Genomic DNA, 272,284 nt, shown 5'->3' on the forward strand with positions numbered 1-272,284 from the left:
ATCTGACTTCTTTCACTCAGCATGCTTTCAAGGTTCATCCACATTGTGGCATGTATCAGCACTTCATTCCTTTTTATAGCTGAATAATATTCCATTTTACGGGTATTGAACTTACTGTTATTTTGCCCAAGATGATTTCCCAAGCAGTCAGCCTAGTGATCACTTCCTCAGGGAACTTCCCCCCAAATTCCAGCCTAGATGAGGTCATATGCACTTTTAGGCCCAACTTTCTTTTCTGAATAGCTCTTATCTCCAGCTGCGGTTAAACACTCATTTAGGGGCTATTTGATTAATCGCCATCCTCCCAGCTAGAATCTAAGATCCATGGGGCAAGAAATCCTATCTGTATTCGTTGTTTTATATCCATAGTGTATCCCTAGGGTCTATTACAGGGCCTGGTATATAAATAAACGTTTGTGAAATAAATGTTGTGAAATTATTTCCCACTAAAAAGTAAATAATGGGCAGCCCCTTAATGTTCTTTTATTCCCAAAGGCATTTTGAATCTGAATAGAAGCAGCACTGTGTGGAGAAACTCCCTGGGGGAATTTCCCTGGCAGGGAGTAAGGGGCAGGGTTGTTCTGGGGGAGAGGCTCCTTCCTGCTCCTTGAAGTGCAACACCCAGTGCTTACTCCACCTGTAAGTCCAGCTCTCTGAGTCACCACTCCATTCGCTCTAAATCTGTTCTGCTTCCATTTCATCTGAACTGCAAAACAGCCATATTTGGTTCCTTGAACATCCTTATCTCATCCCTAGAAAAGTAGTGATCCGCTGTAAGTAATCATCTCTCATCCATCTTTCCTTTCCAATATTTATAGCATAAGCCTGATTGAAATTTGATGGGTTTCTGTGATGTCTGCAACTGAAGGATGCTTTCCTCTGTAATTGGGATTGTAATTATATGTTGGAATGTCACCTTCATTAACTCAATGGCACTGTCTCTTCCCAATCTTTTCCTGATATTTATAATGGGCGTAGAAGTAGTATTTCCTCTTTCATGCCCTTACTTTACCTCAGACACAAACTGTAGCCTTTGTGTCAGCGTTTGCAGTCTACACAATGCTGTCCTGTCTGAGTAATTACATCTGGAAAACTGCCAGTCATTATCTTCTCAAAAGGATGGCAAATTCTTCTCTAGTATTTACAGACAGATGACAATTAAATCCAGGCCCTGATATAGTAAGAGTACAATTTAACAAATTTACTTGGTGGCAGCATGTTTATTTAATTTTTGTATAATTACTCATGAGAAAATTTTCTCCAGAATAATAGTTTTATGCTACAGATGAGCTGCTTGAAATCTTTCTCCATGAGGCAGCAGATTAAAGGACAGTTGTGCCAAATAAACCTTACCCTTTGCATGTAGAATCACTGTTATTTTAGGTTTGGTTTATTGTGTGATTTATTATGTCGACTCAGTGAATACTGGATTTTCTATTGTCGCAGATACAGCTGGAACTCTCAGGTGGTTCTTTTTTCCCAAGGTAGGGATGGGGGCTAGACTTGAATAAAGTTAATGGCCACTCTTTGTAGGCTGAATGGCTAAATACAAATCTATTTTAAGAAACCTAAAAAAAACCCCATCAAAATGGGTCCCTGGCCTCAAGGATTGTCAATAGCCTAATGAATTATGCTAATGTAATAAATTAAAAAGAAATTAGTTAGCCATAGAGGCCTTGGGAAAAGGAGAGCACTGGAGGCAAACATTGGCAAGTTAGATCTAAATATTCAAGGCTGACTGAGATCTTGGTCCAGTAATGAAGACCAATCGATTAATTGGCCTAAGTAATCAATTCCCAATTGTGTGGGTGGCTCTCAGAGTCGTATGTGGTATATTTTTGAATACGCTACGAAAGCTTGCTTATTCTGATCATAATTTGGCATCTCATAAAGCTTATCTCTGAGAAGAGAGTGTGCTGGGCAGGTAAGCGTGATTGTCCATTCTACTTGGGTGTTATATTTCTCACTTTATAAATTTAAAGATTGCTTTGGTTGTAAATACATCTTTGTGGTGTTTGAGAGAGGGAGAAAAATATAATCTAGTTGGATTAGTTTTGGAATAAAGATCAGATTAAATTTTTGAGTTTGTAAGATTGAGAGCCAGGCCCCTAGCGGCACTGAATTCAGGAAGGCAAAAGCCAACCTGTGGGTACCTTTCTGCTCCTGATGGTGGCCAGCTCACTCTCCCAACACAGAACCCCTCTCTCTTGCTGTAGGTCTTCTTTTCAATTATTTTTCTTCTTTCTTTGGGTTTCTCTGAGGAGATGGAGAACCTAATAAGAAAAAAAAGTCTTTAAAGAATTCCAAGTTGGAATATTCTTCTACCAGTGTTAAGTGACCTTAGGCAAGTAATACTTTTTCTTAATTTCAATTTCATCATATCTGTAAACTGGAAATGTTATGTTGTAGGGTTTTTGAGTATTAAATTAAAACTTTTTAAAGTACCAGCCTAAGATGATGCTGACATACAGCACCCCTCAATAATTCACCTGATTGGGTTTCAGCTTATTTCTTTAAAAATGTTTGCCAAATATTGTCCATACAGTTCTTTGGCTTGGAAATTATAGAAGTGCATTCATGGAACCCAGCTGATTTTTTATCCTGCAAAAAGACTACAAATGGACATATATTGAATATATTTGGTCATTGGATATCCCCTCATGCCTAGACTTAGAAAATTAGGGGCTTTTTGTGTCTATGGCACAACAGCCTGGACTAGGATAGAAACCGCCTCAGGGCATGGTCATGTGCCAGAAATCTCCTGAGACTCTGAAAAAAAAATGCAGAAAAAAAAGGACAGTCACATGCCCACATTCAGTGCCGGAATATGGCTTTTGGATAAGCATGTGATATCTCATATCCTGGTCTCTTTTTTAAGATCCTGCCTCTCTAGCTCTATTCCCTGAGTTACCAATTACCAGATCAACAGCCTCCTAAGACGTCTGTCTTCCAGGCTTTGGCCAGCACCCTCTGGTTTTTAAGCCCACTCTTAGGCTATTACCCCATGACTGGGAACGAATCACTCATTTCCTCAACTGTAATAGGATAACCCGTGAAAAGATTTATTTAAAGCTGCACATCAGAAACTTTCATTTACTCAAAGTGTCCTTTCATGAGGGCGTATTTTTTTTTCTTGAAGGTGGGGTGTTTTTTAATGTTGATGTTGGAATGAGTGAGATCTGTGGCTTTTATAATTATACAGGATTTCAGCATAAACCAATGGGCGCTTTCCTAGTTAACTCTGCTTCACAGAAAACTGTCTCCAGCCAAATGACCAATTTAAAGGTCAGTGTAAATGCTCACATTATGAAGCAATAGCTGTTGAAGAAAGACATTCAGCTGCAGTGGAAGGCTGCTGGAGGAGAAAGAAATGTGGTTTATGTACTGTTCCTCCACTTCTTTCCAGAACAAGTTTCTTTGGCTTATTCCTTTTTCATACTGGGGTTTTATTGTCTCATATTGTCTGGGGAGGGAAGAAATTGGGGTTTTTTCAATGTCAACAGACCCTTGGAATTTGGGGTTTTAAATTCCATAATTGGGGCTCTAGGGAACTTGCAAGGAAGAGCACGAGACTCCCTCATTATTTTCATGGCTTCCTGAGCTGCCAGGCATGGGCCTCATTACAGCTTTTGCAGTCTCCCTGGGGGCCCCGCAGGTGCCTTTTTGAAGTCAGGTGGACATTGAGGAAGTGCTGTCTCCAGCACACCCCCAGGACAGCACAGGCAGCTCCACGGAGAAGCCCAGGCGCACACGTACTGTTCTCTCTACCAAGAAAAGCAGCTTAGCACATGTACAGAATCGAACCACGAAACCATCGACTGTCTCTAGTGAATATGAAGGGGCGTGCGGTTCGTGCCTACGTGATGATGATTCTTAGTTAATGAAGAATAATCGATCGTTCATTCAAATCCTCAAGAGATCTCTGGGACCTCATTTTCACTTCACACTGCTGCTATTTGATCCTTAGCTTCAGTACTTCCCCATCTCTGTGTGGGGTGATTCCATGTGGGGTGTGTATACGTGTGTGTGGTGTGTGCGTGTATGTTTATGAGCATGTGTGTGTAGATTGATCGATCGATCTTATAAGTTCTCTTCTGGGCGTATTCTCATAGATCTCCCAAACTGCACTCAATTATTTGCTCTTGAACTTTCCATTCTTCTTTTGTTCCTGGTCTCAATGTAGGACATTGTCATTCAACCATTATGTTTGTCTTCTTTCCCTGTTCACTATCCCAGTCCCTTTCCCCGTCACCTTATTCACTCCCCAAGGCGATACCACATTTCCCACTTCATTCCCTTCACAGAATTCGTCACCAATTTACACAATTAAGTTAATTTCTGATTTACTTGTGTTTGTCTCTCTGTTCCACTAGAATATAAGCTCAAGAAAGCAAGGATATTTGCCGTGTTATTCCCTGCCTGGAACAATGCCTGAAACATGATAGCCATTCAATACATGTTTATTAAATAAAAGAATGAATCGGTAATTATCCCACTGGTGCCATCTCTGTAATATCTTGCAAATCACTTTTTTTTTTTACATCCCTGCTGCTATTACCCTAGTTAGAGTCAGTATAATGTTTCAGATCAGGGACTGCAAGAGCCTCCTAGCTACTTTCCTTGCTTTCACTCTCACCCTTCTGTGAATCATTATCTCCTTTGCAGCCTGGGGTCTTTCTAAACTGCAAGTTGGCTCCTGTCATGGGTCTGCTTAAACTCCTTAAGTAGTTCCCATTACAATGTGCTTTGCAACCTTTTCTGCAAGGGTCCCCTAATGGCAGAGGAGAGCGTGAAGGGCTGAAGATACACACTCATTACCCATCACAAGCACAAAATATCTTAGGAATCTCATGATTTATCTTTCATATGTATGCAGATTTTGCATTCTACTCCTTTAGTAACAAATATTTTAAATTACTCACCACTAAGCAGAACCAATGCTCCAGGAAGACATTTCTTGTTTATCCTGTGGTTTTGGGATATGGGCCATACCAGGATATCAAAGTCTTGAGACACACAAAGGCAGATGAAGGTCAGATACATTAAATTGGAGCATAAGGCCTTTCGAAATCTGGTGCCTGATTGTCTCTCCCTCTCCATCTCTTGCCACTCTCCTACACCCACCTTCTCTAGCCCAGGTCAGCTCAGTGCCACCCTCATATCCAAGGCTTGGTTCGGTCTTGGTGTCCCTTCTGTGTTCTCCCTGAGGACCTTGTGCATCTTCAGGCAGTTATTATTAGTCTAACATTAATTAAGACTAACATTATTCATCCTTATTGTTTTTGTCTGTGTCTGTAGTACTAACCTATAAACCGTTAAGGAAAGGAGATGCTCCTTGTTGTAACCCAAACCTGGCACAACGCCTGGTATCTCTCAGGAGCCCAATAAACACCTATGGAATGAATTGGTGAATGAGTGAATGGACTACCAGTTGTTCCAAGCAAATGCTCATTTAAAGCTGTAAGGACCGTTGGATCTGAGAATACGTGATATTCAATTTCAGTAGCCTCTGCACCACCTCCCCATCTTTTACCCCTTTCTTTCCAATACAGATGTGTGAAAAGATTAATTCATTTAGGATTGATCTGATTACCCGAGGACTGAAAATTACTGTATTTCCTGGGACCGATGTACTCATCCAAATTTACCGAGAGACATAAAAATTTCAAAGAACTTTCCTCTTCCTTGAGAATTTGAAGGGATTTTGGAAAGCACAAAGACTCTCTAGCTTGAAGCAACAATTAAAGAACAGGTTTTTGATTTTCCTGATCTAGAAGGCACCTAGAAATCAGTTGTAATCTGCAAGGGCTTCAGAGGAGAGTTGAGCCCATGTTTAAAAAGACACTCAACCTGGCTGTTCCATTGTCATGGAGAGTCATAACTTGTCTACCCACTATCTCGTCTGTTCCTAACACTTACTGCAACATGCCGTCATTGGGACTGCAGTCTGATCAGCGGGGCTTACTTGAATGATCCGATGAGCTAACTCTAGGGTTCAATATTAAAAAAAAAAAAGAAAAGCATCACTTTGCTCGTGAAGTACAGCTAGTAGGGCCCCTATGCCTTCAAAGTCTCTTAGAATTATTTTGGCTAAAACCAAATATCATCTGCATTTTATGGAGTTTTCAGTCCTGCATGATAGATGCTCAAGAGCAAAAGTTCTGCAGATGCTGTCCTTTTATGAAGGGAAGTGGTTTGCTTTTATTAAAAAATCTGCATGGGGACCAGAGGGAGAACGAGGAGGAACAGGAAGCAACAGAAAGGGATCTGGCTCCAAGGCCATCCCATCCCTAGGTGCCTGATACACACAGCAGTTGGCTGAGAATTGACGTCTAGCAGCTGTGAGTCTCATCCTCTGAGAGCTCCCAGTCCCTGACCAACACTGGCTCGAAAACATGATTAAATACCACTTGGCCAACTATACACATATTCAGCCATCCAAATAGGGTTCTTTATATTGAAATAAAAATGCAAGCAAATGAAGGAAGAGTACTCCACCCCCCCCCCCCACAGTATATAGAATATAAACCGAGATACTTTCTTTATGAATAGCTAACAATGGATTTTTCCTGAACTACTCTACTCATTATGGACTCAGAAGATATCCTTTTTTATGCATGAGCTATGATTTGGGGAATGTTTAACACACAAGATTCATTATTTAGAGTGTTTTGCTAATTTTGCTACAGTGTTTCCATTCAATACAGATGAAAAAGGAGCGTATATTTTATTAATTAATGATAATGAATTATTAACTATCTCTGGTTTGGCAAAGGCTGAAGCAGCCTATTTGGTGACTGTTACACAGGTTGGTTTGCAAGCACTTCCTCTTGAGATTATCAGAAGCAGCCGCCACAAGGTCACAGGCATTCTTTTAGCCGCCACCATCCCTTTCCTAAACAGTGGAGACAACGGCAGAACCCGCCCCGTGTGGGCTTCTCCCCAGTCACAGCCAGAACATCTTTGTTTTTATGTTACATTTTCAGATATGATTTTTGTAAAGATCCTCCAGCTGAAAAAGTTTTTGAAAACTGCTCTTAATAAATAGAAAGACAGGTAAATAGAGAGTTAGACGGACAGACAATATACCTAGAACATTGTAGTTCTACATAAAAAAACACTGCCTCCAGCCGTAAGGCTTTATGAATTTAAACCCTTCTCCTTCACCAACACCTAATTATATTAAAAATTCCTTTCTGCTTAAAAAAATAATAAAAGAATTAATAATAAAAGAACAATGCCCTCCAAGTACCCAGTGTCTTACCTGTTCCTCTAAATTAGGGGTTATGATTAATTTACTAAATTTGTGTATATATTTTCAGTGAATTAATTGGAAAACCTTTGTATCCATGCAAGTGACTTTCACTGATTTATTTTATGGAGGAAGCAAAAACCTGTGACTATGACATGTAAATTCATAGAGATTAAATGCCACAACTTTGATGTGGTCTTTTTCAAGACAGGTTATTGACTAACCCTCAACACTGAAAGTCCATTTCTCAAGCATTCTGATTGACAGGCAAGAAAACACGAGCGCAAAGAGCCAGTGCTCTAAATGCGGATGAAGGTAGATATAATCCAGCGCTCTTTTCTCTGTTTCTGGTGAGCTTTTTTATTTTAAATCACTGCGAAATGAAATTCTCACAACATAAGACATCTCCTAACTCCAGTTATTGAAAAGACTTTACAGGAATCAAAGTCAGGCATCTGGAGTAGACTCAGAGGTCACATCTTCCTCTTACCCCTGTGTCCCGCCCAGTCACCCACAATCCTCCCAGGACCATCCTGGTGGCGAGGTGATCTTTTTTATTTGTAATAGTTCTAGCAAAAGTTATACAACAGTTTATTCCTTTACTTTTAATTGGCAGTTTACATATCTACATACATCTATATTTTGGATTATCTCCTTTCTTTCAAAATACACAAATACTTTCTAGGAAATATTTCAGTTTACAAATATTAAATCCTATATGAATATTGATTTTATATTCATCCCCTAAGCTTTCTTTTATTCTGAATTTCTTCCTTCTTCCATTCCTTTTTCTTCTTAGCTAAACCATCAAATGACTCTCCTGCTGTTTTACATTTTTGCTGATAAGCAGTTCCTATAATTAACAACCTTATCTTTCTATGTGCGAGAAAAACAAATTTAATGCATTTTAATAAGGAAGTTGGAAGGACAAGGAGACATTTTATTGCCATGTTGATTTTGATAAGACTAGAAATAACCTGATGGGCTGGTGACTGCACATAATAATTAGTATTTGCACACTCGTTTTTCTGTTACTCTGGATATTGGTACTTCAATATTTCTTACAGATATATTTCTGAATAGTTGGTTATATAATGTACAACATAATTCATGGACAAGCAAATCTCATTAATGACATCATGGTCTTAAAGTCACTTTAGCTTTATATCTGATTCAAATCTTGTGTTTGCTGTTCTCAGCTGACCAACCCACAGGGCTAAGAATCAGAAGACATGGTTCCAGCCCTTCTAAAAAATTAGCTCTTGACTCAGGGAAGACAGCCCTATTTTGTGTGTGTGTGTGTGTGTGTGTGTGTGTGTAAAAGATCTCTAAAAATCTCTTCCAGATCCGCATTCTACAATTGCAGCTAATTCATTTGAAAAGAAAAAAAAAAATGCCTATTTAAAAAAGAAATCTGCTTTAAGGCTTGTAAATTTAAAAATCTTCTGAAATGTGGATAACAAGGTCTCCATTTATCTGGGGGCTAAATGTTTGTACACCCAAAATGAAGGCTGAATAAAGCCTATTCCTTTGAAATTAGTGACGTCTCTGAGATCATAATGCGTCCCAAACAGAAAGAGCTCTGTGAGGGTCATCAGAGTGGCTCCTACCCTCATTTCCTGTCCATCCACACACTGAATCCTGTGACGTGGGTGTTTCTGTAATTTCATTCTACAAAGAGGGAAACTGTTGGTGTGGCAGAGAGTAGTAGTTAATTGTCTTAGGCAGGACCATCAGGGTCACACACCTCGGGAGGGGTAAATAAAAACCTTCATCTTCCAGACTATGGTGATTTTTGCTGCAAATCTTGCTTGGGGTGTCTTCAGGACTGTTCCCTTTAAGTCAAGGGCAGAAAATGAATGAAAACAAACACCAGCGTTCACTGAATGAACACTCTTCAGATAGGATGGCCACCAACTAGGGAAGCAGATGGTTAATTGGGTGCCAGCATATCTCCTCCATTAGGTTGCAAGCTCTTAAAGGGGGAGGAGTCCTGCTTTATTGAATTAAGTGAATTGAGATGGAAGTAGTACCCTCCATCCCCCATCCTCACATCTGACCTCTTTCCATTTTCACTGTATCCCTCATCTTTCATATGTGATGTTTAGTGTATTCATTTATCCTTCAGGGCAGGGAGAAGACTTAAAATTTGGAACCTCCTATGGTACCCAGCACTGCTCCAGGCTCTCCAGTAGTTTCTAAATCTGTGACTCTGTAGGCATTCAGTAGCTAGTACTTGCTGATTGGTGAATCACCTGGGCTGACCAGGAAAAATGAGAAGTTTTGGATTTGGAACCCTTTGATAAACTCCTGCTTTAGTCTCTCATTGTATTCCTTCTCTCCCCCATCTCCACTAGACTGTTTTGAAAAGTATGAATCCTTTTACTCCCTCAGGGTCCCAGTCATCTTTGCTAAACAGAGGTCAAGACTCAAGGACTGAGGGCTTTAATTATGGTTTAAGAAAACAATGCTTCCACTCTGGCAGCCTTTCTAATTAGTGACACTCACTGGAAGATTTGAGCAGGTAACCCAAAGGGGATTCTTGGCAAAGTTCTACAGCTTTTAAATCCATCTTCAAATACCAACTACTCCCCTTTCAGCACTCATTCCCTCTTCAAAGGGCAAAGCTTAACCGTTACATAATATTATATATTTTATGAGCTTGTATTTTGTACCATACACCATGTATGACTATTATACGGATGAAAGAAAAAAAGATGTTTATTGAAATAAGTTGTCCACTCCAGTAAATTCTACTGATACTCAAACCAGAACAACAGAGATGATTTTTCTGAGCATTTAGTTACAGCTTCAACAGATACCCTCTCTTTAAGAGTTTATTGTAAAAGGATTTCACCTACATTTATAAGGATGTCTTCTTTCATTTATTCTTTGGTGATCCTGAATATTAAATTTTATTGGCATTTTTCTTTCTCCATGCTCAGCAAGTTAAGACAGCATCATCATTGATTTCTGCGTCATGTTAGAGCAAACATATTTATTTCTCCTTTTTCCTCCAAAGAAATAAAATCTTTCTGTGCTCTGCACGTGGGTTCGGGGGAAGTGTCAATGCGGGGATTGTTCTAGTGCTTGGTACTGCCTAACCTCAGAGGTAAGGACTGTCATTCTTTCAAGCACTGCCCTCTAGTGGGGAAAATAAATATCGATGCTTTTAGAAGTCGCTTTTGCAAACTGCCTTCCACTAAACCACCCTGGACTTTTCCTGGGAGAAATTAACCCTTTTACCCACGTGAGTTAAAGTAACTGTTAGTAAGAAAGGTTCTGACAGTACATGTACCTTTACCTGTACCAGCTTATCAGAAACTACTGAATAAACGGGAGACGGGCTTTTAGTCACCTGAGCATCTTGGTAAAAAGCAAAACAAATGAAAAGAGCACAGTGCCTCTATTTTTAAAAATCAGCACTTTAACAGAAGGGCTCAGGTTGACAGACTTGCTATTCTGAAATTAATTGCCGTGTGGAACAAACATGTATATCTCTTTAAATCTATGTGCAACTTAAGTCTTGCTGGCTATCTAATGGGATAGCTCACAGTTTGTGTTTATAAACTTCTCTTTGGAGTTCAGTGATTATTCACATTTCCCAGATTGCTTTTTCTTAATTTTATTTAGTATAATGACTGACTTTGAAATAATGAGTGAATATCTAATACCATCTATCAGGTTAAGGTTTTGGGGGCACTAGAATCAGACAGACCTAGGTTAACCATTTATTGGTTAGTTGACCTTTTAAAACCTCAGTTTCCTCAACTGTAAAATGGGCTTCATAACTGTGACTTCCTCAAAGTATTTAATCATGAACCCACGAGATGATGCTGGAAAAATACTTCACAGAGTGCCTGGTTCTTCACGAATACTAAATAAACATTAGGTATTCTTTTATATGTCTTTCATAATTTTTTTGACATGGCCTCTAGAGAGCTCTTTATCCCCTAACCAAGCTCCAAATCAGTCTCCCAATAGAGCATGTGGGAGACAATTTAAAAGTCATTACAGGGTTCACTTTTACCAGTTCCAGTCTTTGCTCAGTGTGTATGCTCATCTGGACTCATGCTCCTTCCTCTCCATTGAATTTTTATGTTTGATACCTCCTTAGGGGACAATTCCATATCAGGTGTCATTCACATCAAGAAGTCAAATTTTGTGACTGCTTATATACACTCAAGAGCGTGAACGCAGCCAAGCTGACTGTTTCCACTGTCAGTTCCCAAAATAGTGTTCCAACCTCCACATCCAATGGAGTATAAACCAGAGACTTGTTAAAGGGGTACCCCTGGGAAGCTAAGCTTGGGAGCTAATCTGTGAAATATTCACACTTTTCATTGCCTCATAGATTATGTCTAATGCCCTTCAAGGGTCTAAAATAATTGTCAGCACATCTCTACCATGAATAGCTTCATCCCCCCATAAACCGGGCCAGTTGACCAGCTGAAAACGGTTTTCGGCAAGACAACGACTCATGGGGGCTTCCGCATAGCCAAGCCCCAGATACAGTCCTCACCTCCGCTCTGCTCTAAAAGATGCCCTTGAGTCTTCATTCTTGCTCAGTGTCCTGTGAAAGATGCTAAAGCTGCTAGCACCTGATCCCAGTGGTTCATTACTGCCTGACCCTGACCCATCAGTTGACGCTTCCTCATTTTTTCCTCATAAACAAAGCTCAGATGTTCCTTGCACTGGAAGAAGGATGATGGCTGAGGTTAGAACAGGGGTCAAAAAGAACAGGACACAGCAGAGGAGTCCAGTTACTTCTTTGCACGAGCAAACCCAGCGTGTATTCTCCAAAGTCAGGTATACTGCCTTGTGCACAAGGTGGGGAAAATCCCAAATGGAAAACAAAAGAAAGGACTCAGTGAGGCAAACAATTTCCAAATCTGGTTCTCAAAACTAACATTCTGCCACTATTTAGGGAAATTTCAAAGCATACTATTGTACTTATTAGAGATCCTGAGCTCCAAAGAGAGTAGAAAAATGGAGAACGAAAAGGCCTTCCCAATACAGGCACACCTTGGAGATATTGCGGATTGGATTCCAGACCATTGCAATAAAGTGAATATTGCAATAAGGCGAGTCACATGAATTTTTTGGTTTGCCAGCACATATAAAAGTTATGTTCGCACTATACTGTATTCTATTAAGTGTGCAATAGCATTATGTCTAAAATATATATATACACTTTAATTCAAAATACTTTGTAGCTAAAAAATGCTAACCATTATCTGAGCCTTAAGCAAATCCCTCTGGGGTAGGGTTTGAAATATTTTGAGAATTATAAAAATGTGACAAAGAGCAGGGAATATATGAAAAAATGTACCTTCCCCCTAATTTTTCTGTGAACCCTAAACTGCTCTTTAAAAACAGTCTTAATAATAATTTTTAAAAATGTGACACAGATACAAAGTGAGCAAATGCCCTTGGAAAAAATGGCAGTAATAGACTTACTTGATACAGGGTTGCCACAGATCTTCAATTTATAAAAAATGCGGTATCTGTGAAAGGCAGTAAAGCAAAGGGCAATAAGACAAGGTATGCCTGATGGACTAATTCTTGTGAAAAACTAAGGACTTCATGTCTTTTGGCTGAGATGTGGCAAGGTCACGGACACTGAACTCATACAGCCTTGTGTGTTTCTATTTTTAAAAACGAAGTCTATTACTTTAGGCTTTCCTCAAGGTAATTGTTGAACTAGTTTAGACTGTTCTCCAGAGAATAATTTCTCTGCTTGGACATTACAGTCAGGATTAGTATAACACAAAAATCCACTTTAAGTCATATATTTGGTATTGTTTTCTGTAAAGTAACAGCAGTTATGAAGAATAACAAAATATAGTTTCAAAGAATCAAAATGAATCCTTCACTAGAAATCTCTAAAAAGGAAAAATAATAACGGTGGTGATTCCAATAATATTTTTTCAGAGGGCGACAACTTAATTATTGACAGGAGAGTGAAATTCATTCCTAGTTATTTCTAAATCAGTATATTACATCGGCATTGCTATTCTCACACTGACAGCTTATAATTAATTGTACATACAGGTATTTTCTCACAGATATATTGAGTGCTGAAAATGAAGTTTTTTAAATGTAGGAGTGGATCAATAGGAGGAAGAATTTCCGTTTAAAATACCTCTTGAACATAGATGGAGGCATAATGTCATGTTTAATTATTTAAGAATGAAATTCACCCAAATGTCATTTGATCTTTTTGGTCTTTTGGGATATATTGGATGTGAAAGATAGAAAATACCTGTGAGTACATACATAAAAGCCAAAAATTCAACACCTAATGCTTTTCTACCTCCCAAACCTCCAGCATCTCCCTGATAATAACATGTAGAGAGGAGACAATAAACTGCAGATTTTATGACCACATTTTGGTGCTTGAGGCCAGATCACATCCTGCCTGAAAGATGGAATGAGAGATTCAGGCACACAGAGTCAGGCAGCAGGTGAGCCCAGGTGAGATAAGTGACATGGCTCTTTATTTCGAGCTAAGAGTTCAGATCCCTTTTCCAGTATCCTCTGGCCTTTGTGATGTTATGAAATGAACATAGGATTTCACCACATTTAGAGGGCTCCTGTGATTCGTTTCTTTGACTTCTCCTGAGGCTGCATGAAACTTTTGCTTCAAGACACTTTTAGTGGTTGAGTCAGGTTTCAGAGAGCCGTTAAGAAGTGCAGGTGAAAATGCATCCTGCAGCAGAGAAGAAAGGACACACAATAGAGGGGGTAGCTCTCCATACAGGAACACTATTCATGCAGTCAGCAAACACTGATTGGATGCCTACTCTGTGCCCATCACTATTCTAGGTTCTGGAGATACCACAGTGAATAAAACAAAAGCAAACATCCCTGCCCTCTAAGACTTTATGTTACAGTATCGTTGTTTTTGTTGTTTAACTGTAGTAAGCACTCCTTCCTCTTTTAGGTCATTCCCACGCTGTATTGTCAAACTGTATTTGTATTCCATAGGGATGCATTTGGCTGCATGTAAGAAAAACTGACCAATAATGGTTTAAACAAATAGGGTTTTCTTTTGTGCTTGGCAAGAAGTCTGGCTATAGATTGTCTGGAGGCTTATGCAGCAGCTCAGACACATCATGGGGGATTTCGACTCTCCATGTTAACATTCTGCTGTGCTTAGCATGATGCTCCTTCCTCATAGATTCAGGATGGTTGCTACAGCTCCTGCCATTGTGCCTGTGCTCACAGCAGGGAGATGGGAGACAGGTGTGAAGCCAGCTATGTCTATACTTTCTTTAAAGAGGAGAACAAACTTTTCGCAAAAACTGTACTAGCATACTTCAAATTATGTGTCATTGACGCGAATTGTGTCACATGAGTACCCATATCTGCCAGAGAGGCTGAGAAATGCAGTATATAGTATTTAAAGCCTTGATAGTGAAGGAAATCAAGAAAGAATGGGATTAGGAATGAGTGTCAACTGACCTATAGTGTAGATCACAATATTGATCACAAAACCAAAACAAAACAGAGAATCCAGTGACATTTCAACATAAAACTGGTTGATTTTTGCATCTGATAATTTTCTTAAAGAGTAACTAAATGCATGAATGTCTTAAAGTACACAATGCCCTGTGCATAGGAACCTGAATAAATCAATCATCAAATGAATGAATGGCCTGGTGAAACTGGCACGTGCAAAAGATTTTCTGAAACTCCAGGTGGACAACTGTTTTGACCCTTTGACTCTTTCGATGGCTCATTTCAGTGAAAATTATTAATATGCCTGAATATAATCTTAATTGACAAAGTTAGCATTTTTTTTCTCTTTATCAGATTTATTTTAGCCATTATAAAAGCAATACGTGTTCATCATAGAAAATTCAAAAAATAAAGTAGGCGTAGAAAATAAAATGACCTAACGCCTCAACCCCTCTCATGTATTAACTCTTTTTTTTTTTATTACATTTCCTTGTAGTCCACTTGCTGTGCACTTGTTTAAAATTGAAGTATAGTTGATTTACAATGTTGTGTTAGTTTCAGGTGTACAGCAAAGTGATTCAGAGAGGTAGATAGATAGAGATATAGATATACTTTTTCAGATTCTTTGCCATTATAGGATATCACAAGATTTTGAATATAGTTCCCAGTGCTATACAGTAGGTCCTTACAGTTTATATATTTTATATATAGTAGTGTGTAAAGTTAGCATGCTTTTGAAAATTCCATTCAACAATCACTTATCAATCAATGGTTATAAGCCAAGGGCTGTAGTAGGCCAGGGAGATGCAAAAATAAATAATAATAATAAGGTTCCTACACTCAAGGAGAAAATGATCAAGAAGGAGGAAAAAGTAAGCAAAGGGGTTTTATAGGATCCTGAATTGGGTCATCTAACTCTGCCTGGGGGAATGAGAGTTGTCATGAAGAGCTGTGTGTATGCTTTTCCATGGTGAGTGGAGAGGAGGGTGAAAGGAAAAGGAAGAGGCGAGAAGAGAGATGGAGGCTTTTTAAGGCAAAGGGAAAGGGATGTGACAGTCACAAAGGCATGAGTACACATCAGATAAGGCAAATATTTTGGTGTGGCTGTGTGGCATAGTAAAAACTTAATGGATGTTGGAATCAAACATGCCTGATTTTGAATTCCAATTCAAGTTCTTCCTTGTGAGACCCATTAAGCTCCTGAATGTCTCAGTTTTGTCATCCCTAAAATAGGAATAAAAATACCTCCATGATAGGGAATCTGGAGGATGAAGTGCTAAAATATATGTACAACATCAGCTACAGTGTTTGAGACAAAGTAAATACTCAATGAATGTATCTATGATACTGACTATCGTTACGGTTGTGTTACCAAGGCTAGATCATTGTCCTGTGAGAGCAATGGAGACACGGAAGGAGAGTTCAGAAAGTGTAGGTCAGAAAGGACACATAGCAAGGTATGGTCAGTTGCAAAATATACCCACAAATTCCTCACACCCCTCTAGTCATACCCCTTTGCTATGTGATACTGCTGTACTTTCTACCAGGAGGGGAAATCTATTTCTCCAACTTCTCAAATCTGGGCTGGTCTTGTGACTTATTTGACCAATCGGATGTGGGATAGGTGACTGGGGGATGAGCTGAGGCCCCACGAAGCATTTCCAGCTTTCACTTTCACTCTCTTGGAATCCAGCCACCTCCCAGGAAGATCCCAGCCAGCCTGCTGGAGAGTCCACGTGGAGGAGAGCTGACATCCCCAGGTGACTGTCATCTGGGGCTTGCCAGTCCCTGGCTGATCTGCCACCTGACAAACACAAAATACATGAGTGAGCCCCGCAAATACCACAGGGAGACCCAGGATTATGAGAAAGTGCATGGTTGTGTTGGGGTGGTTCGTCACGCAGTGATAGAGAACTGCTGGGGAAGCCTAGGAAGTTAAGTTTATCCCAGGAGATGATGAGAAACTGTTGAAAGATTTTTAAAAAGTAATGACCTTAACCGAGTTTTATTTTACAAATTCCCCCCCACCCCCACCCCAGTAAGCATAGTGGATACTCTGAATCAGGTCTTACTGAAAGCAGGTAGAGAAGATAGGAGGTGTTAGGAGCATAAAGCTAAAACCTTATGAGGATTTGGAAGAAAACAGGAAAAGAGCAAAGATATGGCGATTTTCACAAGCCTGCAGCCTCAGAAGGGTTGAAGGCCCTGCAGAATCCTTCTTGAAATTCTTAATAATTTCTGAACGAGGAACCCATGCTTTTGCTTTGTGCTGGACCCTGCAAATGATGTAGCTGGTCCTGAGGGAGGAACTATAACAGAAACACCTCCAGGCTCTGCACGTCAGGGAAAACAAATCTGACACAGTATATTCCTGATTGGGGCAAGGTTTGAATTGTCTGAGGCCTAGGTCAGTATCCAAGTGAGTGTTTGAGTCCCTCAGAAGCAGCAGAGCTTTGATTACTCCAGTGCTAAAGCTAGTGGCAATTGCACACAATAGAAACACCAAGAGTAAGAAAAGCATTTCTAATCACCCTCCTAAAAGCCACCTGAACGGCCTTGAATGAGTCAAGCTTCTCCAGCCTCCTCATTCATGAAATAAGGTGATAATTCTGTCCCTGCCCAGCTCACAGGAGTGTGACAATTAAAGGACATGCGAATGAAGCACTTTAAATTCCCCACAAAGGAATGCATTCAACGAAATAGAAGTACTAAAAATAATTCAACTAACAACAATAATCCCCAGGGCAGTGTCCTCAACCCAGGTCCTTCAGAGGTGGCTATGACTGCATGCTCTTCAGAATACTCAGAATCAAAAAGCCTGACGCTTTCCTGAGAGATAAGGAGACAAGAGTAAATAGATAAGCATTTGATCAGGCTGGATCTGTGTTAACAGAGTGTAAACATTTTTTGTTTATTTACACCCTGTTACAGTTTAAATTTTCTGCATTCGTTAATTCATTCATCAAAAGTTTGTTGAACACACACACACACACACAAAATTTGTTGAACACAATTCATTATGTACCAGTCATCATGCTAGGTGCTGGGAGAGAAGAACCAATAAGAGTACCTGCCCTTAAGAAGCTCCCATTGTGTAGAATGGAGATTAACACATAAAAACAACTAGAGGGTAACTTGCAACATTAAAACAGTCATAAACCATAAATACTAGTGGAACACACAGAAAGACACCATTTATAGTGGTTGGAGGAGAGAATGAGGGCTTCTCTGAGGAGGTAATAGTGAGTTGCTGGGAATTAATTTGGGCATGTTAAGAAGAAATAGAATCAATCTAGAGTGAATTTTCAAGATTGGAAAATAAGTTCAAAATTTGAAAATAATCTCACACTCATTATGCCACACATTACAGGGGGTGCGGGTTCCATCCCTGGTCGGGGAAGTAAGATCTTACATGCTGTGTGGTGCAGCCAAAAAATAGAAAAAAATAAAATAAAAAGTCAATCTATGTTTATTGTATGTTTCCTAATGATTTGATACTGAGTTGCTGTGTGACCTTGGCAATTCACTCAAACATCAGTGAATATTCTGAGCCTCGGTTTCTTCTACAAATGAGAGATTTAGAAATAGATAATGCATAAGATGGTTTTGAGATAAAAAATATTCAACAGATTGGTTTTTAAATTAATATATTAGGGCCCACTTGTGAAATGTCAGTAGTTCAATATGGCTGCTCTGAGGGATGGTATTTATATTCCAGTGGTGCTACCATTGTTCAAAATATTTTTTGCAACTAAACTTTAGAACTGACTTAAGGACTTAAGTGCAAAGAAACCTAAAGAATAGGGGAAAATTTCTCTCTAGAATAAGAAATCCCTTTTGAGATAGGGAATCAGAGTTTGCATCAGAATTCTATCTCTCTGGCCCTTAATTTCTTTATAAATGAGGTCTAGCCTAAAGAATCATGGAGATTAAAATTCTGAAGTTATGTGAAATTGTTGCTATGAAGCATAATACAAATATCTTCCTTAAGGATGAACTTGATTTCGTATCTGAGCCTAAAGTCATTCAGACTATATCAGATAAATAGAGCAGATACTATTTGGGGTCATAAATGAGCAGTGATTTTTGAGATTGACTTTTTAATTTGTATGTAGGTTCTGAAGGTAACTCAACGAGGTAACTTTTAGAAAGTACAATAACTTCCTTGTTAGTCTGAAGGTATAGTGTCCCAAGATGACTTTTAAAACACTACCAATTTAAAAACAATTGTAGTGCTAATAATAGAGTCATGACTTATAAAGTGTGTTTTATATATGATTTCTAAAAATGACCAATAATGGAGAGCTGCACATTTTTACAAAGGGATGAGCTGCTCCAAAAATAACCCAAAGATACATTCCTATGGACTTTGCCACTCAAAAAAGTGCTTTGCATAAATCATCTCATTTGAGCCTAGCAGCAACACTGCGAGGTATATTTTAATTTTATTCTCAGTTCACAGATGAGGAAATTGAGGATTATTTGTAAAATGATACTGGGCCAGTTGTTAACCTTCTTGAGCCTTAAATAAGCTACAGGGCAGAGTTTCAGTCCCAACAAATCTCAAAATCCGAAGTTCTCTCATGCTCACACACATATTTAGACTACTAGACATCTTCATTTCCCTCATGAATTTATTAAAGCTGTGTCAAGCGTGTCTGGGTGTCTGGAATTGTCTGAACAGCCGTGTTTCCTCGCCCCCTCGAGATGCCAGTGACCTGGGTTCATAACAAGACTTAACTCATCGGGAAGGGGCTGTTTCCTATCCTAAGGTTTCACCTGGTGGCCAGGTGGCATGTATGAGCTATGGACCCTTTGGGGGAGGCGGGGGTGGCCTGTGGCATGGCTAGAAACAGATGTGACTTGCTCGTTCCTGACCTCTTCCTTCCATTGTGCTCAGCTCTAACCCTGAGACAAGTTGCCTGTCGTTAGTGCCCACACCTCATGCTAAAAAAGCCAGTGAGGGGGATTTCCTGACGGACTCCTGGGCCCCAGCTGCCATTCATCCTTCTCTGATTTGCTAGCTTCACCTATAAACTCTCTTGTCTTCCCTCCCACTCTCATCCTCTTCCTTCTTTTACCACACACTCTAAGTGTGCACAGATGCCACGTGTAGAAAAAGACATGTGGTGTTAATGCTTTAGTGCTGGCACAAAGGTACTTCCTGAAGAAGATATGGCCCCTCGTGGCGCTGTTTTGTAGGCTGCCGGTCTATATTTATCACTGCCCTGTGCTGATTCTTGATTCACATAGCCTGACAACTTTTGAGCTGGCACGATGCCACCCAGGGTATCAGTCAACAGGCCATCTAGCCACATCGAGTGCGGCTGTTAAGAGCAGGAATCCTGGCCAGGAATTTCTAAACCGCTGCCTGTGAAGAGGGTCTATGGATTTTGGCTGGGGAAAACTTCTAAAAATAAAAACTAGATACTGTGGCCATTTGTTTGGACTTTGTAGAGGAGCTATTAGTCACCAGGGGCAGGGACAGAATGGCAGAGAAGACAGCATGAAATTAAATCTAATTAATCACTCTGAGAGCCAGACAAGAGCTGAGCCCACTCTTCCCAGAACAATTGTTGGAAATCTAGGAAATGGGGAAGAAAAAAAAAAAAAAAGGCATCTAGCCTTACTGAATTATATTTATTTCTTTGGAAATTGAAAATCCCCGAAAGTAAACAATGTGGTGATCTGAGCAGTGCACTCTTAGAATTTAGGTGAAAGAGGGTCAGAGTGAAGTTTGTTTCCGTCTTTGTAATCTGCTCACTGCACGTGATGTTTGCTAATCGAGACCTTCCTGCTGGAGGAACAAATCGGCTGCCCTTTCAAGCTGGAGCTGTAAGTGGCTTTGAGGGTTGTAAGCCTTTGAAGGGTGTGAGATCTTTCGCTGGGGTGTCAGGGTGGTATATACTTTTTTAAGAGCGGGGGCATTTGAGTCCAAACTGGAGTTGATCCCTGCTTTCCTACCAGAAAAGTTGTTTTCCTTCTCCATGCCTGTTTCCTGTCTTAAAAAGCAATAATGCTGATACAACTTTATAAGATGGTTGTAAAGAATGAAGAAGAAATTAGACATAAAGAGTTGCCTGGTATTTAGTAAGCTCCCAATAAACATTAAGGAATATCTAATTGACCCACCATGCACATAACTCACATAGAGTCATGGAATTTTTGTCTTTACTTAAATATTCTACTGTGTTTTGATGCCTGGTTTCTTTTTCCTGGTCTCCCAGTGGTGTGCTAAAGCCAGCTTATGCTGGCTTGCAAGAGCCAATTGTTAAATTTTTAGGAATTTTGAGATCTGATTGTTAAGTACTGCCAATAATAAAAAAATAGGTGAAAAGGAACATATGACTAAATAAATTATATTTAAACCAAGTTGATACTCAAAACTCATTACTTCCTAATTATTTCCATGAATTTTACTATTACGTGTACTCTTTAGGTTATTTATATCTATTTTATCTGTGTGGTAAATACACTGTATAATGGTGTGCTGTCACTGTGCATCCCTTCCCAGCTTGTGTTCAGTGACATCCCTCTAGTGGCTTGAAAATTGCCAAGTGTCCTGAAAACAGAGATCCCTCTAGTGGCTTCTGTAGGCCATTGCCCTACAGAAATAGGCAACTGCTATAATTCAATACTTTTTCCCAAAGAGCCAACTATTAAACACTCACCATAATTTTATCTATGTTACTTCTACATTTGGAAAAAATGGATTAATTTTTTGTGAGAATATATAAAAATAATTCTGATAAACTTTTTATGCTTTGTATAATCCAACTTTTAAGAATGTCAGACATATTACATACCCTAGTATAATTCTTCAATGAAGTTAAGAAAATGTGCCAAACAACAGAATTTCCATTTTTAGTGAAAATATAATTTCTATAAAACATGCCACTTAATAAACTTTTAAATGGCTCTGCATTTATCAAACCTTTCAATTTCTTACCAGTTATTTTTTAACTATCTAAAAGTTTGCTTATTCTTGACTTTGGGGAATTACTAAAAATCCTAAAATTACCTCTGTTTATCTGCAAGTATGTGGAAATGTTTCTAAGTAAAAATATTACTATGTAACTGTTCATCAATGCTGCTTTGTTTTTAAAATAAAAAATTACCCAGCTCGGTGCCTGGCACAGATTATAAGTGGAGTGAAACAGAGGAAAGAGAATGTGATTTTCATTTGGAAGACTTGGGATCAAGTCCTGCTCATTCCTCAAGTGTTGCGACCTTGTGCCAGCAATCAGTTAACCGTGTGTAAAGCCAGCATAACACGGTGCGGGTGCTGACACACCATGGGGTGTTGTGAGGACTATGTGAAGCCCCTGGCATCCAGTAGACTCTTCAACACATGTTAAAGTACCGTGGTATATAACTAATGTTTATCAATTAAATAAATTCAGATCAATCGATTATTAAAGAGCCTCAGTATATGCAAGGGGAGAAATTCAGAAGACCAAATGTCTTTGGAGTAATTCACTTCCTTAATTTTGTCTGAATAAAAGCATGTATCTCCTAATTCAATAATCTGGTGTCTCCAGGTGACTTTTTTCTCGTTGGCAACTGCCCGCCACCCTCAAAAGCAAGTTTCAGACTATTCTCTCTGGACCCCTTTACCTGACCTTCAAAGTCCTCCAAAACCCTTCTTCACTCTCTTTTTTCTTATCTACTCTGATGATCCAGCCCAAATGCTCCACTCCAGACACGTCTGGCTTTTATAACTCTTTGACTCAGCCATGTTCTTGATTTTCACTTTTCTTCACCCAAAATGCCCTCCTTTCCACTTTTGCATATAGGAAAATAATGATAATCTTTTCAGTCACAATCATTCTTCCTTTTTTTCAATACTTCTTGGTGAACTTCTTATACCACCAGGGTTCACTCTTGATTTCCCCAACTTATAAAGTCCCAAAGTCCTTACTAACCACAGCTCTCATTGGTGCATTGGTGTTTCAGCCAATCAATATGAATGTATCTATCTCATCCCCTGGAGGGTCAACTCCTTTATAATTTTGATTTTCTGTAACTCTCTCCTCATCACCCAGTGATTAGCACTATGCCAAGTAAACAATGTACACTTAGTAAATGTTGGCATCTGTGTGTGTCTGGTGTCCAATTTATTTTTTTCCTCCCCAGCTATCTTTTTCCTTCCTTTACCTTTTTACAGATTTGAGAGAAAAATTGTAGTCTGGGAGTCTAAAATTCCAGAAATATTTAGTTTGTATTTAATATAAAGCAATGAACCTCTGGTTATTAACTAAATTAAAATAACATAAGATCACTAAATAATTCATGAAAGAACAGTAATCAAGATATTTTTCCTACTAGTGGGTATAAGATACTTTTTGCTTATACAAGATTCAGAAAGAATGAGTTATAGGAAAAACAAATCTAAGACCAAGATTGATAAATCAGTTTGTAATGTTATATCTATTCAATTGACTGTCTTTCTAAATCATTGGGCATATCTTTAATTTATTCAGAAACTTTTTGAAATTGAGGTTTGCCTCAATCTTCATTTGAGTGAATAAAGGACTACATCTATCATAAAGAGAGGAAAATTTAAATTTCAGATTTTTTTTTCTACTTGATTCCTTATAATAAATTATAGAGTACTGGGGTAGAATTGGGAGAGCTAATAATTAAAATGTTCATCAGTTTATATTTGATTACATTTATTCTCTTTCTGTCTAGTTGACTTATTTTTCAGGCATCACAGTTTCTGCTCAATTTAGGCTGCTTGGGATTTTTTCCCCTTTACCTGCCGCAATCTCTGGAGCCAGGAGGAAAAGTCACAAGTAAGAAAGGAAAACAGTGGAATGGTTTGCAACCTTTTCCCTAACTGACCTCTTTTTTCTTTTATCCCTCCTCTTTCTCTCTACTAAGCCATTAAGAAAATCCTTATACAAGCGCGAAGAGTACCTTTCTTAAAGTATGGCTTGCATTTTCTGAAACAATGCAGTTAAAGGATGAATGTGATAGAGCTAAAGCAGACACAAGTCACGCAGGTCCAAGTTGGTTTAAAAGAAAATAAACATGTAAAGAGACAGGAAAAAAAAAACAGTTTTTTTTTTTTTAATTTATTTTTGGCTGCGTTGGGTCTTCGTTGCTGCACGCAGACTTTCTCTAGTTGCTGAGAGCAGGGGCTACTCTTTGTTGCAGTGCGCAGGTTTCTCATTGTGGGGCTTCTCTTCTAGAGCACGGGCTCTAGGCACACTGGCTTCAGTAGTTGTACACACAGGCTTAGTTGCTCTGCTGCATGTGGGATCTTCCTGGACCAGGGATTGAACCCATGTCCCCTGCATTGGCAGGCAGATTCTTAACCACTGCGCTGGCAGGGAAGCCCCCCAAAACCAGATCTTTAATGTCATACAACACTATAGACTTATGATTCAACCATATCCCTCATTGCTCTATGTATTATGGTTTGCTTACAACTTCATGAATCAAGATGTGTGTCATGTTTATAAACGTTTATCTAAGACTGGAAAACAGTTTGTGGAAGAGAGTGTAGGAAACAGAGAATTTGGTATAATCAAAATTCAACTGGCTTTCAACACATACATTTTTTCATGGCAGATTGAGAGGGCATCTTTAATTGATAATCCCCCTGGTGTTTATGGAATTAGAGCAGGGATAACCACTTGTACTTGCAGACATTAATTATTCTGTCCTGATCGGATCAGAAGATCATGAGCATGTCCTTTTATCAACATGAGGATTACACAGCAGCCAGTAAAATAGTCTCAATGGGGAGGTCTAGCAAAATGCAATAGAAAAAAATGAAGAATTGTGTTGTTATCATTTCTGCTTAAGTTGCCATCTCAAAGCCACAAAGTTTCTTTTTTTTGCTTTGCACTAAAAATTGTCAGATTGCTTCAAACATCAGTTATTCTAAGCATATAAATGAAATAAGTATCCCAGTGTTACAAGTTATCCCTCTGTCTCATTCCCTTTAATTTTGTTTTTCCACTTTCATCTTTAAAAAACTTAGATGCCCTTCTTTATAAATTACATTGTTTTCTCTCCTATTTCCTGCCAATTCTTGTCTATTTTAAAGTGAAGTTTCTGGCCCATTTAGAAGTAAATTTGGCTTACTGACTGACCGACTATTTCTGTGCCAGCCATGTAAATTTAGTGCAGCCAGTCACATGGAGGCATTCAGTTTTTTCGAAGAAAAACAGAACAGAAAGAATCCTTTAAAGTCATCTAGAGTCCTTTACTCTAGGAAGTGAAGCAAGTCCCTTTCCCCTCCCTTAAAATAAAGACTGGTAAAAAGAAAGACTCTTGGCTACAAATTTAATCAGATCTTTGCAACTGACCACCTCAGCGCTTGAATGAGGTCTTTATGAAGGTGAAAGAGCAGCTGTAAGAAATCTGTGCTTCACACAAGACAAAAAGGCAACCCTCAGAATGGGAGAAAATATTTGCAAATGAAGCAACTGACAAAGGATTAATCTCCAAAATATACAAGCAACTTATACAGCTCAATATCAAAAAAAACAACCCAATCAAAAAATGGGCAGAAGACCTAAACAGATATATCTCCAAAGGAGACATACAGATGGCCAACAAACATGTGAGAAGACGCTCAGCATCACTAATTATTAGAGAAATGCAAATCCAAACTAAAATGAGGTATCACCTGCTACCAGTCAGAATGGCCATCATCAAAAAATCTACAGACAATAAATGCTGGAGAGGCTGTGGAGAAAAGGGAACCCTCACGCACTGTTGGTGGGAATGTAAATTGATACAGCCACTATAGAGAGCAGTATGGAGGTTCCTTAAAAAAAACAAAAATGGAACTACCGTATGACCCAACAATCCCACTACTGGGCATATACCCAGAGAAAACCATAATTCAAAAAGACACATGCACCCCAATGTTCATTGCAGCACTATTTACGATAGCCAGGACATGGAAGCAACCTAAATGTCCATCAACAGATGAATGGATAAAGAAGATGTGGTACATATATACAATGGAATATTACTCAGCCATAAAAAGGAGTGAAATTGGGTCATTTATAGAGACGTGGATGGACCTAGAGAGTGTCGTACAGAGTGAAGTAAGTCAGAAAAAGAAAAACAAATATCATATATTAACACATATGTGTGGATTCTAGAAAAGTGGTGTAGATGATCCTACTTGCAAAGCAGAAATAAAGACACAGATGTAGAGAACAAATGTACAGATACCAAGGAGGAAAGGGACGTGTGGGAGGAATTGGGAGTTTAGGATTGACATATACACACTATTGATACTACATATAAAACAGATAACTAATGAGAACACACTGTATAGCACAGCGAACTCTACTTAATACACTGTGGTGACCTAAATGGGAAGGAAATCCAAAAAAGAAGGGATATGTGTGTATGTACAGCTGATTCATTTTACTGTACAGTAGAAACTAACACAACATTGTAAAACAACTATACTCCAATAAAAATTAATTTAAAAAAGAGAGAGAGAGAAATACTTTAAGGCAAAAAAAGAAAAAGAAAATCTGTGCTTCAGACTCAGGTGGTTCAGTTCCCAGTCTCCTGCTTCAGGCTTGCTCTCTTTCATCCTCCTCTCCAATTTCAGAGTCTGCTTCCTTTCATTTAAAAAAAGATTGCTCATACGTAAGAAGCGTCATACTTAAATACAAAGGAAAAGAAAGCTACCTTAAAATATCCTTCATTGTTTTCTGTTTTGACTAAAAGGAACATGTAAGTCAGAAAAAAATGTTATTCATTTTGGGTGGTGTTCTTTTTATAATTCAATCAGTGCTTCAAGTAAGGAAAAAAGGTTTAATTTGTAAGACACTTGGAAAATACAGCAAAGGGATAAGTTGATCTCTGGTATCTAGCTGAATTCCGTAAGTAAGAGTTTCTAATAAAAGGAAGCTGGGAATATTTTTAGAAAGTAGTATATCAAAGGAATCCTCAACACATTGAAAATCATCAGTGTGTCCCATTTATGGGTATGTTTACCATGTTTATCATAAACAGATCCCATTTGATCTGTTTATGAGATCAAATGGGATCTGTTTATGAGAACAGAGTTTCAATTCAGCTTTTTCTTGTTGTCTCCCCTGACAGCACGACCATGAACTCTGTTAGAATCTGGTTTTTATAAATGTTTTTGCTTGTTTTGTATATTTTTCTTGAAGAAAATATTGTTTCCTTCCATTATTAAATCACACTAATCAGATCTGTATAATTAACAGGGCAACGTTGCCTTCACCCAGCAAGCTCTGAGCAGCAGGCTCTACTGTGAGTCCCCTTCAAGTGAGTCATCAATTTTCTCTCTTAAGACATGTCTTACATTTGCTAAATTCCTTTTTGTAATGTGTGTCTTTGGTTTAAGCAATTTCCGTTAATTTCGTTGACTTCTCTGACTTTTGTGTTTTTCACTAACTAGAATGGGATGTCTCACGAGGCACAGAAACACTGGCAACATCACAAACAAAACAAAACAAATAAGCAAACAAACAAAAAGCTGTGACTAGACCCTGTCTCAGTGGTGTTTTGCATTCATGAATGAGGTTACTAATATCTCTAGGAGCATGATCTTAAGAAACACCACAAATATTGCATCAAGTTCATCCTTGGATACATTTTTCAGCTCCTCCCAATCCCCCTTCCTGTTATGCTTTTCCTAGTTTTGTTTAATGTGGTCCAAGATGTTCTTATAATTTTAAAGGAATAGATTCGGAAATTTGTAGAAATGTTTGAGCCTTAAGATGATGGAGGTACTTTTGAAGTCACAGGAACTTTTTACCTCTTTAAAGAATCAAAAGTCCTTTAGACAGTCCTCAAATCAAAATGTGGTTTTTCAAAAATATTCAACTGAAAATTTCTTTACCAGTTACTACATATCACATGGGTGATAATAAGACATCTCTTGCCTAATGAACAGTTGTTAATATTGGTTAAGCTGATTGAAATAAGGGAGATTTATGGCCAGCTGCAAAACACATTCATGAGGGATGAGAGAAGCTAGCAGCTGGCATCCACTTGCTAGAAATATTTTCAGTTAAAATTTGCCTCCTGGTTTTCAATTTGCGTAATAGCAGGGATATTTAGTTAGTTACTACAGGGGCGAAGGGATGCCTTTCTCTTCAAGAAGAGCTTTTAGAACTCTTCTAACAGTAACTATGAGTGATAATGGTAGTATCCTGCTGGATGATAGGAAAATGAGCTGCAAAACCAAACTCTCATTCTTTTCTAATTCTGCACCCAAGAAATTTCAAGGTTTTAGCTGTTTGCTTTTGCATTTCCAGATAAAGAGTCCTTGCTGTCCATCAGGAGTTCCTACAACGAGTGAGGATAGTGAATAGATGTATCTCAGAAGTATCTGAATGGGACCTGCATTAAAAGTGTGTGCATGTTTACACACACACACACACACACACACACACACACATACATTTTCTCACTGAAATTCTCCCTTGTTGGCTTATGGAACTTTCCTCCCACGCTTGACAGTTCCCTTTCATCTCATTGTCCATTTGCTCTCAAATACTGATGCTTTCTAGGATCTAGGTCATTTCTATTCTGCATGCTCCCTCAGATATACTCAGCTTCTTTGTGGTATTAGCCATGGACAGTGTTTTTTTAAAGGTTTATTTATTTATTAATTTATTTTTGATTGGCTGCATTGGGTCTTCGTTGCTGTGCACAGGCTTTCTCTAGTTGTGGCAAGCGGGGGCTACTCTTCCTCATGGTGAGTGGGCTTCTCATTGCGATGGCTTCTCTTGTTGAGGAGCACGAGCTCTAGGCACAGGGGCTTCCATAGTTGTGGCATGCAGGCTCAGTAGTTGTGGCACATGGGCTGAGTTGCTCCACGGCATGTGGCATGTGGCACGTGGAATCTTCTTGGAGCAGGGATCTCAAACCCGTGTCTCCTGTATTGGCAGGCGGATTCTTAACCACTGCACCACCAGGAAAGTCCCTGGAGACTATATTAATGATGCAAAAATCTCATTCTCTAGCCCTGCCTTCTCGCTTATGTACTAAGGATGTATATCTTGAGTCTGCTAAGCAGTTAATGGTCATTAGTTTCCCCACATCTGCTTTTCCCTCTGTTTTCTAATATCAGTTAATGGCACCACTATGCACTCTATCACTGCAGCCAAAAGCCTTGAAGTTACTAGAGACTTCTGTTTTCCCCTCACGTTCTTGACTACATCTTATCAGTCTTCAAGTTCTGATGGTTTTACTTCTTAAATATTTATCAGTTCTGTTCTCTCCACAGTTATTGTCATTACTACAGCCTTTTATCTGGACTGGGAATATTCTTTCCTGCAATGTTACAGTAGCCTCTTAACTGGTCTCCTTATTCTGAGATTTGACTCCCCAAATTTGTCATCCATCTAAAGTGAAATCTACCACATCGCTCCCCTGCCTATAATCTTTCAATGGCTTTGCACCATCTCCAGGATAAAGTGTGACCTTTTTAGCATGGAATTTCAAGGCTCTTCTCCATGACCCAGCCTCTCTTTTCTACCATTCCCCACTTCATACTCCAGGCTGAATGGTGCGGAATTGTTCTAGTCCCTCCCTCATCAGCCTTCAAAAATGTAGCTTAAACATAACGTTCTGATGAAGCCTTCCACAGAATCACCCTCTTCCTCTGAGATCCCATGACTCTTGATCACGTACCTTCAGTGTTACATCCATCAAAATATTTCATAATCATTTGTTTACGTTTGTATCTATGATGGGTCACTCTTTGATCAAGAAAAATGTCATTCCCATTGTGAGTGGCACATGGACAGTTTTATATTTTATGATATAAAAGTAAAGAATTTTAAATAACAAAATTAGATCAGTAGTTTTAGGAGTCTACATTAAATAGACTATTATGGAAATTAGAATTTAAAAAAAACCTATTTTTATTTTAATGACAGATACTTTATTAGTGGAAGTAGGAGAAGATCTCATCCGTCTCTTATATACAGATGCTATTCAACCAAACCATTTATTCTCCCCAAAATAATAACATATTTGGAAGCACTCCTTATTGGTTTATTTGTTTTACCTCCAGTTACCTAAGACCTATGTTTCAAATATCTTCATAAGATGAACAGCTATTATACTGTATTGTCAATACTTGTATTATTACAATATAAATAACTTTTCTAACACATTTATTTATGACAAAACTTTATTTGAGCCATTTTTTTTTTTTTAGCTGAGAATCAGGATTTAGAGATGAATCTATAGGTCTGGATTATTAAGCATATGGTTGAGACTCCGCTTGTGTACACAAGTTATCTTAGCACTATGGGAGATACAAAAAGCTTCACAAAATGGAATGGTCTATGTAGTCTAAGTATCTCTGTCTTTAAAATACTGTCAGTAATGCAGACCAACCTAGCATGGCACCTGTCTTGTTAAAAACAGATGGAAATGCTAGACAAAATATAACACAACCTACAGACAAGTATGCGCACACACATTAATAAATACCTGACTTTTTTAATTGAAAGGGAGATTCTAAGTCATCGGAAGAGAAAACATACATCTAGTGTGACAGCGCTGTGACTGGGTACCTCAGAGCATCCTAGTTGGCAGTTAGGATTGTTAATGTCCACATTAGGACATATAGTAAATTTGGTCTCTTGTTGTGAACTGAGATACTGTAACTGAAAATGCCTTGGCATGTATATGGAATGTTGGCAAGGCTGCTAGATGAGTGACAGAAAATTTTGTATTAACCTAAAGCTGAGTGGAAAAAAAGGTCTATTGGAAATCCTAAAAACCTGTGTGAGACACAGATATGGAATCCAAATATATATTACAAGCTTTGTGTAGGATTCTTTAGGTTGAAAAATAGCAATGATGTGATTCTGGACCAGTGAACACTTTGAGGTAACCAGGAGAGACAAATATAAAACTGCTTTGTACCAACAGTTCAAAAACAGAATGCTCAGGATTCCCAGAGGAGAAAAAAATCCCGCAGTCAAGTCCCTAAATGAATCACAGTAGGAAAAAATTACTAACTATACAAGTAACATTTGTTGTGAGGGAAAGTTAGTAGATACAACCATTAGGAGGATTAACACTTTGCAAGAATTTGAACTGTTAGAACAATCTAAAAAGACTATAAAATAAATGTTTAATGTATTTAAGAGATAAAAGGACTAGAAACCAAAAGCAAAAAAATGAGATACCTAAAAGAGAGAAGACAAATAGGAAAAAGAAATAAATAAAACTTATAAAAGTGATGCAACTAAAGAGGGAAATAGTGAATTGGAAGACATTTCAAACAAAATGGTTTAGAGTGAAGAATAGAGACATATAGAGATACCAAATAAGAAAGAGCAGTTAAGAGAAATGGAGTACAGAATGACAACCACAAAACTCGAATGGGAATTCCAGAAAGAGAAAAGAAGCAGTGAGGAAGAGATAATATTTAAGGAGAAAATAGATGAAGAGGTTCAATATTAATGAAAATATGAGTTTACAGACTGTGAACACACGGGTCTTAAGTAGAATAAAAAAAAATCTATATATGGATACATTGTAGTGAAACTACAAAATTCCAAAGATAAAGAGAAAATTTTAAAAGCAACCAGAGGAAAGAGCACAGACTACCTACAGAGGAACAGTTATTAGACCGATAGCCATATTGCTATCAGCAACAATAAAGGCAGATCTTACATTTAGGTCTTAATCCTGTTTACAATAGCCAGGACATGGAAGCAACCTAAATGTCCATTGACAGGCGAACGGATAAAGATGATGTGGTACATATATGCAATGAAATGTTACTCAGCCATTAAAAGGAATAAAATTGGGTCATTTGTAGAGACATGGATGGACATGTAGAGACTGTCTTCAGAGTGAAGTAAGTCAGAAGGAAAAAAACAAACGTCATATATTAATGCATATATGTGGAATCTAGAAAAATGGTACAGATAAACCTATTTGCAAAGCAGAAATAGAGACACAGACATAGAAAGCAAATATGTGGATAGCAAGGGGGGAAAGGGGAGGTGGGATGACTTGGGAAATTGGGATTGACATATGTACACTACTGTGTAAAAAATAGATAACTAATGAGAACATACTGTAGAGCACAGGGAACTCTATTCAGTGCTCTGTGGTGACCTAAATGGGAAGGAATCCAAAAAAGAGGGGATATATGTATACATATAGCTGATTCACTTCACTGGACAGCAGAAACTAACACAACACTGTAAAGCAACTATATCCCAATTAAAAAAAAAAAAAACAATAAAGGCAGAAAGACAACCGAAAAATACCCATAAAATGCTGATATATATAAACCTAGAATTCTATACCCAAGGGAGTTTCTTCAAGGGTGACAACAAACTAAAGACATTATCTAAAGAAGGCCAGAAGATGGGGCTTAGCACTCATATACCCACACGGAAAGAATTACTCAGAGATATATTTCAGTGAGAAAGGAATTGAATCTGTAGCGTGCGTGTGGCAGTAGTGAGCAAAGAAATGGTAAACAGGTAATTAGATCTAAATAGGTAATGACATTAAAATAAGCAAATATGTGTGTATGTGTGCATTGTATTTGGATAATTGGAGGATGTTTTAAAACAGTGTGTGATACCTCTATTCAACATCATATTGGATGTCCACTCCAGCACGGTGAGAAAAAGAAATAGAAGGTTAAGGATTGGAAAGAAAGAAACAAAACTACCATTAGACAAAGATTACCTTGTTGATTCTGTAAAAATCCCATGAGAATCTGCAGATAGAATTTATGAGTGTCCTGAATACATGCTACGTACAATATTAATATGTTAAAGTTAATTACATTCCTAATTATCTACAACACAGAAAATGTAACTTTAAAAGATATCATTTAAAATAAGAACACAGTTGCTAGATACCTTGGAATACCTCTGAAAATATGCAAAAGTGTATGAAATATTATGGAAAGACCTCAAAGAAGACTGAAGTGGGAAGATTATACCATGCTTATTGATAAAAAATTCAATACATAAAGGTCTTCAGTTCTCTACATTATTTTAATAAATTTTTTTAAACTTGTAGACTTTATTTACCTATTTATTTTTGGCTGTGTTGGGTCTTCGTTGCTGCGTGAGGGCTTTTCTCTTTAGTTGTGGCAAGCGGGACTGCTCTTCATTGCCATGCGGCATGCAGCTTCTCATTGCGGTGGCATCTCTGGTGGTGGAGCACAGGCTCTAGGCATGCAAGCTTCAGCAGTTGCAGCACGTGGACTCAGTAGTTGTGGTGCATGGGCTTAGTTGCTTCACAGCTTGTGGGATCTTCCCAGACCAGGGCTCAAACCCGTGTCCCCTGCATAGGCAGGCGGAACCTTAACCACTGCACCACCAGGGAAGTCCCTGGGAGAAGTTGTTTGCAACACAACGTAATACTGTTTTGTGACTATCTGACTGGTAAAATGTTGATGAGGATGTATACTGAGAAAAAAAGTGTGTTGTAAAATATGTTCAGTACAGTACTTATATTCATTAAAATTGCACTAAACAATACTGTATGATATCATGGGTATATTTATATGTTATAAAAGTGTAAAGATATGCACGGAAAAGACAGCTTGCCAACGTTAGGACAGTGGTAATAATTGAGTGTGAAGGATTAGGAATTCTGAAAACCAATATGACGTTATTCTAGGTAGTGGATACTAGGTGACAATTTTATTTTTTTCTGTACTTTTCTGTGTGTCTAAAATATTTCAAAATTAAACAAAAATCTAAACAGACATTAACTTTTAAATAAATATATGTATGCACATGTGTGCATACATTTGATTAATCCGAGCATGTTTAAAAACAATGTGATACTTCTAGTCAACATTATATTGGATTTTTTTAAAGAAACAATGGAAAAATTATTCTTATAAAAGAGTCTTATGCCTTAATCTGGACATATTACATACATTACCCAAGACTTAAAGCTATCCTTGGTAGAGAGCTTTGATCATAGAAGAATGAGCAAACCATGTTTTCAGCCTGGGTGCACATCTGTGTCCCTGTGTGATACTCTCTCTGAAGATGATGAGGGTATGGAAGACGGTCATAATGGAACTGAAAATTGGAGGTAGAGAAATCTAGTCTCCTAATAAATTCAATTGCTGAAAATGTCAAAGGGCACAGACATAACTTAGTGATATTAGCAAATTCAGCGTAAAGCAGAGAGTTATGGGCGGCCAAGTTGAATTTATGTTTGAAGAGGTTTCAACTTACAGTTTTCTTTTAAACATGGATGCAGACGAGGGCATGAAGAACAAGGCTATTTCAGTATTTTTGTCTCTCCTGGTCACATTTGGCAGTGAGGCTTTAGTCATGCATGCTTGCTAAAGAGGTGTTTGGCTGCTAAACACGGATGGTCTTTTCCTATTCACTTCCCATAAGCCAGATTTAGGAATTCTTTCAATGGGGGTAGCTGAACTTCCTTAAAGGTGCTACTGGCAAAGCTGATTAAAGACGTGATCTGGCCAAATGCAAATGACGGCTGCAAGGTTCTCTGCCGTTTGGCACAAGACCCTCGAGCTCTGCCAGATCCCCTCCTCTGCAGCCCTTGTCTCTCTCCCAGCACCTGGCAAAGAAAGCCACAAGCCTGCCAAGATTACCCTAGCCCTCCAATCTGTGTTTTCTTCTGGGATAGCCTTTGCCACTTGGAACATAGCATGGGTCTTTGGAGTTCTATGTTTATGATTTGGGTCTCCTTTAGGGCCAGAACTACATCTTAAAAAATATGCAGGTGACTTGCTCATTGCAGACCGAGGCTGTTTGTTGGAAAATATATCTGTTGAATGGATACAATAAAAAAGAAATTATAGGATCACGTATAAAAATATGTCTCTCTCTATTCCAGTTTAGTGATCCTGGAACACAGTGTGTGTGTGTGTGTGTGTGTGTGTGTGTGTGTGTGTGTGTGTGTGTGTGTGTGTGTGTACATATTTTTGAAACTGCTTTTTTTAAAAAAATTAATGTCTCTGTTACATCTTTCTTAAATTAACGTAGCATTCTATATTACTTTAAAAAATACTCTAAATTGTGACAAAATTTTGTTATTTAAGGGTGAGTGTGAGTTTTGGAATTAGCTAAGAGCCACATAGAATTCACTGGAATCAAAACATAGTAAAACCATCACATGGAATCTCTCCAATCTGCCAAAATTTTATTTAAAATGCATGAGTTTCTCCCTATCCTTGGAGATAAAATGTTCATCAAAAATGTCCACTCTAATCTAGGATTGCTTCACTCTGGACTCCTTTACATGAAAGAGAAATTAACTATCTAGTTTAAGCTTGTGACTAGTTGGGGTTATTTTTTAGCTTGTAACCAAACAAAATTAATGTGATCGAGAATGTATAGATTACCTAAAAATGTGTCCATGTCAACAAAGTAGCAGGCATCAACTTTTTATCTAACCTGAAGTACAGAAAATTGTAATTCAGTGTCTTTAGGCATTTCTTTACTCTTCCTGCCCTGTAGTGACAGATTCTGAAATCACTTTATAGTCTTTTTTGCAAGAGTTTCTGGCTAACACTAGCATGCCTACAGTAACCAGGGTCAATGGTTGAACTCACTTCTCTTATCAGTTTGTATTTTCATCTATAATTATAGATTGTGTTCATGAACAATGAATACCAGACAACTGTAGTCCAAACATTCCAAAGAAGGCCTGTGGCTGACCAAATAATTTTTTTATGATTTTTATTTACTTTTATTTTTAAGAGCTTCTGTTTAGATTATTGTTATCTAAAGTATTAATCTATTGTTAATAAGGTGCCTAGGTTCTATGTGCTCAGCAGAACACATAGGTTCAGCAGAAACCCAAAAATAGCTTATTGAGAGTTGATGAAATTTGTTTCTTGTTCTGTGTTTCCGCTCTTCCCTGCTTGAGAACATTAGATTTTAATGAATAATTCAATGGCTTAAAAGTAATTCCCACACCACCGCTAGCCCTCTTGAACAAACCAAACAACACTAATAAATAAATAACAATGAGAACCCAGGCAATTTGAGGTCTTTTCATAATGCTGATTATATTGTAGCTGAAAACAAGTTCTCGGAACTCAGAAATTAGTACACAGAGATATTGGGGCTTGATGCTTTAATGATAACTCTTGTATTTGGCCCTTCAGAAATGTAATATGATAAAAAGTTACCCATGAGAATTTCTCGTACCTTCTTTCCTAGCATTCATTCAGTTGATTATTTAACAAATATTTGTTACATGCCTACTATGTGCCAAACAGTATGTTTGACATTGGACAAAAATATTTCTTGCCTCCAAGGAGTTCCAATGACTTCAACAAGTGTTGCAGGCTTATGTTTCATCTATTGAAAATATTACTGATGACCACAGACCCATAAAGACTGATATACCTTAAACACATGCAAAGAAGTTTTATATCAACTAAAACGAAATATAGACAAACCTTCAAAGTAAAGCTTCTATCCTAACAATTATGACAATAGATACTACTTGGAAACGTACCTGTATACAATATGTCTTTGCCAGTTTGTGCTGCTATAACAAAGTACCATAGATTGGGTGGCGTATAAAAAACAGGAATTTATTTACTGAAGTTCTGGAAGCTGGAAGACCAAGAACAGGGTGCCAACATGGGTGGGGTTCTGGTGAGGACCCTCTTCCAGGCTGTAGATGGCCATCCTCTTGTATCCTCACTTGATGGAAAGAGGGTTGAGAGAGCTCTCTGTGGTCCCTTTTATGAGGGCACTAATCTTACTCATGAGGGCTTCACCCTCATAATCTAATTACCTTCTGATACCATCACATTTGGGAGTGGGATTTCAACATATGAATTTTGGAGGGACACAAACATTCAGTTCACTGCACAATGTTTACAGTCTTAGGAGGTAATTGCTGTTATTACTCCTTTATACAAATGAGGAAACTAAGCATTGCTGAAGTTCCACTACTTGTCCAAAATCATACCACCAGTAAGAATTAAGGCAAGGATTTGAGTCAGGTAGTCGGACTCTAGAGCCTAGAGTGGAAATATATTCTCAAAACACATTTTGTTTAATAAGACACAAGGAGCTGCTCATACTCCTCAAATGCTTAAATACCTGAGAAATGTCTTCTCCAAACTGGGAACTTGTATTTAATATGTTCCATAATATGCAACTTATGGCAGCCTTGCATTTCTAAAAACACATATTTTCAGGCTCAGACACTTCTTCCAAATGGGGCACAAACCTCACCATTGAATTCAGAGTGGTCACAACTCTGGGCTTCTCAAAATTGAAAGTATTTTTATCTTCTTGTTGAGATAGGTTGGTGCTGGTAGCTTTGTTTCCATTCAGTTCACATATTCCAATGTTTATTGATTAAAATCTTAAACTTAAAAAATAAAGTGCTATGAAAGAACCAAGGTGATTTTACATCACTCAAACACATGCAAGCATGTTCTGATCAATTTCAGGCTCCTGCTATGTATACCAGGCCACTCTAAAATTTCTATGTATGACCCTTCTGTATATAGTCACCATGATTAGTAGATGTTGATAAGTTAGGATGATATTCATCTGTGAGAAACAGGAATCAAATAAACATTTAAAATATCAGGTTTAGTGTACTGTCCAAGGCTAAGGCAGCATCTCTAAAATGTCAGCCAAGAACTAAATTTTGTCTCTTTCTGCTCCATCACCTTAGTGATGACTTTCATCCTCATGATTTCTGGATGGCTGCTATACTTCCAGCCATCACAGGCATGTTTCAAGCAGGAAGAATGGGGAAAAGCAAAGCAACAAAAAGCGCTCTAAGTCCCCAGAGACTTCCATCTACATTTCATAAGCCATTGTTAAGCTACAATAGCTACTCGTAGCTGAAAGAAAGGCTGGGAGTTGAACATATTTGTTTCTAGCCCCACAGTGGAGAAAACAAGAGAGAAGGGTTGGAAAAGGTATTGGAAGAGCCTTATGATGGCATTGACTACAGAAATCATTTGCATATTTACCTTGGAAACTATGGAAAATCTAGGGGTGGTTTCTATGTCTCTGTGTGTGTGACTCATCACTTATTTTGTTAATGAAAGGTCTAAGAAGATAATTTGGGTTCTTGCTAATCCACTTGGTTACTTCAGGGAGAAAATGAAGGGCTGCAACCTTTTGAGGTGGCACCTTTGGGGCGTGTGACAGCTCATTATGAGCCAGAAGAGAGTAGTGTGTCCCCACCCAGCTTGGTACACACACAGAAAAGGGGGGATTTGGGGAACAGAATGTAAGACCATATGGGGTACCACAGGGACCTTATTCCCAGAGCATTTCCACAAGAGGTTGTTGAGCATCTCAGGATTCTGAACTAGAGCTTCATAGCTGCCACTCTAGAGATGACCAAAGATGTAACTATTGTTTGTACTGAGTTCCCAAGAAGTTCTCAAATTGTCCTTTCAGAGAAATGAATATAAATATGCCACTGAGATTGAAGAGATTTGAATAGAATTCTAGCACCTTATCACTGGAAGGAACCTTTAGAATTCATTTAGTCCAAGCCCTGTTACTTTCATCTGAGGAAATAGAATCCCATGAAATTATTTGTACTGGAATACCCAGATGAGGGTCACTGGTGTCCACATCTGTTCTACCACTTGGAAGAAGTGGGCACACTCCCACAGTATATTGCTATGGCACTACGAGCTTCCCACAGCTAACATTTAACTGCAAACATCTCTTTAGTATCCTTCACCTCTACATTGGAAATTCTCATGCAGGCATGGCCTATGTCCATCTTTTTCAATGCAATATTTTTCTAGGACCCAGTACAACTTTGGGAATGAAGTAGACACTTGATGTATTTTTACGGAATGAGTAAATGGAAGACTAGATGGTCTACACCTGACAGAGGCTGTGATCTTTTTTTTCCCCAGCCACCAGTATTTTCAAGGTCATTAGCACAAACTGGGTAAAGAGCCAATACACTGTTAGACTAGGAAGATTTTCCTACCTGTTCCATTCCTGACCCTCCTCATCACCCACCTTCTCAGGACTGAGGAGCCTTTAATTGCCCCCTGTTTGTGAATCTGTGAGTGAAGGAAAATAGATCTTCAGTAAAACATTTCTTTCTCTGAGAAGAAATGACATAGACCCAGAAATTCTAGGTACAAATTGAGCCAAACATATACTTTTTAAATGCTGAGCTAAAGCGATTATAACAGCGTCTGTCTTGGTGAATCCTAAGGACTCTTCATTGGTCTGTCTGGGGTGATACGGAATGCGTGACCAGTTCACAAAATCTGTAGCCAGTTATAGCCCAGTGATAAAAACCTTATTTTATTTTTGCCATATTCTTGGGGTCTATTGTTTATCTTTTGTTTTCAACGGCTTGCTTTTGGGAGATGGCAAAGTGTTTTTAAGGTTACAGAGATAATTGTTCTAATTTCATTCCCAAACAGAGTTGCTGTCTAGAATACTAAGGGCCAGAGAACCCTCTCAGATTGCAAATCTCCTAGTCAGCAAAGCACGTGAGTAGTTGGGAACCTTTCAGTCGTTTGTTACCCGAGGTAAGAATGCGGTAAGAGGAAGACTAATTACTTGTTGTTGCTATCTCTAAATTTATTTACAGACCCTTACGTTCATGCAGGATGAAGCACCATGGAATTAGCAATCATACAGATTTTGAAAGATCAGAATGCTTATTTCAGTAATTCTTGAGAACAGATAAGTCTCTCCCTAGCAGTTAGAGAAGAAAAGGTTTGAATCCTCTTAAAGGCTATAGTTTCCACCACTTAAAGAGATTATGCTATAAATTGAATATCATTGCTTTGTTTCCTGTTAAGTTACAGTCTAAAACAAATGGCTGTTAATGTTAAGCTGATTATCTTAGTGATAAATTTTCTCATTATCATTCATTTTAAAATACTGGTGAATCTCGGCTATTTCATGTTCTCGTCTTACTAAATAAAGCTGATTCTCTAAAAATTATAATAATAACCTCATTTGAATTTTTCAAATTTTGTATCAATAATTTCTTATCCACTTATTCCACAAGTATGTGATAAACATTAAAAAATGACAAAAACTGTTTGTGTTATTTTTTCCTCTCTAGGTAATAGCCTTTCATTGAAGACACACTTTTTCAAAATATCTATCTGGGTCTCTTTTTGGCAAGGATACATATCACTTATCCCATTAACATCATGGGACTTCACAAAGAGTTTCCCATGAACAGACATTTGAGGGTTAGCTCTTCTGGTATAAGACTATAGTTTATAAAAGAAGTCAAGTTTGTTGCTTCTTTTCATGGTCCTTTTGACTCTTGTCTTAGCAAAGTTTGATCATTACATCATCAATTTAAACTTTAGTATTATTGTTTCCAAAATAGTGACTCTAAATAAATGAAAATAGATGCTAGATCTTGCCAATTCAGAGTGGCCAAATAAGTTTACCTTAGGTGAAAGCGGAGTTTGAAAGGTCACCATTTAAATAAAAAAACAAATTGAATTCTAGCAATAGTGATGGTTCTAGTCCATTTAGGCTGCCATAGCAATGTACCATAGACTGGGGTGGGCGGGGGCGGGGGGTGGCTTATAGCAACAGTAATTGATTTCTCATGGCTGTACAGGTTTGGGAAGTCCATGATCAGGGCACTTGCAGATTCAGTGTCTGGTGAGAGCCACCTTTCTGGTTCATAAACAGCTGTCTTTTTGCTTTGTCCTCGTATGACAGAAGAGGGCAGGGGAACTTTCTCTGGCCTCTTTTCTTTTCTTTTTTTTTTAAAGCTCTTTATTGGAATATAATTGCTTTACGCTCTTGTGCCAGTTTTTGCTGTACAGCAAAGTGAATCAGCTGTATTTATACATATATCCTCATATTCCCTCCCTCCCTGGAATCCCTCCCACCCTCCCTATCCCAGCCCTCTAAGTCATCACCCATCATCGAGTGTATCTCCCTATGTCATGCAGGAACTTCCCACTAGCTATCTGTTTTACAGTTAGTAGTGTATATATGTCAATGCTACTCACTCACTTCATCCCAGATTCCCCTTTGCCCCTCCCCTCACCCTGTGTCCTCAAGTCTGTTCTCTACATCTGCATCTTTATTCCTGCCCTGTCACTAGGTTCATCAGTACCATTTTTTTTTTTTTAGAGTCCATGTATATGAGTTAGCATACGGTATTTGTTTTTCTCTTTCTGGCTTACTTTTCTCTGTATGACAGACTCTAGGTCTATCCACCTCATTACAGATAACTCAGTTTCACTCTTTTTTATGGCTGAGTAATATTCCATTGTATGTGTGTGCCACATCTTCTTTATCCATTCATCTATTGATAGGCACTTAGGTTGCTTCCATGTCCTGGCTATTGTAAAGAGTGCTGCAGTGAACATGACGGTACATGTTTCTTTTTGGCCTCTTTTTGAAGGGCACTAGTCCCATCCACTTGGTTAGACCTAATCACCTTCCAAAGGCCTCATCTCTAATACCATCAACTTGGGGGTTAGGATTCAACATATAAATGGGGGAGGGGGCAGAAACATTGAGATTATAGCAGTGATCTCCACTTTTCTCAGATTTTATCTAAAGGCAAATAACCTCTTTGGGGAGGAACTACATTTAATTAGCTTCAACCACACGTCATTTCTGTGTTAGTTGTATTCTTTATGTATTATATGTATGTGTGTAGCTAAATTTTATTACAACCTATCACGTAAAATATTATTTTTCCTAATTTACAATTGAGAAAATGGAAATGCAGAAAAATTAAATAACTTGACCAAGGTCACACTGTTAGTAGGTTGCAGAGCTAGGATTCAAATACAAACACTGGTGTCTTTATCCAATATCTGCTCATTCAACAAATATTTATTAAGCATGGACTATGGGAGTGATATTATGTGAAAGGCTGAAGAAGCAAAGAAAGTCAGTCATACTCACCGCTTTCAAAGAAGTCGCTGCTAATTTTAAAAGAATAAGGAAGTGCCTGACAACAGACTCACAGGATAGCACAGAGAGCCATGCTATGTATGAAAGAAGAGTGGTTTTTTCCACTTGAATTCTGTTATGAAAAATACCCTTCCTTCAGAAGAAAGTTGGTAAGTTAAGCCTTCCAGATATTTAGGACTATCAAATATCTAGCTCCTTGTTTCTTTCCTAATTGAAACTTATTTTCTTTGAGCACAGACATGGCCATGGCTCAGAGACTGTAAATAGACTGGCCCTGGAATTCAAAACACCTTCAATGCTAGCATATCCCACCTTCACCTCCTCCAAAGTGATAAGGTAGCAGGAAAAAAACCTTCCTTATCAGATCTGTTTCAGTGTTAGCAAAGCTACAGACATGAAGCCTAAAATGGAAAGGCCGTGAATTGTGTGTGTACTCACGCCAAGAAACTACTAATCAGGTTGCAGATAATTAAACTGTATTACAAGCTTAGGGGGAGCCCTCCCTTCCTCCTTCCCTCCTTCCTTCCTCCCTCCCTCTTACTTTCCTTCTTTCTCTCTTTCTCCTTTCTTCCTTCCTTCCTTTCTTCTTTCTTTCTTCCTTCCTTCCTTCCTTCCTTCCTTCCTTTCTTTCTTTCTTTCTTTCTTTCTTTCTTTCTTTCTTTCTTTCTTTCTTTCTTTCACTGCAGATACATGAGGAAGGGACTCTTGGAAAGACTGATAATGCTGTCCCCTTACCTCCTCTCAATTGCATCATCATTGGCTGCAGTAACCTTTGGTTGTAGTTGTTGTTTGTCTTCTCCAGTTAGGGTGTCAGCACTGTATGCGTCTCGTTTAGCACTATATACCCCATGTCCAGAACTGTGCCAGATATACAACAGACAATACATTTATTCAACAAATATTTATTGAGTGAATGAAGAAAGGAATAAATGCTCTATTATAACAGAACTTTTACGAGGCTAAAATTTTATCCTCTAAAAAGGAATTGCTCCCCTCCATTTTAGTCAACAGCAACTTTTTTTCTCATTGCATTTCTCTGAAGGAATAGCTATTTCCTTTAGCAAAGAGAGTGTCAAGAGGTATATAACCCTATTTTAAATGGAGATAGGTGTTTCAAATATCTATCGCCAGATAACAAACATCCTGAGAACATAATGTCTTCCCAGTACGAAATATGTATTAATTCTCCTGTTTCTGAAGTCTGGGGTGGAGAGTTCTTTTGCTCTACATGGTGTCTACTGGAGCTGACATATTTAACATTGCATTTTCACTCACGTCCAGAATGTCAGCTGTGATACCTAGTACACTGGAGAGCTGGCCGGCATGTCTCTGTCTCTGTCTCTCCACTTAGCTAGCTCGGGTTTCCTCCCAGTGATGTTGTCCCAGGATAGCGGGACCCCTTGCATGGCAGCTCTCTTCCAAGAGGAGGAAGCAGAGGCTGCCAACCTCCTGAAGCCTTGACCTGGAATTAGCAGAGTCATGGCCAGAGCAACCTCCTGGTCTAAGTCAGTCATATTCAAGGGGCAGAGAAGTAGGCTCAGTCTCCTGGTGTGAGGAGTGACGTGCATGTGGGAGGAGGGAAGCATCAGTGGTGGCTCTCCTTGGAGACTATATATTACAGCAATAAGGTGGTTCTTCCAGGAATGCCCGCCTGCCTTGGGACTGTTGTGACTGTGCGCCAGTATGTCTTGCACTCTCTTTGTTCCTAACTTGAAGCAGCTGACACGTTGACATCACTTCATTGCTTTGGTGTGGTGACAGCTCCAGCCAAGTCACTGCTGCCAGACGCCTGCCCATCTGTCCTAAAATATGACTAATTACCATTATAATGATTCTTCAGCTTTATTAAACACCTGTCTTCAGTAAAATCAAATGAGATTCATAAAGACTTCCTCATTAATCATCACAACATCTCTGCTGAGAGTGTGAAGGAGGGAGGTGTATTCTCATTTTGGAAATGAAAGAGGTACAACAGAATGAAGCCCCAAGAAGGTTAACCAAGATCACACAGCCGGTCAAATAGAAAGAAGGGAAGACACGAGCGAAGAGAGAGAGGAGAGAGAGAGGGAAAGAGAGAGAGAGAGAGAGAGTGTGTGTGTGTGTGTGTGTGTGTGTGTGTGTCCTTAGGGAAAAAAATGGAGAGTCATCAGAATTAGCTTTTTCTTTCCTCTTTAATGCTATATGGCAACCACCTAAGCATCTTAACATACTAAAAGATTTTCAGAAGCAACATACTTCTGGTATAACCAAAGACTGAGTTGTCCCCCCATCCCCGCCAAAATTATTGTAATGAGATTTAACTTCTATCAGATTCAAATTTGTTTTGCTTCCTTCTAGCTATATGTCCTTGGAAAGTACTGTCCCTCATGTATTGATAAGTTTCAAAGGTTTGTTGTGCAGATTAAATGAAAAGACATGTAGCACATAATGTATGGTCAGTGGCTCATAATAGTCACCTGATCATACATTTTTTTGGTCTTAGGGATAGTAACAGGTTAATTGAAACAGGATTTTCAAAAGCCTTCTCTCTCTATTCTATACTTAGTGATTTTTAAAAGCAACAGAATTGATTGACAGTTACCTGGTCTGCATGTTGTTATATGCAGCTGACTTTGTACATTTAGACCTAAGTCTGTGTGACCTCGAACCAGTCAATTTATATTTCTGGGCATCAGAATCCTCATCTGTGACCTGACAGAACTGGACCAGATGATCTCTAAGGGTTTTTGCATCTCTGACATTGGTGGTTCCATGGAACGAGAAAAAGCCTTTCAATACTTTCCTCAGGCCATCATTTGTGACTATTTTGCCCTCTAGTGGCAAGAATCAAGAAAAACTCTTTCTCCTGAGAAAAAGTTTCATGTCCACACTCCATCAAAATTGTGTAAGTGTTTTGATGAAGCTTAGACTTGCTTCAATGTTGTTCTAGTTGTCATGTAAAAATTATTGCCGCCCCCGCCAAATTAGCCATGTTTGTTGGAAACAAACATTTATACAGTTTCTTTGAGGGTCAGGAATTTGTGAGCAGCTTAGCTGGGTGCTTCTGGCTCAAGGTTTCTTAGGAGGCTGCAGTCAAGGAGTCAGGCAGAGCTGCAGTCACTGGAGAGCTTGCCTAGACTAGAAGATGTGCTTCAGTCTCTTTCAGGAGGCTGAGGGCTGGAGGCTTCAGTTTGTCACCATGTGGACCTCTCCATGAGGCTGCTGAAGACAAGGTGGCTGGCTTCCCCCAGGGGAGCATGAGGGTGGCGGGGAGAGGGAAAGAGAGAGAGGCAGGGAGAAAGGGAGGGGAGCGGGGAGAGAGAGAGGGAGGGAGAAAGAGATAGATGGGGGGAGGAGAGGAGGGGGGAAAGAGAGAGGGAGGGAGAAAGAGATAGAGGGGGAGAGGAGGGGAGAGGGGAGAGAAAGAGTGAGGGAGAAAGAGATGGGGGGGAGGTGGGGAGGAGGGAGAGAGAGAGATCTCCAGATTATGATTAAGAAAAAGCATAAATGTCTCCATGACATTGCTGAGGTCCTAGATCCAGTTCCCAGGTATGTGGCAATAAATCTTCTTTTCTACTTGTTACTTTGAGTTTCTATGACCTGCAATCAAAGGAATCTTGTGAAGTATACCTATAAGCATGTACTAAAGCATCCTAAAATTCTAATTGTAGAAGGCATATGCCTATTTAAGGTAAAGAAGCCCCTCTAACCCCCTGCCTCTCCTGGGGAGCTCTAAGAGCAGGGAACTGGAGAGTTCATAATATCAGATCCAGGCTTCTGAGACACTCCTCCCATGCTACTGTAAGGCAAGGGTCTTTAACCTGGTAACCTGATCCTCTGGGGGTTCTATGAAGAGTGAGACAGGTGTGTGAACATCCCATCATATTGTGGGTAAGATGTTATGCTTACCCAAATACATGTGCTTCTCTGGGGAAAGGGTTCGTAGATTTCATTACATTAGTAAAGGGACTTGTAAACCCAAGGTGGTTGTATAATCTCTGTTAGATGATCAAAGGCAAAGGTTTAAAGTCTGAGTTTCCATGACTCTAAGTGTGTCAGGTAGCTAGACTTTCTAATTGGAGAATTTGAAACAATGAAGAAGCAATGTCACCATCTTATTAGCACCATGAAGTGATGTGTTTAAATAAAAATCCATTAAATGTTTAAAATGCTTCATCTAAAAGTTCATATCATTGTGGGCCATCTGTGGTTACCACTATCTGAAGGATAGAAGAAGCTTATATATTTAACAAATGACTAGAAATTGCTCTCTGGAAAATATCCCTCCAGTGTCATGTAAACAAATAAAAGACTGTAGTTTGCTTGTTCTATCTGCATATAATAATAATTCTCAGCAATATCAATACATTCGCCTGCTACTGATTAGATCCTGAATATTCATGCATGCATTAAAAACCTGCTGTTGCTATGGTGGAAAATTATATTGTGAAATGTGTTCCAGCTTTCCTTTATGGAGAAGAATATTATAACTGAAAATTAAATCAAAAGCTGTTCCTTATCAACAAGAACAATCGGGAAGAGAAAGAGGTAAGATTGCCCTAGATCAATATATGGTGAAATATTGATGTTTTGTGGGTCTGGGGCCTGGAGAGAGTAATATTCAAACAGTAATGAGTGTCTTTAGACCCCGGGCATCTACCGTATGTACAGATCCCATTGTTTGTTTGCATAATAAGGCGGCAGAATTCCAGAAGGACAGGGGCAGAGTTGAGGGAAATGGAGCAGGATTGTCTACCGAGGATCCCAGCATAATAATGAACAACCATCTGGAAACTCTGGTTTTTGATACCAGGTGAGCTCTGCCCTAGGTAGGTAAAGAAGAGTGGAATATAACTTGGTTTTCATTGTGTGCCTGATTAGGAGCATAAACCCCTAACTGGTTCTTTGAGGTAGAATCATGGAAATTAAGAACATGTGTAGAACCAAGTGTTTCAGCCTTAGGACTATTGACATTTGGGGGTTGTGTAATTCTTTGTTGTCAGGGCTGCAAATTCTTGCACCTGCAGAACTATAAACTTGGAGTAGGGTTCCTCCTTCATGGGATTCTGATGTTGGTGAAGGTTTAAGAAACAGTCATCTAACTCAGCTCCTTCATTTCACAATCGAAGAAACAGAGGTTGAGTAAGTGCCTGCTCAAGACCCAACAGCAGGTTAGCAGCCCAGGCAGTATGGCACAACTCCTTATCTGGAGAGTGTGCTAAGCATGGCCTTGCAAGAAGAGGTGGAAATCCTGCAAAGATATTCCCCAGCACCCTGACATAGGAAACATCCCGCGGCACAGCAGAAAACAGTCCAAGACTGGCCGAATATGCTTTTCAAATTTGGTCTCTGTCCTGGATTCCCAGGTTCCCTAGGCTTTCATGCAGAATACTTCACTTTTATTGACATTATTTTTCTAAAGATAGGTTAATACCATGATTAGTTTACAGCTGGGCTGCTTTATTGTGTTTTTTCTTTTCAACTGTTATCACTAGATCCTTTTTTTAATATGCAGTAACTTGGAGTTAAAAGAGGCCTTACTTTTACAGCCACAGTTATTATTACTGTTATTCATGTTGATAGATACATGTTGATTTAAGAATTTAAACCTGTCTGTGAGGTTGACTGGACTAGAAAGCAGCTTTTCTGCGTTAGAAAATAAAAATGTGTCAACGCTTTGTATTTGAGAAACCCTCTCTCCATTGCTTATTTTTTAAAAATTAGCAAAAAACCCCACAATAGATTACTGTTAGAAAATTATTTTTCTCTCTGATAAAAGGGTATAGAAATGTTAAATGGAAAATAAATCACAGTTATTTGCCTACTTTTTTTTTTGTTTTGTTTTTGCTTTTTAAAGTAAGAGATAAATGCACACCCCTGACATTGTTAAGTCATATCCTAACTTCTCTGCTTATTACCCTCTGGGTTAATTTTGTGGGAATTAAGTTCTTTAATTCCAAAGGAGTGTTGTGAGGCCAATTTGCTTTTCATGGGAAAATGAATAAGCCAGGTAAAAGCTGGTGAAAAGTATCACCTATAGGAGGATGGCTGCATGTGGATCTAGGTTGCTTAACAGGCCGAGGAGGGGAGACATCAAAACCAAAACTGGTCTGCCTGCCAGAGAGACTTTCCCAGCCTGATTTGTGCCAAGAAACTCTAGAGACATCAATTTTTCTTTCTTCTTTCAGTGTTATCTGTGCAATTTCTGGAAATAGCCTTGCAGATCTGAGTACATATTTATATTCGTATTTCCAAGGAAGTTAAAATAAAATGATGTAAATTGTGACTGGTTTACACTGTATTGCTACTTATATTGCCATCCATTGAAATGTCTCTATATGGAGAGGTAACATAGTCAACATTTTGGTGATCGTTTTTTTCATAGACTTCCTTTTGCACTTACAGAAGCACACGCATATAGACAGTTTTACATAAATAGATTCATATGCCTGATGTTTTATCATGGACATCTATTTTTTAAAAAGTCTTTTTGCCTATTCCTTTTTCTTTTCTAATCGCCTCATCCTTAAGGTAGCCAGCCTTGAAAGCTTAATGTGTATCCTTCCAAATCTTTTTTCTTTGTATAATCACATACACACACGTAATTATTCTTATGTCCAGAACATCGAACAGAACCAAGTATTTAAAACAGTGTCTGCAGCATTATACATGCTTAATAAATGTTTGCTGAATGAATGGTTTGACTCATAAAAGTGGGATAATTATATACAAGTATATATAATTATTATACTATTATATATATATATATAATTATCCCATCTTTCTGTATCTGGCTTTTATCCCTCAATGCCCCTAGGTAATCTCTCCATATAGATTTAACTAATTCTTATGAACGGTTGCATAATATCTTACAGCTATGAAGGCAACACCAATTTACTTAACTAGATCCCTAATAGATAGTCAAGATGATTTTACTTTTTTGCCACTGTAAAGAAATAATAGCTAACACCTATTAAGTGTGTACCACATGTAAAGCATTTTTTGTAAGCACTTTACATGTATAAAGTCACAGAATTAAGGTTATTCTCTTCATTGTAGGAAACAACAGGAGTGGATAAGAAACTTGCCCAAGGCTGTATAGCTAGTAGATGGCAAACTAGTCAGTATGGCTCTAAAGTACCTTTCACAGAACTAGTTCTATACAAGGCAGTAATCAACACAATTGTACATACATCCTAATGGAATGGTGCTTTATTTCTTTTTTTTCTTAAGCTCTTAATTGGAATATAATTGCTTTACACTCTTGTACCAGTTTTTGAGGTACACCAAAGTGAATCAGCTGTATTTATACACATATCCCCATATCCCTTCCCTCCCACGACTCCCTCCCACCCTCCCTGTCCTGGCCCTCTAAAGCATCACCCATCACCGAGTTGATCTCCCTTTGTTACACAAAAACTTCCCAGGAGCTATCTATTTTACGTTTGGTAGTGTATCTATGTCTATGCTACTCTCTGACTTCATCCCAGCTTCCCCTTTGCCCCCCACCCCCCACCCCAGCCCCGTGTCCTCAAGTCCATTCTCTACATCTGCATCTCCACTCTTGCCCTGTCACTGGGTTCATCAGTACCATTTCTTCAGATTCCATATATGTGAGTCAGCTTATGGTATTTGTTTTCCTCTTTCTGGCTTACTTCACTCTGTATGACAGTCTCTAGGTCTATCCACCTCATTACATATAGTTCAGTTTTATTCCTTTTTATGGCTGAGTAATATTCCATTGTATATATGTGCCACATCTTCTTTATCCATTCATCTGTTGACGGGCATTTAGGTTGTACCAAAAAAGCAAATAACCCAATCCACAAATGGGCGGAAGACCTAAATAGACATTTCTCCAAAGAAGACATGCAGATGGCTAACAAACACATGAAAAGATGCTCAACATCACTAATCATTAGAGAAATGCAAGTCAAAGCCACAATGAGGTATCACCTCACTCTGGTCAGAATAGCCATCATCAAAAAATCTAGAAACAATAAGTGTTGGAGAGGGTGTGCAGAAAAGGGAACTCTCCTGCACTGTTGGTGGGAATGTAAGCTGGTACAGCCACTATGGAAAACAGTTTGGAGGTTCCTGAAAAAACTAAAAATGGAACTATCATATGACCCAGTAATCCCACTCCTGGGCATATACCCAGAGAAAACCATAATCCCAAAAGAAACATGTACCATTAATGTTTATTGCAGCACTATTTATTTCCAGTTGACAGTTTCCTAGGAGTGGAATTACTGTGGAAGAATACATGTATACATTTTATATTGATAGATTACTTTGTAAAAAGGCAGTAACAGTTTACCTTTCCATCAACCCTATATGAGTCCTCTTTCCTTCAGCAGATTTTCATTTTAAAATATTTTATATACATATATTTTTTTTGCCAGGTGGTTGGTAAGAAGTGATATTTTATTATGTCTCTGTGCTTTTCTGATAGGTTGAGCCTCATATATTCATCAGCTGTTTGGATCTACTCTACTATAAATTGCAGTATTAGGGTTCTCCAGAGACACAGGATATATAATTACTTAGGTGATTATGGAAGCATGGAAAGTCCAAAATGTGGGCTGCTGGCAGGGTGGGCCAGCAGGCTGGAGACCCAGGGGAATTGATACTGCAGCTCAAGTCCAAAAGCTATGAGGCTGAAAACCCAAGCCCTCCTGCCAACACATTTGCAATAACTAATCCTTTTGGTATAGTAACCTTTCTGGAGCTATTAAAGGTCAGACTGCTTGGACGTGAAGTCTAGCTCTCTACTTAATAGTGACTGAGTTCCTTAAAATAAGGAAAACAAAAACCTGCCTCATACGGTTTCTGGGAACACTGAAGCAGTTGTTTCTCACTTTATAACTTAAGCCTGTTGTTGTTTGTTCTATTTTAGGTTTTAGGGATTTGTCTTTTTTTTTTTTTTTTAATTTTAGCAAATTGCTAAGAATATAGGGATGAAATCACCGCCTCTCGTTTAGAAGACACACAGGAAAAAAGCAAAAATCTTTCCATAATCACGTTGTCTCTAAGTAATTGCCTATTTTATTCATATACTTCATAAACAAAAATCTTTTATGGAAGATACACGAGGGTGGTTTTCAGATAAACGTTCCCTATTTCACTAACGCAAGAAATTCAATCTATCAAACACTTTCCCTATTTGTGCTGCAGAAAAATTTTAAAATGGCAAGCAATAAGACCATTCATCAAGAGAAGTCTTATCTTTGTCATGTGTAAGAACTTTTCGGTTCCCTGGAGTATAAAGATTTGTCGTAGAGATGAACCTTGCATCTTGACGTCAGCTGTATATGCAGTGTTGGGATAGACAGAAGTTAGCCACTTGGGGAAATCTTAGGCTAGGTGAAAAACTTCACAAGTGTCACTTAGTTACTATACCTCTGGCTTACAAAAAGAAATGCCACGACCCTTGAAAGTAACCATAAGAAACAATGAAAGCTTACTTTGTCAAAAAGAAAAAAAATCAATCTTAGAGAGTTTTGTTTCAACTTACTTTTTGTTTTAAGGATCAGAAATAATGTAAATAAAGTGCCCGGCACAAAGTAGTCTCACAATAAATGGTAGCTATTACTGTCGCCTCTTGCCGTTAGGGACCATATAGTCTCATTATCTGTACCACCTCCCAATGCCTACCACATACTGGGTGATCATATAAATATTTATCGAATGAGTGAACGAGCGAGATCAATAAGATCCACGTTGCCCTCTGGCCAAGGCCTGGAAGTCTTCGTTCCTCGTGTTAGGCCCTGAGGGCACAGTGCTAAACCACAGCGCTCCAACTGCCCACAGTGCTAAACTACAATTCCCAGCATGCAGTGAAACTCCGTACTTGCACTGCGTCCTGGAAAAGAAGTCTCCAACTCGCCATTGGCTACGCGAGAGGAACCTAGCAGTTTATGCAAATACGCGGGTTCTAACGTATGCACGCACCGAGACTGCGCAGATCTCGTCCTAGTTCTTCGGAACTCATTTTGAGTACGGGGATTTTAGCCGGTAGGATATAATAAGGGTTCGCTTCCGGTAGCACCGGACGTAGTTTGAAGATGGCGTCTTCCAAGGTGGATGGGCCTGCTGCAGCGTCTGGGAAAAGTGAATTTCGTAGCCAGAAGCCTAAGCCGGAGAACCAAGGTGAGGTTGTTTGAAAACCAAAGATGGGGTTTGGGATTTGTGCATTGGGATTTTTTTCTTTCGCTGACTGGGAACGTGTAACGTCGCCTTGGGTCTGTACTGTGAAGTTAAGTACATGTAACTGCTCATGGTTGGGGATGTGGGCCGGACTTGCAGGAAAAACTGGTCTGTATGGTGCCGGCTATGTGTTTCTAACGGATCGATTTTGCTGGAAGCCCCCAAAGTAGCGGTGTTGCTGGATGCGTTTTCTGTAAAAGGATGAGGGTTAAGAGATTGAGGAGGGCGCTTCGGGACCTTAAACTAGCGGCAGTGTCTGGAAATCGTTGGCAGGATGAGGTGGGAGCAGAAGGTCGTTATGCATGCAAGTGAACGATGATAGAGTGATGATGAAGGACGGAGACAGACGTAGTGAGATACTTGGTGTCTCCTTAGCTCTAATTTGTCAGCCAGTAAAGAAATTTTGGAACGCTTACTACTGTTCCCGTTTGTCAGGTTGCTGAAGTATTAGCCAACACAGCTCCTACCCTTTCAACTGAGTTATTTTTAAGTTGCTTTCTTGCTTTGCAGTCTTGTTTTATCCATTGTCTTCAGTATGACTGATAGAAAGAGAAGCCAGAGAGATACTCTGTGGCGTGCACAAGCAGTCTCATTGGAAGTGTTAAAAACCTTGAACTCCATTCTGTAGTTATTAAGGAGATATTAAAGGTGTTTCGTTGTCGTTGTTGTTGTTTTAATTAAGTGTATAGCAGAGAGGACAGTGTATGTGTAGCTTAAAGAATAAAACCAACGGGTGAAAAGGAGTACTCAAACTATTAAGTAAAATAGATCCTTACCATACCCCTAAAGCCCCCTTCCTGCGCCTCTCAGACCTTTTTCGTTGAGGGGCCTAAAGTAACCATTCTGAATGGTGTTGATTATTCTGTTGCCTTTCTTCATAATCTTTACCACCTTTGCGCAAAATGTTTTAGCTTCGTCAGTTTTTGAGCCTTTTGTGAGTGAAAGAGGATTGTAGATATTCTTCTGTGTCTTCCTTCTTTAGGCTGAACTTTGTTGTTATTTAACCAGGGCAGTACTTGTAGCGGTGGTTTATTCTTTGCACTATTGTATGATGTTCCCTTGTATGAATACAGACTAATTTATATTTTCATTTTAATGTTGCTGGCCATTTGGATTGTTCCCATTGTTTGTTATTATAAACAACGTGGTATAAATATTTTTGTACTACCACCTGGTTACCGTGTCCGAGAGTTTCTCTGGTTATGTACATTACATGGAATTGGAATCCTTGAAGTGTAGAGTAGGGTATGTGCAAATAATGCTAAATCATTCCCAAAGGAGTTGTGCCACTTTACACTCCCACTAGCAATAGATGAGCACTGACACTTGCTATTATCTGAATTTTGAATTTCTGTCGTTTTGTTAAGTATGAAATCATATCTGGTCATGGTTTTAATTCAGACTTTCCTGATTACTAATGAGGTTACACATCTTTACACATGTTTGGGGGCTATTTGTACTTCCTCTGTTGTGAAACTTATTTCCTTCGCCAGTGTTTTGTTTTTGTTTGTTTTTGTTTTTTAAATTTATAACCATTGAAGTATTTAAATTGGGTAGGATCTTGGTCAGATATGCATTTTAAGTAATCACTATTGTAGAATTTAAGGGTTTTTTTTTCAGGATATTGAGAAGTGAATGGTAAATGAAGGCTAGTGAATTCTCTGTGATTTGAACCAGAAATAACAAAGTGGATGTGAGTGTAAGAAGCAGAAAGCATGTTTACCTGACTAGGGTGGATAACATAGACTATAAAGACCTGCTTCTTAAACTTTAGTGTGTGCAAGAATCTCCTCATGAGACCGTTAAGACAGATTCCTGGGCTTCATCCCAGAGATTCATATTTAGTAGATCTGGATGGAGCCCAAGAATGGCATTTCTAACAGACTCTTACTTTATGCTGTTGCTCAGGCCTATGGATCATACTTTTGAGTAGTACTGAATTAAAGTACAGCTGTTGGATTTAAGAGGTTCTTAAAATCCAGGACCAGGAGTTTTGATAAATGATATGGGAATAATTTATGGCCCTTAGAAGGCATTTTGTTTTAATGAGAGGAGACCTAGACTGAGTCAGCTTCATATTCTCTTACACAAGTCACTTAAACTTTTTGAACTGAATATCTTTTATAAAATGGGAATAACAATACCAGTTCTTCCTATCTTTCATAGTTGTCATGAGAGTATACAGAAATAAAGCACGTGAAAGCTCTTTGGAAAACCTAAAACCCTATATTAGTGAATATTAACTGAAAGTGCACACTTTCAAAAGCATCAGCTTTTGAAAGTTTTGTCTACACACACACACAAGTATATATACACATAGGCTGCACTTCAGTTGAGTCTGAAAGGTTACTTATATTTAAAATAGTAATGTAAACAAAATGGTGTTTGGATCTTCAACTCTAAGTGTAGTGCAGTAGAAGTTTGTATCGACTCTGCCAGGTGTATGCCAGTAAGTGTGGATCGAAGAAGAGTCCCTGCCCTTAAGGAACTTTGTCTTATGAGGCAACTGGAACACATACAGATAATTATAATACAGTATGTTGATGATAATGACAGAGGCATGTTCTTGGACTGTTGAATAATGTAAAAAGCAGGGGAAAAGGAAAGCAAGGAGAATACTGGGGAATTTGTGCATGTATGCATACAAGTGTTCAAAGTGTCCAAAAGAAGTTAAATCTGATGTGTAGATTTTTCCCCCTTTGTAGATGAATCAGAACTCCTCACTGTTCCTGATGGTTGGAAGGAGCCAGCTTTTTCCAAAGAGGACAATCCCAGAGGACTCTTGGAGGAGAGCAGTTTTGCAACTTTGTTTCCAAAATATAGAGAGGCTTACTTGAAAGAATGCTGGCCATTGGTACAGAAAGCCTTGAATGAACATGTATGTGTATTTTATATATTTATTTGAGATTTTGTTTTTGCTTATATCTTTTAAGTAAGTGAATGTGTGCTGATGGATTTTTTTTTTTAAGGTGCTAGCATAGCTGGTTAATTTAGTTCCTTTGGTATTTTAAACAGACTTAGGTAAGCTTTATCCTTATAATTAATTTGTTTTGAGTTTTGTGAATAATAGATTACTTGGAAAAATTCACATACCCTTTAAATTTTTAGGGGATTCACAGACCGTCTGAAACTCTCTTGTGAACTCCGAATTTCAGAATGCCTACTCTGCTGTGATGGTTGTCATGAATCTGTACAGTTTGAGCTGAGGCATGCTCCTGGCATAGCTTTACTTTTCAGTGTAAATGAAAGCTGTAGATGTGACCGACTTTCCTTTGCTGTGCCCCTAGAGCAGTGTATTTGATTTTATTTTTCAAACTGGATTGAGACCCCTTAGTGAATCAAGAAGTCCATTTAGTGGATGTGATGAACCTCTAAAAAAAATACATCAATGTATCACATGTGGTAAGGAAAAGTATCATTTTATGAAACTTTTGGTTCAGGTGCATGTGTGTACACACTAGGTTGTGATAGAAAATGTATTTCTCAGCTTCAGTGTCATTTGTGTCCATTAGGTATGAGGGTGGTTTAGCAAACTGCAGGTTGTGTTTTACAGCTGTCTGCATCTGGGATTAGACTCAATTTTTTTTTTTTTTTTTTTTTATAAATTCATAGACACCTAACCTTATGTTAATTGTTCATCATTCACTATATTGAAATATTCTTCAGATTATGTTCACAAGTTAGAAAATAGCATTGTTATTTGATTTGTTGAAACCTGATTCTTCCTTTTGAAAGTTAATGCATAGTTTCCCTAGTCATTGCTTTTGTTTTTAAACCTATGATAATTTGTTTTTACTTTGTGTTTAGCTAATACAAACCAGCTAGAAAAAACCTTGAAAGGGAAAGTCCATTCTCACTCTAGGGAACATATTAGCCAAGGTAGGGAAATTATATAGCTTCACATTTTTACCTTAATTTTTAAATATGGCTTCATTTTGATTGATATATATTTTTTAAACTAGGGATAATCTTTATTCCAATGAGTATAAATTGTTCTAAAGCCAGCTGTAAATGTTTTCAATTGCCTGAGTTTCTTATACTCTTTGAAGTCTAAAAGTAATCAAGTATTCATTATTTATGTTAACTTTCTAGCTTCTTCAAGGAGAGAGTTAATGAATTTTGAGATAGATTAATGGCACAGAAATTAATAGTTTGGTTAGGATTGGCTCTGCAATTATCTAAAATTGAATTCATTTTCAGACAACTGCTTGTTTGCTCTTTTTGTAGCATGTTAATGCAACCCTGGACCTGATCGAGGGCAGCATGACTGTCTGTACAACAAAGAAGACATTTGATCCATATATCATCATTAGGGCCAGAGACTTAATAAAACTATTAGCAAGGAGTGTTTCGTTTGAACAGGTAAATTTAGAATTACAGAGACTTTGCTTTATTTGCATCAACATTAGAGTCAACATATAACACTGTGCCCCCTCCCCCGCCATAAAGTTTTCATTTTTGTGGGTAAATATCATTTTGTGCTTAAAGTTTTTGGCTTGGAAAAGATATGTGCTTGTCAAGAATGTTGATGGAGTATTTTTTTTATTTTCCCAAAAGGCAGTACGAATTCTTCAGGATGATGTTGCATGTGACATCATTAAAATAGGTTCTTTAGTAAGAAATAAGGAAAGATTTGTAAAAAGAAGACAACGGCTTATTGGTCCCAAAGGATCTACGTTGAAGGTATGTCTTATTAGTGAAACAGTATGTCTTCCTCTATTGTTAGTTTTTCGGCGTACTGAACTTCAATCTATTGCTCTTTTGACATAGGCGTTGGAACTCCTAACAGACTGTTACATTATGGTTCAGGGAAACACGGTTTCAGCCATTGGACCTTTTAATGGCTTAAAAGAGGTGAGAACTATTTATTCTCTTCAGTTAATTTTCAGCAGAGAATAAATGAAATAATATTTCATTGGATAATATAGTTTTATAATTTCTTTTTTTTAAAGAATGTGCTTTGTTTGTCCATTAATAAATTCTTCATGTAATTTGAGGGAATAATCACTCCTGGACCCTAACATATCATGGCCAACCTTTGGTAACTACAGAGAGATCCATTTCTGAATTAGAAGATCTGCACATCATTGCTCCCTCCACTTAAATTTTAAGTGGGCATTTAAGATCTCAGTCTTTGGCAAACATAAACACAAAGTAATTACATGCGTTTAAATGATTGGTGAATTGAGTAGATCTTGTTCTTAGCAGTAACGTATACAGCCAGTAGAGCTCAGGCTCAGAAAACTTCATTTAAGATATATTTTCTTTGAATTTTAATGTAATGTTAATTTAATGTTTTTATGAACATTTTCTTTAGCTTGTCAAATGCTATGAGAAAATCTCGTGGAGCAGATACTGTTTCTGTTAAGTCCTTTTGAGGCTTTTGTTGTGTATATCTGGCTATGAGGTCTTACTTCCTTTCCAGGGCCTTTAACAGTAATTTTATTGGACCTCTTTCTCATAAATTATCTGCTTTTTTCTCATGGGGCAATAATAAAGCATTTTGAATATTTCATAATTTTGTAGAGTCTAAATATATAATTTCTTACAACAGATCCTTATAAGGTAGTTTTATTTCCATATTACACATGAGAAAGCTGGAACAGGAAAATTAAGTGCCTTTTCCATAAGAAGTGGCAGTCCCACTAGTTGAGTGCATATTTTCTAACTCTAAATCCTGTCCTCTTCCCCCTAAGTTGCACAGCTCCAGAGTGTTGTGTTAATTCTGTATATCATTTTTTAGCAGTAAAGTTGAGAGACTGCATTGTATCCAGGGGAGGTTGACCATAATAAAAGATCTAGAAGCCACTCAGAACAGTTGAAAGGACTAGTGTAGCTAATCTGGTAGCCATTGCCTGGTTCATAGGCTATTTTGCAATATTTAATCTTCTTCTACCTAGTAAACTAAAATCTTTATAAATGACTCATTTTTCTTTGCAAATTTCAGGTTCGAAAAGTAGTCCTAGACACTATGAAGAATATTCATCCAATTTATAACATTAAAGTGAGTGTTCACTGTATATTACTATAAAGTGGTTATCAAATTGTTTTTACTACAGAAACCTTTCTTGAAAGTAAATCTTTTATGAAAGCCTAATATACAAAACAGGTAAAGCAGAGCTATTTTGGGTAAATTAAAAGTGGAGTTCAGCCCTCTCAACTCTATCCCAGTCCTATAGTTACTTCTTTGGAAGCTTAGGTCTCTGTGGAGTATAGTGTGAAAGCTGTTGAAGGGGACACTGTAATGTAGTGATTCAGTTCCAATACAAATAAAATAAGCTTCATAGAATTTGTTGTAGATGGTTCCAATCCACTTTTCTTATTTAAAGATGTGATCTTTTAAAATTCTGCCTTTTTCTATAAGTAAAGTCTGGAATATCTTAGATTGCATTAAAACCTTTTTTTTGGAATTTAACACTCCAATTATAGGCTCATAGAGGAGATCTGTTACATCCCTGTATGCATAAAGTTCATGATGGTTCTGAGAAATGTAACCATGGTATAATGAGCTGTATTATGATGGGTATTTGTTAAACAGCCCTTGAATTTGATGAAGTTGCAAAGTCACTCCTTAGATTGGGGTGAAAAAACGATTTTGAGTTACATTGGAACATTAAAGATAAAGAGAGCTCGTCTTGCATCTGATGCCTAATTCACATCCTCTGATGTTTCAGTGTCTATAAAATTCAAATGGAATGGGGGAAATGTGAAAACACTGGTTTTGTTGGTCATGAGAAATTACTTTTTTCTTTCTCTGTGGTATTTCAGATGCTACTGAAAGCTTCCTGCTTGTAGGAAATGTCACTAATTAGGAACTCTCCCTGCTATTATTAACTTGAATTTTAAATGAAATAATGGTTGAAAAACTGAGTCTTATCATCTCAATTTATTTTAACGATTCTAAATTTCTAATGATTTTCTGATGTTTGGTTAATTATGCGTGTTTGAGATTATATATTTTTTCTTTACAGAACTGGTTTAATCCTACTGAAGAGACTAAGAATTATTCCTTTTAATTTTATTATTTATAGGAACAATATTTATAGTGTCTTAGGTTGAGAAATATGACTTCTAAAATTAAAAATGTTTACTTTGTTCATATATTGCCATGACCGAAGACCTTAATGATTAAACGAGAGTTGGCGAAAGATTCTGAGTTAAGATCACAAAGTTGGGAAAGATTTTTGCCACAGTTCAAGCACAAAAATGTGAATAAACGCAAGGAACCAAAGAAGAAAACTGTTAAGAAGGCGTATACACCATTCCCACCACCACAGCCAGAAAGTCAGGTCAGTATTAAATGTTGAATTTCTTTACATGAGAAGGAAACCATTTTAATCTATTTTTGTCAGAAACTCTGAGGGTATTTTAGTTAGAATTTCTGTGTATGTGTGTTTGGGTGTGTAGAGACATACAGAACTGAAGGTAAGTGTAAATAGGCTTATTTTAAACTAATTGGGGTTGGGGAGTGTAAGCTTCATATTGTGAGTGTAAACTACATCAAGGTGGTTGGTGTCAGTTGTGTATCTGTAGCTACTATAAACATTCCATGGTTAAAAAAATTCAGTGATTTAGTCCACAGTGCTTTCTACTCTGCTTTAGCATCATTCATGTGACCATGTACTATATGATTGCTCTGGATTTGAAATCTTAAATTCTAATTATCCTTTTTTTAAGATATGAATGCCTCTCATTTTGTCAGCTGTCTTCTGGCATCATTTCCTTTCTAAAATTTCCTTGTCTCTCTTGCCCATCACTGTTTTCTTTCGTACTTCCTTTTCTTCTATCGCACCTGCCCAAGAAAACTAAAACTTGGATCAGTCTTAAAATTTGATTTCTTTCCCATAATGTGGCTACTAAGCATAGCTAACGAAAGTCAGATCTTTGGATTATATCTGTTAAAAATTCACGTTTCCAACCTCAGATAGGTCTTAATTCTTTAGCCACCCTCCCACTCCTAGTATATGACATTGCATTTTATTTTACTGAAATATTTGAGACTAATGGGCAAGAACTCTTTAAATTTCCTCTTATTTCCCTTTTTTCCCCCCATCTGCATCATTCCTTTCTTTGCCAGTTCTTTGAATTCTGTCTTCACCTGTCTTTTCAGGGGTCTTATTCCCTCCCTTGGCTGTATGTTAAAGTCTTCCCTTTTTATGAGTTTTTTTGTGCTCAGCATGGGTAAACGCATCTCTTTTTGTGTACTGTCTTGTCTTCTGCACAGCCCTGTGTTTGTAGTTTTTCGGGAAGGTTTGATGAAAGGTCAAAGTTGAAAAAGGAATGATGATCATCATAGTAAAAAAAAACAGTGGAAGTGCTGGATCTTGAGGTCTACTTTGGAAAACAAAGAGTGAAGCCACATAGTGTCAGTTGGGGGAAAGTGGAGTGATCCAGTTACTAAACCATGCTTCCGTAACAACTGATATATTCTGTATAGCCTTGTACTGTAGTTACTGGTTGTCTTATCTTTCTTTTCTTTGACCGTAAGCTTCTTGAATCAGCCATGTCTCATTTGACTTATTCTGCCACTTATTTGCTGTGTAATTATGGGCATAATTTAACCCATCTATGCTTCAATTTCTTCATACATAAGATGGAGATAATGATCATACCCATCTCAAAGAATTGTTAATGAGGATTAAGTGAGTTAGTAAAAGTAGAGAGCTTAGTAATAGAGTATAGAACAGTGCCTTAAATAGACCAATTACATGTTGACTATGTAACGAGTCAGCTATTGCTTGCTCTAATTAGTATTTAATTAGTTGCCACATCCTGACAATTCTTGTTTTTCATTTTGTATACTGTAACTTTTTTTTTTTTAAACAGGCTTTTATTTCTTCTGCTTTCTTCTGTACCTTTTATAAAGTGCTGTTTTGCTCTCTTCACTCTTCTCAGGAACCTTTGGTCATTTCTAACTCACGTCTCACCTCCCTAACCTGTCATTCATGTTTCTTCATGCTTCCCCAGAACTGTCTTTCCATTTTCCTCTCACACTTCTAAATCATTGACCTTCCACCCCACCTGAAGCAGTCTGTTGTGTATTCCTTGAACACATCAACTACTTTCTTACCTACATGCTTTTGTGCATATATATTCCCCTCGGCTTAGAGTACATTTCCTTCTTATGTAGCTACCTTTACAGAGTACTCATAGAGTTTTGACCCCACTGTCTTTACCTCAAGGTCATTGTGAATTTCTTAGGAATTGACTTCTCATCTACATTATTTCTGATGTAATTGTAAATACTGATTTCAACAGATTGACAAAGAATTGGCGAGTGGTGAATACTTTTTGAAGGCAAGTCAAAAGAAGAGACAGAAAATGGAAGCAATAAAGGTAAGACTCTGACAAGCTTATAACATTTGCAAAGTTCATAGATACTTGAATTCTTATTTAACTATAAAACGTTTTTTAATGTGATTTTTTTATTAATGATGTAGGCTAAACAAGCAGAAGCTCTTAGTAAGAGACAAGAGGAAAGAAACAAAGCTTTTATTCCACCTAAAGAAAAACTAGTTGTGAAACCTAAGCAAGGTAAATGTTTTCCAACTCTTGGTATGATGTAAAAGTCTGTTAGAGAAAAAGTAAACCGATAGTGAAGTTGTCTGAATCTCTTTAAATGTTAAGAAAGAACCATCTTTCCTCAATTCTTTTAGCATTCATTAATCATAAATTCTAGGGAAAAGAGGTGACTGAGATAATTTATAATTTAGTTAGTAGCAGCTCATGCCTATTTAAGAGTATCCCAGATTGACAGTCCGTTCCTGACCTCTGATTGTGCTGAGGAAGGACTCTTTGTTGTGAAAGATATAAACCAGAGCAGTGAATCCTGTAAAAATAAAACAGTAAGATCTCTGGGCTCTGCTATCATGCCCCTTAAAAAGAGCTTATTAAAAGTTGTACTTTCTTTACTTGTGTGATCTGTGGCTTAAAATTTGATTCCTGTATTGTTAACATGGATTTCTCATCACTTGGGCTGAAAGACAGCAGCAGAATAGCAGGAAGATCTTTCTTACTCAGGAGCTATTAAAAAGACACTCAGAGAAAACACTCTAGTGCCTTTTCTTCTCATTCCTAGCCTCGTTTTGATTCATCTTCTCCTATTTTGCATTTTCTTTTCCACTAGTAGCACTTGTGCTCTTCTGTAAGGTAACTCTCCACAGTGATCAGTGGCACAATGAGGGGAGGGAGGTCACCAGCAGGACTGCACATGACCTGTTGGTCAAAGTCTGATATATATTAACAAACTAGTAATGTTACATCAGTGTAACAGCTTTAAAAATACTGTATTCTACTATTTAGGTCATTGGTTATATAAAAGTTAAAAATGTCATAAGCATTATAATTTCTAGTTTGTACAGTCTGTCAGTTATGTACTTTGAAGGTATTCAATAGCTAGTTTAATCTCAGTTTATTAGTGATTAAAGTGTAGCTTTTCCACTGTAATGGAGGGTTTAAGTCTGCTCTCAAGTTGCTGGGTTGTTTGTACGATGACATTTTATCTTGTGGTTCTTTTATGTCCTGAGTGCTGTTCTTATTTAAATAAGAAAAGGTTGCATTTTTTTTTTTTTTTGCTGCTTTTCTCTGTTTTCAAACTTTTGGTGTTAATTACATGGTTGGGTTCTGTTAGGAGGACCTCCAGGTACATTCATATCATTGTCTTTATTACCAAAATCTTGTTAAATGAAATACTACTAGTCATTAATTGAACTAATATTTGGAAAACTAAGTTTAATATTCTAAAGTTCCAAAATATGGAAAAGAATGTAAATAAAAATAATCTAATCTCAGACAATTTAAGGGGAAAAAATATAGTTGAATCTAGTAATTGGTTCAGATATTTAAAATGTAATGCTATCTTCATGTATATGTTCACTAATGTGTTTTTAAAGTACTTTGTTTTCTCCTAGTTTGAAGAAATGTCTTTCATCTAACTTTCATTTAAGCAGGTGTTTTATATTTTATACCAGGACCTTTCAATTATAACAGTACTCTGAAATTATTGTCTTATGTATGTATTCTTTGGTAAAATTTAAAGAATTACATGTATTGTTTTTCATTTATTTAGCTTCTACTGAAATTAAAATTGATGTGGCTGCCATCAAGGAAAAGGTTAAGAAAGCGAAGAATAAGAAATTGGGGGCTCTTACAGCTGAAGAAGTTAAGCTTAAAATGGAAGCAGATGAAAAGAAAAAGAAAAAAAAGTAACATACAAAAAACAAAAAAAACCCTGAGCTAGAATTTATTAAGCTATCTCCTTTTGTAAAGGATTTTGAGATACTAGGGCATTAGTCGCCTTATCCGTGAGAAGACCCTGATCAGTTTTTTCTGAGTTTGTTTTGTTCTTTATAACAGTGTTTATATAAACAACTATTCTTTATAAATTATTGTATTCTCCATATGTTTTCTGAAAAATTTTATACTAGAGAGTGGTATCATGTGTTTATATGCATTGCACTTAATCTATTCCAGGCAGGTTTTACCTAAGCATGGTTTTAGGGGTTATTCTTAAGGTTGCTTATATAAAGATTTTTGGAATGTGGCTACTGTAATTAAATCCAATGTCCGAGGCCATTTGTTGGTCTTTAATCATGTCCCAGCATTTGGTTTTGAGGAAAATTGATTTTTCAGTGCTCTCTCTAATGATACCAAGTAAACATGTAGGCTTATTCCTTTTCGTAATCTCATTTTACATTTTGTTCCAAGATTAATCCATAATCCAGAAAAACAAGGCCATTTAAATTAATTCCCTTAATTACTATTCCAGTCTGAGTACTAAACCAGAAAGACATCAAATTGCAAGAGAGCAGGGACAACCAGATATTTAGAGTTGAAGCAGCATGCAACAGGTTATATAGAAATGTTTTCTACTAATGAGGGCCAGTGCAGTTATTCAGACTCACCTAAATCTAGCTTGCTATTTTACATATTTAGAAGCTGAGGCATACAGGGGATAGGTTACTCACTGTAAGTCACAGCTGTGGCAGCCTGAAAACAATACTTCTTCATAAAATGTGGAAAGTAAAGATGAGTTTATCCTATAGTGTTAGGAAGTTGAACCGTTTCTTCTTTTGAGTAAGGGTTTGCTGCAAATTAGAAATACACCCAATTGTTATTTTTTTTAGGACATAAGCCATGTGTATGAATGAGGAATTTTTTCCCCTGGATTGTATTAGTTCAAAGGAAGTAAATGAGGGTATTTGTGCTTGACCAAAATGATAATTATAACAGTCAATATTAGGATAGGTGGAGTAACAATGAGAAAAAGCGATATGTATCTGTTACGTGGAAATATCGGCCAGTCCGGAAACACAGCAGAGTAGTAACCTGTGAAACAGACATAAAATATCCTCTTAAATGTTGTTCCTCATAACATAGCTCACACAGATCTTATACAACTTAAGGTTTATATACATACGTGTCACTTTGTCTCGTTGTGGGTTAACTGTAAAATCAGAAGAAAGAAAAAAATTGAATAGTTACTGGTGAGGCTTTTGTTTCTTTTTAAAAGCCAAGTCTCTTAATTATAACCATTGACTGTTGCAGTCAGCTTGTTTATGTAAACTTTATATAAACTTTTTGTATACTGCTACTATAAGTGGAAAATCATTTTACATAACTGCCAGGTAAAATAAATGCAATTAAAATAAAACATTAGAATTAAAAATAATTATTAGTAGTAGTCAGTGTGAGCAATTTATTAAAATATTTTCCTGAAAAAATGTTTTTCCCTGAGAAGAATGATATAGTCTATGATCAGTCAGTAATAAAGAGACAGTGGCCTCTCATCCATTCCAGTCTGTCATTCATTTATCAATAGGATATTTGGTTATCAGAGTCATAATTACTCCTCTCCTTCCAGTGAGCCTTGTTAAGATTTTGACATTCAGAGTACTGGGATGAAAATTCCACGTCCACCATAGCTGCCTTATACTTTTTAAATGGTCAGGTGGAATCCATCAGGAAGCTGACCCTCTGGCTACTCGTGGGCATCCCTGGTCATATACCTGTGACTGGGCTTTGTCTGTGGTGAATTGCCATGAAGCTTCTGCTTCTTTAACTTTCCTTGGCAGTTATATCCATGAAATCAAGGTGTGATGTGCTTGATAGTTATATTTTTTCTTACATGTATATCTTAAAATGTTAAACATCCAACTTTTGAATGCTGTGTTTGCTAGTTGTATTTTTTCTTACACATATATTTTTAAAATGTTAAACATTCAACTTTTGAATGTACTAGCTAAAATCAGCCCGTGTACCTTTGGTGTGTCCAGCACATTTTGCAAAACTATCCTGATTTGGCTTCCGCGGTATTTATTGAACCTACTAACAGTTATCTAGAAGACCACAAAGGGATTTTTTTTTCCTTCCGTGTTTGCCCTAATTTGTCAGAGATGGCCTCTGATAAAGCCTTTATACGCTAACCCTTTCCCCCTTGCAAATTAGTGTGTTTTCCTTTGTCTTTCTTCAGAGTCCAGGGGCTTTTCATTATTGGACTACACCCTTAATTTTCTGAATTTTATCCCACAAGATTAGAGACCATTTCAAGCTCTATCTCTAAGATCAAAAGGTAAACTCCAGCAGTTTTCTTCTTATTATCATTGTGCTGGTGGTGTTGTTACTAATTGTGTAGATTTTTATAGAGTGATTTTTTTCTTAGGAAATATGCAAATTAGCACTTATTTGCCAGCCAGACTAGGCACTTTGGTTACAAAGCTGAATTAAGCATAATTCCTGACTGGAATTCAGAGTCTACTGGGAAAGACAGCTAGGCAATGGCAACAGTTAGATTACTCTTTACATAATTTAAAATAACTGTCCCAGCTTTCATCACCGATTCCAATAAAGAAGCATCATCAATCTTGTTCATGAGCATAAAAACATAACACCTAAAATTTGGGCATAAAGAAGACACCAAAATACCAAGAGTAAACTCAAGATTTGAGATTACAGGGAGGATGAATTTGGGAATAATAGATAATATTTATCGAGTGATACTGTATGCCAGGTACTTGTTCTAGATATAATTTTTTTTTTCATTTGTTTCACCAAACCTGTGAAGAGGTGCCACTACCTACGTTTCATTATTGAGAAAACAGGTCCAAACACTTGCCTAACATCACAGTGTGGAACTGGAAATTGAACTCAGATGTGTTTCTAAAATGTCATTTTTAACTCCTACGTCATACTGCCTAACTTGGGGGAAAAATACACTTTTGTAGTGTTGGAGCAACATGAAAAAATCAGGTAATTTTATTGATACTCTGAGAAGGGATTCATTGCACTATGGGTACGGGTTACTGAGTTCTCTAAACAAAACTAATATGAAAGAAAGAATCGTTGAACTGGAGAGAAATGACTGGCTCAGAAAGGTGGTGGAAAAATTGCTGTAGCTGGAGTAAATATGAGAATTTGGTGTTCACAAATCAGAAGGAAGGGAACAGGCAATTCGGAAGAATTTTAGATCTGGAAGGGACCTTTGAAAACATGTCAGCAGTGGAACTCTTTGGCCAAACAAAAATGTATACAGTTCAACTCAGTCCACTGTACCTTCTCTCTGCTCCCAGCACTGCGGCCCTGAGGGGTTCAGCTGGTTACAGATGTGGACACAAAAATACTAGAGGATTTATACAACTGCAGTAGCTTGACTGAGGTTTTTGAGGTTTCCCTTCACACACTGGCAAAAAGTAAAAAAAAACATAATGAGGTAGAAAGGGTTGTGTCTGGGAGAGGAACCGTAAGTACACTCTTGGCCAATTGTATATTAATATTTCAAAGTTATGTAAAACATCCTTGGAAAGGTATCTTCATTGGCCTTCTACACTGGTCCTCGTTAATGCTGTCTTACTAGTAAAAAGTGCCATGTTGCAGCTTTATTCTTTTTAGTTCTACAGATGAAAATATAAGTCTTGAGTGCTTTGAACAGGTAATATCACACAATTCAGAATTCTTTTGGTTAACTTCGTTTTACAAATTTTTGATCTTGTTGAAATTAGCAAGTCTTAGGTTAACAATTTCCGAACACCAGCATCATTTATTGCTGTGATTAGTGCTAACTAAAAGGATATTTGCTTCTTTAAATTTCTCTTGAACATATATTCATCCCTAGGACAGTAAGCCATTGGTTTGATTGCTACCTGATGCCACTTTCCCTGAAAACAGCTATTAGGATAAAACAAATATTTGCACTCTTAGCTCTGTAGGAACTTAAAACAGTTTTGAACACGCATTATTGGTAGATTGTTCCTTTTACTCACCGCAGAGATTGTCCAAACAGTTGTCATGACTGGGGCAGGCACTGCACGTGGATCCTTTTTTATATGGCCAGGTTGGGTAATTTCCTCTGTGAAGTAGAAGAAAGCTGTCCATTAGGAGAGGTTTCCACCCCCCACCACCAATTGCAATTTATTATGCGTCCTTGGCTAAATTCTAGGATGGAAGTCCACAGATTCAGAGGGTTGGTAAGAGAAAAGTAGAGAAGGAAGCAGAAATGGAAGCCTGCTAATATTTGCAGAGTTCATTCTAGGTGCCTATGTCTATGACCCTATGTCTTAATCATCTCATTTAATTCTTAACTCGGGGCGGAATTTATTTTTATTTCTATTTTACAGATAAGGAAACTAAAGCTCTAAAAGATTAAATAGCTTGGCAAAATGACAATGTACAGATGTCAGAGTCAGAACGAAACCTAGATTTGTCTGATTTCAGAGCAATGCTCCCTCTACTTACTGTCTGGCCTGTGTGATCACTGCCATCCAAAAAACTGTCCATCTTAAAAAAGCTACCATAGCCCACATTTGTTCTCCTCAGTTCAGCAAACCTCTGTAGTTTTTATTGGATAGGAGCTATTTGGCTGGGGTAAAGGCTTTTCAAAAGAAAATAAGAAGAGATGTGGGGGAGTTTCTAAACTGCAATTTGTTTTCACGTGAAAGGTGTGATATGAATAATAATAATTACTGAATACTCTTCATGTACTAGGCACTGTCCTAAGCATCTTCAAATGAATCAATCTTCACAGTAAGCCTATGAGGAAATTATTATTACTTTTTAATCCCCATAGCTAGAGGCTGAGGCACAGAGTGTAAGTAATTGACCAAGATCACAGGTTAGAAAGTGAAAAAATGCCCAAAGATTTTATGTCCCCCTCAATATCTTTGGAGTAGTAATGAGAGGCTGTACGTATATTTCAGTGAACCTGCTACTGCACTGATCTTTTGTGGAACTCTGCTTTTGGAAAGTAGTTCTTAACTTTTTTGTGTCATGGTACCCTTTGGCACCCTGGTGGAGCTTATGTACTCTTTCTAAATAGTTTAAAAATGTTTAAAATAAAGTTCATTGGATTGTAAAGGAAACCAATTAAGTTGAAATAGTTATTAACATGTTAGTATATCACAAATATTTTTAACATGTACATCTGAAGTATTAGGTAAGAGCTAGCAGAGAGTATAATTACAGTAATTTCAAAATAGTGAGAATAAGAAGTATTTTGTGATATGAACATATCTGATATTTACAGGTAGTGCAGGACAGTCATAGGTATTGCTGACACAACTGGAGTGTTGTCTTCATAAAGAAATGTTACTTTCAATAGAAGTTAGTGGAAAAAATGTAACTTTTTTCTAATTCAAGTTCATGGACTCCTCTCTTAATACTACACATTTATCTCCAAAGTAAACAATCCCCCCCTTTAGAGACATTACTTTTTATTAACACCTCATTTCCAACTAAAAATATATGTTCAAATCTCGTTTGGCTCCAAATTAATTTAGGTTGTTTAAGAAATTAAATTTACCCTCATGCTTACTCTACACTGTGGAAAATAGTCAAAGGAATATAGTAGAAATTCTGGGAGCAATTATAAAAGATATCAAAAATGGGCATTAATCATTGGAATATCTTTCATTGTTAAAAAAGCACAGTACTCATTGAGTAGTTAAATTCTAGACTATTTTTAATGCAGTCTTTTATGATACTTCATACTTTGTTCAATTGTGCATTCCATACTCTAAGAGGGAAAAATTTCTACTTCAAAAAACAAGCTAAAAACAAGGCAGTCATGACATCTAGAGAAATGGCAGAATTCATCTCGAGAGAAACATGCTACTGGAAAGTCCTGGATTTTGACTAGATGGAAATGATTGAGACAAAGAGACCTACAGTCTTCCAGGGCAATAGAAATAAAAGCAAACATAAACAAATGGGACTTAATCATACTTACAAGTTTTGCACAGCAAAGGAAACCATACACAAAATGAAAAGACAACTTATGGACTAGGAGAAAATATTTACAAATGATGCAACTGACAAGGGATTAATTTCTAATATACACAAACAGCTCATACAACTCAACAAAAAAACCCAATCAAAAAATGGGCAGAAGATCTAAATGGGTATTTCTCCAAAGAAGACATGCAGACAGCCAACAGGCACATGAAAAACATGCTAAACTTTGCTAATTATTAGAGAAAGGCAAATCAAAACTATGATGAGGTACCACCTACACCAGTCAGAATGGCCATCATTAAAAAGTCCAGAAATGACAAATGATGGAGAGGGTGTGGAGAGAAAGGAACCCTCCTGTGCTGTTGGTGGGAATGTAAAATTGGTGCAGCCACTATGGAAAACAGTATGGAGGTTCCTCAAAAAAAAAACAAAGATTTGCTGTATGATCCAGAAATCCCACTCCTGGGCGTGTATCTGGACAAAACTATAATTGGAAAAGATACATGCACCCAGTGTTCGTAGCTGGACTGTTTATATTAGCTGAGACATGGAAGCAACCTAAATGTCCATCAACAGATGAATGGATAAAGAAGATGTGGTGTATATATATGTGGAATACTACTCAGCCATAAAAAAGAATGAAGTGATGCTATTTGCAACATGGGTGGACCTAAAGATTATCATACTAAGTGAGGTCAGAAAGACAAATACCATAACCATATGCTATCACTTGTATGTGGAATGTAAAATATGATGCATATGAACTTATCTATAGAACAGAAACAGACTCACAAACATAGGAAACAGACTTTTGGTTGTGGGAGGTGGGGTGGGAGAGGGATGGATTGAGAGTTTGGGATCTAGCAAATGCAAACTATTATATATATATGTATAACTGAATTACTTTGCTGTACACTAGAAACTAATACAACATTGTAAATCAACTATACTAAAATAAAAAAACAAAAAGACAAAGGGATCCAATAAAGTATTAGCCCAATAAAGAAGTAGGAAGGTTTAGTGTTGCCCCTGGTTGCCTGACAGTTGGGGCCTTGGAACTCTGGTGAAAAGAAAAGACAGATCTTTAAAGAGAAGCTTAGGGACTTCCCTGGTGGCTCAGTGGTTAAGACTCCATGCTCCCAGTGCAGGGGGCCTGGGTTCAATCTCTGTTCAGGGAACTAGATCCCACACGCCACAACTAAGAGCCCATATGCCACAACTAAAAGATCCCGCATGCTGCAACTATCTGGCACAACCAAATAAATAAATTTTTTTTTTAAAAGGAAAAACTTAGATATGAGTAAGAGTCCCCAAGGCAGTGATGGCCCAAGTATACTCGGTACTATTCTATCTGCTTATTGAATTGCTTGTTTCCTCTTCTGTGGTATAATCGTCTCTTCACTCATCCACTGAGTGAAGGTGGAGCCCAGGAAAATGAAGAGAGTCGGTCTGTATTTTGGATGATGCAGATCAGGGAGGCCTGAGGCGGCCAGAGGAGAGGAGTCAAAACCACCCCAGGCAATGGAAACAAGCTGAGGGCATGACTCCAGAGCTTGAGTTACCCGTGACAGGAGAATTAAGCATCCCATAGCCCATTCTGAGGAAATCTCAGAAACACTGGGGAGGGACTGGAACCGGGGCCTATGACTTTCTGCATGTAGAAGGCAAAACAAGCTCAGAAGCCAGGAGGAAGTGAGCACACTCCTCACAGGTCTCTGTGCTTCCCTCCACTCACCCTCCAATCCTTTCTCCACACTGCATGCCCAGTGAGCTCCAAATTTAAGGCAGGTCTTGTCACCCCCTTGCTTAAAATACTTGGATGGCTTTCTCTTGTGATGTGAAGAAAGCTTCATTTCACTCATGGTCCAAGCACCCTGGTCTTCTCATTCTGTAATCCCTTCCACAGGAGCTGGCCTTTTGTTTTTTCCACTAGATATCTGTTCCTGAAATTCTTCACATGTCTGGTTCCTTCTCATTCTTCATGCCTAAGCTTAAATGTATCAGAGAAAGCCCTTCCCTGATCATTTTATCTCAAATAAGGGCCCTGCCTATTCATAATGTCAACTACAGCATTATTTATGTTTCTATAATTGCTCCTATCATTATGCAGTTATTTTATATATACCTTTACTATCTGAATGTCACATAAATTCCATAGGGGCAGGGACTGTGTCTGGCTTGTTCTCCTTTGAAGTTCAGTAAACAAATGTTTATTAATTGTATGAATGCATTTATTCTATGAATATATGATCATTAGTCTTTATATTAATAGAAGCATTATAAATTTGGTTATAAGTTTTACAACTTAGTATTGTTTATTACTGTGAAATCAAGTAAAGTGAGTTTAAACCAAGCGAATTCACTTTTGCACCTTAATATAATAATAATAATTATTAATATTTTTCAAACAATCGCCATAGCTAGGCCTTGCAATGACATAGGTTTCTTAAGTAATTTTCATATCTACTCTTAAGTGGTATGTGCTATTATTATCGTGATCTTTTACTTGAGAAACAGCTTCAGAGAGAAATCTGTGACTTGTTCAAGGCCACACAGTAAGTGAAGTAAGGTCTCAAGAGCCTGCATCTTAACTTCTAAGCTGTATAAATGTCGTGAAAACTTACTACTGACTGACTCATGGCTTTGGCTAATTTTACCTGGGTTTCCCTCATTTTCTGACTTTGGGGACTTTAAGTCAAAGCTGTTATTTTCTGAACAACACCTGATTTTAGTCCCCTCACTCACACCCACGCTCAGACTATCAAGCACCTCTGCTGAATATTATTTCAGGGAGAGAGGGAGAGGTTTCTTATAACAAGTCTTCCGAGTCCTGAAGGTTGGTAAAATCCAAACAAAATTCAAGGGCAAAAATTAAAGAAAAATTGTTATATTATGACAAAGGGTTAAAAGCTTTAAAATATAAACTAGCACAAATCAATAAGAAAATCATTCTAGTAGGAATGTGGGCAAACCATATGATTCACAAAAGAAGGAATGTAAGTAGGCAATTAGGTGAAAAATGATAATCATTAGTAAGCAAAGACACAAAACATGTGATACCATTTTCTGTCAAATGAGAAAATACTGAATAATTATAATATCCAGTACTGACGAGGAAGTATAAATTGATATAATAGTGGAGGATATTTGACAACATGTAATTTTAGAAAACTTAAAAATGATCACATCTTTTACCTAATAGTACCATTTCTAGGAATTTAAGGGAAAGAGATGTGACCAAAGAGAGAGATATTTCTATATATACACATACACACATACATACATATACATATATATGTATATACAAACACATACAAGATTGTGCATCATTTATGAAAAGAAAATACAGGGAAGACCTAAACATAAGACTGGATACTATAAAACTGCTAAAGAAAAACACAGGCAGAACACTCTTTGGGACTTCCCTGGTGGCGCAGTGGTTAAGAATCCACCTGCCGATGCAGGGGACAGGGGTTTGATCCCTGGTCCAGGAAGATCCCACATGCCGTGGAGTAACTAAGCCCCCGAGCCACAACAACTTAGCCTGCATGCCACAACTACTGAAGCCTGTGCACCTAGAACCTGTGCTCCCAAGAAGAGAAGCCACTGCAATGAGAAGCCTGCACACTTCAATGAAGAGTAGCTTCCTCTTGCCGCAACTAGAGAAAGCCCGCACACAGCAAAGAAGACCCAACGCAGCCAAATAAATAAATAAATTAAAAATAATAAATGCTGGAGAGGATGTGGAGAAAAAGGAACCTTCCTACACTGTTGACGAGAATGTAAGTTGGTACAGCTGCTATGGAGAACAGTATGGAGATTCCTTAAAAAACTAAAAACAGTTGCCATACAATCCTGCAGTATCACTCCAGGGCATATAACACAAGAAAATCCTAATTCAAAAAGATACATGCACCCCAGTGTTCATAGCAGTACTATTTACAATAGTCAAGACATGAAAACAACCTAAATGTCCATCAACAGATCAATGGATAAAGAAGATGTGTATAATACAATGGAATATTACTCAGTCGTAAAAAAGAATGAAATAATGTCATTTGTAGCAACAAGGATGGACCTAGAGATTATCAGACTAAGCAAAGTAAGTCAAAGACAAATATCATAGGATATCACTTATATGTGGAATCTAAAAAAAAAGGTACAAATGAATTTATTTACACAAAACAGAAATAGACCCACAGATAGTAAACAAATTTACAGCTACCAAAGGGGAAGGGGTTGGGGGAGGGATAAATTAGGAGCTTGGAATTAACAGACGTACACTACTACATATAAGATAGATAACCAGCAAGGACCAACTGGGAACTCTACTCAATATTTTGTAACAACCTATAAGGGAAAAGAATCTGAAAGAGAAAAATATATATATATATTTAAAACTGAATGACTGCTGTACACCTGAAATACAACAATGTAAATCAACTGTACTTCAATGAAAATAAATAAATAAAAACACAGGAAACAATCTAAATTCTTCAGCAGGGTGGACTGTTGTGTTATCATCAAGAACAGACTCTGGAGCCAGACCTCCCAGGTCACAGTCCAGCTACTGACATTCACTAACTGTGGGACCCTGGGCAGGCCAGTCACCCTGTCAGGGCCTCAGCTGTCTTATCTGCAACACAGGGGTAATAGTAGAACCTATACCACAGACTTTTTATGAAGATTAAATAACTTTAATATACGTGAAGCACTTAGACCAGTGTTTAGCACATAGTAAGCTTTATACAAACCTTATCTCATTGTTTTTAATTATTGTAATCGTGCTTGAAATCTTAATACCACAGAAAATGCTCATATGTAATTTTAAGTAAAAAACAGAAAACATGTATTTCCATTATGATCTCAGTTTTCTAAGTATGTATATGATGCATATGCACACATATTTTCCAAAGGGAGAAAAATTATGTCTGTTTAAAAAACAAAACTGTCAAAAGTAAATGAAATAAGTCATATAGATTGAGGAATTCAATTCAGAGTGGGTTTTTGTTTTGTTTTGAAAAGTTTTTAAGATGTTAATAAATATAATGGAACGTTAATCTTCCCATCTTGTGGTGTTATTACCATATCCAATTAATCTATGTCCCTGAAAACATTTTACTCTTGCTAGTCTTAAAAATTGTGTTTGTGTGTATTTATGTAGTGTTTATAAAAGTGTACACACAGACACAACCACACAAAGAAAACTAGGCAGATGAATTAAGGGTAACATTAATTTTCTCTTTTACACTTTCTTTACTGTCTAGATTTATTTTCTGTAATGAAGAGAAATACTTCTAAAATATTTAGGGTTTTTTTTCTTTCCGTTTTTTTCCTGAAAGAGGTTAATTTGGGCACTTACGCTGGTGCATAGTTGCATATAAAATGCGCTCCACTGCCAAGACTTTCAAAGCCAGAAACTCGAGGACAAAACTGTACTGCACAGCCAACTTTGTAACTATCTGCCCAAACGACCTGAAAAAAAAAATAGGGATGTTAAGAAGAAAGAGATACTAAAATGAACACTTAAGTATGATCAGGCCTTCATAAACATGGTGAGGTATATTAACTCTAGTTAGGCAAAGCAGTTACCACCAGGGAAGTTTTAGGTGGTCAGAATTCAGCTGGAAACAAGACGTGTGCGAAACACATAAACAATAACTAAGATAATTTTTGACAGCTAGTACAATGAAGAAATAAAACAGGCTAACAGAATAGAGAGTGACTGCTGGGGAGGAAGGGGGCTGCTTTCACTTGGGTGTGCAGGGAAGCCGTCTCTGGAGTGTGGAGGAGGCGTTTGAGCTGAGGCCTGAATGATGAAGAGGCAGCACTCAGATAAACATGCAGGAGAACTAAATGATGGAGGAAGACCATTCCATGCAGAGGGAGTGCTCAGGGCAAAAGTCCTGGGATGGAGTTGGCTTTTGTGCAAACGTGGCATAAAGCAGGGAAGCAGAGCTGGGATCCAGGAGTGGGGAAGAACCGCAGGCAATGAGGTCAGAGACAGAGGAGCAGCTCAGGGGGAGTCTTGCAGGGGAGGGAGCGATAGGCCCTTTTTCAGGTCTTAGGAAGGTTACTGGTCGTTAAGAACTAAATGGACTGAGGAGAACAAGGGTAAAAAGAGGGAGAGAATTTGGGAGGCTGCTTCACTGGTACTGGGAAGAGCAGATCATGACTCACTTGGATAATGGTAGTGGGGTTCCCTAGAATTCAGGTTCATGGTTCAGCTTCCAGGTAAAGCTGAAAGGATTTTCTTTTGCTTTGAGGGTAGGGGTAAGAGTAAAAGAGAAAAATCAGGTTAATATTTGGGTCCGAACAGTTGCTAAGATGAGCAAGATTAGGGAAGGAGGAGGTGGGTGGCTGTTCAGCTCCTGTTACTCCCGAGATGCCCATGAGAAGACCGTCTGCAGGTCAGGGGGCAGAGCAAGGCTCGAGACACAAAACTAGAAGCTGTGGGACTGGATTAGATCACACAGGCACGGATAATAGATGAACAGGTAAATGAGAGTGTCGGATGAAGAAAAAAAGAAAAACAACCAGCAAAGCAGATGGAAAAGGAGTGGCCAGTGGCATAGGAGGGAAACCAAGAACAGGGACAGCTTCAGGGAGAGGGACTGTGTTGTTCCACTGGACCCCATGATCAGAAGGGCCCCATACTTGGTTTCAGTGCTATCACACATTTTAGCACTTTCAGTGGCACTTTTCTGCTGATTTTTGAACAAGGAGATCCACATTTTCATTTTGCATTAGGCCTCCCAAATTATACAGCTCATCTTATTTGAGGCTATTTGCTGTAATAGAAGACTGAAGAAAGAAGTATTTAAGGTATTTTAAAAATTTAGTATCTGGAGATAAGCCAGCAATTAAATGTACTCCTTTTTACACTGACACCAAATTGAATTTTAAATTATTTTTACTCATATATTTTTAAGTTTTGTGACTAGTTGTGCCAAATGCAGGGGATGGAAAGGTGAATGTGCCAGAGCCAGTGCGCGCCTTCACAAAATGTAGAGAGAAGCAGTCAGGAAATCATTGTGCAAGGGTATTGAGCCCTGTGGAGAGGAAGCCGAGGGTGCTCAGGGAGTTTACAGCAGGGACCCTGAAGTGAGCTGGCCTGGGAGTCAGAAGAAGTCTCCCAGCAGAGGGCACACGTGTGTGAGCCAACCCCGAGGTGGGAAAGACTTACTCGCAGAACTGAGACAAGGCCGGTGTGTCGGTAGCAAAAGGTCAAATTTTCTCCAAAAAAAAAAAAAGAAAGAAAAAATCAGTTGAGAACAGCTCTCTGGGGAGAGAGCATAGAGGGAGGGAATAGGATTAGGATGGAGACTGAGCTTCTCCAAGGCTTCAGGATGGAGTAGGAGGTGGGGGAGGGGCTAAGGAGGTGGTGGGTAGTGTCAGGGGCTGGGGCACTTTGCATTCTGTCCTCCTCCTTGTGTGACAACTGGGGACACGCAGGGGAGACAGGAGACAGGTACTAGTCTCCCGCAGAGGAGCAGTGCTCTCCTTTGGTAGAGGAGGGCCCCTCCCCTGCTCCCTGGTGGAAGTGGGTGTTTCCTTTCACCTCTCATACCCTAGAATCCCTGCAGTAAATTCTGGATAATCAAGTGAATGAGGCCTCTATCTCACTGAGAGCACCTAGTTTTATGGCCATTCATTCTCAGTTTTGATCCTTGTACTTTAATTTCCCAATCATTTTTGTATTTATTTTAAAAATTTCATTTCTATTCATTACATCTCAAAGTGACCTCCCCTGGGGTGCTTTGCTTAAAATGCAGATTTCTGGGCCCATCTCAGTCCTACTGTATGAGAGTCAGTAAAATTATCCTTGTATTTTTTTAAATTGAGATATAACTGACATAAAATTATATTAGTTTTAGGTATACAACATAATGATTCAGTATTTGTATATATTGCAAAATAATCACAATGTTAATACCTATCTAGTTAATACCTATCACAACACAGGGTTACAATTTTTGTCTTGTGATGAGAACTTTTAAGATATACTCTTAGCCAATTTCAAATACACAATACAGTATTGTTAACTATAGTCACCAGGCTGTTCATTACATCCCCAGGACTTATTTATCTTATAACAGGAAGTTTGTACCTTTTGACCACGTTCACCCATTTCACCCACCTGCCACCTCTGGCAACCACCAATCTGTTTTCTGTTTCTAAGAGTTCACTTTATTTTTTTAGATTCCACACATGAGTAAGATCATATGGTATTTGTCTGTCTAACTTATTTCACTTAGCATAATATCCTCTAGATCTATCCATGTTGTCACAAGTGACAGGATTTTCTTAAGGAAAACGTGGTACAGATATATACACACACATATTGGAATATTACTCAGCCAAAAAAAAAAGAAATCCGTTTTAACAAGTTCCTCAAGTGATTCTTATGCATGCTAACTGGTGATGTTGTGTGTAATATCACCTGAGTCAATCATTTTATATTTTTATCCTTTAGTCTCTGAGCACTTTCTTTTGGCATGGTTGTATCTCGAGTATTCTTAATCTTTGGATCCCTCCCCCACTCACCTTTAATGTTTTATGCTATTTCTTTTATTCTACTTTCTTTTACATTTCTGATCTTTTCCCAAGACTGTGCAAATGTTAGTTACTCTTCATTTTGTGTTTTAGTTGGTGTCTCTTTTTTAAGTCAGGTTGTAATTAGCATAAAGGCCATCCTTTTTATTGTATAGTTCTGTGGATTTTGACAAAAGCATATAGTTGTACAGCTGCCACCATATTCAAGATCCAGAACATTCCTCCCAAAGCTCCCTTGTGCCCCTTTGTGGTCAGCTCCCACCCCCATCCCCATCCCCAGGCAATCACTGATCTGTTTTTTGTGCTTGTAGTTTTGCTTTTTCTAGAATGTTATATAACATAATGGAATTAGTTTAAGTGTAGCTTTTTTCAGTCTGGCTTCTTTCACTAAGCATAAGCATTTGAGATTCATAAGCATGTTGTTGAACTCCCAAATAGTCACTTTTTATTGGTGAGTGATATCTATTGCACGGATGTATCATGGTTTATTTATCCATTCAAGTTGGGCTTTTTAATAACTTCATGGGCATTCAGGGTTTGGGTTCAACTTTGTGGCCTCTGGGGCTACAAAGACCAAGTTGTCTTTGTAGACAGTTCAGCTCAGCCACCCACTGTGTGACCGTGGCCTCAGCTTCTTTGTCTAAATGAGCTAGGACAACACCTACTCCATAGGCTTATTTTGACATTTTAAATGGGCTAATAAAGTGCTTAGAACAGCATCTGGAACATAGGAAGCCCTCAGCAAATATTCATGTGTTATTCTCTAATGACTAATCTTCTTTTGCTTTAAGCTTTTGAAGCTTTATCAGGCAGTTTCCTGTTACATGTTTTCTTTTCATTTCTTTTAATATGGTAAACAAAAATTAAAAAAAAAAAATAAGAGCTACATATTGAGAATTTACCTAGTGCCAGAGCAGCGTTCAGCACGTTACATGGAATAGTGTTTAACAGCATAACAAATCAATAGGTATTGCTCCAATTTTTATAGATGAGGGGTGGAACCTAATTTTACTCCACCAAGAAGTACTGTGAGGACAGTCCATGCCCTAAGCAAGATGCTTCCACAGTGCTTTCATTTTTAGCAAAATCAGGAACCTATATCTAACAAAAACATTCCATCTGGGAAACCCAACCCAGTAGGGGCAGACATGTGTTCCCCTTCTAGCTAACAACCCCCTTTTACCATCTTCCCCTTTCAATTCCCAGGATAAGTCCATCTGACTCATCATCAGTAATATGCAACTTGCACAAAATCAGCTCGACAAACAGTGAAACATCGCACACTTCCATTGGTTCTGGGAAGGTGTAAAAATAAAAATTAAGGGGTAGGGATAAAAACAGAAATGATATCTATAGTGCCATTTAGTGGCCATTTATTCTCAGCATTATCAAACCTGAGCTGCTGCCTGCCCAGCTATCTAAGTCAAACTATTGCCAAACTTGACAAAGCTGAACTGTCGGCAACAAAATATCTAATGTGAATAATCTCCCATGTTAATATACCAAAATTCTCCCACAATTCAAATCTATCTCTAGTGAAGACAGAACTAAAGTGTTGTGTCAATGTCAAGAAATATCACACTTTCATGAAGTAATAATGGATCAGAATCTATTGTTTTTACTCTGTACAACCACTGCTCACGGGCCAAAATCTGAAAATCGCTTGCTTTTTTATAAACAGAAGATGAGGGTAAGTGGGAAGTTACAAATACCCACTTGAGGTAATTTCCAGCATGAATTTAAAATGGCAACTGAGTAATCTTAAACCTCACAGCAAGATTTCTTGCAAGGATGAAAACACAAAGTCTTCAACCAAGCTGTCAGAGCCTTCTTCCAATATAATTGGTGGAAAAACAGCTCTTGGAAGAAATCTAAAGTTTGTTCAATGACTACTAAATACTAGTACTTTACTAGGTAATTTACACACATTATTTAATCCTTGCAACATATCATATCTGAATCCTAACTCTTCCTCTTACTAGCTAAATGACACTGGGATAACAACTTCTTGACCCCTTTGAGCCTGTTTATTCACCTATGAATCATAGCATCTCTTAGAGGTATGTGGTGAGAATTGAATGAAATCTTAAACATTGAGAGCTAAGTACCACGTTCACTTAAAAAGTAGTTGCTGGTGCTGCATCTTCCCAGACCCAGGGGGTCCCTGGACATCCTCTTCATCTGAGGTGGGGGTAGACTGTAGTGGTCTCTTAAAGAGAAGAGGTTGGGATCACTCAGCTTGGGCTCTGCTAGCTGTCTACAAGGAACTGGATTTTAGGAAATGTTTTCTTATGTCCCAAATATCAGCCCTCCTTTTTTTCCCCTAGATGCAAGAGGAAAATTTACAAGTAAACTCAGTTAATTTGGGGAGGGCCGTCTCTGAAATCTCAGGCCTCTATGACGTATAATGAAGTTTCCTCTGGTTTTGACTTCCTAGAATGATGGACATGAAGTGTCTTTTAACTTACAGGGTTTAGGAGTCTGTTGTCAATTTAACAGTCTTTGGATCACTATGTATTTGGTGAGCTAAGCTGCTTGCCATTCTTCTGAAATGCCGAGTTCATTTGTATATATACATTGTACACCTTCTACACCTTGTTAATTTTGCCTGGAGTTCTTTTTACATTCCTTTTCATTTGACAAACTCTCACTCAGTTTAAGAACCAACTCATATGTCTCCTGCTGTATGAACAATTCCTATGTCTCCATACCTCCCTTTGGCCAGGTAAGTTGCTCTGTCCCCATTGATCACATAGCTCCTTGTAGTTTCTCCCAGCTGCACTAGCCACACGCTGTAATACACCCACTTACACTCATGTCTCTTCCAAAAGAAGGTCAACTCCTAGGGGTCAAAGGCCATTCCCAGATGTGTCCCTCATTTCCTGCCCCACAACCCTTTTCTCCTCCCTCCCACTTCTCTGCGATTGTACTCCCGGATAAAATCTTAGCATATAAGCTATTATCTCAGGCGCTGTCTCTCCCTCTCTCTTTTTTTTATTTTTAAAGGAGTCTGGACTAAAACATATGACCCGTACTTTACAAAGTGCTTGGAATAGGAGAGAGGCTTAAACACTGACTGAGTGAGAGTCAGCACCTTCAAACTGAATAATTCTTGGAGATTGACACCACAGCACTTAATGGCACCAGATACTACTTGTAGGCAACCTGGATTTAGCTTTCTTGCCCTTTAGGATTTGTGGGAACCCAATGAAATTTATTTTCTGGTTAAATTTGTTAACATAAACCAAAATTGATGGTTTGTTGGGCAAGTCTAGGGGAAGCTTTATATTTCCAAGAAAGGGACCAAGGCTACTGATGATTTGATAGCTCTTCCTTGATTATAATAACCTTAAGATGAAAATTTCACTGAAATCAGCCCTTTGTCCATCATAACAATTTCTTATCACTGTGCCAAATGTGCTTCACCTGTAACACCACCAGTGAGGTCAGAATCTTTATAAGGCTGAACCATATTGAGTTTTTCTACCATTTTGCTCTGTAAAAACACCAAGTTTTTACTATTCCAAGTTAACTGTCTTGTTAGAAATGCTTTTGCCCTCAAACAATTTTTTTCTACAGTAAAACCAGTTAAACATAGGTTCACTCCCTTTAGTTATTGGTTTGATAAAGACTGCCAGGAAATAAAAATAAACGAAATGTGGCCAGTATAGGGAGGCAACATATTAAGAAACCTACAGAAGATGCTTCCTAGGGATTTGTTTCCATCATGTTGCAAACGTGAGTTAGGGTTAGGAAGCCAAAACCAGACTGAATTAAAAAAAAAAAATCTCATTAAGAGGCTCTGAATGTGGCTATTGAGACTAGTACTGTAGATTTGGGGGCAGGATAGCTACAGGATTGTTGGACAAGTTTACATGTTGACCTCTCCACTGGGGCTGGGACGGTGGAGGATTTTTTTCCCTCTTTCTGTGGCACATCATAGATTCTTAGCGCATGTTTGAAAGACTAAGAGGATATGGAAGCATTGATTCTCATTGATGCTTCTGTCTGAGAGGCTTATTTCACCCAATATTATAGCCCTGGAACAACTGCCTCAAACTTCCTAGAGAACTCGTACCTGGAAATAAATCCATTCACTCCTTTGGTTGCTCACAAATGGAACAAAGTACCATGGGAAGATAGGTGTTACCAAAATTATTCAAAGGCTGTTCAGATTGGTGGGCCTCACATTTTGCCTATGTCCATGTCACTATACTCTAAGCACTATCTCCCCTGGTACTCAAGTCTGTTCCATTTATTTATTTTTAAAATAAGCCTGGAACCCCTACTCTCTCATATTTACAGGGACACTAGCTTACTCTATGTTTTTCTTAATGCCAGATTTCAGTTTTCTCCTCACCCTTGAAATGATGGCTTCAAGAGAATATAGGGCAGATACTTACCTGAGTGTAATGGCCACAGACCTTGTCACATTTCCGAGTCTTAAAGTTATAGTATTGAACTTCTTCGTACCAGTCTGTGATGGCTGAAGACACAGAAAAGATGGATAGAGACCCAGTCCACAGGTTTTCTCCCAGTGAAGTGAAATTTGGGTGTAGCTTGTGGGGTGGCTTCAGCCGCACGTTGTGTGCAAACTGACAATTTCTTGCCCATGCTTTTGCAATTCGGGCTAGTACTGGGTCCCAAGTCTGCAGAAATAAATATGAAACAGTAGAAGGGTCAAGAATGGAACTTGTTACCTAACACTATAACTGGAGCAAGCCAAATGGGACTTGCATGGGAGGTGAGGTGCAAGGTCCAGAAAGAAGAAGGACCAGAAACACATAGGTCCTCCATGTGTGGAGGACCATATTATGGTCTTCAAATTTTGGCTAGGGTTAGTGGGAGACAAGGTAATCTAGTTTTGAGGAATTTAGAATGAAAGTGAGTGACACAGAACAACATTTCACTGAAGGCCTATTATGTTGCAAAATAACATGCTGGTTTCACATATTTTCCATAATTTCATACCTACAGTAGCCCCTATTGTAAGGAGCTCAGAAAGGTTAAAAACCAGGCCAAAGCCACAGACCTAGCATTCAAACCCGAGCCTGACTGAATCAAAATCCTAGCCTTTCCCCCAGATGCCCTGCTGCCTTCCTGAGAAAGTCAATACTCTGCTGGCAACAAAAAAAAAGTCAACTTAGAGACAAAACGAAACCAAAAAACCTCACAAAAATTAACAGACAAAGACACATAAATTGCACCCGAGACTTGAGGAAAGGAAGTGTCTGAAAAGAGAAGTAAAACATACTGGCTGAGCTTGCTTATAACAAGCATTGTGTAGGCAGAGCGAAACTGGGTTCGTTTTAATCACAGGTGCTGAATTGAAGGCACACCTTCATCGCAGTAAGAGCATTGTTTAGGATTACCAAGGATTCACTACCAAAGTCAATCCACATTAGTTATTTTTGACTGACTTCTGCCACAAGCACTGATGTTTTTCTTACCATGTACAGCATATCACTGGCTGTTGGCGTCACTCCTGATCGAAACTTGTTATGCATTCGAACACACTCTTTGATGAAGCCTTCATTTTCAATATCTGGCAAAGTATCTGCTGAATAGGAAACACTGGAGACCACAGAGAGCATGCAGGCTGTGACAGCAAGTGTGACTCGCATGCTCAGACTGTCTGGTGTCGAGCCCTGGAGGCTGGAATCCAGCGGCACTGCAGCTTCCGAGGTTATGTGAGCCAGTTTTACAAAGCACAGTCGACTTCAGCTTTGAGAAAACGGAAAGCAGAACATGAGTTCATCACAAGTTTGAAGAAAAGGGTTTCTCCATATATGGTTTGCAGCTCGTTTCATGCTCTTAACCCTGTCTTTTCGGTGGTTGTCAGTGACTCGGCACCTATTTCAACATGGATTTTTACGAGGCTACATCAGATTTTCTTTTGAGTTAGGGGATGTTTCCAAAGGATATTCTGGAATCTCCAGAAATAACAGTCCCAATTTTTACTGAGGTTCTGGTGGTTAAATAAAAACATCTTACTTCAATAAATGTCTTGCAAAATACTCTTTAAAAACTTTTTTTTTTTGCAGTCACATCAGCACGCCGTGGTTAGAATATCTGGTTAACATCATTGCCTGACCTAGAATTCATTCGCAACGGTGAATGTGATGGGGTTGAGTTGATTTTGTCCACTCCCCTCCCCCAAACGAAAAGACAGTTATGTAAATTTTTAGAGGTGGCTGGCTATTGCGCCCAGTGGAGTCTGAATTTTGCAGCCTTTTCTAAACCTCTGTGTGCTCCTCTCCCAGATAACAGCCTAGAACCTATTTCCTAGCCCTTCAGAGGCATTTATCTCCCTTGAAGCTTTAATATTAGCTTTGTCCATGCTCTGAATTCTTGGCTTACCTAATTTTGACAAACCTGTTCATCTATACTGCCATGAACATAATGGGACTGCTACAGGCATTCTAGGAAAATCTTTTGCCTCTCAGATACATGCTATAGCATGTTTCTCATGCCAATTAGATCCTGTGGCATTACGTGTGCCCTACGCTTATGTGCAGAAGCTGCAGCTGCCACCCTGATTGACAAAGTCAATACACATATGTTCAGTTCCCCCATTCATCTCTATGTTCCCCAGGTGGTGTCAGCTATTCTACAAGTTCATAGGACACAGCATCTCTCTACACTATGACAGGGCCCTTAATGGGCTGGCTTTTTCATCATGTTACATCATTGTAACACTTTGAATCCAGCTACTTTACTATCCCTCCCTGATGGTGGAGAGCCCTGCTGTATCACACGTGATTGCCTTTGCAGCTGTAGAAATGGTCTCAAAGCCATGAGAGGCTCTCTCAGACACCCCTTTAGACAACCCAGACTTAATTCTACTTTGTGATGGCTGCTGTCAATGAAATTTCTCGGGAAGTATAAAAACTGGTTATGCTGCTGTTACCCCTCATGAGACTCCCGAGGCACATTCTTTGGCCACGGTAAAATCAGCCCAAGCTGCTGAAATCATAGCTCTCACTAGAGCTTGCACCTTAGCAGAAGGGAAAACTGACACTATTTATTACAGATTCCAGATATGCTTTTGGAGTCTGCCTTGCTGTGGGCACAATCTGGAAATCCCATAGACTCATAACTTCTGCAGGTACGCTTATTTCTAACGGCCATGCAACTGCTGACTTATTACAAGATATTCACCTCCCTTCTAAAACTGCTATTGGTCATTGTTCAGCCCATACCAAGGAAATGCTATATCTTTAGGAAATGATCAGGCTGACAGAATTGCTAAACATCCAGCTCAAATTGGACACCCTTATTTCTTCTTTACCCTATTTTTAAACTTGCCTTTATTCTTGACTGATATTATCAACTGTTCAGCAAATGCCCCACAATCTGAAAAACACAAACGGATGCAAAACAGTGCCAAACGATTACCAGATAGATACATCAGGCCACATGGACTTCCTATAGCACCCTTTCCTCTAACCTTTTGGCTTGTATCCCATCAAGTGGGATATATGTGCAGATGGGGGAGAATTAAGGAACTACAAGACAATTGGTTTTCCTGGCATCCATAAAACTCCTGACCAAATTATTTCCCAGTGCACTACTTGTAAGTCTCCCCAAATATCTAGGAGAAATCAATATACCCCAGGAAAGCCCACATTCCCCTTTGTGACACTCCAAATGAATTCTATACATTTCCCCCTAGCTTCAGGCTATTTTCACTGTTTGGTTGCTGTCTGCACATTTCGTGGATGGACTGAATCCTATTGGACTAGATATGCTGAAACCACAACAGTTGTAAAGACATAAATAACTGAGGTTATTACCCACTTTGGCATTCATTTTTGGATTGAATTGGATCAAGGAACTCATTTTACAACAGAAACCACCTGCTTGCAAAAACTCTGGGGTTCTCATTAAAATTTTCATACCCCACATTATCCTCAATCATCAGGAAAAGTGAAACATAAAAATCTAGACATAAAAAAAACTTTAGGAAAGATCTGTCAAGAAACTGGACTTAAATGGCCAGAAGCTTTGCCCTTAGCCCTTAAAAAGATCCAGAATACTCCAGACAGGAGACATGGACTGACCCCTTTTGAAATGGTCTCTGGATACCCAATGTTTGTTGGCATCTCTAAACCTTCCATTCCTGGATTAAGTGAAGTTTATGGGAATTTAAGTGAATAATTTGATGCTATGACTAGCTAGATACAAGAATAAATGTTCTTCAAATCAACCTGTTTGCAAGGCAGAAATAGAGACACAGATGTAGAGAACAAATGCATGGACACCAAGTGGGGAAAGCGGGGAGGGTTGAGGGGGGGATGAATTGGGAGATTGGGATACCAAATTGTACACTCTAAATATATGCAGTTTATTGTATGTTAACTGTATCTCAATAAAAGTTCTTAAAAAAAAAAAAAAAGAATGAATGTACTTGAAGCATATAGCCAGTAGGTAAAAGGAGCCTGGCCTCCACCAACTGACAAGCCTTGCCATCCTTTCAGTCAGGAGACCAAGTGTATATCGAGATCGTTAGAAGAAAACATGTGCGGTCACCTCCCTGGGAAGGACCTTATGAGATGCTGCCAATCACTCACCCTGCCATCAAAAGGAAAATCCTCTTAGATCCATGCAAGTCATGCCAAAATAGGCCCAGAACATCCCTCTCAAGACAATTGGGAGACAGATCCCCCAGGTGACTTTAAAGATTTCCAAGGCAAATTCCCAGACCCCAGAAGCAGCCAGCATCATGAAGTAGACAGCTTTTCCCAGGATCATTGATCAAGCCGCCTCACTTTCTGTAAGGCTGGTTTGGTGGTGCTGAATTCTCTTAACTTTTGCTTGTCTGGAAAGCTTTTGATTTCTCCCTCAAATCTGAATGAGATTCTTGCCGGGTAGAGTATTCTTGGCTGTAGGTTTCTCTCTTTCAGGACTTGCAGTATATCCTGCCATTCCCTTCTGGCCTGCAGAGTTTCTGTAGAAAGGTCAGCTGTTATCCTGATGGGTTTTCCCTTATATATTATTTGTTGCTTTTCTCTTGCTGCTTTTAATATTTTTTCTTTGTGTTTAATTGACATTAGTTTGATTAATATGTGCCTCGGTGTATTTCTCCTTGGGTTTATTCTGTATGGGACTCTCTGTGCTTCTTGGACTTGGTTCATTATTTCCTTTCCCATGTTGGGGAAGTTTTCCACTATAACCTCTTCAAATATTTTCTCAGACCCTTTCTTGTTTTCTTCTTCTTCTGGGATGCCTATAATTCAAATGTTGGTACACTTAATGTTATCACTGAGGTCTCTGAGACTGTCTTGTATTCTTTTTATTCTTTTTTCTTTTTCCTGCTCTGTGGCAGTTATTTCCCCCATTCTATCTTCCAACTCACTTATTCGTTCTTCTGCCTCAGTCATTCTGCTGGTTATAGCATCTAGAGTGTTTTTAATTTCAGTTATTTTGTTATCCATTGCTGTTTGTTTTTCTGAGTTCTTATGAACTGTTTCTTGTACTTTCTCTATTTTGTTATTATTGAGATTTTGTATCATTTTTACTATCATTACTCTGAATTCTTTTTCAGGCATTTTTCCTATTTCCTTTTCATTTATTTGGTCTTGTGGGTTTTTTTCCTGCTCCTTTGCCTGCATGGTGTTTCTTTGTTTCCTCATGGTAGTCCAAACTTCTGGGGTTGCTTGTCCTGGCGATAGAGGGGTTTATAGAAGACTGTCCAAGCCCCAGACTAATGTCCGAGTGTTGGGTTAAACAAATACTATGTCCTGGGAAGTGAGGGATTCGGATGAGTTGTGGATTGGAAGCCACTGTAATCAGGGACAGGAGGCACTGGAGCGCAGAGTCAGATTCCAAAAAAATAGATGCTGAGTTGTCTCAAATGCTCTTCTAACAGAAATGGAGCCTCTGAAGAATTTTCTTAAGATTTTTAAGTGAGCTTGGAGAGTATGCAGAAAGGCTCTCTGCCCCCTCCTCGCTGGATTAACTGCTAGCACTAATTGATGACTTTAGTAAAATAGCAGGATACAAAATTAATGCACAGAAATCTCTTGCATTCCTATATACTAACAATGAAAGAGCAGAAAGAGAAATTAAGGAAACTCTCCCATTCACCATTGCAACAAAAAGAATAAAATACCTAGGAATAAACCTGCCTAAGGAGGCAAAAGATCTGTATGCAGAAAACTTTAAGACACTGATGAAAGAAATTAAAGGTGACAAACAGATGGAGGGACACACCATGTTCTTGGATTGGAAGAATCAACATAGTGAAAATGACTGTACTACCCAAAGCAATTTACAGATTTAATGCAATCCCGATCAAATTACCAATGGCATTTTTCACAGAACTAGAGCAAGAAATCTTACGATTTGTATGGAAATGCAAAAGACCCCAAATAGCCAAAGCAATCTTGAGAAGGAAAAATGGAGTTGGTGGAATCAGGCTTCCTGACTTCAAACTATACTACAAGGCCATAGATCAAGACAGTATGGTACTGGCACAAAAATAGAAAGGAAGATCAATGGAATAGAATAGAGAACTCAGAAGTAAGCCCAAACACATATGGGCACCTTATCTTTGACAAAGGAGGCACAAATATACAATGGAAAAAAGACAGCCTCTTCAATAAGTGGTGCTGGGAAAATTGCACTTCCTAACACCATACACAAAAATAAACTCCAAATGGATTAAAGACCTACATGTAAGGCCAGACACTATAAAACTCCTAGAGGAAAACATAGGCAGAACACTCTATGACATCCATCAAAGCAAGATCCTTTTTGACCCACCTCCTAGAATCATGGAAATAAAATCAAGAATAAACAAATGGGACCTCATGAAACTTAAAAGCTTTTGCACAGCAAAAGAAACCATAAACAAGACAAGAAGACAACCCTCAGAATGGGAAAAAATAGTTGCCTATGAAACAATGGACAAAGGATTAACCTCCAAAGTATACAAGCAGCTCATGAAGCTTCATACCAAAAAAGCAAATAACCCAATCCACAAATGGGCGGAAGACCTAAATAGACATTTCTCCAAAGAAGACATACAGATGGCCAACACACACATGAAAAGATGCTCAACATCACTAATCATTAGAGAAATGCAAGTCAAAGCCACAATGAGGTATCACCTCACACCAGTCAGAATGGCCATCATCAAAAAATCTGGAAACAACAAATGTTGGAGAGGGTGTGGAGAAAAGGGAACTCTCCTGCACTGTTGGTGGGACTGTAAGTTGGTACAGCCACTATGGAAAACAGTTTGGAGGTTCCTTAAACTACAAATAGAACTACCATATGATCCAGTAATCCCACTACTGGGCATATACCCAAAGAAAACCATAATCCCAAAAGAAACTTGTACCATAATGTTTATTGCAGCACTATTTACAATAGCCAGGACATGGAAGCAACCTAAATGCTCATCAACAAATGAATGGATAAAGAAGATGTGGCATATATATACAATGGAATATTACTCAGCTATAAAAAGGGATGTGATGGAGCTATATGTAATGAGGTGGATAGACCTACAGTCTGTCATACAGAGTGAAGTAAGTCAGAAAGAGAAAAACAAATACCGTATGCTAACTTATATATACAGAATCTGAAAATGGTACTGATGAACTCAGTGACAAGACAAGAACAAGGATGCAGATGAAGAGAATGGACTGGAGAACTTGAGGTTTGTTGAGGGGCGGGGGTGAAGGGGAAGCTGAGACGAAGTGAGAGAGTAGCATAGACATAGATATACTACCAACTGTAAAATAGATAGTCAGTGGGAAGTTGCTGTATAACAAAGGGAGTTCAACTCAAGGATGGATGATACCTTAGAGGACTGGGACAGGGAGGGTGGGGGGAAGTCGAGGGAGGGAGGGAATACGGGGATATGTGTATAAATACAGATGATTGAACTTGGTGTACCTCAAAAATAAATAAATAAATAAAATGAAAAAAAAAATCTCACTTTCACCTATTTCCCCTTCCCTGCTTTTAAAACTCCCTATACACACATGCACATTAAAAAGAAAAAAACAAAAAACCACTTTTTCTTTTTAAAAAATGCCTTTCTCTGCACTTATTAATCATTTATTAAAAGGCTAGCTGGAGAGCGCATTTCTCTGTCTACCCTATTTCTTCTCTAAGTCTCCACTGTGGGCTCATTTTCATCCTGTGTCTTGCTCTTACTATCCTTTTCTTACCCCCTTATGCCAATTTACCAAACCCTGGCCATGCTGCTAACTCATCAGTCTGACTGTTTATTATGTCAACATCCAGATGGTGCAAAAGAGTCTGAACTAGTTTTCATTCCACAGGTGGCACCTTTAAACCTCTTAAGGAAATTGTAAATGACTCTAGCACCACCCTTTTGGGCACAAATGTCTGCCAAATCACAACATGTTCTGGATGTCTCAAAAGTCACCCTTGTACAGTTTAGGATATTGTAGCTGCCCCAAACCACAAACTATATATAGGTGGATCAAAAATTTAGAATTACTTGGTCAAGTGACAGAAATAAGCTTTGCAGCTGCCAAAACCAGACTACAGGCCCCCTATATCAGCTGTTTTACAATCTGTTTTTGGAGGGCATGGAGGATGGAGGTGTTTGGACACTACAGCACCACTGGCAAAGGTCATGGAATACTTCAGGCCCTGGGAGTTACAGCTTCCTTCCCCCCCAACCTCAGGATATTTTTTTGTTTTGTTTTGTCCTTCAAATCTTCATTGGAGTATAATTGCTTTACAGTGTTGTGCCAGTTTCTGCTGTACAGCAAAGCAAATCAGCTATATTTATACATATATCCCCATATCCCCTCCCTCTTGAGCCTCCCGCCCATCCTCCCTATCATACCCCTCTAGATCATCACCAGGCATGGAGCTGATCTCCCTGTGCTATGCAGCAGCTTCCCACTAGCCTTCTATTTTACATTTGGTAGTATATATATGTCAATGCTACTCTCTCACTTCGTTCCAGCTTCCCCACCCCACTTTGTCCTCAAGTCCATTCTCTACGTCTGCATCTTTATTCTTGCCCTGCCACTGGGTTCATCAGTACCGTTTTTTTAGATTCCATATGTAACAGGGAAGAGCTAAATCAGACTCCATGTTCGATATGTTTCTTTGACTTTAACCTTTGCTTTTTGCTTTTTTTTATAATCATACATGATGACCGGCCTCAGGGAACACTGCCCCCTGCCTGAATGTTAAACTAAAGTGCCTCTGTTCAGCTCACAGGCAGACAATCTGCCCTGCCCACCTGTGTGAATGGCTGCAGAAAAGAAGAAATTAACATACCCCCTCACTGAGGCTGGTCATTCCTGGAGATGTTTTGCAAGACTGATGGCCCTTTCCACTTTACTTCCTCACAGCTGCTCCCTCTGATTCTATAAAAGAAACTGGCATCCAGACCCTGATAAGATGGTTTTTTTGGAGACACTAGTCTGCTATCTTCAGTCTGCTGGCTTTCCAAATAAAGTCCTATTCCTTGCCTCAACAGCTTGTCTCCAATTCATTGGCCTGTTGTGTGGTGAGCAGAGCAAGCTTGGACTTGGTAATGTATATATATGCGTTAGCATACAGTATTTGTTTTTCTCTTTCTGGCTTACTTCCATCTGTATAACAGACTCTAGGTCTACCCACCTCACTACAAAGAACTCAGTTTTGTTCCTTTTTATGGCTGAGTAATATTCCATTGTATATATATGTGCCACATTTTCCTTATCCATTCATCTGTTGATGGACATTTAGGTTGCTTCCATGTCCTGGCTACTGTAAGTACTGTACAGCTTCCATTCTAACTTTGTCTGTAAACCACTTTGGTCTTTTTTATTTTATATGACAACCAAATGTATAAACGGTTTCCACTTAAACGGTCAGGATGATGTGGATTTGGATACCAGACTCCTTCTGTCACCAAATACTCCAACCTAAATGCCAGCCAAATTACAAGCATGAGCTCCTTTGTTCATAAAGTTGTGCCACATAAACATGCTAGCCAAGAAGTCACAGGGAATCTGCTGCGCATCACAATTCCAAGGTCTTTTCAGCACTGAGGGTCTCATTCCCAAGCTTTAAAGATTATGAATTGGAAAAAGCAATCTTAAATCTCTCCACAGTAATGGAAGAAGAGTTCAATACCACTATGGAAACCTTAAATACTCCAATCAGAAGTTAATAGCTTAGCCTCCGTGGTGCTCCAAAATCATCATGCCCTGAATACACTGCCTGCCAAGCAAGGAGGAGCTTGTGCAACCACTGGTGAAAAATGTTGCTTTCTGTGAATCACCGGGCTAGTAATATCTAATTAACAGCTACTAAAAGAGGAGATTAACATTTTTTATCAGATAAAGGATGCTCACACATGTCATTGGATTTAGTCACAGGGTTGGGGAACTGGTTTAACAGGGTGTGGGGAAAATGTTCTCCAATTTGGTTTTTTCTGTTTATATATCTTCGTTCTAAACTTGTAACAGGGAAGAACTAAATCAGACTCCATGTTCAATCTCTTTCTTTGACTTTAACCTTTGCTTTTTGCTGCTCTTATTATAATCATACATGATGACCTGCCTCAGGGAATACTGCCCCCTGCCTGAGTGTTAAACTAAAGTCCACCTCACTGAAGCTGGTCATTCCTGGAGATGTTTTGCAAGACTGATGGCCCTTTCACTTTACTTCCTCACAGCTGCTCCCTCTGATTCTATAAAAGAAACTGGCATCCAGACCCTGATAAGATGGTTTTTTGGAGACACTAGTCTGCTGGCTTTCCGAAAAAAGTCATATTCCTTGCTTCAACACCTCGTCTCCAATTCGTTGGCCTGTTGTGTGGCGAGCAGAGCGAGCTTGGACTTGGTAACAATCTAAGTTCTTTTCTCCCTTTGCAGATTTATTACTTGTCTCTTCAGTCACCAGATCAGCTTTTTATCTATGAAATTAAGGAAATTTCAGAGGAGGGAACTGATGGAGTTCAGGGCAGGCTGCCCCAAGGTGCAGATTATTATCTAAAAACAAGCAAGGCCCAAAAGACTCAGGAAGAACATTAGACGGTCCCCATAACTGCCTAAAAGAATTTAAGACAGAAGGCCTGCTCCAGGAAGGGATTATTACCATAGATAACAATAGCACACTATCAACTAGGTATGGGAGACAGGAAAGAACCTGGCAAGGCCTGTTTGATCAAAGCCCTCTCTGAGTCCCACTGTCTCTCGATGGCCCAGCAAACGTTTGTTTACCAAACATTAACTCTTTTCATCTTCTTGCGGGTTATCTTACTTCCCTTAGAAGTCCCAGACCTCTACCTCCTTCTCCTTGGTCCAGAATGACATGCATACCTCATCTTGCCTTACTATCTTTGGAATTTCTCACACTTATGTGAATTCCCCATATGTACATATTAAACTTGATTTTCTCCTCTTAATCTGCTTTATGCCATTTTAATTATTTGACCAGCCACAAATAATCAAGAGGGGAAGGGGGAAACTTTCCCCTCCCCACAGACGACTGTGTTTATGGGGGGGGTGTATGCCCATTAGAAAGAGGGGGCAAAGAGAGAGAGAGAGAACAGTACGAAGAATACTGGTCTCAATTTCAGATATTAGTTTAAGCTCTGTTCCTAACTAGCTGTAAAACCTTGGATAAATTATCAGACTCTCTAATACTCAGCTGCCTGTTTAAAGAGGACCTTTTCTATTATACCTTCTTAATCAGAGAGGGTTTGGGAGGATCAAATGAACTAGTAACATATTAATTCAACACAACTAAATTCCTGCTCTGTGTACTCAGTTTAGTAATACAAGATAAAAACATAGTCACTGCCCTCAAGAAGCTCACAATGGTAAGAGCTGTGAGCTGGTGGTAACAAAGACAGGGAGAGTTGAAGACCTAGGTAGGGGAGAGTACAAGGGCTAAGGACTCACAGGTGAGGATGCTTAATGCATTCTGGGAAAAGTGGAGATGGTTTCCTACATATAGCAGTGAGGTCTTCACTGAGCTGGACCGGTGTTGATCAAATGAAAAAGTGGTGGAGAGATGAAGGAAATTGGGGGGATAAGAACTGGATTTCTAGTTGTGAAGTTGGAAACATGATGTCATGGCAAGAATAGAGAAAAAGTCACTTCACATTGTCTCTGTATCGATGACTTCAAGTATTACTTATATCTGGTAGGAAACATGGTACCTAGTCTCATGGAATTTAGAATCCAAATGGTGTTTTTATGCCAGTCAGGAAGAGCTATAAGAGTCAGATTAAGGAGGACTTCTGGATTCTGCCAGTGATTTGCATTTTATCACGAAGCTGATGGGAAGTTATAGGAGAGATTTTTAGCTATAGGTGGTGTGTAATCTGGTTTCAGAAAACACCAGTGTTTTAGAAAATCAAGAGATATGCAGAATGGAATGGGGTGAGGCGGTATTAATATCTAACTGCAACTCTTAAAAAGTAAAGAAACATTACAGAACCCTAAGGAGGAATTATTATTGCCACACTCGTACACAAGAAATAACCTCACAAAGTACTCATATATAATTTCAATTATGTCCAGGCTGCCTAATTTATACCAGCATTCCTTTACATTATATTGGCCTAGGATAACCATCTCCTTGTGTGATAATCAACAGTGAGACCTGCCTCCAGCTTGAGTTTGTAACCAGGCCTGAAGCTTGCTTTCCATATTGTTCTGTGTCTCTGAACTAGACTGCCTGGGTTTTGAACATAAGAACAAGAAAGGTGAAAACTTGCAAGCAAGGAAATTCAGTGATGTTTTGCAGTTGCTTGAGCAAACCATATTGTACATTCACAACTCCCAAGGACAAGCAATATTCTCTTGGTGATGAAATAAACTAATCACTTTTCTCTAATTTCCAAAAATAAGCAAAATGGAAAGTCTGCTAGTATAGTACTGAGACCATTTTTTTCATGATTATGCAAAGCAATTTAGCTCCTCATAGCTACAACTCTCAAACTTCTTAATCTGTACATTCCTACAACAAATGCCTATAGAAGTGGTTTGCTCAAAACAACAGGAACTTTTACCTGTTTCAGAAGGCTCACAACTTTGCCAAGTCTCGCCTCTTCTTATCTTGGGTCTTTACCATGGTCTCCTTGAAAAGTATGTGTGTGTTAAAAAAGAGATTTGTTTTCACTGCTTATCTCTGAATAGTGGCATTTTATATATTTTTTAACTTTTTTATTCTTTTCTGTATTGTTTACATTTTTTACAATAAGAGTATACTATCTTCTATAATTAGAAAATAAATTGAAATTTTTGTTTTGGAGAGCCATGGGATCTGTGTAATTGTTAAAAAAGAAACCACAGGTCCAAAATGGAGTCACATATGCTAAGCTCACCAAGACTTAATACCTAACCTAACTGCAGTTACAACCTCACCCAGAAATGTAGTCTTAACTGCTCAGTCTGGAATTTTCAGGTCAGTGCCATCTGCCACATAGCCCCCTTTTCATCACCCAAAAGAAAATGAACTTGCTTGGTACAGCTCTTCTGAACTTCTCTCTGTTAGATGGGATGCTGCCCAGTTCATTAATTCTTGCATAAAGCCAATTAGATCTTCACATTTACTCAGTTGAATTTTTGTTACCTAACTGATTTGGTAGCAGTGACAGTGGGATAAAAATTTATCTTCCGATGGCATTTAGGGACAAAGAAAAACACAGGTGTGGTACCCCATAAAACCTTTGAGTTCGTTGTCTTTCCTGTCATTTTTGAGGGCCATTGTTAAGTTCCTCTCAGTTCTAAGCTCCACTTTCTTTGCATGGAGCTTCTAATCTAACTGGCTTTCTGCAATTCCCTATTTGGTTGGAAGCTCTGACCTTGGTTTTGTCTCCAGATCCCCAGATTCCATGGCCAGAGTCAACTGGGTCCAATTAAAAACCAGACTGAGTCTGAGGTTGGAATGGGCCCCACTTGAGCTGGATTAAGTCCAGCAAAGGCTAGTTGATAATGGGAGAAATTCCGGAGTCAGAGAAAGCTACAAAAATGGTTGGGCATGAATTGAGCATTTAAGAACTGTTACAGCACTTGCCACCTAACCCAAAGACTCCTGTGTTAGGGTAGGTTGGTCACAGAATGGGTTAGATTGACACTAGGTCAGCTGCCAACCTCAAGAAAATTTCTGTGCAACAAGGTACACTATGAAATATCACACAATTTCCAAATCAGCAGCACATCACTTTTTAGGTATTAGTTTGACTCCGAGAGACCCAAAGGCTTAGCTAACTAAATAAATTAAAAATGAGCTCCTTAAAATCCAAAGAGTTAAGTGCACTACCTTATGGCACGCCTACCTATTTTATAGGTAAGAACTATTGTGGAAGCTATAAATACGTACAAAAAAAAAAGGCAAATTTTTACTAAAGAAAACCTAGAATTTTGTGTCCTGAGTACTTGGCTTGGTAACCATGAGGTTGGGGATCTCAAACAGTGGTTGGGGGATGAACAGAGATGTGGGTTAATCTCCATTTTCAGCCAAGCTCCTACCAAATTGCTGCCAGCTCTCAGGGGAATTACAACCTAGAGTATGATGGCCATGAGGCAGAACATCCAGATTAGATAAGATCATTTAAAAAGTGCACTTGAAATTAAGGGTTCCCAAATTAAGCAAACAGAATGGGATACCTATTTTAATTAGTATACAGAGGAATCCAAAAGGCTTCAAAATTCCAAAATAGCTTCGTGGGGGAAAAAAAAAGATGGTTGCAGCAGACAAATGAAGATTTAAAGACAGGAGATCATAAGCAAAAGTTCACCAAACCATTAGCTTTACAGATACAACAGCTTCAGGGCCAGGCACCTAAAATATCTGGGTCCCCCACATTGCACTTTCCTGGGGGCCTGTCATTAAAACACTGACCTCAGGACTGTTTTAGTTGTCATTAACTGGGACACTGGAAAAGAGGCTGTCCTTCAAGGGCCTATGCTAATTTGTCAACATCAATTCAAATGCCTTCAAAATTCACCCCTAAATGTGTGCCCCTATTTAGGCCCTTCCAAGAACTGATGGAACTCTAAGACTCCAAAGGATTCCCTGGGAAAGTGCTATGCTATTTTCTTAAACAGCCAAGGGAAGCTAAAATTAAAGTGAATAAGAAACCAGAGTCTGCAGAGGGGATCCCTGGAAAAACTGGCAGAAGCCAGTTGAGGGTGAGAATTCTTACCACAGTCTCCAGAATCTCTGTCTGTAATGCTCAGCTGAGAGAGAAAAATTAAATTTCACGTTGTCCCTTTCTTTCCAAATCCAGACCTATTGGTTGTTGATCCTTTCTCTCCCAGGGATAACTATTGCCTTCTTGCTTGTCTAGTTTTGTGTTCTAAGAGCTTGGCTTGGCTTTCTGCCTGCCTGGGACAAGAAGGCTATTGGTTCTTTAGCTATCTATGGGAGTGACTCTAGATCTTGAGAAGGTGGTAACTTTTGCACCCTCTCTGAGGATGCCTTTTGGGTCTATGGAGTCATTTTTAACACTGCCAGAAATATTTACTGTCTGTTTCAGCTGAAACCTGGCAAGATATTTGAAAGGATTTAATAACTTTATAATCAGAAATTTGGCTGAATTAAAAACTGATATTTAGAACCTAAAAGGAATTTTTTAAGCCTCTTCCTCTAAGCTAACGTGAAACTATGTCTCCAGAGAGAAAGAACTATCTAAAGCCCTCATAAAAAGATTTATAGGTAGATCAAACTCTGGTGTCATTTAAATAAAAACCCAATTGCTAAAAACAAACAAACAAAAACACACACACAAAAAGCCCCCAATTGCTTAAGGAATTGAGAGCAACTGTCTTTGTCTCTAAATTCCTTGTAAAACTAGAAGTGCAGCTGTAGAGGCAGTTCAGAGTTCATTTACTCCTTTATCAATCCCAAACCCTCCCCTCTCAGAGGTTTCTAAATATTAGCCTTGGGAAAACAAAATCCTTCTTGGAGGAACTTGCATTCCTTTCTTGTGCTTTGAGATATAAATATTCTATAAACTTAAAGGTAGTAATTCTTGTTAGAAGGAGAACAAAAAGGGAAAGGTAATTTGAAACTTTTAAGTCTTTTAAGTGCTTCTCCACAGATATTATTGAAAGGCTTTAGCCATCTGAGCAGGTAACCTTAACTTATTCCATCTACCAGAAAAACAACTTAGATTCAACTTTTACAACTAGTGAACTTTACATGATTATACCTGTCTCATGACTGAAATTTTAGAATAAGTCTATAAGGTCTTTGTATCTGTCTGTATCTTCATATGTGTTTATATAGATGGTAGATGTGAGATATATATCTACCTCTGGATGGTATTGCTAAGATTAATTTGTAAAAGCTCTATCTAATTGACTTAAAAAGCACTTAAAATATAACAAACTAACACAAATGCTTTTCAAGACGATATGATCTAGGATTATGTTGTATTTATATAGGTATATAAGTGTTTTGGAAATTATGTGAAATTCCTGAAAATCTGATGTGTCCTGATATAACATTATCAGTCCTAATGCCAGTTATTATCTATTGGGCTGCATCCCACAGGCCTGCAAGCCTTGTACCTGTCCAGCCTCAAGATCAAAGAAAGAGCCTGGAGTTGTTACCCAGTCCAAGCATGCACTGATCACCATTTGTCAGGCTAATAAATTGAGAGACAAGCAGTTAAGGCAAGGAAAAGTGACTTTATTTGGAAGCCAGCAGACCTAGATGTTGGGCTTCTTTTATACTGAAAGGGGAGGGAGTAAAGTCAAGCATTTCCTGATTCCCATCAGCCTCTGGAGGGGATGTGTTAATTTCTTTCCTCCTGCAGGTGGGCCGGGTCAGGATGTTTTCTGTGAGCTAAACAAAGGTATTTTAGCTTAATTCTGATTACCTGGTAGGCAGGGTTCCCAGAGGTGGACCTTATGTATAACTTAAGCTTATAGGCAACATCCCTTTAGTGATTAACTTGAAATATATCTTCCCTATTATAATTTCCTACTATCAATGTCCATTCCACAGTCTTGTAGGAAAAAGGACAAAGACCTCTCTGGCTACTTTCTGCTGAATAGAGGCAATGAATTTTCCTTGGAATCTTTAGTTAGTCCTTTTATATCTACAACTATTTGAACCTGATGAAACCCCTTAGCACTTTGTTGCCCAATTTGTAATTGAACTTGGGATTTTGGTTGTAGTTCCCAATACATACACTAAATTCCTGTGCCATTTATTTGGACATAAAACAGGTTGATTCTTCTCCAGCTACAATGAAATTACCATCTACTTCAGTTGGACAGGCAGACCTGTTGGAAGTAAACTCATGAAGAGGTTAGTATAGTGCCCAAAGTTTTAACATAATTGGCAACTGCTGGGTCTCTTAGAGCGTTTATAGATTCTCTCCCCTGAGCAGACAACCTGGAGATGGCCTACCATACAATATTTCAAAGGGGCTTAATTTAAGCCTGCTTCTAGGAGCTACTGATCTGTAGCAGGGCAACTGGCAAGGCCTTATCTCAAGTTAAATTAGTCTCAACATATTTTAAAGATGTTCCTTTTTTAAATGTATGATTCACTTTCTTGGTTTTTCCTGATTGTGGTCTCCAGAATAAAAGTAGTTTCAATGCCTTAACCCAAAGCTGGGGATAATTTCCCTTAGGAGGGCTTTAACCACTTCAGAGACTTTCTGTCCAGGTGAGATATGCTTCCACCTATCCTGAAGAAGTATCCACAAACACTAACTAGCAGGTTATCTGAAATTTCCTGCAGCTCAAAGTATTTGAGTAAAGTCTTTTTTCCAGTCCTTGTTGGGGTAGGTTCCTCTGTGTTGAGTCCCCATCTGGGGGGGTCTGACAGTTATTTTTAGACTCCGACATCAAGCTGTTCTGGTGGAAAACTTCAAGGTGAGGTCTATCAGAAAGACAATCAACTCTTTCTCCACTGTCAGTTTTAGATGGGGCTCTGTAGGGAATTAGGTGCCTCAAGTCCGAGGGAGCCCCTGGGCTACTTCATTCATCATGTTCCTCTCTTTCTACTATACAAGAGGCTCTTTTATTGTTTTTCTTATGTCAGCCTAGGGCAATCTGTTTTCCAATGTTCTTTCTCCTTACAGAAAGCACATGCTCCTTCTCCAATAGTGGCTTACCTCTCTTTGCTTAACTAGCCTTCTGGGAATCCGATAATGTTGCCAAAATGGCGTTTTGCTTTGCATCTTCTTTTTGTTCATCCTGTTGAATACTTTAAAAGCAACATCTACTAATTGAGACAGATGTATTCCAAATGCACCATCTTATTTTTGCAGATTTCTCCTGATATCTGAAGCACTTTGCCCCACCCCCCAAGATAGCTCAAATTTACTATTCTAATATTTTCAGGGGCCTCACGATCTGCATTAAGATGATATCTGTAGGCTGGATAAATCCTTTCCAAAAGTTCAGGGAGGTTTTCATTTGTTTTGCTGAGTTTCTTGAATTTTGCTCAAACTCTTTTGCTTTGGTTCCCCCTTTCAAAGCTCTGCCAAGATGCGCTAATGAATGATGCTCTAATAAGGGCTTTCTTCCCTCATTGGGGCTCCAGTTTGGCTCAGCTGTGGGTGCTGCCAAGTGGCCTTCAGGTGTAGAGGATCCTCCCTATAATAGCCCCCTATGTGAGATAACAGCAATGGAAAGTGCCCTGTCCTGGGAGTGGCTCCTGGCCCAAACTGGGTGCCCTGTTTGATCTCTGATGGTGATATCTGACCAAGTCCCTGTGCCCCAGAAACTAACACAGGATTTTCTCTTTTTAAAAATTTTTTGAAATATAGTTGATTTACAATTTTGTGTTAATTTCTGCTGTAGAGCAAAGTGATTCAGTTATATATAACCTTTTTTTATATTCTTTTTTATTATGGTTTATTGTAGGATATTGACTATTGTTCCCTTTGCTATACAGTAGGACCTTGTTTATTCATTCTATATGATAGCTTGCATCTGCTAATCTCAAACTTCCAATCCATTGCTCTCCACCCCCTCTCCCTTGGCAACCATAAGTCTGCTCTCTATGTCAACACAGGATTTTCTAATTGATCCTTAGAAGGAGGGTAAGTCCTGAGCTCAGCCAGTGGAGTTAGATTTGAAGCAACATATTCTCACCGTCATTCCCTCCCTTTTATTTTCCCTGATGTAATAGCACAAATACTTGCACAAAAAGAATTCTTCACAAAATTGCAATAGTCATTCAGAAGCCACTGTAAAACCATGAATAGCAGTTGATTATCTCTAACCACTAAAGGGATGTCTTTTTGCTCTGGCGTCAACCAGCCGGGATTACAGTGCAATTTTAAAGAAAGTGGTTACTGCTGTGAAATACAATTTAAGATAATTAGTAAAATTATTACTGATATTTACCAGGATATACCAGGACTTTAGAAGTTCCATATAGTTTCCAGAATGTGTATATTAAGTATTTATCCATGATACAATCTAAGAAGTTTTATCACCACTTATTTGACAGTGCTTCCCAAGTAATTTAGCATACCAAATAAGCCTAGTTAATATTCTTCTGAGATGGAGAGAATACAAATAATTTGAGGCTTTCCAGGGACCCTTTGGAAAATCTCAACAGTTAGCTAGAGGTCAAGTGAACTTCATTTAGAATTTGATCTTTGCGAAGTTTGTCAAAAATATCAAAAAGTTTTAATAAGTGATAAAAGATCTCAATGGCAAATACAGGTCACTTAAAGAAGCTCAGTTACCAAAAGCAGTTCAATATTTCAAGAGAACTTTGTCCTCTTAGCGAACCAAATTCAGGTTTTTTAGCACTTTACCTTTAAAATTCTATTTCATAATTAAGTTCAATCTCAGCTAATCCTGACAACACACAAAACTCTTTCAGTGTTCCTCCTCCACAAGCCTTCCACAACTTTATTTCCTTATTCATCTGTCCCTTTTCCATTTAGAAACAACCAGCTCTAGGACAGAACCACCTTTTCCCCTTTAACAAAATGTATTTTCATTCCTCATACCTTGTTTGCTGAAAACAAACATCCTACATTTTTTTTTATACTGAACTATTTCCCTTATAATTCTTAACCTTAAAACCCTAATCTCAGAATTCCTAGGTGGCACATTGGTTAAGAATCAGCCTGCCAACGCAGGAGACATGGGCTCGAGCCCTGGTCCAGGAAGATCCCACATGCCGTGGGGCAACTAAGCCCCTGTGCCACAACTACTGAGCCTGCGCTCTAGAGCCCTCAAGCCGCAACTACTGAATCCTGCATGCCTAGAGCCTGTGCTCCTCAACAAAAGAAGCCACCGCAATCAGAAGCCCACACACTGCAACGAAGAGCAGCCCCTGCTCACCAGAACTAGAGAAAGCCTGCGAGCAGCAAAGACCCAACACAGCCAATAAATAAATAATAAAATTTATTAAAAGAAAAAAACCCTTAATCTCTAGTGAAAACCAAGATGCAAGTAATTGTAAACTGTCATACCAGCATTTCCTGATTGACAAACTTGTGTTCTAATATTTTGTCCTATTTGAAATGACCCAGATAGTCAATGAATTCTCTTCATTCAACTTTGTTACGAAAATCTGGAGAGACTATTTTAGATAGACATTCCCAAAACATAATTATTCCTATAGAGTTCACCTAAAACTCTTACCTCATTTACCTCTATTTTATTTACTTAAAAGCTTTGTCATATTTTTATTTTTCTTGCTGACAAATTTTGTAACAGGAATAATAAGGTCTTATTTGATTTCTGGTAAACCTAGGTAGCAATGAAAGTATTACTTAATGTTGATAATCCTAAAGACGTGTCTGTATTAATCAAACCAACAAGCTTAAGCTAACTTTAATACTAGATATTAATTTGATACTGAATATTTTTAGATTACATGAACCCCAAATCTATTCTGTCCAGTTTTATATTTTGAGTATTTATATAAGCACTTAATTTCCTTTAAGTCAATCAAGTAGAGCTCTTTCACGAATTAATACTGGTAATGCCATACATCTATAAACACTTGTACAAACATAGACCTCATAGCTCCCATTCCAAAATTTCAGCCATGAATCACATACAACAATGTAAAGCTTAGTTACAAAAGAGATTGGATTCAAATTGGGTTTCTGGCAGATGGGACAAGTCAAGATCACCTGTCTAGATGGCTACCCTTTTTAGTAATATTTATGGAAAAGGCACGCCTATTTCTATTTGTAGCTTTTGCTGATTTTAGGAACCAAGTGGAAACTTTTTCTTCCTGGGAATATCCCACTCTTGGATAATGAAAGTTTTTTTTTTTTCCCTGTTCTTTTCCTCCATTTGACATCAGTAAAAGTTTTATATATCACAAAAATGATTTGGGTATAAATGCAGTAATAGTACTAAACAAAATATAAAAACCCAAAAGACAAGCAGAAAATCCTAAATAAACCCTCAAGTTTGGTCTTGGGGTTTTACATACACCAATGACACAGGAGACCATAAACAACATAATACAGCACGAGTTAGAGTAGCAGTATATGGTGCACAGGGTTCCAAGATAACCCTGCCTAAATCCCTTGTGAAGATCCTAACAGGTACTGAGGTCACACATTGTTACAATAAAATAGCATCTTCCTTTCACCCATGAGTTCACACTTATAATCAGCTCACTTATCCAAAATGTACCTCAGAGGACTTTTAGTGACAGTTGAAACATTTCCCATTTTTAAAGACAGAAATTAAAGACAAAACACAAACTGCACACACAAATGCTAGCATCCAAAGAAACAAATGAACCAATTCACAAATCAGGTGAAAGTCCAAAACCTTCCTCTCTCCAACAGGGTACCCTATTCAAATACAAAACAGATTCGCTTATTCTGGACAAAAAGCCCTAAATGGAGAGGAAATAAAGTTTCCAGTTGTATACACTGGAGGGACTTACCCTACTGCATGGAGCCTGTCAGCTGCTCCCAAGTGTTGATTTCTTGCTCCAACTGCCAAGCACTGGGGCAGGGGTGCTGCTTTGGGGAATTTTGAAGGGAAGATCCTCAGGACAAGTGATCCCAGCAGCTGCTAGGGTCTTATCCAAAAATTCCCCAGTCAGGCGGGCTAGCCAAGGAGTAGCAAGGATCCTGCCTGGCTGTGCCAAAACTTGTTCCTAGTCCAGACTTGTACTTCTTGCCACATGACAGGCCAACAAATTAAGTGAGGTACTGTTAGGGCAAGGAATGTTGACTTTATTTGGAAAGCCAGCAGACCAAGAAGAGAGTAGACTCCTACCTCAGAGAACCATCTTGCCTGCGTTAGAATTCAGGCTTCTTTTATACTAAAAGTGAGGGCATAAAGTCAAGCATTTCCTGGTTCCCATCCGCCTCTGGAGGGAATGAGTTCATTTCTTCCCTCCTGCAGTCATTCACAGGTGGGCCTGCTGAGGATGTTTTCTGTAAGCTAAACAAAGGTGTTTTAGCTTAATGATCATTACCTGGGAGGCAGGGTTCCCGGAAATGGACCCTTATTTAAGCTTATAGGCAACATCCCTTTAATGATTAACTTGAATTGGAATACAAAGTTTCTTCCTTTTACTGACTTTACTGAGTCAGTGATAGAGACATTAATGGTTTAATGGGTAGGGGGCGGATCTTACATGTCTGAAGCAAGGTCCTGGAGCAACACCCCAGTGTGTGTGGCAGACAGCAGGCAGGACAGGGCAGTAGTCTTTGCTACAGAGTAAAGGGCAGGTAAAGGGCGGGGTGGGGAGGGTGGCAAAGGTGGAGAAGTTACCAGTTACAAAGGGAATTGAGGTCAGGTTGCCTCTGGTTACCTAAACTTTAGAACTATGCTGGCTGGAGCCTGGGGCAAGTATACAGGCATTTACTGATTAGCATCTATGATTACGAGGAAAGATCAGTCCTGTGAGTAGGGTGTAGGTAAAGCAGGGACTGATCGAGCAGGGGATGTACAGAGAGCAAGAGAACTACCATCCTGGGTGAACTGATCAGATATTATCATAAAACATTATAGGTTACAGAAATAACCAAATACTCTTGAAAATTCCATTATAATGCACTCTCATCAGATCTTTAATAATGAACATTTTTTAAAAGTCTTGTCATTTTCAGAGAGTTACTGTTTTACTTAGATGCTTTTGCAAAGGTGTTTCTGCAAAAATATTTCCTCTTCAGAGAAATTCATGGAAAGGATTTTGACAAGTACAGGTGTCTGATAACTTTAAGATCGTAAAACTGAATTGCATAAAATTTCCCAAACTAACCGAAAAACTAGATTCAAGCAGAACAACTATTAATTACATCAGACTGAATAAACAGATGAGGATGAGTATAATTTTTATGACTTTTTGTTTTAAACATTGCCAGTTCTTTTATGTTTTGCTTTTCCAAATTTAAGGAAACTTCTCGCAAGCTGTCTTGCAGCATTTTGGTAAAGTATACCTTTGTAAACAAAGATGAAATAGTTACTTTTTCTCCCTACCTGATCCCTCCAGAATTTCGAAACCCTTAAGTATTCCTTTCATGGCAATACAGTTAGTTATTTGTATAAGTTCAATAAGAATCTATTCTCCTTGTAACAGGACACAATTGAAAGCGCTGGCTATATTACCAGGGGTTTGAAGGCATTGTCATATTGACAGAGAGATGCAGAGACTCAGATATGACCAGACAGCTTTAAGGAGCTAAGGTTAACTTTATTGAGCCAATAAGGCCTCTTGGAAAAATCAACCTGGTACCTTGTTTCAGCGAGACAGTCTTAAAAAGAGCTTATATAGTCAATATAAATCATCAGGCCAAGTTAATGCAAACAAATTAGTTTTACTAAGATTATCTTTGATAAAAAAATGAGGGTGATGGTAGAGAGAAAAGTTATATTTTTACCTTTCTCTATGTTAGATTCTAATCCTGTTAATTATCTTTGAGGATTTGTAATCTATCTGTAAACTGGACTGGATCCTGAATTCTAATTTCCTCAAATATCTGGACTCTGTTGTTTCCAATTTTTTCCCATCCCTCTGATTTGACATCAGTAAGAACAAAGCCTGCCCTTGAATCTCCTTGAAAGGGACTGTACCAGGTCCTCCTCACTACCTAGATGGCAGCCAAACTTCAGGGGCTTGAGCCTTAGGTACACATTTCACAGCTAAAGAAGACTCCACCTGACATCTGCTCCAATACAAATGCTGGAGACCTTCAGATCAAATTGATTAGGAGGAGTAGCTGATATCAATGTAGACTGCTTCCTCTTGAGACACGAGTTTGCTTCCTCAAGCAGAGCCACTGTATCAAGTTAGATTAGTAACACACACCTCACTGTCTCTTGCTCACAACTGCAGAAAACAAGACCTCAAAGCTTTGCAAAATCACCCTGCAATAAACTCTTACTTTGCCTCAAATACCTGCTGTCAAAGTTTGGCTTTCTGCGCTGCAGGCACACCAGCCCATTGCTCAATCTACCTATCATCTTTCCCATCTCAGTACATTACAGCCTGGTCTCCCAAATTCTCAGGCCAAAATCTAGGAGTCACCCTAGAAATATATGTGGAATTCAACCACTTCTCACCACTCTCTTTCTACCAATCTATCTTCACCTCTCACCTCATTATTGCAATGACTTCCTGAGCAGTCTCCTCACTTCCTCCCCTGTCCCCTACATTATGTTCTCCTCCCAGCAGTCAGTATTATCCTGTTACAGTGTAAGTGAGTTATGTCACTCCTCTGATCACTTGGAGATGAGCAACGTGAGGGCACAGCCTCCGTCTTGTTTCCATTTTTGCTGGATGGGTGGCATCAGACACGTATGGCTTCTGGGGGTTGCAGTTTAAGAGTAGCTTTCTAAAATTGCTGACAGCCAGAAGATGTAGAAAAGTTCTGTTGCTGGCATTTCTTACATAGCACTAGCGGGAGTGATGGTTTCCTTATCAGCCAGATCTGGGCATTGCTCTAGGAAGCTTAGTCTGGGGACTGTTTTTCCAGTCCCCTCAATCATTCTGTCAGCTACCTTATTTGTTTTCATAAATGCTTTCTCTGCTTAAGTTTGCCAGAGTGGCTTCTTTTGTTTGCAACTAAGAATCTGAGTTTTTTTTTTCTCCCCACAACCAGTGGCTTATGGGATCTTAGTTCCTCAAACAGGGATTGAACACAGGCCTTCGGCAGTTAAGGTGCAGAGTCCTAACCACTGGACTGCTAGGGAATTCCCAAGGATCCTGACCTTTTGAGGAGGAAAAAAAAAAAATCTATCAGTCCACCTCAGAAGACTCCCCCCACCCCTTTTAACATTTTGGTGTACTTCTTTCAGTGTTTTATGTCCATATAAGATACATTCACATACATATATATGTTTTTAATATCTATATAATACACATGTGGAAATTTGTTAAATGAGGGCAAAATCTGATGCAATTTAGTATCTTGCTTTTTTCTCTACTTACCACCATTTCATAAGTATGTTTTTTGTTATTATGACTTTTCATAAACATTTTGAGGGCTGTACAATGTTTCCTCAAACCATTATGAGTGCCTAACTTACATAACAAATTGTTGTTGGATATTCAGATTCTTTTTGATTTTTCTTTGTTATAAATACTGCTGTTGTGGATATCTTTATATAGAAGGCATATAGAGTAGGATTGATTCCTAGAAATAGAATTACTGAGTAACAAGGATGAGTGTTTTAAAGATTTCAGATACAGAATGTCCAATTACCCTCTCAAAACTTGTACTAAATTATACTTCCATCATCATCATATGGACATTGAGACCATCTATTATTTTTAACATCAGAACTATGTGTATACATGTACCTGTTTGTGCCTATTGTCAAAGAGAACCAGAGCCAGACACTAGTTAAAGCAGTAAAGATAGATTTAATTCAGAAATTATTGCAAGAGGGGAAGAGACTTCAGTTTTTTCCCCCTATTGTTTCAATTTACCCTTTATTATTGGAGGTCGAACAATATTTTTTTACATACATATGTATCTCTTCTTTTTCAAATTGTTTTCCACTTAGTTTGTTACATAATATTGAGCGGAGTTCCCTGTGCTATGCAGTAGGTCCTTGTTGGTTACCCATTTTAAATATAGCAGTATGTACATGTCAATCCCAAACTCCCTAACTATCCCTTCCCCCAATCCTCCCCCCCCATAACCATAAGTTCATTCTTTAAGTCTGTGAGTCTGTTTCTATTTTGTAAATAAGTTCATTTGTATCATTTTTTTAAGATTCTGCATATAAGCAATATCATACAAATATTTGTTTTCTCTGTTTGACTTACTTCACTTAGTATGACAATCTCTAGTTCCATCCATGTTGCTGCAAATGGCATTACTTCATTCTTTTTAATGGCTGAGTGATATTCCATTGTATATATGTACCACATTTTCTTTATCCATTCATTTGTTGATGGGCATTTAGATTGCTTCCATGAAGAGACCTCAGTTTAGAACCGTGCTCAATTCAGAATACAAGGCAGCCAAGATTTATAGTGAAGGAACAGAGTTGCAGGAGGGAGAGATTTGGTGGATGGAAAATTACTAGTAGCAGGCCAGAGTGATCAGGTAGCAAGGGTGGGGGAGGAGATATTTGATGAGCTATTGAGAGTGATCGGAACTGAAGTGTGGGGGAGATTTTCTCTAAACTGATTTGGCAGGATTCTTGCTAAAACTGGGCTATGCACATTTGGCAAGGATGGGGAAAAGGGTGCAAAGTCAAGGCCTAGTCAGGAACAGGGTTTAGAGAAGTATGACTAAAGAGTGTGGTCAGGGAGAATGTCTTGTCAATATGCATATTTGAGTACTTCCTGTTTACTCTCCCTTTCTGTGCTGGATTTAGTTTATCATCTCCTAACTTTAGCTGACTTTGAGGCATGTTTTGTCCAAAGAGGAGGCCGCAGTGCAATTTCTAAATTTTGCCTTTGATTTGTTGTACAATACGACAAGAGAGATAGCACCAAACAAAGTTATAAGCGCTGGGATCGATTCTGCTCATACTTAAACAGAGTGGTCACTTTTAAAAGTATGAATTCAAAGATAATGTTAACATGAGAATTAACAAACTCAATCACAGCTGTACTTGTCTTTCTATAAATATTTCTAAACACTTCCTTTGGCATAGATACGTTTCAGAGAAAAACATTTACTGAAGGTTCACGTTATCTTGTTGCATTTCTTAATTTCATGAGTCCAAATGTGAGTTAACTTGATTTCAGCATAAAAATATGCCTGGTGCTTCCTTTTCCATTTCTTTATGGAGTAATGCTGTTCTGACTTTGTAACACAAGAGAGAAGTTTTTACTGTGTACTCTGTCAAATTCCTTCAGGGCCTCTCTGCCAGGGTGACCTTAGAGAATGATTCATATGCTTCAGTGATCATACTACTAGCCTCTGGGCAGCTGAGCAAAGATTTTTGTAAAAACTGCAAATTGTGTGCAGGAAAATCAGCTGTCAGCTGGAGAGGCTGAGAGGACTGACGTGCAGTTACCAGAGCACCGTGCTTTACTTTCTGCCTTTAGTTTCTGCCCTGCCCAAGACTGGGGAAGCCTGATAATTGCTGCTGGACTATTCCACTTACTCCAAGAGGCAGCTATCTTCTGCCAGTTCACTATGGTCCATTCGCAAGACAGAGATCCATGACCCCCAACCTCACACTTTCCATGGCATGGCGTAGCACGACCCAGCACGTTCTCAGTTACTGTTTACTTCGTTTTGGTCCTGGAAAGTATGTATTATACAGCTACATTTGGGGGCCAGCATTACGTAAGTTGCTCAAGTTCACACAGTTAGTAAATGAAAGAGGTGAATTACATTTAAGATTCTCTCTCTTGTTTACACCAATGACTCACACATCTTGGTGTGCATTAGAATGTCCACACTGTAACAACCCATCACTGCTTTTAATCAGCTCTTCCCAACAGAATTTTAATCAATAGAATTTTATTTCTCACAGTTCTGGAGACTGAGATGTCCCACCATCTGGGTGCCAGCTGGTTCGGCTCCTGGTGAGGCCCTCTTCTTGGGTTGCAGAGGGTCACCTTCTCACTCTGACCTCACATGGTGGAGAGGGAGAGGGAGAAAAACGAGGGAGAGGGAAAGATGGGGGAGAGAGAGAGAGAGAAAAGACAGATCCCATCATGGGCACTCCATCTTCACGACCTCATCTAAACCAAATTACTTCCCCAAAGCTCCACCTCCTAATACCACCACATTGGGGGTTAGAGCTTCAACATATGAATTTGGAGGGGACACAAACATTCAGTCCATACACCCTCTAGTTTGGAATCCCCACCTCAAATCACATTAAGTAAACAGAAGCCTACTTGGGTATTGGATAAGATGTGCTCTAGAGCTGAAGCACTTGCTAGAGCTCAGTCTTTAAATCCGTGCTGTCTAGTGTAATAATCACTAACCGCATGGGGCAAATGAGCACTTGAAATGTGGCTAGTCTAAGTTGAAACGTATTTGAAGTGTAATATATACATCGGATTTTAAAGACTTGGTATGAAACAAAGGATGTAAAACATCTCCTTAATACTCTTAATATTGATTATTTGTTGAAATGATAATATTTGGAATATGTTGGATTAAATAAGATCTATTATTAAAATTAATTTACCTGCTTCTTTTTTGTTTTTTAATGCAGCTACAGGAAAATTTAAAATAACATGTGTGGCTTGCATTATATTTCTTTAGACAGAGTTATTACAAGTAAATAACCCAAGATATTCAGTGTAAATAGACTGACTAACACAGAATTATGGACTGATAGAGTTAAGGAATATTATCACCTAGGAACTTTGTGTATAAAACTGTATTTACAAGAATATTTCATTTTTTGTAATTCTCCAAACTATATAGCAAATTCTAGTTTCTTACCAAGATGAGATTAAAATTAGAAAGAACTTGGTGACAATGCTAGTCTACCTCATTATTGGAAGGTTCTATAGATTGTGCCCTAACATATTATTGCATAAAAATTAAAATATAGCATCCTCATTATCCACGTATTCATATTTAAGTCACCACAGTTACAAGGTGGCATAGGCCTAAAGCAATCATAACATACACACAAATTCGTTAATAAACTTACATACAATTACTTCCAATTTGAACATTTCTATCCTTTATCACTAACACTTAATCCTTGTACTTTCATTTTTTCAAAAGAAAAGCCCATTTAAATAATTTTCTCCCACATTTTATTTTGAATTATTGGTCCTCATTTAACATATGTTTTCCTTAAACAGTCCTTTTCTGATACAGTTAGGATGTACCATAAGATAATTTTGATGGCCACATTTTCAAAACCATTATAAATTCAAACAGGATATAAATGTACTCTCCAAATCAATAAACATCCAGAAATGAATACATATTAATAGATTAATGCTTGTGTTTATGAAGTGCTTACAGTATACTGACTAACACTGCTAGATTTAGTCATTCATGAGTTAAACTTGTTAGGCATTCTGAATATAACCTGAGTGTTTACAGGTAGGACTACAAGATATAAAGGGTCAAAGAGATAATGTAGTCAATATAATCTTATAACATTGAGACCTATCCAATGTTTACACTATTCAGCTAGCTATACATTTTAGCCTAGTTAATTTCTCACTTCTGAGAAGGAAATTATTTTGAACTTGCTCCATGCTAAGGAAATAGTGGTTTCAACAGCAATTTAGCTGTTTCCTTTGAACGGCTTTTTTTTTTTTTTTCCTGTTTCATTGCTAAATCATCTAAGCATGTTTTGTCAGGTTGTCAGGTGTGGTTCTGAGCAACTATGCTATGTTTTTATTACAAGCCTTACAGGATTATTTGATTTCTTAAAGTATGCATATGTATATCTTTAATATAAATAAAATTAAAGAAACAAAAATGTTTTTAAAAGCTTTATTATCATTGTTGTGAGTAAAATACTGTCCTTTGTCTCTGACCCAGAAGTCTTGCATATTCTCTCAGTATCCTTTTATTTAATTAATTAATTAATTAAATTTTGGCTGCATTGGGTCTTTGCTGCTGCCTGTGGGCTTCCTCTAGCTGCCGCTAGAGGGGGTCTCTCAGTATCCTTGACTAACTTGTTAACTTGCTAGGAGGATACAGTCTCAGACGTTTCACAGTTTTGACAGGAGGCCATTTCAAATATTTTTCTTTATTCTTATGTTGGTTTTGGAAGTGGACTCATTCAAGAATTTGCTCATTCCATCTAAATTGTTGAATCTATTGACAAAAAGTTATTCATTATGTTCACGCATCATTCTTTTAATTTCTCTAGACCTGATATTGGTGATTTTTGTTTACTCTTTCTTTTTTCTCCATCAGCCTTGCTCATTTTGGTGGGCTCGGCCAGGATGACATGGGGCTGCCAGTTGTAAGGACAGTTAAAAGTTTCAGCCAAAATCAGTGTTAGGAAAGCTGAACCAGACAGAAAGAAAGGATTGAGAAATTTAGCCAGTCAAATCAGAAACCAAAACAGGAAATTTGTCAGCTGGCAGGGTCTGAGGCCATTTGACATCTAGAATCAAAGTTGGCAAAGATAAAGTCTGACATGTGAAAAAGTGAGTTGGTACTGAGAGTCCTTTTGTGATGTGGACACCTGTCACCCATGAGACTGTAACTGACAACTTCACAAATAGGTGTGGAAATGGAGACGGTCACACTTTGATTTAAAAGAGAAATAAAATGAAAAACAGAACTAAAACATTTACTACTTGTTATTTAAAGTAAGATGCCAGCTGCTTGTGTTGAGCTGCTAAGATATGCCAATGCTAAGTCACTGATAAACATGATTGACTTCATTATGTTTGCATGAGCTGTTAGGCCAGGGGAAAGCAGGCCACTAACATAGCTGTTTTGTTTTGAGGTTGTTTTTGAAGGGAGGGAGAATTGCACAAAAACTCATTTACAGTGGCTTAACTATAATGGGCTATAGTTTTTCTAAAATAATAGTAAGTCCAAAGGTTGGGAGTCCAGGGCTGGTGTAGTAGCAACATGATGTCAGTGTCTCTGGCTCTTCCTATTTTTCTGCTTAATCATCTTTAGCATGTGGCTTTTCCATGCATGCTTCTTATCTCATGGTCACAAGACAGCTGCTCCATCTACAGTTTCCAATCCACATTCCAAATATGAAGAAGAAGGAAGGAAGGGATGGTGCCTATATGAGACTGGGGATGTGATGGAGATAGCTAGTTTCTGCCTTGTGCAGGAGGCTGAAAGATAAAAGCTACTTTAACAGAAGTTATTCAGAGAGATATCAGCATCCCCAGTCAAGGCACCTATTATGGATTGGGTTGAGCCCCTTTAAAAGATATGTGGAGGACTTCCCCGGTGGCGCAGTGGTTAAGAATCCATCTGCCAATGCAGGGGCCACGGGTTCGAGCCCTGGTCCAGGAAGATCCCACATGCCGTGGAGCAATGAAGCCTGTGCGCCACAACTACTGAGCCTGTGCTCTAGAGCCCGAGAGCCACAACTATTGAGCCCATGTGCCACAACTACTGAAGCCTGAACATCTACAGCCCATGCTCCACAACAAGAAAAGCCATTGCAGTGAGAAGCCTGTGCACCGAAATGAAGAGTAGCTCCTGCTTGCTGCGACTAGAGAAAGCCCGTGCACAGCAACAAAGACCCAATACAGCCAATAAATAAATAAATAAATTAATTAATTAAAAAAAAGATATGTGGAAGCCCTAACCCCATGAACCTCAGAATGACATTTTGAAATGTGGTCCTTACAGATGTAATCAAGTTAAGATAAGGTTTTAGAATGGACTCTAATCCAATATGACTAATGTCCTTATAAGAAGTGGAGAAGAAATACAGAAAAGAGAATGCCATGTGAAGACACAGAGACAAAGAGAGAGAAGACCATGTGAAAATGGAGGTAGAGATTGGAATTATGCTGCCGCGAGACAAGGAATGCCTTGGGCTACTAGCAGCTGGGAGAGGGAAGGAAGCTTAATCTCCTTGACGCTTCAATGTGAGGACGGCCCAGCCTACACCTTGATTTTGAACTTCTAGCCTCCAAAAATGTGAGAGAATAAATTTCTTTTGTTTTAAGCCACCCAGTTTGTGGTGCTTTGTTACAGTAGCCCTAGGAAACTAATACAGTATCCCAGCCAGATTCGAGGGATATTAATTCTTGAGTTTCAGAACTTGAGAGGACAGTAATAAAATAGAACCTGCTTAGAGGAAGGTGTTCTTAGGTGTCATCCTGGGAGAGTAACAACATAAACACTGTTATACCCCTAAAAAGGAATCAGAAGTAGAAATAGTAAAGAAATAAACACAAAGTACTGAGATTTTACAATAGGACAAAGTTTTTAAGTTATTATATTTACAAAAATACTATTTCTGTCTTGCTTTTAAGTTATATAAATAGTTCAATAGAACACCTCATTCTAAAGCTAAAACTGTAATCTATTTTTTAAGGAGAGGTAAATATTTAATACATGTTTAATAAAATTGATGTTCATAAATTTATTAGAATATAAAATAAACAGCATTAAAATACAGAATAACTTTTATGCAAAAGTCCCTTTGACATTAAATAAACTATTAATTGACTTCTATTTAAGTCCTAACAATTATGCATAAATTATGGAACTATTAAGCTAGAGTCAAGTATATACATGCATTTATATTACCTGGTTGTAATACAGGAATGTATCATGAGAGTAGGAGTTGAGGAAAAAGCAAGGAATGTGGGGAAGAAGGCCTCAAGGAAGAAAGAAAAAATAGTGGAAGAAAAGGAGCTGAGAGGCAGATCAAAAATAGTGTCCCAAAATAAACTCAAAATGGATTAAAGACCTAAATGTAAGGCCAGACACTATAAAACTCCTAGAAGAAAACATAGGCAGAACACTCTATGACATACATCAAAGCAAGATTCTTTTTGGCCCACCTCCTAGAATCATGAAAATAAAATCAAGAATAAACAAATGGGACCTCATGAAACTTAAACAAGACAAGAAGACAACCCTAAGAATGGGAGAAAATACTTACCAATGAAGCAACTGACAAAGAATTAATCTCCAAAATATACAAGCAGCTCATACAGTTTAATACCAAAAAAGAAAATAACCCAATCCACAAATGGGTGGAAGACCTAAATAGACATTTCTCCAAAGAAGACATACAGATGGCCAACACACACATGAAAAGATGCTCAACATCACTAATCATTAGAGAAATGCAAGTCAAAGCCACAATGAGGTATCACCTCACACCAGTCAGAATGCCATCATCAAAAAATCTAGAAACAATAAATGTTGGAGAGGGTGTGGAGTAAAGGGAACTCTCCTGTACTGTTGGTGGGAATGTAAGTTGGTCCAGCCACTATGGAAAACAGTTTGGAGGTTCCTTAAAAAACTAAAAATGGAACTACCATATGATCCAGTAATCCCACTACTGGGCATATACCCAGAGAAAACCATAATCCCAAAAGAAACATGTACCATAATGTTCATTGCAGCACTATTTACAATAGCCAGGACATGGAAGCAACCTAAATGCCCATCAACAGATGAATGGATAAAGAAGATATGGCATATATATATACAATGGAATATTACTCAGCAATAAAAAGGAATGAAATTGAGCTATATGTAATGAGGTGGATAGACCTAGAGACTGTCAAACAGAGCGAAGTAAGCCAGAAAGAGAAAAACAAATACCGTATGCTAACTCATATATACGGAATCTTAAAAAATGGTACTGATGAACCCAGTGACAAGGCAAGAATAAGGATGCAGATGCAGAGAATGGACTGGAGGACACAGAGTTGGGGGAGTGGCAAAGGGGAAGCTGAGACGAAGTGAGAGAGTAGCATAGACATATATACACTACCAATTGTAAAATAGATAGCTAGTGGGAAGTTGCTGTATAACACAGGGAGATCAACTCGATGATGGGTGATGCCTTAGAGGGCCAGGACAGGGAGGGTGGGAGGGAGTCACAGGAGGGAGGGGATATGGGGATATATGTATAAATACAGCTGATTCACTTTGGTGTACCTCAAAAACTGGTACAAGAGTGTAAAGCAATTATATTCCAATAAAGAGCTTAAAAAAGCCAAAAACATAAACAAAAAGACCCAGAAGGAAGCTGCCCTGCTGACAGTTTGATTTTGGCCTTTTCTATGGCTTAAGCCACTCAGTTTGTGGCACATTGTTACATCATCCACAGGAAACCACTACATGTACTGCTTGTTGACTGATCTCTCTCCAGGTTGGGTATAACCACAATATTCTAGTTATTGAATTGTTATAATATGCTTTATAATCATTCAACTCATATTGTGTAGGAACCCTGGCAATAAAGAAAAGCCAGTGAACCATTGATAAGAAATTCAGTATAGTGGTTACCTTACACTGTGGGGTGGATGAGATCCCGATGAAATCTTATATGGCGTACAGTGTCTTCTAATCTATTAGAATATTTACAGATTTGGGACATTCATATAAACGTAATTGCACAGTTTGTGTCCTTTTGTGTGTGCCTTCCTTCCTAAGTGTAGTGTTTTCAAGATTCTTTGTATCTTTTTATGAGAGATATTCCACTGTGTACATATGGCAAGTCTGGTGTATCCAGGTACCATGGATGGACACTTGAGTTGTGTCCAAATTTTGATGACTGTGAATAATGCTGTCTTAATCTGCATTAAATAGTTTCTTGATGAAAAAAAAAATAGTGTCCCATACAGGAAAACAACTAAGAAGTGAGTGACAGTACATAAATATATTGAATAAATATGGAACTAATATCTTGAATAGGAAAACTACATTGAGAAGTGTCAATTTTCACTAACCTATAAATTGAGTATAATCCCAATTATAATAATCCCAATTAAAAATACTAATGAGATTTGTTTCTCACTTGACAAAATAATCCCAATTAAGAAGATTGGGAATAGCAAAAAAACAATTTTGAAAAAAGAAAAGCAGAGGTTTCTCTGAGAGAGATGAGAAAATGTACTAGATTACTATAAAATAATAATAATAATAATAATAATCTTACTGGTGTAAGAATGAACAAGTTGGCTTCAAACTCCTCATATTCATTTTAGTCCTCTTATTCCACCCTGAGCAGGAATATTAAACTTCATTAATCATATGTCATTGCACTGGCTGGGGAGTGTTATTTGGAATGGAACACTCAAAGGAAAAAAAAGTCATAGTAAATATGGGTATGATCTCTTCTATTTTTCTTGCATGCTTGGGGACACCTCCTTCTGGAGTTTGTAGCACTTCCATCTTTACTCACACAGGCTGGGATATGCATGTGCTAAGTTGGTTTGCTTCTGTTTCTTCTGGTAACTGGCAGGTATGGCTTTCAGTTCTACTCACTGGTAAATCCTGAGATCCAGGGATAGGTATTGGGGTGAGAGAATGCATAGGTCATAGGTGGACATAGCTTAATCAAGCTCACTGTTGTTTTTTAGTGGAAGCTTGGGGACAGTCTTTGGTAACAGTAAAGTATTACTTTGCCTTCCATAATTCTCACACAGCTAGGGAGTGTGTGTTGAGGGAGGGGAGGAGGGAGACGGCTGTGATACTCTTAGGTCTCTTGGTTAACAGCATCTCAGTCCTATCAGGATTCTCTAGAGAAACACAGCCAATAGGACATGTATAGATACATAGAAAGGGATCCATTACAAGGGATAGGTTCACATGATTACAGAGGATGAGAAGTCTCATGATTTGCCATCTGCAAGCTGGAGGCCCAGGAAAGCTGGCAGTGCAGTCTTATTTCAAGCCCAAAGGCCTGAGAACTAGGGGAGCCAATGGTGTAAGTCCCTGTCTGAGTCTGGGGGGCAGGAGAGGATGGAAGACCCAGCTCAAGTAGAGAGAGCGAATTTACCTTTCCACCTTTTTGTTCTAATGCTCACCCACACTGGTGAGGGGATCTTTCTTACTCAGTTGGCTGATTCAAATGCTCATATCTTCTGGACATACCCTCACAGACACACCCAGAAATAATAATGTTTCATTTGTTATCTGGACATCCCTTAGCCCAGTCAAGTTGCATAAAATTAACCATCATCTCAATATAATCCATTTCTTACCATTAACTTAACTAGACAGATCAGTGGAATAAAATAAAGTCAAAAAATAAATGTGAGTGTTTATAAGAATTTAATATACAGCAGCATTTTACCAATCTATATTCTCTTGAAATCAAAGCAGAGATGTGAGAAAGTACTTGATGGTCAGAAGGGTGAAAAACTCTTCATAATCTACACACACTTTAGAGATTCCTAACTCACAGTTAGCCTATCAAAGTCTCTGAGAATTCCTGTAGTATGTAGTAAAGAAATTTGTTTAACTTTTTAAATTCAGCATTTTCAAGTGCAGAAATTTCAAATTCAAAATTGTATTTGGTCAGAATTGAAGTGCGATTTTTTTCTTTGTCCTGGTATGTGCCCAAACATATCTTGGGATTAACTGATTATTCAAGAAGTGATTTCAGGACAACTGGCTATCAATTTGGGAAAAATCTGCAGTGGCACATTGCTGCAATTAACTGTGGTAACTATGGTGTTTCTGGTTTCTGTATATAGAACACTTTCCCATCTTCCACTTCTTGTAGCCAGTGTTTGGCTGTCTATCATGATGCCCTGCTCCTCCATCTCCATGTACTGAAATGGGTACAGATCCCATATTGGGCCAGAGTCTTGCTTGTCTTTCTCTGCATTCTCTGGGTAGGGTGATTAGTTCAGGAATGAGAACATGATCCAAGCTAAGCCAATCAGAATACTTCCTGGGTTTTGGGCTGGAGCTGGTAAGGCAGGTTGTCCCTCCTTCTTTGTGAGATGTAAGAATATAGGCCTGGGGTTATTGACAGCGAGATTTAAAACAGCACCACAGACAAATATAAAGGCAAGTGACAAACTAGGGACAGATATCGCAATCCATATGATATAGCATGGTTATCATTTTTAAGTATATATATTCTTATTTATCAATAAAAAATGATAAAAACTCCAACTGAGGAATGGATAAAAAATACAGAGAGGCAGGGACTTCTCTGGTGGCTCAGTGGTTAAGAATCTGCCTGCCAATGCAGGGGACATGGGTTTGATCCCTGGTCTGGGAAGATCCCACATGCCGCGGAGCAACAAAGCCTGTCTGCCACAACTATCGAGCCTATGCTCTAGAGCCCGCAAACCACAATTACTGAGCCCATGTGCTGCAATTACTGAGCCCGCATGCTGCAATTACTGAAGCCTGTGCACCTAAAGCCTGTGCTCTGCAACAAGAGAAGCCACTGCAATAAGCCTGCTCACCACAACGAAGAGTAGCCCCCGCTTGCCACAACTAGAGAAAGCCTGAGTGCAGCAAAGAAGACCCAACGCAGTCAAAATAAATAAATTAAAAAAAAAAAATGTTCCCAGACATTGCTAACTGTCATTGGCAGAGAGGTGGCAAAATTGCCCCAAGTTAAGAACCACTGGCCTATAGCAATCATATTCTCAATTTAAAAGTGGAAGCAATACCAACTCCGCAGAGTGGCTTTGAGTATTAAATAATTATGTAACAGCACTTTGGAAGCTATGAAAATGATATACAAATATAAGATAATAATAATAAATAAAATCACTGTAGAGAACCACCCCTTTTCTCTACCTCAGGCTTTTTCTCAGGAGGCTGGGTAAAAAAGAGGCTGACTTCATGGAAATTTTATATATCTGTATCTATATCTATATCTCAGAGCTCTTGAAAAACAAAACAAAGCAAGTGAAAACAAAAAAAAAAACCAGAAACTATCAAATACAAGAAGACAGTTCATTGCTTTTTTTTTCAGTCAACTTCAACTTTCTTAAATTCTTTTTCTGTTTTTAATTTTTATTTTTAAAAAAATTTTCACCTTTATTGGACTATAATTTCTTTACAGTATTGTGTTAGTTTCTGCTGTACAACAAAGTGAATCAGCTATATGTATAAATATATCCCCATATCTCCTCCCTCTTGAGCCTCCTCCCACCCTCCCTATCCCATTCCTTTAGGTCTTCACAAAGCATCGAGCTGATCTCCCTGTGCTCTGTAGTAGCTTCCCACTAGCTATCTACTTTACATTTGGTAGTGTATATATGTCAATGCTATTCTCTCACTTCGTCCCAGCTTCCCCTTCCCCCTGCTTCCTCAAGTCTGTTCTCTATGTCTGCATCTCTACTCCTGCCCTGCCACTAGGTTCATCAGTACCATTTTTCTAGATTCCATATATATATGTTAGCATACCGTATTTGTGTGGTGGATGCACCTAGAGTTCATTGCTTTTTTATATAATTCTCATATTGCCCATTTAAGAACAGGCTTTTAATATAATACAGTTAATAAACATAAAGTTTATATCATTTGATGTATTTTGCTTATGTATTTTTACTCAGTTCATTTATTAGTACCACAAGTGGTAAGTAGCTAATTTATATTACTAATTTACGCACTTTTACTATAGATATTGAATAACTCTAAGTAAATAACTATTTAAAAAATTTATTTTACTTTATAGCATAAATTTTGGAGGAAGCCAGTTTGCTTAATCACAACTAATTAAACTTTTGACATTTATTAGCCATTGGTGTCAACAAATTATATAGCTGAGTAAAGAATTACAGCAAGGCTTTAATGAAATATTGAACATGAAGTAGAAATAATAAATTTGTCTCCTAACAGCATGTACAAATACCACTTAAACCATTCCAAACACATTTACTACAAAGATAAATAATGGTATTAGAAGCCTTGATAATACATGGAAAATATCACCACCATCATCACCACCACCAATAACAACTATGATAGAAATGATAAAAACAACAAAATCAAAAGTTATCAAATGATTTTCCTGAACTTGGAATGGTCCTAAGTACCTTACATGTATAGTTTTAATTAATACTCAAGAAAACTTTTAACCCATCTAAAAAATATTAAAAACAGAGAGAGATAGAAACATATTTACAAAGTAGAAATTTCATCCTTTATCAGAATAACATAGTGAAATCTTAAGATTAATTAGACTGGCCAAATGTTTTTTTAGTATTTCTCTCATCACATCTTTATTTGTTCTTAGTGTTCAAGAACTTGCCTTACAATACTTACTATAAAATACATGTTTTTTGTTTGTTTCTTTGTTTTTCAAATTTAAATTTTTTGAATAAATATGGGAAAGAGAAGGGAATAAAAGGTATTACAATAGTGGTTTGTGCATATTTTTTTTGTTAAAGCTCAGTGGTGGTTTTTTTCTTTTCAGTGTTTTTTATTTTACTTTATTTTTTGCCTTGTTTGTATTACACTTTTGTCCTATGATAGTGGTAAATCTTACCCCTCCTCCTCCTCCTTTTCCTCTTCCTCTTCCTCTTTTTTCCTGTCCTCTTCCTCCTCTTCATCCTCCTCCTCCTCCTCTTCCTCCTCCTCCTCCTCTTCCTCCTCTACCTTTTCCTCCCTCTTTGCTGGCCCAGCTACCTCAGGGGTAAAAACCATGTCTTCTTCCAATAATATATTTGGAAAATGAGACTGTATTATCAAAACAATTGTGGCACTTAGTGAAAAACACAGCAGTCTCAGAAATAAAGTAGTCATGCACAGTGGATCACACACAATTGGCCGGGGTACTTCCCATCTTGGATACCAAAATCGGTAATCTGTAAATAAAGAAGTAATTGAAAGCTGGATTTCACATAAAGTAGTTAAATCGTTCAAGAAATAAAGGACAACAATACATACATATGGCTTGGTCACGATCTGCATCACCTAGAAAGAAAAAGAAAGTTCATAAAGAATTACATAAAATTTCTTCTTCTTCTAGAATGTAAGATACTTTTCCCAACAATAATGTCATTCTCCTAGTTTTCAGGCACCATGACCTCATTTTTGATGTCCCCCATTCAACCAGTAGCCAACTGTAAATTACAACATATTTTCTTTTAGTAAAGGTCCTTCTGGTCTGCTAGAGAGACATGAAAGTATAGGAGGAAGAGGTGTGGATTCTAGTACTAATTCTGTCTCTAAATCATCCTGTCAACTTATATAAGCCACTTCACTCCTGCCTTCCGAAGATTGTTCCAGCTTCAACATTCTAGAATTCTGTAACATCCTTTTTTAAAAATTGAAGTATAGTTAACTTACGTCATGTTAGAATATCTCTTATTTTTCTCTCTCCTCTCCCTGCCCAAGATCATTCAAAATTAGTTTTCTGAATCTACTCACTTTCCTCATTTAATTCTTATTTTCAGAAGCTTTCAGTTGCTCTTCATTTCCTAGATGGCAAGGTTAAATACAGAGCCTGGTATTCCTTGTTTTTGCTATCTAGCCCAATGCTATCATAATACTTTTCAGGAAATAAATTTCCTTTCTTCTGCTTACTTGGGCAGAGAAGGTCAAACAATCCCCAGATTTCACTAGAAAAGAGAGTGGGAGGATAAATGCGGTCTCATCTATAGAGAGTCCAGTGTCAACCAGGGCTTTGTCTTGCAATGATGGTACCCTTAGAGGAAAATGTAGAAATCACTCCTCAGGCACCTTCTGTTGGATCTCTGAAGTTATTTTAGCCTTTTGTGCTTGGTATTATTTATTACTTCATATTTTATGAAATAATTTCTATTTTAGAGCTCCTTAAAATCTCTTACCATATTGTCTATATTTTCTCTACTTCATTCTGTGTATGTGTACCTATTTATTGCTTAGTATGAGCAATAATGTAATTAGTACTTTGTTTTCTTTGCATCTTCAGTTCTCATCACTAATTTTCATTGATTACATTCTTCTTTTACTTTTGTACTTGATTAAATATTTAAATACATTTAAATTTACTTACATCTCTATTGTTTGAAATATCAGCTTTAAATATCTTTTGGCCCCTGGCTATAAAAGATGATAAAGTTAAGCACATTTTTTTCTACCTCTCTCTTCTACTCCCAAGTTTTAGGAATTATATATATGTATATATATATATATACACACATTACATATATATTATATGTATAATATACATAATATACACACATATATCACCAGAATTTATTACCTTTACAGTTTGTTTTGTAATTATAACCTTCAGGTTTGTTTTAGTCCTTGTCTATCAATTAAGATTTAATGTGTAAGGACAGTTCTTTCAGTGCAGTGTTTTGCTTTTCCATTTATCTTTTTGGTGAAAGTCATCCTCTAGTAGTTTATTGAAGGAGTGTTCATGAGGACTATATACCACAAGTTACTGAACGTTTCCACAATATTTGTCTATTTGCTTATAAGTGAATAATAAGTTTGGGCTATTTATAAATTCTTTGTTGACACTTCTTGTATTAAGAACAATACAGGCATCACTCCACTGACTCTTAGCATTGACTGTTATTGTAGAGAAGTTGGAGGCCAGCATGAATTTTCGCCTCTATGCAGGATTGTCAATTGCTGATGTGGCATTACTATCACGCCAATGTAAAGTCAATCTTGTATTGTAGAGCTGAAACTGGACCTAACTATCTTTCTGTGAATTTCTTTCTCTGTATAGCTTCAGGTTAGAGTTTGCAGGACTGCTAGTGAAAATTTGGACTATTTAAAAGAAGTGGAGATCATTGTTCTTCAGAGGTGGTTGTTGGCCAGAGACCTCAGTGGATGTGAAATTCACAGTTACCTCCTTGGTAGAATGGGAAACTATTTGCTTTGCTGCTGAACACTGAGGCAGTTTGTGGAAGCTTTCTCAAAGATTTTTGAGAATTGCAGCAATTTCCTGGTCAGTTTTTGAGAACCACCTATTTTGGTGCTCCAGGTTAAGAGGTCTTCAGTGTCTGCTTCCCTGACCTCTTGACTGTGCTTCCTCTGGTTTTTCGTGGCAGCTTCTCTGATCTTCACTACCCTAGAATTTACAGCGTTCATATAAGTTATGTTACCTAATCTAAACACTGTATTGTCAGAATACTTAGAGTGGCTGTTTCTCTGATTCAACTGACTGTTAAACTCTCTAATAAACGATTTTACATTTTTTGCTTAGATGCTTAAAGGATTCTTTTTCTCTTCTAACTTACTAGGGGATATCTAGATGGTGAAAACTTTGTGTCACTTTTTCCTAGCATGTAGTATATACTTTTTTTTTTCTTTACAAGGTTATTTAAAATTGAAGTATAATTTGACATAAAACATTATATTAGTTTCAGGTGCACAACACAATGATTCGATATTTGTATATTTTGTGACATGATCACCACCATAAGTCCAGTTTATATCTGTCACTATACATTGTTACAATATCTTTTTTTCTTGTGATGAGAACTTTTAAGGTTTACTCTCAGCAACTTTCAAATATGTAATACAGTATTATTAACTATAGTTACCATGTTATACATTACATCCCTATGACTTATTTATTTTATAACTGGAAGCGAAATTTTGTACTTTTGACCTCGTTCACCCATTTCATCCACTGCCTGTGGCAACCACTAATCTATTTTCTGTATCTAAAAGCTTGGTTTGTTTGTTTTTAATTCCACATACAAGTGAGTCCATATGGTATTTTTCTTTTTCTGTTTGACTTTTTTCACTTAGCATAATGCCCTCAAAGTCTATCCATGTCGTCACAAATGGCAAGACTTCCTTCTTTTTCATGGATAAATAATATTGCATTGTATATATATGTCACATTTTCTTTATTCATTTATCAACTAATGCATACTTAGGTTGTTTCCATATCTTGGCTATTCTAAATAATGCTACAATAAACATGGTGGTGTATCTTTGTGAGTTAGTGTTTTCATTTTCTTTGGATAAATGCCCAGAAGTGGAATTGCTGGATCGTATGGTAGTTGTATTTTTAATTTTGGAGGAACCTCCATACTATTTTCCATAGTGGCCACCTCAATTTATATTCCATAGTATGCACATTCAAGAATTTCTATTTTTGAAGGTTTTAATTATTTCTTTAAATATCTATATATCTAGTTGTAGCTTTATTTTCTGTCCTATTATTTTAGTTCTGTTCTTTAGAGCCTCTAATTATTCTTATGTTGAATCTGATTATCAGTGCATATTTATCATTTTCTCTTTAATGTTTTAAACTCCTTGCTTGCATTTACTGTGTTTTCCAGTATTTTTGGTTCCTTGTGCTGTTTTCATTTTTTTATAAATTTATTTATTTATTTAATTTATTTATTGGCTGCGTTGAGTCTTCCTTGCTGCACACAGGCTTTCTCTAGTTGCTGCAAGCGGGGGCTACTCTTCATTGTGGTGCACGGGCTCCCCATTGTAGTGGTTTCTCTTGTTGTGGAGCACAGGCTCTAGGTGCATGGGCTTCAATAGTTGCGGCACATGGGCTCAGTAGTTGTGGCTCTAGAGCAGAGGCTCAATAGTTGTGGTGCATGGGCTTAGTTGCTCCATGGCATGTGGAATCTTCCCAGGACAGGGCTCGAACCCGTGTACCCTGCATTGGCAGGCGGATTCTTTACCACTGCGCCACCTAGGAAGTCCCCTTGTGCTGTTTTCAATGTGATATTTACTTCTGTAATTATTTTATCTTTTTTTTTCATGTTTTTCCTATGCTATGCCAGTGGTTTTATCTTTGTTATCTTGCCATATCTTCCTCGATTTTTGTGTCTTTGCTTTGATCTCTTGTTTTACCCTTCTTTATTAAGATTTTTTTTTGAAAATGGTATACCTGTTCTCATTTCTTGTCTGTACCATGGCAGTATATACAGGTGATTGATGGCAGTATTATTTTGCCATTTGTTTGTTTCTTTTTCTCTTTTCCTTGGAGTCTTTTTTGTATATATTGTGTACCAGTTGTTTTTTTTTTTCTCCCAGTATCATTTATTTTCTAAGCTGTGTAACCAATTACCTCAAACCTAAGACAACTCGCATTTATTATCTCACAGTTTCTGTGGTTAGGAGTCCCAACATGACTTAGCTGGTTTTTTTGCTTTTGGATCTCACCAAAAAAGCAAAACCAAAACAACTCACTGGGAACACTCAACAGCAAAACAGAGACAACATAGGAAAGAGTCTGTGAACTTAAAGACAACAGATCAACAGAAATGATCCAATCTGAAAGAGAGATGAGGATTAAAAAATGAACAGAGTCTCAGGGAAACCATGGGACAACAAAAAGTCTAACATTCATGTTATGAGTCCCTGAAGGAGAAGAGAAAGAGTGTGAGGCTAGAAAAAAAAAATATACAAAAATAATGGCTGAAAACTTCCAAAGTTTGGAAAAAGATGTAAACCTACAGATTCAAGAAGCTGAGCATACATCAAACAGAATAAGCCCAATGAAATCCATGCTCAGACACATTATAATAAAACTTCTGAAATTTAGAGACAATAAAATAAAATAAAATCTCAAAAGAAGTCAGAGGAAAATTACATTATCTATAAGAGCAAGAAAGACTTAAATGACTAGATTTCTCATCAGAAACCAGAGAGGCCAGAAGGGAGTGGTTGCTACAATATTTCTGAAGTGCTGGAAGGAAAGAACTATCAAGAAAACAATTCTATATCCAGCAAAAATAACCTTCAGAAATGAAGAAGTAAAGACATTTTCAAATGAAGGAATCCTAAGAGAATCTGTGCCCAGCAAACCTTCTCTAAAAGAATTACTAAAGTACATTCTTCATATAGAGGGTAAATGATACCAGAAGAAAACTTGAACTATCAGGAACTGAAGGGAAAGCCACAAAATGGTAAAAAATAATAGACTAGGTAAATATAATAGACTATTCTTCTCCTCTTGAATTATTTAAAATATATTTGAGAGTTGAAAACAAAAAGTAGTACATTGATGATGGCATTTTCAGTGCATGTAGATTTAATATGTAAAATAACTATGGGGGAAAGTAAAGGGATTTATCCGGTGGTAAGGTTTCCACATTCCAAAATATTGATTCTAAACAGACTGTGAAAAGTTAAGTATGCATGTTGCTATCCCTAGGACAACAACTGAAAAAATTATACAAAGAGATAGGCTGGAACCAAAATAGACAAATTAAATGAAACACCTGAAAAATGTTTCAATAATGCAAAAGAAGGCATAAAAAGGGAAACAGCAATAAAAAATAGAGGAAAAAACCAGAGAACAAATAAAATGGCAGACCTAAATCCAAACACTGTAATAATTTTATTAAATGTAAGTGGTCTAAACATACCAATTAAAACAGAGATTGTCAGAATGGATTAAAAAACATGACCCAACTACATGCTGTCTATAAGAAATATAGGCAGTTTAAAAATAAGCATAAATGAATAGAAAGCTGAAGTGCCTATATTTACACAGACAAAATAGATTTCAGTGTAAAGAAAATTGCTAGGGATAAGGAGGGATAGTACTTATTTTTTTTCTTCCAGTTTTATTAAGATATAATTGACATACAATGCTGTATAAGTTTAAGGTGTACAGCATAATGATTTGACCCATATACAGCATGAAATGATTACCACAATATGTTTACTGAATATCCATCATCTCATATAGATACAAAGTAAAAGAAAAAATATTTTTTTCCTTGTGATGAGAACTCTTAGGATTTACTCTTAATAACTTTCAAATATAACATACAGCAGTGTTAATTATATTTATCATCTTGTACATTACATCCCAGTACATATTTATCTTGTAACTGAAAGTTTGTACGTTTTGACTACCTTTATCCAGTGTCCCAAGAGGGACATCACGTATTGATAAAATGGTCAATTCACCAAGAGAAAGTATAATAATTCTAATTGTATGTGCACTTAACACCAGAGTTTCAACACACATGAAACAAACAAACAAACAGACAGACAGAACTAAAAGGAAAAACAGCAAAATCTACAATTATAGCCAGAAACTTCAACATCCTTCTCTTAAAAACTGATAGAATAACTAGATAGAAAATCATTAGGAATATAGAAGTTCAACACCATCAACCAACAGAATCAAATTAACATTTTTTGGAACACTGTACCAAATGATAGCAGAATCACATTCTTTTTAAAGCACCCATAGAATATACACCAAGGTAGAATGTATCTTAGGCCAAAAAAACAAACCTCAAAAACTTAAAAGAGCTGATATCCATATATAGTATGTTCTCTGAATAAAATGGAATGAAACTAGAAACAGTAACAGAAAGATAACCAAAAAGTTTCAAAATACCACTTACAACAACTCAAAAATAAAAAAAAGAGAGAGAGATAATTCTAACAAAATATGTACAAAATATATATTCTGAAAACCACAAAACAATGATAAAAGAACTCAAAATGTTTATAGGAGCTCTGTTCACAACTGCCAAGTACTGAAAACAACCCAGATGTCCTTTAATGAATGAATGAATCAACAAACTGTGGTACATCTATGTAATGGAATACTACTCAACAAAGAAAGAATGAACTGTTAACGTATACAATAACTTGGATGAATCTCTGAGGATCACGCGAACAAAAGAAGCCAGTCTTCAAATGTTACAACTTATACGATTCCATTTATATGACATTCTCAAAAAGATAAAAGTAAAATGATGAAGAACAGTTTGGAGGCTGCCAGAATTAGGAGTGGAAGGAAGGTGTGACTACACAAGGAAGTATTTTTTTGGTGTGATGGAATGGTTCTCTATCTGATTGGAATGGTGATAATTTGAATCTATATATATATTAAAGTTTATAGAACTTTAAATAAATAAAAATTTAAAACAACAGTTTTGTATTTTATAATATTATGTCTTATTTTAAATACCTATCTTCCTAGCTAGACTGTAAGTTCAAAGAGGGCAGAAAGTATGTCTCTCTTCTTATCGTTTTATACCCTCTGCATGGGGCAATGTCTGGCACATAGTTACCAATGAATGCATATTTGTTGATTAGCTAAATGAAAGAGTTTTTACTGGCATTTTAATGGAGAATTAGAAGCTTTGGTGGAACCTGCCAGTAAGATGCTATTTTAAACTGGAAATTCCTCATCAGAGTGTTTTGACAGAGTGATACTGTCCTAGATATTTCTATTTCCTCACTTTCCATTCACTTTCAATCCATAGAAATCTGGTTGCTACCCTACTATTTCTCTGAAACCTCTTTCAGGTCGCTAATGATCTTCATATTGCCAATTCAATGAGCACATTTTAATGAAAGGGTACAATAGGGTACCCTCTTCTCCTTGTCCCTCTTTTTTTCTTAGGATTCTATTCTTGGTATACTATTCTTCTGCCTCTTTTTATTTGGGTGAGTTGTACATGAGTGTGTTCTTCCTTTTTCACATTTTCAGTCTTATCTATATGTTAATCATTCTGAAATATAGCCCTGATTTGTACCTTAAGTTTACTAGCCTTATCTGCTCAGATGTTAAATAGATATTTAAAGCTAATAACAATAGAAACTGAGCCAATTGTCTATCTTCCATAGCTTCCTTTCTTTATATTATTTGTACCTCAATAACTTATTCCATTAGCCACCCACACCACAAATCTGATATTTAGACTTTCTTTTTCTCATTACCATATCAAATTAGTCTCAAAGACTTGCTAATTTTGCTCCATAAATATTAATCAAATTTGTCTCTTCATCTTTATTTCTCTTGCAAATACTCCAATATGAATCTTATTTCTCCACTGGACTATAATAAAAAATCTTCAAACTGATTTGCTTTCCTTAGATTTCACATTTATGGCGGGGGGGGGTTAAAAAATCTAAAAGAACTTCTAACTTACAAAAAATTTGCAATACAGTACAAATAACTTTTATTTTGAACCATTTTAATGCAAGTTGCCAATCTGATATCTCATTATCCCAAGATACTCATTATTTCCTACAAACAAGGACATTCTTCTACATAACTATAATACAACCATCAAAATCAGGACATTACATTGTCACTGCCATCTAATCTTTAGGCCTCATTCACTTTCTGCTCATTGTGCTTGCTAATAGTGGCCTTTATAAGCAAAAGAACCATGTTCAGAATCATGTATTACGTTTAGTTGTCTCTTTATTTTCATCAGTCTGGGACAGTTCTTCATTCAATTTCACATTCAGATCTTGACACTTGTGAAGATAACAAGCCAACTATTTTGTGGAGAAATCCACAGTTTTTTACATGAATCTGCAATTTTGACTTATTTGATGCTTCCTTGTGGTTGGATTAGGTTATGCATCTTTGGTAGTAATACCACAGAAGTGATGATGTGCTCTCCTCACTGTATTCTCTCAGGTGGTGCAGGATTTTGGTTTGATACTTCCTATTGCTGGTGATGTTCACTTTGATCATTTTATTAAGGTTGTGTCTGCCAGGCTGCTCCATTGTGAAGTTACTCTTTTCCCTTAGTATTTCTATGGGGAGTTACTTCTGAACTATGCAAATACACTGTTCCTCATTAAACTTTTAATTTATTCATTTATTAATTTATATCAGTATGAATCATAGTTTCCTGTTTTATCCAGTGAGTTATAATCCACTATTATCATTTTGGTGCTCAAATTGTCCCAGATTTGACCAGTAAGGGCCCTTTAAGATGGCTTCTGTGTCCTTTTTGTTACGTCTCCATCACCCTTTGAGCACTTCTTTGCTTTCAGGTATAAAAAGACATTTTGACTTTATCTTATGTTTCTCCTGCCCCAGCCCTTGAATCCAACCTTTCTCCAGTGAGCCCTGGTTCCCTTTAGTGCATACTGGAATTTAGAAACCAAAATCTGAGTACTATTGTGCTCATTGCTTTAGGGGTGGGGGAACTCTGTTCCAAGGCCGTCTCAGAGCTAGGGAACATATGTATGTTGATACATACATATACAGATATTTACATCTATGTTTATATTTATTGAAACCCTTACATTCCAATACCTCTAATTCCAAATCATGACCACAAGATTCATGCTTGTTTTCTTCCTTTACATATCTGTATTCCATTCTCTGACAGTGAGAAAACTGGCTCCATTATCTTTAACCTACTTACTTACTTGATCCATCCTCCTCCAGTGTGCTTCTAATCTCCTATCACTGCTTCTACTGGGCTCCGATAATCCTCATTAGGGTGGTAGAGTTGCCAGATTTAGCAAATGAAAATATAGGATGCCTAGTTATATTCAAATTTCAGAAAACAACAAAAAATTTTTTTAGTATAAGTATAGCCCATGCAATATTTGGGATATACTTACACTAAAAATATCTTTTTGTTTTTCTGAAATTCAGATTTAATTGGGTGCCCAGCATTTAACCTGGCAAGCTACAGGCTGATCCTCCACTTGGACTGCTCTCCCATCCTGCTAAGACTCTGAAACTTTGGGCTTCTCCAATGTATGGATTCCTTTCTTATCCCACTAGGGCTCTGATCCCTCCCATGCCAAGCCACCCCCACCCCCAATTAAAGGCTTCCTCACCTAGTTTGGACTCTGACAACTCATCCTAAAATATGGATGCCCCCTTACCTGTTTAGTTTTTAATACCTCTCTCCAGGTCAACCTTATATGTGAATCCTCTCCTTATTCCGTCAACACATTTCCAAACCATCCCTCCATGGATGCCTTCTCACCTGCTCAGACTCTGATACTCTATCTCCCTCCCACCCCATATACATTCTATCCTCACTTTGCTTGGACTCTTGACACCACATAGTGGAGCATTCCTGCGTACACATCCCTTTATGCTGATCTGTCTGATACCCCAAGCCTGACCTCATGCTGGCACACTTACCTCACTCCACAAGGACTCTAACTTCCCATACAAGGCCATACCATGTGGACACTGTTCTCACTCTACTTAGGTTCTCTCCCCAGGCCCACTGCATCATGTATGAATCCCTTGCTTTTTTGCTTAGGTTCTAACATGTCACATCTGGATGCCCTCTGTGTGGATGCCTACCTCTTTCTGACCTACCCAATGGCTTTAAGTCTGGATATTTTCAGGACGAGAAAGAAAAGGGGAAGAGGAGGAGCAAGGTTTTGTATCTTGATTCAAATGAAGCAAGGGGAGAAATGTTATGGTGGGGTCCCTCTAGCAGTGGCATGATAATGAAATGTTCACTAGTTTCTTTAACACCAAAGCATAATATGCCCCTTACTTACTGTTCAAATTTATCTACCACCACATTCCTCTAAGCATCATATATTCCAGGTATAGTTATACTTTTGGATTATACACTCTCATGTTTGGAAAAACTAAAATAAAAATTTAATAAAACATATTTTCTACTTTTATCTTCTGAATGTTTAGGGAAAATGAAAATAAAAGGCTATTAAACATTTGCTACTTTACTTCTTTCCTCTTCATGAATGTTTTGGAATATCTTATCCTTTAGAGCAGTCATTCTCAAACAGGTGGCTATTTCAGGAATTAACTGTGAAGCTTTTTCAGGGTATAACTGTTAGTTCTCATTCCTTCCTTCAGACTTCTAGTATGCTTTAGGGGCAGGAATAAGGGTAAGAAAGGGCAGAAAAGGCTGTGCAGTTTAAAAAACAATCTAAAGATGATGCTGTTTGATACTACCTTTGATAATATAACAATATCATTCTGATCAAAGGAACAATATTACCATGACAATGAAAGACTGGTTAGTGTTCACCACTTCATTTCTTATCATCCAATGCAGTATGGATTTTTTTCATGTTTCAGTTATTTTCTTTGTCTTACTGCATAGAAAATCTGTGCATCTGTCATAGCCGCCACATTGAGAACACATTAATCCTCGTTGATAAGGCCTTCTTGACAGAGCTCCTCTACAAAAAAGCAGAAAACATTTTGTTAGAAAAAGCCTCACATTTGTGTTATTTAAATAATATAATTACCAATTTTTAGTTAATTTGTAAAAGTGATTTAATTAAAAAAAATGGACTCAAGGAAGTACTTAAAGTGGAGATGCAACCTTTCTCCTCTTATTTTTCCCTCCAGAAATAGTCTCTTCTGAAACTAATTCCCATGACTTTTAAACAAAGTATTGTAATTTAAATATGAGGGAATTTTAAAGCTTCTTTTATTTTTGTTTGTAGCAAAATTTTCCCCTAAAAATGGATGTTATAGGGCTTCCTAGGTGGCACAGTGTTTAAGAATCTGCCTGCCAATTCAGGGGACATGGGTTCGATCCCTGCTCCAGGAAGATCCCACATGCCGCAGAGCAACTAAGCCCGCATGCCACAACTACTGAGCCTGTGCTTTACAGCCTGTGGGCCACAACTATTGAGTCCATGTGCCGCAACTACTGAAGCCCATGCGCCTAGAGCCCGTGCTCCACAACAAGAGAACAATGAGGAGCCCAAGCACCACAACAAAAGAGTAGCCCCTGCTCATCGCAACTAGAGAAAGCCCGCGTGCAGCAATGAAGACCCAACACAGCCAATAAACAAATAAATAAATAAATTTAAAAAAAGGTATCAGGGATAAAAAGGGGGATTAGAAAGACATGGTCCCTGGTGATATGGAAGTTAAATCTAGTGAAAGACAGGAGCAAAACACAAGAAAGCAAAGGAATAAAAAATTTTTAAAAAAATGAATGTTATAGAATGTTTTATAGACATTCTAGTTGGCACAAACATATAAAAAAACTATCTAGAAATGATATATTAATTTTCTGAAGCATTTGCAAAATCCTGAAATGTCTATTGTCCCAAAGACCCAGCTGCACAGATTATTTTGAGGTTCACACGAAAAATACATAAGTATATAAACAAGCAAATAAATGTAAATAGGATTTTACAAAGTCAGTTTAATCCATTGTACAGAGCACAGGGGAGAAGTAAAAAATTATTACATCAATTGCCCAAAGCTGAGTTAGGAAAAGAAGCTCCAAAATAGATATGAATTGGAAAGCTTATTTTAAAATATCTATTTTGGGGCCTCTTTTCACAGTTAAATCCTTAAATAGCAACCTGTTTGAATTGTGTTCTCATTCTGGAACAATGCAGATAGATCTATTTTAAAATATGAATAATGGTTTTCTAATGGACTTTGGGTTGGGCATGGGAATAGTTTACCCATTGGGCCACCCAGGCAACATGTCCTTATCTAGGGCCTGGACACATATCCTATAGGTGGCAATATACTGAAGATATGACCAGATGTGAGTCTTAAGAAAAGTTCCAGAGGACAATGTTCAGAGTCATGACTTGGTCTCAGTGAACCACTGCGCTGCTTCTTAGAAAAGGCAAATGCCTAAAGACAGAGCATATCATCTATTTCTTCAGGCACTGGCAGGGCAGCTATGAAATTTCAATGGACTTTGCTAGTTATAGATACTTATCTGTTGTTTCCTCTTAATCCAGCCCAATAATTCTAATTGCAGTTGTGGACTTGTACTGTAGATTCAGACTCAAATTGCTTTAGCTTAAACTTTTTAGAAACTCAGAACAAGTGGAAGATTAACATGAGAGAGTATTAGCTCGGTATTTCTGGCTACCTAATATAAATAGTTTTATAATATTCACATCTTTGAAAAAGGGCCCATTGTATTCTAGCACAGTGTGAATGTATTTATTTTGATTAATTAATTGATGTATTTATTTATATATTTATTTACCTTTCCAGAGTTATTCCAGGCTGCAGTTATCAGACATTATGGTCACGGGGTGATTGCCTTGTGCTCCAGGTTTTAAAAGCAGTCTTTACAGTGGATAGCTTTCGGCATACGTACAAGAACAGAGGCCCCCCATCGCAGGGGTTTTAGGACAGGATAACCTCTGCTATTGTGTTGGAAGCATCTGTTTGAGTGATAAAGGGTTAAGGCAGTAAAAGTAGAGCAGGGTATTTGGTAAAGGTGAGTGGATCAATTCTTGGATTTCTTGAAGGCTACTACTCTGGCTGGGATCTAAACAAAATTCATTTCCTCCTTGAAATGGTTTGACTGTGGAACAGTGAAATTAGAGAATGATATATGATCTGCAAATAAAAGATCTCTGCATATCCTTGACGGACTTGAAAGCTTGCCATTCGAGATATCAGATACTTTATTGGGTATCATCAAAAACTTCTGCTAAGGTATGACTCAGAATTGTGATATTCAGGTTTTTGAATATGTATTTCTAAGGTTTGGCCATTCTTCTAGATGGCCCAGAGTGGCCTAACCAGGGACTTAAGTGCCTAATGTTTGTTTTTATAGCTTGCAATTATATACCGAGTAAATTAGCAATCTTGTTTGAATAACCACAATTAATGACCCTCTCCTCACTCAAAAATATCTTTTGCCTATCTATCCCCTTTTGCCTGCCACTTTGTTCATGAAGGAGATAATCCAGTTCCATGGACTGACAATCTAGCAACTACAATTTGTAGGTAGATTCTTCTCTTCAAAGTTCTCCATGCACAGACTCATATAGTCTGTATATTGTCCATGGAAGAATGGCTAGGGTACATCAAATAGATGTTGATTTTTCCATATTATACAACCAGAATACCTAAGCCACCTGCAGTAACTTCTTTCACTTTTATTACATGTGTGTAGCACTAAGAAATACCACAGTGCTGGCTCCTGGTTCATATCCAGACATCTATAGGCTTCCCAAGTAGGCTTAAATAATCTACCCCAATAAGCTAGAGAAAAATACAATGCAAAAAGTAGCAAATACTATCTTTTAGAGATTCTATCTGGCTCTCCTTTTGATTCATCTAATATATTTGTATTTGCCAAAAACCCCATGAATACTTCTTGGGGACTTCCTAGGTGGTGCAGTGGTTAAGAAACTACCTGCCAATGCAGAGGACATGGGTTCGATCCCTGCCCCAGGAAGATACCACATGCTGTGGAGCAACTATGCCTGTGTGCCACAACTATTGAGCCTGAGCTCTAGAGCCTGTGAGCCACAACTATTGAGCCCATATGCCACAACTACTGAAGCCCACATGCCTAGAGCCCGTGCTCCACAACAAGAGAAGCCACCACAATGAGGAGCCCGTGCACCACAATGAAGAGTAGCCCCCGCTTGCCTCAACTAGAGAAAGCCTGTGTGCAGCAATGAAGACCCAACACAGCCAATTAAAATAATAATAATAAAATAAAATAAATTAAAAAAAAGAATATAAAAAAATACTTCTTGGACCTATTCAAGGTCAAGGAAGGTATGGATACTGTTGTTTTCTGCCTCACATTATCCTTGCATGTGCAAAGTTACCTCACTGTATATCACTTTCTGTGAAAATCAGTTGGTCACATTCCCTCACTTCCACATCTTGCACCTAAAGGACTAGGGACCACAGTTAAACACTGATAAAGCTCCTTTGAGGCTGATATTATTTAACTGTACCATCCTCTAATCCTCCCCAAGATACCATCTTCCTTCTGAATATGCCTCATTCACTTTGGTATCTGGCTCACCATTTTGCATTTCAGTCAAAATTGTGCCATTGTCTACAACTTTGGGACCTAGATGATTACAATATGCTTATGAATAATTCATCCAATAACTTGGTCTCTATGTTACTGAATGTCTTCACCAACAAAACTTCCTAGTGCTCCATAATTGTCACTTTTGTAGCCACATTCTGGATCTTGTTATCTCCTAAAGCCGCTCTACGTCTGAACTCACAAAATCACACATTCCACTCATTGACTGCAACCTATCCTTCCAGGTTGCTAACTCATTTACTCCTGTCACACGTTTCCATTAATTTCGCTGGTCCCACAAGTCTACTTTCTCTCCTATTTCTCTCCCTATCCATCATTTTGTCTCTTCTCAATCCAGCTTAGGTCCATCACATTGCATATTCTAAACCCTTAAACTCTCTTGTCCTATTTTCCTTTACATCCACCTGACAAAACCCCAGTGTTGGAAAAAGTGAAGGAATTTCACTTTCTGCATGCTCCATGCCTGCTTCAGGGCTGCTGGGTGCTGCCGGAGGAAAATCATTAAACTAGGTAGAGAATATTTCCAGCATTCTCTCTTCAGCTTCCTCTCTCATTTTCCATAATAACAATTTCAAATCTCCCCAGTCTTCAAAATTCCAGCTTCACGGTCTCCCCCTTTATTCTCAGGACATGATTTATCCTACTTCACAGAGAAACATAACAGCCCTTAGATTGGAACTCGAGAAATTATCTGTCACTAAATATGATAAATATACCTACCCCTTCTTTCTTTCCTTGTTGCTCTTCATTCTTTCTAAGGCTAATCTCTTTTAAACCCTTCTGTTTTCTCAGGGACTTGTATCTTTACATATACTTTGCCTTTACTCTTTTTTTTTTTTTTTTTAATTATTATTTTATTTTATTTTTTTTGGGGGTACACCAGGTTCAATCAACTGTTTTTATACACATATCCCCATATTCCCTCCCTTCCTTGATGCCCCCCCCTCGATTCCCCCCCACCCTCCCTGCCCCAGTCCTCTAAGGCATCTTCCATCCTCGAGTTGGACTCCCTTTGTTATACAACAACTTCCCACTGACTATTTTACAGTTGGTAGTATATATATGTCTGTACTACTCTCCCGCTTCTTCTCAGTTTCCCCTTCACCCCCCGCCCCCTCCCATACCTCGAGTTCTCCAGTCCATTCCCTGTATCTGCTTCCCTGTTCTTGTCACTGAGTTCATCAGTACCATTTTTAGATTCCGTATGCCTTTACTCTTTATAAAGAATTACTTTTATTTTGTATTAGATCCTTCATGTCAATATTTAAACATGCTCACATCTTTCCCATTAAAAAACAAAATATAATAATAATAACAAAACAGTTCTCAATTTATTACAACCTGGCATCAGTTTCCTCTGTCCATAGAAACAGTGTTTCCTGTGTTTATCAAAGAATTTCTCTTTAGATCTGATATTTTTAAGTCCTGACTTTGTTTGACCTCTTAGAATCTGAAATTTTGGGCAAGTTTCTTCCTTTTAAAAATATTCTTTCTCCCATGCCTTCATGGTACCATATTCTTCTGATTTTTCTTCTACCTTCTTAGGTCACCTCTTCTTCTCTTCTTAGGTCACCTCTTCCACTTACCTTCTACTAACTGCCCTTATATGTTGGCATGACATTCCACAGGTCCTCTTCTCTCCTCATTCCATACTCTTTTGCTAAGCAGTCTCATCTATTTCCATGATTTAAATTACTCTATGTCTTCTGGCACTCCACATATTTGTTCTATGCCATTCCTCACTCATAAGCTTCTGACCTAAATAACCACCTGCTTACTAAACACCTCAAAGTATTTCACAGCCAACTCAAATTCATTATGTACAAAAACGGAACTCATCATCTTCCCTCCCAAAAGGTTCAGTGTTCCCCTTTGCAGTTAATGCAAATACCATTCATGCCTGAGTCATAAATTTGAGAATCTTCCTTGACTATTTCCTCTCTTTATTTAATACGATGACCTACAAATCTTGTTATTTATACTTTTTGAAAATGTCTTAAATACTTCTCCAATCTTAATCCAGACATCTCTTGTTGATGTAAAAGATAAAAGTAATACATATACATTATCTGTAAGCATATGATAGAAAGGAGGAAGCAGAAAAGGGCACTTTTAAGGGGAAAAAATATCTTCATCCTCACTTTCCATGTGTCTCCCCAGAGATAACTTCTGTTAACTTCTTATGATTCCTTACAGAAAAGAGTTTTTCATAAAAATTCTCAGTACTTACACACTTGTGATAGAGACTGCTGGCTGTCAATCTAAATATCTCTTGAAATACTGAAATAACGGTATTTTAGCTTGGCATATTAATGGCTAGTCTCAGTACATTTCCCAACCTCTCTTGCAACTTAGATGTGGCCAAGAGATTACTTTTATACCCAGTGGAATGGCAGTAGCACTGACGTGCACCACTTCCCACCTAGTACTCATGCTGCCAACGTGTTTCTTTTCCCTTACTATGAACTTGAGCTAGCTCATGTCTGTGGCCTGGATTTGATCATGCAGACAAAGACATTGTGCCCAGGGGATGGTGAAGAAACAAAATGGGAGCAACCTGGATCTCTGAGTGACTGATAGAGCAGAGCTACCCATCAAACTGAAATTTCCCACTTTTATCTTACTGAATCGCTACATTCTTTTTTTTGTTAATAGTAGCTGTTATAACAAAAAGACCTAATTTTATTATTGTTCTTTATCTTACTTTTTCATCTAACAAGGGAGACCTTTCCATATTGGTACACAGAGAAGGACACCAGTTTTTTCAATGGTTACACAATAATGTACAGTAAATTAATTGCTTAGTCCCCTATTACTGGAGTCGTTTTTGTTTTTCTTTTAAATATTTTGACTTCATTTCTTTTTTTTTAATTAATTAATTTTATTTATTTATTGGCTGCGTTGGGTCATCGTTGCTGCACACGGGCTTTCTCTAGTTGCTGCGAGCAGAGGCTACTCTTCATTGTGGTGCGCAGGCTTCTTTTTTTTTTTTTAATTAATTTTATTTATTTATTATTTTTTGGGGGTAGACCAAGTTCAATCATCTGTTTTTATACACATATCCCTGTATTCCCTCCATCCCTTGACTCCCCCCCACCCTCCCTTGAGTCCTCCCCCACTCTCCCCATCCCAGTCCTCAACAGCCACTATGGAAAACAATTTGGAGGTTCCTTAAAAAACTACAAATAGAACTACCATATGATCCAGTAATCCCACTACTGGGCATATACCCAAAGAAAACCATAATCCCAAAAGAAACATGTACCATAATGTTTATTGCAGCACTATTTACAATAGCCAGGACATGGAAGCAACCTAAATGCTCATCAACAAATGAATGGATAAAGAAGATGTGGCATATATATACAATGGAATATTACTCAGCTATAACAAGGGATGAGATGGAGCTATATGTAATGAGGTGGATAGACCTAGAGTCTGTCATACAGAGTGAAGTAAGTCAGAAAGAGAAAGACAAATATTGTATGCTAACTCACATATACGGAATCTAAAAATGGTACTGATGAACTCAGTGACAAGAACAAGGACACAGGTGCAGAGAATGGACTGGAGAACTCGAGGTTTGGGAGGGGGCGGGGGGTGAAGGGGAAGCTGAGATGAAGCGAGAGAGTAGCACAGACATATATATACTACCAACTGTAAAATAGATAGCCAGTGGGAAGTTGTTGTATAACAAAGGGAGTTCAACTCGAGGATGGAAGATGCCTTACAGGCTTCTTATTGTATGGCTTCTCTTGTTGTGAAGCATGGGCCCTAGGTGCGTGAGCTTCAACAGTTGTGGCACATGGGCTCAACAGTTGTGGCTCATGGGCTCTAGAGCACAGGCTCAGTAGTTGTGGTGCACGGGCTTAGTCACTCCGTGGCATGTGGAATCTTCCCAGAGCAGGGCTCGAACCCGTGTACCCTGCATTGGCAGGTGGATTCTTTACCACTGCGCCACCTAGGAAGTCCTGAAGTCATTGGTTTTTTAATTTTAGTTTCATGCTATTAAAACATGCCACAATGTGTATGCTTGTATGTATATCTTGTCCAACATTCATGATGATATTACTAAGATAAAATCCTAAAGAGGAGATTACAAGATCAAAAGGTAAGTATATCTTAAATTTTGTTACACTGCCAAATCCAGAAAGACTGTGCCAACTTATTGTCCTATCGCAAATGCAGAGTATCGATTAAGCTTTTCTATAGTCTCAAATGGATGAGTGGAAAGTGGTCATTTATTTATGTTTTTTAAATTAGTTTTTATTGGAGTATAGTTGCTTTACAATGTTGTGTTAGTTTCTATTGTACAGCAAAATGAATCAGCTATACATATGTTCACATATATCCCCTCTTTTTTGGATTTCCTTCCCATTTAGGTCACCACAGAGCATTAAGTAGAGTTCCTTGTGCTATACACTGTGTTCTCATTAGTTATCTATTTCATACATAGTATCAGTAGTGTACATGTGTCAACCCCAATCTCCCAATTCCTCCCACCACCCCTCTTTGCCCCTTTCTTTTTACCTGAATTACTTCAATTATGAGTGAGATTGAATATATTTTCATATGATTAATGATCATTTTCTTTTCTTTTCAGTAAATGACCTCTTCATATCTTCTGCACATTATTCTCTTGGGTTGTTTCTCTTTTTCTTTTTGATTTGTATGAATTCTTTGTAAATTAAGGGGACTCTGCCACATATTCCACAAATTCATTTTCCCAGTATATTATTTTTTCTTTGGCTATATTTATGGTATTTCTTTAGCCATTAATTAGTTTTACATTTTTATAAAATCAGATACATATTTTTTGGATTTTAACGTTCTGCTTGGTAAGGCCCCAGACTGTTCGTCAACATCTCCCCATTTTGGCCAGGCCCAAACTGCAGCTCTGTCTTCTCAGCACTGTGCAGCTTCTGAAACCTCTGTGCAGGTCTTCAGCCTGCGAGTAACTGTTCCTATCTAATCCTTCCAGAATCTCACTTTGAGATGTGCCACTTAGGAGTTGGCTAAGGACTTGCAGAGAATTTGTGCCTAGACTTTTGGAGGTCCTTCTCTGCAGCCCCCTCCTCTTTGGGATCATGTCCTAAATCCTAGACAATTTAATGTCAATCAACACTGATATCTCCTTTGTCCAGAAATACACAGTCTTTGCTTGGATTCTGTTTCTCTGGCTATAGTTTGTAGAATGCTCTCAGAGAGAAAATCAAGGCAAATATAGGGTTCCTGCTGAGTTCTTTTCTATTTGCAAGGATCATAGCCCTGAATTGGTTGTTTTGCTAATGCCTAAAAACAGTTATTTTATATGTTTTGTCCAGTCTTTATAGTTACTTTAAGCAGGAGGCTAATTCTTATACCAACTTACATAATGTCCAGAAGCAAAGTAGATCAAATATTTAAAAAATAAAAAAAAAAAGAATTGCTAGAAGAAAATGTGAGATAATATTTGCAGAAGTCTTGTCTAAGTATGACACAAATCTCAAAACCCATGAAAAAAGTATTAATACATTTTTTTCTACAATAAGACAAAATAATTCTATCTGGCAAAAATAAATCACATTATAAACAAAGTCGAAAGTTAAACATCAAACTGAGAAAATATTTGTAAATTACATTAAATAAAAGAGCTAGTTTTTTTTGTTACATAAGACACTCCTATAAGTAAAAAAAAAAAAAAAGAGTCCAATGACTTAAGAGAAAAACATTGAATGTATTGGAATAGTTGGGTCCAGTAAATGAAATCTAAATTTTCTAAAATATACAAAAATATACTTAAACTCATGAAAAAGAGAAGATGAAAATTAAATATATATGTAGTTCATAGTAGTAAATAGCAAAATATTTGAAAATATATTATGTTAGAAAGGGATTTTAAAAATAGCCCTTCTAGGAATACGGGGATATGTGTATAAAAACAGATGATTGAACTTGGTGTACCCCCCCCCAAAAAAATAGCCCTTTTTATATGTTGATGTAAAAAAATTTGTAATAGAAAAAATGGTATGACTATGATGAATAGGCATTTAGTAATATCTATGCAAAGTAAAAGTACACATTCTCTTTGGCTTAGTGTTTCCATGACTATATGTTTATATTATAGCTACTAACTTGTGTGAGAATTACATGTCTAGCTGCATGATTAGTGCTTGAAATAAAATGAATAAAATATCCTAAACAGCCATCAGAAGGAGAGAATTATTTAAATTATTTTTTGTACATCTATTAAAAAAAACACTGTGAAAGTTAAAAAGAATCTGCAAACTCTTCAACGTACTCAAATAGAAAGACTTCTAGTTCATATAATTAAATTAAAAAATTAAAGAACACCACAAGAAACATAGTGTGCTCCTGTCTGAATTATGGAAATATGCATATATGCAGGTAGACACACATACAACAAAGATAGACACACTTTTCTATATGCACATCTTTTACAATAAAATTTTGGGGAGGGTAACTGAGAGAGGATGGGAACACTATTTCCTCCTTGGATAGATTTTTCCTTCATGAATATGTATTAAGTACTAAACATGATTTATTAAATGACCTAAAATTACAATCCATAGAAAACAATGAGAGAGGCTATTTCATATGAGATCCTAAGGTCTAGTAAAAATTGTAATCAATGGAAAATATATAACTGTAAATATCTTCACTATTAAGTAGTTTGAAAGATAAATGAATGAACATTTTAGTGAAAACAACATATAACAGCCCCTCTCCCTAAAAAATACTTGGAAGATTAAATGCCTCAAAATAATGAAATAGGAAACAAGGGAATGAGAAAGGATAAACAAACTCCAAAATATTTTCTTTTGAAAGATCAATAAAATAGATTAAACCCTTATGAGAAAGAAAGGAAGAAAAATATACACTATTAAGAATTTCTCTGCATTTTCTTTTTTTATACTTCTCTCCTCCTATTTTTTTTTCCAGATAAAACTTTCTTTTTCAATCCTTCCCCCATCTCTAATATGTTCTAATATATTCTATCACTCTCTATTTATGATGGCTTCCTTTAGCTAATAAAAATACATTAGAAACCAAAGTTATAAAAAAAAAACTTTCACTCAACTCTACATACCTACACAACCTTCCTTTTCTTCGTTGTCAAATATCTACATAGAATATTCTAAATTGGTATTACTATTTTTCAAACTGCAAGTTATGAGCTATTAATAGGTCATGAAATCAAATTTAGTACTTCACAATTCACAACTAATATTTTAAAATATGAGACAGACTAGAAAGCTGTACTTAACTGTGAATGAAATACTATTTCACATATTGGTAGCATGTTTTTATTTTAACATTCATAGTAAGGATATACATTATTTTGTAAATCTTTTCTTTCAGTTATGTACTGTGCTTCATAATTCTAAGATGTACATCTTTTCATATTTTAGCATCTCTGAAATCCAGATGCATCTTAACATTGATGGAGTCTTAAAATCACAGCTGACCAGGCAGTGAATGGTTGTCACTGCACATTGTGAACTTGTCATAGCTTATCATATTGTCATACTTCAAATGGGTTATATGCACTGCTTGCATTTTATGTATTTAAATTGCTATTCAAAATGTCTAACATGATCACAATAATCTATCATTGAATCATAAATTATTATGCATGCAGAAAAGCATGGAAAGAGAGCAACCTCATATGTAATAGAGACTGATGAGAAAATAAGTCAATATTTTTTAAGAACTTTTATTGAGATACAGTTAACAGACAATAAACTGCATATATTTAGAGTGTACAATTTGGTATCCCAATCTCCCAATTCATTCCCCCCCCAACCCTCCCTGCTTTCCCCACTTGGTGTCCATATGTTTGTTCTCTACATCTGTGTCTCTATTTCTGCCTTGCAAACCAGTTGATTTGTACCATTTTTCTATAGTCTGCATATATGTGTTAATATATGATATTTGTTTTTCTCTTTCTGACTCACTTCACTCTGTATGACAGTCTCTAGGTCCATCCATGTCTCTAAAAATGTCCCAGTTTCATTGCTTTTTACAGCTGAGTAATATTCCATTGTATATATGTACCACATCTTCTTTATGCATTCATCTGTTGATGGACATTTAGGTTGCTTCCACGTCCTGGCTATTGTAAATAGTGCTGCAATGAACATTGGACGGCATGCGTCTTTTTGAATTATGGTGCTCTCTGGGTATATGCCCAGCAGTGGGATTGCTAGGTCATATGGTAACTCTATTTTTAGTTTTGCAAGGAACCTCCATACTGTTCTCCATAGTGGCTGTATCAATTGACATTCCCACCAACAGTGCAAGAGCGTTCCCTTTTCTCCACACCCTCTCTGTTATTTTAAAAATCTACCAGCACAGTTCTAGTTTCCCTCTTACCTTACTAGTATCTCTCTATACTCCTTTGCTAGCTCTTTTGCCTGAAGTTGAAATACTGTAGTGATGTAGGATTTAATCCTTAAGTCTCTTCTGTCCCATTTTCCATACTTATTTTCTCACAAGGTGATCTCTTTCAAGACTGTGACTCATTTCTGCCTCAGGGCCTTTATATCTGCACTTCCTACTACTTAGAAACCCATTCTAGACCTTCATCGGACTAGCTCCCTCTCATGATTTGTTTATATTTCTCACATTTATTTCTCCACCAAATGTATCTGAATCAGAACACTTGATCTTCCCTCAAGCTCTGCTCCTCCACAAGTCTTCCCTATCTGACTAATGGCATCACCATTCGTCCAGTTGCAGAGACTAAAGACATAGATGTCATCCTTGATTATTCTATTCCATTCACCCCTAGAGTTAAATCTATTAGCAGCTATTGTTAGCTCCATTTTCAAACCATATCCCAAATCTGACCTTTCCTCACCATTTCCATGTTATGTAGGCAGAATTCATGTCATGGTACATTATGGTTTTTGGTAGTGGTAGGGGAGCTTTCCTCCATGCAGTGATTCTGGGGCACTGGCTCATTTCACCCTGTGGCTCTGTCACCCTCTAGGACATTCGAATCCTTCACCAGATCCTCTGTATCCAACCAGTAGATGAGGGAAGACCAAAAGTGTGAAGGATCATGTAGAAGTGTTTAAAGGCCAGGCTTGGAAGTGGCCTGAATTCCACTGGCCTCAGTCACATGGCCCAACCAAACTTTTAGGGAGGCTGGGAAACATATTCTAGCTGCCTGTTCGTGAAGTAAAGAAAATGGCACCACCTGCCAGGTTGTATTTCCTTAACTTTTAAATAAAGAAAGTTTTCTCTACTAAATAACTTTGGACACTGTAATTTACTTCTTTTAAGGGTCTAGCTTTAGAGTCAAGTGATTTTCTTCAATCTTAGATCTCTTACCTCCCCCACTGGCCTTTTTTCCCTTCTAACACACCCCTATGCATCAAAGTTGACTGCTTCTGAATCTGTATCCAGGTAATTGCTTCTATGATTTCATACCTGCTTTCACAACAACTCTTTTCTATTTAAAATACAGATATTATGTGTATTTGGTTAACGTTGTGCTTTTTTTTTTTTGTCTTTCCCAAGTCTACAATTGTTTTCAGGACAAACACTCTGTAAAAAATGTGGAATTCTACTGCTTAGTTATTGTTTAAATGAACCTACTACAAACATATTTAAATAAATAAAAGATCCTGCAGGCACCTGCAGATGCAACATGTCTAAAAATAACCAAATACTTTTTTCCTCTACCTTACCTCTTTTCCTAGCTCAGTTAATAAAATTATCACTTAAGCTTAAATTCTAATGCTCTTATTTTATTTGTACTTTAAACAGTGTATAGTCCCTAAGGAGACTAATATCATCCTTTCGATTTCAGCTCTCTGATGGGCTCAAAGATACTATTTTGTACATTATCTACTTTGCTTTTACTGTTAGGTTGGATGCAACAATCTCTTGTAACTTTCTACTGGTGAAATTTCTTAAAGATAATATTTAACAACAGGCCTTTAATTATATATATATCACCCATACTCTGGATGAGGCACTGTGCTAAGGATAAAGATACAAAAGTAAGACAGAGCCCTGTCCTTTAAAAAAAGCATATATTCTTAAGTCTGTCTGGAGGTGTATACAAGTAATAGAAAAGACTTTGAATGTTAATGACTCTCCTCAAGCCCACCTTTGAAGATGGGAATAGCATTTTTAGAAACAATATAGCTGTTAGATTTTTTTTTTTACATATCTAACATTAATATTGTATTGGTGATAGTGCATGCTACTTAACAAAGTATCTCACATATGTGATCTTATTTAATCTTTAGTCTTCTCCAGAAATAGCATCTTTAAATTATTTAGTGTTTCAGCATTTCCTTGTTAAGTCCACATACAATATCTCAATTGATTCTCCAAAAACTATGAGAAGTCAGACTCAAAAAGTAACTTGGGAGAATGAACAAAACAGAAGACTTTTAAGTAGTCGAGGACTGTATCAGATTAGACATTTTTTGAGATGGCAAAGGGTTTTGTAAGCGAGAGGAAAATATTCTCTGCCCTACAATCAAAATATACCACACTATTAGAAAGAGGCCAACCACTTACGGGAAAAACTTTAATCAATAAGTAGAATTCCTTCCTAAATATTAAAATGTCTCAAAGTCTTTGTCTGCATTCAAATTATTAATTGTTTTGGATAACAATTACTTATGTTTCTTCTTTAATTCTTCACTCTAATAAATGAAATATGTATGTGTGTCTGTGTGTGTGTGTCAAATATTAAGTGAAAGAAAATTGTTGGAAATAAGACTGAAACTTTCCATTACAATATTTTATTAATAAATTGAATGTAGAGCTAAGCATGAGTATGGATTCAGCAGAGGAAGTTCTTTGCCATCCTAAATATTGATTGTGTGTAAACAGTATACAAATTAAAGGAAAATGTGTGTGAATGTGAAAAAAAAAATTCTAATGCTCATCTTTCAATGTACTCCCTTCAATATCTAAATTCAAGGCTAATCTAATTAATACTGCTTTATTTTACTTTGTTTTATTTTGCTTAGAAATGTATGTTTTTTATTTAATTTTATTATTACAATTTTTTGACCACACCACACAGCTTGTGGAATCTTAGTTCCCCTACCAGGGATAGAACACGTGCCCTCAGCAGTGAAAGCACAAAGTCCTAACCACTGGACTACCAGCGAATTCCCAGAAATGTATACATTTTTATCTTTGAAACTGAAAAATAATCACTAGAAAACGATATATGTAAATATTGTTTCAATTCACTTTTTCTGATACATTATAAGCTATCTTAATCTTTATATAGATATCTCTACAGATTCTTTTCTTTTGCTTATTATTTTCTTTATTATTTGTCCCATTTATTCTCTGTTCTTTAGGAGAACAGAGGTGTATAGATTTATCACCCTACGTGTTTCCTTTCCTTTTCCATATATATTTTTACTTTGTGTTCTGAAATTTTTTCCAAGATTGTTGTTGATTCATATTTTCCCTATTGCCAAATCTGTTTTATTCTTCCATTTTGTACTAGCTTGCTGGAGCTAATTTAACAAATTGCACAAACTGGGTGGTTTATAACAATGGAAATTTATTTTCTCAGTTCTGGAGGCCTGAAGTCCAAAATCAAGGTGCTGGCAGGACTATGCTCCCTCCAAAGGCTCAGAGAGAGAATTCCTTGACTCTTCCAGCTTCTGGTGGCTCCAGGAGTTCCTTGGTTTGTGAATATATCACTCCAACCTCTCCCTCCAGGGTCACATTACCTCCTTCTCTTCTGTGTGTCTCGTGCTGAATCTCCTTCCTCCTCTCTCTTATGAGGATACAAGTAATTGCATTTAAGTCCCACCTGAATAATCTAAAACAAGCGCCTCCTCTCAAGATCCTTATCTTAAACACGTCTTTTGCCACATAAGGCAATATTCATCTTGTCATGTAAGTTAGTATTCACAGGTTCTGTGAATTAGGAACTGGATATATCCTTTGGTGGGAGGCCACCATTCAGCCCAATACACAAACTAACTTTCAATTTGGTTTTCTTATTTTCATTTCTAATAAGTATTTTATAAGACTGTGATGAACTGATTTTTCCACCAACTATTCTTAAGAAAGATAGCTATGACTGCCTATTTTGAGTACATATCAAATAAAACTTGGACTGAGTTGACTAATATATGTGCCAAACTAGATCTTTCACAAGTAGACTTTCAAATGTTTGTATCAAAGTAAAAATTGCTGATAGAAATTTCAAGACAAAGAAGCCTATGGGACAGGTGGGTGGAAAGAATAGTAACCCTAACAACTGGGAGGTTCATCTTATCACTCTAGTCATGGGATGCCCCTGCAGTCACTACTGTTATTAAGGTCATCAAATACAGAAATGTCATCTTTCCTTCCTTATTTATTTATTTATTTTTTTTTTCATTTTTTTCAGGAGCATCTCATATTGTTAACCACTTTGGGCATCAGGACTCTTGTTCTTCACTTGGCTTCCAAGTACCTTTGTCAGCATTGTTTGGGTTTTCCTCTTATCTTGTTAGCCTCTTCACTCTCCTTTGTTAGCTCTTTTGCCTAAAGTTGAAATATTGCAGTGTTCTAGGACTTAGTCCTTAAACTAAGTCTCCATACTCATTCTTTCATAAGGTCATCTCATTCAGAACTGTGACTCATTTCTAGTCGGGGCCTTTATAGCAGCAGTTTCCTCTACTTCAAAGCCTATCCCAGACCTTCATATAGCTAGTTCCTTCTCATGATTCATTTACATTTCTCATGTTTATATTTCTACCTAATGTGTCCAAACATAAAACACATCTTCTGATCTTCTTCCTTATCTTAGTTAATGGTATCATCATTCATCCAGTTGTTCAGACTAAAAGCATACGTATCACCGTAGTTTATTCTATACCTCTTATCCCTAAAGTCAAATCCATCAACTGGTATTTTTAGCTCTACCTTCATAATATATCCAGAAACTGACCTTTTGTCACAGTTTCCATGGTATAGTAGTCAGAATTCTAAAATGAAGCACAAGATCCCCCACCCCTGGTATACATGCCTTGCATAATTCTGAGGAAAGTGAATGTAATGGACTTTACCTCCATGATTAAGTTGTGTTATTTGGCACAATTGACCTTAGGGAAATTACCCAGGAAGATATCCTGCCCTAATCACTTGGGCACTCTGAAAGCAGAGAGTTTTCTCTGGCTGGTGACAGAAGAGAAGTTAGAGATTTGAGTTGTGGGAAGGACCTGATGCGCCCTTTGCAGACGTGAAGAGGGTGGGAGCCATACATCAAGGAGTCTGGGCAGCCTCTAGAAGCTGAGAGCAACCCCTGGCTGACAGCCAGCAAGAAAATGGGGACCCAAGCCCTATAACCACATGGAATTGAATTCTGCTAACAACCTGAAGGAGCTTAAAAGATTCTTCCCCAGAGCCTCCAGACAAGAACTCAGTCAACGCCTTGACTTTGGCCTTTGTGACCCTGAGCAGAGAATCCAACTATACCGTGCCTGGACTTACAACCTACAGAACTGCTTAATAATAAATGGCTGCTGTTTGAAGTCACTAAGTTTGTGGTAATTTATTATGCAACAACAGAAAACCAATCCACATGCTAAAATCCTAATCCAAGATAGCAGTCTAGAGCCTGTACTATTAAACAATCTCCTAATTGTGCTTGTTTCTTTGTACCCATGTTTTCCTATACTACAACAACAGCAAAAGCAATCTTCTATTGTTAAGTTTTCTTTCCAAAACATAGATGAGATCATGCCATTTACTTGCTCAAAACTTTCCAATGACTTTGCCATTATGTAGAATAAATCCCTTAACCCTTAACCTGGCCTATGGTATTCTATTTGGTTTAGTTGTCACCTAACTCTCTACCTCAACTCCTACCTCTAACCACAGTTATTCAGTTTTCAAACATGCTACTCATTCCAAGCTCAGAGATTTTATATGTGCCCTCACTTCTACCTGAAATATATATATTTTAAAATATTTAATTGGCTGCACCAGGTCTTAGTTGTGGCATGTGGGACCTTCGTTGCAGCATGTGAGATTTTTTGTCATGGTACGTGGAATCTTTAGTTGTGGCATGTGGAATCTAGTTCCCTGACCAGGGATCGAACCTGGACCCTCTGCATTGGGAGCGCAGTGTCTTAGCCACTGGTCCACCAGGGAAGTCCCTCTACCTGAAATATTCTTTAGCCATCTCCTCATCTTTTGGCTTTCAGCTTAAATGCCACCTCCTTTTGTAGCTATCCTATCCATATGCTATAGTTATTCCCTATTTGCTTATTATGCTTTGTTTCTATCGCATATTTTATTAATTAAATATCATTTATTCATATGTTCACTTATTTATTGTTTGTTTCTCTTCTAGGACTACAAACTAAGTATGGTCAGTCTTTACTGGTCTTGTTAGTAGACAGATCAGAGCCTTGTACATAATTGCTGAGTGCATAAGTGAAGACTAGTACCCCAGAGGAACCTCTTCCCTCCCCACTACCCATGCCCAGTTCCCTGTTTGAATTTTCAATACCAATCAGTAGTTAACTTTCAAAAGTTTCTTCATGTAATAGCTATCATCCCAGTACTTCCAGTCTGTAGGACTGAAAGAGGCCTAAAAAGTCTTGCAATTACTCTACATTCCAAACTTGTTTTCATGCCTCTGTTCAAAGTCAGCAAAGCTACCATTTAGGAGGGGGTTGTCTGAATCTAATTCAACTTACATCATAGTTCTGTTGTTTTCCATATCTAGGGGAATACAATCATTAATTAGTAACCAATGTTTTGTTTTGTTTTGTTTTGTTTTCCTTTCTCTTTTTGGTTTAATCCCAGAATCATTTTATTTTTAAGAAATTCCTTCTCAATCCTAGCATGTAGTTAATTTTTCTTGGTATGTTGATTAGGATATTTTCTCACTTCACTTAGACATTTTAACAATATTACTTATAGTATCATACTGGCCTATAAGAAAACTACAGACTTTCCAACAAAGTTCTCCAGAGAGGGAGGCTATTTTGGAATGTAGTTATTTCCCATTATTGGAAAGTTTTTAGGTATAGGTAAAAAATCACAACGTAAGTAAGTGTTAAGAATTCAAGTTTCATATGGATAGCTTGACTAGAAGACTTTTGAAGTACCTTTCCACCTCCGAGTTACTACGATTCCTTGTATGCGTGAGACGAGCCCCGATTAACAATGCAAACTCCAGAGGATAGTCAATTAAAAGTGTTCTTCACGTTATAAAACTGATGTAGTCCTGAAACAATTCTTAAAACATACATTTCAACACATCTAACCTTATTTTCTTTTGACTTTTTTTGATAAATATGGAAATAATTTTGGAAAATAATTTAAATCCTATGTTAATTAAGCTGGGTATTGTGAAATAATACTAAAGTTAAATTTCCCTTGAGAAGTAATATTTGGCTAGCTTATATGTAAAATCAGTATGCCTAAATTGTGACTTACTTTATTATGAAATGTAAAATATTTCAATATAAAATCTTTAGTTGCTATCTTATACTTAATTCGTTTATGCTTCGTAAAGGCATTTAGAAGAATATGTTGAAAGTTAGGAAAACTTAACCTTGAAAAACTCCCAATTTATTTTTATATTCTTTAAAAAATTTAAAGGAACTTACCCTGGTGCATAGTTGCATATGAAAAGTGCTGCATGTTGAATACGTCCAATTCTTGAACATGGAGTTACAGCACAACCAACTTTGTAAGACTTGTCCCAAACGAGCTAAAATAAATTTTCAAAGAAAACATAAAATTTAATTCTAAACATTGACTCTGCCATAATATAAACAATAGTATATTCAATAAACACAGAACCTTTAACCAAGCAATTCAAGGAATATGAACTATTCTTCGTTTGAATGCAGGTAGAGAATTATCACAGATTTAGGGAAGCATTTCCAAAACTGTATTTAAAGAAATACTGTATTAAAGAAATATCAATACTGTATTCTTAGGATAAAGAGTTTGAGAAAAACTGATCCAGAATAACCTTTTAGAGCCAAAGGAAGACACATCTGCTGAATCAATTTTTGACCTTTTGTTGAATCTGAGAGTTCTAGGTTATTGGCAAAGAGAAAGAGGGAAATGAAAAGAGAAAAAGTGTTGGAAGAAGAGAAATTGTGAATAGTAAAGGAGGAAAAGAGGGGACAGTAAGATTATAGAAGGGAAGGAAAAGAAATACAAGGGTAGAAAGTAACTGAATGTTATCAGCATTTTTCTTTTCTTTTATTGAGGAAATTTCATATAAAATAAAATGAAGTCTGGGCCTTTCATTTTAAAAAATGAGTAAAAGAGCTGGTTCCTATAAAACAATTTCTTGCAAAACAGGTCTTGAATTGGAGTGAAAGTATGAGAATAATTAAAGATATTCCAGAAATTCCTGAATGGCTTTAATATTCCTAATACTTACAAGTGAACAACAACAACAAAAATGTTTCGTTGACCTCTGTGGGAGAGGGAGAAACCATTTGTTTTCCTTTCTCTATAGCTCAAGACCTAGTGATTCCAAAAGAAAGAGTGATACATTAAAAGAATAGAGAATAGAATGTCTGTAATAGTTGAAGTTAAGTCAAATGCAGGAAATGAAAATGTCTCGGAAACTAGATTTAAGGAGGAAAAAATATGGAGGAGTAGGTCAGAGAGTAAACTTGGTTATTTTTCTCAGAATATTGAAGTCCTATTAAGGAGTCTAGCTTTGACATGAGTAAGACAGTAGAGAATCACTTCAAATTTCTAGAAGAATTGATCAAAAAATTTTTGAAACATGATTCATTTGATGGAACAGAAAGATGAATTCAACATGAGAAAGTTCCAAGATTTTAAGTTTTACATCAGAGTCTACTGATTGAAAAATAATCATCTTTTAAATGAGCTTGGAAGTTAATACAATAGTTTCTTGATTCCTGATACAAATGTTTATTGAAGACCTAAATAATGTCATGTTGTTGTGTTGAGAATACATGGATAAGAAGACAAGTTCCCTGCCCTTAGTGTAATTTTAGATATATAAATAGATGATTATAAAACAATGTAATATGTGAAATAATAAATATATGTACAGGAAATAAAAAGTGGTTCAGTATTCTTGGAGTACAAAGTATAAGGGTGAATTATCAGACATAAGGCAGGAAAATAATACTATGTATTTGCATTTAAAACACTTACACAGTAGTCTGTGTACTGATCTGTGCAAAAAAAATCAAGTCTTTTACTTATGTTTATAGTCAATAAACTAAAACTAATTTTTATTCACTGGTTTCTTACTTCCTTTTCCAATGTGCATTATTTTAGAAAGGTACCTTTGGGTATGGAGATTAGATTTACTCTATTTAAAGGAATGTTTTAATTGCATGGTTCAAATAATAGAAGAAATTATGAACACTTAGAAGGTCTAGGTCTGATTAGAATTTTGATTCTATTAGAGGTAATAATTTTACCATTTGAGTTTATTTGTAAAATTGAATCACAATCAATAAAAACTTAGTAGTAAAGCAATTAAGGAGTCTATTGAATTAATAATATAAAATTAGATACCTGTAGATAATTAGAACAGTTATCAGAACAACTGTTCTTTTCAAAATTGTACTTTTTCCTCTGTGCAAACCAACTTCTGATAGCAATACTTGCAGTAAATTCATTTTCAGGGCCGACCCACATATTTTCACCAATACCATTAAATCTAGGATGGGCCATTTTTAGTTCTTCTAAATGAGTATTACGCTCAAACACACATTTTTTCCCCCATGCTCTAGCAGTCCGTGACAAAGCTACATCCCAAGTCTGAAAAAAAATTCAGAAAGCAAAGAAGACAAAATAATAATAATGAGGTTTCTTTTTTTTTAAATGTGCTCTAAATTATTTTCCTTGAGTTCTCATAGTTAGATTTAAGGAAAACAATTCTTACTTTGTGCTTATGAGCCTGGTTTGTGGAATTTACATAGGAGGCAAAGTGTTCTGAGATCATTGTAAATGAAACAACTATCTCCTGAGACAAAGGCCTATGCATATATTTGTAATTAAAAAATCAGATTGTTAGATGATGCAAATGATTACGGTACTCTTACATGTAGTCTATTCAGAAAATGTGTTTTTTTAATCTCATGCCTTTTACACATAATAATACAATAATATAAAATATTTAAGAACTATTTATTGAGCACTGATTATATGCAAACTATTGTATTGTGAGGCATAAAATATGAAGTCAGCATAAATTTTGTCCTCTAGTTGCTTATCGCTATTAGGAGAACAACCTGGGATAATACATACATGCATATACATATATACATAATTTTAACACATAGTGGTAGTTGGTAAATGTTATAAAAGAGGTACATGTAAAGTTTTATGGATGTTCCCAGAAACTGTTCCCTTCCATTTATAGAAACATCCAGAAATGTGTAGTTTCGTCATATTTAGAGGCTCATTAAGTTCATTGTTTGGTTAAGGACAAGAACAAAAACAACACAAATAGAAAAATCAACAAAATATTTGTAAAACCAACATGCTAAATATATATGTTAGAGTATACCTGAAAATAAACATTTCTGAAAAACAATACTAAGATTTCCTTAAAGTTTTCTCAGTTAACTTCATAGGTTATACAGAAATACAATACAGAAAATACATGCTTTTAACATATTCCCTCTCCCCATATTATTTCCCTCCCCAAAGGCAATCATTGTTAAAAAAAATTGTTTATGTATGCATTTCTCTATCTCCATATACACACACATTCAAATATAAGATATGTTAGGGTGTTTTAGATAAGTACTTTGTGATTTTTGTCCTTGCACTGTTTTAATCATACCATACACAATATTATTGGCCTGTCACTTGCAGTTTTCACTTAGAGATTGTTCTGTATTAGCACTACTAGATCTATCTAATTTTTTACAAAATTTTCATAGTATTCCATAGTACACAGGCTAGTAGCATGTGATAAAGGTTACCATTCCACTATTAATGGTCCTTCAAATTCTTTCCCATTTGCAAACAAGGCTCCATCTTTCCACTGCCTAATTTTGCATATTGTTTACACACCACATGCTTACAATGCACCGGTCACTATTCTAAGTCAGTTTTTTCCTTTCCATTTTTATTGAAACATAAGTGACACACAGCACTGTAAAAGTTTCAGGTGTACAGCATAACACATCATGAAATGATTACCACAATAAGTTTAGTGAACATCCATTATCTCATATAGATATAAAATAAAAAAGAATTTTTCCCTTGTGATGAAAACTCAGGATTTACTCTCTTAATTTCAGATATAACATACAGCAGTAGTAATCATATTAATCATTTGGACATCACATCCCTAGTATTTATCTTATAACTGAAAGTCTGTACCTTTTTACCACCTTCATCCAACCCCCCCGCCCCCCCCATAACCACAAATCTGATCTCTTTTTCTATGAGTTTGTGTTTTTTGTTTGTTTGTTTTGTTTGTTTGTTTGTTTATTTAAGTATACTTGACCTACAACATTACTACGTTAGTTCCTGGTGAACAACATAGTGATTTGATAGTTCCACACATTACAAAATGATCAGCACAAGTCTAGTTACCATCTGTCTCCACACAGATATTACATAATTATTGACTACATTTCCCATGCTGTACATTTCATTCCCCTGACTCATTTATTTCGTAACTGGAAGTTTGTACCTCTTAATTTTCCTCACCTATTTCGCTCATTCCCCCACCCCCTCCCCTCTGACAATCACCTGCTTGTTCTCTTTACGTATGACTTTGTTTGCTGTTTTTCGGATTCCATATATAAGTGAAATCATATAGTATTTGTCTTTCTCTGTCTGACTTACTTCACTTAGCATAATACCTTCTAGTTCCATCCATGTTGTCACAAATAGCAAGGTTTCATTCTTTTTTATGGCTGAGCAATATTCCATTGTATATATATATACATACCACATCTTCTCTATCCATTCATTTATCAATGGGCACTTAGGTTGCTTCCATATCTTGACTATTGTGAATAATGCTGCAATGAACATAGGAGTGCAGATATCTTTTGGAATTAGTGTTTTTTCCCTCCCCCTTTGGAAAAAATACCTAGAAGTCGAATTGCTGCAACTGGAATGTCTACTCTCTTGTTTCTATGAGTTTGACTTTTTTTTGTTCAGACTCCACATATAAGTGATACCATGCAACATTTGTCCTTGTTTGGCTTATTTCACTTAGTAAAATGCCTTCAAGTTCCATCCAATTTCTTGCAAATGGCAGGATTTCCTTCTTTCTCATGGCTGAACAATATTCTATTGTGTACATACACACCACTTCTTCTGTGTTCATTCATCCATTGATGGACACTTAGGTTGTTTCCATATCTTGGCTACTGTGAATAATGCTGCAATGAACATAAGAGTGTAGACATCTCTGTGATATCTTATTGCCATTTCCTTTGGACATACACCTAAGAGTGGAATTGCTGGATCACATGGTAGTTCTTTTTTGTTTTCCATAGTGGTTGTATGAATATACAGTCCCATCAACAATGCACAAATGTTCCCTTTTCTCTACTTTCTCACCAATGTTTGTTATCTCCTGTCTTTTTTGATATAGATATTCTAACAGGTGTGAAGTGATATCTTATTGTGGTTTTAATTTGCATTTCCCAGATAATTAGTCTTGTTGAGCACATTTTTATGTACCTGTTGGCTAAAACTATAAAATTCTTATGGAAAACAAAGGGGAAAAACTTCATGACATTGGATTTGGCAATGATTTATTAGATATGTCACCAAAAGCACAAGCAATAAGATGAAAAATAGATAAATTAGACAATTAAAATTAAAAACTTCTGTGTACCATATTAACAGAATGAAAAGGCAGCCTATGGAAAGGGGTAAAACATCTGAAAATCATATATTTGATAAGGGATTTTATCCAGAATATATAAAGAATTCCTTCAACTCAACTATCCAAAAAACCCCAACAACCTGACCAAAAAATGACCAAAGAACTTGTACAGGCATTTCTACAAAGAAGACATACAAATGGCCAATAAGCACCCTAAAAGATGCTCAACATAACTAATCATTAGGGAAATGCAAATCAAAACCAGAATGACATACCACTTCACACCAATTATGATGGTTATATCAAAAAAACCCAGAAAACAAGTGCTGGCAAGGATGTGGAGAAATCGAAACCCTGGGCATTGCTGGTGGGAATGCAAAATGTGCAACCACTATGGGAAACAGAATGTCAATTCTTCAAAACATTAAATGTAGAATTTCTACATGTTTTGGCAATTCCATTTCTGGTTGTGTACCCACTAGAGGTGAAAGCAGGGAATGGAACAGATATTTACTCACATACCTATGTCCACAGCAGCATTATTCACAACAGCCAAAAAGTGGAAGGAACTGAAGTGTCCATCGACAGATGAATGGATAAACAAAATGTGGTATATACATAAAGTGGAATCTTATTCAGCCTTTAAAAGGATGGAAATTCTGACACATGCTACAACATGGATGAACCTTGAAGACATTATGCTAAGCGAAACAAGCTAGTCACAAGGAGAAACACTCACGATTCTTATATGACGTGCCTGGAGTAGTCAAATTTATGAGACAGCAAGTAGAATGATAGTTGCCAGCAGGAAGAAGGGAATGGGGAGCTAATGTCTAATGGGTGCAGAGTTTCAATTGGGGAGGATGAAAATGTTCTGGAGATAAATGGTGGTGATGATTGCACAACAATGTGAATGTATTTAATGTCATAGAACTGTACACTTAAAATGGTGAAAACAGTAAATTTTACATTATGTATATTTTACAATAAAAAACAATAAATGTTTTGAGTTTAAAAACAAGGTAGAACAAAAACACTAGGTGACAACAACAGCATGGACATGGGTAGGAGACAAACAGAATTTATGTGTTGTAATATCTTTTTAATATTTTGAAGGAGGTTATAGGTGTTGATTAACTTTGGACTTTGTAAAGTATATACATTAAAATGTTGTAAAGTATATATAATAAAAAATTAAAAAAGGTATGCTTTCCAAACCTGTCAAGGAAAACTTCTAAGTAGACTTCTAAGTGTTACGATAGACTATACTATTTACAGTTATTATTTACATCCTAGCAAAATCCATGGGAAAAATATACACCAACTTTTGGAAAGAAGAGAATGATAAAATTTAGAGTGGGGCTTTAAACGGTACCCAAAACACCATTCCTTCAAAAATGTTCACATATTAAGATATATACTGTGGGGACAAAATATTTTTCTCTATGCTTTATGTTTGAAATAAAATTTTTAGAGTTTAGGAATACAAAACCTATAAGTTATATTAAAAACATTTTGTGTTTACTCATTATCAGGAGGAAGGCTAATCTTCAAACTTGGAAGAAACAGAATCAATCACAAAGCATGGGAAATACATAGATATAACTCTCAAATATCCTCAAATTTTAATTAAATTCAAAAGATAAAAATTGGCTTGGATAAAACTATCTTCAGCAAATACAATGCTAGTATTGATATATTTCTATAAGAAAATATATAAACAGAAGAGGAAACTTACTGATAAATACAAAAGGTAAAGAAAATGAACAAGAAAGAACAAAATACGTCCAATCAAAATAATATTTTTAAATTAACATTAAAGCAAAATTCCCTTTTATAATTTATTAGTTCAGCAAGTGATTGAAAACGCCCAAGCCAGTTGGATGTGATGAAAACAGAATACAGTAAGTCCCCTATATATGAACCTTCAAGCTGAGAACTTTCAGAGATGCAAATGTGCATTCACATGTCCAATCATGTAAGTTAGTTTACGTCTCTGGCCTATGTTGTCATGTGCATGCATTCTCTACATACAAGTAGTTGTGCTTTTGTGTACTTACTTTGCGTAGCTTACTAAAGAAGACCTGGAATTAGAGGCCAGAGAAAGGACAAAGAGGAAGAAGTAACTGAAGAACTGAAAGGTTCATGATGCAGGAAATGGCAAGGGGGTTTTCTTTATTTGAGGAAGCACTGTTACTTTTTGAGGCATAGGACCCGAACATTGACCGGTACACAAAGGTTGCAGCAGCCGTTCAGAATGCAATCCAGTGCTACTGTGTCATCTATGACAAGAGAAAAAGAGCTACTACCCAGACATCACTGGATCGATTTTTTCAAGAGGGTAGATAGAATTGAATCCAGCAAGCAACCAGAACCCGTGCCAGCAACATCAGGCATGCGTGAAACTGCAGCTTGCCCTCTGTCTCCTATTGCTGATGATCCTTCAGCTGGCACCTCCTCTCCCTCCTTCAGTCAGTAACTCTTCTTGCCTGTTCACTGAATGCCAGCCCCTGTATGCCAGCTGTTGTACTGTACTACTGTACCTTTCGAGGTACTGTACTGTAAGATTAAAAATGTGTTCTTTATTTTTTGCGTTTATTTTTAATGTATTATTTATGTGAAAAGTATTATAAGCCTATTATAGCACAGTACTACATAGCCAATTGTCTTAGTTGCGCATCTAGGCTAATTTTTTTGGACCTACGAACAAAAGTGGAGTTAAGAATGCACTCTGGGAAGAGAACTCATTAATATGTAGGGGACTTACTGTACTTCTACGCTGCTGATATTTGCTTAATTTGGCACAATCCTTCAGCATAGCAATCGCTACATATCATATAAATTAAAAAACCACATCCTTTATCACATTTCTGGAATTTTTCCTCAGGAACTAATCCAGAAGGAAGAAAAGACCTACGTCTAGGGAGACAGTCCTTGCAATATTTACAGTGTAAATTGGAAACTCCCAATTGCCTGATATTTACTCAATAAATATTGCATTCATTTTTAATGACAGTCATGAGGACTCCACAGCATCAAGGGAATAGTTGATGAGACGCTGCAAAGAAATAGGGTGAAAACGGGAAAGAAGCAAGAACAAGATTGTAAGGGAATGCAAAATCAGGGCCCGGTCTAGCAGGCAGTGAATGAAACACCCTCCAGGGAGTAAAATACAGGCTGGATACCAAAAAACTCAAAATCAATATACAAAATATTTTAAAAAGGCAAAACTAGTGTGAAAATATCCATGATAAAAATTCAAAATTTTAAATAAGAACAGAATCTGACCTTTCAACTTGCATTATGCTGAGAGTGCCTCACTTGCCTCTCCCACACTCAAGCTCAAAGATCCTGTCTTTGTCTAAATAGCCAGTTTTCATCAATAATACTTGGCATTGATTTTTAAACGAAAAAATATTGCAATAAACTATCAGTCTCGAACTGAAGTTTAATTAAATTTTGCACCTCAGGTGAGTACCTCTACTCACCCTAGTCCCAGCTGTGTACAAAATCTTGGTAATAACTGTGCCTTAGCGTGACAGTGGTTTTTATTTCTTGAACGTATAAACTTTACGTGTATTTTTCAACCCAAACTCAAAGTTTGTCTCCCCGCGATCGTTAAGCTTTAGAGCAGTGGCCCAGACTCTCTGAGGCCGAGGGGGGAGCCTCTTGACAGGGGCTGTTGGAGCTTTGGGCAACCGCCTTAGAGCCTCACCATGAAGCGCAAGTTAGCCCCTCGGGGGAGGACGTTGGCCCGGAGCTCATTGTGGAGGTTCACGTACTCATTGATAAAGTCTACGTCCTCTTCGCGTGGTAAAAAACCCGCGTTCAAGCCGGAACCCAGCAGTACTAGCCAGAACTCACAAAGCCACACCTTCCAAACGCCCGTCTGCCTCAGAGGAAACCATCCGGCGCACCACTCCCAGGCGAAGAGCCTCGGGATCTCCATGGTCCACCGGCCGCGTACAGGCCAGTGCGCACGCGCCGGCTCGCCCGGCGACCTGCCAATCAAGGGGGAGGGGCGGGGCAGGCAAGTCCGGCTCCGCCTCCCCAGGAGCGGTGGGGTGAGGATGAACGTAAGTCAGAACTGAGGGAACGCTCGTGAAAACTGTATGCAGAGCTAACGGAAACAGAGGCTTGAGTTAAATGAGCGCAGGCTTTTCGCTAAACTAATGTAGTTAAGTATGCAGAGTCGATTTCTGACACCAGATGATGTATTATCGTTTATTAATGAGTTAACTGCAAAATAAATGCCAATTGCTGAATAAGTAACGTGTGAAGAACCTTCTAATTCTTCTGTGATATTGATGAAACTTCAATTAAAAAATCCTTACTTGTTAAGTTGGGAATTTAATGCAAGACGCTCCTTTTATTTTCCGGTTGGACAAAAGAATATCCTCTTTTAAGCCAACTTCCTTATTGAGATTTTCTCCGTTTTAATGATCCTTTGTGGGAAACCGCAGGATAAATGGGATGAGTGGAAAGCTCAGCAGGTTGGGGGTAGAGTAGGGATCATCAAATTCTCATAAAGTTAAAATATTTTCATTTTTTTCTTTCACCAGTTTGGAATATCAACATTCATTTTCTGTGACAAATTGTCATGTTAACAGTAGGTAAGAACTCTCTCTCTCTTTTTTTTTTTTAAATTTCTTTCAGACAAAAATGGCTAGTGTCCTAGTAGATTTTGGCCTGGTTTCTTTAGCTTTAAGTATTTTGTTCAAGAAAACTTGCTTTGAAGAATGGAAGTTGTAGGCATAAAGTAACAACACATATTTGTTTTGGGGTACATATTTACATATCACATTGTGCTGGATAGCATTAAGGAGATACTCAAAATCATTGACACAGGGACAAAATTTTGCCACAAAGAAAGCATTACAACTGCTTGACCAAAAAATATCTAAAAATTAATGTGCCTTTAAAAATTATCTATGGTGTACACAATTGAAAGCAGTAGACCGCACAAGATGGTTTCATTCCTGCCTTAATTGTTTTAATAAGTGTTTCTTACCAGGTAGTGTGTTTGGTGGGTGAGAAAGGCCAGTGGACAAGACACAAACCCTGCTTCCAAGTAGCTTACAGTCTAGAGAACTAGCAAATCGGTGACTTTTATACCATGGATAAATACAAAGCCAGAGTACTATGGCATTAAGTGTGGGGCCACTAACACCCTTTCTGAGGACCAGGTAAGCCTGTCTGGGGAATGTGACATCAAGAAAGTGAAGCACACAAGTGAAAGAGTGCATCCTAAAAAAGGAAAGAGCATGTAATACGCCAGGAGATCAAAAAAGGCTAGAAGTGTCTTAGTATGACCAGGGTGTATTGTGGGGTGAAGGTGGCAAGTGCTGAAAGATGGAATTCCTTTATTATATTGGTACTATTGTTAGACTATGAGAATTATTAAAGCACAAGATAAATAGAATAATGCAGTTTTAGACTAGGAAGAAATTTTAGACTTTACTAGTCCCTATGTATTAGACATATCTCTGACACATCTTTGATAGGTGATCACCGTATCCTCTGCTTAAATAATTGTGTTAGCAGGGAAGTCACCATCTTTTAGGCAGCCCATTCCATTGCTGGACATCTTACTCATTAATTTAATAAGTATTTCTTTAGGACCTCTATGTGTCAGACCCATGCTAGGTGTTAGAGCTACAAATTCTCAGAAAACTACATTAGTAGTCTATCCACATGAAGCTTTTAGTTAAAGGTGATACAAATCATCAAATAACTGTAATACAGAGTAAAAAAAAATAAAAATTTTTAAAATTGATTTAAAAAATTCTTACTGTGTATCAGAAACTATTTTATTTGTTTTCTATTATGGTAAAATATACATAAAATATACCATTTTAACTATTTTTAGTGTAAAATTCAGTGGCAATTACATTCACCATGTGGTTTTCAGAATTATCTGGTGTGATTTTAAATGTTTGGAAAATATGAACTCATTTAAATCACAAAAACCTTAAGAAACAGATATTATTAAAAATTTTGTTGAAGTATGGTTGATTTACAATGCTGTGTTTAATTTCTGCTGTACAGCAAAGTGACTCAATTATACATATATTCTTTTTCATGTTTTTTCCATTACGGTTTATCACAGGATATTAAATATAGTTCCCTGTGCTATACAGCAGGAACTTGTTTATCCATGCTATATATGTTTGCCTCTGCTAATCCCAAACTCCCAATCCTTTCCTCTCAAACCCCCCACCCCCTTGGCAACTGCAAGTCTGTTCTCTATATCTGTGAGTCTGTTTTTGTTTCGTAGATATGTTCATTTGTGTCATATTTTAGGTTCCACATATGAGTAATATCATATGGTATTTGTTTTTGTCTTTCTGACTTACTTCACTTAGTATGATAATCTCTAGGTCCATCCATGTTGCCGCAAATGGCATTATTTCATTCTTTTTAATGCCTGAGTAATATTCCATTGTATACATATACCACATCTTCTTTATCCATGCATCTGTCGATACACAATTAGGTTGTTTCCATGTCGTGGCTATTGTAAATAGTGCTGCTGTAAACGTATGGGTGCATGTATTTTTTGAATTAGAGTTTTGTCTGGATATATGGCCAGGAGTGGGATTTCTGGATCATATGGCAACTCTAGTTTTTTGAGGAATCTCCATACTGTTTTCCATAGTGGCTGCACCAATATACATTACCACCAACAGTGTAAGAAGGTTCCCTCTACTTCACATCCTGTCCAGCATTTATTGTTTGTAGACTTTGTAATTGATGGCCATCCTGACTGGTGTGAGGTGGTACCGCATTGTTAAGAAACAGATATTATTATTGTCTCCATTTTACAGATGGAAAAGCTGAGAAAAAGTGAAGTCAAGTAATTTGTCTAAAGCCACCCAGCTAGTAAGTGTTAGAGCTAGTTTTCAGACTCAGTGACTAATATGGGAATACAGAGGAACAGCAAATGAACACATCTAGTTTGGTTTGTATAGAAAGAAGCCAAGTTTGCTGAAGATGTTTTGTAAATATTCAGCCTTTCAGACCTGTCAATGAATTGGCTGACATCGTGTACTTCATACAAAAAGTATTTTAAATGTATTACCTTTTAACATTTATTTTTTTCAAAAACTTTAAAGATGCATTTAACACGAGGATTATTTAGTCATTGTTTAATATCTTATGTATTAAAGCACAGATTATGCATCAGTACCAAAAGCTGTGTTAGTTTTCTCATAAGTTTTTATAGTTCATAACTTTTTAAACTTTGAAATTTGGGATTATTCAGCTGGGCTTCAAAGAAGTTTTAACTTTATTAATTTTTAAAGCGATGAAATAATTTTCACATTAAGTTTCTTGAAGGCATTGGGATTGTTGGAGGATATTGACAGAATCATCTTTTTTTTTTAACAAACATTGTGAAAATTAAATGTAACTATGTTCTTTCATTAAAGTTCTGTTGCTGATGTACTTTTTTGAATACCCATTTACTTTTCTGTTGTGTCTAACAGAGATATTGCTTTCACTTAAAAAAATAAGGGCAATTTTAGTAAATAGACTTTAAATAGACCGTGCTTATCTCAGTTGATTTTAGACTTCAAGTTTTCAGTTTCTGTACACTGTGCTTGAAATTTTAAGGAAATAATACACTAATGCTATACCCTTTCTTATTTTGGTAAAAGCTAGCAAGTTCAAAAATACGTTATTTTAATGCTTATCTGAGGAGCATGATCATGAAATAAGGCTAAAGATACTAATTGGTGTAATTTTGTTCTCTGTATAGATGTCATTGGGAAGATTTTTTTTTTTCTTTATTGACTCTTTTTCTTACTTTTTTTCTCTTTTCTATCACCCCTCATTTGGTTGGTCTTTCCTATAATTCAGAAATTCAAATTATGATAACAGTGCATGAGAAACATTACAAGAGAAAAACAAAATGATGCTGCAAATAAAATCCAATACTCAAGAGTAGAAAGATGGCCTTTATTAAAATGTAAATAAAGGGCAACTGAGAAAGATACTTGCTAGATAAATATCAAAGGATTAAAGTCACTGATGTGCCATTAAGACACAGTTAAGAATCTTTTATAATTTCTAAGAAAATGAACAGCACCACTAGAAGAAAGAATGAAGGAGATGAACAGGCAATTGACCACCAAAATCAAAACAAAAACCCCAAAACAAAAAAACCCAAAAACCACGAAAGAGGCAAAACTGTGTAGTGGAAATATTCATACTGCATCTATTCTTGTCACATATTGTTAAGATGGACTGTATGCAGCCAGATTCCAGCATAAATGTGAGTCTCAGGAACTACAGTTTGCCTCTATCTAAAAGTCAAAGTCATAAAATTGAGTATAAATCTGGGACTATTTATATAAAGTTTTGACTGCTCAATTTACATTACTCCTGTATTCTGGAGCTTAATATTTATTTAACATGGCTGTATGTATGCAACAGCTCCTAGGAATCCTTCCACCAAAGGATAGCATTCCCCCAGACTATCTTCATAACTCTCAACATACATACTAGTAAATCTGAATGTTGTTTATGAGAATGTTTCAATCTACTAGTAGCTCAAGAAATGAAAATTAATATCATCTACCTCCAGAATTATTATTTTTTAAAGATTTATTTTTATTATTTATTTATTTTTGGCTGTGCTGGGTCTTCATTGCTGCACACGGGCTTTCTCTAGTTGTGGAGAGCAGGGGCTACTCTTCGTTTTGTTGTGGTGCAGTGGGTTCTCATTGCAGTGGCTTCTCTTGTTGTGCAGCATGGGCTCTAGGTATGCGGGCTGCAGTAGTTGTGGCACGTGGGCTCAGTAGTTGTGGCTCGCAGGCTGTAGAGCACAGGCTCAGTAGTTGTGGCTCACAGGCTTAGATGCTCTGCAGCTTGTGGGATCTTCCAGGCCCAGGGCTCGAACGCGCGTCCCCTGCATTGGCAGGTGGATTCTTAACCACTGTGCCACCAGGGAAGCCCCCCTCCAGAATTATTGAGAGGATTAGATACATTATTATATGTGAAGCACTAAGTGCTTGGCACATTGTAAGTGTTACTTAATGTTAGTTATTACTATTATTAAATTAATACTATTAAGTACTGTCTCATTTTCACTTATATGGATAAGGACTAAATTATGTTTTTAGCACTTAGCATTTTATCAGTCACAATATTCATTCTTAATACATATAGAATTATTCTCATGATAATCAGTGTGATCTCACTAGCTACAAAGGACAAGTACAATGTATGAAACTCCAGGGGGGGTTCCTGGTGGTTTTTGACTAGGGGGCATTGTCAAGTGGCATGGAGTTTTCCTGAGGGAAAATGGGAATTCCCCTGGGAGTGATGATTATGGTATTTGCTTGTTTCTTTTGCTGCAGGATGTGAACTCAGGTGAATTTAATTACAGATTATATTACCTAGTTTGAACCAAGGCAACCATCCCAAAATGTTCATATGTCTTGCAGAAATAGCTGAAAGGATACTGCAGATCAGTTATAGTTGTAAAGATACAAGTGCAAGCACATCTTATTGATTGTCTGACTCGTCTTCCTGGCATAAACATCTCTTTAGCAGTTATTTATTTATTTGGTTATGCCAGGTCTTAGTTGTGGCAGGCAGGCTCCTTAGTTGCGGCTCCAGGGCTCCTTAGTTGAGGCACATGGGCTTTTTAGTTGCAGCTCATGGGCTCCTCAGTTGCAGCATGTGAACTCTCAGTTGTGGCATGCCTGTGGGATCTAGTTCCCTGACCAGGGATTGAACCTGGGCCCCCTGCATTGGGAGCATGGAATCCTATGCACTGCGCCACCAGGGAAAACCCTTTTTAGCAGTTATTTTCAAATTCATTTTTGTCACCCTTTTCAGGTTCAATTTTTGTGATTTTTAAAATATATATTACTCTATTATAAAACCACCCAAGATACATATAACTTAATGGTACCTACATACTTTTGGTTTTACACTTAGGTTCACCAACTTCCTGGTTTGTTAGGGAATGTCCTGGGTTTATTATGTTTTCCTATGTCCTAGGAACCCCCTCAGTCCTCAGCAAACCAGGAATGTTGGTCATTCTACAATATTTTTTTACTAATAGGGATGCATAATCAAAAAAACTACAGCGACTACTGTTTAAACCATCTTTTTACCACCCTTCAAGGGGTAAGAATAGAATAGAGCAGGCCCAGTTAAAACTGATGTCTGATCTCTTTACCTCCATATGATTAGGCAACTTCTGGAAACTTCAAACATAGCCTAGTAGGACAAAAGGATCTCCAGAAAAATGCACTGTTCAAATCCTGAGTTAACTGCCCACAGTAGGTTGAAAAGGCTGAGTCCAGAGCTGTTTGTTTAGTAATTCCAAACTGAGTGAAATAGGAGGGTTACTTATGGTCACTATTAAGGCAAGATCTACCCAGAGTAAAAGAATCAAAGTGATGCCAGGCCTCCTAAGACATACTGTCAAGAGCCTGTGGTTATGATCACAAGGAAAAGACATTTCCTTTGTCCAGAATTTTCTCTTTTCGCTAATGAGAGGAAACCCCACTGGTAAGGCAGAGGCACTCCACCTGCCCACCCTCTGCTCACAGGTTCAGAGCAGACAGAGAACTCTGCATGCAGAGACTCTATTACCTGAGAACTGCCACTACTTGCAAGTTCCTGTAGCAGTGCTAATGTAATACTCTCTGACAAATATTTCTTCAAAATCAGAGAATATAATTCTATAAAAATTCATTTTTTAATGTGGCCTGTAGAATTTCAATTCATCTGACGTAAAGAAACTTATATGATCCTAGATGATTAAGGAATCTAAAGACATAATAATTATATTAAAAATCAGAAATATTTTAAGTATTGAAAAAAGTTTAGGAATCCATGAAGACAATACAACACTAAATAATAAAACAGCTAGAAAAGTATACTATGTATATCTCAATTTACCTTTAGCCTATTTCAAACCACAAGTTAACAAGTAATTAATTATGAACTTAAATTTTAACAGTGCAATAGTTAAGCAAATAGCAATAGTTTATTTTACTAAAAAGATAGTAATTCCACATAAATGATGCTGAATAGCAGTGTGATGGTTAATTTTATGTCAGTGTGGCTAGACTATGGTGGTTGGTATTTGGTCAAACACTAGTGTAGATATTGCTGTAAAGGTGTTTTTTAGATGTGATTAATATTTACAGTCAGTTGCCTTTAAGTAAAGCAGATTACCCTCCACAGTGTGGGTGGGCTGCATCTAATCAGTTGAAGGCCTTAGGAGCAGAGACAGATTTCCTGAAGAAGAAAGAATTCTGCCTTTATACTGCAATGTAGATATTCCACCTGATTTCCCAGACTCCAGACTCAAGATTGCAGCAGCAACTGTTGGGTCTCCATCCTGAGAGCTTGCCCTACAGATATTGGACTTGCTAGCTACCACAATTGTGTAAGCCAATTCCTTACAATTTCTCCTCTCACTCTTCACCCATGCACCCTCCTCCCTGCCCCCACCCCCACCTTCCTTGTTGGTTCTCTTTCTCTGGAAAATCTTGAGTAATGCAAGCAGATTTGAAATATAAAGTTACTTGGCTTCTCTCTTAAAAATAACATCAGTCACTCCACTATGTGGAAATTCCTATATATTTGGCAATATATACAAAGTAACTCTCAGTCATGTTAAAAATACATTTAAAATACATTTACATTTTAAAATCATGTAAAAATACATTTGCATCATAAAAATATTATAATTTTTAATACTTATAGCTGAGGAAAGTTGGTGGTTGCTTTAGTTGAGAAGAAAAAGATCTGGATAATGTAGTCCACAGGTGTCAACAATTCAATGCAAATGATATTAAAAACTGAATTAACTGAATAACTTTTTTTTTGTCTTCAGCCAAAATAAATGCAAGAATTCACCAGTTCTTTGCTTTGTAGAGATGTTGTTAACTATACTATAGATAATTTTATACAGGATTTTAAAAGGTATACATGCAGCCTGTTATTTTATACAGGGTACATGTTAAAATAAAATCTCCTAAAAGAGATTAAAACCTCTTAATCCTAAAGGAGTGTGATTTTAATTTTCAGAACACACATTTACCTTTCAAAGGTTTAAAATTTAATTGATTTCCCTTTTTGAGTTTAATCTGTTCTCATCCATTTCCTCAACTATTGACTATTACCATAATATAACATTATATGCTATTTGAAACTTAATAACATTTTGTTTCTGAATAATGTTGATGGAATTCTTAAAGGGATTTACTGGCATATAAAGAAAATACCTAATACATGAAATGTTTAATTCTTTAAGTCTATTCTAACTAAATTGATGCTCTAGAATATTAGAGAATGGGACTTTTTTGATACAGGTAAAATTTTTTTAAATCACCTTAAGTTTTGTTTTGTTTTGTTTTTTTACTGCTACCCTTCTTCTATACTACAGTATATCTTTTGAATTAAAAACGGACATTAAATTTAAATAACAGATATGAGTTTAGTATTAATAATTAAACAGATAAGAGTTACAGTTAACCATAAACTATTCCTTTGTTGTCAGGTCTGAGAATTTCCCTTGTACATAAATGAAAATTAAAACATTCTCAGAAGAACAGAAATTAGGTACAATAGATTACATGCAATCAGCTGAGTGGCTATCCCTGGTGGACTCCAATTTGGATATGCTGTCAATAAAAAACCATAGTTACAAGCTTAATTTAGTTTCAAGGAGAGGAAGCAATTGAATCAATACTGAAATATTTTGATACGTACTTTGAAGTTTATCACGTTCTTCATTTTCTAAAAGAGAAAAAAATTAATGTTATAAATTAAAATCATTCATTTGCTTAGGAATGATTCATCTATAAAAGAAGCTTCATGACTAAGTTGGACTCATCATGTGAATGAAAGAATAGTTTAAAGTTGGGTTACTGAGCTATCACCTAACTCCCAATATCTATATGAAAATATAATCAACTTAGGAAACTTAGCTTGGCTTTTTAATTTAAGAAAACTAAAGCTTTCTCTGCAAATCCCACAGTGTTTAAAAATCTGTATGATGCCCCCGTCAATGATGTCATGTCAACAAATATTTCTAGAACATCTCTCGTACTGAAGGCACAAAGGCCCGAAATAAACAAAACTATATACAGTAGTTTATTTTTGGCATCTGCCATACCCACTTAAAGTCCCTGAAGAAGACTGTAATTCCTTCATATTGAGTTTGGGTACCAGGATTCTGTAATTTATTAAGAGTTTATTTCATTTATCTTTATTTATTTATTCATTATTTTTGTGTCTGCTATGTATTGAGCATGATTCTAGGCTTTGGATATAATGGTTATCAGGAAAAAAATAAAGTTCTTTTCCTTACAGAAGAGTAAGGGAAGAAAATCTATCATCAATTTTAAAATTGAATAAATGAATAAAAGTGATTAAAAATATCACTTCAGAGAGTGATTAGCGTGATTAAAAAGGGTCGAGTGATAGAAAATAATGAGGAACTTAACTATGATAATAACTAAAATTTATTGAGAACCTATTTTATTTTAGGCTCAAATCACTCTGTATGGTTTATCATATTTAATCCTCTTAATCACCTCCTGAGTTAAGCCATCTGATTCCAACGCCTATATATTTAACCATTATGCTATATCTCCTGTTCCTCAAAAAGGAAGTACAAAAGATAAAAGTTGGCTTTCTATAGAAATAGACCAATAAATGTCAAAAGACATAGGACTTAAATAAGTGCAACACAACAGATAGAGCAGAGATGAAAATACAAGAGAATGTCATTAAAACTTGAATAAAACAAAAATGTGCTAATTCCCCCCCCAAAAAAACCTGAGTATCACATAACATTTAAAGAAGTTAAATCAGTAATTAAATATTTACAAATACACACACACACACACACACACACACAAGAACAAAACAGTTTTACAGAAAATTTCTCCCAAACATTCAAAAAATAAATAATGAGAATCTTATACAAACTGTAACCAAAATATTAATAGAAGTCATGTTCCCAAATTTCAGCATCTTTTATGAGGCTACTACAACCTTGAAGTCAAAATCATATGAGGAGAAATGAAGAAGGAAAATTACAGGCTAGTTATAATTCTGAAATTAAATGCAAAAATTATAAATAAAATGCTGACAAGAATTTAGCCATCTATAAAAGACACCTCATAATTAAGTTGGATTTATCATGTGAATGAAAGAATAGTTTAAAATTGGATTACTGAGGTATCACTTAACTTCCAATATCTATATGAAAATTTAAATCTCACTGGTTAAGTTGTCTTCATTAAATATATATACAGCTTTTTGTATGCCAATCATAGTTCAAAAAAAAGGTTTAAAAATAAGAAGAGAAAAAAAACAAAAAGGAAACAGGAAATAGAATATGATAAAAGAGATTATAAAAAATTTTTTAAAAACACCATATACAAACCTCTTTATACTAACTTGAAAATATTAATGAAATGGGCCAATTTAAAAAAATTGCATTTTTTTGGTTAAAGGAATTTAAAGCACAAATATTTTTTTTAAAAGTTACAAAATATTATTTCCAAAACAGTTTCCAAAAAGAAAAAGAAAAAAATCATTTGATATAGTTTACAACATTGACATTAAAGGAAAAAAATTAGGGCTCATTTCAAGAGATTCAGGGAAAAAAATCTGGTAAAATTAAACATTCATTCAAGATGAAAGCTCACAGCAAAACAAGGAAAAGAGAAAAGTTCCATAACTTGGCAGTGAGGACTAATTAAAAACAATCTAAAGCAAATATGCATAATGGCCAAACATTTTCTTTATAGTCAGGAATAAGAGAATGGTGCTACTGTTATAGCTTATGTTCAACATTGCACTGGAGAATTCACTATTAATATTAATAAAATAAATAACTGATATAAAGATTAGAAAAAAGAATATAACTTGCATTTATATTTCTATGAATTGACAAAAAAATCAATTAGGAAATGTAACTTAAAAATGCCATTTATAATATCAACAAATATATATTACAAAGCAATCTAATTTAAGATGCAAGACCTTACTGAGAAAATTTCAAAATGTAAAAATTGTATAAAAAGACCCAAATAAACAATCTTTATTAATGGAAATAGTCAACACTGTAAAAATGTTATTTCTTCCCAAATTAACCTATAAATTCAATGTCTTCTGTGGAATTGATAAACTTATCCTAATGTTAATTTGCAAGAGCAAAGGGCCAAGAACAGCCAAATAATTCTGAACAATTTGGAAAAGGAACAAGTTGGGGAGAACACCTCCTACCAAGTATCAAAGCTTATTGTAGTCTTGGTGGCTTGTATGGTGCTATCTTGGAGACCCACTGTCGACAGATGTTTAAGTCTCCAGGATGGAATAGTTTGTGATGGACAAAATCGCTCATCAAGCACAACTAGTTCATCCAAATAAAATACAACAAAAATAATGTTTAAGAGCATCAGAGATGTGCAAAAGCAACAAAGACTGGAAGGTCCGGATTTCAGAGCAGGAGATCCAAGAAGAGGTGGGCTGATGTTATAAGGCTGCTCTTTCCTTGGGACCATTTGTTGATTCTGGACCCAGGTCTAGGGCTGAAAAACTGGGCTTTGCCCATGAAGAGGCCACTTTTTGGGAAACAGAGAAACCAGCAGAGCTTTGGTTGGCCTTATGGAAGTAGAGAGAGGAAATTGGAGAATTGAGTAGTTCAAAATCCAGGTGGGAGGTAAAGGTGGAGAAAATAAGCCCAAGAAATGCCACTTTGTCCTCAAGCTATTTGTTTAATTTTGAGACTATGAGGAGTAGGAGGCTGAAAACCTAGGCTGTAAGCCATTGGAAATCAAAGTAGATTTTTCAGTAATTTCTGTGTGTTAACGCCATAAGGATTGGAGTTCAGAACCCACTAGGGAAAGGCAACAGTGAATGCACCAGTCTCCCAGTGGAAAGCTCCTGAAGTCTATACTCCTGGAACAGAGCAAACAGAAGTAGACCATGCCTTAGGTAAATTCTAACCCAGACTTTACTAAACTGTGTTGGATTAAGGTGAACCACCCTGACTTTATCTGTTCAGCAGAGGAAAAGGTAGATTTCTACGTTTTTGTTTCACACTGCATTGTTAGGTGTTTAACTTATTAGGCATACCAAGTGTTTCCACAGCCTACTGCTGTGGAACAAACGTTAAAACAGTAACAATTTATTATTTCTTACAATTACTTGGGTTGGCTGGCTCTAGGAGGCAATTTCTCTGCTATATCTAGTGTCATTAGGGTTCAAGGACATGGGTGCATTTAGCTGGAGCTCAGTTGGGGTTTAAACAAAAAGATGCCTCTCCTCTTCCAGGGCCTTTTCAATGTGACCTCTGCAGCAGGAAAGTGTGGATTTCTTGATATGCTGGACAGCTTTCAACAGAGCAAAAGCCAAAGCTGCAAGGTCTCTTAAAGGCTAGGTCCAGAACTAGCACTCTTAACGGCTAGGTCCAGAACTAGCACATCATCAAGTCTGTATTCAAGGGGAGGAGAAATAGTCTGGACTTCTCGATGGGAAGAGTGTCATGCATGGAGAGGAGGGAGGAATGGTTGATGGTCGTCTTTAAGGACAATTCCCCACACCAAGAAACAGAGCATGTTACCAAAAACAAGAGAAAAAACAATCTTGAAACTAGAAACACACTCACAGGTGATCTGGATGCTGGAGTTTTTAAAAAGAGGTTGGAGTATTTGAGGGTGGTGATGATGGAGCTGACTGTGTCAAAGGAAGACTAACCAAGAGAGGCAAGCACCAGATCACACCTGGGCTTGTTGGCCTCATTGCATAGAGTCAGATTTTCCTTTAGTTGCAATAAGAAACAATTGAGGAATTTTAAGGAAAGAAGTGATTTGCTCTGATTTGTGTGTATGTGTGTGTGTGTAGAACAGCTTTGAATAGAGTGGGAAGAGAAGTGAGGAGGCTGCACTAGTTCAGGCAAGAAATGTCTGTGATCTGGATACTGGGCAGGAAGCAGAAGTGAAAAAAAAAAGAATGTATCATTGTTATCTTTATATCCTTTTGACTAAGCAGTAGTTTGAGAATAGGAGGTATACAATATATGTATTTTTTAAACCACTTTGAATGAAATCTCATATTAGAGAGACCATGCTTGCAATTTATTCTCTAATTGAAGTATAACATGAGTATGGAAATAGGCACACCTCATAACTGGAAAGACTGATGAACTATTACAAAGTGAACACACCTACATAACCATAGCATAGGTCCAGAAATCTTTCTGGTACCCTTTTCTAATTACTAACTCCTCTTTTCCTCCCTCACCAAAGCTAATCACTATCCTGACTCCAAACCTAGATTAGTTTTATCTGGTTTTGAACTTTATGGAAATCGAATCACTTAGTATACATTTTTTTGAGTGTCTGTCTTCTTTCGTGGCATCACATCTTTTACAATTTTCAAATTATCTCCTCTGTCACCCCATTCACGCTGTCCTCAATCAAGAATTTATGCTTATCCTTAAAAAGTAACTTTGTACTGAGAGCCCATCTGCTCTGAGAATCAAAAATTTATATTTATACTTAAAAAGTCTTTGTCCTGAGAACCAAAAGGCTGATGATGGAAGAAAAATGTATTAGTTTTAAACCACAATTAATTTGGACATTGATTAATGTATTACTTCTGAGCAAGTCACTATTTTAATAGTAACTAGTAAAAGGAAGTGAAAGGGAAACAAGTACAAATGAGAAAAACACGTCAGCCAATACTTAGACTGTTGCAGCCAACTGGATCAGTTATGCCTTACTCCTTCCTGTCCTTTAGCCTGAGAGATAAAATAATCAGTGAAGAAGGGAGGGATCATCTGGATTTAGATATGATCATTTATGACAAACGATTTATTGTGTTTCATCATATAGCAGCAATCAAATCTTGTCTTCTCTATAAAATGGAGGAGCCAAATTTTAAAATATAGTGAATTTTTAGAAACTTTGCTTTCCAAATAGAATGCCATGATTATTTTGTTTCCTTTTTGCTTACGGCAGAGTTGCTTTAGGCAAGTATCTCCTTTTTCACATAGAGAGCAGGGTGTTCCATTAGTGTAAGGGGGCATATTTGCATAATTTCCTCTGTGAAAAAGAGAAACAGTGATTAGTCAAATAGCTATTAATTTCTCTATTTTGTGCATACATTTATGCAAGTTCTTTTGGTCGCTAATCATGAATATTGAAAGGGAAAAATAACAACTTAGGTCCCAATTTTACACTTCTTTTCTTTTTTTCTTTTTTCTTTTTTAACAAAAGAAACTATTAAACTATTAACATAACTATTAAAATTATTCTTTACAGGATGTCCCCAATCCTTGTGGCAGTTGTATTCTTGAATATTCTCTAGAACACAAATTAGATGCGAACCCAATATAATCATGCATGTGACAGCCAAAGTTTTTGTTATAAACACAATGATTATCTCTTGATTTTTTAATTTATTTTTTGTTTTTTTTGTTTGTTTTTTGTTTTGTTTTCTCTTGATTTTTTAAAAATGGAATAAGGAAATTTAAATAGCAAATGGAAACATATGTTTTATAGTTTAAAAGTACAACACCATAGTCATTATCTAGTTCTGTTTGAGGATGTACCAAAAAGATTTGGCAGTTATTATGCCTGATTTTCAGTAATATTAGCTGATACATGCTAACAAACCTCCTTTTTTCTTTTTCCATCTCTGTGTCTGTGGTAGACTTTAAAAAGTGTTATTTACCTAGAGTACACGAAGACAAACATTAATAATGTGAGCTGTATTCCATTAAAGAATATGCCACAATTTATTTATTCATTCGTCTGTTGATGGACATTTGGGTTGTTCCAGTTTTGGGGTATTACTAATAAAGTTACTATGCACATTTTCAACATTCATATGTAAGTCTTTATATGCACATATACTTTCTTGGATGCATACCTAGGTGTGGGAAGACATTCAGAAGTCTTTCTGAAACCTTGTAAATGTTACTAAAAGTAATTAAAATATGTGGGCCTAGTGACTGGATGCAGAATGTCCTGCTTGAGCAGTGGAGGAGCTAAGGGTGCTGGGCGTGGAGACCATGGGGGCATAGGCTACCGTGGAAACAGAATATTGACCCTCTCTGGGGGTGCAGCCCCTTTCTCACTTGCACACCTAATATCACCCTGTTTGGCCCTGGAGGATGGCTGGTTAGCCAGAGATGGGTAAGATTCCTCAGGGGAGGAACAACCTAAGACAGGCACAGTCGCAGAGGGGCCAACAGGGGTGGGGCACAGACCCCTAATCCTTCTGAGAGAGGTCTCCTGCCCCCAGGGCTGCTTTGCTCTCCATGCCCAGCTCAAATCTGCACCCTGCTCAGATCCACACCTGCTCAAATCGAACCCAGGAGGCAAAGATCATTGCCCCAGTCATGTGAGGCCTTTGTTTGTTTACTTCAAAGATAACCTTGTTTGTGGGACTAAACTGGGAGTGTTAGACCCTTAGGCTATGCCAAGAACTCAATAAAAGCAACGTGGGATCAATCAGCAAGGCTCTTGATCCTAGAGGTCTTGAGTCCCCCGGTCCCATCTTTTTCTTCAGTCTGTGTCTGTGTTTTCTTCAAGCTTGCGGCACGTAGGTTCATATTTAACTTTTTAAGAAACTGCTACAATGTTTTTTACAAGGTAGTTGTAGCACTTTATATTCCCACCAGCAGTGTGTGACAATGGCCAGTCTTTAGTCATTTTAATTGTTGCATAGTGGTATTCATTATGGTTTTAATTGTATGTCCCTAACGTTTAATGATTTTGAGCATTTTTTCATGTGCTTAAAATTGCCATTTGCAAATCTTGTTAATCTTTTGTCCATTTTTCTGAGTTTTAAGTTTTTCTAAGTATTAAATTTTAAGACTTCTTCCTATATTGTTGGCATAAGGTCTTTGTTTCGCAAAGATTTTCTCCCAGTCTGTGGAATCTTGTCGTTTCTCTTACCAATTTCTTTGAATAGCAGTCATTTCTAATTTTAATGAAATCCAACTTATCAACTTGTTCTTTTATGGGTCATGCTTTTGGTGTGGTAGCTAAAAAATCTTTGGCTATCTGAAGGTTACAAAGATTTCATCTATGTTTTCTTCAAAAAGTTTTAAAGTTGTAGGCTTACATTTAGATCTATGATCCATTTTTAATTTTTATAGATTGTATGTTTTGTAGATCCAAGTTTACTTTTGTTTTTTATATGTGGCTGACAGATTGTTCCAGCCCCATTTGTTGAAAAATCTTTTTTGCCTTTGTGCATTTGTGAAAAAGCAGTTGAACATATGTGGTCAACCATGTGTGGGTTTATTTCTGAACTCTGTATTCTATCCCACTGTTCTATTTGTCTAACTTTACATCAATATCACAATGTCATGATTATTCTAGTTTTAATAATTCTTGAAAATAATAGTGTTAGCTACTTCAAATTTGTTCTGTTTTGACTATTCTAAGACATTTGCATTTCCTTATGAATTTTATGATCTGTTTGTCAATTTCTACTATAAAAGTCTGCTGGGATTTTTATTGGGATTGTATTGAATCCATAGGTCAATTCAGGGAAAAATTACATCTTAACAATGTTGAGTCTTTTAACCCATTAATAAGGTATATCGCTTTAATTATTTGTGTCTTCGTTAATTTCTCTCGACTATTATGTAGTTTTCAGTGTATTTCAGTGTCTTTCATATCTTCTGCCAGATTTATCCCTAGATAATTTATTTTTGATGCTATTATAAATGGTATTGTTATTTTAATTCAACTTGTGATTGTTCATTGCTGGTATATGGACATGTAACTAAGTTTTGTATGTTGATCTTGTATCTTGAAAACTTGCTAAACTTACTTGTTAGTTGTAGAAGAGTTTTCATAGATTCCACCCTCCCTATCGCTGGCCCTCTAAGTCATCACCCATCATCGAGTTTATCTCACCATGTTATGCAGCAACTTCCCACTAGCTATCTATAAAATATACTTCTTGTAGATAGCACATAATTGGTTCTTGATTTCTTACCCAATCTTCCAATCTCTGCCTTTTTATTTGGGTATGTGTACTATTTACATTTGATGTGATTATTGACATAGATTTAAGGCTTTCAAATCTTATTTATTCTATTTGTCTCATTAGTCCTTTGTTCTCTTTTTCTGTCTTCCTTTCGATTAATTGAATATTTTTTAAGATTTAATTTTACCTGCTTTGTTGATTTATTTGCTATTACTGTTGGCTTTGTTATTTTTGCAGTTACTTTAGGGTTTATAGTATGCATCGTCTACTTATCACATTCAATTTAAATTATTCCACTTAACATTGAGTAGAAACCTTAAGGTAATTCACTTCCATTTTCCCCTCTCAGCCTTTATGCTATTATTGCCACAGATTTTAACTCTACATGTGTTATAACCCTCACAATACATTTCTATTCTCTTTGATTAAACAATCATCTTTTTAAAGGGAAAAATAAGAAGAAAAACATCCCTTATAAATATTTATGAAGTAGTTGCCATTTTCAGCTGTTCAAACATCTTTATTTCACTTTTATTTTTGAAAAATATTTTCACAGGATATAGAATTCTTGGTCAACAGTTTTTTTTTTTCTTTCAGTATTTAAAGATATGGTTGTCTTCTCTCTTGCATTGTTTCCAGTGAGAAATTTGCTGCCATCCTTATCTTTGTTCTTCTGTATGTAACATGCCTTTGTTTTCTGGTTGCTTTTAAGACTTTCTCTTTATTACTGGTTTTGAAAGTTTGATTATAAGGTGAGTTGATATAGTTTACTTCATGCTTATTGTGATTGGGGTTTCTTAGATTTCTTGGTTTTGTGAGTTTATAATTTTCCTTAAGCATGCAAAGTTTTGGGCCATATTTCTTCAAATATCTTTCTGTCCCTGCCTCATTCAGGAAATCAGTTCCATCTAAAGTTATCTCACGGCTAACTGATGCTCTTTTTATCTGTTTTGGCTTCTTTTTTTCCTCTGTGTATTTTACTTTGGATGGTAAAAATAAGTGTTCTACAATTTCTCTGGTATTTATAAAAATTGTACTCTGCCCCAGGCTTTTAGGCTATATATTTGTCATTCTTGTTTTTTTTGCTTTTGTCTGAGAGGGAATGGAAGAAAATACAGAAAGAGATGTACACATTTGTAACTCTCCATAGCAATTTTGACATATATCAGCTCCTTTTTGGCAAACCTCTATATTTATGGTTTGTCTATGTTTTCATTTTTCTACAGTTTATTTTTACATCTTTGTTTGTTAAAGAGTTTGATTATTAACTGATTTAATCATCTTCCTTGTATTGGGAATTGAGTTCCAGAATTTCATTTTTGGAGACTCCCATTAGGCTTTTGTTATATTTCATTTAGATATGCAATTACCAGCAAGGCGGTAAAACATTTATGATATTCTTTTCTTAGAAGAATGTGCCTTTCACCATTATTCTCAATCATTTACCACTCAAGTTGTATTGTATTATATTATATTATATTTGCATCTGCCAACATATTTTGTGTTCCAGTATTTAAATATTACTGTGGTAATGTATTTTATAATATCTATTTTTTAACTTAACAAACGATCTCCATCATTTTCCCTTTCAAGATTAAATAATTCATGACAGGCATAATTTTTCACATTCTCTTATTACCTTTTGTTTTGTCTATTTCTTTTGATTAGCATTATAGAAGGAGACTCCACTTATCAAAAATGTACTCATCTGTTTAGTATAAGATCCTATTTTTGGAAACAATCCTTAACATATATTTCAATTTAAAATATTTTTAATAGTAAAATAACTTACGCAGGTCCATAGTCACATACAAATAATGTAGTGTCAGGTCCCCCAAGTTTAGGACAAACTGTAATTCCACAACCAACTTTATATGAATTGGCCCAAACTACCTATAAAGAAAGGAATTTTAAAATAAAATATGCAAAACAACTCTACGCAAACAATGCATTCTGGGAACAGGTATAATCTTTGTCATGCTATAAAAAATGAACATACATAAATATTTATTGACTCTTTTTTCTTAATTTCTGATATTTAGTTTAAAACAATTATTTTGTTAAGGCTGCATTCATGAGGGCTACCTAACTAGTTTTTCCTCACTGATAATTCTCATAAATCAAAAGGAGACTATAATACATAGCCAAAATCATAATTTCTTCTACATGATTTATGAAATATTTTTATTTTCTCCATGGGTGGGTCAAACAAAGAGCATTAAAACCAGATTATAGATGAAAACAGTAATTAACTTTTATTTGTTTTTCTCAGAAAAATTCCACTAAATTTATGATCACTTTTTAAATTTTGTGGCCTTAACCATATTCTTACCTTTGTCAAATCACAAGAGACAGATAGGGATAGAGATTAAGAACATATTGAGTTTATTGCAAAAAAAATGCCTGTCATAGGGATGGTCAATCTTAATTTTTGTCTACTTAGAAAGAATAGCAAAGTTATTTGAAAGAAAGAAGACTCCCATAGAAAATTAGCCATGGGGAGAGAGAGAAAGAAGTGAAGTACATAACTATTCCTTTGTGACAACAACAGAATGAAATGTTTCTCTGCTTCCCAGATGAACGAAGGGAAAAATATTGATTTACTCCATTTGGAAAACAAAATAATCTAAGCAAAGTTGATTTTGACAACATAAATGAATGTTCTGAACTCATTTATTTTACAATTCAATTAACAAAATGTAGTAACATATTTTATAAACCAATGTATTAGTCACTATTTCAAGGGCCTGGGTTTAGCCAGAATCAACAGTTTTGCATATTTTTATGGCTCTTTGCCTGAGAGGCAGCAAAGTGCAATAAAAAGCACAGTGAACCGAGAACAATAGATGAGTTTTGCTTCTAACCATATTTGTGGCTTTGGAGAGTGACAGATCGATTCTGAGCTCGTTTCCCACCTAATAAAATGAGGTTAAGTTAGATCCTTGAAAGATCCTTTTCCTTTTGAATGTTTTAGAAAGTTAATAAACTACACGACAGCAAATAAAGATATTTTAAATTAATCATGTTTAAAAATTTGGTTCGTAACTGACTACAACACTGAAATTTATTTGCTTAATATATTTAACTTGATTCTTTTCTGGCTTTGGGAATGGTAAAAATAAATACTATGTATACATTTGAATGTATTGCTTTCATTAAAGGAACTAGATTTAACATCAATATGAGGATGAGTCAAAAATTACCCGCACTCCAATTATATTAAAAGTTCTGTTAAAACTAGAGCCAGAGTGTGGATAATTTTGACTCACCCTCGTATGAACATTGGTTGCAACTTCAACATGACTATCTGCAAATGGCAAATCCAAGAAAATTTTAGCTCATTTTGTTTAGAAAATTAAGCAAGATATAGTTGTTGAACCAATAGGAAGAATTCCTAATTATTTAAGCATATGCGTAAATTAGCCCATGAGGAGTGAGCTCCCGTTTCTGATGTAGCAATGCTAAGGGAGAAGGAGCATTTGGGAACAGTTTCCTTTTTCCTTGCAACTGAGGAGAAGACAAAGATTATATAAAGGCTGTGACTCAGCCCTGATGCCATATTAGGGATACAGTATTTCCCCGTTATTTGCTGGTTCATTTTCTGAGGTTTGACTGTAGGTATAGTCAACCGAAATCCAAAAATATTAAATGGAAAATCCCAGCAGTAAACCATTCTTAAGTCTTAAATTACATGCCTTTCTGAGCAGTGTTATGAAATCTCACACTGTCCCACTCTATCCCACTCGGGATCCCCCCAAAGTGACATTGTCTGCTCCTGCCATCCAGCCATTGCCAGTGTCATGGCTCACTGATCCAGGATCACCCACAGCAGATGATCCTTCTTCTCCTGTATCATCAGAAGGTCAATGGTAGCCTACCTGCTATATCACAATGCCTACATCCATTCACCTCGCTTCACCTCATCACATGATAGGCATTATATCATCTCACATCATCACAAGAAAAAGAAAGATGAGTACCGTATAATAAGATATTTTGAGAGACAGAGAGAGAGAGAGAGAGAGAGAAAGACCACATTCAGGTAACTTTTATTAAAGTATATCGTTATAATTGTTCTATTTTACTAATAGTTATTGTTGTTAATCTCTTAATGTGCCTAATTTATAAATTAAACTTCATCATAGGTATATATACATATAGGAAAAACACAGTATATATAGGGTTTGATACTATCTGAATTTTCAGGCATTCGCTGTATACCTTGCAGATAAGGTGGGGTAGGGAACTACTGTATTGAATTCTGCTTGTTATCAGGACATTTGACATTTGATTCCATTCTCTCAAATTTCCCAGCAGAAGCCAAACCACATTCTTTGCAAACAACATCTATCCTGAAAAGAATTTCCACACTTATAGATTAGAAGGGGAGCATGGAAACTTCTAATTTCTGATAAAAATGACTTTTAAGACACTCTATGTTCATTCGACTAATGCAGATGTGTGAGTTTGGAGAATAAAGTTAGCTCTTTCTGTTGCTTAAGCGGGCCTTCCTAAGAGCTCAGTGCCATGTCTAGGATTAGTTTAGCTAAAAAGTGACTTCCTCTTCTCACCAAAAACTCCACCCAAAACAACTGAAAGCATTGGAAAAATTATAGGAAATGATGTTTTTCAAGATAGTGGACATCAGGCAAAAATGGTTCATGCCCCTGACAGTTGGAGAGAAAAGATGTGAGCTGTACAGTTGTCTCAGTTTATCGTACTGAGTGAGTTTCTAGGCTGTGCCTGGGGGTGGGGGTGGTAGAGAAACCAGGAGAAGCTTGATGGAGTCACGCCGTTGAGAGACAGAGCTGAGAGTCTGGGGAGACCAAGGAGGCAGGAGTACAGGAGAGGTGAAAATCTTCTAGTGACACAGCTGTGGAGGTCTGCGCTAATCAGAGTGTGCATGTGAAAAAACCACCCCGTGCCTGGAAAAGAACCACCTATAAAAACTAGAGGAAAGAATGCAGAGGCGTATACAGGGCCAGGAATAGGACTAGTGGGCCTGTTCCCACTAGCCAGACTGGAAAATTTAATCATTTCTGCGGCATCGGTAGAGTGCGCAGAAGAATCTTGCCTCACTGGTGAGAGAGAATTAGCCCTAGACCAAATATTGCTTTCATTCCATCCAACATATTTTAAAAGCAGGAACCAAAAGGGACAAACACATTCTAGATAACTATGTCCCAGAAGACAGTTAAGAATATTTATAGGTATATAAAGAAATCAAGCATCAAACAGGGCAAGATTTACACAGTTGGGAATATAATAAACTTTACCCAACATGAAAAGAAGCAGGAAAATTTTAACCAATAATGAAGAAGAAAAGTCAATCAACTGTGGGAAAACTTCAAGTGGCCTTCTACATGAGTAACCAGGCTCTGGGAACAGAGGAGTGAGAGATAAAAATATTTCAAGAAACAATGGCTAACATTTTTCCAAATTTGATTTAAACTATAGACCAACAGTTCCAAGAAGCTCAGTAAACTGCAGCACAAGAAACATGAAGAAAACTGCAGTACATTGTTATGAAATTCCTCAAAACCTGAAATAAAGGAAAAAATTTAAAGGCAGTCAGAGAAAAAAAGACACATTACATCCAGCGGAATAAATAAAAGGATTACAGTAGACTTCTTGTTGGAAATAGAGCAAGTGAGATGACAGTGGAGTAAGATTCTTAAAGTTAAAGAGGGACTTACCTGGTGGTGCATTGGTTAAGAATCTGCCTGCTAATGCAGCGGACACAGATTCCATCCCAGGTCCGGGAAGACCACACATGCTGCGGAGCAGCTAAGCCTGTGTGCCACAACTACTGAAGCCCACGCATCTAGAGCCCGTGCTCCGCAACAAGAGAAGACACTGCACTGAGAAGCCTGCACACCACAACAAAGAGTAGCCCCTGCTCGCTCAGCTAGAGAAAGCCTGAGCAGCAACGAAGACTCAATGCAGCCAATTAATTAATTAATTAATTAATTGAAAAAATAAAGTTAAAGAAAAAAATCCCCAAAACTTCACTACATAGAATTCTATTCCAAGTAAAAAATATCTTCCAAATGAAGGTGAGTTTTCCAGATATTCAAAAGAAACTAAAGAAAAGGCTAAAAAATTGTCTTGTGATTGAAATATGCATACGTAAGAACTAATCAATAAAATCTGAAATAGTTACCTGTGTATAATGGCCACAAACTTTGGAACACGATAGACGATTAAAATCATAAAATTTAGTTTCATTATACCACAAGTCAACAGCAGATTTTGGTGTAAATATGGTTAATGCACCTAACCATATATTTTCTCCAACAAACTGAAAAGTTGGATGGCACTGAAGTGCTAGTGGTAAACAGGGGTTGTGTCCGAATGTGCACTTGTTTGCCCATGCTTTAGCAGTCTTCGCTAAACCTTCATCCCAAGTCTGAAATATAAAAATAATTTACATTGAATTGTGTGTATTTGTTCAAATTAAAGTTATTCTAATGATTGCAATAAATTAATTTTTATTTAAATTCATTATTTTAGTGAAATATATTTTCTTTGGTATTTATTATGTTTACAGTTAGTTTTAGTTCTGTTTCAGAAGCACTTATTTAGTACCCACTCTATGACAGTTCATTTTTGTATTTCCAGTACCTAGAAGATGACCTGGTACAGTAGGGACCCTCAATAAATGTATTTGAATGTGATTTAAATAAGTCAAGAGTTCACAGTCTAGTAATTCAGAAGGTTATGCAAACATATCATAAGTAAATGATGAGAACCTATTTAAAATTAAAAAGAGAAAAAGCCTCTTAGCACCCTAAGAATAGAATTTCCTTAATTTGATCAAGAATATCTACAAAAGAAAACCAAAACCCTACAATAAACATTAATATATAGTGGTAAAATATTGAAAGCTTTCCCCTAAGATTGAGAATGATACAAGATATCTCATTACTTCTGCTTAAAATTGTTCTGGAGGTTAGGGAGTATAATAAAATAGGGGAGATAGGGCTTCCCTGGTGGTGCAGTGGTTAAGAGTCCGCCTGCCAATGCAGGGGACATGGGTTCAATCCCTGGGCCAGGAAGATCCCACATGCCACAGAGCAGCTGGGCCCGTGTGCCACAATTACTGAGCCCTCGAGCCGCAACTACTGAAGCCCACATGCCTAGAGCCTGTGCTTCGCAACAAGAGAAGCCACTGCAATGAGAAACCCACACACTGCAACGAAGAGTGGCCCCCACTTGCCACAACCAGAAAGCCCGTGTGCGGCAACAAAGACCCAATGCAGCTAAAAATAAATAAATAAATAAATAAAATAAAATAAAAAAATAGGGGAGATATAAATATATAAGGCAAAAGATAAAAAATGTATACTGATTGAAATCTCTCATTATTCACAAATAACATGACTGGGTTAGAAAATTCAAGTGAATACACACACAAAGCTATAATAAATAAGTAGAATTATCAAAGTTGTCAGATATCAGGAATAGGTACAAAATTGTATTTCCATATACACTCCAGAAACCAATAGCTTCAAGAATATCAAATATATGTAATTAAATCTAAAAAATGATATAGAAACTACCTCTACACTGAAAACCACAAAACATCACTAAGAGAAATTTTAAAGGACTTAAGTAAATGGAGAGATATTAAATGTTATGCCCTGGAAAGATTCCATATTGTAAAAAATATTGGTCCTGATTTAACACATTTCTAATGAAAATCTAAGTAGGTTTTTAAAGAGGGTGCAAATTGATTACAAAATTTATAAGGAAATTCAAAGAACCAGCAATCGCTAAGACAACCTTTAAAAAGTAAAGCTAGAGAACTTACTCTACCAGATATGAAGGCATCATAAAGCTACATTAAGACTTTGTGGTATTGGCAGGAGGGTAGACAACCCGATGGAACAGAACCAAGTCTAGAAATAATTTTTGACAAAAGTGACAATATCATATTGTAGGTATTATTGGCGAGATGATTTTTTAAAAATATTTTTCTTTTAAACTAATTGTAAATTCACAAGAGGTTAAAAAAAAATAGTACACAGAGGTGCTATGTAAATGTCACACAATTTCCTGATTGGTAATGTTTTATGTAAATATAGCACAATGCCAAAATCAAGAAATTGACACTGACACAATCCACAGACCTTAAGGTTTCAAAAGTTTTGGGCTTCCCTGGTGGCGCAGTGGTTAAGAATCTGCTTGCCAGTGCAGGAGACACAGGTTCGAGCCCTGCCCCAGGAAGATACCACATGCTGCGGAGCTACTAAGCCCGTGTGCCACAGCTACTGAGCCTGTGCTCTAGAGCCCTCAAGTCACAACTATGGAGACTATGTGCCACAACTACTGAAGCCCATACACCTAGAGCCCATGCTCCTCAACAAGAGAAGCCACCGAAATGAGGAGCCCACGCACCACAATGAAGAGTAGCCTTACTCGCCGCAACTAGAGAGAGCCCGCGTGCAGCAACAAAGACCCAATGCAGCAACTTCCCACTAGCTATCTGTTTTAAATTTGGTAGTGTACATACATCTATGCTACTCTCTCACTTCATCCCAGCTTCCCCTTCGCCCCCCACCCCAGCCCCATGTCCTCAAGTCCATTCTCTACATCTGCATCTCCACTCTTGCCCTGTCACTGGGTTCATCAGTACCATTTCTTCAGATTCCATATATATGAGTCAGCATACGGTATTTGTTTTTCTCTTTCTGGCTTACTTTGCTCTGTATGACAGTCTCTAGGTCTATCCACCTCATTACATATAGTTCAATTTCATTCCTTTTTATGGCTGAGTAATATTCCATTGTATATATGTGCCACATCTTCTTTATCCATTCATCTGTTGATGGGCATTTAGGTTGCTTCCAAGTCTTGGCTATTGTAAATAGTGCTGCAATGAACATTATGGTACATGTTTCTTTGGGGATTATGGTTTTCTCTGGATATATGTTCAGGAGTGGGATTACTGGATCATATGGTAGTTCCATTTTTAGTTTTTTAAGGAACCTCCAAACTGTTTTCCATAGTGGCTGGACCAACTTACATTCCCACCAACAGTGCAGGAGAGCTCCCTTTTCTCCACACCCTCTCCAACATTTGTTGTCTCTAGATTTTTTGATGATGGTCATTCTGACTGGTGTGAGGTGATACCTCATTGTGGCTTTGACTTGCATTTCTCTAATGATTAGTGATGTTGAGCATCTTTTCATGTGTTTGTTGGCCATCTGTATGTCTTCTTTGGAGAAATGTCTATTTAGGTCTTCCACCCATTTGTGGATTGGGTTATTTGTTTTTTTGGTATAAAGCTGCATGAGCTGCTTGGATATTTTGGAGATTAATCCTTTGTCCGTTTCCTCTTTGGCAAGTATTTTCTCCCATTCTGAGGGTTGCCTTCTTGTCTTGTTTATGGTCTCTCTCACTGTGCAAAAGCTTTTAAGTTTCATGAGGTCCCATTTGTTTATTCTTGATTTTATTTCCATTATTCTAGGAGGTGGGTCCAAAAGGATCTTGCTTTGATGTATGTCATAGAGTGTTCTGCCTATGTTTTCCTCTAGGAGTTTTATAATGTCTGGCCTTACATTTAGGTCTTTAATCTATTTTGAGTCTTTTTTTGTGTACAGTGTTAGGAAGTGTTCTAAATTCATTCTTTTACATGTAGCTGTCCAGTCTTCCCAGCACCATTTATTGAAGAGGCTGCCTTTTCTCCATTGTATATCCTTGCCTCCTTTGTCATAGATTAGTTGACCATAGGGTATCTCTGGGCTTGAATGTCTGCATCTTTTGCCACATGTTTTTAAAGCAAAAGACATCCGTATCTGAATGGTAAAAAGGCTTGTGAAATTGTTGTTGATAACATTGGAGACCAACACTGCTTTAGAGTCCAAGAAAGATTTGAATCATAGAAGTTCTAAGGTTAAGAAAAAAGATCAACTTGTCCAATCTTTCATTTCAGCCTGAAAGCAGTAGATCCATGCATAATATGATATTGTTTAGAAGTACTACTGAAGATCTGTTTCCTTACTTCTCTCTTCATATCCCCATTTCAGGGATAAAGGAGACATTTTGCAATGGTAACAAATTTCTATTACTGTTAAATAGGGATAAATGTAGTTCTTTATGTCACCTATGTGAAGCATGACATCAATTCTTCACATTAGCCAGTAGATGGACATGAACACTAGAATGGTAAATAATCTTATATTTATAAAAATATTTAAGAAGACAAATTTTTCAAAAAATTAAAAAATATTTAAAATACTTAAAATTGATGATCATTCATTATAATTTTAACCCTAACCCTATAGTTGTAGTTATAACTATAAAAGTATAACTATAATTTTAATAGACAGTTTTGATTACTTTAGAAGAAATGAAAATTTAGTTAATAACATCAATGAAAATGAGCAAAATTATTCTGACCAAATCCAGATCTGAGCAGATTAGATGCAATCCCTGAAACTACATATTCTGTACTGAAGAAAAATTTAGCTACTGAGCCAACAATGAGACTATATGTGGGCTTCCATTTTTATACTTCTTCTAGCCCACAAATGTTAGTGGCAAGCTTGCCTGAACTATGTGGGGCTTTTGAGAAATGGAAAAGGAACTGCTTCTATATAAAAGGCTTTGAGAGACCAATGTTGTAAAACTTTCATGTGATTAAAAGCCTCAGGGCAAAGAGAAGATTAAGTATGTGATTCCAAGAAAATCCTCTTAATTGATTAAAAATTGCTTCAGCAAATGGAACAGGTTAAGACTGTACCCATTTCCCCGAAATTCATGTTTCAAGTAATTGGCATTAAGATGAAAAAGAAAAGCACCGGGTGAGAAAAAAAAGAAATAAAGATTTGAAAATTTCTCCAGGGACTTCCCTGGTGGCGCAGTGGTCCGGGAAGATCCCATATCCCGCGGAACAACTAAACCTGTGCACCACAACTACTAAGCCTGTGCTCTGGAGTCCACGAGCCACAACTATTGAGCCTGCGTGCCACAACTACTGAAGCCCGCATGCCTAGAGCCCGTGCTCTGCAACAAGAGAAGGCACCACAATGAGAAGACCGCACACCGCACCGCAAAGAAGAGTATCCCCTGCTCGCTGCGACTAGAGAAAGCCCGTGCATGCAGCAACGAGGACCCAATGCAGCCAATAAAGGAAGAAAGAAAGGAAGGAAGGAAGGAAGGAAGGAAGGAAGGAAGGAAGGAAGGAAGGAAGGAAGGAAGGGAAAGAAAGAAAGAGAAAGAAAGAAAGAAAGAAAGAAAGAAAGAAAGAAAGAAAGAAAGAAAGAAAGAGAAAGAAAGAAAGAAAGAAAGAAAGAAAGAAAGAAAGAAAGAAAGAAAGAGAAGAGAGAAAAGAAAGAAAATCTCTCCAAACTATACTTTAACCATGGGTATTGGTACTTGGAACCGACTGAAGGCATACAGCTGAAAGACCTTCAGAGTTTTGGAGAGAGATGTATTCCCAAAGATATTGTAAACCTATTACGAAAAAGCAAATGAATGCAAATTCCTTTAAATGACACCTAGACCTTAAACTTCTGTGGGCAGAAAGCAGTCTGAGAAGGCTGTGTAGCCCTCAAAGATGGCATATTTCCCAATGCCCACTTCAGATTGGTCCAGGGAGAATGTGGGATAAGGAAGAACATTTTTAAGGGAGAAGGTAGGGACCACAGAAAACAATGGACAAGGGAACATCTGCCATCTCTAATCAAATAACTTTTCTGACCCCCAGTATAGCAGGTCTTCATAATATCTACCCTAAAGGTTTCAGAGTTGCTCTGAACCAGTGATTGCTGTGTGGCTCCTATTCTTCCGCTTTCTGAATAGAAGTGTTTGCTATAGTTGTCTATGTTTTCCCATTACATGTTGTTTATGTGCAGGACAGTCATTAGGCCAAGAGTATCCACAACGACTGTCCCCCTCCCCCCCCCCCCCCGGCCCCAGCAAATCTGCATAAAAGGGAGCTAAGTCTAGACAAGGAACAGGTTCAAGTTTTCCTTTCTCATCCACTCTTATCACTACCTTGTAGGAGACAGCCCTGCCAGGTTGTGATTTTCAGCTGCATGCTGAAAGGTCCAGACTGAATCCATACAAACAAGTCCATTAAACTTATCTCCCAGATACCTTAGGATGAAGGAGAGAAGTAAGTCTAGCCCGGGTTCTTCCTCACCATGTGTTTCATGTTGGCTGCGGTGGGCTGGACTCTGCCACGCGCTTCGTTGTGAGCTTTGGCGCACTCGTCTATAAACGTCTGATCTGTGATGGAGGGGACATTGGGAGGCGATTTACTGGCTACCAGACAGATACCTAAGGTCCATAAACAACTCAGTTTCTTTCTCAGAATCATGGTGGGACGCAGAGAGTGCTGTGACTGCACCGACCCGACCGGTAACGGCTCAGTCGGTCTGACTTTCCCGGCTTCTGGGGATCACGCTCTTCCGCTGGCTCCAGCTTCCTGAGTGGCCTCGAGACCAGCGCGGGGATGCGGGGATGCGCTGAAGGCTGGGCTCCAAGCAGGGCGGCGTGACAGGCCGTAGGATTAGCCCACTACAAAGCCCTGGGCGGCGGGATGAAGCCTTGAGTCACTTTGTGGTGCAAAGTGTTAACCATCCAGGGCGCTTTCTGTGGATCCGATCTGGAATCACTGCAGAGGGCACCTGGATTGTAATCCAAATTGAAGCATGCAGGCAGCTCATATATGTAAAAGGACAATACGTATAGGATGCTGGCAACGGACGGGGCCTGTGCAAAGAAAGCCCTCAGAGACTGGGAATAAAGCAAGAGGAGGCATTTTATGTACTCGATGGCATAGAGATCCTTAATTATTACCTTGTCAAACATTTAATTATTTAATAATTTGCTTCTGTGTTCTCAGCTGAAGAGTGACTGCCTAGAAAGATAAACACAGACATGTGGACAATTGGACAAAATCTTTCCTTCTTGGTACTTAAATTTGGAACGGAGCTACCATTTGGTGATTAGTAAACTTCAGTTAAAGGACTGCTTTAGTTGGGATGCTAAAGACTAAGACAGAGTACATTTGATTGTTTATTTTACCTACATTGCAATATGAATCAACTTCATGTGGCTTAATGTTTTAAATCCATTATATGTAATATTGTTATTCAATAATAAACCAGCATTTTTCCCTGTGACATTAGGTGACATGTTTCAGTATTTCTGTGTTGCAAATAAATGTCTTTGAGGTTGTTTACAATGCCATTTAATCACGTGAACACAACATTTATATTTGCTGATATTCTAGTCAATTCTAACAGTCAGTTAACCTTGCCACTAAAACAAAAAAAAAAAAACTGATACAACTAGTCATTTTTTTTAATAGAAAGCAGAAAATTAAATTATAAAATGGGGAAAAATAAAAAGATCCTAATGGAATTTCTGCAGAGCAATGGAGAAAATATTTCTGGTCTACTATTTGCCAGTGGAGAATTGCAATATATGTGATTTTAGCATTATTTACATAATCCACACGAAGCTTCTGGTATCCACACCCCAATCCTGATCCTCCCACAATCTTCCCTATTTCAGTTAATGGCAGCTCCATTTTGCTGACTGCTCAGGCCCCAAACTTTGGAGGCACCTGGACCCTTAGGAAATTCTGTTAGCTTTGTCTTTATATTTTCAGACTCTGACCACGGATCACCATTTGAAATGGCACCTCCTTTATTTCACAGATAATTACGACTTCCTTATGGATCTTCCTACGCCCACTCTTAATGTCCTGTAGTCTTTCCCCAAGACAGCAGTCAGAGTGATCTTATATAGTCTTTAGTATACTTAAATATTTTGTGTGTCTACTATGTACCAGGCATTCTTCTTGGTGCTTGAGATTACAACCATAAAACAAAGCAATCTGCCTTCCTGGAATTCTAGTGAAGGGAGACAGACAATAAGTGATAAGCATAATAGATAAATTCTATGGTATGATAAAGATGGTGATACTGTCTATGGAAAAAATAAATTAGGCTAAGGAGTTTGGGAACATGGGCGAGTGTAGCAGTGGTGGTGGCAGGTTGTGATTTCATATGGGGTGATCAGTGTGTATGTCTTTGAGAAGATGCTTTTTGAGAAAATACTTGGAGGTGATACAAGAGGGAAGCATGTGGATACTAGAGGAAAAGCGTTCAGGGAAGAACTTTAAATAAGGGTGGCACTGTAATACAGGCAAAAATCATGTGGAAGATGGGAGAGCTTAGCGATTATAATTGAACTATTCTAAGGTACTTGTGTTGCTGGGAGAAGAGGAGAGAGAATGAATAACTTTTGACTTTAAGTGATGCACATGTTAAAAAATTAAGAAGACTACTAAAAGAGAGAAACTACCAGACCAGTAGAGGGAAAACAACAGGTGAAGAATATTTAATCAACCTAAGAGAAGTCAAGAAATCAGAAAGAATTTTTACTTTTTTCCTTTCTTCACGTGTGTATTAAAGGTTATTCATGGTCCTTGAATTACAACTTAGCTACAACTCATGAGGTTTGAGAGTGTACTGCTTTTGTTGCTATTCAATTATAAATATTTCATAATTTCCATCATAACTTATTCCTTGATTCCTTAAATTCCTTAAATTTCTCCAGATGGGTTTTTAAGCCTTTCTTTGTTGTTGTTATTGATTACATTTCATTACATTTGTGATCAGAGAATATGAACTATGTGATATAAAACCTTTGCTGTTGGAACACAGATGAAGAAATAGATAAAATAAAGAGAATAAAGAGTCAAGAAGTATCCATGTATACATCGCAAAACTTGTGTATAACAGAGATAGCATTTCTGATGAGTTAAGTGATAAGGACTTTTAAAAAAATATTCCTATATAATTACTTACCTCTATGGAAAAATGTAAGATTTAATCTTTCTTACACAAAAATAAATTCCATATTAAGACTTAAACATGAAAAAAATCTCTACAGAAAAATAGAGTATTTCTGAGTATTTCTAGGACCTCATATCATTGCCTCTGTATATTTATCTTCATATTCAAATCTCAACACAACATCCAGAGTGATTCTGTTAAATGAGCATCATGTCACTCCACTGCTCAAAATCTTCCAACTGATGGTTTCCCGTGGCACTCAAAGCAAAATCTCAAGTCCTTACATTAATCTTCAAGGCCTTAAACAATGCAGCCCCTCTCTGATCTCATCTCCTACTTCCCTCCCCTTCCTTTTTCCTCTTTGAGACATTCTGGCTCTTTTGTCTTTTCTGGAAAAAGCTAACATGCTCCTCTCCCAAGGCATTTCCTCTTGTTTCATTTCCCTAAATTATTTTCCGCAGAAATTTACATGGCTCATTTATAACCTCTATTAAATATTTGCTCAAATTACATCTTTTCAAAATACTTAAGAGTGGTATTTTATATTACCCATCCTATACCTATCACTTCCTATTGGCCTTTTTCTGCTTTATATGTCTTCATAACCCTTATCCTCACATTTTGTGATGTGATTTATCTGTATTGTTATCATGTTCCCCCTCAATTGAATGGGCAGGGGTAGCATATTATTATCATTTTTTACTACTGTATCCCCAGCATCTCAACAGAGGAGTTCAATATTTGCTGAGGAAATTAATAAACCCTTTAAGACTCCAATTAAATGTTAGTTCCTTTTATGAAGTCCTCCAATTAGAAGGAATCTCCTGTACAAGTGTAAAGCAATTATATTCCAATAAAAGAAAAATAAATAAAAAATTAAAAAAAAAGGAATCTCCTGTCATTAACACACTTTAGCTCCCTATATCTTATTACGACACTTTATTTCTCTTTTACTCTCTGTATTAGTCAGGGTTGTCCAGAGAAACAGAACCAATAGAACATATATCCCCAACCTCTCTTTATACACACACACACACACACACACACACACACACACACACACACACGATTTTAAAGAACCGGCTTACACACTTGTGGGGGCTGGCAAGCCCCAAATCTGTAAGGCAAGATATCAGGCTGAAGATTCAGTTAAGAGTTGATTTTGTAACCTGTAGTCTCCAGGCTAAAAACTCAGGCTGAATTTCTATATTGGACTGACTTTCTATTTTGCCTCTATATTGACTGTTTCCCAGTCTTCTTTGGGAAACTTCAGCCTTTGTTTTTAAGGACTTCAACTGGTTGAATGAGGCCCACCCACATGGTGAAGAGTGATCTGCTGTATTCAAAGTCTATTGATTTGTGTTAATCACATCTACAAACTAGCCTCGTGAAACATCTATACTGGTGTTTGACCAAACAACTGGTCATTACTGTCAAGCTAACGATGCACAAAATTAACCATCATACCCTCTTATTCCTCCAAACAGTTCATATACCTATCTTATTACTTTCTTCTTCTTTCCCCCTCATATACTGCATTCAATCAATTTACAAATCCTTTTGGCTCTACTGTTAAAATAATCCAAACACTTCTTCTCAGGCTGTAGACAGCTAACACCCTGGTTAGAACCACCATCATCTCTTACTGGAACAAAGGCAGTAGTATCCTTCTTCTTGGTGTCTCTGTATCCATTCTTGCTTCAATACAATTTATTTTCCATAAAAAAGCCAGATTATTCCTTTTAACACATAAGCGCCCCTCTTTTCAAAACCCTCTAATGACTTCCTGGCACCCTCATAAAATTCAAAGTCTAGATATGGCTCAGAAGGCACGGCTTAATCTGACCATGGCTAATCTCTGGCGCCTGTCCTACATTTTCCCCTGGCTCACTCTGCTTCAGCCACATCCATCAGCTTGATAAGGATGTCCTCTCCTCAGGACTTTTGCACTTGTTGTTCCCTTTGCCTGCAAATTCCCCTCAGTGAAACCATACCTGATCATACAACATCTCCTACTGTCAGTGTCTATCCCATTAACCTCTTATATTTTTCTTCATTTTTCTTCAATTGCTTCCTGACATTATTTATTTATTTAATGTTTGTCACCTCTATTAGATGGTAACCTTCACTAAAAGACTGGCTTTGTTTGCTTCACTGCTATATCTATAGCACCTAGAGCAGGTACTGAATGCTTGTACCCTCATTAATTCATTCAAATATTGTTGAATGAATTAATGAAGAAACGATCACTCTTCAGCTTTCTAAAAATGTTGTATACAATTGTAAGATTTTCTAGAAGCCATATCTTATTTGTCATAGACATACTAGGGTCTCACTAAATATTTCTGACTCAATAAATAATTTAAAAGGCAACACTGGATAGGCGTATATACTTTACTTTTTTTGACACGGATATATTTGCAAATAGTAGGTGTTCAATGGATGCTTTTGAGCTTCAAATACAATTTAGTTAGGATCGGCAAATAGTCAAGGTTAACATATGGCTATTTAGTTTTACTTTGTGTATAGAGAAATTAATTGACAGTAATAACAAAAGAGCTTTTGTAATGAATTGTTTTGAAAATTGGCAAAAAAGTACAATTTATATGACCAACACATCATCCAAGATTATTGCTTCTATACTAAATGTTTTCTGTTTTCAGAAATACTGAAGCAATTTAGGTGTACTAAACCTAAGTGCCAGCAGCAGGGAAGGATATATCTTAATGTTATTTTCTTGTGGAATATCTATTTGTGGAATGGGCGGAATTAGTCAGGCACCAGACCGACTAATTTAAGGTCTTTGATTACTTTTTAAAAGTTTTTTTTAGTTTTTCAGTTTTTTTTTTTTTTTTTTTCAGTTTACTTTTGCTTTTCTCTCTGTATGGGGGTAATAGGTGGATGCATTTTTAAAGAGAATAGAGAAGAAGTAGGAGTGATTACCTTATACCCATTGACTTCACTCATTTTATGCTTTAGAAATGCATTTGTATTCTCACTCTGCAGCTGGTTCCAACTTGCAAATTTAGATACACACATTTTGAGCAGAGTTAATTTTGAAAACAACAGCAGATTAGAAAAACAACTAGATTTTGTGGGAAGAGAACTGGATTAGGCTTCAAAAGATCTTAGTTCTAATTTGGGTTTCTGACACTTGGATGTGTAATTCAGGAAAGTTACAGCATATAAGAGTAGAATGGAACCTTACAAATATCTCAAACCAGAACTTTGCTTTTACTGATGAAGAGTTGATGCCTGAGGACATTGTGTGCACAGCAAAGAAAAGGAGTTTCCCTGATTCCCAGGCCTTTTCCCTTTCTACTATAACAATATTTTAATTTTTAATTATATATATAATTATAGACGTGATCATATATGCATGTGTAAATGTACACATATTTAAAGTAATAGCTTTCTGTTATCGCCCTCCCTTCCTCCCTCCCTCCTCTCTCTCTCATGCTATACTGCAGTCCTGTCTTTTTAACAAATTGCAAGCTCCTGGAGAGCGGACTTTACAGCATACGCCTAAATTTCTTTCCTTCTCAAAACACAGTTTGGGACCTGAACACCAGGTATGTGCCCTATAAAATATGTTAAATAGAATTCACCTAAATGAAGAATTGCACAACTGCCGCAGATCCGGGCCGGACTTTGGCTCTCTCTCTGCGCAGGACAAGTGCAGATGAGTGAGTCCGCTCCAGCTCCCCGCCGAGGTTTAAAGGCGCTGTGGCGCGGGTATCCCCGGATTTAGAAGGGTTCATCCCTCTGGCTTTTCCGCGAGTGGCGCAGGCATGGCTGCGGGAGAGATGGCAGATGCACCTGGCGGCCGGGAGGTGGGGCGAAAGGAGCGGGGTACTCGGCCTAGGATCTCCTTTCCCCCGGAAGTGAAGGCGGGCTCAAAGGCCCAGCGTGGAGACGCCTGTTGCCAGGCAACACGCAGACGCGGGCCTGGGCTGGCCAGAGCCTTTGCCTGGAACTGTCTCCTTCTAGTTCGTCTCAAGGGAGTTCTCTCCGTGGAATTGCTTCATTTTATACCTTTTCCAGCCCTTTCGTTTTGGACTTAGTCCTCACCCGGATTGTTGGGTCAATTCAGGTTGGTTGCCGCTTGTGTCTGTTCCACCCTAGTTCCTGAATCCCAGGTAGGAAGAGGGTGCTAGTACGTTGCAGGTGCTCTTAAGTATAGTCTCAACTTTTGGGGGAGTGATGTGGGGGCAGTTACTCTGCTTTGTTTGGAATTAGGAATGACCCCGGTTTCCATTCAGACACTTAGGTCAGTTATCACCTGGGCTCCAAGGTAGACTTGGTCCTCACCTGCGTGGAGCTTAAATACTACCTTGTATTTACGCATCTCTTTCCTCTCTCCTTGATTATGGGCTGACTTTGATCCATTTCTTTGCTTTCCACTATGTTATGATTTTGCATAAGCAACATCATAGCCACTAATACCACTAACCAAAAGAGAAGTGATGATAATTGGAGTTAACAATCATCTTTAAAAACGGGAGAAGTGGGAGGTGAGTTCCATTCTTTTTGGCAGCACAAAAGCCAACATGGTAGACGTGGATCTGTTAGTCAACAACATTCATTACATGCTAGAAATAACAGCTCATGACTTGGCAGCAGTTTGGATGGAGCCAGAAGCCGTCAGAAATGCTCTTCCCTCTTCTAGCTACCGCCATCCCCAACGTACCCCAACTGGATATTCGGTGCTTTAGGACAAAGACAACGCTTGGTATGCATTCCAAAGATTAGCTCACAGGCCATTTGTTTGAAATGCTGATTCTTTTACTGCCCAGTTTAGGCTTCTGGTGTTCTTTAGTCTCTGCAGCTAATTCCCCTTCCCTACTACCTGTGCCAGCAATGGTGTAGCACTGGAAAGAGGCCTGAAAACTGTATGATTTGAAATTCTGCAATCACTAGCAAATAATTTGATGAAGTAAAATTCACTTTTCTGGCTTTGAGAGTCAGAAGGTATCTATGCTAGTAATTGTAATTCTGAAATAACTCATATCTGAATTGACTGAATTCACTTATTTAACAAATATTTAAGCTCCTACTATTTTCCTGTTAAGTGCTAGGTATAGGGTGAGGAAAACCAGTAGTAACCCTTGACTTTTTGAGGATTACAGTAGAGTGATGAAGAATAATAGCTACCATTCATGCTTTAAACACCTTGTCTAATTTTTTGAAGACAGAATTTATAGACGGGCATTATGATCATGGCATAATTAAGTGTAAAGAAATGAAACTAAGGGTATGTTTTAAATGTATTCGGGTATTTGATTATGCATTAGTTTACTTATTGACTAAATATTTGTTAAGCATCTGCTGTATTAAGGACATGAGATACCAACCTTCGTGGTCTTGATAGTTTATTAGGGAGATAAAAAAGAGCTACTTACAGTGAAGAGTGATGACTGTCATGCCTGTGGAAGTAAGGAATGAGGAGGACGTGGACATTTAAGGGTATACATTTTGTTGTTTTTATTATTTTCAAGTGAGTTATAGTGGCTTAAAGTGGCCTATAGTGATTTGAAATGGCTATAATGTTACTAAGGTATAAGTAATTGTGAGGCTGAAGTATGGAGAAAATCACTTAGCTGATGCTTAGCATCTGTGTTTCAACTTGGGTTTGTTGGCCACTGATCATCCTGGCAAATACAACAGCTCTTGTGAAGTGGCTAACAGCAAACAACCCCCCTCTCCCCAGCCAAACCAGCAACAGTTTTTAAAAGTTGCTTCTTTCTGAAAGATATCGCTGAAAAGAAAGCCATTTGCTAGCGCTGTAGGGGTATTTTCAAATCTAATGGTCTGTGATGCTTTCAGAATATGTCTGCTGTTGGTTGGTAAGTCTTCCCGACTTTACTCTTGCAGTAGAATCCCAGGCTTCGGGCAAGGGATTATTAGGGGAGAGGGCTATGAAAATGGGTATCAATGGAAATAATCAACAACCAATCTATAGTACGAATAGAAGAGAGTTTTATTTGAGTCAAACTGAGGACTATATCCTGGGAGACATCCTCAAATAGCTCTGAGTAAATGCCCTGGAGAAGCCTGGTTTTCAGCACAGTTTTATATCTTGTCATGGCAGAGAACATCATGAGGCACCTTCCTTCAAGGTTTCAAAAGAGACACCTACACAGTGAGTATCACCTGGAAAGGGAGCCTTATCACTGAAGGAGTACTAGTACTAGCTCAGTGCTCTTGACACCTTAGCTCCTCTCTGACCTGTGCTTCCATCCTGACATCTTCTCTTTCTCACTCTGATCAGCCTGCCTCCATTTTATAAGATGATTAACTGGGTCCACAAGATAATCCAGGATAATCTCTACATTTTGAAATCCTTAACTTAATCATGTCTGAAAAGTTCTTTTTGACATTTAAGGTAACATTCATAGGGTCTGGTGATTAGGACATAAACATCTCAGGGGGCTATTATTCAGACTAGTGTTTACCCCCATAAATGTTGCCCCACATAACGTAGTTGCCTCACAAAAAGTTGGTTTTGGTGAAAGATGTAAAAGTGATTAACCACCCGATTTCTTCCCATGTAATATTATTTTGTGATTTGTATGGTTTATTTAAAATTAGAATAAGACTTACCATTTTATATTTGGTTTACCTTTTTCAAAGTACACTGCATGATAAATACATGAACTTGAATGGATTTAGAGGCTAAAGGAGTTGCTGCTTCTCCTACAAGTCAAACTCAGCCACTCTCTGGAAGAAAGAAGCCACTACAAGTATGTATGCTATATAATTTTCTTCTTCTTTTTTTAAAATATTTATTTATTTATTGGCTGTGTTGGCTGTTCATTGCTGCACATGGGCTTTCTCTAGTTGTGGGGAGTGGAGGCCGCTCCTTGTTGTGGTGCACGGGCTCCTTATTGCCGTGGCCTCTCCTGTTGCAGAGCATGGGCTCTAGGCTTGTGGGCTTCAGTAGTTGCAGCACATGGGCTCAACAGCTGTGGCTCATGGGATCCAAAGTGCAGCCTCAACAGCTGTGGGGCGCACAGGCTTAGTTGCTCTGCGGCCTGTGGGATCCTCCTGGAGCAGGGATCAAACCCTTGTCCCTTGCACTGGCAGGCAGATGCTCAACCACTGCGCCACCTAGGAAGCCCCCTATAATTTTCTTCTTGTAGGATGATTCATTAAATACTTTTCTGACTCCTTTCTTCATGTTTTTATGACTATTTATACTCCCAAATATTTAGGATTAATATTTCCTAGATTTGACTAATTGAACCAGCAAAATTGAAGATAATCATTACTTGAAAATTGATCATTACTTGAATTAGTTTTATTCTTTAAATTAAGCTTATCATCATTTTTTCTTATTATTTAGAACATTTATGTATGTCTGCAGAAAATATAAAAAATAAAAATGGTAGAAAGAAGAAGAAAATAAACAATATACATTTTGTGTTAGCTAGGTAGGAGGAGATTCTGGGCTTCTATTATTTAGGACTTTTATTCTTTTCAGGCTTCATAATATCACTGTTGTGTATATCATTGATGAGGTGCAAGTTTAAAGCAACTTTGGCCCTAAAACCACCATAGAATTGAGCAAATATAAAACCTAGTTTAGAAATACATAAAAGTGATGTATATTTCCTTTCTATTCTTACTATTTCAAATACTGAATGCCTACTGTTTATCAGCAAACAAGATGTTTCAATAATTTATATCAATTCTTACAACAAACCTTTGAGGTTGGTATTATCATTAACCTGCTTTTACTTATTTTTTATCTATCTATCTATCTATCTATCTATCTATCTATCAATCATCTATCTATGTATCTATTTTGGAGAAGGAAGAATTTATTACTTGCAGTAAGTAAGGAGAACACCAGGGCTCTTTTCCCAAGGCAGTGTCTCCCTGAACTGCAAAACTGGGGAAATTTTAAACTAAGGGTATATGCATATTCATGAAGGGGCTGGAGCAGAGGAGAATTCAGCATATAATTGGGGCAAAGGTCAACAGAGTCCAAGCTTTAGTTGATTGAAGTCAGGAGGGTCAAATCATCATTCCATCCTCCACCTGGGTGGGAGCCTTAGTTCCAGATGAACCTAATTACTTTAACATTCCTCTCTGAGATGTCTCAGGGTTAACCAGAGGCATCCCAGAGTTAACTGGAGGCCTGTGTCAGGACTTACTGAAGCTCAGGTTCTTTATGTCTTGTTGCAGAAAGAATTTAGGGAGAGACAAAGTGATAGGTAAGAAGTGGATTTATTTAGAGAGGTACACATTCCATAGACAGAAAGGGGCCCATCTCAAAAGGCGAGAGAGGCCCTCAGAGAAACACACTCCACAGAGTGTGGGCCATCTCAGAAGGCGAGAGGCCTAACCTGCTTTTAGATATGGAAGAACTGAGGCTCCTAGAGATTAAGTGATTTGCCGGGATTTTGAACTTTGGTTCTGACTTCAAGATCTGTGCTCTTTACTTCGTGTTCAGCCATCTCCCTTATATACATGAGTTAGTGCTTTGGGGTTTTTATAGTTCACAATATTATGGGTTAAATCTGAATTATTTGATAATTTGAATCAAAGCAGCCTTTCTTGGGGGAATCTCTGCATGTATAGGGTCAGGAGGTATATGGGAAATCTCTATACCTTCCACTCAATTTTGCTGTCAACCAAAAACTGTTCTAAAAAATAAAACTCATTTGAGAAAAAAATGAGTTGGATTCAAAAAATGTTGGATACAAAAATATCCAACTTTTAAAATAAAGGGCCAGATAATAAATATTTTTGGCTTCATGGACCATGGCTTCTCTGTTGCAACCATTCAACTGTGCTGTTTTTGTGAGAACACATAGACAATTAATAAATAAATGAGCATGGCTGTGTTCCAATAAAACCTTCTTTATTTATAAAAACAGAGCTGGGCCTAGTTTTCTGACCCCTGGCCTAGGGATTTGTAAAGTATAATTTATCTTTATTCTGGATTGGCTAGCACAATTTTGTTGGAATTAGACAAGAAAGGTAACTGCCAGTTCTGAAATTTTTATAGGGATGACATCATTATTAAATAGACCTATTTAACAGATTTTACTAAGTCTGTTAAAACATTTTCTGGGGAATAATAATGATCATGATGATGATGGAAAATACAGTTATATTCTATTTAGATTTCCTTCCTAAGACTAGATGATGTTATAATGTTTCCAAAATATAATTAAGAAAATATTTGATGGGTGATGGAAGTATGCTGCTAGTTTAGGCTATGTTTCATATATAATATATAATAATATATATTACATTAAAATTAATTAAATATAATTAATATATATATTTGTTTTTATTTTATTATTATATATTAAACATATATATCCATTCAAATGATCATCTTGTGATTTTACATTTCCACATTTTAGCTATTTATTGGGATAGTACTTAAAACAATGCCATATTAAAACTGATACTGAGCTGAGTTTGTTTTCTCTTACTCTTACAGTCAGAGTGATGAAGCCCAGTCTTGAATATAATTTCTGATTTTGGTATCAGTATAACGAAAATGACCCAATAGGTGACATTTCAGAAGTAAGCTATAAATGCTGATGGGTAAATAATTTCTTGCTTTTATTAACTTGAGCTTTCCCTAAGACTCATACATAGTTCTTATTCCATGGTGGCTAAGCTCACTGTAACTTTCAAGTTTCTGCACAATTTTTTGGCAATAAAATCAAACATTTACAAATTTATACCTGTATATACCTTGCTTAAATCCTGTACTGTCTTCCCATTACCTTTGGGATAAGGTCCAGCTTACTTATTATAATTTAACAGCTTGTATTATAATTGAACAGGTCTGGCCACTACCCCCTCACACTCTGGATTTCAGCCCCTTTCAAGTGCCAACTCCTGCCTGTGGGCCTGTGCAGCACAAGTTGTTTCTCCTGACTGGAGCAATTTTCTCCCTTCTCTCTTCATCTGGCTGACTCCTACTCATCCTTCAGAGCTCCATTTAAAGTTTCCTTTTTTATTTTGGAAAAAACCGCCTCAGTTCCCTAGACTAGGTTGGGTACACATGCTACGTGCAGCTGCTCTGACTCAGCATGTAATTTCCACATCATCTGTCTGAGTGAAGGTCTTGCCCAGCAGAGTCCTACGCAGGTTATTGTCCTATCTCTGTGTCTCAAGCACAAGTAGGGAGGGGCTCACTAAATATTTCTTGTATACGTTTACTGAGAAAAATTATAATTAGCCTTGTTGCATTGACACATTGATTATCGTTTAAAGTATAAATAAATGATACATACATACTGATTCTAATTTTGTTTTTTAAATTAAAGCAAGGATGGAACTCCAAATCACGGGCAATGGAGGATCCTTGCCTTCCTGTGTAAGTCACATTTTTTCACATTTGAGCTGTTTAAAGGGTAAATGGTTATAACACATTGAGGAGCAAAAAAAGAAAGAAAAATTATGTATATATAGCTCTGATTGTGAACCACAGAATAGTTTAAATGTATGTGGATGGCCTGAAAATTGCTATGTCAAAATTAAAGTGGCTCTTGTGATAGGATGGTAGGATTAAGGGTAATACTTCTCTGGTTTTTAATTTTATTTAATATTATTTTTGTATCTTCCTGAAAAAGTTAAACTATTGTTTTTATAAAATTCAGCTAAGAGCATTTGTTAAAATATATATATATAAATCTTGCATTTTTACTGGGATAGTCAAAATGGATTTAATGCGAGATATATCTGTGCTTTAATCTTACCTTGAGGAATATAACAGTTTTATTAATCCTATTAAAATGAGTTTATTTTTGGACTGGAATACGTTAATTTTTATATACTTTACATTTTTGCTTTTTAAAATTTGGAAGGATATAATTTTTATACTCTTTCAAATATGTTAGACAACATGGCTTCTTGGAAAATAGAAATTAAAAAGTAATTTATTAGGCTGAACTATATAAAATTGACATTTTTGTAGATTAAAAATGGGCAAATATCAACAATTTCGTGTGGTTTCACAAAATAGATACTTGTATGCTCATCCAGACAAAGAATAAAGCTAGGTGTATAGATATGAGGTATGGAGTATGTGATGACAGTTGAGTGCTGGAAAGTGTCTAACAACTGGTTTTCTATACTTGTACTATAAGTTTATTATAAATTTTAATTGTTAATTATAAATAAAATTAAGTATATTTTAAGTTGATTATAAATTTTACATGAAAATGTTAACCAATGTGAATATTGGTTGATATTTTCATTTATTGTAGAGTGATGTGAGTGATTGCTGAATCAAGTAATAGTTTTGAATACTGGAACAATATTTCCTCAATTTTTTGTTAGTCACTATGTGACAGTTACAGACAGGATATACCTTTTTTTTTTTTTAAGAAATCTATCCTTTTTTTAAAAAATTTATTTATTTATTTTATTGGCTGTGTTGGGTCCCTTTTTTGCTGTGCGCAGGCTTTTTTTTTTTTTTTTTTTTTCAGTTGCGGTGAGTGGGGGCTACTCTGTTGCGGTGCACGGGCTCCTCATTGCCGTGGCTTCTCTTGTTGCGGTGCACGGGCTCTAGGCATGTGGGCTTTAGTTGTTGCAGCCCATGGGCTCAATAGTTGTGGCTCATGGGCTCTAAAGCACAGGCTCAATAGTTGTGGCGCACAGGCTTAGCTGCTCCGCGGCACATGGGATCTTCCTGGAGCAGGGATCGAACCTGTGTCCCCTGCATTGGCAGGCAGATTCTCAACCACGGCGCCACCTAGGAAGCCCAAGATATACTTTTAATATGCACTATTAACATTTTGTCCACCACTTTTGTCAGCCTCAGAAATCAACAGAATAATATATCAAGTCCTGATTCATAATGTTTGCCCATTTCTGTATAAATAATCCCGCGGTGGCTGACTTCAGGCTATCACTGAACACAGGTTGGAAAGAGATGCCACCATAGTATCACCACACAGATATGATAGCTATAAATAACCTCCATGACACAGGTAATAGTGAAGTGTAGTAAAGCTATTAGGAAGTGATGACGTTTGAGTATTTACCTTTGTTTTTAATATAATTTACTTAATTATAAGTTTACATAATTTTATTTTTAATAATTCTGTGTTAACAACCAGGACAAAAAATTATTGAACATTTAACAAAGCCTATCACAGCTGAAAGGAGCCAGCATACCACTGGCTTCAGTGTACCTGTTTATATAGGATATAGCATATATGACTTGCAGCTATTAAAGTCTCATTGTAAAAAGTTATGGAATGCATAGATTATTTCTTTCAGGGTCCCACGACTTGATTTGGGAAGCCTTGTTGACTCTGATGATGAGGTAATTTTTACTTGGTATTTAATATAATAAACATTTGAACACAGTATTATAGATAGCATATAATTAGTGTCATTTAATTTTATTTTTAGGATGATTTTTCATATATGCCACTTAGTGCAGAACATATTCATTTTAACCCATCAAATTCATCTGCTTTTGGTTGGGTCACACCATGTCACATACCATATACTCAGCATCATCTAAATGACCTGGTTAGTATTTATTTCTTATTACCAACTTTCAGAATTAGAATATGCATTTGTCACTGTATTTAATCCTTAAATTTCATTATGTTCAATCTATGTTTTGTTTAAAGTATAGTGTATATTAGCATGTCAAACAATACTGCTGATGAAGTAATTTTACTGTTTTATATTTTTGCCTCCCATAAGAATATTTTTAAAATGTCATATAAAATTGGTGAAATACAGGTTTATACTAAATTTTATACTAAAAATTATGGCAGAAAATTACATCAGATCTTGCTAGCTTAACAATATAAAACTGGTCTCTTGAACCTGACTTATACTTTAGGCTAGTAGGATACTAAGGAGTAAGTAAACTATACTTATCCCAAGGTGTCTCCTTGGGACATATTTATACTTCAAACAATATTTAGTGTTTTATTTCATGTTATGAACACACATTCTGACCAGTATTCTGTGACCAGTAGGGCTTACTTTTCTGTCTTTGTTAGTCTTTTTCCATTCACGGTCTCCTCAGTGTCAGTTTTGGGTGAATGACATGACAATACCCTAATCTGTGTCATGCTGCAGTTTTCACCCGAAGCCTTGCCTTATCCTTCTCCTCCGGATATAGACTTGGATACCACACTTTCCACGAGTTGTACTGGCTTTATACTCCTTTTGGAGCTACTGTCCCTCTCTGGGACAATATATATTTGCTTAGTATTCTTTTTAGGTTTCTCTTATCCACTGGCTCTGTTACCTTTCATCCCATGGAACTGTGGCAGGCAGCCAAATAACCCCAGAAGATAGACTATTTCAGTATTCTAGAGATGGCAACCACAGCTTCTCAGTATTAGTGGTCTCCAATTCCAATGACTGTTCTGGAAGAAATGATTGGCAGTGGAGTTTTTCTGGGGCAGGAATAAAAAACCTATCTAAAACTGCTAAGAAGAAAGAAAAGTCATTTTTTCTCCTCTCTATTTTAGAACCAGGACTGATCTCCAGCTGGGAAACATGATACAGGCTTCCCTGGTATTTGAGGCCAGTGCCCATTCTGAGCAGCCCTGATTGCTCAGCAGTGCTGCACCAGCTACATGTTTTAAATATCACCTCTCTTTAGAAAATAGATTACAGTGGTCTGTTTCTTAGGCATAAATGCAAAGGTAAATGGGAAACCTGTTAATGTCAATAAGGAAAATTAATAATACTTTTCATTTTTTAATGAAAGATAGCATACTTTTTACTTTTAGGAGCAGGACGTAATACCTGAAAATTTGCCAGCGCCAACAGACAAATATAAACTAAAATATCAGCAACAGAAAACTGAAATGAAAGAGGGATATAAACAATATAGTCAGAGAAATGCAGAAAAGACAGAGTCAAATATCACACATCAGCAGACTCCAAGAAACAAGAAAGATGACAAGGTAATGTATGAGGCTTTATAAAATTGTAATGGAATTTAAAGAAAACAGTATACATATTACAGAAACATCTTTTTGTCTCATATGTCTTGCTGTTAGTCATAATAAAGTATAATAGCTAACATTTATTTCTGTGTGCCAGGGACTGTTTTAAGTATTTTACTTACATTAAATAGTTGATTCTTCACCACAACCCTAATGGGTTATTATCACCATTTTCAGATGTGAAAATTTTAGTCATATGATCTAATTATCTTTTCTCTGTTAGTTTTTCACTTGCATTGGGTTGGAAATAAGACAGTGTTATATATCCGTTTTTTTTAAGCTCTTTATTGGAATATAGTTGCTTTACACTGTTGTGCCAGTTTTTGCTGGACAACAAAGTGAATCAGCTATGTTTATACATATATCCCCATATCCCCTCCCTCCTGCGGCTCCCTCCCATCCTCCCTGTCCCGGCCCTCTAAGTCATCACCCATCATCGAGTTGATCTCCCTGTGTTATGCAGCAGCTTCCCACAAGCTATCTATTTTACATTTGGTAGTGTATATATGTCCATGCTACTCTCTTGCTTTATCCCAGCTTCCCCTTCGCCCCCCACCCCGTGTCCTCAAGTCCATTCTCTACATCTGCATCTTTATTCTTGCCCTGTCCCTGGGTTCATCAGTTCCATTTTTTTAGATTCCATATTATATATCTGTTTTTGATGTAGCTGTCTTGAACTCTGTTGGTCTCACACACTAAATTTTAAAGTTGAAAAGTGGTTTCAGACTTCAAAGTGACCTTGTTTTATTCTAAAACTGTCATCACTCCATGATTGTCTTCTAGCTCAGTTTGGGAGATGTTTTTAATATCATGAATAGCTGAAACTGTTATCCTTTAATTAATCTTGATTAGATATAAACTCACCATTCATGAATATAAGAGCAAAGTAAACATAATAAATCTAATGGCTTTCCACAAGCATTCCAGAAAGGTCAATCTTGAATTTTAGAAAGGTTTGAAAACATAGTTTATGATACTACTGGCCATAAAGAAGAGAGCACTTAGATACAATTCTTCATTCAGTTAACTGTTAATAAGAATAATATATTTTCAGGGAAGTTTGATGGTTGCATTTACTTAGCATTTTACTGTAGGTAAAAAAAAATGATAAATTGTAAGTAGATGTGGCATATCAGCTTTTTTTTTTCTAATCCATGTAGGAACTGTCTAGAAGTGACTAAATCACATGGTGTTTAGCTGAAAGAGTAGCAAAAGTTATGGGATTATTTGGTCTCTTTTATTTTAAAACAAATTTTCCAGATACAAACAGATGCACATAAATATAATATTCTAGTGTCTGTAATAACAGACAAGATAATTTCATAATCATTTAGCCTCTGGCTGTGTATTATTTGTAGGATCTACCATGTGATATTTAGATCATTGTAATAATGTTGGGAAAATAGAATGAAGGTTTCTATAAGTGGGTGCTTTATTTTCCAAGGCAAAATGGTTCAAATAGTTCTAAAATAAAACCTTAATATCCTTGAACACAAGTTCAGATGAGGACGCTTGTTTATTTCTGGTTTCAGAGAAGACAAATATTATTTGCAAATCTTCCCTTATGATTTGGTAAATATTTATATAGTATGAATAAAGGGTTTTATAAATAAAAGCCAATATTTGCATATTTTCTTCTGGAGAAGATCCTGTTTTACTTCTTTGATTTTTTTTAACCTACATTTAACCTACATACTAAAAGTTTAGTATGTTGATAGTCTTGCAAGAAAGCCATGGTTTCTATATGTTCCATGTATAATAATCTTGTACTTAAGAGGTTTGAGCAACTTATCTGATGTCTTTTAAAATGTATACCATTATGAGAACCAAAACTGCTGTATAAATGCTGTTAGTAAATCCTATTATAATTACATGAATTAACACCGAAATAGTAATATCTGGAAATAGAGGAGGTCCCTGATATCTGAAACATAAGCCCTTCTGTAAAGCAGGGAGCCACATGTAAATTGATTATCTTTGCTGATAAAGAAAAGCTACAGTTAGATATATTCAGAATCTGAGACAATAACTAAAGGCCATAGCTACTAACTAATCAGGCTGATACCTCAGTCAACTGATAATGTCAAACAGTGAAAAAAGTTTCACTCTGCTTGATTCTAAAGGCAGATTTCCTGTGCTGAGTTTTCCTTCCATTTAGTATAAAAAGGTGGTGAATCTCTTATTTTCAAATTGTTATACCACCTCACATGTAAACTTATATGTGTGTATATGTATATATATATTTTAAATAATGAAACATCTTTAAATAAAACATGAAAATCATTAAACTTCAATTTTACAGAAAATAATAATTCCTGAATTAATACTAATTAATTGTACTTAGTATTAATCATTCCAGATATACATTTTTCACCAGCTCTATAAAAAAAGACAAAACACCTTTTGGATTTAGAAACGATCACCCTAATTCATTCGCTCGTTGTTTATTCTTTCAAAAATAGTTATCTAATGTTTAACTATATGCAAGGTATCTTTCCAGGCACTGGTGATAAGTCAGTGAGTAAAACAGATGAAAATTCCTGCCCTTACAGAGCATATAGCCTAATTAAGGAGTAAGCAAGAAAAAAAAAAAGAATGAATGAATGAATGAACCAATTGGTTCACCTAATATGACGGATGATGATAGATGCTATGGGTAGAAGGGAAGCGGGAAGGCACGGGCTTGAGGTTTGGGTAGCGATTTGTACGGGATCATCAGAGAATATCTTTTCCATAAAGTAGCATTTTAGCACACATCTGAAGAGGGGTGAGAGGCAAGCCAGTCCGGAGAAACTCTAAGTGTCATGAAGTAGGAGTGGGTGCGGAGTGTTTAAGAAATATCAAGAGCAGTGTGATGAGGGGGAACAGCAAGGGAGAGGTGGTAGGAGATAGTTCAGTGAGTTAAAGGGAAGCTGAGGCTGGGAGGCAGATCAGGAAGGTCTTGTAGACCACTTAAGGACTTTGCCTTCTGTTTTGTTTTGTTGAGAATGGGCTTTACTGAGAAGGCTTATCATCGTAATCCATGCAAGAGATGAGGATGCTTGCCTGGACCCAGGTGGTTGCAAGCACACTTGGATAAGAAGTGGTCATGAGGAGAGATCAGATTCTAGATAGATTCTGAAGGTAGGGCTGAGAATATTTGGTGACGGATCGGTTTTAGGCTTGAGAGAAAGGAAAGATGAAAAACGACTCTGAGGCTTTTGAGCTGAGCAGCTGGAAGGGTGGATTTGTCATTAACTGGAGGGGGGAAGACCACAGTGAAGTCTGATCTGGGGAGGTTAAATTTGAGATACCAAGTGGAAATGTCACTGTTTCCCTTTTGTAAAAGATTAAAAACAAGTTCACACAAAATAAAGTGCTCTTAAAAGTTTCCTCCAGCCTACACGGTAGCAGAGCTTGGCTTATACTTAAACATATCTGTTAATTTAATCTTTTAAATTTACCGTACATAATGTTAAACATCTTTTTGGTGCCTGTTAAATCACTATTTAGGAAAAACAGATATTAGTGGGTAAATAAATAAAATTATAAGGTATCCTTATAAATTTATTTCCCAATAGTACATACTTAAGATATATTACTCATTCATTGAATAAATATCAGGTGCTCCCTACATGTGGTCCTGTTCTGGCACGAGGCATCCTGCAGTGAAAAAGACAGACGAGGTGCCTGCCCTCATGGAACTTGTATCAGGAGAGGCAGGCAACAAATCATAAACAAATGTATAATAAAGTTTCATGTAGCAGTCGAAGGTCATGAAGACAGCAAAGATTATGAGGATGAAATGTGACCTTTCAAGGAAGATCTAAAGTAAGAACAAGCCCTCGGGGAAAAACTCTTGAAATCTATCACATTTTTGACAAGTTGCTATCCTATTGGGGCATTATTTTTTGTTAAGCTCATGTAAGCGTGTCTTATAGCCAGAGAAAAATTTAGTGTTTATCTCTTTAGGATCCTTGTACAAAGATCCTTGTCAGAAATAGTAGACATAAAACCGAAGTAGTAATCAGTGAAAGTTTTGTGCACACACCGAAAAGACAGTTGCTGAACTGGGAGTACTCAAATCAAACATGTAATGAGACACAGGAATCTGTTGTTATAAAGCAATTTATGTAGTGAGGCGGCAGTGACTGTTTATTCTTCACAGTGATTGGTTATACTGTGAAAAATTTTTTTAAATGATAGGGGATTGGTTAGTGGTTATCAATTTGGGGGAACAGTTTGCATTCCGCTTGTGGTTTCTAGAGACATAAGCAAGAAGTTACCCAGGTCAAGTTAGTCTCACTTGCCTTGCAAAATAAGCTAAATCAAGCTTTGCTTGTATAACTACGCTGGTATTGTCTGCTCAGGGAATTTTCAAGGTTGGTCTCTGCTTGTGTTTGATTTTAACAGTCTCAAAGGATACACCCCCATCTCTTAGTACTTTACTTGAGAACTTAATTTTATAAAGGAGTGACATGCCCATATTTATTAAGTTTAAAAGACTCAAATGGACGATTATAATAGTTGCCACTTTTAATGTAATGCTTACTGTATATTGGGTACTTTTATGAGTGTTGGAAACATATCATCTCATTTAATCATTTTTGTGTGTGTGAAGTAGTTATTAATTCCCATTTTACCTATGAGTAAACCAAGGCACAGAGGTGTCATCTAGCTAGAAAGTGGGAGAGCTGGATTCAAACAAGCAGTCTCATTGTCAGAGCCTATACTCTTTATCTGACATATCCAGTGATTATTTTATCCTTTATTTTGTTGAAAACAAATATTCTGTGTGTGAGGGCTCACTTATTGCTTCACATCTAGTGTGTACAAGGTGCGGAAGCCATCACAGATGACCTTACAACTCTGGATAGGAAAGCCCTCCTACAGCAGGGTTATGCTGACAGCCCTTACATCACACAACAGAGCACAAGAAAATCTGACGCCGTAAGTTATTGGTATTTTTACTTATTTGAGAAGCCGCTAAGATAATTTGCCCTCCAAGATTTTACAGACTTAAAATTGAATAAATAATTGCAACAATTGAAGTTGGACTGAGGTGAATATTCATTAATAGGCAAATTCAGTCCTCTTACCACGGATTGATGTTTGGTATGTTTACTGTGGAAAAATCATCTTGACTCTTTGGGAGTTTGTAAAAATTTAGTTTATACCGTTCAAAATGTTCATTAACCACTACTTATGACAATGGACTAATCTGCATCACCCCTTCCCCCACAAAGAAGTAACTGGGTGATTTATTTATTTATTTTTGAAAGTCATAAGCTAATAAAACTGGAGAAATTCCCAGGCCAGTTAAGAAAAATGGAAGGAATAAAGTAATTTTTCTTTAGGAAAAGTGAAACACAACTCTAGGCTCTCAATATTGACTTTAAATTGTGTCTTACACAAAATCAATGAGATTGTTTAATGAGAATTACTTAGACCAGTTCTTGTACAAATAGATAGTTATAACATTTCTGTAGTGTCCTGGAGCGAGCAGACCAGGCTGCTTGGCGTTGGAGTCTACTGGTTACCTAGACACCCCCAGAGGATTAATATCTTAGGCACACCTGTAATGGATTGATGGCATATCAGTGTGTGTTGGCTCAAGAGTTGAGAAAATTCTTCTTTAGATGGCCTAAATAATAATAAAGTAATGTGGATTTAGCTAGTTACATTATCACCATCACTGAGGGGAAATTCAAAATAGAGTTCATCTGGATAACAGTCATCCAGAATCCGTTCATTCTGAACTGACAGCAACGTGTAATCCACCTCTGGATCAGGTGGCCTGTTTCCCTGTGGCTGTCCCAAGTTGGTAATTTGTTCTTTTACTAAAATCACACATACATTATTGTCTGTGCCTATTATTATGTAGATATTTATACCTAATAGAATAAGGAGTATTACCAAGATTATCAAAAAATAAAAAATAAAAAAAGTGGCTTTATAGGGCAAAGTTGTATCCCAGATAAGGCTTATTTCGATATATTCATGAAGTTATACTTGAATGGTTGTTATGTAAGGCCCACTGGGTACTGCTCTTGGTGTTAACACCCAAAGCCATCTGGGTGTTAGTGGATTTCTTTTCCTTATAATTACTTTCTTAGCAGCATCATATCTACATTCACCATCAAGCACATTTTACTCTATTGTGGTAGCACTCATTTATCAGGTTTCTGAAAGGAAATGTTTATGTGAGTGAACTTTGAATGCATCTGAAATGAGTACCAATTTATTTTTAAAATGTAGGTGGAAACTTTGTAATTTAGTTTTTAACTAAATAAACAACAGAAGTAAAGAACCTATGGTTTTTATGTCTGTCTCTTCTAGTTTGTCATTTTTCAGTGTTATCAGATCCTTTGCATCTGTGTGATTCTGCTTCTAATCTGCTTTCTGTTTACGCAGACCTCTAAACCACTGTGCCTGAGAGTGGTTCTAACCTTTCCTCCAAAGTGTAAGCCACCCTAAATGTCAACACCCAAGGTGGGCTTTCTGCGTGGACTCTACATTCATTAATGTCACCTCTTTTGCTTCTAGGTTTTCTGTCCATTGTTTGGCTGATACGGAAATCTCTTATGATTTCTAACAAAATTTAAGTGCATTACTTTTTAGGAAATAAATGTATTTTTAGGTTAAAAATTGGAATTTAAATTTATTAATGATGGATAGAGTCATCTATATTTAAGAAAGAAATTGGAAATGTTTAATTTATATTTTAGAACTCTTATGTTAACTATAGTATTGTTCTGCTTTATGGACAATGACATTTTCTTTATTTTCTCCTCTCAGGAAATGGTGGCTGCAGAGAAGAAGAAACAGACTGTTGCAGAGCAAGTGATGATAGACCACTTGTCCCGGTAAGAGTTCGTAACTGGTAATAGAAATCCATTCAGAAAGTATTCACTAAATTTCTTTTTTTATACATGACACCCATATCTTTGGTCAGTCAACAAGTGGTCAACTCAGCGGTTTCCACATTTTCTCTGTTCATGGCACCTGTAGTGTTTTAGTAATTTTTTCACCAGACTCGTTGGCCAATAGAAATACACAACAGTTCTGTTTATTAAGTATTTTTGTCTGAACAACTTAGTAAATATTTCCTTTTGAACAACTTAATGGTCATCTGAAAAATAATACACATGAATTGAAAGAAAAACATTCTTATTTCATTCTTAAATAGGCACAATTGCTTCCTAATGGGATGCATGCACTTCTTGGGCACTGCACGATCTCTCAAACCTTAGAATTGTGTAGGGTGCTGCCACCCTCACTTTATAGTCCACATGGCACTTGCTTTTTATCACAGCAACTATAAAAAAGCCAGCTTTGCAAAGATGTGATATCATTCATTGAAGGAGTATAGCATGATATCTTGTTGAAACTGTGAATTTCCTTCAGCTAGTAGTTTTTGTGGTATCCAACAAATGTGAAGTATCACTGTTTCCCTCAAACATTAAAAATATCTGGGGGTGTCCCTGTGAGTTCCCTGTGAGACCCCAGTGTGACTTAATGTACAGTTTGGGAACTGTGGGACTGTCAGGAGTTTTAAAACCTAATGTAAAGTTTCATAACGCTTAGAAAACTATATGAAGTTTCAATACCTGCTGTGCTAAATTGCATGAATATGTAAGTATTGTAGGATTTTGGAAGAGGCTGGAACAGTCTAGGAAGTCTTCAAGGAAGAAGTAAGACTTAAATTTAGCTTTGAAAAAAATAGTTTACTTGGGTGGCAGAGAGAAAGGATGAGGGTCTACATGCATGTTTCTTCGTTAATTCTTTGATACAATTAATTTTAGTTACAGTCTTCAGTGTATCTCCTTTCATTTTCTCTGAATTGACTTTATGTCTTCACCCCCAAAATGCCACCACAATGTCTCTTCATAAGATAACTAGTGACATCCATGTTGCTGGACTGATGGTGATTTCTTAATTCTTATTGACTTGACCCATCTGTCTGTATTGCAGACTTTCTTCTCTTCGAAACACTCTTCTTTCTCCCCCTTGGCTTCTGGCATATCACACCTGGCTGGCTTTTCTTCCTGCCATCCACTCCTCAGCCTCCTCTCCTGGTTCCTCTTCATCTCTCTAGTCTTTCTACACAGGAACACACAAGGGCTCCATTCTTGGACTTCTACATTTACTTCCTAAATGATCTCATCCAGTATCATGTCTTCTGTAACCATCTACATGCTGTTGCTTCCCTAAAATCCAAGATCCCAAAGTAACATTTTCCAAACTGGGGTTTCTGAAGGTTGTTTCCCTTCCCTCTCCTGACGAAATCCTCTTTAGTTTTCCTCCATGACAACCCAATTCTTCAAGTTATTTAGGCCTAAAATCTTGGTGATGCCTTTAATTCCTCTCTTTCACTCAAATCCTATATGCGGTTTGTCAGCAAACACTCTCAGGTCTACCATCAGAATAAATTTACCCCCTCTGCTGCCACCATCCCTGCTCACACTGTCATCTTCTGTCTTCTAGATTATTTCAGACACTTTCTAACTGGACTCGTATCTGCATTTGCCCCTAATTGGTCTATTCTCAACCCAGCAGCCAGAGTGAGCCCATTAAAAAGCAAGCCAGGTCAGACCCTCCAGTAATTTCCCATCTCAATCAGGATAAAATCTATAAGACTTATGTGTTGGTTATATATCACCATAAAACCTAACAGCTTAAAACAGCAGTCATGAATTATAGCTCATGTATCTTCAGGTCAGCTGTCCAGGCAAGGCTTGGCTGAGTAGCTCTTACTTCTCACCTACTTTGGCCAGTTATACGTGAGCAAAAGCAATGGGCTTAATTCTGAGCTTAAGCCTGAAGAAACCTCATGTATTTCCCCCTTTGCCTTTTTGTGCTTCTGCCATCTTTGTGAGAAGAACACAGCTTGGTCAACTCACTGGTCTCAAGAAGAAAATGCTTCTATAAATGCAGCCGGGCCACTTAGCCAAGATTATCCTAGATGAACAGATCCCCAAACAACCCATACTTGCGTGAATTAGTTCCACTGAAATCAGCAGAGCCATCCAGCTGCCAAAGCAAATCACATGGCTAAGCTTAAAGCCAAAGGGAAAGAAAGTACACTACACTTATAATGAGTGCTGAGAATTTGGGGTCAATAATACATTCTCCCCAAGTCCTACATGATTGGCTCACCATTAGACCCTGGACCCCTTTTCTTACTTCTCTCCCTCTTGTTTACTCTGTTTCACCATCTGGCTTCCTCCCTGTTCTGAAACATACCAGGTTCACTCCTGTATCATGTCCTTTGCATTTATTTTCCCCTCTGCTTGGAATGATTTTCTCCCAGAAATCCATATGGTTGCTTCCTTACTTTGCTTCCTGTCTTTATTCAGAAGTCACCAGCACAGTATCTCTTTGTTTAAGGAATAGTAAGAGGAAGACGTGACACTCTGAGTTCTCTCAAAAATTTTAGTTTCTTTTTAGAGAACACTTATGGAAACAGAGATAGACAAGAATATTCACTTCTTATGGTCAGTGTTTTTAATTATTAAATTTATTCATTTAGTATCTGAAAGATCATTCATTCTGCCAGTAGTGTAAACTGGCATTTGTATATGAGCTTTTCCAACTGCTTATAAATATGTGGATGCTAGAGCAGTTCATCATAATGTTTAATTGCCAGACTTTTGCATTTTCCTGTATAGGGCTGTAATCAGTGATCCAGAACAAAATTTAACTACTGAGAAGCAAGAAATTGCTCATATCCTTCCAGATTCAAAGCTGGCACCTCTTCGATTTAGGAAAAGAATGCTACATGAAACAAAGTAAGAAGGTTTTACTTATATAAAAAGAGGATATAGTATGTTATACGTGTATTTTCGAATATACTTTTGTATCTTTTGGAAAAATTTTTCTGTGTGTTTTTTTGCTTTTTACTATGTCAAGGAAGTGGAATTTTTGGAGTTCAGATCTCAGTTCTGCCACTTTAAGATACTGGGGTAAACTTTGCCCTCCAGATCTTCTGTTTATAATTTAGGAATCACAGCCAGAACCTTAGGTGATAATATATATGAAAAGATACAATGTAGTAACTGAGACATTTGTATATGCACAATATATATTGGCTGAATTTTGATGACATAATATATTCAAAATTAGTATTATTTAAAAGTTACTACTTTTTGCCTTTTATTTTTTATACTTTGGTTTAGTATGGACTTTTTTTTTCCCCTTTTTTTCAGATTTTTATTGGAGTATAATTGCTTTACAATGTTGTGTTAGTTTCTGCTGTACAACAAAGTGAATCAGCTATATTTATACATAGATCCCCATATCCCCTTGGTATAGACTTTTACAGTCTGCTAGTGTAGTCCACTGAAATTTCTCAACAACTTCACTGACAGTGGACACCTAGCCTCAGATTTAATAGAATAGAAAACCCACCAGTTCCAGCAGCAGTTCTTTTATATTTTCAGACTGCTATAATTGTTAGTGCTTTCTTATACCTTTTATCTCTTTGTCTAATTCTTATTTTCTGGAAGCCTTTGTTTTCATACCTTTAGATATTTGAAGGTATCATGTATTAATTTCCTATTGCTGCTGTAACAGCTTACCACAAACGGTATTTTAAAATGACAGAAATTTATTCTCTTCCAGTTCTGGAGGTCAGAAGCCTAAAATCAAGGTATTGGCAGGGCTGCATTCCTTCTGGAGGCTTTAGGGAAGAATTCATTTCTCTGCCTTTTTCAATTTCTAGGGGCTGCCTTTATTCCTTCTTCCATCCAGCAATGGCTCCTGTTACATCACTCTGAAGCTCCTCTTCTGTGGTCACTCATCCCTCTGCTGTCCTCTCATAAAAACACTTGTGATTGCATTGACCCTACCTGGATAATCCTGGTTAATCTCACTTCCAAATTCTTAATCACATTTGCAAAGTCCCTCTTATCATATCATGTAAATTAACTAGTTACGTGTTCTGAGAATTAGGATATATCTTTGAGAGGCTATCATTCAGCTACCACATATCTAAACTTCTCTTTCTTAAACTTTTATAGAAATAAAACATTCACTCACAAAGTGTACAGCATAGGGATTTTCACAAACTGGACAATACTCATGCATTATTCCTAGACTAAGAAATAGGACATTACCCCAGAAACTCTCCATGTGCTGCCCCTCAGTTACTACCCACTTCCTCTGCCATAGCAGGTTAACCTCTCTCCCCTGATGTTGCAGATCATAACTGCCTGGTTATAAACTTATATGAAATCACAAAATTTGGACTCCGTGTCTAGCTTCTTTTGCTTAACATTATGTTTGTGAGTTTTATCTGTGTTGTTATTCTCATTACTGTACAGTATTTTATTGTATAAATATACCACAGTTTATTTATCCACAGCTGTTGGTGGACATTTGGCAGTTTATGAATAGTGCTGCCATGAACTTTTGTGCCTGCCTTTTGGTGAACATATGTACTCATTTCTGCTTGGTACACACTTAGAAGTGGAATCGCTGGCCCATTTAGTATGCATATGTTCAGCTTTAAAAAATACTGCCAAATAGTTTTCCCAAGTGGTTGCTGCAATTAAAACTCCCACCAGTAGCAGTAAGAGGGTGCTCGTGGCACCATATCTTTGCCAGTGCTGGAAATTGTCTATATTTTTCATTTTAGTTCTTCTTATGGGTATATGTTGGTGATTTCACTTACATTTCCCTGGAGACCAATGACGTTGAACACTCTTGCATACATATATTGATCATCTGGATATCCTCTTATAGGAAACGTCCCTTCAAGTTTATTGGGTAATCTTTTCATATTGATTTGTGGAACTGATTTATATATTCTCGTTATGAGTCCTTTTTCAGCTATATTTGTTGGACGTAACTTTCCCTACCCTGTGGTCACCTTTTCATTCTCTTGATCATGTTTCTTGATGAACAAGAGTTGCTAAATTTATTCAAGACCAGTTTATCAGTCTTTCCATTTGTTGTTAGTGTCCTTTGTATCTTCTTTACAAAATCTCTCCCTACCACCAACTCATCATCCCTCTGACTTGTAATGCCACTTATATCATATGTGACATCGTCATAAATGTGTGATTGGTTTCTAGGCTTTTTTCAGCCTCATCTACCTGTTATGCATCCCTGCACCAATATTATTCTGTCTTAATTTGTATTGTTATGTATTAGAGTAAATACCTAAAGCTTGTTTAGCTTTAATATTGTCTTGGCATACTTGGCCCTTTTCTCTTCAATATAAATTTTAGATTTAGCTAGTCTAGTTCTATGAAAAATCCTATGGGGGTATTGATTAGAATTACTGAATTGATGGACTTCACTCCCCTTTTTCATTATTCCCAGAGGAGGAGGAGAAAATTCTGCTTCACAGAGTGGGAAGTAGGAACTGGCATGTGTAGTGCAGCCCTTCCTCTCCTCTTTTTCTCGGGAGCCAGCTGTCTGCAGAAGTGCACATTCTGTCCTCTGCACTAAGTTTTACAGTGTCCCTCCCCAGTGGGAATGAGTAGGTTAGTTTGTTTAATTCTAGTGTTAAGGACTTAGCTTGTTGTTGCTACATTCCTAAGCCACAGTTTCCAACTGCTTTATCAATAATTCAATTCATATGTAAGTCTTCATCTGCTTGATTCTTATTTCTCTGTTGGTTAAGAACTTGGAAAAGTATTGGTGCTACTTATTGGATACTTAAAATCCCAACATGGAACTTTCTGTTTTATAATATATAAATGCCTATTTAATTCTTTTATCTTTTCAAGGAGACTCTAGACTCCTTGAAGCTATTACTTCAACTTGTCTGTTAAACTGAGTTCTGTTTACCTTTAAGAAGCAATACAATGTAATGATTATGAGCAATTTTCTTAGGCTCTGCCATGTGCTAGCTGTATACCTCTGCAAACTTTAGTTTTAGAATGGGGATGATAGTACTTACTTCACAGAGTTATTGCAAGCATAAAATGAACCAATACACATTAAAGTGATTTTAACACAGACTAGTGTCTAAGAAGTTTGTAATAAATAGTAGCTATTATTATTATTGCTTTCATTTTCTCAGCATTTAGAATTGTTTCAGACACATAGCAGGCATTCAATAAACACATTAATACTAATGGACTAAATTGAATTGAGATGACCAAGCTTTCATGGCTCCACTCTGTGTCACAGACTCTCATTTGGTTTACAGATTCTTGTTTGCTGTATCCTGCTTACCTTTCATAGAGACCTAGATTTTATAGAGGTGTAACTTTTCAAGATCTCAATAAGCTACACACTTACTGTTTACATTATTGCAATTTCATTACACCTGCAGCTTTATGGGAATATCATGAAATTACTTAGGAAGAGAAGTAAAGAGACATCACTGAATCTTCAGATTTCTTAATATAAAGGAGATTATTGGTAGCAGGGTGTCAAAGTGTGTGTCACTGGGTTTTGCTTTATATTATTAAACAGAATTTTAGGGCTGGCAGTCGTTGCGAGATCATCCAATGCTATCTAAAGGCCATAAAGATTAATTAACTGATCTGAGTCTCACAGCTAGAACGATAGCCAAGACAGGACCCTCATCCAGCACTCTTTTTCTCAACTGTATTTTGGCAAAGAATGTTTTCAGCTACCCATAACTGAAAACCTTACTGATAGTGGCTTAAACAAGTCAGGATTTATTTTCCTTATACAGCCAGCTGCTTGGAGGTAGGCAGTTGTTGGTTTCAGGTCAGTGTCTCAGTAAGGTGCAGCTCTGGGCTGGCTTCCCTGAGATCTTATTGGCCTCTCTGACACGGTTGCCTGATGGCTGCAGTGGCTCCCAGCATCATATCCCTGCCACGTTCACAGGCAGGAACTCTTCCCATGCCACTCTCCTATCAGGGCAAAAGAAAGTCTTTCCTGGAAGTTTACTGGAAGAACTGGGTCCTTTAGTCATTTCTAATTGTAAGAGGCTATGAAAGCAAATTCTTTGGTTGTAGAGAAGCAAAGAAGAGGGTTAGAAATGGCTGGCAGGTAGCCCTGCAACAGTGCCAGGCACAAATGTGCTATCTCTGTTCTGTACTGACGTTTGTAGCACTTTGATATGATAAGCTCTAATACAGAAGTCATTCATATATACATAGCTCAGGGTTATTTCTTCTGTGTTTGCTACAACTAGCAATCTGGGATAAAAAGAAGTTTATGCCTCATCTCTATCCAATATGCATTTCAAATATTAACATAGCTTTTTTGGGTACTTTTATCATTTACATCTAATGTAGGTAATTTAAAAATAATTATTAACGATTGTATTTCTTAACAGGATAAGAACCCAGTCTACATTAACTGAAAGTATGCTTTCTCATAAAGTACAATTTGATGGTAGGATCATATCAAGGTAATTTTAATTTTTTAATCCTATGATTATAAAAAGGTATTTTCTTTTCGAATAGAAATAGCAATAATGAAATTAGTTAAATTTGTCACAGTTAAGTGAAAAACGTGAATTTAGCACAAACATTTTTAGGTAATATGTATTTAATCTGTTACAAAAATTATGGGAAGTATGAGTCTAAAAGAAAAACATTTTAATTAGAAGTTATTTAAAATGTGATTTTAAAATGTCTTTCAAAAAAGAAATTTAAAGTGAATGTTTAAAGGCACATATTACTACTAGGATATTCCAGATTATTTAAAAATTAACCTTTATGTAAGCTGCTTTATTTAATTTCATTTTAAATTGACAGTAAATTATTGGTAGGTGTAGTAGAGTGGCAGGAAGATGATTCTTAAATCTGTTATCCAGTCTCATAAACTTCTAGTAACACATAATGCTACTTGATGTTCTTTATGAATATTAAGGTGTTTTTTTTTTAAATTATCATATTTATTCAGTGATTTTAAACTTTCTGTGACAAAAGGTAGTAAATGTATCCTTGAGTGGCTTCTTGGAAGCTCAACATTTTTTTTTAAAGGCCTTTCACTTTATCTTAAAAGTCTATGCCAACTTAGTAATCTACATTGTAATATATCCATATTCCTATCAGTGTAAGACAAAGCTTTTTTCTCCTTCCAGACCTGACTGAAGTTGACACATCTGCAGGCTCTGCCATGGTTTCCCTGTGGTTTTCCACAACCCTTGCCTAGTTGAGCGAGTCCTGCCATCCCTCTCTGACATACACAATCCCTTTATTATTAAATGTGAAAAGTATCCTATTTGAAAATCTTCGATGTTCTCTTTTTCTAGAAATGGACGTGATGCTTGCAGAGAGCTGGTTGGGTTCTTTTTTACTCATGACCAGTCCCTTACAATTTATGAGTATCGGCAATTTGGGAAAAATAGGTATGCCACAAAACATTGACACAACTCTCAAGATGAGTACTTCCCGGAGAAGTTGAATAACTTCACGTTTTTGTCATTTAACTTCTAGAACAAATGTGCTTCCTTTTATTCAAAAAAACATTTATTGTCATCAGTATGGACGAAGAAAAGGAAAACAATACCAACTTGGTGATTTTTATATTGTAAGTTGAGTGTTTGTGTGTGCATATGTTTTTTACTAACTGATATTGGATTTTGAGGGATCCTGTGGGGCTAGAGGAGCAGGGTTTTAGTTACAAGTTGATTTTTTTTTCCTTCTTCCTGAGCAGGGGGATTTGTGTTGGTGAACGGTTGATGTTTCCCCAGGACATTCTGCCTCTCAGGTCCAGATCCCAGTGGCTTAAATCTAAGCATAGCGTTTATTCCCTGTAACACTCCTCCCACCGCCCACCCCCCCTGCCCCGCCACCAACTCTGCAATATGAGCCCAGGAGAGCTTGTCTCTTGGTACCTGTAAAGGCCCTGCCAGGCTGTACCGCTGGTTAAGTGGCCACTTCAGTAGTACCAGGAGTAATTCTCCACCTAATGCAGGCTATCCTCTGAGGATGCACGTTTTCCTCCATACAGAGGGGCGCTTGGCTTCTGGAGCTGTCCTATATCTTCTCATTAGCTGATCTTCCTTGTGACTTCCCTGCCTTGTACAGCTCCTGGCGTATGGCGTGTCACAGGGATTCCCTAGCATGGGTCGATCGTAGGTAATGTTAGAACTTGTAGAGCGCTCTTAAATGTTGAATTAGTACAGTCATGTTATCTCGTGATTAAGATGTAACATTATGCCCAGTGATCATTCAGAGAACAAATATATACTCATAGGCTAAGCATTGGAACTGGAACTGTGAATAACTTAAAAAACATTCCCTGCTTTTGCAGGAATTACAGTTGAATGGGAAACAGATAGGAGGGCCAGATAGGAGGGGCAGTGACCCAGTTTTGTGGAGGCTTTTTGGAGAAAGTGCCATCTAACCTTGACCTAGGTAGGCTGGGATACATAGATGCAAGAGGGTAGGGAAAGGCTTCCAGGGGAGGAGACAGGTCGTGCAAAGAACAAAAGCATGAAAGACATGGCTTTTTTTGAAAACTGAAAGTAGTGCAGCCTTGTGGAACTCTACTTCAAGGTGGGCGTTGGCAAGAGACAAATCAGAGCTTATTAAGAGTGGCCTTTTGTTAAAGACTCACCTAAAATGTCTTGGGGCGTCACTGAAAGGTCGAGGTGGGTGAACTGAAGGGAGGTAGCATCGTCAGCTTTGTGACTTAGAAAGATTTCTCTGACTGCAGTGTGGGGAGTGGATTAAAGACTAGTACAAAGGAGCAGATTGGATTCAATTATATTAATCTAGGAAGTCAGTTGGGACAACCTGAATTAGGCGCGTGACTGTGGCTGTGAAGCTAATTAGAAAAATAAAAAAAAAAATCTTCAGGCAGTAGAATCATAAGATATAGTGACCAGCTGGGTGAGGAGCTGGGAGTGAGGAAGACCTTTACATGTTAAACTTGAATTTAATACACTCTACGTACACTATATCTCTCTGCCTCTGGAGATCTAGAGAAAATTAGCTCCAACTCGCATTTCACAACCTGCAGGAAGAATGTTTAATGTCTATCCCAGGTAGATGAAAGTTTACGTCTAGCCCTGAGCCACTGTCTCTAATACTTTATGATTTGTTCTCACTATCCCTGTTCCCTATTACTTGAACCAGATGTGGAGCTTTGCTGTTTCTTATGATTTCCAAGAAAGAGAGGGAGAGAGAGAGAAAGAGCCACACACAGACTGTATATATGATACCCTGGGGGTGTGGCAGGCATGTTGAAGGGGATAGCTATATTGGAGGGAGGTCTATATTGCAGCAGTGTATGGAACTTACAATTTGTTGTTAGACATTCTTATTCTTAAAAATATCTCCTTTGAATATTTCCCATGGTAAAGGCCCTCCTCTCAGTTTTCAAACTCCTTCCACCTCTCACTCCTCCCCACAATCTTCTATTTCTTTGTGCAGAAATATTCAGCTTTGTATTCCTTTTCTGGGGGGCTGCTCTCTTCTGCCTTCCAGGTGTTGCTCTGGAACTTATCTTTTCATTCCTATATGTCCCATCAAGGTTTTTTTTCTAAATACTCCTTAAAATAATTTTTAATGCCAGCTGTTAAGATAATACTTATATAAACATGCACTTGTGTCTATAGACATACACACATGAAAGTGCACCCACATTTGTTCACTCACACACATACATATATTGCTTCAGATGCACTTACACATTCTTCATAGATGTACCATTACACACACATGTGTGTATAAACACATATGCTTATATACATGACCCTGCTACACATTTCAGATAGTCTCTTTAATTGTTTAAACAATAATTTCAAGAGAATTTATATACATTTCAAAGGGTGGAGAAAGTACTTACAGTTACAAGTTTTCTAAAGTAAATGCTCCAGGAAAAAGGAGAGGAGAGAAATCTCTTCAAGAGAGAGAGATAATTAAGCCTCTTGTTTTAAATTTGTGTTTGTCCATATTTGACCATATTTATTTGAGGAACTCAGAAATTAAAATAATAACAATTTTCTAAGTTTGGATTAAGGATTTTTGAGGGGAATTTTTTTCACCAAAGCCTTGATGCTTTAAATAGTTTAACATTAGTTTTACATTTACATTACGTTTGTCATCAAAAGACCAGGTGAAAGAAGGTGATGAATCTGTCATAGTTCATCAATTGGCAGTACATCTTTCTGTGGATCAATAGCTCTATATGTGTGTTTTGGGGGTGTCATAATTTCCATTGAAATAACTTGTCTTTTCTTCTTCTGATTCTTAAAAACAATTGTAGTTCTTATTTTTTTCACACGAATTGTTAAATCTAAAATTGTTGGGAGATTGGGAAATTAGTTCTCCTATTTTCCAATATTATTAGCTAAAGCCTGTGTGGATTCTAAATATTCTCTCAATATACTTTTTTATTAGTATAAAAGTATACCACATCAGATATAATCAAAATTGAATATTTAAAGTTAATATTAGTTGTATTTTACTTCTTACGAATTTTATAGTTTAAATAATTTATTTGTTAATTTCTTTAGGGTGCAAACTTGACATTTTTGAGCTCTGATCATCCCAGACTTCCAGAAAGTGTAAAAGAACACACATTGCTTATACTTCGAATCACAAATATTGACCGGAGAGCTTTGGATTCTCTCAAGTAAGTCAAACATGCATTTATCATTTTGGAGGTAAGTAAAAACATTATTTTTACTATATTAAAATGAGATTCTATATCAAAGGATTTTGATTTTAGTTAATATTTAAATTAAAAAAATAAAGCATAGCTATATATATTTTATGTATATCTTGTACTCAAATACACTCCATGTGTGGGAACAGTTATCATCAAGTAGAGATTAAAAATGTCCCATTTCAAGTTAAGGTACTTGATTAATTTGCCTGTGCTATAATACTTTTATTTTACCAAACGCTACCAAAGTGGTACATTTTAAAAGATGGGAGACAGTACAATAAAATAATTTTCCTCACATTTTCAGTGTGATGCTTTTTTTAAGGACTAAAAAGAGTCTTGGGTTCTATATGCATGTAGTATTCATTGATTGATAATATATATAATGAAAAAAATAATGCTATGAATCAAAAGCTTTTAAATTAATTTGAGGGTTGTTTTTCGTTTTGAATATTTTATTTATTAGCAACATATTTATTGTTGTAAAGTGTAAACATGCTGGGATGTGATGCTCATAAGTGCATTATCAGTCATTCTTTCTAATGTTTGTCAAGATGTTATTGTTTGTTATGCAAAAGGGCGTGGGTGTCTGGCCCTGCGGCTAAGGTACTGGACACAAGGCAGTTTTGGACAATAATTATTAAGTCAATTAAGTAATAATGTGTAAAATTGCCTTACACTTTGGCTCTGGGGGAGGGGCTTGACTTGGAGTGGGATCAAGACCTTTCAAAGGCTCTTTTTTTTTTTTTGACTTACAATAAACTGCATGTATTTAGAGTGTACAATTTGATATTTTTTTTCTTATCAGTAATGTATATATGGCAATCCCAGTCTCCCAGTTCATCCCACCCCAACCCCCACTGCTTTCCCTACTTGGTGTCCATGTTTGTTGAGTTTGAGGTTTTTTTAATCACATATGTATATGCTATTCTTGTGGAGTGCTTTTTAGTGCTAAATATAATCAAAATGACAATAATTGGTATCCTGTCTGTGCGCTAGAGGACATTTGCCATAAATTGGCTGTAAGGAAGTCTGTGTTTCTTTGGCTTTTACTGTATTGCTGAATATTATTGCATCCTTTTTCTTTTTAAAATAACATTTTTATATTTTATACATTCAAAGGTAAAACTGCTTTTAAATTTAATAGTTTTAGTTAAGCATTTTATAAGAACATTGAAATAGCTACAAAACCGAATATAATGTTTAAAGGTAGTTCTTGGAAGGTTTAAGGATTTTAGGTCTTGATTTAGCATATTTAATTCTCCCAAGGACTAAAGCAGTGAGCAAAGGTGGGACTCAATTAACCTCTAAGCACTCTTCCAACTTTCTTGGAGAATTTCTTTGAGTCTAGGGCAGGGAAAGCTTCAAGTTTCCATACTTAAGACTGCAAAACAATATATTTTTATCACTGCGAACATGTCAATTGCAGAACTGATTCTGTGGAACGTGATGTAACCAGTAAAGAAGGCAATGATAGGCTGGTTTTCAAGGCCATTCAAGGTGTGTATCATTACTGTACTCTCGTGTAGTTTTAATTTTCAACCATTTTCTTTGTAACTAGTAAAGCAGTATTTTCCAGATACTTGTTAGGTTTGTGGCACTTGATTTATATTCCTGTTTGCTTTCTTATCTTTTTATGTTTATATGCACATATACATATTTAAAAATATTTTTACAGTTTCTCCTAATTTAAATGATCCCATCTAACTGAATAACTGGTATTATATGATTTATGAATTTAAACATTTTAGAAAGTACTAGATAGTATGGGTTTTATTCATGAATGAATATAAGTGATTTTTGCAATATAGTGCTTCTCTTATGCATTAGATGATATCCTAAAGAGATCCGTGGCGGCCTAGTGTGAAAAAAAATAGTAGACTGGGAGCCAGATTCATGTTTGGACTCTCCCATTCAGTAGACATATGACTTTGTGTGTATCTCTTGCACCTATTTCTTTATGTCTAAAACAAGTATAATAACCTCTTTTATTAACTTTCAAAGTTGTTGTAGGTGATAAGTGAAATATATGTAGGTTATGTACACTAAAACATTTTATAAATGTGTTTCTATAGTCCACTGTTGTAATCGGTACTAGGCTCACATAGACAAGTCCTTTGTTGAATCTCATAGTCAAGAAGGCAGGAAAGCCATTCAACAAGTAACCACAGAAGTCAACATATAATTTATAAATTTTGACAAATCCTGATTTATCATATAAAGATAATATGGGAGTAAGAGGGCTAGAAACAGATTTAAAGTTGTCTGGGGTTGGTATTTGAAACTCTATATATTCTTGATGCCATTGTTACTAAATAGTTTTCTCTATTCAATCATGATCAATACTGTATTTGTAAATGTTGTATCTAGTGATATTTGTTTTTTCTTCTACTATATTATATTTAATAACTGCTTTGGTAAAGTTACCTATATTTTCTTAAGTAAAGATGGCACAAACTGTATCAAATGAAATCTTTCCCACAAAGAGAATGGGCCTAAGAATATAGCTTATAAATTCCTAGAAGAAAGGGTTACTTTAAATGTATAAGTATAGGATAGCATTGCAAAGCCCTGATGCTATTTAATATATAAGCTACAATTTGAAGATTTCAAATTATTTTAGAAATTTTGAGCTGATAAATTGATGTCAGGCAGATCACTCAAAAATCTGTAATTCAGTAGGTAATAACAAAGAAAGAAGAAAGAGATTAAAGACAGGGGCTTGATAGATGAAGAGGAAACCTGGAAAATTAAAAAAAAAACTAAGATTTTATTTGTAACATTTAGGTTATTTTCATGCTGATGAAGTGAACCATTATTTTCCTATATATAAAATATCACACTTTGACCACACAGTGGTGCTATAGTTCTGGTATATTTTACATGTGATTTTGTTTCTAACCCCCTTTTCTAAAAGCATTCTGTTTTTCAAAGCCTTTTGTCAGTCATACGTATGATCTGGTTGCATATTCACATCCCTTATATCAGTTATATCAACTTTAATATTCTTACTGGAGAGACAATTGCAATTTGATACATTTGTACATAGGAATAATTAGTTTCCATCTCTCTTCTTCCTAAACAGATGTACTAAAAGAACAGCTACGTAAAAGAGGTGTTCGTATTTTGACTGGATTGGGAAAATACCTTCAACAATTGGACAAGGAAGGAAATGGACTTTTAGATAAGGCAGATTTTAAGCAAGCTCTAAAAGTATTTCACTTAGAAGTGTCCGAAAATGTATGTACCACAGATAATTTTCTGCAGTGAATGACATATTATTCTTAAGTGGGCTTACTCACTTTTCTAACGAAATTTGAATATTTCGTCTCCTTCTTTATACCTCATTATCAGTGTTAAGCCATCAAGCAAGTCCTGGTGATTTTTTAGATGTCAACATTCATCCCTTCCTCATATACTTATTAAGAGCCTAATAAGCAGGCCTTGTTCTAAACCCTGAGACGACGTACTCTGTACTCTTAAGGTCTTCTAATCAAAGGAAAGAAAGATATAAGTGATGACAAAAACAGCATGATGTGTTAAGTAGAGAATGCTTTCAGAACATGTGAGATAAATTGCAAGCCAGGTTATGGAGAAGGAGAAGGAAGTTCCTAGGATTCCTGGAGGTATGTATCGGAGCTGAGTTTTGAAGGATGAGGAAGATTAAGCAGACAAGAGGGGAGGAGGAGGGTGGATCAGACAATGGCTCCTTCAGGAAAGGGAGAAGCACATGTGACGAGGGCGTGTGACCGGTTGCAGGAATCGCCCCAGAGCCTTCACACCTCCATTGTCGTCTGCTGTGAGTAATCTTCCACCAGACCTTTGCATGGCTGAATTTTCTCATCATTCAGGCTTCCTCTACTGAGAGCACTACACTGACACCTCCATCTAAAGGAGCATCCCATCTGATCCCTGATCCGCTCTATACCATTTATCCATTTGTTTTCTTTACACCACTTTGTATATATTCTCTGGCTCTGCCTGCAAGTAGAATGGAAGTCCCATCAGGGCAGAAACCAAGGTACTTCTGGTTTCCTGTTCCATTTCTAAAACGTCAAATAGAACCTGGCATTCGGCAGGTGCTGAATAAATAGACGATTCGTGAGTTGAAATGGATAGATGGAAGGACAGAAAAGAGAAGAATGGAGAGAAATAAGCCTAGCAGGGTCCATTACATTAAAGCCTTGCATGCCATGATCAGAAGTTTGGATTCTATCCCAAGTGTATATGAATTTGAGACATATCTACCTCAAGGGTTTCAGATAAGGAATTTTTCTGCATTGTTCTCTCTTGCTTCAAGTGGTCTTGTCACAAGATACAGTACATTTTGTGGAAAGAACACTAGAAATTGAATTGATGAGATTAACGTTCAAGTTCTGGCCTTCACTTTGAACTGTGTGATCTTAAATAGGTCTTTTCACTTTCCTGATCGACAGGCTCTGCCTGAGCAATCCAGAGATAATACTCAGAGTCAGAGTTGCTTTGAAGCTCAAATGAGAAAATGACATGCTTTAGCAACTGTAGATTCTGTGCTGATATGGCATTACTTGCCAATGCTGTGCCACACCTGTCTTGTGTCTTTAACTTTGTGGCCCACCTAGTGACACACACTAGGGATTACCTCATTTCATCTCTTCCTTTCATTAATAGTAATAATAATAGTACAGCAATAGAAAATTAGAAAGATGTGGTGTCTTTATCCACGGTAACACAGATGATTAATAATTGAGACAGAACTAGAACCCAGATATTCTGGATCAGTCTTCTACTTTTTTTGAATCACCCTGATACTTCTCTTTTTGGTTGATTTCCTAAATTTTTATGATTGGATTCAGGAATAAAAACTAAAGTAATTATATGACTTCTAATATAGTGAGACCAAATAGTATGAAAATGTAAGTTTTCCCTTTTTCTCATTTTTGAAATAATATTCCGTTTTTTTCTTTTCTTCTATAATATCTCTGGAGACTGCCCATGCAGTGAGAAGCAAAAAACAAGAACATAAGAGTCACCGACCTGGCTCTAATTCTGGCACTAGTTTTGGGGAAGGCAAAGTCAGTCTCACTAATATGAAATTTTAAAAATTGGCATGCCCCCTAAATAGCCTAGTTTATACAGAGATACTATCAATAAATATACCTTAGTTTTTTTTCAACTGAGTTATCCTTTTCCATTCTGTACCATATTTTAGAAAGGAAGAGTTATATAAATTTGTTGTCATTTTTGGTGAATTATTCAGTTTTTGAAAATTGTTAATCTTCTAGCAGTATCTTTTAATTTTAGTATCCCTTGAGTTGGGTGAGCAAATTCATTTTCTATCCATATTACCTATGATTTTAAAGGTTTAGCTCATTTTCAAACTCAAAAGTTCATTTTATAGACCTTATCGTCTATTTATGTACAGGGCATTACAACAGACCAAAAAAAAAAAAAAAATGCATGGGTTGTTGAGAACTGCGAGGAGGCAGGACATCTGAACTTTTCCTTCTTAAAGTTTTAACTGAAAAAATTAGGAGGAAATCGAAGAGAATATCTTGGGGGTACCCATTATTTGTCAGTTGCCTTGCTAGATGTTTTATTTACACACTCTTATTTAAAGCTAACAACCTGACTGAAACATTGAAAATCTGTTTGAGTTTAAGAAAATCTCATACTGTAATTTTTTGTGTTAGGAACTATATAAATAGAATATTCTACTAAATAGTGCATTTGCCAAAGAAGTAAGTGGCAATCGTAAAGTGAATAAATTGGCATAAGGAATCTACTCAAAATAACAACTTTCAGTGTAAATTATGGGATAATTGTTAGAGTCATTCAAATCTTTTATACTTTCAAGTATGAAGACTAGCAGAAATACAGTTAGCACTCCTAATGCTACTGGAGGCATTCCAGTAAGTGAAGTGACTTCTTAATTGTCACAGACATAATACATTAAAAATAATTAAATGGTCAAATTCAAGTAAATGGTAAGTATTTTTCTTATTGAAAGGAATTAAATTCAAAAAGATACATTTGTGATTTATTGCTACTCTTAAATGTTTCTTAACTTTATGGAACTGTCTACCACAGGGTTCCTCTAAATAAGTTTTCTTAGTGCCTTTGATTAGATTTATATGTAACTTTTTGGAATTTTCTTATTAAGTCCACTACCTTGTCTAGGGCTACAAAAGATGTAACAAAATACTATTAGTGATAATTATTGTTGTGGCCGTATATAACTCACAGTGGTCTGTGTGTGATTCTTTCTAGGATTTTGAGTCTTTGTGGCTAGTTCTAAACGGTAATGGCAATGGCAAGGTTGATTACGGAGACTTCAAGCGAGCCGTTATTGGTGACATGAATGAATACAGGAAATCATTTGTTCGAAAGGTAACTTTGTTAAGTAATCTTTCAAAAAGTTACTTTTAACAGATTGTTAGGTTCTTCTTTTAAATCTTTAATGAATTACCGTTGAAAATAGTTTAAATTCCTTTCGCTGTAATGTATTTTGGATAAGTAAGACACAAACACACACATACACATACAAATCTACCCAGTATAAAGCAAAATAACTTATGCCTATGTTTTAGGAAAATGTTATAAAAGGAAAATAAAATCCAAAATTAAATTTCAGTTCACAAATTACTAATTCCAAAAATTGCTGGCTCCATATAGCCAAATGTCTGTATCTATTATTAACTATTTCCCAGCCTCAGTTTCTTATCTCCCAGAGCTGGTCTAAGATACTACATGTAAAATTATTAGCATTATAGCTGCCCCAGTATTAAGGCCCAATGCACATTGTCTTAGGATGATGACTAAAAGATGCTTCTCTACTTTTTAAATATGCATGCTAAATGTTAAAATGAAGATTAAAATGATCATGTTAAATTGTAATTAAAAACAGGAGCTCTCTGATTTATGTAGGAGAGAAGATATTGCTTAGGTTCTGGTAGCCATTTTTAGAGCATGCTTTTGAGGAATGTAGTTTTCTTTTTCTTTTGTATGTGTACCTAATATAAAATGGATATTTATCTTATATTGAAACAAAGCTATTGTGAATAGAGTTGTATGAACAATTACATCGGCTACAAATCTCAAATAGAAAATATCAAAATCTTTACGTTTGCTGGCGAAAAGATAAAATAAGAACCTTATGTTAGTATGTCAACTGTATCTCAATAAAAGTTCTTAAAAAAAACTAGCTTCTCTTTAAAGCTGGCATATGAAAAATTGGAAAATAAAGTTTATAGCAATTAAAAAAAACCTTATGTTAAACAAATTCACCACATAATATTTATAAATTTGCACATATTTTTACCTTACATGTCCTGGTGATAGGTGTGAGTATCAGTAGAAACTGGAGGGTTGTCTCTTTCATAAGTCTTGGTCCTGGGAATAGAGGACAAAAGTAGACTTAATTTGTTAGGGCTACCATAACAAATACCATAGACTGAGTGACTTACACAACAGAAGTTTATTGTCTCACAATTCTGGTGGGTAGAAGTCCAAGATCAAGATGCAGTAGGTTTGGTTTCTCCTGCTACTTTCCTTGGCTTGTAATTAACTGGCTGTCTTCTCCCTGTGTTCTCATGGTCATCCCTCAATCTGTGTTGTCTGTGCCCTAATCTCTTCTTATGGGGATACCAGTCATAGATTAGATTAAGGCCCATCCTAATGATTTCATTTTAACTTAATTACCTCTTTAAAGGCTCTATCTTCTTCTACAGTCACACTCTGAGGTACTGGGGGTTAGAGCTTCAACATATGAATTTTGGGGAGGATGTAGTTCAGCCCATAACAGATACCATATATCTGTGACATTATTGTGAATAAACAAACTTGATTCTAGTTTTGACTCATCTGCGCATGTGGGATGTTGCTTTGGGTCAGTTGCGTGTTTCTATGGACCCACTTCTCTTCTTAATAAAATGTATTTTATGATCCTCAGAATTGCATTGAATTAGAGGAGCAATAAAACAACTGGAATTTCAAAAGGTAGTATTAAATTTCAGGAAATAGAGTAACAAAACCCATTTAAAAATTATTTCACTTTCTCATTGATTTTAGTGATAGAATATTTGCAAGTTTACTTTTTGAATTGAAATAGTCCTGATCATCTGTCTTGGCCATTTATCAATTTAATGTGACTCCTAGAGCCAAAAGTTACCTGAGAGGTCTTTTACCCAACTCCTCAGTGTGCAGAAGAGGAAAGCCAGGGTAACAGAGGTTAAGTTACTTTCTCAAGGTTGGGATGCTAGAAAGTGGTAGAACTAATACTCAAGTTCAGGTTACCTAATAACTTGCTCTGGTATCTTTCTCCCTATATTCATGATGCTTCCTTCATATACCAGTTTAGTATTTTAAACTGTCTTGTTTAGACAGTTTAAAGTACTAAACTTTTGTTTAGAGCTCAAAAATAACCTACTGCGTAATAGAAAATTAGGTTCTAATGATTTCATAGAAAAAAATAACATTTCTCTCTTTATTTAGGCCTTTATGAAACTGGATTTTAACAAAACAGGCAGTGTGTCTATTATAGACATAAGAAAATGCTACTGTGCAAAGAAGCATCCTCAAGTAATTTCAGGTAATTATTACAAGTTAAAATGCATTAGATTTCTAAAATGTGAGTTAATAAAAGTAGTATCTTTAAATTATATTAATATATAGCATGGACTTGAGGCCATTAAGAGAGGAAATAAACAATTATTTTTTAAACCAGAAATGTGGGAGCTTCTTCATTTATAAATTCTTAGGTCTATTATCTGTACTTATTGTTTTCTTTTATGTTTATAATTGAGATTAACTTTTATTTCCTGTTGAGGAGATAGTGATGCATTTGAGTTAGAACAGAATAGACTTAGAAAACAGATAATTATTGGGTTGGCAAAAAAGTTCATTTGGGTTTTTCCATAAGATGTCATGGGAAAACCCAAATGGACTTTTTGGCTAACCTAATACATGTGCAGGTTCTCTGAATTAGCTTTACTGTGTCTGTTATGCTTCAAAATTTAAGGCAGAATAAGGGAATGCCTTTCTCTAAGGATGGAGATGTACATACAATGAATATACGTATGTCTATCAAAATTTAAAGATACAGAAAATATCCTAATGTTTCCTTCCTAAGGAAAATGTATTTAGGCTGAGCTCACTCTTCCTTTTAACTGGCCATAATATAATCAAAGATATTATTTAAATACCTGATCTTTTTCTAAATTAAAAAAAATCAAATGAATTTTTAAAAAAGGGTGAATCAGATATTTTATGTTCTCACTTTAAATAACAAACTAAAGAATTACAATTTTTTTTTACATATGTGATTCTCAATAGCATCATCCTATAGGTTAAAATTAATCATGTCTAATATAACCCACCAGTGGAAATAGCCTACTTAATGTCAGAGATTAAAATAGAATGATTTATTCAAGTAAAACTTCTTCCAGCAAAGATTTTCATAGGCCTCTGAATCCTGTGTTTGCTGTAATATTTTCTAGCTGCAGTTATGAGTAACTGCTTCATAAAGTAACTAGTGCCTTTAACACATTGCATTACTGTGTTAACAGCCTATAAATCATTGGAATTATTTACTTGTTTTCTTCTTTCCTCATTTCTAATGGGAATGAAACTGAGTTCCAGAAAACACTAACAAATACAAGAATATCTAGAGTAGTAACTATTATTTTGCCTACACATATAGGATATACCCTGTCAGAGGCTTTTAAAAGATGCTTCAAATGTGTATTAAAGTCCTCACCATTAAATTCTAGTTCATGCAAGAAGATGTTTAAATAAATTGAAGGGTAGTTTGACATAACATTCCAGGTGACTGAAGTATTTCTTTATCATCATCAGCCATTTCACTGAACTTTTAAGGGCATTGTTTCACAGTCAGTACTATTTTACAGGACATTCCACAGAGGAAGAAATCAAAACATCTTTTCTAGAAACCTTAAAAGATGCCTGCAGCAAGTCTGATGAAGTGTCGTATGGTGAATTTGAAGATTACTATGAAGGTCTAAGTATAGGGATAGTAGATGATGAAGATTTTGTTAATATCTTACGTACTCCATGGGGAATCTAGTTTTTTAAAATGAGGACGTCATCAGCGCTAAAAGGAGAGATGAATTGAATGTAAATTATCAAGCACTGGAATGCATTTTTCTCAGGCTCTATTTATTCTGTGTGTTTGTTGTTGTTTTCTCAAAACAGTTGAGCCTGGAAGGAGAAGAATTCAGAAAGATAGATGTAAGGGTGAGTGTATATTCATACACAGTATGAGTGCCTGTTTATAAGTTTATAAAGATCTGTCTTTTTGATTTATTACTTATCTTGAATATGTTTTAGAGGTCATTTTTTATTAGCCTTCATAGAAAAGTAACATCTGTATCAAACAACAGGAGAGAAGCTATACAGTAACCAAGTTTCTTGTCCATTGATTTTTTTTTGCTTATCCATTCCCCAAAATATAATTGCCACCATTCTCAATTTGATGAACTGGACTTGGGCCCAAAGCCTATGAGACGGAAATAGTTCAGCTTGCTTCGAACATCTGAAAATGTTAAATGAGTTAAAGGATATACAAAAGAAATTTTCCATGGTGTGATTATAGATGTTTTCTGTACATAAATATTTAGAATGATGGAAGCTTCCCCAAAAATGCTTATTTAAAACACTGACTTGTCTTATGAATTCTTGTTTTCCAAATCATGTACTATTGCTTGTTCAATAGAGCACAAAGTAATTATTCTAGTGATGAATTCTATTTGTTATTTTATTCTGTATTTAACTGCAATTCTTATTACCTGCATAGAATTATTATTTAACGAGAAACAATACAAATTGGGAAGAGAAATATTTTCTTGGCATATTAAGTGAAGATCTCAAAAAGTATGTTACCACTTACATGGACTAAGGGATAATTTAGTAATTCTTAACCAAAAGGTAAAAAGTTCATTTGTATCCTAAGACGAATGTATGCTATTCTAAATAACACTTCTTTTTGGTATATTAAACAACTGAAACATTCTTTTCTAAATAGATATTATTTAACAGATGTAATCATTCTTTCTAAATTCTTCCATGTTCCTCACATCTCCTTGGAAATACAGAGAGAAGAAAGAACTTTTTAGAGTTACTTTCAAGTTTATAATTTAAAGTTTTATATATTAAGATAACATAAATTAGAAAAAATAGTCTCAAGCAAAATAAGAAGAGGTTCAAAAATGAAAACACATACTTTGTAGAATATATTTTGGCAGATAATTCTTTCATCTGAATCCTTGGCAACATTTTCAGAAATGTGGTGTGTGTGAACCCCATAAATTTAAAGTGGAACTTTTTCAAGATTTGAGGAGGTACTAAAGCTTTCTACTGAAATATCAGAAATGAAGTATGCACAGACATTTTTACTGCTATTTTCACTAGCTAAATTCTTTATTACTTTTTCAACTGGGTTATTGTAATTACAACAATATGCTGGAAGATGTTTTGACAGAAATAAGTCTATAACACTATTTCTTTTTCTTTTTTCTTTTTTTAATTTATTGGCTGCATTAGGTCTTTGTTGCTGCACTCGGGCTTTCTGTAGTTGTGGAGAGGTGAGAGAGGGGGCTACTCTTCCTTGCAGTGTGCAGGCTTCTTATTGCAGTGGCTTCTCTTGTTTGCGGAGCACAGGCTCTAGGCACTCGGGCTTCAGTAGTTGCAGCACGTGGTCTCAGTAGTTGTGGCATATGGGCTTAGTTGCTCTATGGCATGTGGGATCTTCCCAGACCAGGGCTTGAGGCCATGTCTCCTGCACTGGCAGGTGGATTCTTAACCACTGCGCCACCAGGGAAGCCCTATGACACTATTTCTGAGTCATTCTTTTTCTTGAAAAAATTTATCCAACTATAGCCATTTTAAACCCTACAAATTGTTTTTATGTTAAAATGACTAATACTCTGAGTGTTCAATATGCATGTAATATTTTTTATTGGTAAATTTTTATTCTCCTTAACGTGTATTCTTAATATTGTTATGTCATATTTTCCTGTTAATATAATCAGAAAATGTATAGGCTGTCATATTATAAAAAAGGGGGAGATTCTTCTAGGATTTAACATATTAATATAACAGCATATTCTTAAGTAAACCTCCACCCTCTTAATATAAATATTCATGTGATTATTTGTAGGAATTTTCTCTATTAGGAGATGTAACTTTTTTGTAGTTAATTTCTTATTATTTTACACTATTATTTCCATGTAGAGCTAGAAAATACATATTCAATATGTTATTTGGCACATTTTTGTTAAATTATAATTGGGGGCACAATCAATCATTCTGCCTTTGCCTCACTGTCTGCACTCTTCTTTGACTTTGGTATAGCAGAAATCTGTTGTTTAGTATTCAGTTTAATAGAAGAGCATTTAATAGAAGTTACATTTTCAAACATCCACAACACAAGAATTTACCTTTGAAGTTATATTGATTAGCTTTAAAATATTGTTATATGTTATAATGATGTTACATGAAGTTTATTGTTAAGAGTATTTCATTGTTCTCTAGATCTTCCAAAGGTGGTTACTTGTTCGTGATATAGAATTGCTTTTCCAGTTAACCATACTGTTTATTGAATTCTATGTATCGATTTTACTGTTCATATTCTTATAAGTAAAGTTTTACAGGGGAAAGAATTTTCGGGGAAAATTTACATTTTATTAGAAAAGGAAGATTATTTAGGAATTTTTAGCTATATTTTAATTAGGAAAGAATATACATTTGTATGATGGAGCAACTAGAGTATAGTATAGATAAAAGCATATGTTCTTGTTTTAAATTTTATGGTTTATGAACATATGTGCTTAATGAACCAGTAATTATGCACAGGGAGAGTCACTTAGAATAAGTCATAATATTGATGCAGCCGTAAAACACAGTTTATTAGTTACTTTGGATTTCTAGTCAACCTAAGTTGTCAATTACTTCAAGAGAGAATTGTGTAAAGTAAGCTATGCTTACTGCAGATTATTTAACATGCATTTGTGAGATTATGTTATAGTGCTTGCAAAATAAAACACGTACTGTGATAAATTGTAATCACCACTAGGCTGGCCAGCAAGAATAAACATCTACAGTGAAAGTGCTTAAAGAAGTAGAAGGAAATGAGCCTGTATAACAGAAGCCAAGCAAGAGAAGAGAAGGAGGACCCAATGGATTGACAGGGATGTATTAGAAACTGAGAAGAGAAGAAACTTCTACTTTTATTTAATGGTTATACAAACTTCTAAGGACAACTTATTTATTGGATGTCTTCATACAGTAAAGAATAAATGCTCCATATTGGAGCCACTGTTCATTTGATCATTACTTCATTTATTCAGTCACTTACACCTTTTGTAGCACTATCCATACAACTGCCCAAGGTGGAGATAGTCTAAATTTTTCTCACACTCTGTCTATCCACTCAGTCTCAAGTCCCTTGGTTTTTCTTTTGAATCTGTTCCTTTTACTGTTCTCAGTTGCTTATGCCTTTGCTCAAGCTTTTACCACATACCCCCTCATCAACTCTGTCTCTTCCCCAATCCTACTTCAACCCATCCTACATATTGCTGTTGGAATGATCTTTCGAAAATCTACATTTCTTCCAGGATTAAAATCATCCTCTGGTATCCCATATCTTTCAGAAAAGTTCAAACTCCTTACCTTAGTACTTAAACCTAAGTGATCTGGTCCCCCTAAGCTCCTCTCCCTCCACTCAGCTCACTCTCCATGATCCCGCAGACATTCTGAACTACTTACAGGTTTTAAAATAGATTGTGAAGTTTCAAACTTCTCTGCCTTCAGAATTGCTCTGCTACTTTTGTCTAAAATTATTTCTTCCACTTAGTCCATCTAAATTAACTCATAACGGTGTTCTAATACTACCTCGAGAACCATCTCTTTTAGAAACTACATTAGACAAACTCTTGAGTCTGATGTAGCTGCCCTTCTTGGGATCCCATTGCCACCCTGGGTGTGCCCTTAATCTAGCATTTATCACTTTATACTATAGTGATTACTTTGCTTATGTTTCTCCAAGTAGATTGTAAGCTCCTTGAGGATAAGAACCATGTCTTAGTTAACGTTATGACCCTGGTGTCTAGCATAGTGTCTGGCCCGTGATAGGTGTTAAATCAAAATTTGTTGAAAGGATACATGTATGATTTACTGAGCAACAACTGCCAGTGGTTCTTATATTTGAACAATTTTGCATGAAAACATTTTAGCATAGACCAGGTAAATAGTATGAATGTGCACTTTAGGGCAGACTTCAATTACAGGGGCAGTACGTTTCCCTAACAAAGACGGCACAGACTGCACTTCATCAACAAGGCCTCACTGCTCAGGGGCTACTATATCCGCTTCAGTTAGCTGGATATTGGATGCGTAGATAATTAGCCTCCTAAATACAGTGGGTTTTATTCATGAAAACGGTGTCTTCTTAGGGTCCTAAGTAGTCTTGTGTCCTCCTATGGATTAGAACGCCTTCTGGCTGACCAATTGCAACCATCCAGTAAGCAGATCCCTCCCCTGGAGTGTGGCTGCTGCTTCCTCTGGTGAGCCTTTCAGGCATAGCATCAATTGGAGTTCCCAAAAGGACAGCCTGCTGGAATTTCAGAGTTGACAGAAGAGCTTGTGTAATCTCGCTGTGCCTCCTTGCTAAGATGTGCTTGTTTAATAAACATCTGTATGTTTGGCAGAATTTACTCTAAAATTTATTTCATTACAACTGGGTAGTGAGGATAGGAGGAATAGCTAGTTTTCACCTACCGCAAAGATTTCAGGGAGGGTTGGGAAGTCACAGCTAACTACCCTGAAGAACCTATTACTTGTGTACAACTAAATTAGCTACTCCTGAGTTAGCTGTCAGTTCACAGCTGCAGTTCTCTGCCGGACACTGCAGTAGGCATCACAGACCCAAATACGGCATGGCACCATGCCTAAAGTAGTAGCGTTAAAAAGTCCAAAACCTAGTTCATGATTGCTATAACACAGGCATAAACTAGGCACGGTGGAGCATGGAAGGGCTGTGGGTGTCATCCCAGGGGAATAATGACAACCCATTATTTGAAAATATTTGATTTATTAAGGTATTATTGAGATGGCAATTAAAGCATTATATATATATGTGTGTGTGTGTATATATATATATATATATATATATATATATATACACACACTATGTATTTGTATAGTTTTTGGATATCCAAGCAAGGTAAAGTTATTTGGAAGGATCTGAATAAAAAATTACCTCTCTGGTGACAAATTTTATGCAAAGAGAAAACAATCACAGTCCCTGTTGTGTTTAAGTATTCTTTTTATCAAGTTAGAATGGGATTTCTGAGCCATGGGTGAGTGAGTTTAGATATAAATGAAAAGATTCCTCACCTTTGCAACTATATGTTGAGTTTTCTGGGATTTTCAGATAATGGGAAAGCTAATGTGAAACAAATGACTGCAATTCAAGGAAATCATTGTGTGTCACTTATCAAAGTTGCACACTTATCCAGTAGTTGAAGAGATTCTTATAGAACTTTTTAAGTTGTCAAGGAAAAGTAATTTGGGGGAAGTATTCAGATGACTGCTACATCAAGAATAATTATGTGCTTATAGTGATATTTTAATATAAATGATGTTGCAGAAAGAGCACAAGCTTTGTCACTGAATACTGCTTTCAAGATTGAGCTCTGCTACAAACCAGCTGTATGACTTTGGGAAGCAACTTAGTATCACTGAGTCTATACTTCTTCATCTGAAGGTTGAAATGAGGGTTGAGTATAGATATAGAAATGGATATACTTAAAGATGTAAATGTAAACACATATCTAGGTACAGTACTTAGCACAATCTCGCAGACAAATTAACTCAGTATACATTTAATTCCTTTGTTCTCTTGCTTGAAATAAAGTAATCAAAATTTTTCCTTATTTTTTTTTCTAATTAATCCCAAATGGCAATCATAAGAGCTATTCTTTTAAAGAGATATATACTATGAGTAGAAATAATCTGTATGACACCATTTACTCCTGCATCTAATAAACATTAATCTCTTCCTTCATCAGAGCCCGTGAAGGAAATTCAAAATTTTGTATTAAGGCTATTAATTCTTTAGTGATTAGTAATAAAATTTATTGTTATTGAAATTAATTGAAAGATGATATATATGGGGTACTAATTTTATATCTATAGAGACTTTAGGCAACATTTCTAATGTCGCTGATGTGTTACACAGATTGCCTGAAATTCTGTAAGAGATTGTTTTCCAAAGATGGCTGCAACAATATCTCATCCCATATAGTGTTCTTACACATCAAGAAGTGGGGTCTATTTCCCCTCTGCTTGGTTCTGGATAGCTTGTTCCTTGTTTGTAACAGTGGATTATGGCTACAGTGATGCTGTGTTACTTCTCATACTAGGCAAGAAAAAGCCCGCTAGTTTCTGCCACATTTGTTGATACTTGAGCCAGGAGGTAAGAAGTCAGACTACAAGGGACTGCCAAACTGCAGAGGTTAGATGCAGGTATGCAGGTGCTCTGATCAATAGCTAGATCTGCACTCCCAGCTGGTAGCAAGTATCAATTGTCTGCCAGGTGACTGAGTCATTTTGGGTTGATTCCAGTCCCAGCCAACATCTACCTATATTTATATGACAGACCCCAAATGAGAACCACCCAGCTGAACCCTTAGCCCTTCTATATTCTTTTTCTTCCCTTAAATTTCAGATTTCTTGAGGTATAACTGATCCATAACTTTGTGAGCAAAATAAAATGGTTGCTTTAACCTGCTAAGTGTTGGAGTTAATTTTTATATAAAAATAGTTAAACAAATCCTTAGTTAAACTTTGAATAAAGCAGGGGTGTTAAAAACATTTTGCCAAATCTTCAGGAAATTTAATTAATATGGCAGCAGTTTATAAAATTCTTTTGACAAAGGGGAAGCTGGGATGAAGTGAGAGAGTAGCATAGACATATATACACTACCAACTGTAAAATAGATAGCTAGTGGGAAGTTGCTGTATAACAAAGGGAGATCAACTCGATGATGGGTGATGCCTTAGAGGGCCGGGATGGGGAGGGTAGGGGGGAGTCGTGGGAGGGAGGGAATATGCGGATATGTGTATAAATACAGCTGATTCACTTTGGTGTACCTCATAAGCTGGTACAAGAGTGTAAAGCAATTATATTCCAATAAAGAGCTAAAAGAAAAATTCTTTTGAGACACTAAAGGAAAAAATAGACATGATAAATCTATATGACTTCAGTTGTGTGGTAGAAAGTTATCTGATGGTATATGTGATACACAGAATCCAAAAGGTCATACTTTATGAAAGATAAACCAAATTGAATCATAATTAAAACCTTACAGAACGTGTATTTTACAGCAGCAGTTACTCTTAGTAGTATATTAGTTCTGGTAACTAGTGAGTTATTTATTATGGTCTTAGATTAAGTATCATATAATTTTCTTGCTGAAAAAATTTGCTTATTTCCTCTAATAGTTTCACCAATGACACAAATAAATATGGCAAGATAATTTATGCTTGGTTGTTATTCCTATAAGATACAGAAAAGAATAAAAGAGATCCCTCTAGCCCTATTCCAAGAAGACAGGCAAGCTTTTGTTTTTATTATTCCAAGGTCTGAAACAGAAATGTCAAGAACTCAAATCAGGATCTGAACCTCACCTGTCTTGAGTGGTGTGTGTGTGGGGCGGCGGGGGGGGGGGACTTTAAGTAGATTATAATGGATATGAGTCTACCTGGAGTGGAAGAGCAAATTTTGAGTTTCTACTGAGACAGAGAGGGAAAGGGTTTTCCTATGCTAGATGTTTGTGGTACAAAATAGAATAAAAATGCTTTCAGACCTCAGGAAGGTTTATGGGTCCTGGAAGCTGCAGATCCAGAAGTCAATGGTTATAATAAGTGTGATAAGTGATTGACAACATAGACTGATATAGAAATAACACTCTAGGTGAGCATATGTGTGTGTATCTAAGGCAATGAAGGCTGGAAGACAGAGGCAGGGTAAGATTTTGATGCATTTCCTATTTATGTTTTTCTTTTGTATTTCAGTATCATTTAGAAGGTAACTGTTCTATTTCCGAAATTTCTTGTGAACAATCTGAAACCCACTTTCAGGTTTCATCTGTAATGCCAGAAATATTGGGACTCCTTTTTTATACCCCCCATCACATTCTCTTTATCCTTTGTATCACTTTTCCACTAGTATTTGTCTAAATCAATTATTATCTTCCTTGAGAGGGCAGTTGACATTTTTAATTGTTCATCACTACATTCTCATTGTCTAGTGCAGTTCCTGGCTTTGTGTCTGGCACATAAATACAAAGTAAATATTTGTCCACTGACATAAAACATAAGATTGTATCTACATCAACAATCCCATTACTTTTGAATCATTTTTGTATCATATATTTTATGTTTTTTATCTTGCCTATCCTGTCATATTCTTTGTGATTTCTATATGAAGAACTAACATTTTTGAAAGTTATGTTCCAAAAATTACTGGAGTTATTTAAATTCCACACCAGCTTCTTCTGAATGTTTGTATTTTACTCTTTTAAATGATCACTTTTATCTTCTCTTTATTATTTATGAATCACTAAAGTGAGTAGTTAGTTTGTAGGACATCCAAAGATTTTTTTTTGAGTGTTCCTGTAATCTTTTAATTATCGATGTTCTAAGTGCCATACTCTACTGTTCTCTGAAGAAAGGTGTATGAGTGGAAAAGATGTTGGAAATTGGCCTTTCTTAGCATGGCTCCTATAGCCACCATGCAGTAAGGACAATTTGAGATTAGAGTTTTAGATCACGTGCTTTCTCTTTCAGATTCTAAAAGATGTCATTCCACTGTCTTTGGTTCTGAAGCACTCTTAAATTTGGTTTCCTGGTAGTAATCTGTTCACTTTCCTTCTGCTTTTGAAGTTCAGAGAATTCTTTTTTTTCTTTTCTTGAAATTTAAGGCTTTTATTAGGACATAATCACAGTATCGATTTCAGCTTGTTCACTTAAGACCAGACATATTTTCTAATTTTTCCATTTCTCACCTTTGTTATTTTTAATTTCAGAATTTTATATTATAACATTGATTATAAATCTTGCTCTATTATTTAGGTGTTTTCTTTGCATATTTTAATGTTGTATTGCAACATTGTAATATCCATATGTGTATTTCTTATATTAAATGTTTGCTGTTCTCCATATTTTTCTTGACTATCTTCTGTTTTATAAATGGCATGTTATATATCACTATATCCATTTCTTGTATTAAAGATCCATGTTTATATGTCACTATATCCTTTTGTATTAAAGATCTTTCTTTTGCAGTGAGTGAGTTAGAGTTTCCCTGTTTTCCTCTGTTACCTTGCAAGCTCCCCCGTCCCATCCCCAAGTTAGGACTTATCAATTGCATGTCTTGAGCCAGCTTTTCCTCAGAACACAGTAAGAAGTTATCTTTTAGAAGAATGGAAGAAAAATATGTGTATGCATGTGTGTATGTGTACACACACATTTATTTTGTACAATCCCTGTTCAGTCTTATTGTCCAATTAAATCATTGAATTCTAGTTTCTTCATTAAGAATCTCACTGGTGTTCCTTATGGTTGGCTAATTCTGGAGCTATAGATAAACACTAATCTTAATTGAAAGTATTTAGCCTAATTGCTTTTTACCCTTAAGCAGGCCCATAGTTCTTTTCCTTTGTTATTTCCTTCGGCAAATATATACTGAATACTTACTATATGTCAGGCGCTGTGCCAGGCACTGAGACTATACAAACACAACCACATAGTTACTACACTTATGCAACTCTCTCATGTGGGAAACAGCTATGTTATACAAATATAAGCCAAATTATAAAATGTCAGGAACTATGGAAGCCCCAGCAATGAGATGGTGGTAGCTAATCAGAGAAAAATGCTTATAGGAATTGAAACCAGAGATACTTCTTAAAGGATGAGGAGGAGTTATTTAGTGAATACCAGGGATGGAGATGGGAGAAGTATGGAGGAGAAAGGCATGAGCAAATGCACAGAAGTAATAACCAGCATAGTAGGTGGTATGAGTGTGTGTGTGTGTGTGCGCGCGTGCACGGTCCCATACAGTTTAGTTTTGCTGGAATTTGACTAGTCCAACACTGAGTGGCAGAAGTCCAGAGCAGGTCCTGGAAAGCCTTGTATGCCTTATAAAGGGACTTGGTGAGTGGTTCTTAATCTTTTGATCATGTTCCCCTTTGAGAATTCATTGACACACTAGAACCTCTCCAGAACAGTAGGAGACTTACACATGTTCATAAATTAAAGGGCTTGTACTCAAGACTGTTCATACCTTCTGCTCCAAATGCAAGCAAATGACAAAATAGTAAATAAAATTAATTGACAATAAAAAGTTATTTTGTGTGTGCATTTAAAATAAAGAATAAAATGAAAGCTCTAAACAACAATAACATTGAGTGGGAAGGGATTGTGAAAGATGATTGGTTGGGGCTAGAGGTAGAAATACTGTTAAATTTTGCTAAAAATTATTAAGTATTCATGTCGAAATTTTAGCAGAAGTCACCAAAAAGAATAAAAATGTAATCTACAGTTTTAAAATCATAATAGAAAAAAGAAAACAAATATTTATCAAATGGAAGATAAGTAGGGAAGGAATCTAAGATAAACTTTGGATAAACAGAAACCACAAAATAGGATTGTAATAAAATCCTAATATACTAGTAACCATAATAAATACAATTGGGCTAATTTCCCCAGGCAGATTTTATCACATTGAATAAAAAGAATAAAAATTTTAGCCACATGCTACTTATAAGGGTGACCAAAATTAAATACTTATCTAAATTAAAACCACATAGAAATGGATGAGCAAATACATACCATTCAAAAGATAACCAAAAGAAAGTTGATCTAGCTAGACTAATATTGGACAAAACACTGTAAAGCAAAAAGCATTTATGAGAATAAAGAAAGGGTACTACTTAAGAATAATAAGAAGATAAAAGGGAAGGAGATTAAAATATGTGAGGTACTGGAGAGGAATCAAGATGGCGGAGTAGGAGGATGTGCGCTCACTCCCTCTTGCAAGAGCACCAGAATTACAACTGACTGCTGAACAATCATCGACAGAAAGATACTGGAACTCACCAAAAAAAAAAAAAACACCCCACATCCAGAGACAAAGGAGAAGCCACAATAAGACGGTAGGAGGGGTGCAATCACATTAAAATCAAATCCTATAAATGCTGGGTGGGTGACTCACAAGCTGGAGAATAGTTATACTGCAGAGGTCCACCCACTAAAGTGAGGATTCTGAGCCCCACATCAGGCTTCCTAACCTCGGGGTCCAGCAACGGGAGGAGGAATTCCCAGAGAATCAGACTTTGAAAGCCAGCAGGATTTGATTGCAGGACCTCCATAGGACTGGGGGAAATGGAAACTCCATTCTTGGAGGGCATACAAAAAAGTGTGCTCACCAGGACCCAGGGGGAAGGGGCAGTGACCCCATAGGAGACTGAACCAGACCTACCTGCTGGTGTTGGAGGGTTGCCTGCAGAGGTGGGGGGCAGCTGTGGCTCACCGAGGAGACAGGGACACTGGTGGCAGGGGTTCTGGGAAGTGCTTATTGGTGTGAGTCCTCCAAGAGTCTGCCATTAGCCCCATCAAAGAGCCTGTAAGCTCCAGTGCTGGGTAGCTTCAGGCCAAACATCAAACAAGGTGGGAACACAGCCCCACCCATTGGCAGACAAGCAGATTAAAGTGTCACTGAGCTCCACCCACCAAATAGGATTAAAGTTTTACTGAGCTGCGCCCACCTAGCCCAACCCACCATCAGTCCTCCCATCTGGAAGCATACACGAGCCTCCAAGATAGCTTCCTCCACAAGAGGGCAGACAGCAGTATTAAGCAGTATCAGCAGTATTTCATCTTGTGCAACTGAAAACCACAGTCACAGAAAGATAGAGAAAATGAAAAGGCAAAAGACTTTGTGCCAGATGAAGGGACAAGATAAAACCCCAGAAAAACAACTAAATGAAGAGGAGATAGGCATCTTTCCAGAAAAAGAATTCAGAATAATGATGGAAAAGATGATCCAGGACTTTGAAAAAAGATTGGATGCAAAGATCGAAAAGTTGCAAGAAAATTTTACCAAAGACCTAGAAGAATTAAAGAACAAACAAACAGAGATATGCAACACAGTAACAGAAATGAAAAAGACACTAGAAGGAACCAATAGCAGATCAACTGAGGCAGAAGGGTGAATAAGTGACCTGGAAGACAGAATGGTGATAATCACTGATGCAGAAAAGAATAAAGAAAAAAGAATGAAAAGAACTGAAGACAGCCTAAGAGACCTCTGGGACAATGTTAAATGCACCAACATTTGCATTATAGGGGTCCCAGAAGGAGAAGAGAGAGAGAAAGGACCTGAGAAAATACTGGAAGATTCTAGTTGAAAACTTCCCTAACATGGGAAAGGAAATAGCTACCCAAGTCCTGGAAGCACAGAGAGTCCCAGGCAGGATAAACCCAAGGAGAAACACACCAAAACATACAGTAGTCAAGCTGACAAACATTAAAGACAGAGAAAAGTTATTAAAAGCAACAAGGGAAAAACAACAAATAACATACAAGGGAACCCCCATAAGGGTAACAGCTGATTTCTCAGCAGAAACTGCAAGCCAGAAGGGAGTGGCATGATATATTTAAAGTGATGACAGGGAAGAAACTACAACCAAGAATACTCTACCCAGCAAGGATCTCGTTCAGATTCGATGGAGAAATCCAAAGCTTTACAGACAAGCAACAGCTAAGAAAATTCAGCACCACCAAGCCAGCCCTACAACAAATGCTAAAGGAACTTCTCTAAGAGGGAAACATAAGAGAAGAAAAGGACCTACAGAAACAACAACAAAACAATTAAGGAAATGGTACTAGAAAAATACATATCGATAATTACCTTGAATGTAAGTGGACTAAATGCACCAACCAAAAGACAGACTGGCTGAATGGATACAAAAACAAGACCCATATATATGCTGTCTACTAGAGACCCACTTCAGACCTAGGGACACATACAGACTGAAAGTGAAGGGATGGAAAAAGATATTCCATGCAAATGAAAATCAAAAGAAAGCTGGAGTAGCAATACTCATATCAGATAAAATAGACTTTAAAATAAAAAATGTTACAAGAGACTAGAAAGGACATTACATAAAGATCTAGGGATCCATCCAAGAAGAGGAGATAACAATTATAAATAAATATGCACCCAATATAGGAGCACCTCAATACATAAGGCAAATGCTAGCAACTATGAAAGAGGAAATCAACAGTAACAAAATAACAGTGGGGGACTTTAACACCCCACTTACACCAATGGACAGATCATCCACACAGAAAATTAAAAAGGAAACACAAGCTTTAAATGACACAATAAATCAACTTGATTTAGTAGATATCTATAGGACAGTACATCCAAAAAGAGCAGATTACACATTCTTCTCAAGTGCACATGGAACATTCTCCAGGATAGACCGCATTTTGGGTCATAAGTCGAGACTTGGTAAATTCAAGAAAATTGAAATCATATCAAGCATCTTTTCTGACCACAAGGCTATGAGATTAGCAATCAATTACAGGAAAAAAAACTGTAAAAAACACAAACACATGGAGGCTAAACAAAACGCTACTAAATAACCAACAGATCACTGAAGAAATCAAAGAAGAAATAAAAAAATACCTAGAGACAAATGACAATGAAAACACAATGATGCAAAACCTATGGGATGCAGCAAAGGCAGTTCTAAGAAGGAAGTTTATAGCAATAGAATCCTATCTCAAGAAACAAGAAAAATCCCAAATAAACAATCTAACCTTACACCTAAAGAAACGAGAGAAAGAAGAGCAAACAAAACCCGAAGTTAGTAGACGGAGAGAAAGCATAAGGATCAGAGCAGAAATAAATGAAATAGAAACAAAGAAAACAATAGCAAAAATCAATAAAACTAAAAGCAGGTTCTTTGAGAAGATAAATAAAATCGATAAACCTCTAGCAAGACTCATCAAGAAAAAGAGGGAGAGGACTCAAATCAATAAAATTAGAAACGAAACAGGAGAAGTTACAATGGACACTGCCGAAATTAAAAGCACCATGAGATTACTACAAGCAACTATATGCCCATAAAGTGGACAATCTGGATGAAATGGACAGATTCTTAGAAAGGTATAACCTTCCAAGACTGAATCCGGAAGACATAGAAAATATGAACAGACCAATCACAAGGAATGAAATTGAAACTGTGATTAAAAATCTCCCAACAAACAAAAGTCCAGGACCAGATGGATTCACAGGTGAATTTTATCAAGCATTTAGAGAAGAGCTAACACCCATCCTTCTCAAACTCTTCCAAAACATTGCAGAGGAAGGAACACTCCCAAACTCATTTTATGAGGCCACCATCACCCTGATACCAAAACCAGACAAAGATACTACAAAAAAAGAAAACTACAGACCAATATCACTGATGAATTTAGATACAAAAATCCTCAACAAAATACTAGCCAACAGAATCCAACAACACATTAAAAGGATCATCCACCATGATCAAGTGGTGTTTATCCCTGGAATGCAAGGATTCTTCAGTATACACAAATCAATCAATGTGATACACCGTATTAACAAACTGAAGGATAAAAACCACATGATCATCTCAATAGATGCAGAAATAGCTTTTGACAAAATTCAACACCCATTTATGATAAAAACTCTCCAGAAGGTGGGCATAGAGGGAACCTACCTCAACATAAGAAAGGCCATATATGACAAACCCACAGCAAACATCATTCTCAATGGTAAAAAACTGGAAGCATTCCCTCTAAGATCAGGAACAAGACAAGGATGTCCACTCTCGCCACTACTATTCAACATAATTTTGGAAGTCCTTGCCACAGAAATCAGAGAAGAAAAAGAAATAAAAAGAATCCAAATGGGAAAAGAAGTAAAACTGTCACTGTTTGCAGATGACATGATACTATACATAGAAAATCCTAAAGATGCCACCAGAAAACTACTTGAGCTAATCAATGAATTAGGTAAAGTTTCAGGATACAAAATTAACACACAGATATCTCTTGCATTTCTATACACTAACAATGAAAGATCAGAAAGAGAAATTAAGGAAACAATCCCATTCACCATTGCAACAAAAAGAATAAAATACCTAGGAATAAACCTAACCAAGGAGGTAAAAGACCTGTACTCAGAAAACTATAAGACACTAATGAAAGAAATCAAAGCAGACACAAACAGATGGAGGGACATACCATGTTCTTGGATTGGAAGAATGAACATTGTGAAAATGACTATATTACCCAAAGCAATTTACAGATTCAATGCAATCCCTATCAAATTACCAATGGTATTTTTTACAGAACTAGAACAAGAAATTTTATGATTTGTATGGAAACACAAAAGACCCGAATAGTGAAAGCAATCTTGAGAAGGAAAGATAGAGTTGGTGGAATCAGGCTTCCTAACTTTAGGGTATACTACAAGGCTACAGTGATCAAGACAGCATGGTACGAGCACAGAAACAGAAATATAGATCAATGGAACAGGATAGAAAGCCCAGAGATAAACTACGGTCAACGAATCTATGACAAAGGAGGCAAGGATATACAATGGAGAAAAGGCAGCCTCTTCAATAAGTGGTGCTGGGAAAACTGGACAGCTACATGTAAAAGAATGAAATTAGAACACTTCCTAACACCATTCACAAATATAAAATGGATTAAAGACCTAAATGTAAGGCCAAACACTCTAAAACTCCTAGAGGAAAACATAGGAAGAACACTCTGATGTAAATCACAGCAAGATCTTTTTTGACCCACCCCCTAGAATAATGGAAATAAAAACAAAAATAAGTGGGACCTAATGAAACTTCAAAGCTTCTGCGCAGCAAAGGAAACTATAAGCAAGACGAAAAGACAACCCTCAGAATGGGAGAAAATATTTGCAAACGAATCAACAGACAAAGGATTAATCTCCAAAATATATAAACAGTTCACCCAGCTCAATATCACAAAAACAAACAACCCAATCAAAAAATAGGCAGAAGACCTAAATATGCATTTCTCCAAAGAAGACATACAGATGGCTAAGAGGCACATGAAAAGCTGCTCAACATCACTAATTATTAGAGAAATGCAGATCAAAACTACAATTAGGTATCACCTCACACCGGTTAGAATGGGCATCATCAGAAAATCTACAAACAGTAAATGCTGGAGAGGGTGTGGAGAAAAGGGAACACTCTTACACTGTTGGTGGGAATGTAAATTGATACAGCCACTATGGAGAACAGTATGGAGGTTCCTTGCAAAACTGAAAATAGAACTACCATATGACCCAGCAATCCCCCTGCTGGGCATATACCCAGAGAACACCATCATTCAGAAAGACACATGCACTCCAATGTTCATTACAGTGCTATTTACAATAGCCAGGACATGGAAGCAACCTAAATGTCCATCAACAGATGAATGGATAAAGAAGATGTGGTACATTTATACAATGGAATATTACTCAGCTGTAAAAAGCAATGAAACTAGGACATTTGTAGAGACATGTATGGACCTAGAGATTGTCATACAGAGAGAAATGAGTCAGAAAGAGAAAGACAAATGTTGTATATTAACACATATATGTGGACTATAGAGAAATGGTACCAATCAACTGGTTTGCAAGGCAGAAATAGAGACACAGATGTAGAGAACAAACATATGGACACCAAGTGGGGAAAGCGGGGAGGGTTGGGGGGGAATGAATTGGGAGACTGGGATAGCAAATGGTACACTCTAAATATATGCAGTTTATTGTATGTTAACTGTATCTCAATAAAAGTTCTTAAAAAATATGTATGAGGTACTGATGGAGTAGTAGGTAGCTTGGGACAAGATGAGGTCAAGTGTACACATGATGAACTTTAAGATCCTTGGAAAAAGGGTGCAGATGGTTGAGAATGGGTATAACCTAATTATTGTCAGGCTTCTCCTGTGGTTAGAAAAATTGGGGTAGAGATGGGGGGGGGGTGCATTTTCACTTGTGTCCAGCAGCTGTTCACTTGGGAAGGCTCACTTTGAAGCTTTCCCAGCTATTCTTTCATATTTCCCATATGAAAGTGGTATTTCATATGCTCCCAGGGCCATTCTCCCAGGTGCATTAACTGAGCTTGTGGTCAACTATTTAAGAATAAGTTCCTAGTCTCAGTACTGGATCAGCTACCTCCTCTCAGGACAATGTGGTTCACATTTTTCTTTATGGGTTTGCTGAAAACAAAAATAGGAACTGCATCTCCACAATAAACAAGAGAAGGCTGATTACTCAGTGAAAGTTTAGTGCTCTTCTTTTGACAAAACTACAAAACATCAACCAAGACTGTTCTTGTCAGTGGAGGTTCATGTATTAAAGATCTTTTCTTGTATTAAAGAGGCTTTACCATTTTATATTTTACACTCTCTTTTTCTTCCCATAGAATACATGGTTGTCAGTGGTTTATACCCCTTCTACAGTAGGCAGCCTATAGGGAAGTTAAGGGGCTGGTGAGCACATAATAAGGTGGTAAATAAATGTTAGGTCACATTTAAATCAGGGGAAACTGAAAGCCTATTCCTTGAAAAGACTGCTAGGCATCTATTCACCAAACAGTACAAACATAGTTAGGACCTCTCCTCCAAATGCTAGCAGGTATAGCGTGGGGCTGAAGTCAGCTATTGGGCAGATTTCAGGCATCAGGATAAATCCAGATTGGCTTTTCTCATGTGCTACATTGTTTCAATCCACATGACAGATGGTAGTGTCCTAGTCTAAAATGATATCACTGGATTAGGATGACAGCTGCTGGGGAGTTCAAATTCTGACCATACTTTGAAGGTAGAGTCAAAAGGATATTCTAATGCTGCAAATGATATAGGGCACTACGTATTGCTCCCCCCTAAATCACCCATATGTACACTTATGATGTTGTCCAATGTTTTAGAAATATCAGCAGTCAACTATTGAACCCTTCCAGTTAAGGTGGCAGGTTGACCACCCTTGTCCATCAGCTCTCCATCCAAAAACTTAATTAAAATATCAGTGAAGAATCAAAAAGGTATTAACCACAAGGATAAAGACAACACAAGAGAAAACCATGGATGAAAGTTTTCAAAAATGTTTATAGACAACAAACTGATGGAGGAGACTTAAATGGACTTTCCAGACTAGAAGAAATAGAAGTCCAAATGCTTGCAGGAGGTGAGGTATCTATGAGAATTGATCTAATTTGCCTTGCAGAATGCCTAGAACATGAGCTGAGGTGTGACTGGCAACATGATTGGTTTGATATCTGTACATCAGTTGGTTGAACTTGCCTTCTCCCCTGTATTTCCCTGAGCAGACATGGAACTACCCTACCATATCCATCATATGTGGAAACAGGTTTAGTCTGGAGAAACGAAACCAAGGAGCTCTGGATTCAGAGACAACAGACGTAGGATAAGGTAGGGATGAGTGTTGAAGCAAAGAATATGTGGGATTATATAAACATCTACATATTGAAATACTGGATTAACAGGCTGCTTCTCCTGCTTTGCTAAACAGCTAGGTTTATACCCTCCACCAACACACACCAATGCACTTCATCTGATCAGCTTTCTTTTTTACATATAAAGGGAATGCTGATACTCATCAGATATTTGAGAAAAGACAACTCAAGAGGCAGAGACAAAAACAAATAGGAAAAAAAAAATTTGGACAAAAACAATCAATGGAACAGAGAACCAAAAAAAGTCATAGTTAAAATCATCAAGGATAGAAGAAAAGATGATCTGTTTATGAAATAAAAACGGGATCTCATGAAAAAAGAAAAATCAAAGAACAGTTTTTAACTTTGGAAATGAAAAATATGATGAACAAGAGCAGGTTTGCTTTAGCTTGTGCTGATGGCATGGCCTGGCCCCAGAGCTGCGGGGAGACCAGAGTCTGCAGGAGGAAGTGCTGCCAGTAGGAGGGTGGGTATGGGCAGTGGTATGAAGCTGGGCTGTGAGGCTGAGGAGGAGACGGCAGAGGCAGTTGGGGGCACTGCTGAGCTGGTAGGTCGCTGACTCAGGGAAGAGTCCATCACCTTCCTCTATGCTCAGCCCTTTCCAGGCCAGATGCTGCCTCTCCCACCTAGTGAAGGATTTGCCGGCATAGGTCTTGGCAGTCTGGAATAAGTTCAGCTCTCTGAGCTATTGAAACTCTACCTGGAATAGGAACAGAAATTCCAACCACAAAAAGAGGACTGAGCTTGATGAAGGCTCCCCTGAGAACAATAACATTGTGTGCTGAAGACCGAGACATGTCAAGATTTAAGGGATTTAACCAACTTTTTTATTTCCAATCTTGCACATAAACTTTTATCCTGGCTGTCAATATTTTGGACAGATCCTCGGCTTTTATGAAGGTGAAACCTAAAATTTGCCTTGTACTGTAGTCTGTTGTTTTTGCTGGCTGCCAGAATAGATGAAGAAGAATGCAGTGTTTCATCTACTCACGAAGTAATCTGGGTTAGTCAGTGTAAAAGGACTGCTTCTGTCAGGAGACGAAGGAAAAAAATAATTTTTTTTTTTTTTTTTAAGTAGACAGTTGAAAATAAATTTACTACTTGTAAACACACACAAAAAGAAAAATACAAGATTTTTTTTATCTTTTAACAATCAGTGCTTCCAAAAGCGCATTATCTTCTATATCGACCTCTCTCCCCTCGGTCTCTGTCCCGATCACATAATCGCTCTCTTTCTCTTTCTCTATCATGTCCTCTGTCTCGCTCTCTGTCTCTTCTGTTGTCTCTAGGGCGGTCTCGCTCTCGCTCTCGATCTCTTTCACGGGGTCTACTTCTCCGACCACTGACGACAGCTTGTGTTCGACGAAGGAAATCATCCACCCTCATATCATAATCGTGTACTCGTTTATCTCTGTATCTTGCTTCATGTGGTACTGGGTGATGTCCTGAGTAAGGGGGATGAGCTTGAGGAGGTGGAGCGTGGTGCTGATAGTAAGGATGGTGTGGAGGTTGTTCCATTCCAGAATAAGGAGTCATTCCTTGCCAAGGTGGTGGTGGTCCCATGTTATGAAATTCCCTCACATAATCATTGTAGGACCCATTTAAAAACACATCTCGGCGAACTCCTGAAAACCGTCTATCTACTTCCTGGTATCGTGGATCCTTTAAATACCCTGGTCTCTGATGAAACTCAGGGGCATAGTCAATCCTTGGTTTCTTTCTGCTGTTATGAATATCATAATCTTCTGGTCGACGCCTTCCCACATCCCGGACTGGTTCTCGACGGGATGGACGTCCTCTTGATCGGGGCTGAGAATGCATTCTTCTCTTGTGACGCATTTTATGAATGACCTGATACAAGTCAATACTTTCATCAGGGGGAAAGAGAAGACAAAGCTGGGTTCCACATTCAAGTTCAATTTCCTGTCCATCACGTCCGATCTTTACTGGCTTATGTTCATTCCAAGGATTGGTGAGATGAGCCGACTTAGTGAAGGGTAATTCACGCCTGCAAATCCAGTCAATTTTAAAGACACCTCCCAGCATTTTAGCATTCATTCCTGCTGGAAGTATCCAATGTATAGGAGAGCCTCCATGATGCGATTCTGAAGAAAGTCTTGCAAATCCTTGAAATTTTCCACTCTCTCTCACAGAAAATATTAAGATAACACTCCTAGCAGATCTGAACGCAGCATTTAATTTCTTCTCATTTACTGGCAGTGTAGACCATACACCCTTAGCTTTGGCAAGGGACACATTCTCATGGTTGTTACTCTTTATGAGAAAAAATCTTGCATCCTGTAGGACATATTTGAGTTTACTGGTTTGATTTTTTCGGACAGCACGAACGGAAGATGATAATTTCTCATGCTTCTTTTCTGAACCTGCATATGACTCCGATGCAGAGCTTCCACTTCTATCAAAAACAATAGGAGATATGCCTCTAGCTCTCTTCCTTTCCTTCTTTTTCTCATCTGATCCATCTGTTCCTGAACCAGATCTGACAGACCCATCCGTGAAGGAAACAGATTCAGAATCAGAGTCACTAGCCTCACTTCGTGTGTCATAATCATTTCCCTCTTCCTTCTGGTCTCTCTCATCCTGTTCATATTCTTCTTCTTCCTCCTCCTCTTCTTCCTCCTCCTCCTCCTCTTCCTCTTCTTCCTCCTCCTCCTCCTCCTCTCCATCATCATCCACCTCTTCATCTTCCTCTGCATCTTCTTCTACCTCTTCATCTTCCTCCACATCTTCCACCCCTTCCTCCTCATTCTCAGTGTTGTTGCCTTGCTCATCAGAAGAACCACTGCTGCCAGTCTCGTGGTCAGAGCCATATTCTTCAGAATTCACTTCTTCCTTAGAAGACTGGCTGGATCTGCTTGCACGTCTATCCACTTCAAGCCCAATTCTTACCTCAGAACCATCTGGTGTAGGGGATTTGACTCTCCTTTCAGGATCCCTTTTCCGCAGACAAGTTTTTTCAGGTTGACTCTTATAAGGTTCTCTGGAGGCACTGCTTGACAAGCGAATCTTCCGATCAGCTTCTAGACGCTTGTTTCTTTCAGATCTCTGATATTCCTCATTTTTATACTCTGTGACTGACTTTCCTTTTGTACTAACCATTCTTTTGTTATTGCTAACTGATGAGCTCAGTGGCTTAGAAATCAATTGTCTTGAATGAACAGAAGGCTTTTGTCGCTTTGTGTCAGTAGATTCCATTCGGTCACTTTTTCTTTTTGAACCCTTTTTTTCATTTTTATCTTGTTCACTCTCTGGATTATAGAGTTCATCATCCTGTTCTGGTACTTCAGTCAAAATATCATCTAGAACATTAAGTTCTCCATCTTTATCTGAGACACGGTTTGTTTTTTTGACCCTGGAAGCTTCTGGGTTAGGAGATACAAAGGACTATTTATTTCGGGATCCAGCATCAGACTAAGACCTTTCTCCTCTCGGCTGTCGGCCGCCATTGCTCCCCTCTTGTTTCCGCTGCTGCTGCTGCTGCCGCCACCGCCGCCGCCGCCGCTTCGACGCGACTCGCGCGGGCGCCGCAGCCGCGGCAGCTGGGCTGCGCGCTTCGCACCTTAGCCTCTACCACTCACCCTTTTCGCGACTCACCCTTTCTCTCCGCTTCTTCCCTTTCTCCCCTTTCCCCTTCCCTCCTTTCACTCCTGCTTCCCGCAGCCTAGGCCCAGCCTTCCCGTTGGGGAAAAAAATCAGAATTATGAAATGGAACATACTGCTGTATTAAACTTTTTTTTTTGCTTACACAAGACTATTATACTTCATATTTCAGAAAGGAAAGAAATATTGAGACTTGATAAACTGGAAGCTCAGCTGAAAGCTTGCAATTTCCTACTAGTCTTTTCAAAACCAAAGCCATCTGTATTAGCTTTGTGCCTTCTCAATCTGTAAATAGAAATGTAATTCATTAAGTTATTGCAACTTCTCCAGCTTGTTATAAAGTATTCAAAGATTAATGATACTGAATCCTTTTACTGGAGGAAAGTAGTTTCTAAATGACTAGCTGAATATTTTTCTTTCTAATGTTTCAAGAAGTTGGTTTGGATTGTTTCTCAGTACAGAGCTCAGACCCTCCAAGACAGCATTTATGGCGTTCCTGAGTCGTCAACAATACCAGAAGATGGCTGTCCTGATGAAAGTGAAAGTGAAGACTTGGAAGATGTGAGTTTTAGAGAATGAAGTCTCAGCAGCTCTCTCTCCATCTCAGTGATCAAAGATACACTGTCTTTTTCAACTTGAAAGTGACACAGTCTCTGTGCTTTCCATGTTAGAAATCTAATTACACTGTGTCAGAATTTAAAGTATACATATAGTTTACAAGCAATAAATGGGGAAGCAGGTTTTTGGTCCAGCCCCTATCTAGGCAGGAATACAGACTGGAACACCTGTTGTCTATAATTTTTCAGATCAGATCTGGTCTTTTTTCATATTCTAAGCTATCGAATGGGTTAGGACCTCTCAAACAACTGAAAATAATTTAAGTATTGGCATTTTAGCTATTTCTCCATATGGATAATATATTTTGTCGGTAAGGATGTAGAGAGTTAAAGAGAGAACCCTTTTTTTTTTCCTTGATGAAATATAAAGTAGAAGACTTTGACATCCGCTGAGAATAAAAGAATAGAGTCTGAGTGAAGATGAGGTTTGAGGGGAGTGTACAAGTTCTGAATGTGTTTTGAGGGGAAGGGTGGAAGGAACTAATCAAGGACAACTAAGAGTACTGAGGTTGATGCTGAGGTCCTAGCCAAGGCTGAAAAATCATGAATTTATAGTAGTGCAAAATCAAAGAATTAGGGGATTTTTACGCTGTATTCTCAACTATCAAAATGCAGAAACAAAAAAGGTTAACTGTAACTGCTCCAGGATTTGGGTTTTGCAGGTTGCTGATGATGTTGAACTTCTGATGAACAACCCTGATGTCCAAGCTCAGTAAGGAAGGAAGGTAGCCTAGGATGGAACTGATAAATCCAAAGAAAATGGGGAATCCAGGGACTGGAGGATTTGTGGAAACTGTTGTGCAGATTTGGTGGGAAGGATAGTATGAAAGAGGTGAAAAAACAAAAATTTGTTTACAAAGTATAGAATATGGAACTTTGACATTTCTGAGTGAATGATTAAAATGTGTTCTTTGGAGGAGGTCTGTAGTGCAGAGGAGGAAAGGGTAAGGGGAAAGAGGTCGAGGGAATCTGAAATTAGGATGCCATCTTTTGTCTACATGTACACTAAAACCTCCTCGAATTATGGCAGAAGTATGGCAGATAAAGACTGTGATCCAGGTCTGAAAGTCTACATTCAATGAAATGAGCTTAACAAGGATGATATATGATAAATAGCCTTAAATGAGGATGGACTTCTTCAGGCAGATGGAAGAGTAAAAGTCAGAAAGAAGAATTAGGGAATCAGGGGAATGTTACCTCCACTATCTCTCAATATATCCATTTTCCTGTGGATATAGGAAAAAGAATAGCTCTCAGTAGAGAGGCTTATGGGAGTACTGAAAGTCATAATTAATCAAGGTCTGTCTTCCTGTAGCATCAATTTCCATGCTTGGTAAACAATTTCATACATCTCAGATTAATAGAAACAGATCCATTTTGAAATAGGATGCTATTTAAATTTATGTACTGTACGTGGTAATGATAAAACAGCAAATGTCAAAGAAAATTTACACTTATGAAATGCTGCATTGGGCTAGTCCTCCAGTTCCTTTCAAACACTTTATTTTCACTGTCATCTGTGTGGAAAAACTTTAAAATTATCTAGGAGGTAAGGGGAGGGGAAGAGGTCATGAAAGAAAAGGACACAAAGCAGTTCATTATCCATAGAAAGGAATCTTGCATGGCAAGGAATAAGGTGGAGGTTGGGTTCTTCAGTAGGAGAAAGGTCAGGAAGAGAAATTTGAAAACAGTAATAGTACAAGTGCCCAGGGGAAAAAAAGAGGAGAAAGTGTGGGATTTGCAACTTTTCAGTGATTGAGAAAAACAAGAATGAAGATGGTTCACAGGTGATCGTTCTCAGATATTTTCCATTCTAACCTTTGCACAAGTCATTTTTGTGTGGGACGTACTGTACCTGCTTGTCTTAGGCGTGTGGTGAGGACTATATGTGAGGAGATTTCAGCCAGTTTCAAGCGTGCTGATAAATCCAGGGCTTTTCCGTGGTGTTAGAAGCAGTGACGAGTCATTGAAGTCCCTTTATCATAACACTCCATGTGTCATAATTAATTGAAATGGTGACAAGATGACTTACTTTAGCTCAGTAACTCTTTTCTGTCAGGTCAGAGACAACCAGTGAAGACCCCAAAACATGATTTTACTTTTTAAAAAATTTGGTTTTCATAATGCTTGTCTCTTCAACCTCTTCAGAATAGACAGTAAATATATGCAAACTTCTAACAATGAGTTTCTCAGCAAATTTAACTTTTAAGTGCCCAAATATCAGATCTTTTGGCCTTTTGCTCAGTGTCTTAAATCCTGGTTCTTTTGTTGGAACAATTTGCTTTTATCAACAATTACAGCAACACTGGTATTTTTTCCTCCATAAGGGTTATTTCGTCCTCATGAGAGATCTCTAAAAATGCATCAAAGACATTCCCCAGAACCCTTGAAGCTCTTTTCCTCTGTGGCCAAAATGATTCTGTTATTTTGAAATTATGCAGCATTTTTCAAGCAGAAAGCTTTGTGAAAAATACTTCCTTCCTCAAATGTTATTGGATATTGAATTATAGTCCCTGTTTTCCCTGTCAGTGAAACTTATCACATTATCTTCAGATAAACTAATTTCATGATTTATTAATAATCATATGGCAGTAATTTGACCTGGTGTGGCTATGAATAGTGAAAGAAACTTTTTATGAGAAATTCTGGAATTTAAAGAAGTATATTTTTGATCTAGCCTCAAAGAGCTGCAGTCATTTCCAGAAGCACTGAAGGCAACCCAGTTGAAAAATATTGTGTTCGGAGCCACTGATAAAAGAGAATTTTTCCAAAAAGGCAGGCAGTGGCCTCAGGAAAGGAGACTTGCTAAGGGTACTGGATACAGACAGGAAGTAATAGAATTGCCAAATTGGGTTTCTGAGGATATCAGGATGAGACTTAACCTGGAATTATTGAGTTTAAGTCTAGCAAGAAAGGACAAAGTAACACCTGGGGCTGTTATCAGTGGTTTGCTAACCTTAGGGGTAATAACAAAGTAATGCTCATCCTAGGATGAATTGTTTAATTTTTATTTTTAAGCAATACTATTCTCACCTAGGTACAATAAAGCATCAGCTGACATCTATTAAACAAAATCCGTACTTATTCAATCATTTAAGCATCAACTGATTAAGTGAATTTTTAAAAAGACTTAAATTGTCCTAGAAAATTTCACAACATATTGAGAGGAAGTGGGGGTTTGTCATGGACACTTAAAGATGATGTGACTTAGATAATTTGAAAAAAAAAGTGTGACATGAGGACTAGGATGAAGAAAGGCAATAGCTAAAAACAAAACAATGGAAGTCATAAATATTAGAAAGATATTTGAATGATAAATTGTTTGGATTTTTTCCTGAATGGTCACAGAAAAATACTATACATCCTCAGATAGAAAAGTAGCACTGATTTAGGAATCTTAATCAATGATGTCATGTTGGATGGGTGAGAATTATATAGACAATAGGGTGATGGTGGTGGCTATTGCAATCATATAAATGTTACACGAACCTCCCTCCCAGGGCAAGTCTTGTGATTACAGAGAAGTAAAGAAGGAATAGGTGTGAGAGTCTATGGTTGCAGCTGATTGCATTTAAGCCAAGCTGTTTCCACCATTGGTTTAAGATAGAGGTGGTCCGTGTGATGGTGATTAGGTCAACCAAAGTCTATCCAGGCTAACTTAGGAGGCATCTTGTATGAAAACTCAATCAAAGAGAAGAGGGAGTCAGTGACTCAGTCTGTATATATTAGAACCAAAACCAGGCATTTGTCATCCTTGGGGAATAGTGATGCTGAGTACACATCATTTTTGCCAGTTAGATTTGTCTCTTTTATGGATCTATATTTTAAAGTAAAAACTAAGTTTTTTTTAAAAGTCTCTAAGATGGGAACAAACAACTCTGATGTGTTATCCTTTAGTAGAACATAACACAAAAAGTGGAAAGAAGCACTTTTCTCCAATTCAAAAATTTGATGCTTCTGGGATTTGAGTGCCACTGCTGCAGCATCAGCAGAAATGGCAAGACTGGGAACAGTGATCCTTTGAGGCTACATTACTAACCAGAAGACATGCTTGTGTTGGGTTGGCGAAAAAGTTCCTTTGGTTTTTTAAAGTAAAAATAAAAGACACATTTTTCTTTTTCACCAAGAACTTTATTGAACGACGTATTCACCGTTTGTTTCACTATCTTCTGCCATTTTTCAGGTAACTTCATAATTCCATCTTCCCAAAACTTTTTATCTTTTTGAGCAAAGAACTGTTCCACATGTCTTTTACAGTCTTCCAAGGAATTGAAATTTTTTCCATTAAGAGAAGTTTGTAAAGACCAAAATAAATGGAAATCCAAAGGTGCAATGTCTGGTAGGTATGGTGGATGAATCAGAACTTCCCAGCCAAGCTGTAACAGTTTTTGCCTGGTCATTAAAGGAACATGTGGTCTTGCATTATCCTAACGGAAGATTATGTATCTTCTGTTGACTAATTCCGGACTCTTTTCATCGAGTGCTGTTTTCAGTTGGTCTAATTCAGAGCAGTACTTGTTGGAATTAATCGTTTGGTTTTCTGGAAGGAGCTCATAATAGAGGACTCCCTTCCAATCCCACCATATACACAACATCACCTTCTTTGGATGAAGATTGGCCTTTGGTGTGGTTGGTGGTGATTCATTTCACTTTGCCCCATGATCTCTTCTGTTCCACATTGTTGTACAGTATCCACTTCTCATTGCCAGTCACAATTTGTTTCAAAAAGAGAACGTTTTCATTACATTTCAGTAGAGAATTGCATGTGGAAATATGGTCAAAAAAGTTTTTTTCGCTTATGTGGAACCCAAACATCAAAGCGATTAACATAACCAAGCTGGTGCAAATGATTTTGAACACTTGATTTGGATATTTTGAGTATGCCAGCTCTCTCCTGCATGGTATAACATTGATTGTTCTCAATTAATATCTCGATTTGATCGCTATCAACTTCAACTGGTCTACCTGATGCTCTCGCTGGGGCATCATCCAGTGAGAAATCTCCAGCACAAAACTTCGCAAACCACTTTTGACAATTTTGATCGGTCACAGCACCTTCTCCATACAGTGCACAATCTTTTTTGTGTGTGTTTCAGTCGCGTTTTTACCTTTCTGAAAATAATAAAGCATAATGTGCTGAAAATGTTGCTTTTTTCCTTCCTTCTTCAATATTAAAATGGCTATACAAAAATTCACCAGTTTTGATGGTTTTTTTTTGAGATGCATGTTGATATGACAGCTGTCACAATACAATCTAACAAAATTGTTTCAAACGAAGTTACAGACAACCAAGCGCTACTAGAGCGATTTTAGGGAAAAAACTGAATGAAAACTTTTGGCCAACTCAATATTTAATGAACAAGGCTAAGGAATAAAAGGGGAATAACAGGTGAAATGTTAAAAAGTATGACTTGGTTTAAGTACATGCAGGGTACCTGGTGGAACTCCCAGAAGTGCTTGGAAGGAAAAGAATTTTGCATAGGATTTGTCCTAAATTATGAAATAAGGGGAGGGGGAGGCAAAAAAAGGGGGAGATGATATTTGAATTGATTTGGATTAGATAATGTGATAGATAGAATAATGGCTCCACAAAGATGTCCAAATCCTAATCCCAAGAATCAGTGAATGTTACATGGTGAGGGGGGAATTAAAGTTGAGATTGGAATTAAGATGACTAATCGGCTAATGCAGGAAGTTACTCTGGATTATCCAGGTGGGTTCAGTGTAATCAAAAGGGTCATTGAGGAAGAAGGAGACAGAAAAAAGAAAACCAGAGAAATGGCATCATAAGAAAGATTCAACTAGTCATTGCAGGCTTTGAAGATGGAAGGGGACCATGGGCCAAGGAAAGTGGGTAGCCTCCAGAAGATGGAAAAGGCAAAAAAATTGAATTCTTCCCTAGAACCCTCAGTAAGGACTACAGCCCTGTTGACATCTTTATTTTAGCTCATTTCAGACTTCTGTCCTCTAAAACAGTAAGATAATAAACTGATGTTGTTTTAAGCTACTAAGTTTGTAGTAATTTGTTACAATAGCAATAGGAAATTAATACAGATGTGAATTTATGGGCATTGATGTGACTGATCAGGGAAAGAAAAAAGCAAAACAAATATATGAATTTATTTTTCTTAATTTAAGTGGTCAGTTGGGATAACGATGCATCTGGAGAAGCCAACTGTAATTGGCAACGGGAGATGTTCTGGAGTAGGAGAGTGGAAGATAATGAGATTCCACTGATTTATGTTGAGTTAGTAGAATGCTAACAAAGCATAAATATCCAGATGAGAAATTGGATTTGAATTTGGAAATTGACAATATAAAGAAGCCATAAGAATAGAAGATTAGTCTAAAGAGTATTTTAGGCAAAAATATGGCTTAGTTTTAGAGATTTTCAGATTTAGAGGTAGATTAAAATTGTGAAAAGTAAAATAAGAGAGCAATCAGAGAAGTGGAAGGGGAATCAATTAGGGACAAGGGTGAGTTTTAAGAGAGTTTGTGGTATGTAATTGGAATTTGGTAAACATCTGTTCAATGAATAAAAGAGAAATGTCTTAGAAACTAGATAAATGCTAAGACTGAGGTGTTTAAAAGTAGCCTCGGTAGTCAAGAGTGGTGCAACTGCTCCTATACAATAGTATAGACTTAGAAATTTACTAGTTTATTTTACACTCAAACAAAATGAAACAAAACAAAACAAAACAAAACCCCAAAAAACACAGATTAGAGTTTATGTCCTGAAAAGTATCATCTAATAGTAGTATATGTGAGTGCTTCTTTAACTATGCCTTTGCCCATATGGAATGTTATAATTTGAGAAGGGGCATCTCTCAAGTGCATCCAACTAAACTGAGGTATATTCCTTGGTACATTATCAGTAAATATATAACAAATTTTTATTTTGTATTTTTATACCCTTCATCTCCCAACACAATCTCATCCTCTTATGCTTTCCTTCCTCTTGTGCTTAATTTGTCCTGCCAATTCATATTTCCATAAATTGCTTTACATGTGTTAATGTAAAATATAGTGTTGCTTCATATAATGCATATATACTTATATACATATATATATAAATTACATCTCATATAAATATCAGATTCATATATAACTACATGTGTTGCATTATATTTCCTACTTTTTTCATTCAACCCATATGGAACTGGAGTAAAAAATAAATATATGGAAATTACCCTTTTTTAGTACCCGCCTAGGTTATCTAGTCTTTTATTGACTGATACCAAGAATGCTTCCAATTTTTTTCAACTATTGTACTTCAATGTGCATTTTTATTCAAGCTTATTTGTGTACCCGAGCAGGAGTTTCTCTAGAACTTGTTTTTGATTCTAGGATATGTACCTACCCTTATTTAACTAACAGATTTTATTTCCAAAATGAATTCCACTGATTACATCCAAAAATAGTGCATGAGGGTTTTTGCTTCCCTGCATCTGCAATAATACTTGATATTATTTAAATTTTTGCCAATATGATGAACATGTAGTGTATGTCATTGTTATTTTTACTTGTACTCCTGTGATTACTACTGAGGTTGGTTTTCTCTTTATATACTTAATGGCGTTTATGGCTAAATTGCCTATTCATATCCTTTCTCAATTTTTTGTGGTTTCCTTATTTCTTTCTTTTGTCTCTTTTAAAAAATTGAAGTATAGTTGACTTACAATATTGTGTTAGTGTCAGAAGTACAGCAAAGTGATTCAGGTATATAATTTTTTCAGACTATTTTCCATTATAAGTTATTACTGGTTTCCTTTTTTCTTGATAATTTTTAAGACTTCCTTGATATTCTAGATCTTAACCCTTTTGTCACTTTTGGATGTTGCAAATACCCTCTTACTGCTAACTTCATCTGAGGGGCCATTGTTTGAGGAAATCTTTACTTTTGATGTAATATTATACATGATTTTTCTTTACCTCATTAATGCCTTTTGGTCTTATTTAAAAATCATTCTCCACAGAGAGATAAAAGATATTAGAGTACACTTTCTACTAATTCTGTTTTTCTTTTCATGTGTCTTTAATCCATGGAGCTTATTTCTGTGACTAGAGTCATAATTTCTTTGTGTTTTACATAGTATAGTGAACCAGTTATTTCAACATCATTCACAAAATAATCTATATTTTGTCCTCTATATAGGACTTTAGTCTTTTATCTTTTTACACCCAATGTTGCTGTTTGGGAACCTCAGGTCAATGATTCAAATTTAACATTACCATTTTAGTCTAGAAATGTTGAGAATTTCTTTGTGTTTAATGTTTTAAAATATTTGTGTACTATTTATAAATATCTATTATTTTATCTTTTCTGGTCTGCTCTGTACTCTATGAGGCTTCTCAACTGAGGGCATGTATCTATAGTTTCTATAGTTATGAAAATTTTATGACTGTCATATCTTTAGTTCTTTCCTCTCCATTTTCTTATTTATTTTTGTCTTTCTGGAATTTCTATCAGATGGAAATTGATACTTTCACCTAGTCTTTGTGTCTTTTAACTTCCATTTTTTAGAGTTGGGCTAAGGGTTTGTACAAGTATATAAAAGTCTATCTCGTTCATTTAAAAAGCCATGTAACACATTACATTATTATTAAAAGTAATTTATTGATAGATATTTAAGTTACCAAATTTTCACTACCACAGCAAAGAAATCATTCTACTGCATACATTCTGATGCTCATCTGTGAATTTCTCTTGAATTGTTTCTTAGAAGTAGAACTGCTGAGTCAATGGAAATGTACAATTTTATTTTGATATACTGTCAACTTGTTTTCCAGAATGGTTCTTCAATTTATACTCCCACTAAAAGTGTACAAAAGTACTATTTCTTGCATACTTGCCAAGGCTTGATATTATCACTGTAATTCTTGTCAAACTTATGAAAAACAATTCCTTTTAATTTGCATTTTTCTTATAGCTAGTCAGGTTGAACATCCTTTTATATATATTTATGTGGGCATTTGTAACTATCCTTGGTGACTTGCCTCCTTATATCCTGCCCATTATTTTTATTTTTATTTTTTTAAGTTGACTTTAGGAACTCTGTGTGTATTCTGAATAGTAATCTTTGTCAGTAATATAAGGTGCAAATTTTTTCCCAGCACTTTGCTGAAATTTTAGCTTTATTTATGATTTATTTTGTTTCAAGGAGGCTTTAGTTTGTGTGAAATAAAATCTGTCAGTCTTTTCCTTTGGTTTTTGTTTTACTTAGAAAATAGCCCTACCAATATTAACTTGTATTTTCTTCTGTAACTTTTGTAGTACTAATTAACATGGAATCTATACAGGCATACAGGCCTAGTCTATTTTTTAAATATGTAAATCAGTTGTTCAAATACCAGTAACAGAATAGTCCACATTTTCATTGTTACTTGAAATGCTGTCTTCACCACAAACTAAATTAAAACATATACATCGATCTGTTTATGAATCTCTTGTAATATATTTTAACTCCTGCCTTTCATGTCTGTCTTCATTAATTAAAAAAAGGTATAGCTATATTTTTCATAGAATTCCCACCTTATTCTTTTAATGAACTTTAGAATTAGTTTTTGGTTAATTTCTTTTGTCATTGGTTGATGTGATATTTAAACATAGATTTACTTATTTGTTCCTCTCTTGCTCATGATAGATCTCTTCCTTTTCCAGATCTTTGAGGTCTTCAGTAAACTTTCAAAGTGTTATTCCTCACTCTTTGGGGTTTTTTAGTTTTTCATTATCATTCTTGATTATTTGTATTGTGAAATTTTCTGATTCTTCCTCACAAACATTTGATAATTAAAAGAAAATCTTTTAAAATTTATTAGATTAAAATGTGTACAGTATTTCTTATAATTTATAATCTCCTCAGTGTATTATTTATTTTATTTATGTTTGTTTTTCTTTTTTTTTGATAAAGTTGATCACTGCATTTTTAATTTTACTGTTACTACCTCAAAGAACCAGCTCCTGATATCAAACAATTCTGTTATTACCTTTAATTAATTAACTTATAATTTTTGTGTTTACTTTTTATTATCCTTTGTTAAGGATTATTTTATAGTGATTTTAGAACGAGATAAATATGTTTTTAACTGGCTTTTATTATATATTTTAAAATAATGAAAGCTCTGAAAATCATACTTCTGTTACAGCTTTGATTGCCTCCTATATAATTTGATATATGTTTTATTGTTAAATCTTAAGGATGTATTCCTCTTTTTAAATTAAAAATGTATAATTAGGGTTTTAATATTATTTAACTTAAACGTGGAGTATTTAAGTTAAATTAGCATTAGTTCATTCACTGACTACTTGAGGGTCTACCGTATGAAAAGTATTGAAATATGAAATTATGTAATATTTACAATAAATGAACACATTTGGAAGGTAAAAAAATATGTCTCATTGTGATTTAAAGTTTTGTTTTTCCAGTTACTAAGGGAATTTACCATTCTCCATGTATTTTATTGTCTTTTTAACTTATTACTTGGAAAAATATGTTTTTATTGTTTTTCTTTTATCTTCTACTAGAGAGGTGTCTTTTCCCTATTTGTTCCCCAAATTTCCTGTTAGTTAAGATTGTGACTCTGTTTTGTAGGCTGCAATTTTTTTCATTTTGTTTTGTTTTTACTTTTAGAACTATTTCTTATTAGTGCAGATAATTTCTATAACATTTTAAATTGAGCTATGCTTTACCTACAGTGAAATGTGCAGATTTTAAGAGTAGAATTAGATGAATTGGCAAATGTATAAATCCATGTGACCAACATTCTAATCACTGTAGAGTTCAATTACATCACCAGAGAAAGTCCCTTTCTATTCCCTTCCAGTTGATCACTCTCCCCTGCTTCCTGCTCACCACCATTTTTCTGATTCCTGTCATCATAGGTTAGATTTCTGTGTTCTAGAAATGCATGTAGATAGAATTTTACTATCTCTACTCTGACTATATCTACTCTGAATGGTGTCTGACTCCGTTCACTCAACATGTATCTGTGAAATTCTTCTATGTTTTTGGGTGTATCAGCAGTTTGTTCCCTTTTATTACCAAATAGTATTTTATTGAATAAATATACCAAAACTTGAGTATCCATTTGGATTGTTTTCCCATTTTTGGTTACTATGCATAATTGACTTCGTCTATGGCCATACCACCCTGAAGGCACCCGATCTCTTCTGAATAATTGGCTCTGAATAATTTTTTTTTGTTGTTAGAGGTTTTTAGGGGACATGTTGGAATTGAATTAATGCAAAGACAGTTTTAATTGATCACTAGAACCAACTCAGAAATTGCAGAGATGAAGGAATTAGCAGACAAAGACATCACAACAGCTATTTTAATTACAATCCATATGGACAAGAAGGTATAGGAAAACATGATCATGAAAAAGAGACAGCTGAAAAACACAAAACTTAAATTGAACTTTTTGAGGTAAAAAATACAATATCTGAGATGACAAATAAAATATATGATAATATAGACTATTCCCCACCCCCCATCCCCCACCCCCTGCAAATTCATATACTGAATCTTAATCCCTAATGTAATGGTTTTTGGAGGTGGGTTCTTTAGAAGATGATTAAGTCATGAGGGTGAAGCCCTTATAAAAGCAGATTAGCGCCCTTATAAAAGAGATCCCAGAAAGCTCCTTTACCCCTTTTACCATATCGGGGCCATCTATGAACTAGGAAGTGGGCCCTCATTAGACATTAAATCTGCCAATCTTGGTCTTGGACTTCCCACCCTCTAAAACTATGAGAAATAAATGTGTTGTTCAAGCCAATTGTCTATGGTACTTTTGTTATATTGCAATTTGAACAGCATAAAACAGATATAATGTTCATATTAAATCAGACACAGCAAAAAATGATCAGTGAACTTGAACATAGAGCCATCGAAATTATGCAAAATCATGCATAGACATAAAAAACATGAAAAACATGAACAGAGTATCAGTGACCTATGGGATAATATCAGACAGTCTAGCATACAAATAATTGAGGGCTCAAAAGGAGAGAAGAAAGAGAGGGAATAAGAGGGAAAAAATTAAAGTAATAGCTGACACTTTTCCAAGTTTGAGAAAGACTACAAACCTATAGACCCAAGAATCTCAACAAACTCCAAGCAGGGTAAACCTTTATGAAAACTATTCTAATCAAATTGCTGAAAACCAGGTAAAGAGAAAAATCTCAAAAGCAGCCAGAGGAAATCAAGAGAGAGGACTTCACTGTGGTAAAATTTAGATGAATATAACATTTTTGATTGGTAGCATTTATGACAATACTTTAAACATAGATGATAATAAAAGTACAGAATATTAATCCACACTTTTTAAGCCATGTACCATTATTCTCTCATAAAATCATCATTAAATTACCAAGGGAATATAATATAGTAAGAAATATGTATCAACAATGAAACTTGGAAAACAATGTGGTTCTTGTTTCAAAGATTTGAGGAGTCTACAGGCCTTAGAAGAGGTGGAAATGTACTGAGAAGTCATGTCACCTCATAATTCACTGCATATAAGACTGTAGCCTATCTTAGAAAGAATTGAAGGAATTATTACCACTACCTAATTTTGAATGGCAAGAACTGGATAATAGTGTGGGTTGCAGAGCAGTTGGTAAGAAGTATAACTTGGTCCTAATTAAACATACCACCAGAAATTTTCTGAATGCCAGAATTTATGCAGGGGAGGGAACCTGCTGTACAGATTATTGTCATATTACACTTTTAACTAAGTCAGGGAGACAGCTGAGGCTACTTCCCAGTGAGAGCTGTCAAGCCAGTGAGAATAATTTTATGGAAAGGGCTGGGACTACTCCATAATTACAGAGGAGAAACTTTTTAGCAAAGAGGAGAAAATCCATGCTCTGATTGCATCCAAATACAATGTCCTTGATCATTAATCTTCCAAAGTAAAATTATAATAAACCTATGTTTTTCTCTTCTTGCTTTTATGATTTGCATAGGGACTCATTCAATTTCTTACAGTTCATGTCAACCCCAACATTATTCAAACATAAACTTCCGTCTCTAAGGTTAAGTAAACCAAAAAGTTGACCAATATATTGAAAACTGTACACTTTAAATTGAGACTAATCTGAGGGAGCAAAACAAATGTCCACCTGTAAAATAAACCTATAGATTTAAAAAAATCTATAATCTGCAAATGTATTAAAGTTCAAGAAAACTAGAGTAAGGAGTCATTAAACATGCAAGAAATAAATTTGGAGATTAACAATATGACTGCTGGATTTTAAAAATGCAATAAAGGAAAAAAACTGTGTATTGGATCATACAGAGTACTGATAATGTATTGGTATTTTTATCCTTTCAAATTAAATAGAAAAGAATGTAACGATAAATAGAACAGATACTACCTGAAAACACAAAGGACTAAATTTATACTGCCAATCTTTTCTATGGGTGTGCTACAGCCAGATGTCATAAGATAATGTATCAGTGTTTCATTATGTTAGTGATTATAGGTAGATAGAAAGTTCCCAAACTGAAATTCACAGAGAAAGAGAATAATAAAAAAAGGGCCAGATTATTCAAGACTATGAGACAAATTAAAAAAAAATAATATACATGTAATTGTAATAGCAGAAGGAGAAAAAGAAAACAAAGCAGAAGAAATATTTAAAGTAAAAATATCTGAGAACTTTTCAAAATCAACAACAGTGACTTCCCTGGCGGTCCAGTGGTTAAAACTCTGTGCTTCCAATGCAGGGGACGTGGGTTCAATCCCTGGTAGGGGACCTAAGATCCCGCATGCCATGCTACACAGCCAAAAAAAAAAAAAAAAAAAAAAGATTAAAAAAAATTAATGACAAACACCATGGATCCAGGAAGTTCATAGAATACAAAGCAAGATAAATATTAAAAATCCACATTTAGGCATATCATATTCAAATTTCAGAAAATCAAGAGAAAGAAAATATTGAAAATATCCAAGGAGAAGAGGTGGGAGAATCTTACTATAGAGCAATAAGTATAAGATTTATGGCTCCTTCTTGTCAGAAACACAACACAAAACTCCACAGTGACGGGCTAGCTTGTAATGGCCAAAGACAGAACAATTTGAGCTAAAAAAAAAAAAGTATCAGATTATAACCCAAGCTATGAAATGTCCATGAGCCATATGGATATAAATAAACTGATAAAGAAACGGGGAGAATACATCACCCATCATCGAGTGGATCTCCCTTTGTTATACAGCAGCTTCCCACTAGCTATCTATTTTACAGTTTAGGCAAATTTTCCAAGCAGAAGAAGTCCTAGTAACTTATGGAAATACTCTGCCCTCAAGGAGTTGGGACACAATTCCCCACTTCTTAAGTGTGATCTGTCATAGTGACTTCCAAAGAATACAATATGGGGGGAAGAGAGTAACTTTACAGTGGAAAAATCTGACAAGGACTCCCTCAGCCAAGGGATCAAGGTTAACATCAATAGGGATAAGACTTATTGATCGTATGATGGGATGACAATGGGATTTTACCTCTGTGGTCTTTCTTCCAAAAACCCATAACCTCAGCCCAATCATTAGAAAAATGGATCAGAAAAATCCAAATTGAGGGACA

The 272,284-nt window shown here is 36.9% G+C and overlaps 6 protein-coding genes and 1 pseudogene across 20 annotated transcripts; 3 read left to right on the top strand and 4 right to left on the bottom strand.

Annotated features, from left to right (window-relative positions):
* The first annotated feature begins 51,594 nt into the window (after positions 1–51,594).
* Positions 51,595–63,170, top strand: KRR1 (KRR1 small subunit processome component homolog). 2 transcript variants are annotated; one of them, XM_057741257.1, is made up of 10 exons: positions 51,595–51,729; positions 54,492–54,664; positions 56,014–56,148; positions 56,344–56,469; positions 56,557–56,640; positions 57,734–57,790; positions 58,905–59,075; positions 61,045–61,122; positions 61,227–61,320; positions 62,855–63,170. In XM_057741257.1, exons 1-10 carry the CDS (start codon positions 51,645–51,647, stop codon positions 62,992–62,994), a joined length of 1,143 nt encoding a protein of 380 aa, XP_057597240.1. In that variant the 5' UTR covers positions 51,595–51,644; the 3' UTR covers positions 62,995–63,170. The 2 variants fall into 2 exon arrangements, with proteins under 2 accessions (XP_057597240.1, XP_057597241.1); XM_057741258.1 differs by lacking the exon at positions 56,014–56,148.
* A 759-nt stretch (positions 63,171–63,929) lies between these two features.
* On the bottom strand, positions 63,930–103,623 carry GLIPR1 (GLI pathogenesis related 1). 7 transcript variants are annotated; one of them, XM_057741261.1, is made up of 9 exons: positions 96,716–96,822; positions 94,577–94,644; positions 84,874–84,921; positions 83,016–83,289; positions 81,969–82,214; positions 74,372–74,484; positions 67,044–67,129; positions 64,205–64,231; positions 63,930–64,113 (listed from the first exon to the last, which is right to left on the bottom strand). In XM_057741261.1, the coding sequence occupies exons 4-9, from the start codon at positions 83,187–83,189 to the stop codon at positions 63,959–63,961; spliced, it is 801 nt and encodes a 266-aa protein (XP_057597244.1). In that variant the 5' UTR covers positions 83,190–83,289; positions 84,874–84,921; positions 94,577–94,644; positions 96,716–96,822; the 3' UTR covers positions 63,930–63,958. The 7 variants fall into 7 exon arrangements, with proteins under 7 accessions (XP_057597244.1, XP_057597247.1, XP_057597246.1 ...); XM_057741264.1 differs by lacking the exons at positions 94,577–94,644; positions 96,716–96,822 and adding an exon at positions 103,411–103,619; XM_057741263.1 differs by lacking the exon at positions 94,577–94,644.
* Positions 103,624–120,056: 16,433 nt separating this feature from the next.
* On the bottom strand, positions 120,057–163,338 carry GLIPR1L2 (GLIPR1 like 2). The gene is made up of 7 exons (XM_057743348.1): positions 163,334–163,338; positions 160,266–160,551; positions 153,262–153,507; positions 151,347–151,450; positions 132,039–132,124; positions 121,193–121,219; positions 120,057–121,110 (listed from the first exon to the last, which is right to left on the bottom strand). The coding sequence occupies exons 1-7, from the start codon at positions 163,336–163,338 to the stop codon at positions 120,788–120,790; spliced, it is 1,077 nt and encodes a 358-aa protein (XP_057599331.1). The 3' UTR covers positions 120,057–120,787.
* A 4,728-nt stretch (positions 163,339–168,066) lies between these two features.
* Positions 168,067–196,194, bottom strand: GLIPR1L1 (GLIPR1 like 1). 3 transcript variants are annotated; one of them, XM_057743052.1, is made up of 6 exons: positions 189,699–189,875; positions 183,711–183,956; positions 179,340–179,440; positions 174,554–174,642; positions 169,292–169,318; positions 168,067–169,203 (listed from the first exon to the last, which is right to left on the bottom strand). In XM_057743052.1, the coding sequence occupies exons 1-6, from the start codon at positions 189,873–189,875 to the stop codon at positions 169,112–169,114; spliced, it is 732 nt and encodes a 243-aa protein (XP_057599035.1). In that variant the 3' UTR covers positions 168,067–169,111. The 3 variants fall into 3 exon arrangements, with proteins under 3 accessions (XP_057599035.1, XP_057599036.1, XP_057599033.1); XM_057743053.1 differs by lacking the exons at positions 168,067–169,203; positions 169,292–169,318 and adding an exon at positions 195,975–196,194 and having other exon boundaries at positions 173,619–174,642; positions 189,699–189,784; XM_057743050.1 differs by lacking the exons at positions 168,067–169,203; positions 169,292–169,318 and having other exon boundaries at positions 173,619–174,642.
* On the top strand, positions 196,181–238,083 carry CAPS2 (calcyphosine 2). 6 transcript variants are annotated; one of them, XM_057743049.1, is made up of 19 exons: positions 196,181–196,459; positions 198,458–198,508; positions 199,000–199,109; positions 202,665–202,714; positions 204,625–204,670; positions 204,760–204,882; positions 206,109–206,285; positions 211,134–211,256; positions 213,105–213,172; positions 215,978–216,097; positions 220,573–220,647; positions 221,497–221,592; positions 221,681–221,774; positions 224,710–224,828; positions 226,291–226,361; positions 227,947–228,101; positions 231,111–231,230; positions 233,334–233,430; positions 234,749–238,083. In XM_057743049.1, the coding sequence occupies exons 3-19, from the start codon at positions 199,029–199,031 to the stop codon at positions 234,922–234,924; spliced, it is 1,791 nt and encodes a 596-aa protein (XP_057599032.1). In that variant the 5' UTR covers positions 196,181–196,459; positions 198,458–198,508; positions 199,000–199,028; the 3' UTR covers positions 234,925–238,083. The 6 variants fall into 6 exon arrangements, with proteins under 6 accessions (XP_057599032.1, XP_057599027.1, XP_057599031.1 ...); XM_057743044.1 differs by lacking the exon at positions 204,760–204,882; XM_057743048.1 differs by lacking the exons at positions 204,760–204,882; positions 211,134–211,256.
* Positions 238,084–253,856: 15,773 nt separating this feature from the next.
* LOC130857601 (cyclin-G2-like) lies at positions 253,857–257,751 on the top strand (annotated as a pseudogene).
* Positions 254,563–257,014, bottom strand: LOC130857755 (YTH domain-containing protein 1-like). Its single transcript, XM_057743484.1, has 2 exons — positions 256,899–257,014; positions 254,563–256,800 (listed from the first exon to the last, which is right to left on the bottom strand). Exons 1-2 carry the CDS (start codon positions 256,924–256,926, stop codon positions 254,633–254,635), a joined length of 2,196 nt encoding a protein of 731 aa, XP_057599467.1. The 5' UTR covers positions 256,927–257,014; the 3' UTR covers positions 254,563–254,632.
* Positions 257,752–272,284: the final 14,533 nt, after the last annotated feature.

The sequence above is a fragment of the Hippopotamus amphibius genome, chromosome 7, assembly GCF_030028045.1.
Source record: "Hippopotamus amphibius kiboko isolate mHipAmp2 chromosome 7, mHipAmp2.hap2, whole genome shotgun sequence".
NCBI lineage: Eukaryota > Metazoa > Chordata > Mammalia > Artiodactyla > Hippopotamidae > Hippopotamus > Hippopotamus amphibius.

Excerpts from the sequence above, each read along its gene's own strand:
- GLIPR1L1 (XM_057743050.1), bottom strand. The coding sequence starts at position 189,875 with ATGATTCTGAGAAAGAAACTGAGTTGTTTATGGACCTTAGGTATCTGT. Across the intron at positions 183,957-189,698 it reads CAGCCAACATGAAACACATG|ACTTGGGATGAAGGTTTAGC; the intron begins GTGAGGAAGAAC and ends TTTATATTTCAG. Across the intron at positions 174,643-179,339 it reads GTATGTGACTATGGACCTGC|AGGAAATTATGCAAATATGC; the intron begins GTAAGTTATTTT and ends TCTTTTTCACAG.
- GLIPR1 (XM_057741260.1), bottom strand. The coding sequence starts at position 83,189 with ATGCGAGTCACACTTGCTGTCACAGCCTGCATGCTCTCTGTGGTCTCC. Across the intron at positions 82,215-83,015 it reads CCAGTGATATGCTGTACATG|ACTTGGGACCCAGTACTAGC; the intron begins GTAAGAAAAACA and ends TTATTTCTGCAG. Across the intron at positions 67,130-74,371 it reads ATATGCAACTATGCACCAGC|AGGAAATTACCCAACCTGGC; the intron begins GTAAGTGCCCAA and ends TCTACTTCACAG.
- KRR1 (XM_057741257.1), top strand. The coding sequence starts at position 51,645 with ATGGCGTCTTCCAAGGTGGATGGGCCTGCTGCAGCGTCTGGGAAAAGT. Across the intron at positions 56,470-56,556 it reads CCAAAGGATCTACGTTGAAG|GCGTTGGAACTCCTAACAGA; the intron begins GTATGTCTTATT and ends CTTTTGACATAG. Across the intron at positions 61,321-62,854 it reads AGTTGTGAAACCTAAGCAAG|CTTCTACTGAAATTAAAATT; the intron begins GTAAATGTTTTC and ends TCATTTATTTAG.
- CAPS2 (XM_057743049.1), top strand. The coding sequence starts at position 199,029 with ATGGATTTAGAGGCTAAAGGAGTTGCTGCTTCTCCTACAAGTCAAACT. Across the intron at positions 224,829-226,290 it reads AGAGCTTTGGATTCTCTCAA|AACTGATTCTGTGGAACGTG; the intron begins GTAAGTCAAACA and ends TGTCAATTGCAG. Across the intron at positions 228,102-231,110 it reads ACTTAGAAGTGTCCGAAAAT|GATTTTGAGTCTTTGTGGCT; the intron begins GTATGTACCACA and ends GATTCTTTCTAG.
- LOC130857755 (XM_057743484.1), bottom strand. The coding sequence starts at position 256,926 with ATGGCGGCCGACAGCCGAGAGGAGAAAG. Across the intron at positions 256,801-256,898 it reads CGACAGCCGAGAGGAGAAAG|ATGGAGAACTTAATGTTCTA; the intron begins GTCTTAGTCTGA and ends TCTCAGATAAAG.
- GLIPR1L2 (XM_057743348.1), bottom strand. Across the intron at positions 153,508-160,265 it reads GGGCTAACTTGCGCTTCATG|ACTTGGGATGTAGCTTTGTC; the intron begins GTGAGGCTCTAA and ends ATTTTTTTTCAG. Across the intron at positions 121,220-132,038 it reads ATGCACAGATTTTCTATGCA|GTGATGCAGATCGTGACCAA; the intron begins GTAAGACAAAGA and ends TTTTCTTTCTAG.